Source organism: Vanessa atalanta, chromosome 22 (assembly GCF_905147765.1).
Source record: "Vanessa atalanta chromosome 22, ilVanAtal1.2, whole genome shotgun sequence".
Classification (NCBI taxonomy): domain Eukaryota; kingdom Metazoa; phylum Arthropoda; class Insecta; order Lepidoptera; family Nymphalidae; genus Vanessa; species Vanessa atalanta.
Window position 1 is genome coordinate 7,390,723 of NC_061892.1, and position 288,358 is coordinate 7,679,080.

The following is a 288,358-nucleotide window of genomic DNA, read 5'->3' on the forward strand; positions in this document are numbered from 1 at the left end:
AAACATTTATTTGGTAGCTTTATACAGCTTTGTAGTTTCACGGTGGAATTATTTATTGAAACGCGCTTGGAGTTTTAAAAATATGTTCAGGCGATAGGGCACTGTGCTGTGTTGGCTTGGAAGTTATCATCAGTCTCTACCGCTAGACATTATTAAAATATTTTCTTGTTTAAAGGTTGAGTGAGACAGTGTAATTAATGGAACAGGGGACATTATAGCATCTTATATCTCACTATCGTTCCATTTAACCTCGATACCTTGTTTGTAGCTAGTCTGACAGTTGATCCAAAAGTTCTAGATTCTCGAGATTATACGATTGAGGGAACAGAAAATGCCCAGTGTTTACGCACTTTATGCCAAATAATCTCTGGGTTAATACTAGTTAGGGCCCCACTTAAGACACACCTGAACGGAGACTTGAATTAAATTAATTGAATGGGTTTAATAAATTGCAGGACCTGCAAACCATACGATCTGTTTAATTTAATAAAATGATGGATTCTTTCGTATTATCGTCTATTTTTGTCTTTGACTTAACTTAGCTGGAGGAGGAGGAGGATAGATTCGGCCCTGTCTACAATTAAATAATTCAATATCTACGTTATGGACAATTAATATTTTAGGGTTCTGTACCTCTAAAGGAAAAAAGGAACCCACTTTACTCACTCCATCGTCAGTTTGTCCAACTGTCTGTCTGTCTGTCTGCCTGTCATACAGTTGGAATTAATACCAAATACTCAGGTCCACGCAATTAAAAAAAATGGCTCTTTATGTTGCATTTCTGTATATTCACAATTGGAATCAAAATATCCTATAGTACTTCTCGTTGACCTTGAACCATGAAATTTAAAAATCTTATAGCTCTAGGGTCTATTTGTTTATCCAAATGCTGTACGGAATCCTCAGGGCGCGAGTCCGAAGCATACATGCCTTGTTGTTTTTTTTATAATGTATATACCATAGGCACGAAGAAATTGCAAACCTTCTTCAACGATTTATTGTTGTTTGAGAAATCACGTGGTTTATATATCGAGCAATAAATTCGAACAAAGAACTCTAGACTTAGGGTAATAAAGGCAACATGTTGCGGGCATGTGGGTAAGATACTAGGTTATATTTCATTTCTTACTCTAGGAATAAAATTCATCTCACTTCATCGCTGAAGTTTGATAGGGATGCGTGATTTCGTTTATTGAACATCGCATTCATTATAGAATCATGTAATACTTCGTCTGCGTCTAAAAATAAAATCATCGATTTTTAAAAAGAGTTCTTATTGCATGCAAGGTAAGTATCAATTTAATTGTATTTGATTAATATACGTATGTTCATTGATGGAAGAGAACAACAACCGAGTTTCTTCCCGGCTCCTATTGGTAGATTCTTGATATTATTGATTGATTAGATTGGTGATTTCGATTTTGATTACCGTTATCATCAACTTTATCAATCGAATTATAATTTTTATTTTCACTGTTTGTATATACGACATCAGATACAATGTGTTGAATTGTTACTTCCCGTCTAGTACACAGTAGATGTTCTATAATTATTGATTCTATGACAAGGTTGTATAAGGTCTCTGTTTTGTATTCAAAGTTAGTTTTGTCCGAATACAAAAAGTTATTTATAATAATATTTTTTCCTTATTTAATATTACTTTCTTTTTTGCTGTTATTCATTTTGGCCTTGTACACGCCAATGAACACTGAGCCTCAACGAAGGAAAACTTTGAAAAGCCAGCTCGTCTACAGACGCTGTCATGCAATTGCCTTAAAATATATATGTATATATGCTATTAATAGTCATATATCTCTGTCATTATTTTTATATATTTACCCTAACTTACTGATGGTGAGAAAAGAACTAAAAGAAAGTCATTTTATATGTAGCCAAAGGCTCTACACTGCTACGGGCTAGAGATGGTACAGCGGTTATACGTGTTTAAGTATAATATACCATTCTCATGCTTCAACTCAAAATAAAAAAGCATCATGAGGAAACATAATATATGAGCAAAAATACAACACGAACTAGAAGGAATCAAATTCTTATTTTTTTTCGATTGCGTTTAAGGGGATGGTCGTCAGGTTTTAGACTTTAAAAAAGACCAAGTTTTTTGAGTTCAATGAAAATCGGTTCAGTGGTATAGCCGTGTAAGAGCAACAGTTACTTTCACATTTATAATATTAGTATAGACTTAATTACTATGTAGATCTCTTAGTGTATATTTTAACGTTGAAGTAAATTATTATTAATAGTGGATTAGGGCTTCAAATGCATTGGAAATTTAGATAATTGGACGGCATTGGTCGATCTGAAGACAATACCTAGCCAGGTAAACTTTGATTAATAATATAAATATTAGCATTTTGTCGTACTATTTGATTTGCCTTAAGGACATTTTAAGGCAGAGGAATTGTTTTCTTTTAACATTTTTTTTTCTTGCTGATAATTGCACTCCAGGTGCAATAATAAATAAATAATTCAATTTGCGTAGGATTGAGTTGGTGTATATGACAACGTAAAATATTAAATACCGTTAGATTATAATCTAACCGGCGAGATTGTAAATAATAAAAACTATAATATTAAAAAACTCTAAACTAACCTAACCGAAAGGTTTATAATCTATCGAAATTGTGTGCGTTTCATTTGTAGGTTGAATCGCCGTCCACAATCTCTCAGACAGCTTACTACGAGTATCTAGAGGTACATTATAATATGACTGTGACACGATTTTACGGTTATATGTCATAAATTGAAATAGTTTGGACATGTTAGTAAAAAGAAAAGTTGAAAGTTTACATAATATTTGGTCAAAATTTAGATTTTAAATCATATAAATATCGGTGCAATTTCTTCTTCAAGAAGATGCTATGATATAAATATGTTTTATTCATTATAATAAATTTACCAATGAAAACATTTTTAGAATTGGATCATTATTGCTGGAGGTTACTTTTATAATATCAGTATATATTGTTTTGTCGTATATATGTTTCAATATCACTAATCTGAAGAAGTTACATTTTGAATAATTGTTGTTGACATTTCTGAAGGTGTGAATTATAATACCATCAACGTAGAAATAGCTGTTCGTGACATCGTATAATTGTTCACATCAAATCAATAAACAGGACATGCAGAGTATATTAACCAGTATGTTTTAAAATCTATGTATTTAGAAGTGAAATACCACTCTCTGATTAATCACGTAATCATAGAAACTATAACATCTACAAACTTAAAACTTGGCAGGTAGGTTCTTAATAGGATGTAGACGTATACCTATATAGATTTTACGAAACTAAACCCCTAAGAGGGTAAAACGGGGCTTGGAAATCTATATAAAAGTCCTATGTTTTTAGTAAGAGACTTGAAATTTAAAATTTATGCTCTATAGATGTGGTGGAGGTGTACTAATAATGTATCTTTAGATATAAACAAACTTTTGGGGTTAAAATATAATAGTGGGGATGATAGTTTATCTATAAAATTTATTTTTTATCTTGTCTCGTAACTAACAGTAAAAAAAATGGTTACTACTTAATTTCTCAGTATAAACTATAACTATGCAAGCTAAGGATATGAACCTAAAACAAACAACTCAATTAGGGCATACTAACTATTGCTATCCGGATTCTATTGAGGGCACAATTTGATCTGTCCAGCATATTGCGTCGGCCCCGCACGTAGGGACGTAAAGCCTTGGACACATGATTAAAAGAATTTTAAGAATAACTTAGTTAATAATAATTACGGTAATTTAAATACACCTTTCAGTATTTTACCTTAGTCCGAGATTTAAAGCTAGAAAATCGAATGTTAGGACAGTTTAAAAACGGTTTTTTTGCAATGATATTTCGACTTTTAATAGAGTTCATTATATCCAATATTACTTAGTTTTTTCAAACAATTAGTCATCGTAATTAAATTACCGTTTCTATTGTTATTGATATTATCCTAGCCTAGCTATTGTTTGTCTAAGAAAACAGTCTTATAACCGAGTTGTAGTACAAAAGAACGCTAATGAGGCTGCCATATTGAAATTGAATTTTTGCGACTTAAAAAGGTTTCTTCACTCCCAATTTCAGTGATCAATTTTCTACCCTAATCGTGGATGAACAATGGGGAATGACCTTAAGTTCGCTTGGGCGCATGCGTACGGCACCCCTGGCTAAGCTGTCATGGCCGCTCAGTTCTCGTATCGACGCCAAGCGGTCGCGCGCATTTTCCCACCGCTTATGCCTACCGCTTCCAGTCATTAACAGTTTTACGCATTAAAAAACAAAACAGTTTGTGTATCTGTGTTATTGTGACGGTTTTTCGGAAGTGAATAGTTCTTTCAGGACCTCGAACGCCTGTTTTAACCGGTTTCGGCCGGATATAACCACTTAGAACAAGCCGTAAGTAGTCCAAAGCAGTTGTTCAATCAAGACACACGTATTTGTAGGTTCGTCCTTTTTTCAGGGAATTCTTTGAACATTGAATTGGTTAATTTTACTTGGAATGAAAATCAATTTATTATTAATTAATTATCAATGAAATGAAAATAGCATAAAATTGTAAGAAAAAAATAATGGTTTCAGAATTCACAATTTTATTTTTAAAGGAGGGTTTTTTTATTAGATAAGATTTATTTTTATTAATATTAAAATTAATTTGAAAAATATATAACTTTACTGATTATAAAATTAATAATTTCTTTTTACTTAAAATTTGATTATTTAAAATTAAACGTAAATTAAGATTTTGGAAAACAGTTCCGTAAGACATTTTATATTTTTTATCATAACCATTAAAATATTATAATAACATTCTCAACTTCATTCATACGTAACTAATTTTGATCGGATTTTTTTCATTTTAAATAAAATTTTAAAACAATTAAACAAATTAAATTTTGAAATGTATGCTATTATTATTATATATTATTAGAAACTGTTATTAGGTAATTTTCCTTTACCAATAGTTCAAATAAAATATTTATATAAACCTCAACGACAAACCATTTCAAACGCGGCAAAATATTGATTTTAGAAGGCTTATGAGCTTTTAGACTGTTCAGTTGATACATAAATAATTATTAGTTAGTAAACTCTATTGCTTCGTTCCAAACATTTTTCATTATGAGTTTTTCATGAAAATAATAGTTGCTACGGAATTTCGATAAGTATTTCCGGAATTCCTACCAATCGATGCGATGTTTATTTTTTTTTTTTTCAATTTTAATGTTTTTTTTTTTTAAATATGATGGTAGAACTTTGGTGAAATATTACAATATATTACAATACGGATTTTATCTATGCGTATCAGAAGATTTTGGTTTTATCAATAAATTTGCTTCGGCCCATAAACATTATCAAACTATCAACCAAAGCAAAACAAATCGTCGATTTTGCTATCTCTAAAAATAATGACAAATAGAAACACTTTCACATTCAAAACATTTGGGAATTATAATTTCGATTATGAATTCGGAGAAAGCCACGTGTGAATTCAACGTAGAGCAGCGTGGTGGAATTATCTCCAAGCCTTTTCCTTAAAGGAAGCCTTAGCCCAAGGGACATTTGCAAACAAGGGACATTTTAGTTACTTATACTATCATATATATAGTATCACCCCTACCTATGATAATTGGGTTAAAGTTATGTTAGATATAATTTAATTATTAATGGAAGATGATCAAAATTATGAATTTATCATTCAAAAGGTTTGAAGCGTTTATAGAAAGTCATTCAAATAGACTTAAATGGTCACTTTTTAAATAGTCCTTTTAAAATATATAATATAATAATTAAATTATACAGAAAACTCAATTAAAATTATTATTAATATGCTGGAAATCAACGAAAACTAATTAGAAACTTTTTATCATCTATGTAAAAGTTTATTACGCGACTTATTAATAAAGGTTTTGCATTACAATAAATTTGGGATTTTTTTTTATCATAGAATCAATATATTATACGATGAGGTAATATAAAAACGCTAAAAAAAGACAATTGTTAAATTTCTTGACAGTATTTATCGTCGCAAACATTACACTACATTCCGAATCTGTGGTTGTGTGATGGCCTTACTTTTTATTACACCCGGTAAAGTGTCTTTTCGAAAATGGCTTGTGAGCACTTCCTCTAGTGAGGTAAATTTTGATATGATCTTAACCTTATGCTGGAACGGAGAAAAGTCCTAAAAGATTCTAAGCTTAACTCGTAACTCTTTTATAAATTAATTAAAACTAGCACTTGTTGAGTAAATATTTTCTTGTAAAATGTTCTTGTAGAATAATATATATAATAATAGTAATGACCTTGCAGATTTTTATTTTATAAAATTTTGATGAACAACCCTAGTAAAGCTTTTGACAGGGTTCAATGTTCGGGTACAATGTTTGGCCCAAATTAAAAAGAGTTATTTCTTATTTCATTCCATCAATATAACATGGACGAAATCAAGAGGATATGTACACGTCATAATATCATAAATGTCTCACTCAAACGCTCAATAGCTTTGTGATACATGATTTTTAACCGTCTTCAATAAAGAGAGGATTTCCCCTAAACATATGTAAGAATAATATCCTTTACGATTCACGCGCCGTTTATATTGATAATACTTCGTCAGAAACCTTTACGTTTATATCAATAAAAATTTAATAAAGTTTCAAATAGATTGGATGAACGGATACGATATCATTTAAATTTATATATATGTGTAGATTAATATCTTTATGGATGATTGGTTAATGGAGATAGAGGTCAAGACACTCTAGAAAGCGCTCTAAGCTATCTTTGAGCATTTGGATTAAAATTAAGATCTCTGAGTCTCGAGTCACTTTGAGCTCTTAATAATATGTACACACTAAAATGGAAAATGATAATCACGTTAATACTATTTATAATATAACGACTACCTTAAACGGTTGCTACGATTCGATTTACTTATTTTAAATCGGCCATTTAATCCTAAGTGATCAGCACTGCCCATATACATTGGCGCAGTCAGAAATTTTAACCATTTCTTAGATCGCCAATGCCACCAACGTTGGAAACTAAGATCCCTTGTGTCTGTAGTTGTACAAGCTCACTTACCATTTAAACAAAACACAAGTTCTTATAGTGTTGAATGAATGAAATATACTTTATTATACAACAACAATAATAATAATATAGAAAGTTTAGGATTAAACACAAAAAATAAATAAAAAATAAAACAAAATTAGTGATAATACTCAAAACAAAAAAAATATAAACAATTATTTAATGTCTGGCTAATTAGCTATCTCTTTCAGACAACCCAAGTATTGCTGCTTGGTGGTTGAATATAGGGGTGATAACTACTCAGACGGTTTGCACCATCAATTAAATGTGTTTAGAGAATAACACAATTTGGAGACATTTCATTTAAGAATTATTTCTTTCCATAGTCACTGGCGACGCAAAATATTCCCATACCATCACTGTACCGCTAAATAATGACTCTCTTATTGAATTTGCCAGAGGTAATCTTCTGCCTATAATTTTGATTATGGTTCAATGACCTTATGAGTAATAAATACAACTTATCGATATTTAGTACTAGGATAAGTGGGCGGTACCCAAACAGATCTGCCTACACATAATATATAATAGATAGTCTTTGAAGTTTATGATTTTAATGAGATGTTAAATTAAAAAATAAACGTAATAAAATAAAAAATATATTAATAGTATAAGAAAAATTAGTACCAAAAACATATAATAACGTCGACACCAGATTAATAACCGAGAGCCAAGATGGCCCAGTGGTTAGAACTCGTGAATCGTAACCAATGATTACGGGTTCAAACCCTGGCAAACACCACTGAATTTTCATGTGCTTAATTTGTGTTTATAATTCATCTCGTGCTCGGCGGTGAAGAAAAACATCGTGAGGAAACCTGCATGTGTCTAATTTCAAATTCTGCCACATGTGTATTCCACCATTCAGCATTGGAGCAGCATGACGGAATATGTTCCAAGCCTTCTCCTCAAAAGGGGAGGAGGCCTTAGCTCAGCAATGGAAAATTTACAGGCTGGTAATGTAATGTAAGATTGATAATATTTATATGTATTCTCATCTATAGTGATAGTATAAATGCGGATATAACTCTATCTGTTGCTCTTTCACGGCAAAACAGCTCAACCGAATTTGATCGAATTTAGTGTGAAGCAATCTAGAAATCCAAGGTAGGTTACTTTTTATACCTGTTTCCTGGCACCAAACCCATAAAACACGAGCGAAGCAAAGGGGTAAAACAAGGCGACAAATAGTATAAAATGTACATACTAAAACCGATCTGTTATTATTAATGAAAATCGTCTACATTTTATTAGTAACATAATACCCTTGTTTACCCTTTAACCGAGAATAGATATAATGCCTCATATATCTGATAACATATTTTAAACACGCGTACACATATGCCTTAACTACGCAAATAACCTTGCTCCTTTAACAGCACAATAAGATTTACCTATTTTTAATAGGAAAAAAATTTAATCTGTCGTAAAACACCCAAAATATTTATTGATTCTAATGGACTTAAAATCAAATAAATCTAAATATTTTTATTTCTGGTCTTGTCTGCCAAAAAACCGGATTTAAACAAAGCGTTTATTACAACAAAAATCTGGCACGTCTACCATTTATCCCTTCCAGTCTGGATATCCATACTGGTAGCGTGTAGCGTTATGGAAATCTCTCAAAGCATTCTCATTTTAATAGGAGCGATCTTTGACCAGAGTACGACAATCACGAGCTGTTATTGTTAGCTGACTTCAAAGTTCGACGATATTTTATTTTGAGTGAATTTTCAGTAATATCTTGTTGTTTTTTTCGTTTTTACTAAATTTTAGTAAGAGAAACAGTAGTTTTCCTATAGTTAAATATATATCTATTTTATTAATACACCTATGGTCCGATTTAAATAATAGCAAAAACTAACAGTACTCAGTTTGTTGTGTTCCGGTTTTAAATATGAGTGAGTCAGTGTAACTACAGGTACTAGGGAAATACCATATTAGTTCCCAAGGATGACGGCGCGTTGGGGTTGTATGGAATAATTAATATTTCTTACAGCGCCATTATCTATGGGCGATGGTGACCACTTACCATCAGGTGGCCTATTTGCACGTTCGCTAACCATTGGCTTAAAAAATATTTAATGTAATTTAAACAATAAAAATATAGTTTTTAGATTACATGCAGGCAAATTTTCAGTCAGTCAGTCAATTCTTTGCAGTCATAAACATTGAACCCATATCTTCTTAGGTATTGAAATCAAATATCAACATTATATAATACTTTAGAATATCCTAGAAGCTTCTTAAGTCAATACCTTTAACATATCTATACTCTTTAGCAGAATACAGGTCCTCGTTTATCTCGCTATTATCCTAGTGTCCCGTTGAAACTAAATTTGTCTCTGAGGCTATATTCAGTGAAGGCTACCGCAAATTTATTCATTGGAACGGACAACATCCTGCATTTTCTGCAAGCCCAGTTTTTGCTACACGAACGCAAATTTTATATTGAACTTACACATTCGTATATTGAACATTCTTTTTTATTTTCCATTTTTTATTCGAGATTTTTATTCTATCGTTATTTTATATAAATGTACAATTTTATTTTGTATATGAGATTATATATAAAGCATTATGAGCACATTGATGTTAAATGATTTGTAGTTAATATAGATTTTATTTATGCGCGATATTCAATTCAATCATAATTATTAATACGTGTATTTTCATTTATACAATGATTTGTAAATACTGAGTTATTTTGAGTAAATTCTACATTTAATTTAATCTTTAATATATTGTTTGAAATAATTACATATAATTTTGTAAATTAGGTATATTTTTACAGATAAAAATAATTACTCATGGGATGCCAGGCAAATGTTTAACATCGAATTTGATGATATATATTTAATAAATTGGAGTAAAATAAATACACATACAGTTTGTTAAGATGCAATTTCATGCTTAGCAACGAAGTATTTAGTAAAAGCGCCACGTACACACTAGGGAGTAGAGAGCGGTGGCGAAGAGGGGGCGTAACGGCATAAGACAGCGTCATGTCGTTTTCCGTTGCGTTATACGAGTCGATCTTACCCCCAAGGTGCGCCCATAGATAATTCACATTGAAAACTTCAAACAATTGTAGCTTGATAAGTATTGCATATGATATATTTGATAGTTTTTAATACTAATTTAATACTGACTTCAAAATGGATAAATAGCAAAGTTGGAATTATTTAGACACAAAAAAATGGCTTATTATAAAGTTTGATTGTTATTATATAAGTTGCACCATCATCATCGTTTCTGATATGCACCGCTAAGGTCTGGAATAATACTTCTGATATAGCCTTAAGTTATTTATTTTTAAACATTAAAAAAGATAAAATTTAAATATGTACTCGCACTCACACACACACACGCACACACACACGCTCATACACACGCGCGCGCATTACGGCACGGGAGCTCATGGCACTCAAAAGAAGAAGTCAACCTTTGTGATGTTATTGTACTCTGTTGGTTATTGATGAAATAAACATTATTATTATTATTATTAAATAAATGTATACCTCTATTAATAACATCGAACAACATTATATTGACACACCCCTTTAGGGTGCTTCCATACGATGAAAATACAAAATATATTTTTTTTATCTTAAGATTAAATTTTATTTTATCTCAAGGTATCACATATGGGCGATATACGATGATCTATTAATCTTTTCATTTTGTTAAGCCATCTTTTAATTTTCGGTTGATAAAAAAATATACCGTATTTCTTTATATAGACTATTGACTTATATCAACGTTAACCAATCTCAAAGACAAGTGACCTTACAGCCCGAAAACCCTTTAACATTATTCATTGCCTCATTTTTAAACTTTTAACATCCGACACGATTTGAGATTCATATGGGAAAAACCAAACATCGTAACGTGCTGTCCGAGGCACGTCACTCCAAGCTACTAATGGGAAATTTGATAACAAATGAAAATATATATTGTGCTGAATGATGAATATTGCTAGTGACATTTATCTTAAGATAAATATCACTAGATAAAATTTGTATATAACTTTACCGTGTGTCACACGTAGGAGGGCTTGACATTATAAGATATGGTTGAACTTCGCTGATCGATAACGAATAGACTTAAATACTTCCTAAATTCCGTTAACTTCTTCGATTTCGCTTTACTTACCCCTTCATTTCGCGAATTGAACATTTAATAACTTACGGCTTTACTTATAAATGTTAGGAAGTAATTAGTTAAATAATTCTGCGTCTTCTTCTTTTGAATTTAAACTCAATAATGACAGAAAGAGAGAAAGTGTTCAAATAAACACTCGCTAAATAACATTTGTAAGCAAATATCTTAGTTTATAGGAGCAAATTTTTAAACGACTAAGTTTTTTTTATTTCAAATACATTGGCGGACGGTCAAATGTGCCACCTGGTGGTAGGTGGTCGTTACCGGACCAGAAATGTTAACAATCTTTGACATCGCCAATGTGCCGCTATACTTAGGAACTAAGATGTTTATATATTGTGCCCGTAGTTACACTGACTCACTCACCCTTCAAACCAGAATAAAATAATTCTAAACATTGGTGTTTGAAGGTAGATAAATGGGTTGTACTCACCCAGACGAGCTTGCATAAAGCCCTACCACCAAGTGCTTGCAAGGATGATTTTACTTTTTCTTAATTCAGAGATGTATGTTTTTTTTATATTATTATATTTTTTTAGCGAAACTTATATTCTATTAAAAATACAAGGTAAGATGACGCTTGTCATAATACTGACTATTAATATATACGTAAAAGTATGTTTGTTTGTTCGTAATGCTTTCACGTCCTAAATACTCCTATCAAAGACATTAGGTACCCTAACACCTGCCTCTTCCAACCACGCGAAACTATTCACTATCAATCACATCAAGCACAAAAATCACATCCTGATCCTTGAAATTTTGTCGTACTTTCCCTGACGATTTCTAGCACAATCCTTAACGCTTATAGGGAGAATAATAGGAATAATAGTAATCGGACTATCAATATATACAAGTGATCTATTTGGCCATCACGACTCATCCGGATGAGCCTTTTGTGAAATTTTGTTTTAACCCGAAACAACAGTTAATAATAAATGTATTACTTAAATCGCTCTATCGTTGTTGCCAGTTAAAATACAAAATGGCTGAAGCGTTAACAAACGAAATAAATGAAATGATAGCTTTATCTGTATGTGGATTATTTTGATTTAGAACGCTGTGTTGCGTTCATTATAATGAATTTATACATTTATAAATAAATTATTAATACAGATATAGACATTAACGTAATATTTTGGGGGTAAATGGGCCTTCTGGTGGTAAGTGGTCCAACCATTCCTTACGCCGAGAATACGCCCCATCTTTGGGAGTAGAGGTGCACTGATGTTATATCCCTTATAACTGTGGTGGCTGGCTGGCTTAACAAATTCGGAACAAAACAGTACTAGGTATTGCTACTTGGCGGTAGAATATATGATGAGTGTGTGATACCTACCCAGATGGTCTTGCTTAAAGCCATACCATTAAGGATCAGTAACAAGTTGACAGTGTTAACATGCCCGCGCATCGGAGAGAACGTAAAGTCCTTGGTCCTGTGCCTTATCTTAATCCACTCGTCTTATATTGCAGTCCCATCGGATTATAGCAGTTTTGGGACTGCCGATAGAAGTGAAAACTTACAACTTTTAGTATTAAAATTTGAATTTTTGTAAGGTTTATCTTAAAAATTTTAATAATAATCGAACGAAAACACAAGATATACACAGCAGTGCACAATACGTCAACTATATAGCTACAGATATACTGCTATTATACATATATGCATGTCGGTGACGCGAACACACGAGATTAACCCATCCAAGAACCGTCTATCGCGCAAATGGCCTCTGCGCATGCGCTAGTCATGAGCATGTCGGTGATGCGAACCCATAAGATTTTCTCCGACCAAAAACTGCCCAACACGGCTAAAGAAGTTTTCACTTAAAAAACATAAACTCTAGTCTTATTGCCTTGTGGGATGTTAAGTCTACCATGTGTTGTATCGGTTTCTATAATCACATAAAAACCTCTTCTTAAGAGATGACCTAAAGACAGATACGCGTTATAGATTAATTTTATTATATATAGCGAAAAGATATGAGGCAGGTCTTTAATGATAACAATAAATGATTTTTTACGAATAAAGTGAATAATTTTGGTTTTCAAACGATTAACTCATTTCGTTGCTTAAACAAACGTGTGAGATTAAATTAATAATGATTGAGACTAAATTAATATATAAGTCGTATTATTCATTATAAAACAACTTTAAAAAAAACACCTGGGTTTAGGCTCGGATTCCATTATAGGACACTAATTATTGTAAAAAAACAACACTGAAAATTTGTTTATTTGAAAAGAAAAACTATGCAAGTTTCTTGTCGTTTCTTCTCGCTGGAGGCTGCTTTCCAAAACGGTGGTAGTATTTAAATATCAACGATTCAAAAACGATTCATTGTGTAATTTACTTGAATAAAATTGATTTGATTTGAGGAATCCCTAGGTGTTCCCCCTTAGTATTATTTCTTCAATAAAAATAACATAATTGAATCAATATACATTCAATAAAGGGGTATATATATATTAAATAGTGCAGATTACTTAGTATTTAATCATCATTAATAAACATTATCAAGTTCGGTATATCTTCCTGTAACATTGAAATTAATATAATTTTCTAAACTCAAATATATATGTTAAACGACCACGAAAAATCAAAGATCGAAAACTAATTTAAATCAAATCTAAATAAAATATACTTTATTCGAGTAAGATCTTCCTTTAGATTAAAAGTAAACTTACCAAGTTGAATCATCTGTGAATACCATCGAGAAATTTCCAACAAAATAATTACCAAATTACGTCATAAAATATTTCCATATCTTAAATAAAAAAAATTAAATTCCAGGTTTTTTTATCTTTTGCAGTAACTCTCGTGCATCTATAGTAGTTATCACTTCTGATAAGGCTTCTATCTCACTACTCGAGTAGGTGTTGGTCGTTTCGTAAGATTTCCTCGTAATGGTCGAGCTACGAGCATGACCTGAAATATCTACTACATTATAGAACTGAATAGTTTGTTTGTTTGGTTGAACGCGCTTACCTCAGGAACTACTGGTCCTATAAAAAAATATTTCTGTGTTAGATAGCCTATATATCGGAGAAGGCTATAGGTTATATAATATCACGTTACAAACGTAGTGGTAGTATTAACGTAAAATGTTGCACAAATGGGGGAGAATTATTCATTTTGAGTGCTTCCGTTGCGTGCCTTGCGCAAAACGGTTGAAGTTTCACAAAAATCATGTTTTATATAATCAGTAATATAGCTGAGCAAAGTCGGACGAGCAGTTAGTAAGCGAATAGTTTTGAACCAGTGCTCTTTAAGATGTGTTTTATCCACTTCATCTCATCTTCAACGTATTATATTCCTTTGTTTAATGAGTCTAATGCCTGTTTTTTTTAATTGAAATAAATTAAATACTCCTTTAATATATTAAAATTCGATTAAGATTATTTATACTGTTAGATATACAATACATACATATAAATTTTATTGTAAGTGGAATCATATGAACTTAAATAAGTATTTATCTAATATATTAATTATTTAAAATAATTATACAAAACAAAGTCTTAGAATAAAAATATTCCGGTCATCGTTTATATAACAAGACGGTGTAAGATAAAAAATATCGCCTACAATTCTTGTAGGGATACAATGACTGCAGAAGCTCTTAAAGATCTTGAAACAAAAGAATAATGTAAATAATTCCTTTCTTTTCAACGAACTATCATTACTACTGAATAATACTGGTTAAGTATTACGATATAATATATATTTGCTTGCTTTTAAAAGGGTTGGTTGTGAAGACTACATTTTTTCATATTATTTGATACCCTCGTTCATGAGGTTTATTAATACTTATGTTTTATTTAAACCAAATAATTTTAAAGCATAAAAGGAGATTATGGTTCTTTAGTACAGTAAACAAAACAAAAAAGCAAAAAAATAAATAAATTTCGGAATTCAAATTTAGGAAAAAATAATCTTATTTTCAAAATGATGTATGTTTTTTTTTCTGAATATCATATATAATAATAATATATTAGATACTTAAAAGAGAGAGGGAGAAAGAGAGAAATATGTATAATTAATAATATTGTCGATCAATAACCACAAATAAAGACACGATCTTGATCACGTACCTGTATTGTAATTTGGGATGAACTTCTTGAAAATGTTTTCTTGAAAAGATACTTTTCCAGTACCTCTTTTATAGGGAGAAATATTTCGGGCCCTGCATTTCAGCAATGAATAGACTTCTTTTATACCAGCGTGCCCTAGATCTCTTCATCACTTTCAATCAAATGAGCCTTAAGCTCAACTCGGGTTCATTCTTCACGTGATACGATATTTAAAGTTACAGATTTATTTTTACTTATATCAGGCAGACAAATGGCTGAATGGACTTGTCTCCTTAGCCTTTATGGGTTATCTATTGTAAAAAAGTAAACTGTTTTTTAATGTTGACAAAATGTAAGCAACTGTTGCAAGAAAAACTGAAACTGAAGTAGATCATATATAGACTAAAATATTCTCTATAAACGTTCTCTCATGAAAATAACATACACCATGCTGTCGTTAAACTAAGCGATTGTAAAACTTTATCATCTTATGTTAGACTTTATAGTTAGTTCATCATTATTTCTCTTAAGTTTCACGTTTCTTATCGTTCATTGTCATCTGCGACGCTAAGTATTCTTATATGATAATAGCTTCGTATTATACCGTACCTACATAATAAGTATACCTACATAAAGGTAGACGAGTAAATCAGGCAGTTAGGGTTTAAAGGTAATTAAAAATGATTAAACGCCCATTCATGTGGACACTGCTTTGCAAAGGCCTTCCTCTGCAAATATGCATAAACTCTTACTAGAATTTTGAAGAAAAGAATGATTTCGAGCACAGACGTTATGTGATAAAATTTCGGTAAGATGTTCTGCGTACGCTAACTAATCCTCTAACCCAAAAAACCAAGATTTTTTCTTTGCATGTTTATCCTTGAAATGATAATGGAACTTCACCCGAGCGAAACCAGAAACGGTAGCTAGTCATATATCAATGTATCATGTATCAGCTAGATGCTCTAACACTGATTTATTACATACAAAGTTTATATAATTAAATATATATAATATGAACCCCACAGACATAAATAATGATGGATAGACATCGGGGAGACTAAATTGACTTCGTGCAAGATTTTGAGAGTAGGTGTTGAATTTATGATTGATTTTCGCGGTAACTTCAGCTTACGAGTATTTTTTTCTGTATTTACATTTAACAGTGCTTTTTATATTTGTTTTTAACACCTTCATACAATTTTGAATTGATATTAAGATCAAAATGGAAATATTCTTTATTTAAGTAGACTTTTACAAGAACATTGGAATTGTCATGTTTCAGTTTTAAATTAAATGTAAAGCTGATTAGTTACTCTTTTCAATCTATTTACATGGGTATGTACCTTAAACTGTATTTAACTTATATATTAAAATGTTGGAAAAGAGTAAGTACTGAGTTTCTTCCCGGTTCTTCTTGGTAGAATCTACATTTCGAACCGGTGGTATTTTTAGTTTTAATATAATTTTGGAATACTATTTTGATATAAGTACTATTAAACTATTATTTATCTGTACATTATTCTTTTGTACGTTATACTGATAGAGTTCGTGGCGGTCCTTCAATGGAAAGTTAAATAAAAAAGACTTATTGTGCATGGTTTAAAATGACACTTATGTTTCATTTCATAAATATTTATCATGATCGGAATGATCACTTCTATTTTAGCGTACTCAAAAACCAGCCACTATATATAAAAACGGCAAAAAATTAAACATCAATTTGATTGTTTTTAGTATTTGTTGAAAATTTTAACTGTCTAACTATTATGGTTCATGAGCCTGGTGACAGACGGACAGATAGATGGACGTACAGCGGAGACTTAGTAACAGGGTCCGGTTTACCCTTTAGGACCTTAAAAAGACTAAATTTTTCGAAATTGTTGTTCAAAAACATTTCAATTATTTTTTTGGTTCTTTCACAAAATAAAGGTTATTTGTTTTTACTCACCTTAATAAAATGTTACAAACAAATCCAATTTTGAAATACTCCTATTACGCCTACAATTTTACTTAAAAAAACCTTTTTGTATAAACGTAAAAGACAGGTTACAAATTATATATAAATAAATAAAAGCATCGAAGCTTTCGTCATAATCGTTATTAAAGAACCTTTTTTTAAAAAAAACACATCACGCTTAGGTTTTTTTCTAAAGGATATGTAAACTTAGTATTTATTATTGAAAACGAATAAAACAACTAGTTTGATATTCGCACCGAAATGAAAATATTAAAAGCAACTAAAGTTTTTTTATTACGGTTTTAAATATCGTTGACTTTTTTTAAATTAAAATGTGACGTCACAGCCCGCTGCCGCTGCTTTTGTTCATCCTTCACGGCACACCTTTACAAATATCAGCATACATTTTAATTTATAAATAAAAACTGAAAAATGCCTTGTCTCTGTACATGAAATGTATTTTATCGTAAGGTATTGTATAGAGGTAGGCTTCAAAACTTTTTCAAACTGCACCGTCATGGACTGGATGTGTCTTGAACTATTTACGGTATAGATCTATTCACTCACAAATACCGCTGCTATCAGCGTGTATTAGTATGAGTAACGCTCGTGCGTATAAGTTGTCTAAGTGTGCGTGATATAAGTATAAGGCACCAAAATAATACAAATTCGATTATATTTGTTAAGTTTATCACCGAACCACCCTGAGTGAATAGTCTATACTTCTATCTTTTTTTTCTACAGTTTTGTATTTTGGTTGTCCCATTTGGTCTTGATAGCGTCACCGACTTGGAGACTCAGCTGTGAAGCGAGCCCACGTAAGACAATAAGACGAACGTTCTAATGTCTCCTGGGTGGACGTTGCTCGGCTTAATATATTGTCCAAATGGTAGAAGTGCTTTACGGAACATGAGCCGTCGTTACGTCTTTTAACGAGACGTCGCAGACCGAGTATCTTACGTCTGCCGACGGAGATCGTGTGAATGTGGTGTGTGCATCGGTCTCTGTTAAAAATGAACTTATATCGTACCGAGATAAGTTTGATTTAAACGATAATTGATGCCATCTATTATCGTATAAAAAAATTAAATTCATCATGACAATAGTTTGAATTTAGAATCTTGAACAAAAGAGGAGCCAGAAATATATATGAAAATGTTTATCTTTATATACCACTTTAGGTTGAAATTATATATGGCGATTATATCTTAAAAGGGGAAGCTGTTGTTCAAAAATATATTACATCAAAATTACTAGTTAACATTAACCGTCAAATTTAATTTATTCAATCCCCGAACTTAAGTGTTGTCAAAAAAAAAAACGTACGCGATGGCAAAATTCTCATTCTCTACAACACAACAAAAGTACGAATATTGCGTCAAATATTATCGTAATAAGATTTATTTAAAAATCATCAATCACCTAAAGTCGCAAAGTATTACATTAAAGTCCATTACAAAAGCTTACCTTACCTCCAACTGTGCATTCGTCACAAGAACACAAATATGTGCATGCGATTTGATATCTTATCCCGTGTTAATAAGGGTGACAACTCCGTGAAATTATTACTTAACATCGTCCTCGGTGCTCAATACAATTATTAAGTTACGGAAGCCTTAAAAGGGTCGACAAATAATATGACATGACACGCTTAACTCAAAGGTTCTGTCAAATTTCCATGAAAATCGATATGGACTTACTCATGTCAACTTACTCGGAAACGTTGATTCCACTCGTATCTTGTTAGGGATACCTTGTACACCTTATATAAATCTCTTGATGTACACAAATGTCGTAACTGGTTAGTAACAATGTATTTACTGTTTTTGTATTACAAATACGCAAGCTTGTAGTATTAAAATAGTAGTAAAACCTTTTTTTAATTAAACCTTCATATAAATTATACATGTCTAGTTTATGTTTTAATGTTAATGACATTACATTACATTAGCAGCCTGTAAATTTCCCACTGCTGGGCTAAGGCCTCCTCTCCCTTTGAGGTGAAAGTTTAGAGCATATTCCACCACGCTTTTCCAATGCGGTTTGGTGGAATAGACATGGCAGAATTTCGTTGAAATTAGACACATGCAGGTTTCCGTCACCGATGAGCACGAGATGAATTATAAACACAAATTATGCACATGAAAATTCAGTGGTGCCTGCCTGGGCTTGAACCCGAATTCATCGGTGCATCTTATGCACGCGTTCTAACCACTGGGCCATCTCGGCTCAATTATTAAACGCTAATCCAAATGCAGGTTACTGAATATATACACAGCAGAAGTCTATACCACAGATACATTAACTAAAGTACCGCCAAGATTATTATAAATACAAATAAGGCACAGACAGACAACTGTGTTTACTTGGTTAGAACCTGCACTGTAAGGTTATGATTCAGTTTTTTTAGCCACTAGACCAACTCTGCTCTGAAAATTTACATTACAATTAAATAAAATTACATTATAATTATTATTTTTCTTAGTACAAGTATGTCCTGAGTCATGTGTAATGTTATTTAAATTATGTATCTTAATACTCGTAAAGTTAAATAAAGCTATTCAGAACTTCGATAAAGAAGCTCTATTTTTTTATCCTGACATTTCTTTATTCCCCCTATAAAGCGATGTTTCATCAAGAGTTTGAAATGAAATATCCGTTTTTCTTGAAGATATGAAAAAAGACCCTAATAAGTTTGTCATCCAGTAGATCCAAATCGCTATATAGCGCAGATTATTCATCTTATTTAAGAATAGTGTCATGTAGCGAGTTTGTTAAAAAATATTTGAACAATAAACTCAAATGAAGTTTGAATTATTACAAATATTTCTTTGTCATTACTATACTAAAATCCATATATACTGAATTTATACTGAGTTTTTATATAAATAGGAAAATAGCTCTAGTTACTTACAACATTATATAGATGATAAAAAAGCATGGAGTTAATGCTTGTTGACTTCCAGGCAGGATATATTACATACATATATAATTGTATTTAACTAACATGACTGTATTTTTAGATGTTGAAAAAGAGTAACTACTGAGTTACTTGCCGGTTCTTCTCGTAGAATCTACATTCCGAACCGGTGGTAGCTTTACTTAAAATAGTCTATTAAATGACGATTCAAAAGTGCTTGTAAAAGCCTACTCGAATAAAGTATATTTTGATTTAATTTGATTTGACTTGGTGGTAGAGTTTTGAAATACGGGTGATTGGTCTTAATGCAAGTCCGTCTCGTTTATACTAATTAATTATTTTATATATTAATTATTTTATTAATTCAAAAGATAAAACAAGTGAAGGTAGTATGATTGAATACTGTATTCAATTTCTTTCATACCTTAATTTTTATTATGTTAATTTACATGACGGAAGGGGCTCGACTTCCAGGACTTTCAATTAAGTATATGATCAAAGTAAACAGGGCAATAAACCTAAAACCAAGAAGCGAGACGTTTACGAGCTTTTCCGTGGGCTACGCGTACATTCGTAGAGACGTTAAGTTTGGATGTATGAGCTTTTTAACGATCCCCAGAGTATTCTTCACTTCTTGGTACAAAATGAAATGGAACAAATAGTGTGTTGTAAATTTCATATTTCAAGAGCAGCTCAGCGATTCTGTACGATTTCACACGTGAAGTGTTGACGACCGACTCACGGTGATACGCCATTTTGGTACGTATAGTCAATGTCGCATATCATATTAATTATATAAAGTTATTAACTTATTGACGACCACCGTGGTCGAGTAGAGTGTACACCGGTTTTCATGGGTACGCCACTCCGAGGTCCCGGGTTCGATTCCTGACCGAGTCGATGTAGAAAAAGTTCAATGATTTTCTATGTTCTCTTGGGTCTGGGTGTTTGTGGTACCGTCGTTACTTCTGATTTTCCATAACACAAGTGCTTTAGCTACTTACATTGGGATCAGAGTAAGGTATGTGATGTTGTCCAATATAAAAAAAAAAGAAAGCAATATATATTTAAAATAAGATATGAATATCTAATACTTTCTAGAAATTATTACTTGTTAGTAGTTGTGTTTAAAGATTTTATAAGATTAATTTTAATACGAAGCGGCTAAATTGTCACTTTTAAATAGCAACGATGTTTTTATAATTTTGCGAAATCTGAAATGTCGTTCATAAAAAGTTTAATAATTTCCACAGAGACCGGATGTAGCAATTTTTAGACGGATGAAGTTTTAAAAAGAAAAACGTCTTAGAAAATGGCTTTTATAAATAATTTTCTACAAATAATTTTCAAAAACAAAAAAAAATCTTTTTGTTTTTGAAAATGTAAAGAGTTTTAATACTATTTTACAGGAATCAACTAAATCATTTTCTTTAAATAAATAAACTTAAATTAAAATTAAACCAACAAAACTACAATGAAATGCAATTGTAGTTTTGTTGGTTTAATTTTAATTCATATAATGATGAACTAATTATAATCAAATCAATACATACTTAGCATTTGATTCGACATTTTACATTTTTCCGAGTAAAACTGGAAATAAATGACAATAAGGAAGCTATAACTGGCAGTAGTTGCTCTTTTTTGACAATTAATTACATACTTTATTAAAACAATAATTGAATTATTAATATTCGTCATGGAAAATGTATATCCTTTATTTATCAAAGTTTCCTCAGCACAAATTTATTAATTGGCAAAGCCAAAAATGTGTGAGGAATTTTATTTCAGAAGCGAACCACTTGCCCGGCAGGAATTGACTTGCGGAGATGGAAACCTGAGAACATATCGTGTTTATATAATGTTTCGACACTTTTTCTGTCAAAGTAATCGATATAATTTCAGATAGATATAATATAAGCTAATACGTTTACCTAAACAAAACGATAGCGTGATTTAAAATATTTACAGCGCCAACTTTTCCAAAAGATTGATCTTTTGGAAAAGTTGGCGCTGTAAAATAAAATTATACTTTATTCGTACAAATATAGTTTTTATCTGTTGCTATATAGAATATATTTTCCATTGACAAATTGAAATATAAAATGGCCCTAATAACAAATCCCTAGAGAAGTTTGGAACGCAACGTCCCGTGTCACTAATAACGTAAGCCCCTGTAAAGTCTGAGCCCTTAAGTGGACTTCCTTTTTCAGGTAGTTTCAGTACTCGCATCCCTCTCATCCTGCGAGGTTGTCAAAGGTTTTAGAGTTAACTGCAAAATATAATCCTGAAAACCGCTTATGTGGTTTCTGTGAAATCCAACAAAATATAGTACATTTAAAAAAATATATATTATTATTTTATATATTTTTAAAAAGTATTATGCAACGTATGTGCAAACAAGAAGTATATTTTTTAGGAAGACGCGTAAACAAGTTGTTGATTACAACAATCCCCCCCCCCCTAATCCTTTAGAGTAGATAGACAATGATTCTGCAGGAAGTATATTAATATCTGATATATGTAGATATGTATGTATATAGCATGGTAGCTTCACTTAAAATAGTTTGTTAAATGACGATTCAAAAGTGCTTGTAAAAGCCTACTTGATTAAATTAATTTAAGAATCTTAGTTATCAAGTTTAGAATATTCAAAAAACCGTTACGTAATGTTGTTCACGATTTTTATGTCAACAAAAAAAACTAACAAACGTATAAAATGTAAACACGCTTGTTTAAAATTATCGTGTAATAAAGGATTACGTATACGCTTTCCAAATTTTCTGTGATAGAATATTTTCTTTTTATCCCATAGAAAGTACAAAACAACGGCATTTTCCATTAGCAAACAATATTATGTTTAAATTGCGTATCTGGTTAGTATTACCTGTGACGAATTACCTACATTTGTGGTTCCCAAAGTTAACTGGACCGCGACCCATCTAAGAGACCTCACCGAGACACCTCATTTTTCATGAAGATGAAGGCATAACTATGAGTACGAGACTTGTATCCTTTTTTTTATATTTTATCATTATAGTTTTAACTTTCCGCTTCATATAGGCATGAGGGATTTAAGGTAAAATTTTCACGTATTTAACAAGAAGGCGCGAATAGGAACCACCCAATATTCGCTCACAGCCCACAAGTGGGTCGTGGCTCATACTATGCTGTTCTATATCATTACTGAAATAATTTAATTTTCAGTTAAACGTCTACGCCGATATCAAACTCATTAATCACAAAACAATATATAGTCTCTATAAATATAGATTCAGGAAAACCTACGATCGAAAGGCGTGGTCTTCCAATTATGTCGAGAATGGCTCCCGAGATACAATAAATCGCAGCTAACCGATTTGTTGCAAGATATAATTATTTTATCTATATGTGTAGTTACAGTATAGTTTTAGAGTATTTATATACTTTACATATTATGTATTCAATAAATAAATACATTTTGAAGGATAGCTAATTATTTGATAGCGGGTATTTGATAGTATTCACAATAAATATACTTGGAGAATTCTTACCAAAGTAAGAAAGTGTTATAATTCCTTTCCTAAGACATCCTTACAGATGAACGATATTGTTGATAATGATGAAGATGATACTTCTTGTTTGTGAGCTTGTCTTTACTCTTAGCAGATGTTCTACGGACAAATAGCAGTTATACATTTCTTACTGCGTTATTGTCCATGCTCGGTGTTGAACAATTACCAGCAGATGACCCATTAAAAAATGTTACAAGCAACAAAAGCTACGAACTATCGTTCCGAAAAAATAAATATATCATGGTAATATGATCTCAATCAACCAATTCGCCTGGTACACGTTCGGTATTAGACGAACAAACGATTAGGGTTCAACTAAAAATGGTTACATAGTCAACAATCAAACAACCGAAGTTTCGGTCGCAGGCGTGGCTGGAGCAAATGTCGAAAGTCGAATCGAATATTTTATTATGCGCCGAAATAAGAACGAAGGTTAGACAAATTGTCGGCCTAAGTTCTAAATAGACACATTACTCCAGTTCTCCTGTTTCCATAGTTCCACCTTTATTGCTTAAGTTTGGGTCGTTTTATCTCTGTTCGAATAATAAGGAACGAAGTAATACCGCTTTAATCTATAGCTCAATTCATGATATTTATATAAAACTGGTCTTATCTTTACCATGATAAGACCACTTTTTGCAGTTTGTGCAATTTCTATTAAAGATAAATTATATTCCTTAATTTATTCTGCTGTAGCATAAATATGCGGTAGCTCCACAAATTATTTTATCAGTAAATAGGATAAAATAATTACAAGACAAGGAATATAAAATCTGTTACATGGTGAATTCATTTGATTGCTTTTTATTGTGTTGTGTAGGCACACGATACAGATTATTTAGCCAATCACATGCGATGGAGAAGACGCGAAGGAGATTCATTTGTATGGTCGAAAATACAGACTTGATTGAATTTAGTAGAGCTTTGTAAACCTACCTAAAAGAAAGTCAAGGTGAATAATAAAATACGTATATTAATCACATAGTATAACCATTCTATGGTTATTATATATTGCACTATCAATGTTTTTTTGCATACAAAAATATATACAGTAGAACGCCTTTTATCCGAATTAATTGGGTCCGGGTCGATTCGGATAATCGAAAATTCGGATAATTAAACAAAAAATAAGCTGTTCTACAATAACGCTCACTTGAACATCTCGATCGGAGTAAGTTCCAACAGCAAAAATACAATGTATAAAAATTAACAAAAAATACTTGGTTTTCATTTTTTATATTACGCTTAGGATCGATTCAGATAATTGGCGATTCGGTTAATCGGCGTTCGGATAATCGGCGTTTTACTGTATGTATATATATGTAGTTTATAGTTATTGTAACCATATAGTTATTTAATGGTTTTTTCATTTTTTTTTAAATAATTCAGGGTTTTATTTTATATATTTTATTTATTCAGTAAATTAACTTGATTTGTAAATTATTAGTTATTTCGTTACAAATGTGTATGTTCATTCTAAGGCACTTCATTAACTTTGAAAAATCCAATTTGTATTCAATTTAGAATTATTTATTTAGAATTTAGATTTTACATGAAACTTGTGTCGAAAATGTTTCACATAAACTTTATATATATAAGGTTTTGCTCAAATTTTTTTTATCGTAGTGGAGTTCTCATCGAGGTTTTTGAATAAAAAGCAAAGAATTCAAAAAGTGAGAAGGTGAATATTCGAAGAGAGAGAGAGAAATGCTAACCACGAATTGGGTGAGTCAGCTCTATTTCATGCAAATGTAATCAAAGCTTACACATTTTGTGTGAACGTATTTTCGGCTGTTAAATTCGAATATGAATTTAAAAAAAATAACTTCATTCCAAATGAAATCAAATCACCTCAAAATATTCTTCATTCAAGTAGACTCTCATAAACGTTATCGAATTGTCACGTTATAGGATTAAACGATATCGAAAGCAATCATTGGTTCTGATTTAGGGTTCTACTGAAAATCGGTAAAAACTCAGTAGATACTCTTTTCTCAATTACATATATAACTCATAAGCCTTTGTCTTAAATATATACGGAATATAAATAAAAATGTATTCATATAAATGTTAAAGTATATTTTGGTCGCGTAGTTACATCACACTTGTTTACTAATTGTCAAAAATCTACGACGCTTGCAATGTACACTGATTACGTGACCTTTTAAAAATTGTTATGATCAACCGAAATAAATTAGGAATTTTACCAAGAACACGAAAGAAGTATATATTTACAGAATTTTTTTAATAACAAAATTATTTTTATATCGTCCGTTGTTACGTGAACATCGTGACACAAATTGTCAGATCACAGTCTTAACTTTCCACAGAAGCGTATTAAAACTTTTCGTAATGTCACAAGAGCAAAAAGACGATTCACACTTAGGTTTATGAATATCTTACGTCCTTTTATAAAAATAAAAACTAACAACACAATAAAAAAGTTTAATGAACATAAAGCGAAGACAATTATTAAAATAAATATTGAGGATGAAGTAGATCAAATCTATACTAATTAATTAGGAGACGTTTTTTTTGTAATAGAGTATAGTAACAGCCGGCAAAGTCCCACAGCTCGGCTTAGAACCCTTCCATTTTTATCTTATCTATATCTTAAAAAAAATCACAAAACCAATATGCATAAAGTTCCGGAAAATATTTTAGTATATGAAATTATTATTTAAGAAAATATTATTTGATTGCGCTTGGCAGCTTCTTGGCAGCTGCTTTAAATTTAGACTATTGACGTGACAAGCGTGAATTTCATGTTATTTTTAATAAATAAAATAATACGATACATACACATTAAAACATACTGAGTTAGAAATCATAGGTATTATGGAGTAGCGGATGGGTATATAGGGAATCCTAGTGCCATGTCCGGGGTTATAGCATTTAAGCTAGTATAGCTAGTCGATACTAGATGAATTATTAAATAGTATTCCTTAAAAGCCGAGATGGCCCAGTGGTTAGAACGCGTGCATCTTAACCGATGATTTCGTTTTCTAACCCAGGCACCACTGAATTTTCATGTGCTTAATTTGTGTTTATAATTCATCTCGTGCTCGGCGGTGAAGGAAAACATCGTGAGGAAACCTGCATGTGTCAATTTCAACAAAATTCTGCCACATGTGTATTTCACCAACCCGCATTGGAGCAGCGTGGTGGAATATGCTCCCAAACTTCTCCTCAAAGGGATAGGAGGCCTTAGCCCAGCAGTGGGAAATTTACAGGCTGCTAATGTAATGTAATGTGATTCCATAGGGATCTTATCCAAGGAGGAACTTTCACCACAAATTCCTATCATGTTACATATCACAGAGTGTTGAGTGCTTTTTTTTTACCAAAACGACGTTTCTAACAAATTGACGCGATACGGTTTTGTAGTCTCATCATTTCACTTCTATTGTTTGAGAGTTCTACCTTTATTGTAGAAGTTTTAAAGCATTCTGTCTGTTTTATAGAATGAAAAATATATTTTATTTTATTGTTAGCTATAAATATATAATATACCAGCTTTTCTCGTCCACCTTGAGCTAAGATGGTGCAGTGGTTAGAATCTTAACTGAAGGGTTCAAACTTGTTGTTAATCTGGTTTTGACCACCGAATTTCCTTGCCGAATTTGTGTTAATAATTTATCTTTTGCTCGTTGCTCGTTTGGAAATTATCGTGATGAAAATTGTATGTATTGGATGAAAATCTGCCACAAGTGTAGCTCAAAGTTTCAGCAGCAGCAGTTAAAATACAATTATATAAACCAAATTCTTAACCTGCAATAAAATACAAATGTATATAAAACGTTTTCTAATATCAACACAATATGAAAAAAAAAACCCTTCTCTCTTCTCCTGAAGTGACAAGATCCAGATACTTCCTTAAACAGGAATACTGGTAGTATTTGACAATTGAACTTTTAGTTTCATAGTTAGAATTCAGCTTCTGTCTGGTTTGACAGCGACCCCACTTCAAAATACAATATCCAAACAATCCAATTTCGTTAACTTGTCCTATTGACAGCTCACGTATTCTCAAAAGCACCCTTTTCCTAAACAGTTAACGTTAGTAATTACAGAAAGGAAACAGTTAACAGATGGTTTGCTCATTGTCGGTTCTTCTCAGGTGTTTTCTTTTCCGTGTCAGTGGATGTCCTAACTTTGACATGATGAATACGAAAGTTTAATGCGTTAATCTGTACAAGTTAATGAAATCGAAAGGTCCGTCTGTGCCTTAGTTTTCTTCTTCAATTATTTTTACAAAAATTATAGTAATAAAAATCGCAGTCGGTTTGATGGCATTCATTGAAGAGTTCCGTTGTCTGTTTCCGAAACTCATCATTAGATCTTTATGAAATATAAATGAGACCATTTCATAATAAGCCTCTTTTGACCAAAAAAATAATTCTATGACGCAATTATGCCCGTGAACACACACATATATGTATAAAAATGCACACATATCCAAATTGGGAACCTCATCCTTTTTTGAAGTCTGTTAAAAATAACTAACGTTTTAATATTAGTATGACTACTTGCAATTCACCAAAACCAAATTGACCATTATTCTGTGTCTTCGCCCGAAACATTGTTTATAGATTATTATAGAGAGTGTTCCAAAGGATCGTTCAGTATATTTCATCAATAACGATACATTTTATTGAAAGCTTAAAATTAATAAATTACTTAATTTGCATTTGTTAATATTAGCCATTCAAATCATGTACGTAAGTAATCATAAAAATAATTAAAACCATATTCATGATTTTTCAAAAATTACCCCGTATTAGGAGAGAGAACAATATTTTTCGGATTTTTTTATAATTCAAAGTATAAAACAAATGAAACACTGATAAAACCGAAAATCTACTATAGAGCTACGAAATATGAATTTAAATATACAATTAAAATTATTAAAATGTTCAGATCAGTCTGTCGTCCTGTTCGTCATATCAGTCATATGAAGTTAATAAATTGGTACATTTCATAATACCTTTATGAATACGCGGTTCATATGATTCGACACATCCAACAACATTTTCACGATACTTCTTGTAAATGTAAATGTTAGGAATACTATCTAACTAGTTAAACAGTGGTCATTGTCTATGGGATCATCTTAATGTTTTTGATAGATATTATTTGACAGTACGTCAGGTGTCGATCGTTCGAGTGGGGTCTATGCCAGATTACAGTGTATGTTAACAGATAAGATATATTAAAAAGATTATTTCTTTTTAGATATTGAATATATGTAAATAATAAAATATCATCAAAAAAAAAATCCGCTGAAGTTCTTTCGCCGGTTCTTCTCAGGTCAGGGTAATTTATTTTCCGATAGTGTTTAATCTGTCAATCAATAAGTAATCATGATTTGTTTAGTTTTACAAATGAAGTATAAAGTAGTACATTTTCTGATTGCAAAGTAATTCCTTGCAAGTCAATTTCTACAGTGACGTTAATTTAATCGTCATATTCCAGCAATAATGGCTTTGATATTCTAATCTGGTCCACTATCCAATACAGTTGCTATTAAACTCGGCTAGGATATCTAGGCAGCTATGGTATGGTGGGCAATAAAACGTCGAATGAAATATTCATATTATTGACCGTTTCACATACCGAGGAACCTACTTCTTCACTTAACACCGTAATACCTTTTTTATATATAATCCTTCTGTATCTATGTATGTTACGTAATTCCGCCTAATCGTTTAGACAGATTTCGATGATACTTTGTGTGTCTATTTGATTAATATTAAGTCGGTCTCTTGATAGTTTAAATTGAAAAAGTAGCTGGCACTGCAAGAAGGTATTTTCTTAGATGGTGGTAGTTTTTTTCTATCTCTATCAAAAAGTAAGTGAAATACAACAACGCAAAAAACCATACGATACTATGCTATATTTGAATTTCGAACTAAATTTGTAATATTTACTGGTAAAAATCATGTAATGTTCAGTGTAAAACTAGGACGTTCCAAGATATAACACAGACGTGCACGAGTAGTAAACACGAGATGATCTTGTGGTTAGAACGCGTGCATCTTAACCGATGATTTCGGGTTCAAACCCAGATAGGCACCACTGAATTTTCATGTGCTTAATTTGTGTTTATAGTTCACCTCGTGCTCGACGGTGAAGGAAAACGCCATGAGGAAACCTGCATGTGTCTAATTTCAATGAAATTCTGCCACATGTGTATTCTACCAACCCGCATTGGAGCAGCGTGGTAGAATATGCTCCAAACCTTCTCCTCAAAGGGAGAGGAGGCCTTAGCTCAGCAGTGGGAAATTTACAGGCTTGTGCACTAGTACCAAAACGTTAGGAAAAATCTTAAAATACAACTGTTTTAAAACGTATTTTATAAAATAGTTTGTATATGTCGTGTTTCTCAGTAAATAAAAACTTATGAAACATTGCTCTAATATTAAAATCGGATAAGGTAACGCTTGTTTCACATTCATTTCAAACCCAGAAAACATTATGTAAATTCTACGCTGTAATAATACGAATGTTATTATGAGTAGTGTCCGTGATTTGCATTTAAGACTACTTAAATTCAGACAGGTATTATTTTTAGTTACTCCATGTTTTTATATTTAAAAGATTTATTCTGTCCCGTGACTATGTTCGGAGACTTTAGATGTAGACAAAGATATATTTATGAAAGAAAATATGACGTCGTCTTGACCAATTTTAGCCATGTCGGCCGACCTTAAGGGAGATCAGACGGCTACAGCAATACGATGCGCAAATACAGATGCACTCCCATAATCCCATGGGACGGCAAATCCGATACGACCAGAAAGAGTTCAAGCGTATTACCAACAGCTTTACGTGCGTTTTGAGGAATTGGAGTGCACACACTTTCAACTTTCAGGCTCCTGAAATTTAAAAAGGTTATTACTGAAAAAAAAATTATAGAACCCAATAACTTTTTGTCGATCCAACCTTGTACTTGAACCCAGGACTTTGCGATCTTCGACTTTATACCTAGCCACTATATCTTATAGATTATATATTATAGTCGCTTTGACCAACGAGACTATAATATATATTGCCAAGTCAAACCATATTGTTAGTCATATGGTATTGCACGGTGTTTAAAAAATATGTTTAAAAATAGATATAATAAAATTTTGATTTCGCCAAAAAAATACATATTAGTCAACAAATATTTGAATAAAAACTACTTTTTCACAGATTTGATATGATATATTAACTCGGGAAATTTGTATTTAATATTCAGCTGAAAAGGGTACAAAATATCCAATATAAATTCCCTGGGGAAATAAAACGAAGCTGGTTGAGCTCGACCGTCCACATGCGTCACGAAATTTAAATACAGGCTTATAGGAATTGTACAAATATATTTATAATATCAGTTTCGTAACTATGTCAACACTGGACAGATTATGGAGACCGTAACTCTTAATAGATACTAGCCAACTGTGCGTAGCATATAATTGCACATAAATGTGTGTGCATGCACAAGTCTTCTATTTATTCCCTCAGGCGATAATACACAATCGAAAAGAGTTAAGTCGCAGGACCAACGTCTTAACGTACATTTCGAAGCGCGTGACTTTTGATTTCGAGTCTCAAAGAAGCTACTGAAAAATTTCGACAGAAAATACCATTTTGTATATAATATTTCGGGATTTGCGGCTTTGTAATAATAAAATTTATTATTAGAGACAAACGAGACAGGTTTGTCAATACTTCTGAACTAAATATAAGTAGGTCTGTATTACCTTTGTACTAATTGTGAGACTTGTTACGTTTTTATTACGAATTTATTCAAAAATTTAAGATTATTTTCAAGATATATCGCAAGTTACATCCTCTTATTTGTATTCCATGTGTGGATGAAAGAGTTATTACTTGAATATGAATTTCTCGTGTATCTTAAATAGGTAATGAGGAACGGAGGGGTCGAAAGTGACTTCAACCATCGAGGTAAATATTGTACTTTGGGTGCGGCCAGTTTTATTTAACTTGGTCTACGTGCACGCCTTCTTTTTTACCACGTTCGCATTTAATGCTCATATACAGCGTGTATAAAAAAACACGAGTGATGCTTATAGTTCTACTAAAAGCTGTCAATTTAAATTTTCTTCTGTATTTTGTAGACTGTCAAGAGTTTTTGAATACTATAAGGATAGCAACGAATTCCGTTATCTTCCTACGACTGTTAACAGATAAAAGTTTTATTAAAAAAGTCCAAGATTTGTAATGATTTTTAGAATATTTATTTCGTTTAGTTTTGATTTTGATTCATCGAATATATGTATATATTTTGATACTACGCTAGAGTGATCGTCTTAATCTCTGTACGCGCCTTTCGCACTGTACTCACTAATTCGTACCAACCGAGCGTTAATTAAAGTAGCTTAGTATTGTTTAACATATTATGTAATCGCGTTTGCTATCTACAGTCTGTATTTACACTAATATTGATGTAAAATTTGTTTGTTTATAGGGGCTCATCTCCGGGACCAATCATTCAATTCTAAAAAGATTTCACTGGTCGCAAACTACATCATTCATGAGTCTTTAGAGTATATGAAACATTTATAAAATGTAATTCTTTATTTAAAATGCCATGCTAAGCCAACGCCTGTCGCCGGTAATTAGGTAAACCTCTTTAAAGGTTTTCGTTGTATATTCCTTGAGATAAAAAAATAATTAATTGGTTTGAAATTCTTTTGTCTAAACTGTCGTGAGTATTTCTTTTGATAAATTTAAATGTTATGCAATTTTTCTCCAAGAAAGTCTCGCTCTGAGTATTTATGAAAAAAAAACAGTAGTTTAAAAAAAATAAATAATTATAAAGAAAATGAGCGGAGTACAAACAAAATACAAGCTTTCACGGCGGACGATGTTTGCTTATGAATTGTACGAAGTATAACAATGAGAGCTCCCGCGAGGTAATCTTTTCATTCCCGCTGCGGAATTAATTCCAGCCTCAAGGAGGTTGGTAATTTTTTAGCTATATATAAACTAACAGAACATCATAGAAATGGCATCTGGCGGGAATTGTCATAAAAAATTAAAACTCTTGTTCCATGGAGGACAACATTTTTATTACTGTACGCAAATACCAATATTGGTGTGAAGTTACTACGAAGCGTTATTAGCTTAGCAAGTTTAATCAGTAAGTCCAGTCCAGCTTAAAAGCATACATTTTATAAAGCAAATCAAATTAAATTCCTTTATTCAATTTAGAAGCATTATACTTACTTATTGATTGTCAAAGTAAACACTACCACCGGTTCGAAGAAGAAAGTATCCTGACCTGAGAAGAACCGGCGAAAGAAACTCATATATAAGGACTGAAATCCAAAGATTGGCAACGTAATTATCATTTACAAATATATATGTACACTACATAATATAAAGTCTTGATAAACTACCGGAACGGAACGAAATGGACTTTTATACGGTTTTCACTAATGGACGGAGTGATTCACGAGGAAGGTTCAGCTGTATAATTCAATAGGGTTTTGGATAAATTTCCTCAAATATTATGATGATTGTTGAATTTGTCGGAAAAAAACATGCAGAATAAAGAACTATTATATAAACTTAATATGTAGATGTATCCTACCCGTGCGAAGCAGGGACTGATAGCTCGTAACTTATAAAAGATAAAAATATACAATACATTACGAATATTCTTTATTGTATATATGTATGTGCCTAGATGCTAAACTAAAAGTAGTACTAGAATTATCTCAACATAACATCAGGTAGCCTTTCTTCCTATCCATAAAAGCGTTATTAAATTACAGTTATGTATTTGTTTTATGAAAATCTATGAAAGCAATTCCACTTCTCATCTGTGTCGAGATTACCGTTTGAAAGTTTGAACGTTCAGTACGAAACGTCCTTTCCTCAAGATTTATGATTTCTAAGAACCTAAACGCTGATGCGATAAGGTATGATACCTCTTTTTAGGCACGGAATAAAAATACTTTATATATAAAAAAATATATATACTAATATAGCATGTTCTTGGTGGTGGATTTGTACACGTCATATATTCTACTGACAAACAGTAACACTTGGAGTTATTGTGTTCCCGTTTGAAGGGTGAATGTGCCAATGTAACAACAGACACAGGGGACCTAACATCTTATTTCCGTTGATTGGTGGCGCATTGGCGATGTGAGTTGGTTAATATTTCTTACTGTACATCAATGTCTATGGGCATAGGTAAGCATTTCCCATCAAGAATCACAATTTCAACCTGCCTATTATAAAAATTTATCAAAAAAAAAAACGAATAGAAGTATTATGGATTTGAACACACAGATTTTAAGCTGTTGGGTCTACGCGGTTTTTAATTAACATTTAAACATACATTTAACATATTATACATACTGTATAGAAGAAAACGTATGACAATGATAAAAACAACAGGAGATGAATAACATGAAAAAAATTAATTTTGCAAATGGCGCGTGTGATATTTGCAAAGACAAATTTTGAGTTAAATAGTTACAGAATCAACTTATCACTGACAAGACAAGATTTAAAATTAACAAGTGATATACGTTACATTCGAAGTAATACTCCTTTAAAAGAAAACAATGACCTTGAAAAATATAAACTAAAGTAACTCACATAAAAAATAAAACTCAAATTTGATTAACTTAAGAAAATAATAATTTAAATTAAATTAAGATAAAATACTGAATAATAAAAACACTTGAATTAATTATTGTCAATAATAATAGCAGAATTGTTGATAGTTTTTCTAAGTCATTTATGCACCAAAGTAAATTATGCAAATAGTGGATTTCTGCGTCCGACCTGCGGATCCTTTATGAAGATGTTAAGGAAAACATTCTTGTTTTGTAGTTAGAGGGTAAATAGTTTTCTTTTAAATAGTTCTCTTTTTTGTTTTTGTTTTAATTTATAATTTGTTTTTCACTATTATTGTGTAAATTTAATTTGTCCTAATAATATATCCATGGTGTGTTTGCTTATAATGAATACATACATTTAGTATCTTAAGGAACATTTTTCCTCATGTAATGTAAATGATTGTTATAAACCGAATCCAAAGAAAAGGACATCCAAAACATGTAAATGTAATAAGTCTACGTTATATTTAATTTAGTAATATAATCAGAGCTTTACTCACGCGAAATTCATGAAACATTTCCTATAGCACACAAACAGCTAAACCATATTTTACGGCCTCGAAGAGTGAATTAAAAAAAAATAGTCAATGTTCCCGAGACTCAAACTAGCAGTACACCAAATTTAATCTAAATCGGTTTAGCATTTAAAGTGTGAAGAGGTAAAAGACAGACTTTTGCATTTATAATATTAGTATAGATTATGTATTTTTTTTATGATATAAGGCGGACAAACTAAATGTCTGTCGTTTGGTTAGCGGTCAATGTCGTCCGTAGACATTTGTGAGTTTGCAGAGTTGCAAGCCATTGTCAGCCTTGCAGCGAATGTCGAATGTACGAATAATATTCAAAAATAGTTTTTCAAAATCTTCCTTTTAAATTTAAACTTCTGTTGAATATTTTTCAAACTCTCCGTTTTTATTTCAAACTTGTTTTCGTCCGCGGCTTTCTATGTTAAGCGGTGCGTAGGTTCTAGGTATAAGATAGTAGCCAATGTTTTTGATTTTGGTCCAATTATCGACTTTATATAAAAATTAACAAAAGTAATTTGTTTTAATAAAATAAGTAGGCCAAATAACAAATATTATTTTATTATTAATGGTAAATGGAACTCGGGAACTAAGTTGTTATATACCTATACGTCTATCTCTTGTACATGCAGATACTTACTATATAACAGTACTAAGTATTTCTTTTTGGAGGTAGAATATGAGCAAATCCGTCTGGTGGTACCTACCCAGACGGATTTGCACAAAATCCTACCACTGCCAACATACAAGGGATACTTGTTGGTAAAACTTTGCGTTATGAATTTAAACTGTATTATCATTTAGTTCCTAATCCTTAAAACTAGAATAAGTTTCATTTTTAAAAATAACATTTGAATTTCAAATACGGAACAGCGTTGAAATATCAGTCTGAAAAGTTTCTAATGGCAAAGAAAACTTAGGACTTCAGTTATAAAAGTTGGTTTTACTTCTTTCACGTAGTGTTCAGAAGAAACCTTCATTGATTCTTTTTTTAAATACATCTGTCTACATTGACTATGAAAAGGTTCTATTCTTTCTATATCAAGATTAAAGAATGTTAAGATAATAGTTTTTTGTGTCGTTTTCGTAAGTAATATTCCTGATGACACATTGTAGTTAACTCCTCCTAACCTCTTTAGTTAAAATAAATTATTTTAAACATTTTTATTTAATTCGACTTAAAAATATATATTTTATTCGTTATCGTCATAGATTCGAAAGTCTATTCTAACGAGACGAAAAGAGTACAATTTCAGTACATACAAGATTTTTTTTAAATAAGAATTCTTATGATTTACAGCCTATTTTTAATTAATCCATGACTTTTATTAATAAATAATAACAATTTACATTAATAAATTATTTTATACATCTGTTATAGAATATAATTATCATATCATATATATTACAAATAAATTCTATATTCAAATCAAGATAAACATATTTTTAATTTGTTTTGTTTTTATTCCAAAAACAGCCGACCGTTTTTTTAAACGAAATATTAACTATATCGTAACAAACGTTTTGTTGCAGCACGCAAGTGCCTAATGAGCCTCGAAGTTTGGACAAAGTGAGCATTTGTCTATGACAGCATTGTTAAAAGTTATTAAACTAATTATTATGCATGTAGTTTTGTAAACCAACTAAGCAAATAATTGAATTCAATTCATTTGTACTATCGTTTATAATCTGTGAACAGATTTGAATAATATTTTACTAATTTATATTAAATATAAGCAGTCAATATGTGACCGCCGATTTTTTTTCCCAATAATTGTCACAATAAATCATCTACCGCTGGGTTCCATTGAAAGGGCATTTTAGGTCAAGACCTTTTCAATGATAATAAAAAAAAGTTTTGTAATATGTATATGCTGAAGATTTTCCTTATTCTTTCAATAATGTAATAATTATGCTCCCGTTTTCCCGAGCCCAATTAACGGACTGTTGAATTTTAATGGTTGTACATAACTATGTTTTTAATAAAATAAATTCTGTAGTCGGTTAATTTCTTTTATTACGATCAAAAAGATTTTATATCTCGTAGCACAGATAATATAAAAACTACACGAGGAATAAAACGCTGTGTAATAGCTTCAGTGAATAATTCTTTTGTGGAACGATCAAAGCTCGTAAAACCGCTATATCGACTTTCCATTTGAAAATATAGCATATGGAAAAATATTCGATAAACATTTTCCCAATTCGAAATGGCACATGAAGTATTCCTCGATATATTGTTTTGCACAAACATGAAGCTAGCGGGCTGGGAATACCGCCAAATTGAGACCGAAATGAGACCTCTGTTTGTGCACGTGCGGTGCCTGTAATGTGAGATCTGGTTTAGAAATATTGAGTTGCCATTCTCTAATGTATATATGCCCTAGATTTTGTTGCATCTCGTGACATATTTATTATTCTTTGTATGTAATAACTATTGATGTAGTTATTTACGATCTTCCAGTACATAGACATTAGGTCCATGAAATACTATATGATTCTATGACAAATGCATTTTTTTTAAATAAGATAGTTAAACATATACACCAACCATCATGAAAGCTTGTATTTAAATTATAAAGGATTTTTATACTATTATATTTTTTAACTCACCGCTAGATGGCGCTGTAAGACATCAAATTTTATCTTGGTTAACCGATCACCATAACAGTTTGTATATAAACACAGATAAGGCAAAGTATGTCGTGTTTTAATAATCTATACTAATATTATAAATGTGAAAGAAACTCTGATACACTTTCATGATTAAACATTGTACGTAATTTCTTGAAATTTGGTATTGAAGCAAACTTGAAGCATCATTAAGGACATAGGCTTATTTATACCTAAAAAGTACGACACCCCCTCACCCTCGAAGCGGGGGTTAAGACTATTTTATGTAAAATCATAGAAAAAAAATATCTGTCAAAATTGTTCAATAATATTATCAATCTAGTACGTAATCAAGCGAAGGCGTGACTTATGAAATACATTAGTCGTTTCTTTTATTTTCCAATATCGTTTATTTAGTTTCTGCTGCGAAGTTTGTTTACAGTTTCAAACTGAGTAGTCGTTATCGATTTTCAATGCAACCATTATAATTTCGATTCCAACTTTGATAAAAACCGGTACACCAGAAATAGTTCGAAAACTAATAAATGTTCGTCTGAAGAGTCGTCAAAGTTAACCGGAAGTGTATGTTAACGAGGACTGTTTTTATTCATCATGCGTCCCATCATAATTTTTCTAAGTATAATCGAGTTTCTGTCTAACATATTTTGGTTGCCCATTTGACTATACTTATGTATAAGACTTGTTTTGTAGCGTCTAACTGAAAAAGCTACTTAACCAATTACATAACAATAATAAATCGAAACGTAAAATACACGCTTGTTACATTAATAATGTAAAATTTTATTTATATAATAATTATATGTACTAAAAGCATTTCCGTAACGCACTACATATTCCGGTATAATCTTTATGTAAAATAATGTTAATATGCATTGTAGTTCTTTAAGTTAGGCATTAAAAATTTCACCTCATTTATTACTATAGTTTGTGTGCGAAAGGGTTACTATACAATTAGTGAGTTTATGATTGATAGCACACCTTGGGAATAAAACGATCGCCTCCTGCCTATTTCTATTCGTATTCAATATATGTATTTAATTAGATTGACAAAAAAAAAGACCCGCTGAGTTTCTTTCGCCGGTTCTTCTCAGGTCAGGGTGTTTTCTTTTCCGAACCGGTTGTATTGTTTAATTTGACTATAAATAAGTAAGTATTATGCTTCTATATTGAATAAAGGAATTTGAGTTTTAGTTTGAGTTTGAGTATGGTAGTTTTTAAGTTTTTCAATTTAAGCGTCCAAAATTATAATGCAACAGCTCTCAGTCCTTTTCAGTAACACCTGTATAATAATAGCTGAGTATTGTTTTCAAAAAGGCAGGGAAATGACTGATGTTCAATTTTTAGCGTCGAAGACAACGAATGGTAATATAGTTCCTAAGACAATAGACATAGGGTTTCAAATGTAATCACTTTTTCGAATATAGCTTTGTATGAGAAGATTTAAAACAGGGGAGAATGAGAAGGGGGCTTAAGCCTTGAGGAAAACTTGAAGGTGTATTATGCGTATCTACTCGTATATGGTTGTATCCACTATGGGAAGGGTGAAAGGTTGAATAATAACTTACTCGAGTCCTCGACTTCACATCTCGTCTCAGACTTTGAATTTCAAATTACTATTCTTCTTATGGTCATACATAGAATGGTTATTTTTAAGATATAAATTGTCAAATTGTCAACACGTCATTGAAATTTACATAAATAATTCCGTCGAAATGCAAAGCAGAGTTGAGAGTATTCAAACTTTTGAAATATGTGTTACCGAATAAAATTTTGATGGCCCAGTGGTTAAATGGCGTGCATCTTAACCGATGATTTCGGGTTCTAACCCAGGCAGGCACCACTGAATTTTCATGTGCTTAATTTATAATTTATCTCGTGCTCGGCGGTGAAGGAAAACATCGTGAGGAAACCTGCATGTGTCTAATTTCAACGAAATTCTGCCACATGTGTATTCCACCAACCCGCATTGGAGCAGCGTGGTGGAATATGCTCCAAACCTTCAAAGGGAGAAGAGGCCTTAGCCCAGCAGTGGGAAATTTACAGGCTGCTAATGTATGTATGTAATAAAATTTTAACACTATAAAGAAATAAAAAGACAAAATTATACATTTACAACTAAATAAATGTAAATAATTATTAAAGTTTCGTTGTTTTTACATTATATATTAACTTAATGGCTTGATTAAACGTGTAAAAAGCTTGAAAATTTCACCAACAAAATACCAATTAGAGCTGAAAACAGCGCTAAAGTAATTCGCACTTAATTTCAACGGCTTGAAAAGTAAATGGAAAATATTAGACGAAGTTGGATTTTTATCCGACGTTTATTAGAGCATTTATTTCGATGGAATAAATATATTTAAGTCCGGAATTGAAACCTCGCGAAAATCGAGTGAACTGTTTGTATATAAAGAATAAGTCAGCGAAAATTAAGGCAGCTATTTCGGTCGGTAATTTTGTTTTATTCGTTTCGTTCTTTTGCAGTGTGCAAAATACGCGCTAAGGCTGTTACTTTGTTCATTATTTTACAATGGATACTTTCTATATATGCCAGAACCTTGTGGAATCCAGAGAGTTGTGTATGTAACTTGCTGTTCCCTGTGATTTTATCGGCATAAATAAATATTTGCCCAATACATTTCGTAATTACGGAACCCCATCCATGTTCTAAGCTATCTATGTCCATGTCATCATCACATTGGTTCAAGGAATTATAATATCAAAATATACTATTATAATTTTTCGTCTTTACCTTTATTTAAAAATAATTTTAGTTAATATTTTTATGCCAGTGACTTTGTGTTTTGCAACGCTGCTCTCTAATTACCTACTGGGATTTAATTCTAACTTCGCACAAAGGAGATTATTTACTATTTGATTTTCATGTACATACCCATGTAAGTCGTTGTATGTAAATTAATCAATTTATTATACAGTTAATAATAAAGTAATTTACTAATTTAAACCTGCGGTTTTTTCACTGCCGTTATCATTTATCTGTAATTTTTTGTTTTTTTTTTTTATAATTGTCATTTATTAGTTAAAGGCATATGAAAACATCTTAGAGCCGGTAAGGACCATGTTTGAAAAAGTTGCTTATATATACACAAAAACAAACACCCCGAGAACAAATAAATTATAACCATACCATAACAACAAAATATACAAAAGAATCAAAAACAATCACTACATTAAAAAATTGCTCTAATGTTATATTAAAAAAAAAAAAAAATGTAATTATAGTCTTTGCTACTTCCAAGAATCCTTTAATCTTTGTACTATATGCATTCTTTCATTTGTTTGTCGCTCTTGATATTGTTTTTTAAGAATACCGAAAATTTTACGTATTAAAATTGAAACGTAACTTCTATGAAAATAAAAGCCATTAAACTAACAATTAAATTGAACGTGTACGTACTCGCAATTAATGAATAAATAAATAAATAAATATTATATATAAATAATAAAACCGGTGTACACACTACTCGACCACGGAGGTCGTCAATAATGAATGAATGTTATGTTTATTGTGCTTTCTCATGTAAGTTGATTACTATTCGTAATGAGAAATATAGATTTCGAACCAGATATGTATATATAGCTCAACTAAATTTCCATTTCATAGTGTCTGTCATCAAATGAAACTCGTCAAAGAGCGTTTTCGAACGGACGTTCGTTTCGTTTTCGGACGCGTTGTGAGTCTTGTTAAAACGAAACAATGATTATTACATTTTTTAATGATATAGGTTGGGTATATGACAAAGGCGGACGAGCAAATTGACTATCTGGTGGTAAGTGGTCACTTTCGACCATAGACAATTTCGCTATAAGTAATATTAACAATCCCTGATGTTATGTGACTTGTATATAATGTGTGCGTGTTCACACCGGCTCACTCCGGAAACTGGAAACAATAATACTAAGTATTACTGCTTGGCGGTAGAATATTCTAACCTAACCTAACCACCAAGTAAAGTCATTACAAAAAAGCACTCCTTGATGGGCCAAACATGTGATCCAACTTACTTCCTCGTGTCTGTAATTACGTACACTTGAGTACAGGAACACAGGAATATAATATATCACACAGGAATATTTAATATAGGTAACCAAACTACCGACCGACTAAGCAAAAAGCCGATTGTACGCGCGAGAGATAAACGGACTGTATTTAGTTGAGTAAACGGAGTACCTTTCGAGGTAACGGAAGTTGTTACCTCGAAATCTGGGCTCCTACTTTTGAAGACACTTTCTTCTTGGGACACACAATCGAAGAACACAGCCAAGGGATGGGTGGTGTTATTGCAAAAGGATAATAGCCCGTTACACTAGCTAACATTTTTAAGCGCGGCGCATTCAGAATGCAGCGTAACCGCGGCCGACACGAGAAGGGAAGTACGTCGTACGTCAAAATCATACCACGGAAAAAAATATTGACGTTTCAAAATATGCATAAAACCTTAATACGCTACACCAATAAACAAATACCTATCAACGGAAGGGTTATAAAAATGCATGTTTCCACTGAGAACATAATGAATTTCGACCAATTACTAAGCAATTGAACGGTGATGCTCGTACGTAATTGAGCACACGATAGGCTAAGGTTGTTCTACAACTTCATCAAATTTAATTTATAATTGGTGTACAATTATGTTAGAAATCTCACTCGCCTGTCAACAGATGTAAAGCATTGTTCTAGAAAGTTTTGAACGTTTCTAAGGCTGCGTTCACATTAGTCTATATTTAACGGATTCGAAGAAATATAGGAGTTTGTTTGTATGTTAAGCGATTACTTCGACGGTCTAATAACTTTTTTGATGATATTTTTTTATTGAATAGTTTATCAGAGAACAACAATACGATAATATTACATCATCCCGAGTTATATATCATTCAAGGCAGACGTATTTTAAATTTATTTTTAAGGTAAAAAAATAAACAGTTCAATTGCTGTTTCATATCGAATTAATCTTTGTCATAGTTTAACCTCCTTTCATTGTAATCGAAATACGATAAAAAAAAAACAATATCCATTTGTAAAACTACTCATAAAGTATATATTTTACGTCATGTATTTTCCGTATTTAAGTTTTACATGTAAGTCGATATATGAGTAAATTTGACACGCGTCATCCAGCCAGTTAACACAGCTGACGGCGTCGACAGAATTCATCAATGAATGTCCACGTGATGGATAAGTTGTTACCGAGATAAAGAGAATGCATTTTCATCAACATGATATTATAATTTGCATTATATCATGCAATCAAATTAATCACACATATAAATAAACTCATTTTACAAAACAAGTGAAACCTCTTTGCGTTAAAACTACATAGAAAAACTTTGCACTGGCTGAATGAAGTCTAACTCCAATATGGTTAAAATTCTTTATTCTATATTTAAAAATACCCTGGTTGGAAGATTATTTTTTATTGTAGAATCTAAAGTTTAATTTGTAAAACGTATATGTTCAGTAATTAAGTTCAATCAAGTTGAAATACTCTTCAGTCATACCTATACTTATTAGATATACAACTATATCAATATATATTTAAAGTTACAATAAGTTTTACAAATATATTGAAACTTATTGAATTTTACTAATAATATATTTAAGTTACTTTTGAAATTGATATACGACTTTATCTTCATCAACCGATCCTATTTACCAACCAGTCATCCCACCTGGTAATATTTTATATTTGAGGCTCAAAAACAACTCAAATCAAACAAAACTCAAACTGCCAAATCCAACATCATTTTGTTTAACTCCGTATCCTATAAAATATCAATATATAAAAAAGGAAATAATATTTGTAATTTTCTGATAGTCGTACGCCCATTTTAAACCCTCGAGGGGTGAATTAAAAAAATTGCCTGGACCTGCCCCGAAACTATCTCTATACCAAATTTCATCAAAAACGGCTTAGTAACGGTAAGCGTGAAAAGGTAACAGACATAGATTATTACATATATTTATAGACATATATTACTTTCGCATCTATGCATATAAAAATATTGGAGTGTCTGTTTGTATTAAATAACCGATATAAACTAACTATATATTAAAATAACCGCCTTTTACTAAATGCATATGTATGTATACACGGCACATATACCGAAATAACATTTTTCTTAATTTTTGTCTGTCGGTCTGGCTGTTTGTTCCGGTTAATCTCTGGAACGGCTGGACCGATTTTGACGGGACCTTCAATGGCAGATAGCTGATCTAATAAGGAGTAACTTAGGCTACAACAATAACTTTTTGTTAAATACAAACGCGCACGAGGTTGCGGGCACCGGTAGTTTATAATATTAAGTATAGATTTATGTCACCTTGCCTTCGTTTGTTTCTTTCATCTTAAAGTAAGCGAATAACGTTAAGACACCTGATGTACATATTTCTTGTAAGTTATCTATTTCTAAGTTTACTTGTGCACAGTAAAGTTAATTTATATTTTGTATAAATCATTTCGTTATCATCACAAATAGACTTGCATAGAGATTCTCGTTAAATTCACATGACAAGATATAACAGAGCTTTGATTGGCTCGTCCAACGACGGTATTAAACTGATAGCCAACACGCGATGATTACTTCGGCACACAGGATATCGAAGCATACGTCAAAGTCAAACAGAGACAGGATTTGGTTCCGTATGATCGAAACTGCGACGAAGCCATTGCGTTAATATCTACGGCTTCTCATTTGATAATAAGTAAACTTTGATCGAACAGACAAAGTCAAATATAAAGAATTACTTCGCAATTCAATCATGTACGAAAATATATTTGTTTATGAAATATTTGATTAAAATCCACACAAACAGCGATTAGTTCTCATGCTATAGTGTAGTATACTTCTATGACCTTTAATACAATAAAAATTGTATGGAAGTTTATACGAAAAAAAAATTGTATAAAACAAAACTTTTTGCGTAGTCCAACATTATTGCTGATAATGTTGTGAGTAACATACAGTTCTTTATTAATATGTATGTATGTATTTATACATTGTCTTATTCAACTCGGTAGTTAAGTGGAAAAATCTTAATTTTTTGAAGCAAAATTAAATTTCATATAAACATATCTAATTCAATTTTACTCCAAAAATTCTGATATCAAACTCGTCGGCAAATGCATTTCTTCATAAGAGTCCATAATGAATAACGTATAGATAATTGCGGAATTCTACCAATGTTGTAAATTTGACTAATTCTATGACAATTCAAAGTCTAGTCTAAACTAAGATTTTTATTTATCTGCATTTTTTCTCCAGCTGAAATTGCCAATTCACCACCACGATGTAGAATGTAGGCATTCAGTTATTAAATTCATTCTATATCTCAATATCTTTCTTTGTGAGATCAACAGCTGGTATTAAACAATGCGAAATAATTTAGAAAAAATAGTATTTCATGTTCATTGAATCTAATTTTATTATAGTTCTAATGTTTTGTTTTTTTTTATCATTTATATAAAACAAAAAAAAAACATCACAACTAAACTTTTCACGGATGCATTCTATATATTATAAATACATATTTAGTATATATATTCTCTTCTAAATATATAAGCATGCTTTGCGCTATTACTTTCCTTTTTACTTTGAAACGAAACTTTCATCACATAGTTCGAAATTCCGAAACCATATTATACTACGAACACCCATTAGCCACGTTTGGTTTTGATAGATACAGTAACTCTGTACTAATTAATCGCCATCTTAATTTAAGACAAAAGTTTGCTTATTTGTCAAAACATGTTAGGTGTGAGAAAAACTAGTTACAGAAAACCGAACAAGTAAAATTTTTGTTCCGTTTGAACTAACGGGTGATAGTTTTTTTATTGTTAATCTTGAGCAAAGATCGCGGACAAACATTTTGTGTTACTATTTAATAAATAGAAAGATTACAAGGATAATCTCTAACAATCATATAATAAAATAAAATAAAACTACATTCTTAATATGAAGCAAAATTAAGTTACGAAAAACGATATGTCTAAGCCAATACCGAACGGCTATTTATTATTTAATAAAAAAACCTTGATTCTAGTTGATACTTGGTTTTTGTTTTATCTGTGGTGAGCTAAGCGCGGTAAAACCGAAACGTACGAACAAGATTTATTCGCGATTGCAACTAGGGGTGGTGTCATTTTAAACTAGTTTCTGTGTATTGTAAAGCGAAATTGTTTTTTAAATTACTTGAGTTCGGAATAATTACATTTCGGATATATTTTATTCACAAATGTCTTGAAAATCCGTTCGTCAATATCAAACAATCAACATGACAGCAACGCGTACGGAGTATTTCCATTTTTCTTTTTTGATACATATTCCTTTTTGGGCTACCAACCAGCTTCAATTCACACCCACTTATAACTTAAGGATCTTTAAAATAAGGTTTAATTGACGTTTATTATGCAATTACTCTCGGATGATAGACTATTACGTCACATCAACATTTAAAAAAAAATGCAAGAAAGTCTATAGAATTGTTTTCATGATAGACTTATATATTATATCAACTATATTAAAACAAAACATTTAAATACATTACGGACTTTATAAACCACTTCTAATAAAATAAAGTTTTAATACCATTTAAATATATAAAACCTTCGTACAGTTTAAATATATTTTATTCAGTGGTAACCCTAATCCCCGCACACGTCCCATCGCCCGAACTTGTGGGAATGCAACTAATGTGTATTTATAGCGCCAACTTTAACGGTACTGTGGAATATGTTCTCTTTTCGAATTTAACTTTAAATTAAAAAGAAAAATCTTTTTAAAGAACTGTATTTCATAGTGTCTTGTATACACTTTCACGCTTACGTAATAGGAATGATTTACAGAGTAAACATGTATTATAAATATTAACTCGATTTGGACATTTGACATAAAATTTAATTTAAAATAAGTAAATATTTAATCAATTGATTTAAATGTTGAATTTGTAGAACTATTCTGTGAACCGCCCTATTTTTGTGAACAATTATAAAATGCTACCAATAATAACCAATAATTATTATGTAAAGCACTTGCTGTTGCCGGCGGCTTTGCTCGCGTGGAAGTAGAATTAACTTAAAATGTTACGTTAATTTAAGACTTCTTTGTATAGCACATTGGTGTGTATTTCACCCCTTAGGGTAGAATATCTAGAAAGATTAAATACGTAAAAGTTTCATGTTTCTAACTTAAAAAATGACGGACTTCAATACAAACTTTCAACCCCTACTTCAGCCCCTCAGGACCTCTTAGTTCTTTAGTGGGTGTCTACTCAATAAAATGATCCTATTCACCAAATTTCATGGCCCTAACTTTAATAGTTTACGCTCGGCGATGATGAATCAGTGAGGATAAATAAAATCATGCGTATGTATTAAACGAATGTATTTATTTTTAATCAGAGTTCTATTTTTAAAATAAAATAATTATTTTCATAAAGTCACCAGGGAATGCCACGTAGATCAATAAGTTAGCTTGGACGATGAATTGTGTTCTCGGGTTGGAATCCACAATCGAAGAAATTCTAATAAACAACCCCAAGTATTGATGTTGTTCCACTCCCGTTCCTCAGAAAGCACCTGAAGCCGTTGGTTCTGCAAGTTACATCGATCAGGGCAGACGAAGGATTAAAAATTGTATCTATGTCTCTGCCTAAAATTCTGCACTAAAATATCTATGATATAATTATTCATTACTAATGCTCGGGTCGAAATTCGAACGTAAATTATTGATAAAAATATAAAATACATTAATTCTAAACATGGGATAAATATGGCTCAGCTAGATGATACGTTGGCATTATTACAATTTAAAAAAAAAAACTTTTAAAAAGATTTTTAAGTTTAACATGACGTATGTTTTCACTGGTAGTTTTAACGTAAAGTATTATTTTTTATTTTATGTAATATAAAGTATTGTATTACTTTCTGCACTGCGTCTCTATAAAAACTTCAACAATCGCAAATGTCGAACTCCTCTGTGAGACCGATATGCTTAAAAAGGTTTTCTCTTCGCGTATTCGTGTATAGATTAATAATGTAAATTTTATATCTATCTTGCAAATATTTAATCCCTCAAATTAAAATATACTTTTACTTTAAAATATAACAGTAATCCAAAAACGATGGAAAAACGGCTATTGCAAAATACAGGGTATAAAAAATTGAATAATATTTCATTTACCCGAGCCACCATTTATCGTTCAGAAATGGACGCTGAAAACATTTTTTACTATGTTGTTATGAAACACAAAACCATTGAAATACCAAATAAATCAATCTAGTCGCTTCGTTTTCCAGTTTAGATAAAATATGTGCACATCACTATTGACGTTTTACTTTTTTATTATTTGGATATAAATTTTTGAACGGTTCTTTATCGAAAAAAAATAATTTAAAAAAAAAGTTACCATTTTTTTTTTAAATTATAAAATCAAGAACACGGAAGTCATGCTCGTCTCGTCACTGGTCGGACAAAACTGCGAACCGCATCTATACAATTATATTAAAAAAGTCGCTTCTTAATAGAAATATGTATAAATGATAAGTATTTATTAATCTCAGTAATATTAATTATTATAATGAAATTAAAATATACTAATCTTTTGTTTATATTATCAAAAACACAATGTACACAATTTTATTAATTCGATTAGTATTAAACAATTTTGATATCAACAGCCCGTGAAAATATTTTTAGAATTGCGAAAAGCGTCTGAAACATTCAGCGGATAAAAATATTTAGGAGAGATATTAAGAGGAATGATTATAATTCTGTAGATACTGACAACATTTTTGAATGGATAACTTCTTATGGGAGGGTAAGCCGCTTCGTTACGTAACGCGTTACGGCGCCAGTCTGTCTGGCTTCCTATTCTCTTACACATACTGCAGTGGTAGGCAGGCAATTATGATACTAATAATGTTCATACACAAAATTCTAATGTAAATAAAATATATTTAATAATCAAATGATTTTGTTAATAAATAACCTTTCTTCTATATATCATATTAATATACATACAATTTTAGTAATAACCGAAGCCTTTCTCGCGTTAAACGATTTCAATATTAAATAGTTCAACTCATATTAGTTTAAATTATCACTGACGTTCAAAGACGCACGCACATGTTTGTTTTAATGATAGTTTTTTTTTTTAATTTCTTAGGAACAGGCAAATGTTTGTGTACCTTCGTCTTTAGACACTGACGCCATATTAACAACTTCTGTGTACACAATAGTAAAGCAACAACCGTGAATCATTTGTGATTTACAGGACAGGGAGATGGTTAAGTAGAAATCACTTCTTACCATCAATTCGCAGTCAACAAACAGGAATTAAAGGTGTCATATGTGTCAACTTTCACTGGTTCATCCACAATTCAAACCAAAATATAGTGATGCAATACAGAAATTCAAGGTATTGCTGTTTCGAGGTTTATAAGTGGTATGTGAGTAAGTAACTTCCATCAGTAATGCCGTGGAGACAAAATGTTGATTTTCTTTTTTATTATATGTAAATCATTATTAATATTTGATCTAGGGGTAACAACCTCTAAAAATCCCACTGCTCGGCTGAGGCCGTCTTTCACTTTGAGGATATTTTGGAGCTTATTCCACCACGATGCCTCAAAGCGGGTTGGTGCAATACACATGTGGCAGATTTTAATTTTAATCTAGACACATGCTTTCTCGCCGAACACGAGATGAATTACAAACACAAATTCAGGACATGAAAATTCAGTTGTGCTTGTCTGGGATTGTATCTGAATCATTGGTTAAGATGCACGCGTTCCAACCACTGGGCCATCTTATCTCATATTTGATATATGTGAAGTGAATTATTTTTTCAAGTATATAATATTTAGTATCGAAACTTGTCACGATATAATTTATATTTTTTTGAGAAAAAATTGATAAAAAATATTGTAAATAGAATAGATAAGAAAAAAGTTGTGTTAGGTTAATAGATAAAGCTGTCCATTTGCATGCCGTGATAACTTTTAATTGAAACAACACTAAGCTAAAAATGTAATTACCTTTATTTTTAAACTCTAAATGGTGTATGTTTTGTAAGTTGTCCTTAATAAATAAATAAATAAATAAGATACATACTTTATCGTTACGTAAAAGAGAGTTAATTAAAACAACATTAACAAAAACACATATTCAATCTTTAATCATTTATAGATAAAAATAGACTAAATTTATTGCAACAAATACATACTAAATATATTCGTTAATAATAGAACTATGTATACATAGAAACATATACATAACGAGGTATAGGAACATCGAGAGTGCGGGAAACACGGCTCCCATTAAGGCAAGAATCCGATTTCAATAATTAAAGTCCGTTTTCCTCACGTAAATATCCGTTTCAAGCACATATATTATATAAAGATATGTAGACCAGTAGTTTCGGACGAAAAACTAATATCTACAGTCTACATGTCGATGTCGATATAAAATCACTAAAACTGCATTATTCTTCTTGCACGCACGTTTCATATAATTAATAATTAATAATATTTAATAATTCAATCATAAAAAATATATATTTTATTCATATAATAATTATTAACGTTAAGGCCTTATGTACAAATATGAATTAAAATCTTTCACCTAATTAACGTTTATAATATGTTATAATTAACGAACACTCAACTTAAACACTTTAAATCAGACATTAAAATTCCACAATGTTCTGATATTATAAATTTAACAGATTATCTCTCTCGTATTTAAAATAAATAACTGTTAATGAAAATTTATCGTCTCCGTAATTAACTGACCCGTGATATTAAATAAATTAAACCTAAATGTATAAATTATCGATATTATTTTATAATTTTCTATCTGTAATCCGATTACCTATTAGTGTGATGCATTAACTAATATTATCCAAATTAATATTGTAAACGCAGAGTAAGCCTGACGCGACTAAAACGATTACAATGTAATCTTGTATTTCGATAGTTTTAAATCTGGATAGTAACAGTTTAATTAAGTCCTCCTTTAAAAGTAAGATAATAAACTCTTTTCTTTCTTTATTTTTATGTTATAGAAACAGGAAAATGTGCTACTCGATGGTAAGTGGTCACCACCGCCCATAGACATTTTTGCTGTAAAAAATATTAACCATTCCCTACCTAATTGACATTTGTGACTACAGCCACAAGTGGCATTATATCAAGGTTCCGAGTTTGGTGGTGCATTCCTAGTTCTTACGGTGTCGATGTTTATAGGCGTTGGTGACAAGTCACCATCGGGTATCCCATTTAAAAATGATAATCTTAGAGGTTTCTGAAGTGATGTCGTAAATAAACACATTTTTTGCGCTTATATTGCAAACGTTGGCTGAACCCTACGAGTTAGATCAAAATAATGTGATACAGTATTGTACACCTTAAAAAGGTCTTCACACAAGTCCGTGATGGTATATGTCTGTATCTTAACCCACAATAACTATTTTTTATCTTTTACTTTTTACGAGAAATAATGGCTTATTTTCGAAGCGATTTCAAGCAATACAGCATTAGTCCTTATTCAATTAAGTACCATAAATACATTGTGAATTTGATATATGTATGTATTTGATATATGCATCAATATGGCCCTTTACAGCATGTAATTTAATCGAATATTTTCGAAGATATTACAGATTTAAAACGCAGGGACATAGCGGTTTGTATTGTCTAACAACTGAAAAACTGTGAACGTTGTAAGAAATTCTGTAATATTTGTCCCAACTATAACCCACCCAACGCTTGTCGACCGAAATCTGTGTCTCCCGACACTGCGCTGGTCCCGAAGTTCCGTTAGTGCGAACTGCCACGCCATCTGCCGGCCAACTACGCACTTTGCCTCTAAAAAAAAGTCAAATCAACGTCTTTTTATTATTTGCGCCGACATATTTATTACCAGCATTGCACCCACGCGAAACCTGGGTGGGTCGCTAGTATTTTATATGACTGGATATACCTTATATGTGTGCGTGATACGTTGACTGTGTGTCAGTGTGTAAAAATTGAGTCTTGTTTCAGATAGAGTCGTATTAGTGTGGGTTTAAGATGTTGCACCCACATCCAAATATATTCTTATATAAATTATTTTTGTTTGTTTGCTGGAAAAACGCATCACGCGTTTCCCCCACGTGAAACGGGCTGGTATGTGGGACTCGCCAGTGCCAAGGACGGCTAGTACATCGGAATCCACTAAATAACAGTACCCTCTTTGTCTCGCTCGCTTTCGCATCTTACCGTGACGAAATATAATCATGTACCTACAGCGCTATAAAATAGCTTAATTATTAAAAAAAAACCGTAATAAAAAAATATTATTTAATATAAAATCACTTTTAATATAGCTTCTTTTAAACTCACAGACCTATCTCGTTCAACTAACAGTACAATCAATAAGTTCTGTTTCCCATATACTCGTCACATTATCCAGAGCCTGTTCCCTACCCTCAGTGACAGAGCTAATTGCGACCATTCAGAATTTACTGCAATGGACCGCGGCAGGCTTTGATTGGATATAAATTTAAACCCGACGTACTGATTGGTTTACTCGAAGCGCCCCATGTCACGTTTTGTGGTTAGTGTTTTGTAAAATATATTCTTTAAAGATGGGTTCGAAATAATTAGTGCAGCAGTACGCCACTTTATTTAAATTAAGTGATGAGAATAAATAACTTGAATATCTCTTCGGGAATTATTATGAAAGGCCCTATTTATAGCAATTAAAATCATAACAAAACTCCATAGTTTGAAGAAGAATCTGAATACATATTTGGTTCTATATATATATATATATATATATACAAATATAGTTCGTGGTGTAGTGGCTAGTGTATAAAGTCCCAGGTTTGTATTCTGGGCCAAACTATTATTGCAGTTCGGTCGATAAACCAAGAAGGTTGGTTTAAATATTGCGTAGATTATAAAAGCTTAACTTGCATTTGGAGGCTAAGACTTTGTTAAAAGACACTCGGTCCTACATTGTGAATACAATTTTTTTTTATTTACAAATCTTTAAAAACGTAGTGATGCGCCGTTTTCAACAAAACACGTTATTTTCGACAATCGACGCTTTAATTTAATTAAATTACGATTGAATAATCGTATTTTGATGCTCATTAAGACAGTAGTATTTAAAATCTATAAAAACGGAGGTTAATAAATCTATATCTATACTGATCATATAGAGAGTAAGAATATATAAGGGGTAACCAAAGCAAGCAACGGTCCAATTAAAAAAAACTGTTGAAAGCCACAATACTCCCAAGCGCTAAATAAGTTATAATATAAGTTATATATTATAACTTATTTATACGCTAAATAAGTTGTATATTTTTATTTATACTAGTTAATAAATATCATTTTTTTTTAATTAATAAATTGCACTTGTACGAAGCTGAAGCGGGTCGCTGGTATACTATAAATCTATGCAAGAATCCAAGTCATAAATATGATTTACAGAGTATACTTTAATCAAAAATTCCGAACATAGCAAAGAAAATTCTATACATATTATATATGTAACTATTTCAAGTTTACAAACTCAGCTTGAGGAATATACATAATACTGATAACTAACCTTAACAAACGTAACTTTTGTACGATTGACGTGATACATTTTGTATGAAAAGTATTTAGATAAAGAATATACTTCCGAATATATAATAATCATAATATACTTACAGTACAAATCGAGGAATAACTTGAAACTTTAGTCGGTATTTTAATAAAAACAAATTTGATTCTTATAAATTACATTTTCTATAACTGTACTACGTCTGTTATACTTTTAACTTTGTTTGTCTGTAATACCTTTAATACTTTGTAAGAGGGCAGCCCAGCTGTTTTCAATGGATTCATAGATCACATGACATGACATATTTACTTGATGGTAGGGCTATTTTTAAAGGCTCTATGGTGTCTTGGTATCTTTGCGTCCGCCTTTATATTCGCCACTAAGTGACGTCTAACTTAGATTGGCTGAAGCAGTTCGATTTGCATTGATCCAAACTATAATCTCTGATAAAATTAAACTGGCACAGTAGTCTTAAATCACATTTAATAAAACTAATGATCTGTACAAAGTCGGACGCATTTGTATGGATTCTTGACCGCATTTCAAATCTATTCCGAAGCGTATCGCGATATATAAACTATTGGTATCCACTAATGTATGAAATGCATGAAGCACAATGTTATTTGATGTTTATTTGCTTAATAAATGTTGTAAAACGGTTAATTTAAGCGATGTTTTCTCTTTTTCTTTCTAATGTCAAATTACTGATGTCAGAAAGAGAGAAATCGGTGTGTCATCCGTTAACGTTTCCAAATAAAATGTTTCCACTTGCGGCTTCAGCTGTGTGTGTTCTTTTCCGTACCCGTGACGACGTGTATGATTAGATAGTATTTAATACATGACAGCATCACATTTACTCTGTGGTAGTTCTTTATGCAACGCCGTCTTGGTAGGTATCACCAGTTCATTAGATATTCTACCGCCGAACAGTACTCAGTATTGTTGTATTCCGGTATGAAGGGTGAATGAGTCATCACTTAGTTCCCAAGGTTGGTAGCGCATTACCAATATGAGGAATGGTAAAAAAAACACTTAAACAAACTTCCGCTCATATTCATAATATTAGTAAGCAAATTAGGATTATATTCAAATATAATAAAATATGGTATTTATATTATTTATTCTCAAACATTCGAGTTCGTTCGGGTAAATAAAAGTTATAATAAAAATAAAGAATAAAAGTACCTTCAGCAGCCTACAAGAGACATAGAATTTTTTTCATATTGTACGTACCCAATTAGTCTATCAAAGAAATTTCGTACAAATATTTCGTATATACATATTTTATTTTCCTTCTATTTACTTATATATTCAAACTAATATGATATAAGGATAACTTCAATTATTTTTTTATTGGTTATTTCCTGTTTCACATCAAAACAAAAAAAAAATCAGCCTATATCTTTGGGTCGGATATAGGGTAGATAGTATGCTTATATATGTATATACTATATGGTTATTAATAAGCTGACGTAGTGGAACAAAAAATGTAGGCCACTGAACGCTGCCAACACTACAACAGATACAAAAACACATTTATGAGGCCTTCGTAGGTTTCAAAATATCAACAGTAACAGTAAGCACATCAATCTATCTTTTATAGATAACCCGCAATAAACTTTTTTTATCTTAAACGGATTATTTAACGACAACTGTAGTTAAATTTAAAATTAAAGAAGTATTCATATATAAATCCTTATTAAAATAAATAATTTATTTATTTGAAACACTTTACACAATTCGTACCAGTAATTTTAATAAAGTATGTACAGTAAGGGCGACTAGATTGTTTTACGACTATTTGTCACATTGCATAATAATATAAAAAAATCGGAATAAAATCCATATTTTATCCGTACGTAGTTGGGCCGGATGAGAATTATTTAAAACCGTAAACTCTAACAGTGTGAAGTTTTCCTTCAATCAGGATTATAGGTTTTGTATAATGAAGTAAAGAAAATTTATCTTATCGTGTAAGTATGTCAGAGATAATAGTTTCATTTATAATAAATGCAAAATAATTAATCTTGTTGAGTGGTGGTGAGATTTACATCATTTATTATAGAACAGCTTCCAAGATAGGGTTTCGTCTTAAGGTTAAATCTGTTTTACGTAAAACAAAAACAATAGATTAAAAATTCAATAATAGACATTAATCTGTACTAATTAAAATGATGAAAAAAATATGGAATTATTCAGTCATTTTTATGCAGGATAAACAAAATTTTATATATATTTATAAAGGGGATAAATCTTCTTTATTAGATTCATAATAAGATCGATTCAAAATAATATTTTACTCTCTTAAAATCGTTTATTCCTTTTTATATTTTTGACTAGCCATTTATTTTTCAACTACTTAATCCAAAGACGAGTAACATTCGTTTAAGTGTCAGGTAAAGATGGCATTTTTTACACATATACATATATGTATGTATATATATATAACAAAAGACAGACGTAGACAGGCGCCTATCAGCACATTTGTCCAGAACGTAATGAAAATAGATACACATTATAAATGTTAATATACAAAAATAAATTATATAAGAAATATTTCAAGTTCCAATTTCGTATTTATTATATTAAAATCCGTTGTGTCTGTCAAAAGATATAAAAACTGAAAGTTTACGATGCGGGTAAAACTGCAAGGTATGGCTAGTTGTTAATAAATGAATTTATGTAACTACTGACTTTCTTGATTCTTCACCGTAGAACTCACATTATGAATGAATCTTTGCGTTTAATTAATTCTAAATTGAAGATTCAACAAGGTTTATATAACTTCAATGAAATGAATTTTAATTTATTAATAATGTTGAACATCGGTATAATATTAGAAAAACCAATGGAAAATATTAGTATATATTAAATATAAAGTAAATTATTTTATCAGAAATAATTCTATACACACCACCTACGTCTGTCTATCTACAGAAGCGCGATTTTTAAGCCAATATTCAACGTGGCACCAGTTGTCGCTGGCGGTTTTATGAACCGATATTTGGTACCTTCAAACATTCTACATATAATATTTGACTGACTGTAAAGGCCAGCAACGCACCTGCGATCTCTCGATAGTTGTATTGATATCCACGTTCGTTGAAGTCACTTGGCTTCAAGTGATACGTATTTATATTTAACGGCAAGGTAAATATATGCATTCCTCAAAAAATTAAAATTAAAAAAAATATATTTAAAAAATAAAAACAGATTGTATAATAAATGACTACCAAACGTAATACCTTTTAACAATTGCTAATAGACTTTGCAAATTAACAGAGCGTATGTATTTTTGTTTTCCATTTCCAGAATGTGTACAAAATAAATTGTGTATTAAAAAATTAAAGTGACAACCCTACGTGTGGGTAACATCGGGAATTACCATGCATATTTCCGTTAATCTGTTTATACTGCGTCTAAACAACTAGGTTATTAGGTTGATCTGTCGTACTCGATCGTAAAATCGTTAAACATTATAACTATAAATGCAACTGGAAAATAAATTATCAATATACGGGTTCACAAACGTTTGGTTTGAAAATTTGCCTACAATTAGTTCACCAACATAAGTATAGATTAAACAATATAAAATATTTTATTATTACTGATTTATAATAAAGTTATTGATATACATCATTTAACAAAAAAAAATTAAAATGTTTTTAATTTTTCATTGAAATATCTAAATGCTGACAACCCTACAGCTTACAATCCTACAGGATTAAACGTTGATGTCGTGGATACAAGACTCGTTAGTGCAGGAAATTGCGATACTTCAGTACCTTTGTATACAAAATGCCTTCGCATTGTAAAATTTATTTACGGCTTTACAGAGAGTTTTTTTTAAATATTGAGATACAAATATGATCTCCTTATTTATTTAAAGTATAATAATTATAATATAAATGAATCAGATTAAATAAAAGTTAAAAACTTAGTGCTAGGTATTTGTTCAAGTCTATTTGTTAACATCTATTAAAAATTCTAAATCATTCGTTATCTTAATTAAAACAAATGTTAATTTTATATTCATAAATAATTTATTGAACCATATATTTATTCAATATAATACTAAGTGCACGTTTCGTACGGATGGAATAAGAATATTATTTATTTTTGTTGAAAAAATACCGCCTACTAAGTCTAACCTAAACAACCCGGATGAGCGAAGATGGCCCAGTGGTTAGAACGCGTTCATCTTAACCGATGATTTCGGTTTCAAACCCAGACAGGCACCATTGAATTTTTTATGTGCTTAATTTGTGTTTATAATTCATCTCGGCGGTGAAGGAAAACATCGTCAGGAAACCACGATGCACGTGTCTAATTTCAACGAAATTCTGACACATGTGTATTCAACCAACCCGCATTGGAGCAGCGTGGTGGAATATGCCCTAAACCTTCTCCTCAAAGAGAGAGGAGGCCTTAGACCAGCGGTGGGAAATTTACAGGCTGCTTATGTATGTAATGAATTATTAATTTATTTTATAGTAAATAACCCGGGCACGCACACAGAAAAGAGTTATCAAAAATTGTCCAGCCGTTTACGAAGAGTTCATTTATCAGTGTCATATTGTCGTACTGAAATTGATATAATATAGTTTTTGACAGCCCTATTGCATGTGACCTTGAAGTATTCGGAGGAGGAGTATTTTCATAAGTGTCACACAAAGTGCTCTAAAGAGAATTAATTTGTAGCACGATGTTTGTACGATAATTATTACTACTGTTCGCTCAATGGTACTCATTCAACGGGCATAATAATTACTAAAAATTTGAAGAAAACATATATGTATGATTTGACATTTTTTTTAATTTTTTATTTCCAATTTTGTTTCTTTTTTCCATTTATGAGCACCGAATCTTAATACTTACCAAATAAAACAAACTGAAAATCATTGTCAAAATGTACTGAACCGTTTTGTCTTTGCTTACTTAATATAGATTATCTATCACGAGACTAAACATATAATAATAATATTACCGACATTTACAGTTTTATAATAACTACTTACATTTTAAGTAACCACTAATGATAGAACTTTGTTTTTATTAATATCTCAATGTTGACAACCCTATAGGTTTTGGCGGGATTTACGTAGATAGGATTTGGTTCTATTTGAAATGGAATATTGTCCTTAAAGTATTTTCATATCGATATTTAGAAACGTGCTCGGTTATCAGTAGTTGAGCTCTTTGTTTCAGTATTGACTGACTAAAATTTACTCGTTATTTTGTTAACCATTGTATTTGATATTATTGTTAATAAACTATTATTTAAATAAATATGATGTTGACCTGCCCTACCTAACTCTTGAAAAGTTGCATAAAATGAATAGTAGAGCTAGTAATATAGCTCGGATAGACCTGTAGGTCATCAAATGGATCGTAAGCAATAAACAAATCATAGGTATTAGTTATTACATATACCGTGCGATTTGCTAATTGCTCTGCTATATTATGCACTACAAATAGCTCCTGATTAAGTATTTACATATTTTTTAATAAAAAACTATTACACTTAAATACATATAACTATAAATAAACATTGGACAACATCACATATATTACTCTGATCCCAATGTAAGTAGCTAAAGCACTTGTGTTATTGAAAATCACAAGTAACGACGGTACCACATACACGCAGACCCAATACAACATAGAAAACTAATGAACTTTTTCTACATCGACTCGGCCGGGAATCGAACCCGGGACCTCGGAGTGGCGTACCCATGAAAACCCGTGTACACACTAGTCGACCACGGAGGTCGTCACTATATAGTACATATACATTTAAATTGTGCTTCCAAAGATATGGTAACAACTTCGCCAACATTCAGAACGCCAGGTTCAAATCTACAAGTGGCAATTTTGTCAGTAATGAGGTGTTTTTTATTCATATCGTGCTCAATGAATTAAAATATATCGAAGACTTGCTTGTTAACACCGACAGGAAGCACCGTGCTCCAGTTCCCCCATCTTAAGAGTTACGAATTTATCTCGTTACCAATGAGAACATTTTCCATTTATTATTTTATTTACTTACTTTAATAAAACTGTTAGTTGAATTTTCTAAGAAATAATTTCCACTCAAGCTTGTTCTTGGAAATTTAAACGTAATACGATTTCTTACCAATCTCATTGAAAGAAGAATCTAATTTATTAATAATAGCAACGAGTAAAAAAATACAAAACTGACAAGGTATCTCATAATTGTATTGTGCACATAGAATCATATTATAGACGAAGATTCTCAAGTGCTTCAATGTAACAAAAAATTTAAATAGCACCTAAATTACAAAATACCACTTTACTTTCGTCGATCACCTGAAAAACACACTAAAAAACTGTGAACTGTCACCCGTTTTTGTACTTTGTCACAATCGTAATACAGTCGATAATGGTCCGTCGTAAATACAACGGATATTAACTGTCAGGTCCCTGGCATCATATCCGGAGCCGAGACTACTTCCGGTTCCTGTTGGATGTTCAAATGATTTATGTGATTTTTGAGAGATCGCTTTGTGATCGTGATTTAAATCGCTAATAACGCTTTAATGTAACTTATTAATACACATTATATATATTACAGTTCGATATTTTTTAATAAATATATTTTTTCCAAATCATATTTTGAGTATTTTGTCTTAACTATACAATAAGCTACGTCTGGTACTACCAACTCTTCAGATAGGTATAGGATATTCTATCGTTAAAAAGCAGGACAAAGTATTGTTGAATTCCGGTTTGAAGGGTGAGTCAGTGTACCTCCAGGCACAAAGGACATAATATATTATTAGCGGCTAAGAGTGGTGGCGCATTGGCAATGTAAGGAATGGTTGATGTTTATGGGCTCAGTGACCACTTACTATCAGATGGCCCATTTGACTGTTTGCCTTGTTTTGCGTATTATTAAAAAAAAAAACTAAAATAAAAAACGAAATCGTTATTTTATAAGATCAATTTAAATTTAAAGTTTTCATTACTCTGAAACCTTGAGTCGTCTTTTATGATATTAATTGCCGTATAAACTCATTAAATTTGAGATTGAAATTTTAGTATGCTCAACCAATTAATTGTACAGTTCTGTAGTCGAGTTATATTCCTAGAAAATTATTATTTTAATTTAATTGCTGACTATAATTTTTCTTCAAGTACGTTGTATGAAATATAATTGTGATTTTACAAAACCTAATATTGGTTTAACATGTAGGACCCTTCTGACATGACGAATCCCGGGCGATTACAAAAATATCTATGACATGTGTCGCGTCCTTAAACAAACTTAAGACCTTTTAGCTTTGTAGCGATCATTAATAACACACAAAATTCCACTTCGCCCTCGGCCTTCAAGTTACGAGAGCGACAAATACGAATTCCATTTGAGAGTCGACGTTGAAAAATGTTTATTATTCAAAAATATACATTGTTTCGTTCTAAACAATCTGAAAAGTAAAGCACTTAGCGTTCCGACTCTTTCATTCCTGTATTTTTATTCTTTTATTCGTAATTAGCATATTTATTAAGAAAGCCTTTTTAGCGGACGTTCCGAATGTTATAATGAAGTGCTGTTTCGTAATACTTATTTGCTAGTGCGGTGTTTTAAATTCGGTTTGAAATTATAAAAAAAAAACACTAGTGTATAGTGTAGATTTTCTGTTTTATTCAATACAAAATTATATTAAAGGTGAAAAAATGTATAAGCCTATATATATCCAGATATACATTTAAGAGTTCTTTATTGACACACTATAATTAAAATTGATGGGAAAGAGTACTAAGTTTCTTACCGGTTCTTCTCGGTAGAATCTAATTTCCGAACCGGTTATAGCTTTACATATAATTAACACTGTAATATGACGTTACAAAGGTGCTTTTATGAGCTTACTTAGTAAAGAATATTTTGATTTTATTGCTACAAAAAGGATATCACATATTGTATTTGTCAAAAGTAACGTAGCAAATTTGAAATATATATACAGGTATGTTATAGTCATAGATATTTTTCGGTCAAAGGGGAATTAACTATAATGCCAGCTAAAACTAGGTTTGGCCGAGCAAAAAGTTCCGACTGTAAGATATTATGTAACACTTAGAAATCCGCTTCTATTTAACAAGAATATCCAACTTTAATACATTTCACCACACGCCTAAGTCTCTTTCTAAAGATTCTTTCAAACATCTAATAATATCCGAAACTCTGGTCCCGTCAGGAATAAATCACATTTTGAAAGCATGTTACGAAATTTTAAAACAAGATTCAGAATAATAAGAATAATGGTATTATTTATTTTATTAATAATAAATAAAAAAAATACTTTATTCAAGTAGGCTTTTACAAGCACTTTACATATTAATTTTCTTATAGCTTTTTATCTCATAGACTATAGACAGTTCGTGGTTAATATATCTTTAGATATAATACAATTCTATTGCACTTAACTACTTATATCCAGTAACTTCCGAAGTTTACATAACGTTATCGACATTTTTCATGGATCTACATTGAGATCTACATTTTTTGTACAAGTGTATTTTTTATTTATTTGTTTGTTTTTTGTAATAGATAGTTGGACGGAAGCGCTTTCTTACTTACCAATGCACCACCAACCTTGGGAGCTAAAATGCTATTTTGCTTTCACAAAGCCTTACCACCACGAACCACCACCAAGTAAATATAACAATGTATTTATATGTAAAACTTTGTAATACGGGAAAAATAGTTGACTTAAATATATGTTTGAAAAGACTTTATACAATTAAGAAATTAACACCAAACGCGTATTTAATAAAATGAATTTATAATTCAGGATAGAATAACTCAACAAGTTATTAAATCAATGTCGAATGGTTTAAATTGTGACGATGACGTCAGCATATCAATCGTAGTTTTCAATACATCATTATGCTAATTGTTAACGGACGAAAGTTTTATTTCGCGATTTTCCGACCGCAGTACATTCGAGTACTGAATTTTAATTAAACCTAGTAATTTTAAAAGAAACCACACGAAATACCAAACAAAGGATAAATAAAGCTTATTAAGGCATCTGCATAATACGGAGGGCAAAGGCTTCCTCTCGTGATGAGAGGGTTCGGATTAACCCTTCACACTGGCCCTCTTTAGTCTTATGGAAGTATGATTTTTTCGACCCACACGTACAACTGAGGCAGCTGGTATTGACACGTGATATGACATTCAATTAAGGTTTGGTGAATGAGATATAACCTTGATTAAAAATTTTCAACTTAAAATAGTGGCTGTAGAATTATTCGACATTGTAATTTGTTTGTGTAAACAATTTTAGTAATATATAGATTTAAAAAACTATATTTGAAATATATTTTGTATGGAAGGCTGTTATGATGGATGACTACAATAAAATGGTTTGGAGAAGAATAAAGAAAAAGTTGCCATTTTAAAATAATTTAATAATTTTTTTCTTTTAATATTATGATAAAAAAAAATTATGAACACGAACAGTGATGAAAATGATGATTTTATCATCGTTTTTTTTTTAAATAAACCTATAGTTGTTTTTTTTTCTGTAATAAAAGTAAATAATGTTTATACATCCGTAATTTATTTTCTTTCATCTAGATTAATCACGTCCGTTTAAAGATAAGAATTTATTTTCCCGAAATACTCGAGGCGTATTATTCGTTATTTTTCACGAAAACAACTTCATGAAAAGTTAAATAGAGAGAAAGTGAATTAGCAGGTTTTCCACGCGCTTGTAGTAATGACACTAGTTGGATCAAAGTGCTTAATAACGCGTCGCTGGAGAGACGTTTCGTTTCTGTGATTTTTTACTTTTTCATTTCATATTTCTTTCTTTGAATACATTTTAAAGGACGACTTAAATAATAAAATATTACAATATCCAATGTATACCTATAAATGCCTAGATACCAAGTCAAAACATGTGAATCTGATCCGAAGACGTGGGTTCAAATCCAGGCCAGTACCAATGATTTTTTACGTGCTTAATTTTATTTCGTACTAGGTGAAGGAAAACCACTTGAGAAAAATCATAGGTGTCAGATGTGTATCCGTTAAGCCCTATTTGAATAGCGTGGTGAATAAACTACCATAAACCTTTTTTATGATATAGGTATGTCGACGAGAAATGGACCCATCGCCCATAGACAATGGCGCTGTAAGAAATAATAATCATGCTATATATGGCCAATACGCCACCAACCTTGGGAACTAAGACATTATGTCCCTTGTACCTCGAGTAACAGTGGCCCACGTACCCTTCAAACCACAATACTGAGTCTGTTTGGCGGTAGAATATCTGATAAGTGAGTGAAACTTACTCATACGGGCTTACACGCCTACCAAAAGTAACTTTCTCGTAACTTTCTCCCTTACCTTACCTTAGCACAGCAGAAGACATTTACACCCAATTCTTACTTTAATAATATCAGTAACTCAAAATATCTACAATTCAATTCACATACAAGATAAATAGTTCAATTCAAGTCCACTTTATCAGACCGAATAAAATCCCAAAGTGGTGTGGAAACAGTTTAGGTAGCAGATGTTGCCAGAGCGTTTAGGAACTATTTCTTAGATATCCCGACGAGTGTGCTGTATTGATTTGCAATCCAACTATTGTACAGAAAATACTGGCGAACTTTGAATGTTGAAATATATTGGAATAGGATTTTGTACCAGCATGTTTTACTGATATTTGATGGGTTTAAAACGACTTGTTTCACTTTAGCTATATAGAACCTTGAACATATGTTTAAAGTTCAATTTTCAAATTTTAATATTACCTTATTTTATAATAATAATTATTAATTCATGTTTTAAATACGTCTTAAAGCTCTTGATACTATTGATGTGCTAAAGTAAACTTACAAGTTAAATGATTGTAGATAAATACTTCATGTTAAAGCAATAGATGTTTATAATAAAACTGAAAAACCGCATATTGATCTAATTTCAGCGACATTGCCTCGGTTCAACTTAGAGCATTCACCTCTACTTGTAAGGGCTCGGCTGCGCTATTGTTTATGGCTTACAAACGAGAGTACTGTGTAACGTCGAAAACGGAATTAAGGCGAAAGAATTGTCTACCATAGACGGATCCTTTTTTTTGTGAACTGTTATATTCATTTTTTAAACTTCAAGGCAGGTCGTATGCACTTTACATGTAAATATACATAAAACATATAGAAGACTTCGTGACCGTTTTTGCCAACGGAGGCTGTTCTCAAATGAGACTTGATAACTGGGTAGTACATATTATTATGGAACTTGAATTAACCGCTAATAAGCACAATATCAACAGAATCGTTTTTCGTTTAGTCTTTAGTTTATAACTAATATTATTTATATACTAACTTTCATCTGGACGCTTTTACATGTATTCTAAATTATGAGCTTGTTGAGAACTGTGACAGCCCAGTGGAGAGGATATTATCCTATCCATCCATTAGGATGATACCATCACAGCCATATAATTTGCATTATAATGTCCTGAATATGGACTATAGATGATTTGGAAATCATATTAGTGCTTCGGCTTCAGCTGACACCCCTACTGAACTGAACTGAACACACAATATATGCATCTTTTTGTGACCTTACTCTTCCTTCTCATCCATCAATCCAATATATCGTTTCTCTAAGTCTAGTTGCAGTGTCTCATTCAATCCAATCAAGCTCAAAGCTTGGAGTGGAGACGTCAATAGGGTCAGGTTCGAACCTATTATGCACCCATTATGCTCCTCATATTGCGCTATTGACGTTTATGGGTATTTTATTTACATGCCATTCAAGCCTTCTTATTGCACGCCCAAGCTACCACGAACGTTTTTCTTTCTATTTCTCTATAATTGTCGCCACTTTCAAATTGCTATCACAATAACACAATAATATTGTCATAATCTAATTTATTTATTTTTATATAGAATATTGTAGAGAGTATTGTATTTTGTAGAATAAATAAATAACAGAATAATGAAATTCAATATCAAGCAAAGACAGCACTTACAGTGATGTATTCTTGGTGGAGGAGATGGAAAATTGGGCTGATAGTGAGTGGACAAAATCACCCGCAGACATTGGCGTCTTATGATTTTTCAAACATTCCTTACGTCGTCTAATTACTAACTAAGTAGAACGAAGATACATCCCTTGTCCGCTCACCCTTCTAACCGGAAAATAACACCACTAATTAAGGCGTTAGATTTTATAATGAGTGCTTGGGTTAGACCTACCTAAACTACCTACCTATATATACCTATAAATATAAAACACTTAACTGATATTTGCATTTCAATTAAAAATTTTTCAAATATGCATTATACTTATCAAATAATCAAATTGATAAATGATAATTATGCAAACGACTTGGCGAAGTATGTATGAATTCTGTTTGACGAATTTCACGAGACAGGAATTCCATAATTTGACGGTTTCAACGGCGAAGGAATTGCTCTATAATTGAGTACGACTCAGAGGTAACTGCAGCTTATTCTGAATCTGAGAGAGCAAATTTCGAGCACTATCAGAGGCGAGAAAGGTGAACCGCTTTTATGAATAGTACTAGAGGATGGTAGAATTAATATATCATGATGTCGTCCTGACTAATTTTTGCCACGACGGCTGCTCTCAAAGGAGACCAGCCAACAGCACAGGATGTATTATAGTGCACAAGTGTGTGCGCAAACACAGGTGCTCTCTCTATTTCTTCACCTTCATTAATCGATGGAACGGCAAATCCGATACGACTGGAAATAATTTAGGCACAGAAGCAGCGGCTTTACGTCCTTTCCAAAGTATTTATCGAGTACACACTTCCAACTTCCAGAATCGGGGCTTTACTAATCTTTTGATAGAAAACCCAATAACTTTTGCAATAATAAATTGACGTCTAGTCACACAACCAACAAGGCAGTCCGTATATATCACACTCTACCATAGAAATCTACATACACTTTACAACGTCTTAGCATTGTATGGAGATCCACTTTAAATTTCAACAATGCTGGAATATATGATGATATTATATATAGTTCGAATATGTAGGGAATACTTGGACTTACATGCGTTTCAATTTGTTAAGCATGTCCTTGAATATATCTAAATATAAACTGTGGGTATATTCAAGTAAAGTGGAAGCAAAGAGTAGGAGGAAAGATTTTAACGTCTGTGAAAGCCAATAGTGGCAAAAACATCAGCTTAGAACTGCAACTAGAAGCGCCTAAGAAAAAAAACTCCTGCTTATTTTAGTTGTAAAACAGTTACTCTTTTTGGAACGAAGTTCTTTTACGCGACACTAGTGACTTGGCAGAAATAGTCACGTGAGGAAAAATCGTTTTCTCTTCCAGGCGACCTTTCCCCCGTTTTTCTTTTTTTAAGCTTTCCATAATCGAAAGAGTCAGTCTTTCTATTATTTATGGTTTTATATAATACTAGTTGTCGCCCGTGGCTTTACTCGCGTTATAAGGGGTTGGTCGTCATGGGTTAGACAAAAAAAGTGGCCTATGTTCTTCCTTGGAGTTCAAGTTTGCTTCATACCAAATTTATTCAAATTCGGTTCATTGGTTTGAAAGTAAAAGAGCGACAGACAGACAGACTTTCACAGTTACTTTCACATTTATAATATTAAAAAAATAGTATAGATTATTTAAACTTATTTTTTGTAATTGTTTCAATTAACACGACATTATACTAATTATTTTTTTCTACTCTCAAACGTTGATATAATTTATTCCTTTGTATCTGTCATTTAACACACAATAAATAGAAAGTGCAACTTTATTCCAACCGGACGCGTCACCTGTCTTTGTAATCTGTTTTGCTTATCATTATTTTCTTTTTGTATCATTATTTTTGCATTTACTTTTTCTCCTGATAAAACGCTTTGCTATTATTATTCTTAGAACCAACAACACACTCAACTGTGTATTCGTTTACCTTTTGTCTTTGGTAGCAAAAAAAAAATTAATTATTTATGATATCACTGGACGTTTACCCCCGATGGGATATATCTAATCAAATACAATTAAAATATACTTTATTCAAGTAGGCTTTTACAAGCACTTTTGAATCGTCATTTAACAAACGATATTAAGTGAAGCTACCACCGGTTTGGAATGTAGCGTCTACCAAGAAGAACCGGCAAGAAACTCAGTAGTTAGTTACTAATTATCAACATCTAAATATAAAGTCATGTTAGTTAAATACATATATATGTATGTAATATATCCTGCCTGGAAGTCAACAAGCATAAACTCCACGCTATTTTATAATCTAAGTATATAATCTTGTATCGAATAATATGTATTTTTTACAAAATAATTTGAATTTATGAAACGGCATAGTTAATGGCTCTTTCTTAAAAATCTCATCGGAAAACACTGTCAGGTTTAGTTTTTAGTTACAGTCTTTTAGTTTACAATTGTTAGAAATATCTATGCAGTTACATTTATATTATAATTATATATTTAATAAAATAATATTTTGTCATTGTATCCGTTTTCATAAAAATAAGTGTAATCGATTTCAGAACGTCATTCGTTTAGCTTTAAAAAATAATAGAAGATGTTTCCCGCGCAAAATTTGAAATAAAAAAATGAAGGTCACTCATTTAATGTGAATAGGAGGTTATTGAACTTCAGGATTACAAGATTTATAAAATTAACTAAATAATAAAAATGTTAAAATAGAATTTAGCCTTCTATTATTTCTATTACCATGTTTTTAACTTGAACTGATGATTTTTTAAAAACGCTGTATTAGCTGTCTCTTATTTATAAACAGAAACATTTTAAACCGATTTCAATATTTCAAACATTGAAAATGGCGATATTTACTTTTTTAACCCAATTTCAATTTTGGGTTTGGACAAAAAATTGTATAATGAATGTTCAAAAAATCTTTAACTTCCTTTATCCTTAATTAATTAACATAAGCCTAAATGTATGTTTTCATATTTTTAAATTTCCTTACAAACATTCACCGGGTGAATTTTTAACAAAGGATGTTTCGTATTATTTGTATGTCAGTCAGTCATTATAAAATATTATTTAGTACATAATAGTCTTCAAAAGATGTTCATCATTGCTGAAGACACAGACTCAGCTTATAAATGTTGAACATGTAACTTTAGGCGTCGACTGTACAGTCATTTCGAATATGCATTCGTCGCAGACAGGCTTTCATATCTCGTATTTGTGACCGTTATTTTCCGTGCCTTTGTCTGAGGTTTGCCTTTTGACGAACTCTAGGCTGTTTTATTGAAGACTTACTTAGTAGCATGTTTTAACGACATGGACACGAATTCAGTTTATTTAACATTGTACTTTGTAACAATTAAAATTTTCAACGATAATTTGAATGAAAACTCTTAAGCACCAAGCAAACTTTTTAACAAATACAAATATGTTTTATTGCACATCATTTAATGAAATAACATACATACACAAATGTAACGGATACTAGTCTATTGTACAAGATATATTAGCCAATAGTCATTTGAAGCAAAGGCAAAGTAATGGCGACAAATGGATAACCAACAGGTCTAAGGCCATGTAGTAAGCCCCTGCCAATATTGGGTTCTAGCCTGACCCAGCAGTAAACACACCTCAGATATGCAGCCTTAAAAGTTAAAACAAGGCAGATTTAAATCTATAAAAATAATAATTAAAAGAATTAAATTCTCATTTTTAATACTTAGCCTTTAAATAGAGTACTCATATTAGATAACTGAGAGAACTTGGCGTTGGAACGCTGACGCCGCATCCTAAACTTAAGCGCTGAATTCGGACCCGAGTGCTTGACAGCATATTGCGGTTTGACAGCTACACTTGGCGCCCTATTTACTATAACTATGTTAGGTATGTAATTTAAGTATGTGAAAGTTTCGCCAATTTTTTGAGTGCATAAAATTTTTCAAACCCGTGACAACTTTTGATTATTTAATATATCCTTACATACATATATAATTTATTTTAACTAACATGACTGTATTTTTAACTGTTGAAAAAGAGTAACTACTGAGTTCCTTGCCGTTTCTTCTCGGTAGAATCTACATTCCGAACCGGTGGTAGCTTCACTTAATATAGCTTATTGATTCAAAAGTGCTTGTAAAAGCCTACTCGAATAAAGTATATTTTGATGATGCGACATTGGTATTTAAATTGGTATTCAGCACACAGTTGTCCAAAATAAGCATAAAAGTAAAATTGATTCTATTGCTAGTAAAAAAATAACACGTACAGTCAGTTTTCCTATCTTATCAATTTAAAAAAAAAACCAATCTGTCAGAAAAAATAATTACGACAGAATGCTTGTGTTCCGAAAAATTCGTATCAAACATAATCGTCATAAACTCGACTTCTAAATGAGTCAGTTGGTTTACTTAACAAGTTATTTAGACGGTAACTCTTTCACACCCTGTAATCATCATTTGGAAGTTGGGTAACGAGGTTTGTGACGTCATAACTTAATTACTACGAAATTAATAGCCTATCCATGTAATTTGCGTTTGAAATGGAACTGTTGCTGAAAATCTTAATTGGAGTGATTTATTTAAAATCTCTCTGTTATTATTGTAAAGGTGCGTTCCCACGAACGAAAGATTGATAAAACTTCTATTAAGATTTGCTAAAAATATTTCCTTAGTTGTTTTAAGGTGAGGTAGGTTTAAGGTAAGGTAGGTTATATTTGTTATCTATATTATATGTACCTGTACCTTGATTATTTTCCACAATAAATGCTCTTGTCAAATATTACGATGTTAAAGGTATAAGGATCTTGATTATATAGCAAAAAAAAAAAGTTTACATAAAAATAAATAGTTTCTGTAGTTACTTTACCTAGCGATAGGTCTATGTTCACCAGTGGGTAAATCCGGCGTACCTGAGCTCACTCGGCGTCCAGGACTCCGGGGAGTAACGGACCCCCCCACTTTCCATTTTCCATCCCACTTTTCATCACATGGGGGAAAACCTTTTTTTTCCAGCGAGAAAAAAAAGGTTTATGTTCACCACCCGGTGGCTATCTAAAATGCCAACACCAAACTCCAACTCTGTGCTTCTATTGCTGTGCTATATATGTGTGTAGTGATAAATAAAGTGATATATGTGTGATGGTGCCCAGTTATCATGTGGGCGATTTGCTTGCCTGCCATCTTCAAATAAATTTAAAAAAAGATTGTTCCCCGGATACAGTTCCCCGGATACAGTACGGTAATATCTATTTTTGCAATTCGAGAAAGTCAACAAAAATTACGTAACGTTCTAAAAATAATTTTTCACCAACGCTTAACAAGACAGAAGTTAGCAGTTTTCCTTTTGTCGAGAAGCTGCTTTAGAAATCACTGAGTTCGAATATTTGTACAATACAGTGAATTTTAGTGATAATTTCGTAAAAATATCTTCGAATGTCTCAATTTATAATTTGGTTCAATAATTAAACAAGGTTTATTATTATATTTAATATTAAAGTCACAAAGTGTAATTTCATAAAACTTCCAAGCCGAATAATGGCTACGGGAACTAATCTTAAGAACTAACTGCGCGGGATATCACCGTACACACAGGTGAACTCAATATTCCCTCGCTCTCATGATCCCATGGGACGGCAATTTGACACGAAGATTGATAGATCAGGCGCGAATACGAAAAAAAGACGACCATTTTGTATGCAATCGTTCAACATAAGATTTTTGAAGGGAGGAACTTTAAAATTTTTACTACCATTGATATTATAAATATACTATTGGAATAATTGTGAACTGAAAATCGGCTACTAGGTGTGTCCAAGTTTCATCAACGGTTCAATTTTTTAAATTCATATACTGATAGGATTTTACGTTTTTTTTTGCTTTTCTTATGTTTGGTGAATAAGCCTTTTTGTTATTATTATTAGCATACAAGACTTAAAGTATACTTCTGTTACTTGTATCAACGCGATAGCGTTATTCAAGAGATTAGTAAATTGTCTCCTACTAAAAATACGTGTATATATTTTATTACTTGAATCAGCAACGCTTTATCTAATTGTTATTATTTCTGTTTGAGTATATTAGTAATGATATAGAAGTAGAAGAAATAAGTATGACGTAATCCACTGAAGTAAAAGCCTTTTATCAATTTAAGGAGAAGATTTGAAGATTGTTTTATCATACTTCGCCATTTTTCGGTAGAATTGTATTCAAATTAAACACATAAAAGAACAGTGTATCTTTCGACATCTAATTTTTTCTTATGCATATTTAAATAATATAATAATAAAACTTTTTTTTTATTTCCCTACAAATACCCCTCTAAGAAATGTATTATTTCAAGAACGAAAATATAACGTAGAAAAATATGTTATATAATATTGGAAAGTTAAATAATCTTATTTTATAAGTAACTGAGCATTGCCGTTTCATCCACTTTAAATTAAGACTATTGAAGTTACAAGCGTGAATTTCATGTACGCATAGACAATAAATACAGAATAGGTATAATATTACGTTATCAGAATAAAATGATACCGATGCCGTACAAACTTGAGAAACAACTGTAAAAACGTCAGGGCATTGAAATCAAAGGGTCTTTGCTCTCGATTGTCAAACACAGACGCAAAACTCACACACGTTAACGAGTTCTGTTCGTGTTCGTAAAAAGGTTTTATATATTATAAATCGCGGTTGTATAAATAATGATATTTGTTTTAAATGTTCGTTTAATATTTTATTCAAAATTATGTATTTATATAATAATATATTATATTATTTTTAAAGGTATGATTGTGAAGAATAAATCCGATTTGAAACAATATTATTGCGTCTGAGAGTTCGTTTATTGAGAAAGGTTAGAGGCTATATAACTTTACGCTGCGACACTTAAGATCGTTTCAATAACCATAAACGTCAATAAATAAGGGGATCTATACGAAACATACATATGTAGGTATATTTATAAGAACTGATTCATTTAGAGCTTTTTCTTAATTCTAAGTGATATATATCAAATAGAATTTGATGGCGTATTATTTATTACGTTCTATGAGAACAATCTTTGATATTTAATTTTTGAAAATAATTTAATTTAAAAAATAGCCGCGACTACTGTTTTTGGCTTATTCGGAAGGTCCATCTTTGGATGACTCTTTCCAGCATCGTGATAAATTATGACCAATATCTACCAAATTACTCGAAAAAAAAGTCTAAGTGATTATAATAGAAATTAAACGCGGGTAAGACTGTGGGGCACATATTATGTTATTATACCGAAGCCAAAGAAGATAAAGCCTACAAAGATTTTACTATAAAACTACTATTGTGTGAGAACTTATTTCGTACCTCACTTCTTGAAACGTTGATTATCGACTTACGGTAATACAATATTTTAATGAATGTGTCATACAGTGTTATAAGTATTGTTAATCCAATTTTACTTTTCACTCTGTGATTTTTTATCATGTTCTGCGGTTAAATTAAATGCTTAGTCATTTGATACACAGAAAAAGGTGCGTTCATAATACACGCGTGAGTTCTACATTAGTAGTTAATAATTTTGAAACTGTCATAAATGTATTCAAATTTTATAAGTTGTTAGGAAACGTAATAAACGAAAAAAAAAACATCATAATATAAGTCTTAAGATATCTAAATTATAAGAAGATAATAAGGCTTGAAATGTATGAATATTTACATTTAAGATTAAAAATGAAATAATTTATTACTAAGCGACGTATAAAAGATACGCCAGCACATCTGTAATCGTAGAACCATTTCAACTTCAAATGCAGGCTCGTGTAATGCCTTCATATGACGTAAAGTATGTTTTATGTTTATGGAACTATATAAAAATGATAATAAAATGTTTGGTATGTCTAGACTTTTAGAACTAATGTCGACATAATATGATCTCGCCGACAATACGTATTAGAGATTAAAGTATGTCTGTGTGAATATATGTATGTACATATAAATATTTTATAGATTAAATTCCTTCGTCGGATCTCATTGTATACAGTGTCGTTACTGTCGGGATTTTTATTCAGTTTTTTTACAATATACTGATTGATGGATAGATTTGATGTATTGAAGTGGAATATTTTATAAGGGCTTCAATAAGCTCTACCACAAGTAATAACTATCTAACAAGGAATCAATAAATTCAAATATAACTTCACATGGATAAATTATAATTTTATTTGCATATAATTTTGAGATACAGGCAAATAGTATACTATTTCCGAGGACATCGATAGTCAGTAGTTTAGATAGAAAGTATTTTTTACCTTTTTTGGGTATATTGTAGAACGACAGTAAGCCTTAATTTATTGCTTTAATAAGCGGATGTCCATATCAACCACCTGATGGTAACTGATTACTACTGCCCAAAAACATTGGCGCTGTCAGAAATTAACCTTTCCTTGTATCGCCAATGCGTTACCAATCATGGGAACTATGGGAATGGGAGGGAATGTTATGTCCCTCGAGCCTCTGGCTGGCCACTGGCTCACTGGCGCACAAATTGGAAAACAACAATACCATACTGCTGTTTGCCCGAAGAATTCCTGTCGAATAGGTAGAACTTACCAATGCGGGCTTACACGAATCTTTTAATATTAGTTTATATATTATGAAACTATGTACTACCGTATGTGATTTTAATTTAGAAAATTTTAATAAACGCTACACATTAACTAATAATCTTTAATCGAAATTTAACGTAATTACATCAATAATAGTAGACAAAAATGAAAATATAAGTATTTTATAAATAAATGATACTTTTTAAATTATTGTAAAAATTTTTTTTGTCTATTGTAAATATCCTACAATATTATGTGGATAGGTTCTTCTTTATAAATTATGTTGTTTGACATAATGGCATTTTGTGTGACGTACACTTAAAATTGAGTTGTGGACTCGAGGTTTTTAAATCTAAAAAAAAATAATAAAATAAATAATCACCTCAGATTATTTTGGTTATTAAATTAGGTAGTATTGGATTTGTTATGAAATCCAATTACATGTTTAACAATACGAATATTATGTTAATAATAAATAATATTAGGCTAAGCGGATTAAACCTAATGAAATAATGTTCTGTCCGATTTTGGTCATGGCGGCAAATATCAACTGATAGTACGTAGTAGTCATTATAGTAGAGTAGCAGTAGTGTAGAGGAGGGCATAGCATATGAGGAGAGTGCAGAATGTATTCCGATTTCATAGGACTACCAGAGCTGTCTTTGATGTTTAATCAGAGTGAGATCTGATAGTTCTGTGGGACGATAATCTGTCAACGACTTACGTCAACCGACGAATTTACGTTTCAAATGAGGCACAGGATTATAATCACAGATTTAGAGTAAGTTAGATACTGCATGTTCATTAGATAGTATGAAATATAACTATGATGAAGTCACCCCAGCCATACCTAAACATCATATTTTAAAATGAGTACTTTGCTATTTGAACAACAAAACCTACCGATAGTATTACATCAGTTTACTCGATTTAATAAGTCAGTTGTATGGAACTGGTTTAAAATATAATTTCGAGATACTTCTTTGATATTTCAAAAGATATTCTCTGTATGAATACAGCTACGATTAAATTTTACTGTACTATTTATGAAAATATGTTAAATATTCATTTAAATAGTTTCTAATTACCAACTGAAACCGAGAATGAACATTTAATACTGACTGTACTAAGACTAAACGTAAAAGGCGGTCCATTTCACCACACTTTTCTATTTAATGCCAAGAGCAGACGACTAGGAGTGCGGGCGGGGAGGAAGAAGGGGGTTTTACGCTCATTTTACATCGATGACAACCAGATGCTTAGACTTGTATTGTTTCGCATAAAAAATCAAGAACATCTCACGAATTATTTAAAAAAGAGCCATCATGACTAACTAAGAATCTGGCTCCGCCCATTTAATGGTAAAGCCTGCCTTTATCGATGATTCTCAATGGTCACCACGAATACAAAAATAATTTCATTATTAAAATAAACTTGTTATTTTAAATTAATAAGTAAGTATATTGGGAAATTTCAATGTAAACAATAAACACGAATAAACTAATACATAGAGAATAATGAGCTTAAAGGATCGCTATTATTATTAATAACATTGTCTGTTTTCCATATTACATAGAAAAACGTAGATAAAAGAAATACCGTTCACGTCGTCTTCATACGGTCGATATAAAATATTTTCTCGGTCCTAATTATTAATTATACTTGTCCGCTTTTATTCAAAAACTATCCTAAAGATAAAATATCACCTATCCCATGTGGGCATAATGAGATTGATGTATATAAAAACCCAATAATGGCCGTAACGATCTTTTTGTCCTATTTATCGACGTTATCCTCTCAAAGCCGTCGCTTGAAGCATCATTGATTTTTAGGGCAATACTTGACCCCTGCTCGCGTCTAGAGTTCTTAATAGACTTGTAAGTTAGGCACAAATGAGGACGTTCCGATAGTTCTCTGGATACTGGCCAAGAGCAATTATATTAAATGTCCTGTCTGTTCTATATTCCGGATTTAATGCTATTTTGTGTATAGATTTAAAACTACTTCTTACGGTATCTAATTATTTGTATATACTACTAACCTTTTCAGTTGTCAAAAACAAACCACTAATCCAAAATGGCTGATAATGTCTACATATAAGAAACATATGTGTACCAACATAATAAAAAGAAAAAAACGATGATCGAGTGTACACTGCCCGAGAAAATTCAAAATTCACCTTTTCTTTTGAACAGACCTCGTATATATATTTAGACAAAGCTGAGAACGCGGCGACAAATTTTTTTTCACACTAAGTATCAAAGTAACAGACACGCACACTAGTAAAGAGGCCAATGTTAAGGATGTAAATTAACTTATTAGAGAGCGTCTCGCTGGTCTACTGGCTAAGTCTATACGGCTTATTCTGAGGTTCTATCAAGTCCCGGGCTCATAAAATGTTATTGTTGTTTTCTGGGTCTGAAATATAAATACTTAGCAAATATTTAACGATACTATTTTCTAAAATAAAATAGTAATATATAGAAATATAAGAATGACAAATATAAGCAACTAGTATTTAAAATCAAAGAATACCAAAAATATATATGTTTTTGTAAGGAGTTAAAATTATAAAAGAGTCGAATTTTAGTATACGCATAATAAGTACTGTGTATTACTGATTTGATCTGAGCTTTAAGCCTAGGATTTCGAGATCCGCAATCCTATAAACTAGCCACTTAACCAACGAGATCAACCAACGAGAGTTTTTTAATTATATTAATAAACAAAAAATTCAAAACATGAACCGAATACTGATGTCCGCGTCATGAATTTTTGATTTTATCTTTTATATACTGTTGGATCAAAGCTTTAACAACAATTAAATTATACACGAATATTAAATTTCTATAAAAGCCTCGTCTGTATGAAATATTTATAAATGAACCTTACCTTTGATATACTGTTTCGGATAATAACGAACTGTTTTATTTTTATTTTGATAAGGCAGATTGGTATACTGCCTAATCAAATGGCTACAGAGGAGCTCTTTAACGGCCAACAAAATAGACACGAATATATATATAATAATATAATAGGTATACAAACTTTTTTTTTTACTATTAATTTATTTTTTAGCTATGAACTAGTAAACAATTTCATATATAATTCAAATTAACCTGAACGTAACCTTTATTGTAATAGAAACTTAAATACGACTTAATATCTTGAATTTATCTATTAAGGAATACATTGAACATAAGTTTAATCCTCCACACAACAAGTCTACGGTCCTTGCTTCGTAATTCTATGTAACTAAGCCGGGTCTTAAGTGATCCTACGTCTAATTACGTAATCACAGGCAACGTATGCCAACACGAAACATTAATGGGGTGGCGGTAATCGCACAAAACAGTACGGAACTAACTAGAATGTTGCCTGCAAACTAGTTAGGAACAAAACACCTTCCGTCTACATGACTTATTGCTAAACATCCTTTATTATTCATTGGTCTAAATACTATAACTTATATAATTGTACATTTTATTTTATTTTTACGAAATATTTTTGTTTTGTTTTTATGGTTAGCTAGTCTTGTGGTAGGAGGCCAAGACCGTTAGGGTAGGTACCACCCACTCACCAAATGTTTTACTGCAAAACAACAACTCCCAGTATCGTGGTGGTTTGTTAGCACAAGGGACTTAACACAGTTCCCATGGTAGTTGGTACATTGGCGATGTAAGGATTGGTTGGAAACTCTTACGGCGTCAATGTCTATGAGCAGTGGTGAGCACTTACCATCGGTAGATGTGACCGTGCACCAACCAATGTTATAAAAAGAGACTCTAACTAAAGTCATATCATATTTATTCAGTTTAGTTAGATACTACTAACTATCCATGTATTCAACCTTGTGTTTTGTTTTCTGATTTAAAATTTGATTGAGCTAGAATTATTAGAGGCAACAGAGACATGACATCTCAGATGGATTGTCGTGTAATTAAATTATGCTTACAGCCAGTCTATGTTCGCTCTTGCTTCACCTATTATTAAAAATGTAATCAATTTTATTTTCATTACTTATTATATAAATAGAGGTTCGAAGAAGATTTTATTAAAAAAAAAAAACAATAATCTTACACTTTATGAAATAATTACAAAATTAAACAAAAATACAAACTCATACCTATTAAATTACATAACCTTTATACCAAAATAAAACACCAATCGGCTATACCAAAACTACTTTTAGCTACCGTTCTGTACCAAGCCAACGAGCAGAATGCCCCTTAGTACGGGCGCCTTATAAATACATTTTTTTATAGTAGAAATGAGTTTCCTAAATATATTATATGCTGATTCGGCCTTATAAGAACTTAAATTGTTATCTATTCTTTCTTTTTCTAGCTTCCTCTTTTTAGTGTGTCTCTCTAGTTCGCCATTGTAGCCTCATGGTCGACGGCGCAAGGGAGTTAATTATCTATAGACAAATGTGACTTAAAATCCGGTAGGTAATTTGTTTAACCAAAATACAATTAAAATTAGGACTTTTTAACTTTTCCGTTTCATAAATTGAAATAATTTGTAAAGTACATTGGTGAAGAACGCATATGATTCGATACAAGATTATAGATATATATGACAAAAAAGCGTGGAGTTTATGCTTGTTGACTTCCAGGCAGGAGACATTACATACATATATAATTGTATTTAACTAACATGACTGTATTTTTAGATGTTGAAAAAGAGTAACTACTGAGTTTCTTGTCGGTTTTTCTCGGTAGAATCTATATTCCGAACCTATGGTAGTTTTACTTAAAATAGTTTGTTAAATGACGATTCAAAAGTGCTGGTAAAAGCCTACTTGAATAAAGTATATTTTGTTTGATTAGTTTAGAAGTTGTGGGCAACAGAATTAAAACCAATTTAACAATTATCCTAAAGGGTTACGCGTTCTCTAAATCGCCGACCTATTTTAATACGGTGATCGAGAATAATTTTATTTTTCAAACGGAATATTGTTTTTTATCCAATGATAAAATTAGTAATTTATATAGGTAAATCAAAACATGAACTATGTGTATACTGTGTTAGAATTAATTAGATTTCAATAATTGTTAAATTTTAAGTTGTTAATTGTCAACATCCGGTTTTGACTAAACTAATTTAGATCAAACCGGATGTTGCTTCAGTGGGGGAGTGGGCGTGTAAACGTTTCATACTAAGAGTAAGCATATAGGTAATTGGCATTCTTAGTTTAATCGTCGGAATGGATAGAGCAATGAACTATTTTTGTATCAGTTTTGATTGTGAAAAACTTCAGAATAAATAAAATATTGGTTGTGAGGAAAGTTTTTGTTTTATTCTAACAACTATGTCTTTACCAAAGTTATTAGCAACTTGTAAACTATAAAGTAGTGTTCTAAAGTTCGTTTAGAAGACGTGGGTGCTAAGCGTTTCTATCGGGAAAATTTTAATTTTATCTCTTCCATATAGAACTAGTCGTTACCCACTTCGATGGGGGTTAAATAAACCTGAAAGAAAAATTTGTGGAAGGATCAACGGAATTCAAACAATTAATCGCGAACAAAAATCTAGTAAGAAAATCTTTCACATCAGTTTTGCTCTTAACATAAAGTATCTTCATACATTCAGAAACGTTATCGTCTTATTACTACAAATATGTTTTCATTTCACGTCTCGTTTAATCTAAGCACGTTCGGATCATAAGCTTAGTTCAGGCGTATTTATTTTGTCGCCTTTAAGTTACAGCGAGTATAAATTATGACGTTCTAAGCGTTTTGTTTGTGCTCGTATGAAACGTTAATTGTAAGGCTAAGATAAATACGCATGTGTGAGTGTATTCCGTGTACGTGTTAATATATGAACGTGACAATTACTGACGTTAGCGTTTGGTTTCTGCTTGTATTTAAATTCGCTGTCATACGTACGTTTCGCTAGTTGTAATTAGAATGTAGATAGTATGTTTTTAGCCGAGATGGGCTATCTCGGCTAAAAACATGATTAGAACAAGTGAATTTTATTAGATGATCAAGCTGATTATAATAAAAACAATAGTATCGAAGATTGCCTCTTATTGGGATAGGTTTATTAAATATTTCTATATATTTTAAATAATTAATTATTAAATTACTTTGTAAAAAGAAAATTTAAAACACTGTGTGACGTTTTCATTTGATTAGTAGTACATACTTAATTTAAGTAGATATAAGGCACGTGTTGGATATATTTTACGAATTGTAGGGTACACTGTTGAAGATTCAAATAGATAAAAATTAATATCACAATACATCTCAGAAAATAAATACTCAAATGCAAATATATGTACGTTTTCCTCAAATTTTCGAATTTCGACCATTGGACATTTACTTTTTCCGTCTTTTTACCATCTGGCTAGGTTTGTAAGGTGAATGAGCCAGTGTAACAAGCACAAGGTACATAACTTCTTAGTTCCCGATGTTGGTGGCGTATTGGTGTTACGAGAAATGATTAATATTACTTACATTGCCAAAGTCTAAGGGCTTAGTCTAAAAAAAAGAACCACTGAGTTTCTTTCGCCGATTCTTCTCAGGTCAGGGTGTTTCCTTTTCCGAACTGGTGGTATTGTTTAATTTGACTATCAATAAGTAAGTGTAATGCTTCTATATTGAAAAAGGAATTTGAGTTTGAGTTTGAGTTTACCAAGTGAAACTTAGTTATATTATATTAGTAATATATTCTTGTTTGGATTAGGATGGAGTTGGTATATCTAATAATAATAAAACCGTATAACTAAATATAAGGGAAGACTATAAAAATGAAAGGCTAACAGAATTTTTCAACCAAAGTGCTATTTTCGTAACACTTTAGTGTTATAACGATGGTAGTTTGGCGTCTAACATTCGAGCCAGTGTTGGCATGAACCAGATAATGTTGGAATATTTACTGAAATATATTTTTATGCCGATGATTTTGTAGGCAAAGATCGTTATGTGATAATCCTACTCATTTTGTTTAAATACTACATGGAGGTATGTTATCTTCGTTAGGTTATTTTTTTTTTAATGTTGTCATATCTTTGTTTAAGTCGTAAAATAAAATCTATAGTTTATTTTTAATTTAAATACGAAAGAGAGTGTGTGTTACCTCTTCACGTTCAACCAAACCTAATACGATAGCAAATCAAAAATTATATTACCATTTGTTAATTTTACTTTAAAAGTAAAGTAAATGTTGTAAATGCTGAGCTAAGGCCTCCACTCCATTTGAGAGGGTTTGGTATTATAAAATAACTTAAATGTTAATAATACATATTTTCATTTATTTATTTTACTATGAGTCTGAACGCTATTGACAGTGTCTACGCTGAATTTTAATTGAATTTAGTTTAACTTCATCCCCTGTATTTTCTTTCCGGTCGAGTCGATTTCTCCATCCCATTCAAAGTCAAAGTCAAAAATCTTTATTTAATATAGAAGTGTTTACACTTGCTTATTGATAGTCAAAAATCTACCACCGGTTCGGAATTTAACACCTCGGACCTGAGAAAAACCGGCGAAAGAAACTCAGCAACATATTTTTTTTTTTTTCATTTTACTTGTACAATAATAATTATATTTTAATTATTACATTAGTGTTGTAATATCCTTTAGTATCCTTTTATTATGAGAGTGATGGTACTTGTGTTAGCGCACACTTTTATGTCCTTAGCAGTTGGTTAGTGTAGATCAGATACATTCCTGTCTTAGTACCAAAACACCAGGATGCAAGAAGTGTTTTAGCAATTTTCCATTTTCGCCTAAAATTATTTATAGTGGCCTTCTGGGACGCTGGACGGTGGTCCAAGACTCAACTATCATCGAATGGGCATCATCATTCCACATGATTAAGGAAGAAGGGGAAAGAACAAACGAGTTATACCATAAATACATTTTATTTTAATAAACATTATAATAACATTTATTTCATAAACAATATTTATCATTATAGCATTTACAAATTATGACGATTATTTTCTTTGTCAATATTAAAATCACAGTAGGCATTAGGATTTCCGTAGTTAGTAAGTACATTTACATATCAACACATTTCTTCGAGATATTTCCAAATCTATCATAACGGGAACAGTGTGTACATAATGACATCTAAAAAAATTACATATTTTATTAAATAGTTTTTTTTTTTTTGTAATGATCCCAATGTAAGTAGCTAAAGCACTATGTTATGGAAAGTCAGAAGTAACGACGGTACCACAAACACCCAGACCCAAGACAACATAGAAAACTTTTTTTACATCGACTCGGCCGGGAATCGAACCCGGGACCTCGGAGTGGCGTACCCATGAAAACCGGTGTACACACTACTCGACCACGGAGGTCGTCAGTTATGTTGGCCCAAGGTGTGAGAATATAAGTAAATGCTTAATTAACATTATAGAAAAGTAACTTGAAACGTTTCATATCGTAGGAAACATATTTGATGAGAACATAATGTATTTATTTCAATTGATTAGAGCATTAGCTTCTGCTCGGTCAATTCATTACTTTAATTAAAATAAGTTTAAATTGATTTTTTTTATTATTTAAAAAAAAAGCCACTCGCGCTCCTGTAAATTTATCTAAATTCTACCGTATTGTTAACAATAATGGCACTAAAATAAGCTGATACAAATATAAACGCTCCAAAATACAACTTACGTACAAACACGCTTTGATATAAAAACACACGCGCGCATATATACACAATACACACATTAATGTACTTACGAATAAGAAAACAAAAAAAAAACACGTACATAAACAATGACAAATCCTTTAAGAACTGGCGTTACTTATAAACGTTTCATCATCGGATGATTAATTAAACACTGATTTCTCTCGTTCTATCATCGTTGATTACATATTCGAAAGAAAGAGACAAAGCGTTGTTTAACTTGTCACCCACTAAACAACATTAACTGGTAAAACCGTTTACGTTTAAATAAAAATAAACCGTTAGAAATACGTACCTTCGGGCGGTATCCTTATTAACAGAGTATCCTTTAATGTAACATTTCTTGTAAAAACTTTCGTAAATACGTCCTAAAAAAAAAATTCAATCATTTAAGATACTATAATTTCACATAAAGTATTGATTTTTTTTATTAATCCCGGCTGCTGAATTTCACCTTCGGACATCTCGACAAAACTACAAATATCACCCGCACCACCTAGATGTCCGAAAATCCACAACAGCGCGATTTTTAAGACATTTTCTGCCTCGCACAACCACTCTGTGGAACCAGCTTTCGCCTGCGGTTTTTCCGAACCGATACGACTTGGGAACCTTCAAGAAAAGAGCGTACTCTTTCCTGAAAGGCCGGCAACGCACCTGCAAGCCCCCCGGTGTTGCAGATGTCCATGGGCGGTGGTAGTCACTTTCCATCAGGTGAGCCTCCTGCTCGTTTGCCACCTTTTGACATAAAAAAAGGTATCACAGATAAAGTACATTGGTATGGACTTGTTCTGTAAACCATTTTAACATGGTTCTTATATTAAGGCAATACTGGAAATAGGACTATATATAATATAATGTCTGTAGAATAACCATAACAAACTCATCACATATTTTATATCCAACAACAATACTTAGTATTGCTGTAACAACAGGCACAAGGGATATAACACCTTGGCCTCCAACGTTGGTAGCGCGTTGGCGATGAAAGGAATGGTTAATATTTCTCACAGCTCCAGTGTCAGATGGCGGAGGCGACCGCTTACCACGTGGGCCATTTGCATATTTTAAATTTAAAAAATATTATTTTGTTGACAGGTGTGAGGAGTATTTAATATTTTTTACAGAGATATCGTCTAGGTTACATTGGTCACAATATTCTAACATACTCTATTACAAACAACAGGAATAAAAGTCAAATAAACAACATTCGACGCCAAATTGGTCGAGAGCTTGATTAATCTATGATATTCACTATGGATTTGCGAAAAAATAGCGTTTTGAACGTCGAAGAAATTTGATCGGAATTTTGGAAGTAAAGTTAAAGTGGAAATAAGATTAAGTGCAATAGTGTTGTATTATAAATAAATATATATTTATCATAAATTCTTAGTATATATTCAACATAGCTGAGTTATTAGCAAATCGCATGAAATAAGTAAATCTAAGGTTTGTTTATCTTTTTTCCTACTTCCATTGGAATAGATAGCCTATTCTATAATGGTAACGAATTATTTCCGATTATATTCCGATCCAACTTCGACTATTCACAAAAATAAACCACAGTTTAATCGTCAGTGAAGGCCAAATCTACTTGTACCGGTTACGATACGCGATTATATTTCGATGTAACTTCGACCGAAACGCAGCTGGATTGTTGTGTTTGTAGAATAGGAAATCGGCATAATGACAACGATTACGACAAAGTGAGGAATTGTTAGTATAATTGGCGCCCAGTTCCATTGTAGGTTCTAATACAAAAAAAAAACAACATTATTATAATTCTGATTCAACAGAATGTTACATGTTAACAGCTCATAAATGTAAAATGTACCAGAATAAAAAACCTCAACAATCATAAGGAATCTGAACTTATTTTTCGCTGTTCCACGAAGGCGGAAATAAATGTCTAAGAAATTCTTCCGACACAGGCAGCTTTCCTCTCGATGTTTTCCTTCGCCTACATTTATACTGGTAAAATTTCACGTTCTGTGACATTATTCAAAGTGTTAAATGATGCTGATAACTAAGAAAGATGCTCGATCTTTTTGAATTGTTTTTTTTTTAAACATTTACATCAATTACCGTAATACATGGTAAAAGATCATATAGAATGGCAACACTGTTTTGAGACTGCTTTGTACTCGGTGGTATAGTGTGAAAATCCGTTTGGGTAGGTATCCATAAACTCATCACATATTCTACCACCGAACATCAATACTTATTACTGATGTGTTCTAGTTTGAAGGGAGAGTGAGCCAGTGATTACTAAAGTAAGAATTGTCTTCTGCTGCGCTAAGGTAAGGTAAGGGAGAAATTTACTTGGTGCCCTACGACTTTGTTTAAGCTCGTCTGGGTAGATACCACCCACTCATCAGATATTCTACCGCCAAACAGTCTCAGTATTTGTTGTGTTGTGGTTTGAAGGGTGCGTGAGGGACACCTTAGCTCCCAAGGTTAGTCGGTAACGATTTAAGAGATAATTCATATTTCTAGCAGTGTCAATACCAGACAGTGGTAAGTACGTACCATCAGGTGACTCATTCGGTCCACTTACCAATATTATAAAATGAACAAACTAAATATTACTATGAATTAAATAACTAGTTTTATGAATATACTTAACGCTTGTCATATAAAGAAATATCTTAGAATTATAATAATTATTTCTAACTTTATGGTATATCATATTGGTTTTATTAATTATATAATATAATAGTTAAAAAAATGTATTATACTTCTTATCTCTAATTATATTTAATTTATATTTTAATACATACTGTGCATTATGATAGAGCATGGTGTAGTTGATTTTTTATTTTAATGTAATATTTTATCTGCTGTTGGTAGTCTTAATGATAATAAATAAATAAATATAAACAAAAGTATGGAAATAGGTTAAAATTAATGAAATAAATTTTATAAGGCTAAGATCTAAATTAATACCCCGAGACGACACGGTTATGTGACGTCACTATAAATTCAGACTGGCGTATTTAACCCTGATAAATCACGTCTTAAATTTAAGGAATGAATATTGTTTTATTACCATAACAGTGTAATCCGTTGAATTCAACCCGTATTGTCCCGGTGCGAACGAGACGGAATGCTCTCTTTCATCCAAATTGACGAGAGCGAAGGAGACAGAATGATATTTATCGCCTTTCCTAGGAAGGTGTGGTTTAACCCAGAGCGTTAGTAAAGGTTGTAACTGAAATAATGTATATTTTTTTATGATTATACATTTAAATGTTAAATACTATAAAATAAAATTATACACCTCGAAATTAATCAATCAAATGTATATCATACCAGAAGTAACTAAGCATTTAGAGAAAAAAACCGTTTTGAACCGTTACGTATACGTTGCATTGACACTCTACAGACAAACAACAGAACTATTAAAAATATTTGCTGAACGATTTTTAAATATTTACTACTTAATTTATATACTAAACTACACTCTATTACTTACGGCATAAGGTCTACCCATAATTCCTAAAGGATCTTGAGCGATAGCTAACAAATCTAAATTGAGCAAGAGTTCCTTTTCATATGGAGTTATCTTGTTCATGTCACAGGAGAGTAGTAAGGGGGCCGCCAGCATTGAATACACGGCCATGTGCACTCGTCTTTGGCCATCAGTTAAAGAACTCGTGCCAAAAATTAGCTGAAAGTAGATAATTATAATATATCCAGTTCTGATTAAACCAATTCAAGATCTCTTGAAGATTTAAGAGCAGAGATATAACTCAAAAGCTTCTTTTTGACGACCTCCGTGGTCGAGTAGTGTGTATACCGGTTTTCATGGGTACGCCACTCCGAGGTCCCGGGTTCGATTCCCGGCCGAGTCGATGTAGAAAAAAGTTCATTAGTTTTCTATGTTGTCTTGGGTCTGGGTGTTTGTGGTACCGTCGTTATTCTGATTATCCATAACACAAGTGCTTTAGCTACTTACATTGGGATCAGAGTAATGTATGTGATATTATGTAATATTTATTTTATTTAAATTTATCGGTTAATATGTATGCATCAAATCTTTCAACTGAATTTGAAATCCATTTCACACAAGCGATTGAATTGAATGTTTGCACCCCTTTTTGGTGCCAGTGATCAAGCCCATCTTAACCCAATATGCAGGAAGTGTGAAAACCCGGGCGATACCTGTTAGAGGTCGGCTCACCGATAATGGTCATATCTAAGAACATAGGTAAGACGCCCCAAGAGGTCTCTTAAAAATATTTTTTGGGGGAATGGAAGATCGCCAGAACACTTGATAGCACTCGGGCGCTTGTCATGCTTAAGACGGGACTGCCAATAATTAAACTGAACAATAATTATACTACTACAAGAAGTTTATTAAAAATCGATTTTTAATTTGATAACTTATATAATAATACGTTTGACATGGATGTCTTGTCTGAGCCTTAAAATTAAATGTTTCAGCCTAATTTTTGCAATTAGAAGATTCATTTCGGATAGTCTCATCCAAACATAACAACAATAATGCATACAGTTTATAAAATATCCAGTACGAACCGGTTATATCCCATTTACAATAACGACTTACCATATCAGGATCATTCCACTGTCCTGGACCGTGATATTCATATAACTCCTCATATTTCACTTGGTAATGTGTGATGATTGATTTGATGGCTTGCCATGACGCCACGACGTCGTGGTAATTACGCCACATGTTGCAATTTTTCGCAACACTTCTGTAATCCGGCTGTATGGAAGAGGAATTTTTCTTGTGTTATTGTAGGTACTAAAGTTTATCCCAATTACAAGAGGACAAAATCCAAATAAACATTAGACATCGAATTGACGCGATATCATTGGTAGCTTGAATAATCTATGAAAACCTTTTCTTTGAAAACCCATAATAAATATTATGGGTTTTCAAAGAAAAGGCATTTTGAACGTCTATTAAGCTGTTATCGGAAATTTGAAAGTAAAATTAAAGTGAATATAAGTAATCAAGTGTAATAGTGTACTCTTCAAAGAAAGAGTTCTTAGCGTAGCCATGGGATATGTCGAAGACTATTATTATAATTCCACCGTCGTTTGCCTTAGCAGTTAGATAAGAATGTGGCAAAATTTCATACGTAAAATAGTTTTTTCTCGATTTACTTCCTCCAAACTACGACATAAAATAAAAACAAAAGAAGTTTGTGAAAAATAGCGCCGGGGACGAGTTGAAGCCCATAATCTTTACAGCCTATCTGTCGATCTATCGTTATAGTTACACGTTTAAAATAAATTACTTGAAAAAACCAGTAAGATGAAGTTTCTGAAGGTAAGCGATTGTTTTTAAATGTGGTCAGTATTTTTCATTCCGTGCAAATATGCTGCCAGTCATTATTCCTATATACCTAATAGGTAAATAGTATAGGATTCACAATTACAATTTATCCCAATAAAAGCTAAAGTAACAATTTTTGTTTAGTAATGTAAGGTCAAACCAGTAAGTGACGACACCGCAGATACGACCTATCGAATCTGCACTACAAGATTATACAATTAGACGTGCATATATTACATTTTGACATAGTTATAGCTATCATAGTCACAGCTGATCAACCGCGTTCCCTACTGGACAAGTAGCTTAAGGCTATCCCGAGGTCCGAATGAAAAGTTAGCGGTTTCTCTGTCGTGTAATTGTTAGGAACAACCCGGAGTTTGAAATTGGCAATATTAGCGATCCCGTGCCTCGGAAAGTGAAATCTCTTTGGTCGTTCGAATTCTATCACATAATAAGATTGAGGGGAGAAAGTGCTGCTGTGTTATCGCACAAACTTTTGCACTAAATTTTGTGAGTAGTTAACGAGTCTCTGTTGAGAACAGAAGAGTATATCCTAATTTTATTGAACAGCTCATTCAGTTTACTGACTAAGACCTTTTTTTGTTTTTTTCACGCAGTGGAAACCATCAGAAAGGCCCTGGGAGTGGGAAATGTGGGTTTCCTCTCGCAACACAATCCTCTCTAGTGCGAACTGCAGCGCGAGACCATCCCGGCTGCCGTCCTTCCTCAGGGCCATCTAAAATAGGAAACGCAGGCCCTATCTTTTAAACCCCGGGCATCGAAGCTGCACTGACTAAGACATAAGCTAACTCATTCCATTACTATTTGTAACGTATTACTAAAAATATACTTAACCTTTATACAAAAAAATTATAGCCTAAGACGCATCGCGTTTCGTAGAATAGTTTAGTACGAACATACTATTGGTATACACGCTGTGCTTCGTAGTTTCACTCGCATTCAATTGAAACTATTGACACGACAGCTGCGAATATCATGTTTTAGTTATATATAAATACGTAATTTTAAGTTGCATGTACTAACCATTGCATTATTATACATAATTCTATATTCAAATCCATCAAGGTACCAACTTAGTAAAATGTAGATTTTATATAACCCATAAAACATTATGACTACGGCACTTACCTTTTTATTGTGTATAAACTCTATGTAATAAGGCCAGCTACAGGAATACACCATTGGTCTACCCGTAGCGTTTAAGTGCATACCCAGCTTTATATACGCTGTAAATATTATGAGCGTTTTTATAATTCTAAGGGCCAAAGATTAGTAGTGGTTTGATGAAATCGTAAATTTTGTTATAAGCTTATTAGTAAAGATTAAGGGAAAACATTCGTTTGTTTGCTTGATTAACAGCCTCAAGTAGTAACTTGTTAAGTTGATTGTTAATTGTCAAGGACTATTTATAAGCCGATTCCGAGGTCCCGGTTTCAAATCCCGATTCGAAAGAAAAAGTGAATTCTCTTTATGCACAGAAAAATCTCCGATTAAATACTGTATTTCTCGCGTTTTGTCGAGTTTACAAATCGACCGTTCAAAATTCGAACACGACAAAAAAAAGCAAAGGATTTTTATAAAAAAGGGCAAAGACAAAACATCTTTTTCTTTTCTATTTGTCAATTTTTTTTTCGCTACATTCTCACTCGTTTGAGTTATCAATAAAAAAAATGGAAATAAAACGCTAATGACTATCGTTCTTGTTAGCTTTTAGAAAAGTACGTAGAAGTCATTATGAACAATATCGACCACGGGTGAACTAGTTTTGTTAGTTTTTCTTTAACTGCATTCAATTGTTAACAAATTCATGTTCTTTTCAACAACAGGCAACATTTCCAAGATAATATCATAGATATGATATACCAGTATTGAGGTAATCTTCGGAAACAAAACATCCATCCACTTTTAAATAGTCAACTTCCCACTCTGCAAACATCTTGGCATCGGTTCGGAAGTGCTCTCTGGAGCCTGGGTAACCCATGCAGGTAACATCGGCTATGTTTGTATACATACCGAATTTAAGCCCACGCTTATGAATCTGTAAAAAAAAGAATCAATTAGAATTGTAGCCAGCATTATTTAGAGTCGGATTTCTTCTTGTTAAGGACTTTTTTACAATTTGTTATTATATTTTTTTTCCTCCGTCTAACAGAATCTTTATAATGGAGGCAGACAGGTATTAAGCTCAGATCTGTATTTGATATCCCTGTAAATAAATGTGTAGTATTCATTGTTCAATTTTAAATTCTTATTACATTCAAATTTTGAAAGAAATGTACCTTTTCCTTTTTTTTAATGAATTTCAAGATTCCATAGACAATATTACTTTATTAAAACACATATCCTACCTACATAAACTATTTAAATTAAAAAGTATTATATACAACCTCTAAGACATTTAAATTTGTGGCAATAGTATAAATATAATAGGAAAACTATTGAAATGATTTATATTATTCAAAGTCCGTTTAATTATTCTTAATGCAAGGCATAACTAACTTTTATTATATTTTAAAAACATATACACACACTCAGACAAATAAAATCTTCATTTATTCAAATATATTTTTTTTATAGAAGAATAGGATCTGTTGCTATTACTACTGGTAGTAATACTGGTAATAAAAAAATATTAAAAAAGTAAAAAATCTGTATTAAATATATAAAGATCAATTATTTAATTCTTAAAATTGCAGGCTATTCAGATAATATATTCTGATATAATGAGTGGGTAAGTTAACTAATCCAGTGGCATACTACTGGATAACTAGAACTGAACTAGCTTAGAAATGCATAATTCCACAAAGACAAGTAGCAACTCTTCAAGTAAGACCACTTGCAAACATCGTAATAGATCACAATGTATCAAGTTGAAAATAAAAACAATAACAAAGACAATGCAATGCTGCTTGGAAAGTAAATATATGTAGGCAATGACATGCATGAAAGACAAAAACAGGCATAGATATCTGTGAAGATTATGTAAACGGTTTCATTAGATATATAACACTCATTGAAGCTATCATTTACATACATCTAGACACATATCGGCAGTGCAATAGTTTATCCCGACCAAAGCTATATTTACCAAGAGTAATACAGAGATTCGAGGATATGTATAAAGTAATTTTAACTGTACAAACATAATCTGCTATATACTTCATTCCATGTGGAAACCTTTCTTTATCAGGCACTAGACGACCAAGACTGTCTCGTTCCTTTTGTGACCAACAGTCATCTATTATGATATATTCATAACCTGCTTCTTGATAACCATCTTCATAGAATCTATCAGCTACTGACAGAATTAACTTTTCACTGTAATAAATAGTTATCTATATTGGTAATGATGTTATAGTTAACATATTGTTGTATGGTAATAATAATCTATATTTTTATAAATTTGAATTCAATGAAAACAAAAGTAAGTATTCAATTAGACTCTTTCATTTTTGCAATATTTTAAAATATAATAAAGTGTCACAGGCGCTTACTAGGGCCTCAACGGTAAGTAATTTAGTCTTAGGCAAGAAAAAATACAATAAACTGTTACTCCTGGCTTACGTTAGTAATTATTTTTTTAAACCAGTAAATTACTATTTAACACAAGAATTACATATCATGTCGTAACTTACTCAAGACATTTCTGTTTATCGTTTTTACAATTCACCCCGCACATATAGTATCCCCAAGACATCCATCCCATGGGAGGCTTTCGAGCTAATCCATTGTCTAAGTTTCGAACGATAGTAAAACATAGAATACTTAGAAGAAAAAATACACGCACAACCATATTTTATTTCTTAACTATTTAATCTAATTTTCAATACGTTGTAATGTTATTAATGTTTGTCAATTTATGTAATAAACATATATTAAAATGTGTTTCATATGTTTGTTTTGATTCTGGTTTTTGCTTGTGTTTATAAAATTTATATTGTCAATGTCAAAAACTGACAACTTAGCACAATTGTTCTTATGACTTCGAATTAATGAAACCTTATCAAGTTAAAAGTTTTAATATTCAAACATTGTTAACAATAGCAGAATACTATGTAATTATTATTATTATATCATTTCATTTAAAGTACAATCAATCTACGTGAGAAACTAAAATACATACAAGTAAATAAAAAAAATTACGAAAAAATATTTGAGTTGTAAAAAGTTAACAGATTATTCACATGTTGTATAGCTTAATTTTAAAAACAGAGTTACGTTAAATGCTCTAAGTATTTTTAAAATAAACTCTTTTCTCTCTTCTCAACATTACGATCCAATGCCACATCAAATGCAAGACGTCACGTCCGCTCGGGCAATCGTCGAACAAAATAAAATGTTACTAAAGTCGATCCAGACGATTTAAGTAAAGGGTCGGACGAACCCTGCTTGTGTACGTTATAGCTTTCAGAGTTTTTTCACTCGTAACAGAGAAAGTCAAAATTACCGAGAAAATAATACTTGCAAGTTATATCAAGTTGGGAAAAAGTGTTGCTATACCTATAATACGTATAATAGCACAATTTGCTGCTATACATTTCATAATATCACAATTTTTAACATCAAAACAGTTTATTGTTTTGTATGTAGTTAAACAGGTATATTTAATTCGACTTTTATATAAAATATTTTGCTGTAATACTTAATTAAAAGAACTATATATTATGCTATAGCTATGTAATTTAATAATAGGTACCTATCCAAAATTATTAAATAATATAGCAATTAGTGCATTTTCAGTATCACACATATTATGTAATGTGATGTGTCATGATTTAATATAGATTTTATATTTACATACTTGTCTATATTTTTTCATCTTGGTGTAATAAAAAAATACCTGCACTTTGAAATTTACTTTGAAGACTTGCTCATTATAAAATATATTGAGTTTTTCAAACTATTATGAGAGTGAATAGTTAAATAAAAAGTGCACCTTGCGCTTACACTTTGCATTCTATAATGTCTCTAGAATAGTTGGTTAGACTCAATGAAAGTGAGAATGGACGCCATGCTGTAACCGAAATTATTTATGTGATCTATATATCATACAATTTTAAAATAATTTCGATTGACCATTAATAAGCTTAGAACTTAATTTAAAACGATATTGTTTCAGAGGGTTGCAACACCCGGAGCATGGGCGATGGCATGGCGTGAGATGGCGCGAGTCGCGTTCGCGCTTGCCGCGCTTTTCGCGGCCGCCTCTTCGCGTGCGCCAACTAAGGATCCCCTGCAGTTTGAGGCGGCATTTCAAGGTACAAAGAATGTTAAATCATTATTACCATAAATATTTTCGTATTCACGACGTATTTAATAAATATGTATATAGATTAAAGAAATAATATGTTTTTCCTGTATAATTTTATTTATGTCGTTGAAAATCAACATAAAAGTATATTCCGATAAAAAAATAATTTCTCGAACGGTTTTTGTATCTTTTGTCTCTGCATGTACAATACGCGGCCTTGTCAGTACAAAAAAACCCTCTTGAAAAAAAAAAGTTGTTACAGATTTTTATATGTATTACAATTTTTAAAAAAGAATCTGTCTATATGTCATCAACCCCAACAGTAGATTTCGTTACTTATATGTATGTATGTATGTATGCAGTATGCATAAGAGTCAATTTATGAAATACTTGGAGGGTACAACTTGCTGTAGTGCTCTCCTCTAGTATTTTATGCTCTCGTAAAAAATATAAAAATGGACTACTCCTGTTTGCTTTTAATAAATAAAGGCATTCGTCAGAGATATTGCGATTGGGGTATATTTCACATTCTCCAATTTAAATCAAGACTGGACAAATTTTTGTTATTTTTTAAGGATGAGGTTTATTTGAGGAGGTAACTGTATAAATATCACTCTTGAGTTCTTAATCTTCTTTGGTTACTTTTTACACTACATAGTGATCTAATCAGGGTGAATGGGATTGAGACATAGACAATTTTATTACTTTTACTATATAATACTATTACTATATAATATGTAATACTCCTAACTGTAACATCTAAAGCTTTTTTCAAGAGTAAAGAAGAGGCCCTCGCCCGGCTCTGGGACGTTTGAAGACCGTCACTTTTATACTTTAAATAAATAAAAATAAAGTAAATAAATGCGACACATATTTTAACAAAAAAAGTAATTTTATTAAACAACAAAGGACACAGCTGTCTGAAACAAGCAACGAGAGTAACGAAAGGAGTTTGTACATACTTATTGAATAAAAAATATCCTTCGGGTCGTTTACGATTCCGTAATGGGATCCATTCATAGAGCCCGCGGGCGGTCTTACAATGCGTATTGAACGAGAGTAAAGAAAATCTGTCTATTATTTATCTACCTTCCCTCCTTAATTTTTAAAGTATATTTATTTTTAATTATCTGTATCGGTTTTTATTTTTGCAAAGGAATCCTAATAAACCTTTTTAACGATTAACTTATAAATGAAATTGTTGATATTTTTGATGTAACGTCCTTCAATAATTTCAATCTTAAGCGATCCAGAAATATTATACGATATTTTTTTATTTTTCTATTTTAATTAAATAAAAAAAAGGCATGGTAAGTCAAAAGATTTTTTGATATTTTTTTGCCTATGGATGGAAACAGGTAGGCGAAATACTTCGGATATAAAATTGATATTTGTGTTAAATTAAACTTTTTAACTTATTAATCATTATTTACCTTGCGGGATATTTTTATCTGTATATTTCAATATAAAATATAACTTTTAGTCGTAATGTAAATTCTAATCCTAAGAGTAACGAATCCTTCGAACGTTTCCATAAACCAAACAGCGCCATCTATCGAACGTTGATGTAAGCTAAATTCTTTGTTTACTTAATTGCTTCATTACTAGGTCTGGATTTATTGAGGTTATACAGGGCCTACCCAATAGAACCCGCAAAAGACAGTCTTAAAAAATATATAATTTCAACGTGTTGACGTCTGTGACGATATTACATATGTGTAGAATTGAAATACAAGTATGGTAGGAGATAGTTTTGATGATAATTAATTATTGTTTCAAAAGTTACTGATAGGAAACGGAGAGAAAAATGGCATCTGTAAATATAAATAAATTAACGTAAGGCCGACTGACAGAAATTGTTAAAATTAATCACCAGGTGGCCCATTTGTCAGTCTGCCTGCTAAATTGAAAGAAAAAACGTATATCACATCCGCATAAGCATAATATAAATAAATTAAATTATCCTTTTAGTTTATAAACGTTAATTAAGTAGAACATTTATAATAATAATTAGATGGCAGGAATAGTTCCATGTAAGTAAATACGGGTATAACTCTTATTGTTAGGTATCCTTGAATCCTTGTCTCATTTATTACCCAACCAGGACATGTGTCGTTGAACAAAAGCTAATACTATTTCATTTACACTGATGATGTAGGTATGTAATATATTTATTCTCGGTAGGTTTGTAAGCTGTGAGTTCGCCTGCCTGAAGGGAATGAGTTTCAACGATAGCAACTTTTAATATGTTGTTTTTTTAATTTCAATTATTTACATTTATTAATAGTACAAACCAAACTTGCCAGCTCGCCTATACCATATACCTTATCTCCCTTTATTAATTATGTAGTTTTATGTAGTAAATTCATAAAATATTGGAATGGTTATGTCTGGTAAAAAGTCAATTATCATGTAAAGTTATATATTTTTCATTCGTGTAATGTCATATTTTTTTCTCACAAATAAAAAATATTGGCAATTGAAAACAGTTTTAACATTAATCTGTACTAAATAGTCTAGATCTAGTTACACAATGGTATGTCTTCGTCTGTCAAATGTCAGGTTCAGGGTGATAAAAAGGGAGAAAACTTTATGTAATCCTGTAAATACGTGAACTTTAATAAGAAAAGTCTTATCTGTTTTGGTAATGAAGACTGATATTAAAAATCATGATTCTTAATACAAAATGTGAAAATAATGTTCTGTTTTCTATGTTACCGTACCTTTATTCAGTTAAGTCTCTTAAAGTCTATCAAATATTAAATATAACTACAAATAACTACAAGGCGTATATAATAAATTTTGCCTTGCTATTAATGTCCAAGTTTTGGAAGCAGCTACTTGGTAAGCAGAAGATTTGAAACTTATTCGCAACGTTTGTGAATACTAAATATACATAGGGCAGAATTTTACCCGATATATGCAGGTTTCCTCACGACTTTTCTTACATCAATGAGCGTGAAATCAGTTAAAATGAATTATTCAATAAATAAACACACGAAAGCTCAGTGTCGTTTGCCTGGATTTTAAAAAGGGATATTCAGTTAGGATCTATCCAGTCGGCCGTCTCAAACGTGAAGTTATATGTTAGATGTATTTGGTTTTGGGCAACAGACATTGTAACTGTTTTAATTCCGCAAGAAAGGGCTATCCATTGTATTATAATCATGGAGCTCGATCCTTTCAGGGTTGTTTTAATAAAATATACCCTTACTTACATCAGCATCCTCCTGCCCTGACCTCCTGCGCCGACCCTATTTTTATTTGGGGTCGGCGCAGCATGTGTCTTCTTCTTCAAGACATCTCTGTCTGACATCATCTCACAAGTAACATTCTTTCCAGCCATATCGTCTTTCACACAACTTACCAACTTACAATTGCTTCATTATATGTTCACAACAATATTACGAATATTGACATTAATATAGACCTTTAAGAAAGAAACAGTGACAGACATTGTATAGATACGAGCAGATAAGGTAAACTTATATAACACAAAACATTGACTTCGCAAAGTCAACACATACTTCCAGGGCCACGATATTCTAGTTTTCATAATAAGAATCCACAGTTAGTTTTAACTTAACTTATTCATATTTTTTTTATAAAACATTGATAAATAAGGAATTTTACTTAATTCAAGATTATATTACTAATAAAGAAGCGGTTGTGTTAGTATTGGTTGATTTTCATGCAGGTTATATATAAATGTAATTACACATTATTGACATAAACTCTATAATTAAAATGGTAGAAAAGAGTAACAACTGATATCCTTACTGGTTCTCCTCGATAGAATATACTTACCACACAGGTGGTAGCTTGACATTTAATTCAACACTGACAACACAACATGACTATTTACAGTTGCTTCTGGTGAATAAAGAATTTGATTTTGATTTTAGTAGAAAAGAGTAACTAACTATTGGGTTTTTATTTTAAGAGCCTTAATAAGTTCTTGAATAAAAAATATTACGTTATAATATATACGTTAGACAAATTTTTAAATAAAGCACGAATAAAATTCTACTTTTTTTTCAGACAGTGGCAAAAGTGTCTGTAATTCAAGTCTCATCCGTCGAAGTGGCAGATTGTTGAATAATCCACATTTAATTATGCCTCTCCCTTTAGGGAGCGGCCGATTAAATAGAACTTTTAGGGCAAACATTGAACATTTTTAATCAAGCCCTGTCGCTTCGGTCACAAACAAATTGGTACTTTAGTAATTACTCACGTAAAAACAAATTTTTTAATGGATTTTTAGAAGCTTTTATTTAATGTCTGCTAGTATGTATGTGCAGGTTGAATTTTGTAACTAATTTCCAAGATTCATACAACCTCATTGACAATAAAAAATTAAAAATAACAATCAAATCAAAATATAATTTACTTTTTTTACGAAATCAAGACGACTGCGTACGGATAAAATTAATATATAGTTTCCCCACCATTTCTCCCCCTTAAAGTGAAAATAACCAAAAATGCTTTCTAATATTACTTTATAAAATAGACCTATTTTCTAAATTTCATTTCTAGAGTATTTTTTACTGTGTGATGATAATCAGTCAAACCAAACGATTTCATAAGTATAGTTTCAAGTGGACTCTAACAAATTAGAATTGTCGTTTTACAAAATTATAATAAAACGAAAAGATTTCGTTTCGAATGTGGTAAACAAATTAGCTGTGTGTTTTAATTAAACTTTTTAAATATTGCAACATTAAATATATAGAAACTTATTTGTTTGTTTATTTACTAAATTAATTAATTAAACACCACACCTTTTCATTTATTGTACGACAACGTCCACCTGTAACATTTATGTCATAGTTAAAGTTTTCCATCAAATGCATGTATATTTTATAGCAGTATTCTTGAAATGGAATTAAACCAAGAACTCGAACCAAAACATATTTAGACAGAGTTCTACTTACGCGTCTTGGATGGTGAACTTAGTTTGCAACACTGAATACACATTTGCTCATTAAATAGGTAAACATATTCCGTACTGTAAACATTGTTTCTAGGCCTTGCTTTTAGTTATATTAATATCAATTTAATTTAATTTTTCTCGTATTTAGTTTTTTATATCTCGTTCTTCCCTTATTATATATTATGTTGTTACCTCAATAAACTTCTAGTCTCGATTATGTATTAATATATACGTATTTAATTAATGATTTACTATAAGAGCATCCGGCATAGACCCTTCTCACATACAGTTGATATAGCCCTCTGGCGTAAACGTTATTTAACTTTGCGACTGTTTAAACATTGATAACAACAAACACCGATCTCTTTCCATCATCATTGATTTCGCAATCGAAAGAATAAGACAGAACATTGTTTCAATATTACCACTAAATTATTATTTTTATAACCATACAAAGATCATTGTTTATTTTTAACGTGCATCACACAAATACCGCTGAATATTTGGATACGAAATTTATACCATTATATTCAGCGTGATACAGAGAAGGTTTTTGTCTAAATATTATCATACAATATAAGTCATATAACGTATAACGTAACCACAGCAAACACGTGGTCGAGTCTGCTTGTCTATAATATCGTAAACATAACCTACGTATGTATAAATAGTAGTACGTACATAGTACGTATAATATGATCTCATAGTATAATTACCGCGTTAGATTATTATAAATTGAGTATATTCCTTTTTTATGACATTGGAGGCGGACTGGCAAATGGGACACCTGATGACAAGTGGTACCCATAGATATAGACACTGTAATAAGTATTAATCATTCCTCATAACACCAATGCGCCACCAACCTTGGGAACTAAGATATTATCAAGTGCCTGCAGTTACCCTTATTCACCCTTCAAAACCGGAACACAACAATTCTAAGCATTGCTGATTGGCATATAATTTATGATGAGTTGGTGATACCTACCCCTACCACCAAATTACGTACCAGATTTTTCAAATGATATTTTCCATTGCAATATTACATCGGATTGTTAAACAAAGGAGATTTACTGCTCATAAGATTGAGACACTTTCTTGTAGAGACTGATGATGTGAAATGATGATGTTGAAGAAGAAAATACTATTCGTCTCCCTGCAACCATTCCGTGTCATGATTTGTCGAGCAATTCTTCTTTTATGACTCCGTGGCAGCCGATTATGTCGTTCACATGTTACCGAGCGGTTTCTATCGCCTATGTCTTTGGCACTATAAAAAATATTGCCGATTATTTACACCTGTAATGTGCCACTGACACTGAAACCTAAGATATTATGTCCCGTATACCTGGAATTACACAGCTCACTCACCTTATACCAGAATACAGCAATAGGAAGTAATGTAGTTTGTGTGTACATTACTAATAGGGCAACTTACCTAGAACAATTTTTAAAAGCTCATCAATAGTAAATGTGAAAGACTTGTATAGAACATCAGAGTACAAGTGTGTGCGCCAACAGAAGTAAAATCTATATTTCTTCACTTTTATGCGATATGATCCGATGGCAGAGCAAATCTGGCAAGACTAAAATGAAAGGCGAAGAAACAATGGTTTAAGGTGCTGTTCAAAGCACAATTTGAACACTTTTAACAGTCAAATTTGGGACTGTTCCAGAGTTTTTTTTGGCTGAACAACCCAACACCTTTTATTGGATTTAAACCTGTATATTCGACACCACATAAAAAAGTTACAAAACTAACAGATACTAAAATAATTATTTCGAAAATCTCTTTAAGCTACTATTCTTCCGAAATGTGAAATAAAACGTAGTACCGATATTAAAGGGAGATACGATGGGAGGGTCTCTCCGACATTGTGTGAATTTTATGTCCGACATAAAATATAAAATGTATTACCATTGCCATACGTCTGATTTTATAACGGTTGTAATAGTTTTTATGTTTAACCGTTTTTATTAGAAATTCATTTAACAACATTATATTCATATATATTTTATTGGTATAATGATAATATATAATATCGTAAAGGTCGGTTTAGTTACGCGTTATGCTGTTTTATTGTGATAGCGAACATAATATTTGTATACTTTTACTAAGTATCTGACTAGTATCAAATTATTGGGTTTTTTGGGTATAAATTAGATGTAACCCGCATTTTGACCCAAAATTGGGAGTGTTTATAAATTTGTGCGTCGCCAGGGCGTAAAACTGTTGGTCCTGTGCCTGCAATCTCTTGTCGACTTGCTGTCCCATAGATGGATGTAAAGGTAAACTGTAATACCTCACAATTGAAGACGGTCCTTATTAAATAATTCTTTTATGATATCTGATTTCATACTACAATGATATTTCTGAATCGCTGGTCAAATTCAAGTTAATTGGCGACGTAAGAAATGGTTAATACATCTCAGAACGCTAATTTCTATAGGTAGAGGTGACTACTTACCATAAGGTGGTACATATGATCCACCAAACTATATCATAAGAAAATCGATGTTTTTAATTTTTATTTTATTATATTTCAACGGCCTTATAAATATTAATATATAATTTTAAGTAGATTTTATTTCACGCCAAAGGTAGCGGTTGACATCTATACCTAATTTCAGTAACACTCAAATAATCTCAGTGCATTTCAGAGATTTTGATTACGTAAACAAACTCATGCATAAATCATGAAATCTGTGATATTCAAAATTTAAATTGCTAAGGCTTTATGGCTTCGAACCTAAGCTTAAGTTAGACTAGCTAATGGAAGCAACGACACTTTCCGTTCTTATTTCAATGAAAATATTTGCATGAGCGACTGATAATACCTATCTAATGAAATGAAAAACTAAACAATTATGTACAAAATTTCATTAGGATCAGATTTACTTTTGATTAGTCGTTTTATTTATTTACGAATTTCTAGCAATATTACATAAATTAAATATGAAATTATGACATGACAAAATATAATAAATGTAAGATCAAAAGTGAAAAATCAATTTATAAAAAACAATAACTTACTAACCTAAAAGTAACGATTCTCACTAAAAAATAATTTAACACTAAATTTGACAACAAGATAATCTAAGAAACGAAATCAACACTAACAGCATGAAATTAAACAAAACAAAGATATCACTTATGTCCGAGCGCCGAAGCTGACTCCAGGAAAAAAGAGGTCCGCGCCTACATCAACCGTCCTTATAGGGTTAGCGCGTCCCTCCGGGAAACGTCCAACCCAACAATACAATACATCTTGTTCATTAATTTTACCATGGATACGGAAAATATAAATATAAAGTAATAATTATATGAATCAAATCAAATTAAATGTTTTTTATTAAAGTGGACTTTACAATAAAGCATTTTTGAATCGTCAATATATCAAATCTATCACCGTTTCGGTAAGTCCAGCGAGAAGAAACAGCAAGAGACTCGCACAATCAACAACGTTAGTAATCACAGTATAAAATGAATGTTAGACATCGCCCTATGATTTTGGGAAACTTAATCTTGCGGAAGTATGTCGCGCATACCTCGATAAATGAAAATAGATTATTGGAAGAAAAAAAATCTTTGCCCTCGTTAAGACATTAAAAATGTATTTAATCCTTTTCACAGTTTAGGATTAACGCACAATACACTTTCTTAGCTCCGTACAATTCCATATTTTCAAAATGAAATATCTAGATGATGTATTGTATTCTTCAATTTATTTACAATAGTATAGTACCGTACATATCCAAAATAAAACCTTATTTCCCTGCTTAATTGCAAATGAGAGAACCCTTCTGTCACCTGTAAGTTTTTGAAAGCTTTTATTCAACTTCAACTGTTAGCACGTGTGTGCGAGAGAGGGAATTTTATAGCAACTCCAAAGAGCAATTGAGCGGAAATTTTGCTCGCAGTTTGAGTGTTGATAACGATAAAATCTAGTTTACAAATGTAAGATTGTTTTTATATAATGTTTAATATACAAAAAAAATATGTAATGTTAAATGTTTTATTTATACTATTATGTATAGTAATCGTGTATTTAATTGATTAAAGAAGACTCATAATAAAAGTACCACGACTAAGCAAAATTTAACCAATATTTGGTTCTTCGTGGAGAATATTTTCAGCAAGTAAAACACTCATTAAATTATAAACAAAATAAGTCAAAACAGCAACTATATCTAAGATTAAATTGATAAAAATAATCTAAGAGTAAATATAAATATTATAAACGAAATCATCTTATTCAATGATCCAAATGTATATTTAGTCAACTAAAATACTTGTATATTTGTATATCAAATAATTTATCGCATTGCCGGTCAATAATCCACTCAGTTGACGGCAATCGTTCCACGGCCATGAAATACGATCAACCGTAAAAGCTCTTCGCCCTTGTCTTGTTAGAGCTTCGTAAAGCTTTCAAGCGTTTCGGATATTATTGGACCAACTGACCAATTTAATATGAATAGCTCTTTATACAGCCCGAGATTGGTCCGAATTTGGTTAAGATTTGCTTCTATTACTCAATATTTGCTACATTATACAAATAATAATAATAAAATGCAATACATATACTTACGCCTTTTTTATTCTAGGACATATTTAAATAGGTGTGTATACTTATGTTCGTGAAAAATAATTAAAAATTATTTTTATTTACACGTAAAAAACGTGTAAATAAAAATATATAATATTTTATTATATATATTGGCGGACGAGCAAATGGGCCACCTGATGGTAAGTGGTCACCACCGCCCATAAACAATGGCACGGTAAGAAATATTAATCATTCCTCATATTGCCAATGCACCATCAACCTTGGGAACTGAGATGTGATGTCCTTTGTGCATGTATGTAGTTACACTGGCTCACTCATCCTTCAAACCGGCACACAACAATACTGAGTACTGCTGTTTGGCGGTAGAATATCTAATCAGTTGGCGGACGGTGGTAGATTTGTGAAGAAAAGAAGAAGCAGAAATTAGAGAGAATAATTCCTCAGATAACTCACCGTGATACATTCAATCCGATCAAGACTTATCTCCGTTGCCACTCTCTCCTCCCTCGTGAGTACGTAACGTACTATATATTTAATAAATACTTATTTTATTAATGAAAGTATATTTTTATTAAACGATTCCATATTTATTTATCGGTTTTCTTTAATTATTTTAATAATCATCCATTTCGAATTTTCACACCTCATCTTAATTTACATTGTTTATTGATTACAAATTTAAATTGTAAATGATTTAATTTGTGACTAAGTGTTATAGCGATGGTGAAAAAAGAAGATATATCATTTATTATTATTATTATTTTAATATAATTAATAATTGGCATTTAACTTGGTGGTAGGGCTTTGTGCAAGCCCGTCTGGATAGGTACCACCCACTCTTCAGATATTCTACCACGAAACAGTAGTACTCAATATTGTTGTGTTCTAGTTAGAAGGATGAGTGAGCTAGTGTAAACTACAGGCAACAGGGACATAACATCTCAGTTCCCAAGATTGATGGCATCTTGGCGATGTAAGGAAAGGTTAATATTTCTTACAGCGTCATTGTCTATGGGCGATGGTGGTCACTTACCATCAGATGACCCATTTGCCCGACCGCCTACCTATGTCATAATTTTTTAAATTCTTAATTGGTAAATTTTATTTACCTTCTTTTTTGGATATATGTTCGCAATTGTGTATATAATATACCATTATATATAGATTATATAGACGCCTTGAGATTTCTTGAGATCGCAAAGATTTTATTGCGAACGTTGGAAATCTAAGTTAGACGGTTTTAAATTTTAAAGTTTTTAATAGCTTAGACGTAAAAGTATGACGTACACTTTCTTTTTAGTATTGTTGTAAGAATATAGTTAAAATGTATGACGTGTCCTACTATACCTACTATGAAAGTAACAACCTGTGTATCCCACTGCTGAGCTAAGATCACCAATCCTCTCGAACAGAACACGATGAGATGTTTCGTGAGGAACCTTGCATGGCTTCAAAAAATCCAACCCGCTTTGTAATAGTGTGCTGGAAAGTCCAAACCTTCTCCTATAACAGAGAGCAAAACTTTGCTTAACAATGGGATAATTTCTTTAAGCATTATCGGTGTTAGGACTTGGTGCATGCGTGATTGTATGTAAACCACCCACTCAGATATTGTTCTACCGCCAAACATTCACACTTTGAAAGATAAGTGAGCCAGTAATTAACACCAGAGACATACTCAATACACAATAAATCCCATGGAGCAGTAGTCTATTGCCAAAGGTGACATCCTGACATATTTCTAAATTTAAAAAAAGACTGAAAATATTTTTAAAAAGGAGCTGCTTATTTTAATCTTTGTCATATTTTTTAACGTTTACCACAATATTTTTTATAATCACCCAAATAATAATATTAATACACTATTGCAACAATGATGCCACATAATAGTTACATTATGTTCATAAACTTCAGTAGAATTTAAAGCTAGACAACGTTCACTCCACAAATATTCTTCTCAACAAAGAAATGAACCGGAATACTAATGGCAACCCAGACAATAAACGTCTTATTACGCTTTGAATTGTAAAATATCAGTGCAATTTGTTCGCTGACTCCACGAGAGCTGAGGTCTCGAATGTTCTGAGCATCTATAACGCAAGCGTGCAAGTTCTAGTACTACTAGCAGGAAGTAGGAACTAATCAAAATATGAAAAGTATTATGGGACTTGTAACGGCTTTAGTTTTTACATTTAAATCTGATGAATAGTTAAGATCTCTCATTATAACAATAATTAATTAATAAATTATATTAGAGCGTACTTATTCAAACCCCCTGATGTTGCAGATGTCCATGGGCGGTGGTAAGAACTTTCCATCAGGTGGCTCACCTGATGGAAAGTGATTATCCTGCTCGTTTGCCCCCTATAATATATAAAAAAAATATATTAATATGCAAAAGATAAAATATCAAATGATATATTTTTAAACTAGCTTATATAATTATTTATGGTGTGTATTTCTCAGTTGAAACACTTGAAACGTGGAGAAGTAATGCAAAAAGCTTAATTAAAAGCATAACAACTCGCCTTTTTGCCTCCACTGGTGACAGGAGGACTGGTTCGATTTTAACCCAGAGGATTGCGTTTCAACAGTGAAATGCCGCTAACATTCTTGCCAACATTTCTTGTGTTCAATATTTGTACAGTAAGTGTTTTTAATATATATTGGTATATATTTAAGGACTTAATGTTAATAATTCTTATGTAATCTATGAAATCGACATACATGACTAAAACACGTGTATTATACAATTTAGTGTTGCTTCTGAAGCCTATTTTCCGTTAACGTCCACGTGTTAACTTTGCTCGTTTGTTAGCTTATCGCTGCTATTTACTTCTTCTCTATAGAATCTATATTGTGGAGCAATGGTAACTACATTTAATATATAATACATGACGATTCAATGTGCTTAAGCCTACTTCTATAACAAAATATTTTGAATAGAACCCGGATTATATTAAGAAAATATCAGACTGAGCGGTAATATTAATATCGACGATGAGGTATTTTAATTTTAAGTTTCCTTATATTGTGCATTATTTTATTTGTTATAAAATTTAGGTGGTTAGAAATACAATGGCAGAGTAACTTAAAATAAAATCTTCATATAAATAGTTTTGGCTGTCCTATATTAATATATTCATATATTAATCACAGCTGTCAAAATCAAAATATACTTTACGAGTATGCTTTTACGAGTCCCTTTGAATCGTCTTTTTACAAAACTATTTTAAGTAAATTTACCACCGGTTCTACTGAGAAGAACAAACAAGAACAACGGCAACAATACTCAGTAGTTACTCTTTTCCAACATTTAAAATACAAAGTTATGTTAGTTGAATACAGTTATTTATGTATACAATATATCTTGCCTGGAATTCAACAAGTATTAATTTCATGCTTTTTTATCATTTCTTGCCAGGGTCTGCCTTCTGACTAATTATACTCAACTTTGCACGGTCTTTAGCATCATCCTGTGTAAGTTAACTCTCATGTCCTGCTTCACAATATCCAGCCATCGCTTTCTTGAGCACCCAGGAGACTAAGTTGTCTGTGCTTTATATTGTAATAATATTTTTTTGTACATTTATATTAGAAACTTATCTGGAATTAAAGTTAATAAATGAAAATTTAATACAAATAAAATATAAATAGAAACCTATGAAATTTATTACGAAGAATCACTTGCGAGTTCTGCGAGAAACAAAAGACAATGTGTTAAGGAAAAGTTCGTGTATTGTTTGAAAAAGAAATTGTACGACATAGTGTAAAAGTTTTAAAATTTTTATCCTTAATAAGTTTTTGAAGAAAATAAGTGCTCTAATATTTTATGAAATTTATTTTTAAACTAGCTAATGTGATTTCTAGATTATGTTTTTAAATAGCGACATGCGTTTGAAATTGTGTATTGATGGTACTATGTTAGAAATAAGGTATTACCTTATATATTAAAACGAAGCAACCAGTTTAGCTTAAGCTACCAGTCATGATGCACCTGAGTCGTGAGGGTAATCTCAATGCTCGTACCCAACTGACCTACTTCAGAAAGACCACGCACACAAATGTCAAAAACATCAAACTGTTCACCTAAACGAGTAATTCCAACAGAGAACATCACATCAAAATTATGATTCAGTGGCGTTAATGCGCCGCCAATCACTGGATAATACTATATCACGTTTTCCAGTGGAATAAATTCACATATAGTTAAAAGTAATTGCAAAAAATTTATACGGCTGGAATAAACTGTTTTACTATTAAAATATTATGCACTAATTGCCATGGCTTTGCTCGCGTTTTAGGTTATGGCCGGTAGGTATTAGCGAATTATTACAAAAACCAAATTTCGTCAGAGTCAGTTCTATGGTTTGGCCGTGAAAGAGCAACAGACAGACAGATAGATCTAAAAAGGCTACGCTTCGCTTTTAGGTGTGCTGTAACTGGCTGAATGCTCACCCAAACAAGCCTAGACGGTGCAAATTACAAACAAAATTTCAAATAATCTTAGAACAATTTCTAGAAACCCAACAAAGTTTAATATAGTTTACAGGCTACAGAATACACATCAACTCCACTAAGTTACTTCGTAGTCAGTGGTTCTAGAACATACATTAGATTTATAAGTTGTTGTGTAATCTGTATTTGTACACGGCTTCGTGTTCCACTCCGTTTGACGTGAGAAGCTTCTTCAAAGGGAAATTCGCTCATTTGTATCCGTTGATCAGCGCAGATTACGTTCTGGACTTAAAGCTAAAATGTTTATTCTCACTCGTTCAGAAATGTATACACTTTCATAATACTAACTACTGACCTGTATACCACTCAATATAAGTATAAAACCGAACCTGAAATGAATATACATATGGTTTGTTTTATACGATCTAAATGTTCTAGATAATAAACTCGTAAACTTAAGCTAATACATTTTAAAACAAGTCTAATATTAAACAAAAACGAGCGATCGCGGGACGGATTCGAACGTAGCTTACGCTATTTATTATCTATTAAAAAACAGACACAATGAGACAAATAAACATCGTTTGACAGTAATTACATGACAAGAAATAATATTGATATTCAAAATCCAGAGTAATTTCACAAGAAAATAACTTGAAATAATATTATATCAAACCGTATATAACAGAAAAAAATAAATAGAGGCTATGTTTTTTTTTATTACTTAAAGATTTCGGCCAGTAAACTCTACTGAAAGCTGTGAAAAATAATATCGTTCCAAAAGAAAACAATGCAATATCTGTATTGATTCTTCTTCCAAATTTAAATTTATAAATACATAGCAATAAAAACGGAGTGTAATCTTTCAAACGACGTTTATAAGTGAGATTGTTAATTAAAACCGAGGAAAAATATGGTAGACACAATAGTTAGGTAATTGTTATGACTTCTATTGGCGTTTACTGTCCCAGAAAATTTTAATAGCTTTGTACGCTGGAGGCTAGTACGATGGTTGTTACTCGAATTAAGTCAACTTCATTACCAGATCAAATTTAAATCCTATTCGATGTTCATTTTAATATAAATTAACTAGCAACAACTACAATCGTGTCAGGTATTTGTTTTAATTAATTTATTGACAATTATAATTTTTTTTTATTTAAAAATGCCGAGATGGCAGTGGTTCGAACGCGTGCATCTTAACCGATGTTTGTGGGTTCAAACTCAAGCAAGCACCACTGAATTTTCATGTGCTTAATTTGTGTTTATAATTCATCTCGTACTGGGCGGTGAAGGAAAACATCGTGAAATGAACAAACAACATAAATTATGGTCACCGTTTCATAATACTCATTATCGTCGTCATTATCTCAGCCGTAGGACGTCCACTGCTGGACATAGGCCTCCCCCAAAGATCGCTACAACTACCGGTCTTGTGCAGCCCGTATCCAGCGGCTTCCCATAATACTCATACATATATAAATCATTATATTACAAGTATATAAATTTAATTCACTCCATTATATTAAATTATAAATCAATATAACGTCAATAATTACGAGTATATTGATATTCGACAAAACAAAAAAATACCTTCTAAAAATTATTAAGAACCTTTTTTTTGTGAGAAAATGGTCGTACCCGCCTGGTCGTACCATGCAACTCTCTTTGTGTTTTAAAAAACATTAATTACGAATTACGAAACGAATTTTATATCATTTAATATTTCTCAAACAATGATTAAATTATCGTGAATGCAAGACATTCAACTCGCCGGCGGTGTTTAGAACAATAAAGCTATTATCCTACAAAATTAAATGAATATTTAAGTGTTTCATTTACAAGAATACAAGTTTGAATACAAGTGAGCTATATAACCGTTTCTTGGTAATATTTTCAGTGATATAATATTCCATTATTCTATTTTCAAAATTTGTAAATTAAACTACCAGATCATGTGTAAATTGTTTTTATATTGTGTCATTTATCAATTCGTTGTCTATCTTTTGTGTTATGCTACACTGAATTTAATTCTAAGGGATAAAAAATAGTACTACTGGACCTTTCTAAATGGTTTTAAATACTATTCTTCAATTATTCTTCAATAATATCCCTCAATTTAAATGTATATTGACGATCATTGTACCTGTGTGTGTGATCACACTAGTGTTCTATATAATATATGCTTGTATTATTTTAGATACAATCATCTACGTATACTAGTGTACTAATGCTAATAATATATTATCTGTACATCAAAGTTGTACGTTGGAGTCGGATTTAATAAATACTCCGTACCGATCCTCCGGGGAAAAGAGTATTTATAAAGACGAATGGTTTCTCTGCAATAAATAATATATAATTCTGAGAATAGTGAACCGATTTTAATAATAATTCTTTCAGAAATCTAATATATCTTACGGCACCAATGTCTATGGTCAGTGGTGCCTAAATACCATTAGGTAGTCCATGTCTTCGTCCGCCGACCTATATATTAAAAAGAAGCATTTATTGCGGTGTGACATACATATCACTGTCCAAGTGATTGCGTCAGTTAGAACTTGTAACATAAAATAAGAACTAATTACGTCACCATAAAGTAATCCCATAACGCAGACGCTTTTATAAACTGGATTTTATAGGACTGCAAAGAGTATTTTAAGATTCGTCTATGCTATATCTATGTAAAATGTAAAAAATGATCACACCAATTGATCCTATATTTTATATATTTACAAAAGATATATATAATTATCGTTTTCGTTGTGAAACATCCGGCTGATTAGTTCAGAGTCTGTATCTGAATTATTTATCCCCGAACTAAATAAATAAACAGCAATAGCGGAAGCCATACATCACCAAATTACCCGTAGAAAGGGAACGAATGATTTTACTTTATTTATCCACCAACGAATTGTATTTCCTTATTTATCTATTCACGTAATGAATAAGAAAAATTGTCTGTTTAATTGCTTCTTTAAAAAAACACAAAGTAATAAAATAGTGCCATTTGTAAATGTATATCTTTAGCACACGAAACGGCCTAGTATTTTTTTATTTCAAGAAAAAAAACTTACGATTCAATAAGCTTTTATCATACAACAACATCAACAGCCTGTAAATTTCCCACTGCTGTGCTAAGGTCTCCTCTCCCTTTGAGGTGACGGTTTGAAGCATATTCCACCACGCTGCTCCAATGCAGAGCGGTGGATATACAAGTGGCAGAATTTCGTTGAAATTAGACACATGCATGTTTCCTCACGATATTTTCCGTCACCGTCGAGTCCGAGATGAATTATAAACACAAATTAAGCACAAGAAATTTAGTGTTGCTTGCCTGGGTTTGAATCTGCAATCATCGGTTAATATGCACCTGCTCTAACCACTGGGCCATCTCGGTTCTCCATTTAACATTATTCTACTACTAAGTGTCGCCCGCGGCTTTACTCGGGTTTTAGGGGTTGGCTGTTAAAGAAACCTATGTTCTTCCTTGGGGTTCCAGTTTGCAAATTTCATCAAATTCCGTTCCGTGGTTTAGCCTTGAAACGTAACAGACAGTTACTTTCACATTTATAATATTATTATCGACGATGATTAATTATTTAACGTAAAATCAATACAAATTTATAAAAATTCAACCCTAATAATAATATTCACAGGTTATACGTAGTACGCAACATATAAATAACTGCAGACACGGGTATGTTTTTTGATAAATAATTGATTAAAACCTTTTTCGATACAAGCTAATAATAAAAGTCCGCCTGTACACGTGCGCCGAACTTACTGGATTAAAAAAAACTCAAAAATCTAAAATACTTCATTTATAGGCGGCACATACCCGGAAACTTCTCAAAATCAAACTGTCACCGGAACAAGTATTCGCTATAATATATTCATACTCAGTCAGACATATGAGAACTAAGAGGCCAGCCCGGGCTTGAAGCAGCAATTCGCGGTTAAGCTTAAGATGTACTAATATATGGTCAGATAGCTTACAGGGCAATTTTTTTTTAATTTTATTATCTGTTTTTGAAATTGTCACAGATTGAGATTCAGCATATTAATCTAAATAAATAAATATTGGACAACATCATATACATGACTCTGATCTCAATGTAACTAGCTAAAGCACTTGTGTTATGGAAATCAGAAGTAACGACCCTAACATAAACACCCAGACCCAAGGCAATATAGAAAACTAATGAACTTTTTCTAAATCGACTCGGCCGGGAATCGAACTCGGGACCTCGTTGTGGCGTACCCATGGAAACAGGTGTACACACTACTCGACCATGGAGGTCGTCAAACTATGTAATCGGTATAGGTATAATGTAAAAATGGCGTTTTAACTGTCTATAAAGTTGTTATCTGAAACTCAGAAGTAAAAATAACCTCCATATAAGTATTTAAATAGAGCTGTGATATATTATACACAAAACAAATTTATTAAGAACTGTTTTTATGGATAACATAGTAGAGCTTTTAGTTAATCGTATAAAATATGTAAATTTAAGGTTAGATCACCTTTACTTCTGCTGCCATTGGTACGCGCTATAGAAAGATTTTTTATTTCGAAAAAGATGCTTCATGTTGGAAAAATTACTAAGTTTTAAAAACAAATGGAATTCGACAATTTAATTAGTAGGAACTTTAGTGAAACTCGACTGAAAAACACGTTGGAACTAAAAGTTTTACTTGTAAAGTATTAGCTTCTCTGAAGCTTATTAATTAAAATGGAGAAATGTACTTTTAACAGTTCGACTGTAAACTCATTACTTGTGCCCCTTACACAAATAGATAGTTCATAATAATTATTTATTGCAGAGTGCTTCAATAATAATTAATAACGACCAATCACAATCATTCTAAAATTATACCAGTAATGTTTTATAATATATTTTTTTTTAAATCATGTTCAAAATGTTTCCTAATGGTCCGGTTCAGTACTCCGATATTTGTGAACGGAAATGGAAAATTACACCTATTTAACTTAATTACTATCCCTTAGTGTAAAATTGGAAATTATTATAAACGAGATGGTTTTATTTTTCCTTAAAGTTACTATTTACACTGATATTTATACGAATTTATCCTTCTATTCGTTGTTCGTTGCCTTCTGAACAGTAAATCGTAACATCTGAATGACGCCTCGTAGACAATTCTACCCTTCAGCGAAACTTTATTGATTGTTACCAAGCTTATGTCGGAAAGGTATTATAAGATTTCTATTGTCATCGAATCGTTAGAATGCATTACCTGCGCTTAGACAGTTCAGACATGGCACTGACAATAAGATTCTAGTAATCGGCAAATATTTATGTAAATGCCAAAATCGCAGCAAAAAATCGTATTTAATTCCTAATAATTAATAAAAACTTCGTGTTATTTTAGTTTGAAATACTTGTGATTGAAGAAATAGTGCAAATATAGCCCAAAAAAACTGAGATTCAACAGAGAAATTCTTATAATATCTTTGCAGTCATTCCGCTTATACAGATGGGGGCAGAAATGTTTACACGATTTCCTAAATTAAATCATGTTCTTTAATAATTCGCTCACTTTACTTACTGCTTTGCGCTATACTTTTAGTGGACCGTGAACCTAATAATCGCTCTGAAGTATCTTTGTAATTAATAAGCAAAAGCATTGAAGGCGGTCCGGTGGGCAAAGGTCTACGATAAACGATTTCGTACAGCTTTGAGCAAAGTATTATAAAGCAAAGTAATATCAATCTTAATTATAACTCTGAGGAATATTGTTAAGCGATATAAATAAAATCGTTATTAAATAGCTGTTAATTTGATTTTAACTGATAAACGCCGTATTTGAATTTTAGTCCGCTTCTTAGATTGAATTAAAAGACTTATTTGCAATGATCCGTGAAAATCGCAAAATATTATAATATCTAAATTATTTAAAGTTTCATAATCCCAAGGCACCAACGCACAGAGCCATTGATCAACGGCAGACATATTTATTGACGTGTGACGTCATTTTAGATTGAACCAATCCGTAGCGTTTCCGATAAAATGACGCCAGCTAAAAAAAACTATGAATTCATTAAATAATTGATATTGTTTATACAGATTCATAGATATTTGACCGAATAATTAATGTATGTGTGTGTGTATGTGTGTATTAATTAATAATTATTACATTCTATTTCTCACTGTTAATTAGCTTAATTGTATAAGTTCTTGAATCTTATATCATAGAAATATGATTTTTAAAGAAAAAGAAAAACCTGCATAGCCACTGGCTTACTTGAAAGACCACACACAGCTCAAGCTTCGATTGAGTCAGGTAAATAGGTCGATTTGCGTTAAAAGAGCGTGAGTTTGATTCGAATGCTCTTATATAAGAGCAAATCATTTGAGTTGAAAATTCCAAGTCAAACGTACTATATTGAATTTATAACTAGCCAGTTCTAATAAATTGCGAGAATTGTGAGACTAAACATTTATTATATATCAGAATATTTTAGTTTAGTTAATTATCATAATAAAAAATATATATATACATGATAGGAATGCCTTTCTCAATTATCAATTGTATTTATACTCATGTCAAAAAGATGAAGAGTTTGTTTGTTTGGACGCGCTAATCTCAATAACTACTGGTCCTATTCGAAAACTTTCCTTTGTCAACTTTCGGTGTTAAATAGCCCATTTATCTAGGGCTATAGGTGATATACCATCACGTTACGACCAATAGGAGCGGAGTATCATGAAAAATCTGTAATACAGTTCAGCGAAGTCAAGACGAGCAGCTAGTTGGAATTGAAAATTCCAAGTCAAACGTAAGATATTTAATTAGCCAGTTATTTTATTTAGCCAGTTTAGAAATTTTCTATTTCATAGGTAGGTAGGAGATTTGAAGCTACTAAACATTTATTATGTATTTTAGAATGTTGTTTGAAAAATAATTTTATGGCGCCTTTGAACAAGTTCGAAATAAGCCAGAACTTAATTAAACTTAAGTAACACCTTCGATGGAAAAGGACAGAGATATCATTCATCTTCGTCATGACAAAGCTGTCAGAATGATGAAGGTCGGCTGTGTTACTTGTGTAATTAAAACTACAGTAAATTTGATTAGAATTTGAACAAAAGAAAATTATGAAAGGCTCAAGAAATTATATTGAGACATAAATCTGTTCAAACATTTTTATAATCAATAAAATAAATATTGTACAAAAGTAAGACATACCTTAATATGTATTATATAAATTAACACTGATTATGAAAGCGATACCTTCGCCTTTCCAAGTTAAAAAAAAGGTAAAAAAAAATCTAATATCAGTGACCTATGTCTGTTATATAAGAGTACTAACTCCCCGTACCGACTTAGACTTCAACTTACCTGAAGGTAAAATAAGAATTTTATTTACTACAATATCGCAGCGCCATCTACCGGGTTCAAAACAAACCATACGGATCCACTCAAATACAAAACAAACATAGAAATCGGTCCAACGGTTTTAGTTACAGACATACACACGTTCAGAATATTTATAAATATAAAAATAGTTTCCGAGATTACTATAATACATTCTATTAAATTGCTTTATTTATGAACTAACATAAAAGTATGGGTTTATCAAATTTTTTTTTTCATGGTAATTTTTTTTTTTGTAATTTATAATAAAAGTATAAAACCTTCACATTTCACAAGACACAATTCAGTACATTTTTCTACTATGTGTGCCTACTTTAATAATAAAAAATAAAAAATAAAATGTGTTAGAAAAAACGCACATGTTTCCAAAATTTTATTTATAAACAAATACAATTTAAAAATTACTCATGTACTTATCACGACTGCGTGTAATGATGACAAATGCTAGCTCATAGTCAATCATTATTTCATAAATGCTTATTGTTTAATGATAACATTTGTATTTACTATATAGAATGTCATATGTTTATTATTGTTACTTAGGTGTGTAAGGTCTATTATCTAGTATAGTGAGCAGGTGTGTTGGATCAAAGAGATACAATATCAGAGGCGTATTATGCATGATTATGGCGTATGGTACAAGTCTATAGCTTTCGCGTTGAATTCTTTTTGAAATATTATATATATTGTTATTATAAAAAAAAAAATATATTTTGTAATCTAAATTATAAATAATCGCTTTTTATGATTATTTATTTATTGCCCTTGATCGTACAATATTTTTTCAACACATGTAATAAAAAAAAATTGAGATTATAACCATGGAGAGTTCAATATTAATGTATTATGATGCTGTCTGATGCTGCATATTTAAATGATGCCTAGATTTACGTACTTTTATTATCTGCCCGCATAAGCGCAAAAGATGATGTGTGACGGATATGCATGACGTCATAAACTAAATATAAATTATATCTTTGTATGATTTCTAGGCACTAAAGTTAATAACAGTGACGATAATGTGATTATTTTACTTTGCCAATTTAAAAATATAATCAACGTATACACAATTACAAAATGATAGAAAGCAATTGCTTTAAATTTATGGAATCACTTGTGAATGATAGATCAATGCTCGCGCTGGTTCGCCCGTGCAAACTCAAGAATAATGGCGCCCGGTGAAACGAAAATTATGCAACAATACATAACACGATGAAATTTGTACTCCTATTGATTTGTATAACTTAACACAAGAAAAACCTAATATAAAACGATCTGAGTCCGAATCTAAAGTATTGTATATATAAAATTTTAAGTATCGCCATAGTGGCCGCACGCCACTTAAAATAAGTAAGCAGACTTGGGAATGCTCTGCCTAATGGTATGTTGTCACCACTACCCTTAGACAGTAGCACTATGTAATTCCATTATCATACCTCAATACATCATTAATCTTGAGAACTAAGATCTGTCGCTTGACCTGTGATTAGATTTCGTCTCATTTTTATTATAATTTTGACTGACTGGCGTGCAAATAGACCACCTGATGGAAGTGGTCATCACCACTCATAGACAATAGAACTGTGAGATATATTAACCATTCCTTACGTCGCCAATGCGCTACCACCTCTAAAACTAAGATGTTACGTCCCATGGGCCAGTTACACTGGTTCACTCACCCTCCAAATCGGAATATAACAATGCTGAATACTACTATTTACCTACTCAGATAGGCCCATACAAAGCCATACCACAACTGTTTCTACAATTAATAATGTCGTAAGAAAGAATCAAGTAAATTGTTTGTAACAATAGACTAAGAGAGCACGTAATTTTTTTTTTCGATCTTGTTCAAGACAACATTAGAATTTAAAATAAATTGTCATAAAATGTTAAACAGCGTAGAGAATTAATAGAATATCGATGCTATTCGTCTTATTTTTTGTAACGAATTTTCTTTTCAATAATGAGTTGAATTTACATAAATATCGTCGAATGCTAAAAAAACCGTCACAGAGAACTTCGTGTTAGGTATTTAAATGATCTATTTGAAAGAGAACTTGAGATGTTTGTCCAAGTTTAAAAAATAAATTGCATAAATACTTCAACTTTCAAAGACAACGTAATACTTATTGAAAGAACACGAAGCCCTATTAAAAAAGTATAAAACAATCTACGAAAAAAAAAGTATAATAAAAATTATTTTATGACTTTTAATGTCAAACTAAACTGAAATATGTCGAGATACCATAAATAAATTATACTTAATTTAATAAGATATCAGTAAGTATCAAGAAATGTATAAGCAACACATTTCTTAAAGGCTGGAAACGCACCTGCAAGCCCAGAGGTTTTGCAGATGTCCATGGGTAGTGGTAGTCACTTTTCTTCAGGTCCTACTCGTTGCCACCTACTACATAAAAAAGTATACATAAGTTGTAAAAAAAACATGTTAGTAGATTAAGTATCTTGTTTAAATATACTTGATGTTTATTGCAAGTCAACTCTTTAAAAGTAAAATAAAAAATACTAGCTAAACCTGCGGCAGTACCCACACAAAATTTATAAAATTTTTCCTATACCACACACACATACACTAATCGTTGCCACACATTTTACCACCTCGAGGGGTGGATAAAAAGAGTAACCTATGTCATTCCCTGAGACTCAAACTAAACCACACCACTTCAAATTTCTACTAAATCGATTTTCGATTTAATTGTGAACATAAACAGACAGAGTTACTATCGCATTTATAATATTAGTTTAAATATAGATTGCATATGACTATCTTTTTTTTAGTATTCTATTATTTTCAAGGGACCTATATAGGCGGCCTATATGTCGGCCCCATTGTTACACGCTTAATTAAATCAAAAATTGTTTAAAAATTAAGAATAAATAAGAAGCAATATTAAAAAAAATGTGTTCCTATTTTAGTGTTTCTCTCAAACACGTATAAAGTTTATCTTGATCGACTCAACAGTTCAGTATACTAATGAACTCTGCTATAGTATTATTTTTTCTAATATAATTTAACAATACTTAAATAACAATAAAATATTTAAATAAATAAAATTCTAATAATAGTCACATTTTAAACATCTGGTCTTTTGTTATAAACGCTACCGCTTATGAATTGTCATTTACATAATGAAATCAATCCGCTCAGTGGATCAGCAACACGTGGTTCGACGCTACAACGTATACCCTATATTTACAAAGTATATTATTATTATACCCACAAATATGTATTGTATGCATATTAATTCAATGAATATATATGTCGTAGTCAATTGGTTAAATTAGCCATTCAATAAAACGTCGAGCCACAAAGTCGTCGGCCAATTCATCTATTAAGCTGCAACATAAAAAATTAAGAACAAATAACAATTTCATATATATATAAGGACATTTTTAAAAAAGTTATGTAGACACGAGTAGTGAAATTTTAAGGATCAAATATCGTTCAAAAATTTTTATATATTATGTTTTGGATGGTCTCACGTTTCGTTTCACTTGTGTAACATCTAGTGCATTACAAATACTCCTTTTATATTTCCAATATCTTTGACACGACTTCCTAATGAAACGTTAATAACAATCTTTTAATATTACTTTCAAGTTCAACTTGAATTGGCTGTTACTAAGCTTTGAAATTGGACAACCAATCAGTGGCAATTTGGCCTTTCCTATTATCTATATTATTGGCTATAAAGATTTTTATTACATTCATCTAGACTGATAATTTCGCTTTAATGTTTGAAACAATAAAGCACTATAAGACTCAAAACATATTTAAAAGTTTAAGAAACGTTCATAATAACTGGAAATATTTCGAGAATTTAAAGCGTCAATAGTGCAAAGTTTTACGGACCGCCTAGCGATGTAAAAAGTAGCAGGATCGATCCTGACCCCTTGGGTTATTGTCGTCCCTACTCCTAACACAAGTGATAACCTTAAAAGCCATTCCTTTTAGGCCCCCAAATAGGAATATTAGTAAGTCCTTAATTAATTTGAGGCATTGCTATTATTCTAAATTTAAATAAAAATAAAAAATCCTTAGTTCATGTAATAAATTAAGAATAAATATTAATTAGACGCAACAGAACCTAATTAATGTTCTATCTGGATTTCCAATTTTAAATCGTTTACGTAAAAGTATTTAAAATCTATATATAGGTAAATCAGATGAGCGATGGTGTAATGATTTGATCCCACGGTGAATAGACATAGATTCTATTCCGGTCCAAATTCGACTGATCCGCAGCTGGATCGTTGTGTTTTTAAACTTCGTCATCAATCGGTTGCGTTCAAGTGAAAATTTGAATTACATAAACATAAATAAAAAGGCATAATGTTTGTACTCTGCGTTCTTAAACCATTGATCTTACTGTGATGAATATTTGTCTAGTTGTACTGTAGACGTCCGGGCGTCTAACCAAAAAAAACAAAAGCTTTTCTTCGTATATCCGTCCTTCTATATAAACGTTTTATGTAGACCCTTATACGTGCCAAATTGAGACGAGGAGTTAGATACAAAACAAAAAAAACGCCTCTTTGATTATAGCAAACTATCTAAACCTGCGCGATATTTAGAATACTTTACCAATAGCACACAAACTGTTACTCCGCGTTCGACTCCCTAAGGGCGTAAATTAAAAAAGTGGCCTAATTTCTTCTCCTGGACTCAAACTGTTTCGATACCAAATTTCATTTAAATTGGTGCAGCGGTTTAAGCGCGAAGAAGCAACAGACTGACTTACTTTCGAATTTATAATATTAATATAGATTATTGTGCTTCAAAATCATACATAATTAATTAATTATATTATACATAATTATCTTAATAATGTATTAGACGGTTCTGATCATGCAGAATATTGACTAACGTAAGTGTAAATGTAATCAAGCAAACACACTAATGCAATTTGACAGTATAACACACCGCTACATTGATTTAAATTGAATCGTATGTAATTAACTCATAGTTATATATTTATTTTCTATAACTACCAGCGTTGATACGCGGATTATAACCGTATATATAAGATATATATACGGTTATAATCTATATTAACTGTAAAATCTGCTAAACCAATACACTTTTTAACTTATATCAGATGATGCAGTGCGATTCGGAGAAGGTTTTAAGTACACACAAAATCGTCTATAGACGTTGTCTGCCAAATATGTCATACTATTCACGTGATATGCTTTAATTTAATATTCTTGTAATCGATTTACTGGATTCGCTGGAAACCGACGCCAACTGAATCGGAATACCCACCAAAAACCATTGGTACCAATGGTACTCCGTCTGTGGATCGCTTGAGTATATTACCATGTAGCATCGTGTACAGACCTACAAGATTATTACACTGCGGACTTAAATTATATTATGTATAAATAACAACGAATTACATAAAGCTACTGCACAAAATATTACGGAGCAGAATGGTTTCAAGAATGCTGGCAACAATTCCCCGATGAATAGCCTATTCATTGGGGAAATGTTGCCAGCATTCAGTGAAAATGAACCAGCCTGTCACTAATGGAGACAATACAACTGTCTGTTATGATTTTTACAATTTTAACAGAATAACACTTCGAGGTAAATTCGTTTAATCATTAATAAAACTGTTATATTTAATTGCAATAATAATAATATTTATTTGAAGCAATATCTTCTTAATACTGTTTAAGTCTTCAACGGTATATCTTCTAAAAACCATATGAACAATGTATTGTCGTCTTTTTAATGTTGTTTAAATAATTATACTCCTCAAGTAACTTTTATTATTATCTAAATAGTCGTTTAAAATTTCGTCGATCGAAGTAACAATGCTACCTTTATATATTGAATTAATATTAAATGTTAACGTGATAATATATTTAACTAATTTCCGCTCTTGTTTTAGGGCGGTACTTAAATTTTAAACATAAACAAACTATGTTTTTCTTTTGGGTTCATGATTGCTTCTTACCAAACTTAATCAAATTCGGTTTAGTTGTTTAGCCGTGAAAACATAACAGGCAAACAGACAGACTAATATTAGTAAAAAATATTAATAATTATTTAAAAAAAAAAACAACATTTTAATGCCTCTGTGTCATTGTATCGCCTAATATTGTTTATTTGAAAGTTAGTTAAATTGTTGCTGAATGGATTTGAACCTTGCTTCATAAACAGAGTGCATTCTGGAATACATGTAGTTTCTTTATTTATTGTTATTTTAAAAACATTATTTATTACATTTAATTAAAAACGCGCTAACGCTTATAACTTGGGCGAGCTTGTAATGCAATCATCACGCTCGATGAATCAGTAAAGTGGCTGGTCTTCTGTGAAATGATCACCGCATTATAGTTTGTTAATACTTTATTATTGTGTAAATAAAAGCATAATAAAATTAAAATCGATTAATAGCCTGTAGTTATCGAATAGTTATTCGTTTAACTTTAGCGCTAATATGATAACGTCAATTATTTTTTAAATAAATCTGGCTATTCACGTCCAAATATTTCCTGTAAATAAGTCAAGTCCCAGGCTATCCCAGTATATCCCAGTATATCGTTATGATGTAGTATGGTGAAGTGTGATGACGTAATAAATATTAGGGCACAGGGTTCCGTACTTCTAAAGCGAAAAGGAAACCTACATAAGATCACGTCGTTTTCCGTCTGTCTGTCGGTCTTATTCTCTTGAATGCGTAAAGGTATAAAATTGGAATTAATATCAACCCAAATACTAATGTGGGTCTTGAAGATGTGAAAAAATCAAACCTCTAAGTCTACGCAATCAAAAGTTACGGCCGTTTATTTCCCATACATGCACAAAGGGAACCAAAACCTATAGGGTACTTCCCGTAAGTAAAACTGTTATTTCATCTGTGTATTTTTGTCTATTCCTCTGATGGTACGGAACTCAGTGTGCGAGTCTGAAACGAACTTGCCCTGTTTTTAGTATTATTATATATTGAATAATATTTTAAGATGATTACTTTTTGCTGTACAATAATAACCTCACCACTGGACGCGAAGGTTTGGACTTTATTCCAACACGCTCTGATGCGGATTGCTAGATATGGTAGAATCCAAAACTGTTGCAGTTAGCCTGACGATATTTTCTTTAATCGCTAATAAATACAAGCCAATTGTTTGTTTTATTTTTTATTAAGTCAAGTACCATCAGGTTTTGATCACTTACCATCATTTGGCCCTGATAGTAAGTTGTCACCACCGCCAATAGACATTGACGCTGTAAGAAATAATGACCATTCCTTACATAACACCAATGCGCCACCAACCTTGGGAGCTAAGATTTTACGTCCCTTGGGCCTGTACACACTGGCTTACTTACCCTTCAAACCGAAACACAACAATAAATATTGCTGTTTGGCGATAGATTATTATGAGTTGGTGGTACCTACCCAGACGGGCTTGCACAAAGCCCTACCACCAAGTGTTCTTGGAATCTACGGTTAAGATTGAAGTCTCATAACCACCAAGCCATCTCGATCCTTTTTATAGTCTCAGTCTTTGTATTTATGTTATTGTTTGTCTGTAGTGCTGTAAAGAATACTTAATAATAAACCAACGTAAAACCTATTGGACTTCTAAAGTCCAGGCGGTCGGAATGCTCCCAGCGCTCTCGGAACACTACAATTTAAAGTCGTTATATTTTATTCCAACAGTTCCTAGAATTTTAAAGTACAATAAATAGCAACTAGAAGCATTTTCATTACATTAAAAATAATTACAACTCCAGTTGTTAACACTTAACACTTCGCTCTAACAGAGTAATTTACTTAATTAAGGTTGGAAGTCGCTTATACAAAGGTACTCTTAATATTAACAAAGAAATTAGGTTTGTAACGAAAGCGCCGGTAACGTGAAGTACCGCCGTTTTACCGTATTGTACCAACTTTTTACGCATGGATGTAAGATTTGTCTTTAGATAGTCCTTTAAAAACTTAAACATAAATAACTCAATGGTAAACGGGCTCAGTAATGTAAAATATTCTAGGGAGATAGTAGTGGCATAGCTACCTAGCTACTAGGGTAAGGGCCCCGGTGCATAGAAAAATAATCGGGCCTCCCACATGAACTTATATCGCCCTTCAAAATTATAGATAGGAAAAAAAAATATCTTGTGAGCAGGGTCGAGGTTTTCTAGCTTCAGGTGGCGAGTTGGCTGACATACTCTTTTCAAAGCTTAGGTTAGAGGGCCCCCTGATTTCCGGGGCCCTAGTGAGTGCACTAGGGCTCCGGAAATAAGGGGACGCCACCTGGCTCTACAATAGCTACGCCACTGGGAGGGAGACTTGTGAGTTCAATTCTGATCTCTTGGACTATTGTCGTTTTCATTAAATATATAAGTTGTATGCTTAATTACAAGGTAGAGCTAGGAATGTTGACAAGGCGATTAATTAATCTAATCTATAAATCTATGATTATGACTACATTGGGCATTCTCAATGGAGGCTAGACACTTTATCTGGGTATATTATAGTGCACAGACATAAATGAATTGACTGTTCCCTTACTTAGTATTTATTGATTTATTGGAAGAGTATTATTATAGAATATTGAATGACATACTCCGTGATAAAAATGGTGGACAAGAATAACTACTGAGATTCTTGCCGGTTCTTCTCGGTATAATCTACTTTTCCAACTGGTGGTAGCTTTACATTTAATTCAGCACTGTAACATTCAAAACTGTTTTTATGAGAATACTTGAATAAAGAATATTTTGATTTCAATTTGACTATCAACACGATGAAACAGCAATTCAATACAATAAAAAAAGATTAGATAGAACGAACTATCGACCTTTCACAATTTTTTTATCCACGAGAGTGTAGTCACTGCATAATCCGGTCTACTATTAAAACATTTTCAACATAATATCCAACATTTTTTTATCTACAATCTGAGTCAGCTTAAGAATATTGGAAATTCCTTGTAGAACTGGTTCTAATAGTAGTATTTACTGACACAGACTTTAATATACTATTTAATCTATAGTTATTTTCAAGTAATCAGAGCAAACATATTGAAGCAATCTAAACTTATGCCATCAGTCTGGTCCATTTAGCATCCAAGATTATATTGGAGATATAACAGGATGTAGTCAGCACACGTGTATTTTGTCGTAGGAATTTCGTATATGGGCATGTATTTATCAACGTGTGCCTAAAGTTTGTAGTAGTGATCCAAGGAATTGTTAATATTTTTTTATTAAATTCATAAGCGAACCGGCAAATGGACCACCCGAAGTTATACCCGCCATAAGAAATTTTAAGAATTCTATACATCACCAATGCGCCACCAATATTGGAACTAAGATGTCATGTCCCTTGTACCTGTAGTTACCGTTACTAGCTCACCGTTCTAACTAAAACAGAACAATACTAAGTATTGCTGTTTGGCGGTAGAATAAATGGTTAATGGTCTTTATTCAATATAGAAATGTTTACACTTGCTTATTGATGGTTAAAAATCTACCACCGGTTCGGAATTTAGCACCTCGGACCTGAGAAGAACCGGCGAAATAAACTCAGCGGGATATATATATTTTTTTACCATTTTGCATGTACAATGATAATTTAATTTTAGTTATTTGAAACAGCCTGGAGGCGATCATTTCATTCCCAAGTTGTGCAGTCAACTAAAAAGTCATTAGTGTTGTAATATCCTTTAGCTAGGTACCTTCCCAGACGGGTTATTTTTCTTTCTTACTATATCAATGTGGTTAAAACTTATGGACACATTTACTCATCTGCTAATAGTGATTAATGATAAGTAATATAAGCCTATCCTTACTGTATACACTATTGTACTTTTCAATGTACTGACAATCATTAGATCTATGATTGTCTGATCACCCTTCAAACAACATAGCGAAACAAAATACTAGTAGTATTTTAGTAGTTGATGGTAAGATTACTTCCTAGCAATCCAAATGGGTCTTATACTTAAATAATATTTTTTCTTGTAAAATAGAGAGCATTTTTACCTTTTTTCAAATACGGATCAGAGATTTTGCTTCTAGTTTCGTTTATCCGAGGTCGTATATCTTGTGTTTTTTTGGCACGTACCCTGTTCTACGCTGACCTGCCGTAAGCTTATATCATTATTTTTAGGTCCTTTATAATTGACAGGATTTTTTCGTATATTTTGCTTGATTTTGCGATGATAAGAATCTTTTCTTAATTGAGTGAATTATACGTATCGAAAGTTTAATATATTTCATTATATAATTAACAGAAATTTTTAAATTTCCACTTTGGTGTGAATTACTAGCTGGCGAATCATATTTTAAAACTTTGACTTGGTTAAAAAACAATGAAATACGTTTAAGGTTTGGTGTTTATGTTCATGCACAGAAAACATTATGGGAAAGAGATTTTATTGTCAAGAATAATTAAAGTTTGCTAAAAGAGCCGAGTTGGCCCAGTGGTTAGAACGCGTGCATCTTAACCGATGATTTCGGGCTTAAACCCAGGCAAGCACCACTGAATTTACATGTGCTTAATTTGTGTTTATAATTCATCTCGTGCTCGGCGGTGAAGGAAAACATCGTGAGGAAACCTGCATGTGTCTAATTTCAACGAAATTCTGCCACATGTGTATTCCACCAACCCGCATTGGAGCAGCGTGGTGGAATATGCTCCAAACCTTCTCCTCAAAAGGAGAGGAGGCCTTTAGCCCAGCAGTGGGAAAATTTACAGGCTGCTAATGTGAAAAAAAAAGTGAAATTATGTGTGCGAGGGGCCACTTACCATCTGATTCATATGTTCAGGTCGAAGTCTGCCTATCAAAAATAAATGTTTTTTTTTTATTAAGAAACTAAATTTAAATTTTCCGTAGAAACATAAGATTTTGATATTAAATTATTGGTTGTTTGTAAAATTGAAGTCATACAAAATCTTAGTACACAAAACTGGCGTTTCTTACCTCGGTCTCATATTTAGTTATCGTATATTTAGAGATCGTTTTGTAAGATGAACATGACAGAGCGTTAGACGAATGAACGAACTGTTTATCTAGGAAACTAAATTTCATTTATAATGACGATATACTAAAAATAATATCTTGAGACAATTATAGCGCGATTTAAAGAACTACTAACGCCATCTATTAACAACAAAATAAAGTAACTGTTGTAGTAACATGAATATGAACTCAGAGTTTGCATTGAAGTAAGGTTGTGTTACAGGTAGATGTGGCGAAGGCAGCCCGTGTGAGCAACTCTGCAGAGAGCTCCACGATGGTACCTACGAGTGTGGCTGCGGGCCGGGTTTTGTGCTGCACGTCGACGGATATGGTTGTTTAGGTAAGTAACAAATATATGAGAAATCTAGAACGATATAGTTTGTACATTATACAAAATTATATCATAAATAATATTTATGTGTAAGTAAATTTAAGCCGATGATTGTAGGTTCAAACTCGTTCGGGCATAATTAAATTTATTTTATAAATAATTTATTTCAACAGTGAAAGAATACTTTATTAAACACGTGATAGATGAAACTCTTCCACGTTTTGTGTTTGTGCTATTTATCCACCAAACAGCAACGTCGATTGAGCATAATTATCTCCTAACCTTCTCCTCGACTGAAGAGGAGTCCTTTAACCAGCAATGGGATATTTATTAGCTGTTCCTTTATGTATTAATTTATTTATTCAACAATCCACTCATTAATTCATCAACGATTTGTTTAAAAATATTTTTGCTTTGACATGTTTTTGATTTTTTATTATTTATCTGACAAATAAAGCAAAAACACAAATCATTCAAATTTAATTTACAATTATCTGCTTAATTTTTTTAATTTAATCTTTAGTGAACTTACAAATGCGAAGACAGATTTTGAATTCAGGAAAAGGTATTGATCAAATGTCATCCGTCGCCATTAATCATGTACGGGTAGTTAATTTTTATTGATAGCGGATATTTAATCAATTCAACCTTTGCATATAAACTGACACCCAACCAATTTTGCGATAAGTAGCGCAGTTTAATTCTTTTATTGGATTAGCTCGCGAAATATTTTTGCTCGTCTGAATACAAGATGAACTAAAAACAAAAATGTATACATGAAAACTTAAGCTTCCCGGGCTTGAGCTCGCAATCTTAGACTATAATTAACTTGTTCTTATCACAGCGCCATGTCATTCTTCAGTTCTAATTACCATTTAATTATTTCTATCAACATTTATTAGAACGAAATCTATAAAAGACTAGTTGTTGAAAATAAAACGATAAATTGAATTTCCCGCGGAAAGTTGTCTTATTCAATTTTCTATAGACGTCCAACGAAAAGCTAAAAATTCAAGAAGTCGTTGAACTGAATTTCTCCTACATAAAGACTTTGAGATCGACTGACTACACACTTGAGACATTTTACTAATAATTAGACCTTCGTTTGCATTTGCGTCAAAGAATATTAAAATATAAGTCATCATACTAATATATAATCATATAAAGCTCTGAATCGATGAAATCAACCATAAATAACGTTGGAAATATTTACTGACGATTATGAATCTCGTATTTTACTTCCGCTGGGGCCAGAAGTGATAGAAATTCCATGAGTAAATGCTTCTACCATATCTACCACTACTTCGTTTTTGTTTGTACAGTAAATATTTTAAACTATAAAATGTATACAAAGAACTTGGACTACCCTCTTTCTAAATTTTTATACCTAAGGTTATTCAAGTTGCCTGGGAATGATCGATCTAGTCCTGGGACCACTTTCGAACGCTTTTAACCTATAACAAGGTTTATAAATAAGTAGCCTCCTACATTTCATCCGAGATGGCCCAATGGTAATACGTGCATCTTAAACGACAATTGTGGGTACGGATGTACTCTCTATTTCCTCCCTAACCTAGTCAGGTGGGACTGAAATTCCACACAATCGAAGACGTCAGACACAAGGTCAAAACATTATTTATATGACTCAAAATTCTTAAAAGAACCTACTTGAATAAATAATATTGTAATTGTAATTTTTACCTATATTATTTGCTTATTACCAAACATACTTAAATTAAACTTTATAATTCTCAAACTCAAACTCAAATCGGCACTCAAATTCGGCCCATCTCAAATGAAAAGGCGTTATCTAATGTTTTCTAAATAATACATCATATAAATTTTAAATTAACATCAATGAAAAAAATCTGTTTATATAGTCAAATCAAAACCTTATTTACATATAATTAATCTTACTTAAAATTACATAGCTTACACAAAGACGGTCTACTTGAAAATTATCTGTACCGTGCCCTTGCGAAATCAAACGAAATCAAAATAATTAACTTTATTACCATAATTAATATTATTAATTTGTAAAATACTCTGTAAAGAAATCATTCTGTTTTAAACATATGTAAAAACTGTTTTAAACGATAGAGATAGAAAATATAAAAAAAAAGAATTACATTAATAAATCCGAGTAGAAGCGTGTAAACGAAGAGCATTGCCCTCTTTTCAAATCAGCATAAGCGCAGCGCTTGAGGCTTCGCGCGAGCGCTTCAAGTGCTTTTATCGCTGAATGGGATGTGACAGGCGTGCACAGCGAATAATTCGTGCCAGGTGTTTGAGTGGATGACTTCATGAGAGCTAGTTGTTAGTGAATTGATTTGTTTAAATTAGTAACTTTTAATAATGTGTTAACTTAAAGTTATGTAATAGTTTCATTTAAACTGCGCCTCTCTAACATAGACCAATAGACAGGATTGTTTGGGTGTGTGTGAGCGCTTGGCTACCATTTACGTCGTATTAGTTATCGCTCGCAGCTTCGCTTGAGTTTCAGGCGTTGGGCTACATTTTCTTTACCTAACGCCTGTCCCTCCTAGGAGTTCAAACTTGCTCCTTGCCAAATTTCTGTTTAAACAAGAGCAACAAATAGACAGACAGAGACAGAGTTACTCTTACTTTTGATAATATAGCTATAGATTACTGTAGATTAGTACAGATTTAGTGACCCACAATAAGTTATTTAGAAGTACTTCATAATATGCAAAGGGTAACATTAGTATACCTAATATTATGATTCGATTTTCTTTATCTAAAGCATAAACAATTTTTAGATAAATATCAATGTTAGAATATTTTTGTTATTTTCCATGTAAGCTGTGACAAAAAGACGTACAGACACGAGTTTGATCATAAAAGGATTAAACTTTTTATCGAATTGTTAAAAAAAAAAGTGGAAAAATTCCAACGTTTTTTATAAGATATTTGCAATTACAATAAACATTTCCAACCGACGGTAGCAAAATACGTACATTTCAATAAGCTTATGTATTTTGATTTAGTATATATTATCCGTATTATAATTATAAAAAGTAATTATTGTTATTCGATTCATATTGTGAAAATCATTTTCAAATCTGATTTATATAATTAATATGATTGCTAATTAATTATTTACGTAAAAACAAAGCAAAGTTTTCGATTATAATTAAAAAATGTTTTACATTGTTTTAATATAACAATAAAGGACAGTATTAAACTTACTCAAAGATCGTATAATATAGTCTAAATAATTGTCTACCCTAGTAGTTGGTCTAATGGCTAGATATAAAGCTGCAAATCTGGACGGTTCAAATTCCAGGTTGGGCTTATAAACAGTCATTGTAAATATTGGACAACATCACATACATTACTCTGATCCCAATGTAAGTAGCTAAAGCACTTGTGTTATGGAAAATCAGAAGTAACGACGGTACCACAAACGCCTAGACCCAAGGCAACATAGAAACCGTGACGCCCTATTGTAAAGATTGTCCTAACCTTATCCCTCTTCGTTCGTATTACATGTGATAGGGTAAGAGTGAGGGCATTATGTCAAAGTGTAAAATCTCTCGTGCAGGAGAGCTTTTCTCTAATAAGAAACTCGAAACTCACCGCAGAATACGAGCGTAAAATGTTAGGATGTGACATGCGACATAAACTGTAATCATCGTAAAATTTGTAGGATATACGTTACACCGTCGGCTGTCAACATTTCACGAGTGAGATATATGTAACAGAATCACACAGCAGTTAGGAATTCTCAAATCGATGTTGACCCAAGAGGACGTTTTCGTATAAAATTATTTACTGTACAGTATAAAATAAATAATATTCATCGGGTACACGTAGGTACGTAACCTATTAGCCGTGAACCCGATGGGATGTCCGATCGGAAAACATTGTAACATTGATCTTTGTAAACTTACTAGTTGTCGCCCGCGGCGTCGCTCGCATTTTAGGGGTTGATTACTTTAGGGGGAGAGTTACTTTCACATTTATAATATTAAGTATAGATAAACAGCGACCCAAACCCCAATTTGCATGTTTCATTTTAATAAATGACGACCATATAAACTTTCATCTCCACTTTACCTCCTTAAGGAATGAGTTTTCGAAAGCGCTTTATCGACTGACCTTTATTCATAAACGCCAGCCTAAATACCGACATCCATATTTCAAATATGGAAAAAACGCTATAATAACTGCCGTTTCTCAAAAATAAGCCTAAATACTGATGCCCAATTTTTATTTATTAGAAATGATAATTTCAGAACAAACTTTCACTCCCCATTTAACCCCATTTGGGAGATGAATTTTGAAAAATCATCTTAGTGCTCATTTCAGTAACATAGTGTATTTCTGAGTAAAATTTCATCCTGTTAGGATGTGCTCAGTACGTCTGTAAACCATTTCGAAAATTGTATTAAGTAGATTTCGTTCCATATTTATTTATAAAATTATTAATTAGAAAGATTCATTTTCTTAATGAATCTATTATAATAATTACCAGACCAAAATTCTATTAGTTCTTTATTTTTTCTACTCTTCGAAAACCATAGCATTTTCAGTTCTTTATCAAAGCTCATTTTCTTTTATACTAACACTATAAAGAAGTGCACTTTGTATATTTTTCTGTAGGTGTAAGTAATCTCCGGAATAATCCAATACTAAAATCACTATTATAGAGCTTCCTTATTCCTGAGTGCTCTAGATTCTATATTTGTCATTGTCATATACATTTTTTTATTAAAAAAATATGACCACGCGAAGCTTTATCGGGTCACTGGTATTAAATAATTTAATCATATATTTTCGTAAAGAATAAAAGAATTTAAAGATTTTTCCAAGGAGAGCAAAAGTCACGTAGCTCATATTTATTCGATACTATCCAAACTCTGAATTCAATAGTAATCCAAATACAAACGCTATTTGAGTTACTACTGAGTTAATACTGAGTCGCGAATACAGTTGATTCAGATGAATGACGCAGTTTACGTGACAGATGCTTGTTTCCAGAAGTTTCTAGTTTAATCGGCACTAGCTATAATTTCGATAAAGTTGTGCCTCTGTGTGTGTGTATCTGTCTCGTTAAGGTAGTAGTTAGCTTATAGAGCTAGCTAGATATAGATTTCGAAGTCTTGAGTTCAAACGATCTATCGGGCCGATCAAAACTTATTGGCTTTTTATGCCTGAGTCTAAAATTTGAAAGGGTACCCGAGCCTTAGAAGTCACATAAGGACATCGTTTAAGTTGGGTAAAAGATAAATATTACTTAATACTCAAAAACCATTCAATAAGTATGAAAAACATATTCAAGAGTTAAACGATTGATAAGGTCCAATATTATAAATGCGAAAATAAGTATATTTACGCTTTCATATCTTAACTACTAATCATCTTGAAATTTTGGATACACGTTGTCAGGGGTACAGAAAAAGACATACGGAACCTAACGTGACTACCGCTATAAAACTAGTCGCCAATAAATATGAAAAACTCAATAAATGTACATGTATCAGCTCTGTTCATGAAATGATTTGGTATACTTTTGGCTAGAAGTATTGTCTTATAAACATTTAAATTTGTAATTAACCGAACACTAGTGGCGTTATTAGGATTAATTAGCTATAAACAAATAAAAATATTTACTGTACAAATCATGACTGCGTGGATAGTAAGAATACTAGCAGCATTTCCCCGTTGAATCGCAATTCCGATCCATTGGGCATCTTTATACATTGGCCTTATGATCTGTTATTCCTAGCCTTCTAATCCGTACGTAACAAATCAATAGTAGATGCTTATTTACGCCTGGTAGACAAGTTTATTAAACGACAGCAAAGCAATAAATATCTTGAATCTAAGTGGTTTTTGCATTAATTAACTTTTTTGCATTAACAGCCTGTAAATTTCCCACTGATGGGCTAAGGCCTCCTCTTCTTTTTTGAGGAGAAGGTTTGGAGCATATTTCAAAACGCTGCTCACATGCGGGTGGATACACATGAGGCAGATTTTTTTTATAATTAGACACATGCAGGTTTCCTCACGAAATTTTCCTTCACCGCTAAGCACGAGATGAATTATAAACACAAATTAAGCACATTTGAACCCGCAACGATTGATTAAGATGGACGCGTTCTAACCACTGGACCATCACGGCTCTTAAATAACTATTTCTGATAAACATTAATGTTAAGTGGCAAATGTCTAATGAATCAATGACGTTGAAAGAAATCTGATATATTTATGAATATTACCGACGTTTTAATTTATTATAATAAATCAGATCAGTATTTCATTTATTATATAAGTAATACTGAGAATAGATTTTCGCATTTAATTTTGCTGTGTAAATTTAATGTACAGAGGTAATTTCTCAGAATATTTTTTATGTGAAATACGTTTTATGGAATAATTAAAAAAAACTCACAATTAATAATGTACTTACCCTGAAGTAGTTTCACAATCAAAACGGATACGAAAATAGTTCTTTGCTCGATCCTAGGAATGCCAATTTATATGCTCATATTTTTTGATCTATTTTAATATTGCAAATTTGTTTAGTCTAAATCGAATGTAGGCAATATTATACAAATTAAATTAATTCTTCTAATAGTATTTTTAATACATCAAAATAATGAAATATTATGTATATTATTTATAATAATATATTATGATAATCCGTAAGTAAACATTCCAACAAAAACTTTCTCTTTCTACAAAGTATAAATAAATCCAAGTTAAATTATTAAAAATCTATTTTGAATTTAATCAATGTACTAAAATATAGCCTAATTTTATACACATGTGTCACTTGTATCAAAATGTGTATAAATGTCTTATTAATCAGTTAAATGGAACTTTATTCAGTGGATTTAAAATTCTGTACGAGATCTGAACTACGATTACGTATGCTAGTATGCGTGCATCAAATAAAAACATAATCATTTACACAAAACAAATCCTTGCCTGCACAAAACGCTTAGTAAAAATAATTATTTATTTTTAACATTAAATTAACATAGTAATTAAATAACCGCAGTGCTCTTAACTATACAATTACTAGGTAGTCTTGCATTACGCGTCCTCGAGTGAATTTATGTCTACGTGAATAATAATGTACGTGCTTTAGCGCCTAGTCATACCAGGCGCCTATGCACGTTTTAGTTTATAACAACAATAATACAAAGCTTTGTGCGCATACATAAATGTACCTACAACATCTAATACAAGGGTTTTATACTGGAAATTTATGAGACAATTGGAAAATAGAAACAAATAATATATCATATATTGTTTAAAATATAACGAAACACAGCACACATATTAATATAAAATTCACTTGGTGGTAGGGCTTTGTGCAAGCCCGTCTGGGTAGGTACCATCCACTCATCAGTCATTCTACCGCTAAACAACAGTAAACAGTATTGTTATGTTCCGGTTTGAAGGGTGAGAGAGCCAGTGTAAGTCACAAGAGACATAACATCTTAGTTCCCAAGGTTGGTAGCGCATTGGCGATGTAAAGAATGGTTTATATTTCTTACATACTTATTATACTTCTATAGGCGGTGGTCCCCTTACCATCAAGTGGCCCATATACTCGTCCACTGACCTATGCCTTAAAAAAGCGTAAACAATTTGACATGTATTGTTAGTATGACCCCAAATCGAGAATTAATTATATAAATCTCTACAATGCAAAAGTTGTACATACAGCGTATGTTCGTATTAACGCACGTACCTATGACACAGCATGCACTGTACAGCGTAAACAATATAGTTATTATTATAACGCACAGTCACCGTATTCTCTGCCCTTTGTATCCAGTCGGATCCCATCACCTTGATAGGAAAATATAACAATTTTAAAATCCATGTGAACATTTATTGTACGAATATTTATTGATTCTTTTGTTTCAGAATTAAACGCAACCAAAACAACGGAGAACACCGACAAACATGAGGATGTCCTCTATCAGAAAGACGTATCTTTCTCAGCAGAACTAGAAATAGCCCCGTCCAATAGACTTAGTAAATCTAATGTAAGCGAAAAACATAACGATATACAAAGACCCGCCACACTGCCAACCCTCTTAAGCAATGACATTGAACCTAATTATACGTTTACGGGCGAAAGATCCAAAGAAGTGGATGGCCTGAAGAGTCTCATCGAGGACGGAGTTAGTAACATAGATATTAATATCATAGCCGATGACAGAATCAATGACGCCTTGCTCGAAGCTGCTAAGATTAAAGTTACGACACTTGGACCTAGTTTAGAACAAAAAGTAAGTTTTTTATGACACATGTTTTACTTTTAATCTCCTGATTGATGAAAACTTGCAGTAGTGGTTTAATCATTTATTTAACACTTTATACATATCAACTACAATAATAAATAAATATACAATAATGAAAAAGCGGACTTAGCATAGAAAGCATGCTTATTCTTAGAAGGTCTCTCCTACAACAGCACACAAGAAGATAAAAAAAATATTGTAAAATAAATAAAAGCCTCGTGTAACAATCCAAATAAAAATGTAAGTAGCGATACTCAGATATATTCTCAGTTTTATAGTTTGTTTTTCATTGTACATAATATGTACTGATAATAATGTAACCGAGATTGTTATGATCCTGTGATTGAGTTCATAAAGCACTCTAATTCTCGTTTTAATGTCTAGTAAGTGAATACATTTTAGAACAAAACTTTAAAACCAAAAAAGTAAGGATATCATAACAACACAAATAAGTGTATGGAGCAACACCAGTAGAGGCTATGACTAATAAGAAAATACCGTTTCATAATTTTATGGATGAGATACGAAATGAACACTAATAGTCGTATATGTATCGTAATATCATATGCGTATTGATTTCGAACGTAAATATACAAAAAATACAGTAAATTAATTCTTATAGATATTTCCGGATAAATTATACAAAACTTAGTTGTTACTGTAGTATGTGAGCAGGAGTAGCATTAGCAGCCTGTAAATTTACCACTGCTGGGCTAAAGGCCTCCCCTCCTTTGAGGAGAAAGTTTGGAGTATATTCCACTACGCTGCTCCAATGCAGGTTGTCCACCAACCAATTACAATACACATGTGGCAGAATTTCGTTGAAATTAGACACATGCAGGTTTCCTCATGATGTTTTCCTTCACCGCCGAGCACGAGATGAATTATAAACACTAATTAAGCACATGTAAATTCAGTGGTGCTTGCCTGGGTTTAAACCCGAAATCATCGGTTAAGATGCACGCGTTCTAACCACTGGGCCATCTCGGCTCGCAGCAGAGCAGGAGTAATTCTACCAAATTTCGACATTGTAATAAATATTTCCGGTCACATTTCGTTAGATTTATTCCGATCCAATCGATGGAACCAGAGTAACTAAGCATACGATTCAAATAAAAAATTACTTACGTTTGGTTCCACACCAACGAATAAATTTGAAAGCAATATCTCTGAAGTAATATATCTGATAAATATGATATGATAAGTGACGTCATAAATATGGTTCTGACTTGTTCATTATTCCTAACGTGATTCGTTCAATACAGCAGATTCTAAAATTATAGAAGATTACTATTTGAAGATTAACTAAGCACTATTGAATATTCTTGTGTCTATTTTTTTTATTTTAATGCATTTCTTGTTTGGCTGTGAATGAAAAAATCGTGAGGAAATTTGACAAATGTGTGTAGCAACAACACATATTCGAGCGATTTTAACAATGCTCATTCCAATTCAATTTGTATAAGAATATTAAAAAGCAGTTTATTTGAATAATTTCGATTCAAATATCTTAAATAGAACAGGGAACGGAAGGGATTTATTTTCCGTGTTACTGACAAATCAAATAAATTTATATTATTTTCTGTACAAGGTGCCGGGAGGTACATCATCACCAGAAAGGACGACGGCCGTGGAGAGTTGCGACTGTGACACATGCAACGGCGCCCGATGCTCATGTCCGCTATCCACTAAATGCAAACCCAGTAAGTTTTAACGTATTTTTTTTTTACTTAAAAAAAGGAGGAGATTGTCAATACGTCAATAATTTTCTTCATATAATTATTAAATCACTTTAATTTTATTTATTACATGGTCTCGTAGAACTGTTTTAATCGTGAATCGAGTCTGATGATTATTTTTGAGTTGGATTCAGTAATGCTACACTGTAATCCTTTTTCTATTTTATTATTATGAGCTACTTAATTTAATAAGTATATTTATATTCTTAGCGATAGAGCTTTTAGAACTTTATTGGAGTACATGACATGTCTAGACGATAGCTTCACATATTTATATTATATTGTATATCGTACTGTTATGCGATGTTTGAAAAATCGGTTTTTAAAAAAAAAGAGAAATTATTTTCACTCACGAACTTTTATTTAATAACATTAATTACGGATATGGATAATTTTAAGTACGCGAGGAAATAAATCCTTAGGCAACCGCTCGAGTCAGAGGATAAAGACGAACTGAACTCTGGACTACAATTCGAAACTAGACTTATTGGCAAACCGCTGTACAAGCTAGTCAGAGTAGACCTGTCAGCAATAAGCCTAGCAGAGCCAGGGTATAACACCTCCCCCTTTAAGAGGAGACTTTGGGGTTGATGCAAAGTCTCTGCTAAATTTTAGTCCTAAGTGGAGCGATAGGGCAAGTCATTTCTATTTCAGAGTCTTGTCCGTCTGCTATGTTTATTGTTTTGGGAGCAGGTGAAGGTGATGATCTTTTGGGGTTGAATTTAATTTGAAAAGGTAGGTTGCTGCCAGATTTATTTATTTTCTTATATGTTAAATAACCTAAAAATAGAAGGATAAAAACTAATACTACGATTATAGAAACGGAGTAATGTGTCCCATATCTAATTATATGAGGGCTTAATGTCTTTTCCATAGAATTTAAATCATTTAAAAGAGTTTTAATTTTATTTTTATTTTCAGAATTAAAATCGTCTAAATCTATATTTTGTAAATGGATAGGAGACACACTACTTGCTATATTATTTAACTTATCTAAGTTACAGCAAGTGTCGTTGATTAAGCTAAAGTCAGGAATATGATTTACAGGTGAGGTAATATTTAAAACAATATATTTTGGTATTAGTGTAGTACTTTTACAATATCCGATACAATTCTTAGGGATGCTAATAATGCCTGTACCTAAAATATTTGTTTCATACAATTTAGAATTCAGACAGTCAATAGAAATTTTGTTAGGTTCCGATTGTATGAAGAGCCACTTATTGTTCGTCAACGATTTCCAAATGTCCAGTTTTCCCACTATGATTTTTGTTTCGCACTGTAATGGTTTTTCACTTATCACTTTTGCTAATAATTCACTTTCACAGGTAGGTTTCGCGTCAGTGGAATACACATTTTCGATGTCGCATATGAAGTTTCCTGGGCTTACTGATTTGCAAATTTCCAGAGTGTCGAATATACAGTAAAAGGATTTGTCTTTGGTCATTGCTATATATTTATTATTGGGTATGATTAAGCTAAATGAACTAGGTTCTTCCGGTCTATAAGGTGTAGGCATTGCAATACTATGGAATAATACGTATTCCCTGGTTTGGACCAGTGGCACTTGTAGAACAAAAACAATCTTATTATTAACATAGTAACAAACTAACTTAGATATATTTAAAATAAGATGGATAGAACTTATATCTAAAGCAACAGGCAATTCGAGGTCGTTTGGTAAACGTCTGTAGTTATCGGCGAGCTCTTTGTATAATTGACTTGGTGTGATTATTGCAGGATGCAGAATATTTTGACTACTAAATAAAATTGCGTTAGTTATATCTTCTAATTGGAATGATAAAGTAAGTATTGATGTTTCTAGGATGTCAAGTAGTTCGTTTATATTAGCAAGTATTTGTAATCCGTTAGTTATTTCAGAAATATTCTTGACACTAAGAGAGAGCTTGTCGATAGCTTCACCAAGATTGGCTTCATTATTTTTAATTTTATGCAAGGTATCATTATAATAAGTCAATATTGAAGTAGTAACTAAGATATTTTCTTTCATCAGTGAAGTCAACTGCTTTTCATTATTTTGCAAGGATATTATCGCCTCATCGTATTTCAAACCATCGTTTTCATCTAGATTACCAAAAATCTGTTTTAGGATTGTTCCTATACCTCCAATCCATGCATTACGTTTGATTCTATTATCTATTAGGTGCGAAATGGATGCAAACTCTCTACTCATGTCTTGAAAGCGCGTTGATAATGGTTGTAACAGACTTTTACATTCTGCATCAGCTTGAATAATATAAGTTTGAGAACACAAACGCCTTGTAGTTCCTAAAGCTGTTTCGATATTTTGTATGTGAGGGCCAAAATGTGAAATATCTACAGGTATTACAATTTTTAATTGGACATTATTAATTTTGAGTTTTCCTAAGTAGTCAAAGTAAAGACCCGAACTTGAAGTAATCGGCTGGATGAAATCTTGAAAAGATTGACCTCGAACCGAACTGCAAATAATAATCTTAATTAACAGTAAGCTAATATACGTAGGTTTATATAGGTATAGGTATATAATATATAAATATACTCTCTTTTACTTTATTTAAATTTTAAAACTTTATTATATTTTAATTTTACCCATTACAAGTTATTATTATACGAGTTTGTTCCGATTTCGGCAGGTTTCACTTGGTCGAAGTGATGCGTGACGTGACGTCGGTTAATAAGTAAAGTAAGTGTACTGTTACCATTAATTCTAATTATTTTGTAGGGCCCTTTCCAAAGGGGTGAGAGTGCTTTACGCATTCTTAAATGATTTTTGAGATATACGTAATCGCCTGCCTTGTATTTAATTGGGCGTGTGCGAGTGTCATAATAAGTCTTTGAGGAGTCTTTTGATTTCCTTATAAAATCTAAGGCTTTCTCTCGTGAATATTTTAATCGGTTCTGAAGCATGCGGACATAATCAGGGTATGTTGCTCCTGATGATTCTTCATAGATGGAATTTGGAATGATTGGCTTACTCCCGAACATCAATTCGTAGGGAGTGAAGTGGGTTGTTGTATGAACGGTTGTGTTATAAGTGAGCATAGCTGTATAAACATAACGAGGCCAATTTGACTGCTCTGCGTCAGTGAAAGATCTGAGATACTCCTTAAGAGTCGAATGGCTTCGCTCTAGAGCTCCTTGGGTTTGTGGATGATACGGGTAGGACCAAAGGTTCTTTATTTTGAGAAATTCGCAAGTCTTTTTGAAAAGGTCGGATGTAAAATTTGTTCCTTGATCTGTGAGGATTGTCTTAGGGATACCGAAGATAGATATGTAGTGAAGTAAACATTCACTCGTTTCCTCCGCTGTGGTACTACGGATTGGATATGCAGAAGAGAATTTCGTAAGGTCGTCCTGTATTGTTAGAATGTATTTTAATTTGGCTGGTCCTGCTTCAGGCAGTGGTCCAACGATATCAAGAGATATTCGTTGACAAGGTTCTGTTGACGTGCTAGTGATTTGCATCGGGGCACGATTTATCTGCCTGAGAGCCTTATTAGTCTGGCATTGCGGACACTTTTTAACAAAAGTTTCAATATCGCTACGCATGTTTTTCCAATAGAAGGTTTCCCGTATTCGGTTGTACATGCGACTGCTACCAAGATGTCCAGCGATAGGGATATCGTGGTTTTCCCTAAGAATTTTCGGAACTTCAGAGAGTGACGGGTATATTATTTTATTTTTATATATATGGATATTGATGTTCATATTATCGAATAAATACAGAAACATGTTATAAATTTTAATAAATTGATGAACTTCAAATGGGTTTTTAAATTCGGTTATTGCTATATCTGAAACAACATCGTTATCGAGATTGTTAACCAATTCGTTTCTGAGTGACTTAAGACTTTCATAAATGTCTTCGTAAGTGGATTTGTCGAAATGATGGACTTTAAAGAAGAGGAAGTAATACGTTTTGTCTTCGTGTGTAAAAGACAAGAATGAATTAAGAGTTCTTTCTTTACTTAGAATATCGGAGCTATCGGGTATGATGTCAAGAATATTTTGTACAAAGGGATTCGATTCGTCGAGGTCAATAGAAGTGGGTATAATAACGATTTTTTGTTTTGACTTTGTTATGTCTTCGTTATGTTCTTGAATGTCTGTGGTGAAAGTTTTATCTTTATTATTCATTACTCTTAGGAAAGTAGAATAATTATCATCAGGTAAGTCTAGAGGGGCATTTGCAGGTGACGTTGGAATAATGATTTGAGCATCAGTGGTTGGCGATTGTTCGGGAGCGGGCGAGAGTTCAGGCGGATTCGTCATTTCATTTTCAATTTCCTTCCTAAGGATATCAGGAATATTAGGAGGTAAGTTTATTTCAGGAGGTGGTACGATGTCCTCACTAGGATCAAGAAGATTCGGAAAAGGTGAGTTTATAGGTACTTCAGGTAACGGTAAGGTGTTTCTACCAAGGTCAAGAGGGTCAGATAAAGGTTGGTTTAATTCATCTGAATTAAATGATGGTGGTGATATTAGTAGGTCCATTAGATCCTTGTCTAATTCATGAGAGGGTTCTTCCTCTATATTAGGATTAGTTTTAGGGACATTTACAGGCTGGACTGGATTGACAGGGAATCGAGATAAAGCGTCAGCATTTGTGTTAATTTTCCCTTTCTTGTATTGAATTTTATATTCGAACTCCTCTAATTTCAGACGCCAACGGATTAGCCGTGATCCCGGATCTTTACAATTAAATAACCATTCTAGTGGTTTGTGGTCCGTCAGGACTGTGAAATTATGACCATATAGATATGGTCGGAATACTTTCGTTCCGAAAATGACGGCTAGACATTCCTTTTCAGTGACACTATAATTGCACTCAGCTTTATTTAGGGTGCGTGACGCGTATGCAATCGGGCGATCTTTTCCAATTGGTCCCTGTGATAATATTGCAGATATTGCGAAGTTGGAAGCGTCACATGTCAATAGAAAGGGTTGTGTGAAATCTGGGTATGCCAGAATTGGTGCAGAGACGAGTTTATTTTTCAGGGTATCGAAAGCAAGTTGTTGTTCATTGTGCCATTTAAATGGGGTATCTTTCTTTAATAGAGATGTTAGAGGTTTAGCCAGCTTGGCGAAATCTGGTATAAACCTTCTGTAATACGATGTCAAACCCAAAAAGGATTTGATATCTTTTGGAGATTGGGGAACTGGAAATTCGGTTACGGCTTTGGTTTTGTCTGGATTTGGTTGGACACCATCTTCACTGATAATATGCCCTAGATAGGCAACTTCCTTCCTTAGGAACTCACATTTTTCCGGTTGAAGTTTTAGATTAAAATCACGGATTCTATCGAAGACAGCTCTCAGATTTTCGATGTGAGAACTTAGGTCATGAGAGTAGATGACGATGTCGTCTAAATAGACGAAACATCGCGAACCTTGAAGGCCAGAAAGACAGTTGTTCATAAGTTTTTGAAAAGTAGATGGGGCGTTTTTAAGCCCAAAAGGCATTCTATTGAATTGGAAGTGGCCTTGGGGTACGGAGAAAGCTGTTTTAGGAGCATCTTCGGGAGCAATGAGAATTTGATGGAAGCCGGAAGTGAGATCCAATGTTGAGAAATATTTACTATGTCCTAACTGGTCAAGAATTTCGGTTATTTGTGGAATAGGGTAAGTTTCTCCAATAGTTATGTCATTCAATTTTCTATAGTCAATTACGATTCGCCATTTACGTTGGCCCTGAGGGTTTAACTTTTTGGGCACTATCCAAATTGGCGAACTCCAAGGTGATGATGAAGGCTCTATGATGTCTTGTTCAAGCATCTTATTAATTTGAGTTTCAACCTCTTTCTTGTGGCATTCTGGAAACCTGTACGATTTGGTGTGGACAGGGATATCACTACTCGTCTTAATTTGATGATTAAGGGCTGAAGTATAGGTTAGCTGATCGTTCGGCAAATAGAAAATATCGGAATATTGGGAACAGAGTTCTATAAGGGTATCTTTCTCTTCCTGATTTAGGTGATCCTTTCTGAGTGAATTAATTACCTCGTCAGTTCGGTTGACCACTTCTTGGGTGTTCGTATTGATTGGATACGCAGTAGAATGCAAAGGTTCGATATTGAGATTTAAATTTGTTTTGACATTTACAAAGGTTTCTGATATATTGGCGACAGTTAAATTAACGCGGTTATTTTCTTTTATTTTTACCATGCAATTAGATATGAGTAAATTATCAGAAATATGTTGATCCATAATGATACCTTCTTTAAGATCAGTTTTTTGAATCGAGCATTCGATAACAGCTTCTGTACGAGGTGGAATGACGAAGAAAGGTTCAGAAAAATGTAGTTTAAGATCTAACTTTCCTATTCTCAAAATATCATGTGTATAGTCTATTTTGCATCCAAAGGCGGTTAGGAAGTCGGTGCCTATGATGCCGTCATAAGGCAGATTGATGTTTTGGACTACATGGAATTTGAATGGTATGGATTTACTATCTTTCAATTTTAGTTTGAGTTGGAAATGACCTTCAGTCTGGGTAGATTCATCATTGGGGTCTATGCCTTTAAGTTTAATCGATTCTTTGACTAACTTCTGGGTATTTTGGATGCTGGATTTCTTTAATAAACATATAGCAGAACCTGAGTCGACCAACAATGAAAGGGGTATGTCTGATGCTTGTGTATCAAGTAACACGTGAGGTAGTAATCTTTTGGTAGTATCTATGTTCACTTCATAGATTTTTTTATGGATATTATCGTTAGACGAGGGAGGAATACTTGGATTGTTAACATCATGTAGGGTTGATTTGAATTTTTCCTGACCGTCAGTTTGGGGCTGGTTACCCTGTTGATTGGCCTTATTTGGTTTCTCAATTAGGACTCTTGTTTGGGGCTGATTACCCGAGTGGTCCTTAGGATTAGAGAACTGGACGCTTGTTTGGGGCTGATTACCCGAGTGGTCCTTAGGATTAGAGAACTGGACGCTTGTTTGGGGCTGGATACCCGAGTGGTCCTTAGGATTTGAGGATAGGGCGCTTATTCGGGGCTGGTTACCCATGTGGTCCCTGAAATTTGAGGATAGGGCGCTTATTCGGGGCTGGTTACCCATGTGGTCCCTGGAATTAGAGGATAGGGCGCTTATTCGGGGCTGGTTACACATGTGGTCCCTGGAATTTGAGGATAGGGTGCTTATTCGGGGCTGGTTACCCAAGTGGTCCCTGGAGTTTGAAGATTTTATTGGTGTGTCGACTTTTGGACTTTGTCTCGGGCGACACCGTGACGAGACTTCTATTCGTTTAAATTATCGGCGGGCGAGTCTACTTCGTCATAGCCGATATTTTCCTCAGATTGTTCGAGGAAGTTTACACGAGGGGAAGGCCTGAAAGGGTTTGGATTAATCACTTGGTTTTGTTGAACCCTGAAACGATTGTTATTATATTCGCGTTTCTTACACACAGAGATATCGTGTCCAGCGGTTTTGCAGTAACGGCAAAATACATTGCTAGGACCTTGTGGCGAAGGGCTTGGTCTCTGAGGAGAAGAGTACGTATTAAAATTTTGTTTAGAAGGACCGGCTTTGAATTTATTGTTATTATTATTGGGTCTTTGGTCCACCTGTGGGCGTCTGTACAGCGTCTGCTGTATGCGTTCTTCGGAAATAGCGAAATTGATCGCTTCATTTAGTGATTTAGGAGATTTACATCTTACAATGTTCGAGATTCGGGGATGAAGTCCCATGACAAAGTGATGGAGAGCGAGGTCTTCCATGGCTGCAGTACGACCAGCTAGTTCTTTGGATTTAGTGTTGGATAAAGATATTTCCGTCAATAATTGAGAGAGACATGTCTCTGTGCGTAACGCGTATTGACTCACACTATCTTGTGGGTTTTGTTTATTTTCTTGGAGATCGGTAAGAAGGTGCGAATAGTGTTTACGCTCACTAAATTGCGTTTTTAGGAACTCTTTCAGCTGATCCCAGGATGCAAATTCTTTTATAGAGCAGGCAACTTCTGCTTTACCATTTAACTGGCTGAGAATAAATTTAAACAAAATAGGCTTTTGAGTGTCGGATGCAAGAGCGAAAGCATTATCGCAGTTTACAAGAAATGAGTTAATAGTTTCCCTACTACCATCGTATGGTTTAATGAATTTGAACAAAATATTTAATTCGAGCTCAGCCATTGCGTGAGCTGCTGCAGTTCTCCTGGTAACTCGAGGAGAAAGAGCAGGTGACTTCACTTCAGTATCACTTTCACCCTGATGTGGTTCAGGAATTTCAACAGTTAGTTTACTTTCCTCAGTTTTGGGAACTTTTGGCATAATTGTATTTACGAAACGAAATTAAAAGTTCCAGGTATGAATACCAAACATCAAATTGTTTTAGCGATAAATAAAAAATAGCTTAAATTTAGTCTAGACAATGACCAAAGACTCACAGTAAGAGTAGCGCGAAGGCGGCCGATAAGAAAGCGCCGGTGACCGGGAGCATTCCGCTGAGATAAGGCACGTTCTTGTGACTTGATCCAGACGCCTTTCTCCAGTTACCGATTCTCGGATAATTTCGAGTGACGAATATGGTTCTCGTTCGTATTACAGATGCAGGATATATGTACGCCGAATGTATGTATGTATGTATGTTTCAGATTTGGAGTTTACGTAGCCGAAGATTAGAAATTTTGGTTCACCCCACAATAGTTTTCTTTACAGGATATAGTAGATTGATGCCGGCAGTAACAGCTCAGTTATTGCAATGGTTTATTTCTCACTGAATAAGCAGACCTCTCACAGGATCTAGCAGGATTTCGTAACGAAACGTTAAGGATAACACCATAAGTATTATTTATTACACTTATGTTTATGCACTAACACAGGATATGGTTTAGAACACTTTGTCTTTGTTTTATTTTAATTTCGAGATACGGAACGAGTTCGCGGAGCGGTGCCTGGCAACTGGAAATTTCCGTATCCCACCGCTGCCACCAAAATTGTTATGCGATGTTTGAAAAATCGGTTTTTAAAAAAAAAGAGAAATTATTTTCACTCACGAACTTTTATTTAATAACATTAATTACGGATATGGATAATTTTAAGTACGCGAGGAAATAAATCCTTAGGCAACCGCTCGAGTCAGAGGATAAAGACGAACTGAACTCTGGACTACAATTCGAAACTAGACTTATTGGCAAACCGCTGTACAAGCTAGTCAGAGTAGACCTGTCAGCAATAAGCCTAGCAGAGCCAGGGTATAACAGTACGCACATATATTTTCTCTATATATATATATATATAATAATGGCTCTTCATATTGCCAGGCCAATCATAAAAACTCTGATATACAGGGGTTTCTTTTTACACACACAATTTATTGAACAAGAATTATACTAACTATATTAATTTTACTCATAGTTTATGCGTAGTTGTGGGTAACGACTTATAATATTATATTTTGACGGTATTCCAGTAAGAATGAAACAGGTTCTATGCATATTAACGCTATAAAGTAATAAGATTTGTACATAATCATTGATATAAATTAAAAATACATTATTTATTTCACAGTTTTCACTTGTTCTGTAATCTAATTTAAATTTGCAATTATAATTAATAAAGTGGTTTTTATTGGTTGAAAGCAATATTGGCAGAAATATTTAGAAGTAGTTTCGAAGTTCGACGTTTAGTGGTCAGATCAAAGGATTCCGGAAAGCAACATTTTACACGAAAAGTTAGTCTGCAACTACATATTGAAATCGGAGAAGCGATGTTTTTTTCTTTTAAAATGGTACAATTTTGTTTGTGTAATTTTAACATTAATTATTTTTAATTTTATAATTATTCATTAGAAAACCCCGAGACCAAATAAACCCACATTAAAAATAATAGCATTCGCATAGTAGTCGAAATTACCATGAATGAAAACTCAAGGAAATCATACATATAAGGATTTGCATGCTTCATAAATATAAAATATATAAATATTGGACAACATCACATACATTACTCTGATCCCAATGTAAGTAGCTAAAGCACTTCTGTTATGGATATCAGAAGTAACGACGGTACCACAAACATTTATTACCTATTAATTTATAGATTATTAAAATATGCTTTACACTACGTGTCTACGCGATCAACTGCATATAAGTTTTCGTAGTTCGTGAACCGCAAGTGCTACGTCGTAGCCATGTAGCGTTCGTAGCATAGTTGTCTCTTTCGTAGCCAATTAAAACTTTTCTTCGGCTATCGTGTTTTGTAAGAGCCACATATTGCGTAGTAGGTTTTGGGTTATATGTTTATAGAATATGTACCTTAATATAATGTCTTAAGACTTAGAATTCAAGGGTGGAAAACTATAGAGTAAAGACATCAAACTGGCACGTAACACTTTGTTTAATGATTTTAGCTTTCTGTGTCTTTAAGTAAATGGTTGTTTAGGAGACTTTAAATTAATTTCCAGTAATGTAATAAAGTTATGTATATGTATGTATTATTCAAAATTTTAAATATTATTTTTATTTTTGCATAGATTGAATATTATTCCAGATCCCATTCTAACTCTACATCAAATTTCATAACGATTTAATTCTGTGCTTTAGTCGTCATAAGGCTAAAAAATACACCGGCAGAGTTAATCGCATAATTATAAGTGTCTATAATAATTATGTTTGTCTTTTTTATTTTGGCAACTAATCTAAAATGTTCAGCGAAGAGTAAAACCTTTTTACTTTACAATTAATAATACTAAAAATAAGCCATTTTTGTCTTGCTTTGTAGTTTATGCTTTAGTTAACATATTTTCTAACTTCATTTGAAGTGAATTAATTGCCTTTCTTTTCTTCGTCTCGTATTAAATTAAGAGCATCCAGTACATCATTGACCTCGTTCGATTAAAAACTCACACCCTATGGGCCCTGTAGTTATGGAGCAAAGTGGTACTTTAGCGTACATAATACGGAAACAATATTCTGCAAAGTTAAAAATTGGTGAAGATATGAAATTGCTATATTGAATGTAGGTTAATATTAATTTGTTTTTAAGTTTTCTGATAACAATTACAGAGAATAAAAGCAATCAATGTAACTCAAATGAAGCCATTTCAAGTATATTCACGCCTTAACCCTATCAAAATTACAAAGGTAATTTTATTTTCACTGTGGCACAAAGAAAGCTAATCGAATTTTACGACGCCTTCAAACTCTTGGCTACCAATGTTTGAAATCCTATTAAGGGCTGACAACTATACAAATATTGCACACACTATCTCAATAATTTAATTTCGTTAACAATACCGTTAATTTCCCGTTGTGTGGGTTTTATTATTTCTAGTATTATATTGATCAACTTACACAATATTTGCCTAAGCAGAACTTTATTTACGATTCCTTAAAATATAATTTTATACAGTGGCTCACGTAATGATTTAAGAGCACCAATGAAAAACACATTTGAATAAAATATTATACTTGAATTGATTCAATTTTAATTATTGTTTTCATTTCTAGAATTGTTATTTTTGCTTTATAGATGATTTTTTGTAATCGGGATGATGGAACTACAGAGTTTCTTCTCGTCCTTCTTAATAAAATTTGTATGCCTATATACCTGTAATTGTTTGAAGAGATTTTATTTTATTAACTATCCATTATACTAGAAAAAGATGATCACAAAATATATATAATATCAAAGATGTTACTTAGAACCTTTTTTTTCACTATAAAAAATACCTCGTAATAAATCACATGTAAACGCAACGTTTCCGAACACTCTTATTTAAACATCAAAGTTTCTCTTATAGTAATTATCATAAAATGTTATGTCTATCACTAATTCAGAATATTTGAAATAAATTTGAATGTCCAAGTAAGGGAAGCGTTCGTATTGAATGAAGGCATTAGTGTAATCTTTCAGACCGTATTTTTTTTATGTTAACTTATCGCCATCGTAGTTTATCATGTTTTTAAAAATAGGTCTATCATAAATCTACTTGGTGGTAGGGCTTTGTGCAAGGCCGTCTGAGTAGGTACCACCCACCATCAGATATTCTATCGCCAAATAACAGTACTCTGTATTGTTGTGTTCCGGGTAGAAGGGTGAGTGAGCCAGTGTAATCACAGGCACAAGAGAGATAACATTTTAGTTCCCAAGGTTGGTGGCGCAAAGGTGATGTTAGGAATGGTTAATATTTCTTACAGCGCCTATGTCTATGGGCGGTGGTGACCACTTATCATCAGGTGGCCCATATGATCGTCCGAAAACCAATGCCATAAGAAAAACCGTAGGCGAACCGAGAAATGGGCAGCATGATTGTAAGTAGTCACAGTTGCTCATTGATATTGTTACTGTAAATAATATAACATCATTGATACCATCTTTTATTTCAATACGCTACTAGGCCAGGAACTATATTTTACATCAACTGTGCCTGTAGTTACACTGGCTCACTGGGTACTTGCCCAGACGGTATTGCACAAAGCTCTACCACCAAATAAAGTAAAAATAATAAATTCTTATATTACATAATCATATTACAATCTTATCAATAATAAATACAGTATGTAAACTTTTAAATATATATATATATATATATTTGTACGTCTATCGACTACCTGAATAAGACTTTACCTGAGATGATTTATTTTTTCTATTGAGGTAAATAGGTGGTTCCAAATTGTTATTATTATGTTCTTTGACATACCGTTTTACGGGGAATCAACGAAAGCAATTTTTGTTACTGCCACAAATGTATTCATTACTTTTCATAGATTTTGGTCTCAATAACTTGATAACCGATTTGGATTTTTTTCGCAGTCGTCAGTTTTCATACTAGTAAGTTTTGTTTACCAAAAAAATATTTAAAAAAAATCCATACTCAGAAATGGTGGGGAACTTCAACATTTTATTTATAATTATATTTTGAACATTTTTTCCAATTATCAGCTTATTGTAAGTTTATGTGTCTTCACTCTAATTTTCTGGTCTAATTTAACCGGATTATAAATACATAACTAAGATATATTAAGAGTTGAATGTTTTGTTTATAATGTCCCGATTTCGATCACGCCGGTCAAAATCAAAGGAGAGCAGCCTCTTAACATATTATCCACTCTCTGTTTCCTCACTCTCATAATCCGATGGGACGGCAAATCCGACCGGAAAGAGTTCAGGCGCAGGTCCAACGGCTTAACGCTATTTACCAGGCACGGGAGTGTACACACTTGCAACTTCCAAGCTCCAGGCTGATACTGAAAATTTGATATAAAACTCCGATAACTTTTCATCGGCCAGATTTCCTCCAGGACCTCAGGATATGCAGCCTTATATCTAGTCACTAGACCAAAGGCAGTCAACTTCTGCTTTGTTATATAAGCATTTGACAGTCATGCAAATTTGTCCCCCACAAACAGCTTACAATGAAAATATGTATATCATTTCAAATCAAACTGGTCTCTTTTGATACCCGCGCCATAATCCATAACATTGCGGTCGTACGTCGGAAGTAACCGCGGAAGCACTATTAATAGCACGTCTTCCGGTATTTCATAGATTATTACATAATGTAAGTGAAAGTGATGTATTACCTACAAATATATACTCTGAATACATATATAAATGTATATAACATATAGTTTGTTATTGGTAATGTTGAAATATACTCAAATACTAAGTATTTGAGTACACGGAATAGTCTGGAATACTGAAATAATTATTATACTATTAAATTAATTTTAATTTAATAGCAGTTGGGTTTTGTGGTTACAAATATGTTTCAAATAAAATTATAAGTGGAAAATTTTGTACTATAACAAAATAATGAATGTTTGATAAGTTCTGAATATATTGATTATCCAGGCAACATAATATGTTATTTATATTATTTACAAAGGAAATAGTTAACTGAAAAATGTTAATAAGGAAATAAGTCTTAATAATCAGTTCTTATGATCTAGTTTTTAATATAAAATTTTTTCATACGGTCTTTTGCTGTTAAACTCATGTTATTGTTTTTTTTTTTTTAACAAATTCAATACAAATGAACTACATAAAAAGTGTCCATACCTGACTTATTAGACGTGACTCTGGATTATCTCCTATAAAAGTTTCCCTCCCTGAGGGGACGTTCCGAGGGAGGATTTTCGATTACCGTCCCGGTATTGAAGAATGCAGGGTCCTTGAATTATATTAAGTGATATCGAGGGGTCGTGATCTATGCTATTGAACAGGGGTGGCACAAACACGTACAAAACTTTTAATGTGACGTCCCATTTTTATACTACTAGCATCATCTGGCAGGCATCGTTAGCAGTGTATATACTAACATTCAATATCAAAATCAAAACATTCTGGATTCAAGTAGGGTCATAGAAGTACTTTTGAATTGTCATATTACAATATTGCATTAAACGTAAAGATTACACTGGTTCGGAAAATAGATTCCATCGAGAAAAACCGGCAAAAAAACTCAGTACTTTCTCTTTTCCACAATTTTAATTACAATTAGATTTTTATATATCCTGCCTAGAAATCCACAAATACTAAGTCCGCGCTTTGTATCTTGAATATAATATTGTATTGAGTAATATGCATTATTTTTGTATTTTTTCTTTTGACATTAGCTTGACATAGTTTTTTTGGGCCAAGTTAAAAATAACCGTGGAATCTTATTACAGAATCGAATACAGTGATCAAGGAAGTATGTATTAACTTTGTGAAGTCGGAAACTAGTAGATATTAGTTTACCTTTCCTCCTCATATCTATACAATTACTCCACCGTTTCTTTCGAAACGATCTATATTATTGTGAATATATTTTGAAGCAACTGTAAGTACCCACTCTATTAAAAATATACCGAAGGGAGACTCGAGCTCCAAGCTTATAAATAGACCTTTTTGCAGTATAAAAACAGTCTCAGTAACCGCAGCGTTACACCAAAGCAAAATGTCGTAAGATATAATACTATAAGGCATTCATGGCGATCGCTTAATATTTACAGTGACATCTATGTCATGTATGGACTTTTACTGCAAAGGTTAATATCATCGAGCTACAGAAAAGGAAAATATATAACTTCTCTGTGATAAATTATACCTACGTACCTAATAGATCAACAGTCTTAAAGTCTATATATCTCAAACAGATATACCAATATCCATTTTGCAACTACTTATACTCACATAGATAAATATATATATTTATATCGGTAGGTGGACGAGCAAATGGGCCACTTGATGGTAAGTCACCACCGCCCATAGACAATGGCGTTGTAAGAAATATTAACCATTCCTTACATCACCAATGCGCCACCAACCTTGGGAACTAAGATGTTTCGTCCCTTGTGCCTGTAGTTACAAATATAAATAAATATTTTTAAATCACAATTGTACATTTATTTTGCATGACGATTCGATAAAGTATCACGTATCCTCCGACATCTTTCTCGGTCTACCTCCACTAATAACAGTTTTAGATGACTACATTTTAGAAATAACGCCGTAACGGTGGTTCGGGAAATATTTTCTTCTGAAAAGCTATAAGTTTATAATCTTAAATCTTTATCAAGAGTCATTGGTTTTATAAGACAAGCATATGACTACAGTGATTACAGATTTAGCTTACTAAAACCGACCTAAATTAAATATATTTAGATTTTTATATTTTGTTTAAAGCGTGTCTTGTCTTCCTTCGTAGGCGTGGATTCAAATATTATAAACAATTTATCCAGAAAAATATTCAGCAATGTATTTCATGTGCAATAATTTTCTTTAAAATACCGTCACCGATCATTGCCCGCAGCTTCGCCACAGGAAATAATTTCCTACGAGTGTATTTATACATGTAATTATAGTGTTTTGCCCGAACCAGTTTAAACTAGTTTCTTCCGGTTTCAACATTATTACATGTTTAGAAAAGCCGAGATGGAACAGTCGTACATTACGATTGGCAGAAAATCGTGAGTTCATTGACTGCAAGGGAAAATTTACGAGCATTTACGTACTAAACTTTTCACTAGTTATATATCTCTCTCTCTCAGCCGAAGGAAGCTCCACTGCTGGACATAGGCCTCCCTCAAAGATCGCCACAACGACCGGTCTTGTCCAGCCCGCAACCAGCGGCTTCCCGCGACCTTAACCAGTTCGTTGAACCACCTTGTGGGAGGCCTATGCACGCTGCGTCTTCCGGTCCATGAACTGAACGGTTCACTAGTTATACATAATTGAATATAAAATAACAATTGTTATTAATTAATTAATTATTTCAATTAAAGTATTTTTTAACGTTAAATAAAAACATAGGTACAATATAAATATTTAATTTATAAACTAATTTGTTATAGAAAAAGGTTTAATTTTTAAATCAGCCAAGAATAATTTTCAACATTTACACTAAACGAGATAAAACAAATTGCTAATTTAAAACTAATTAAAACGAAAACATAATGAAATGTAAAAAAAAAATCTAATTGGAATTTAATTAAAACTGCTGTTGACACAACCCTGAGCGTAGAGGCTTTGCTATTCTAAAAACTCGATGAAAAATTCTATGCGAACAATAAAATAGTTATCCAGTACTCTTCAATTAAAGCTCTATATTCTATGAATATGATATCTTCAACGTATTTATCTTCTGTTTAGTAACTATTCTAGCGATCCCCTATACTTCATTATTAATTATCCATAGTATAATTATTATCAATGTGTATATGTTTTTACGACAGAAGTTTTGTATCTGCAATTTTTGGGTACATAATAAACTATCATGCCAATTTTATTTAGGGTCGGCGCAGCATGTCTTCTTCTTCCATACTCCTCTGTCTGACGTCATCTCACAAGTAACATTCTTTCTAGCCATATCGTCTTTCACACAATCCATCCATCGTGTCTTTGGTCGTCCCCTACCTCTATATCCATCCACATCCAAAACTTACTGGTCAGTTAAAGCTCAGTGGATACTATAATAAGTACCTCCACGTCAAAATACAACTATGTATTAAAATATTCATTTAAATCGATTTAACAGTGTCAAAGTCTATTAATATCAAACATATTAGTAAACGGATTATTTTTTAAGGAATTTTCTATTCACCCCTCCCATTAATCTTAAGCCTTGTGCTGGGATTCGGGATGACAATAAATGAACCGACTTTTTACATCGCTGGGCCGTAAACCATTCCTCTATTTCACCTTTCATCCAACCAACAACCATTTTACATTTACTATTATATATTTAATATATAGTATAAAATAAATTCGCTTCCTGTTTTTATCTGTATCTCCGAAAACTTTTTCTAAACCACTTATCATATGTTGATTCGGTTTTAATAATATAAATAGTGATAAACAAAAAAGGTTTGTTTTCATTTGTAAGTATTTTGGACAAAATGGCCGAACTACAACGGTGTTTAGTCAAAAAAACTTTTTTAGGCTTACATGGCTAACTCTTAAACTAAGACATACATCAAAACAATGTACTGAGAGATTGTAGTTCTTAAAACAGTCGACAGAAAAATGCGATAGCATGTTTTTACCTTCTATGGTAAACATACGTGTTACGTATGTTTTACATTTTTTATCAATTACAAATTTGTTTCAAAACTATAGTACAAATTCATTATTATTCCTAATTCAAATAAATATATAAATTACTTTAGGCATTGAATACAGATTAACATTGGGTTTTATTTATAACATTCGAACGAATACTTTAGTAAATCCGGCCCTTTCTAAAATATGTGCAACGAAAAAAAAAATGATAACTGTAAATATAATAAATAAAAATTAACCTTATAAAATAAATATATGACTTGGTGGTAGGGCTTTGTGCAAGTCCGTCTGGGTAGGTACCACCCAAAATAACAGTACACTGTATTGTTGTGTTCCGGTTAGAAGGGTAAGCGAGCTAGTGTAATCACAGGCACAAGGGACATAACATCTTAGTTCCCAAGGTTGGTGGCGCATAGGTGATGTAAGGAATGGTTAATATTTCTTACAGTGCCTTTCTCTATGGGCGGTGGTGACCACTTACCATCAGGTGGCCCATATGCTCGTCCGCCAACCAACGCCATCAAAAAAAAATATATATACCTCAAGCTAAGCTCACTTCCCATTTTCTTTATTATATAAATTGTACACGTGCACTTGGAATTCGTACCTTTTATATAACGATTTGTGTAACAAGGATTTCTATGACCAGGAAAACAGAAGCAAAAAGAGCAAATTTAAAAGGTATAAAAGGTTTTTAACAGCGAATAGTTATATCTATAGGTATTTAACATAAATTATCGCCCGCCTTAATATGCAAATAGGGAATTTATATGTAAATTAAGATACTATGTACATATGAAGAATTAACGTGTATATATTTATTATATATATAAAGTTAAACATTCGAAAGATCATCTGTCTGTATATAGTTTATTCTACCACCAAAGAGTTGTACATAGTATTGTTGTTTCAGTTTGAAAGGTGAATGACCTAGTGTAACTACAGGCACTCGGGATATAACATCTTCGTTACCAAATTTGGTTATGTATTGGTGATCTAAGGGATTTTCGCAACAGTATATATAGGCGGTAATGACCACTTGAAATAAGACATCCTATTTGAAAGCTCCTCACCTAATTCATAAAAGTATATCCATTATCCCTGAAAATTAAAAACGAAATTACTTAATAAAACTCATGTAACAAAAAAATTTACATTACAAAATTTAATCTTCGTGACAACCGGTAATCATCTTTATTACCATAAAGTAACAGTTCAATTTAAAATTGTAATCTGGTCGCCTTATTACACGGGACGCTTTATAATGATATTCGGGACTTTTTTACTAACCTCGGATATAAATCATATAAATTATAATTCTATACATCTTTATTTATATAATCTTTTATCCTGAATCAACGCTTAGCAAGAACAACTCAATAGTACCCAGAAAGAGCCCACAAAGTGATGATAATGTCGTCCTGAGCGACCTTTTAGCCTCAGCTGTCAATGTCAAGGGAGACCAGCCAACTACGCAGGATATATCATAGTGCACAAGTGTGTGTGCTAACTCACACATACACACTCTCTTTTATTCCCTCACTCTCATAATCCAATATGACGGCAAGTACAACACGATCGGAAACAGTTCAGAAGCAGGATAGCATTGCGTGCTTTCAGTTAGTTAATACTTGTTGACTTCCAGGCCATATATATTACACACATATAGGTATAATTGTATTTAACTAACATGACTGTATTTTTAAATGCTTAAAAAGAGTAACTACTGAGTTTACTTGCCGGTTCTTCTCGGTAGAATCTACCTTCCGAACCGGTGGTAGCTTAACTTAATATAGTTTGGTAAATGACGATTCAAAAGTGCTTGCATAAAGTATATTTTGATTTAGATTTTTTGATTTCGGGATGTTACTGAAAACCCAATAACGTTTTATCGGCTCGGCTTTGAACCTAGAACCTAAGGATATGCGGCCTTATATCTAACCACTTAATACCTGCTAACCCTAAAGATCATTTCATCTTTGATATTTTTTTCTTTATTTTTGGCAATTTAAAAACTGCAACTTCGTATGAATTTTACCGGTACGAAAGCGATGAGCAGCTAATTTTACTATATAATATCGCAATTTCGAACCAGAGTTAATGCCGGCATATTTTATGTTTAATAGAGACAGCAAAGCGGCGGGAGGTATACCTAATCGAGAAATAACAAAGACCTTTTAATTAAACGTTACTTTACATGTATATCTCACCGGTAGTAAAACTACGTGGTGGAATAATCTCTAATGTTTCTTAATAGTCTGGAAATCCCTTGTCCTATAAAGGGACTGATACTTTATACTTTGGTTTTGCTTGAAAACTCAATATTATTTTCCCGAATTAAAATTGTAATATTTGGCTTAGATCCATATATTCTATCCACTCAGATATATCGACTTGCGTACTTTCCACACCTTTTAAATTTACTATACTTTTAGTTTAAAAATATAGTTTTGTTAATTAATTGAATAATTAAAGCTCAAAGAATATGTTAATGTTATTACTTATTTTTTTAATTTTGGTTCTTAATCTGCTACGATTAATTTACTATTTCTTTAATTGCATTGATATTTTTTTGTTACAAATGTTGCAAGAAAGAGATCGCTATATATCGCTATGTATTTTTATTGTGTTTGTGTGCAATAATAATAATAATAATAATAATCCGATGATTTTCCAATATGTTACAGTGAAAATGATCCTTTTCTAAAAAACATATAATTGCGTTCTTATTACAGTATTTCCAAAACATTTTTTTTTCCCCTTATTTTTAAATGTTTTTAAACATTAAATTCTATTTTTTTCACATAAATAACATACTGAACACAAAAAAATATATACATACTTATACATATGTTATATACAAATACCCTGTTCGAAACCGCACTTACGTAAAGCTACAAGCTTAATTTAAAATTACAACGAGGTTACCTCATTACAGGCAAGGAGTCCTTCACAACCATAATCTCTTAGACCTGTCTACTATCCTAGTATTTGCGGGCACAGCGCCAGTTACTTAAAATAATCACTAGTTAGCCAACTTCGCTTTTGATATCAAAAATGTACGTAGTAAAAACTTTTTAGAGGTTAATAACAGTACAGATTATAGAGAAATATTAAACGATGTCATAAACTTAATTGTTGTGAGATTTAAATTAAATTAAAAAGTAAATTTACAGTTTATATGTATTGACCTACATATATGCATTGACCTCCTCTCTCCTTCAACGAAACGTAGCATATTTTTTATATAAAAGAATTATTAACCATGCCTTACAACGTCAATACGCAACCAACCTTAGGCACTAAGAAGTTATGTCTCTTGTGCATGTAGTTACACTCAATCACTTCAAACCGGAACACAACAATACATATTGCTATTTCGCGATAGTATATAAGAGTAGGTAGTACAAACTTTAGCAAGTAATTTGCAAGTAGTCCCCGTAACGTTGATTAATATCTAGTTAACTTGACTATCGTTTAAAATTTGACAGTACAGACCAAATTGCAGCCTGAGATTATTATTTTTTCACGAGTCATTTTCAATTACAGTTTTGCTCTATTATGTCAGTTCTGTTAAAGCTATCTGTAGGTATCCTCATGTGTAGTTTGGAAATATAAACCCACACTAGTAATGGGATGTTATTCTATATATATGCTTTAAAAATTATTCTTGAATATTTATCTGAAACTAGTTCTCGTCAAAGATTAATAGGAATACTAAATTTCATCACATTCGGTTTTGTGGTTTGGTCGGGGCGTAACAGACAGACAGAGTTACTTTCATTTATAACATAAGTATAGATATACTAAACTCCCTTGATCGTTCATAATATAGAACTAATAATTATATCATTGATAAGAGTGTATCTGTTTATTTCTGTAAATTGATTTATTATCTAAATTTATTGAATTATTTTGTTTCGTTTATATAAAAATAAAATTGAATAATCCTTAGTACGGTTGTAAAAACAAAAATTTCTTTGTATATTCTTTCGTATAGTTTTGCATAAAATATTTTGGAGATTTTTTAAAATAGTGTATGTAAATACATAACAGAAGACACCCCTTATTATAATACAAAGAGACGTTTAAGCTTTCATTCCTATGCAAAATTTCACTTTTCTTCGCGAATATTTGGTCTCCTATTCCACATGAGCCCTTATCAGCAAGTTTCGAGCCTTGTTCGAAGTTAAAATTTCGTTGAGAATATTCGGAAAGAACAGAAACACAAATAAAAATGGCGTCACAAATATATGCTTTGCTCGTAATCTATGACGATTCTTAATTCAAATTATCTTAAATATAACCGTATAATAAAAACAATTATGATTTACAATTATATTGACATGGTCAAAATGTCATCACCCAGTCGGGTTCTACCTTCTGAAGGACACCCTACGCTGCGGTTGGCGTTTCTGCGTTCTAAACTCAACATGCCTCTAACAGCTATCGGTCCTTCGACATACACGACTAGCCCCATTGCCATCTCAGTCAAATAATTATGCAAGTTATGTTATCCAGACAACCTCATTTCTAATTTGAAACCTCAAAGATATCTTGTATCATACCACCTTCAATTTCACATGTTAACAAAATGTTATTCTTAATAATTAAACTAAATCCTTTTAAAAGAAACTAAAGTCTCACATGAATGTAATGTCACGTGAAATGTACGCATTATTTGTTATCTGTGGACGACATGACTTGCAAGTGTCACTTCCACGAAACTCTCATTCTAAGGCGTCAACGAAACAAATGAATGACTTTCGTTAAAGCGGTCGGGGCAATTTGTTTTTATCAGCTCTTAAGAATGTTTCTTCAGTATTATATGTATGTTAAACGAGTTTAAAGGTGTCATTTTCTAGTAGCTAGTAAATATTATAATATTTAGTGTCGTATGTTATTTTAAATATATTTGGTATATAAATATAATAATATACTCCAGCTACTTGACAACTTTAAAATATATTCATTTGCGTGATGACTGATCAAAACACACTCTTTTTTGCATTTAAAAAATAAATAAATAATGTGTCACAAATAAACTGAAATCAAATTAATGTTTTATTTTCCATTTCTATAAATATAATTAAATAATGAGTTCTGTGTTAAACGGTATGTCATCTTGTACAGAAAAAAATACCAAAATGTATGTAAAATTGTGCATTATCTGGTAAAACACAACAATACTGTTTGACCGTAGGATATCTGATGAGTGATACCTACCCGTGCGAGCTTGCACAAAGACATACCATCGAGTAAAAGATTACTATCACTTTTCACAATTTAGTCACATATTACGAAAAACATTATATATACCTATATATATATCCCAATACACAAACTAAATATATAAATCATTACATTACTTTGAAATAAAACTAGTTTTATTTCAAAGTAATGTACTTAAAGTAGTGGTCACGGGCAGACCACGAACACTGCAAAGTGCTCGAAACGTCGGGATGTTAAAATAATTAATATACGCGATTAAATCCGTTAAAAACTAGTTTTATTTCAATGTGTAATAATCGCGAAAATCTAAGACAACATCATTACATTACTCTTGAAAAAATACGTATCATAATTATCATCAATGTACGCTTTCGTAAATCACGCTTTTCTTAACGTAACGTTAAAATGAATTTTAAGCTTCATTCGACAGCTTTAGTCGAATAAAGCTTAAAAATCGTTTTTAAATTTATATTACTACTTTTTGTCGAAGTATTCTCAAATGTGGTGTAAAGTTTTCGTGTTTAATCATCTGTGTAATTTATGTTGGCTTTAAACAAACGTTTCACAAAATATTGTATAATTTTATTATGCTTTACAACTGTGTTTAACAATGAAAACATTGTACGATTGTTTTTATTAATTTAACAATTATGTTTTTAACCACGAATATGAAGTAAAAATAATTGTTTATATTTTTTTAGTTTTCGATTTGACCGCGATTCACACGTGAAAATTCATCCTTTATTAAAGTTCCACTTATTTTTTGCACCTCCTCTCTGAAATTTGATATTTGCATTAATGTTATATCGAAAACTATTTTTGCTTTATTAAGGCGTCTTTTTCATATGCTATAGGTAATTATACCTTTAAAAAACAGTGCATGAACTCGAATACCATTAATGTCATTTGAAGTTATATTTCTGACTCTTGGGGAACTCGAAATAAATCTCACCACAAGCTACACATTACTTGGTTGTAGAACTTTGTGCAACCTGTCTGGATATCTAACACTCCACTCTATATATATTCTACCACCCAGTAGAAATTCTAAATTATGTTGTACTCAAGTGAGTAGGGTGAATGAGCTTCAGACACAATGGACATAACATCTTAGTTTCCGAAGTCAGTGGCGCATTTAAGATGTAAGGAATGGAAGTAATTTATCGTCCGCCAACCCATCATACTCCTGCCCTTATCCCAATTTTACTTGGGGTCGGCCCAGCAAATCTTCTTCTTCCATACTTCTCTGTCGGACGTCATCTTAGAAGTAACATTTTTTCTAACCATATCGTCTTTCACACAATCCATCCATCGTTTCTTTAGTCGTCTGCCAACACATGATATATGAAAAAAACCATTCAACTAAAATTAATTAAAAGTACTTATATTATGTATATATTATTATGTATATTTCCTGCCCTGCGCATTCGGAATTTCATGTTATTTCCTGTACTTTCACAAACTGTAGTTGAGCTCATTACCGCAAAAAGTACTTCTGACTAATTTTTATTAAAATGTCTCATGTGTTAATAAAATGTTACAACTTCAAGAAGCTGTGTAGACATTTATGTTTTTGTACAATTGGTTTAATTATAATTAGTGACTTAATGTATTTTGTCTACAGACACAAAAGTAACGACACCTCGTTTCTCTGGAACATCCTGGCTAGCATTACGCGCATTGCGCGGAGCGTACAAGCGAGTACGCTTACGACTGCGAGTACGACCGGAGAGAACGCGTGGCGTACTTCTTCTAACAGGCGAACATGACGATCTATCTGGAGATTACCTCGCACTTATATTAAGGAATGGTCATGTGGAATTAAGGTATGATAATCATGTTTATTTCTATTTAAATAAATAAGCACTCCCGTCTGAGTAGATATCACCCAGTGATTATAAATTAAACACCCATGCGCCGCCAACTTTGGAAGATTGAACTAAACCTGAAACTAGAGCATAACAATAAATACTGCGGTTTGACGATAAGGATAGGTAATGAGTATGTGATACCTACCCAGAGACCTTGCCTTGATCTTTTATATGTATCCGCCTAAGGAAATTATCATATCTACCCCTAACTTATGCTGCATATATTATAACTATATATACTACTAAAGTACTAACTAAACAAGCCATAAATATAATATTTTCCCCATTGACTTCTAGTAAATTATTACTTTAAAATAGTATCGTATGAGACTTCATCGTGAGATTTCAAACACATTAGCATTGTGAAAAGCAATGGTCATTTCATTTCAAATTACGACGTACCAACCGTAGAACAAATGTTATTATGTGAAAACAGATTCAACTGTGTAACAATATTACTTGAAGTCCCTCCTGACCAAATTACGGGAACGGCGGTCAACTGCGCAGGTATATTATAGAGCACAAGTATGTGTGTGTATTTACGTACATACGTAAGTACGTGTGTATTGTGTACAGATGCGTTCTCTATATTTCCTCTTTTTTATTTATAATTTAAATAATATACATACTTTTTACTTGGTGGTTACTAAACTGATCGTGGTTGTGTGCAAGCCAGACTGGGTAGATCCCACCCAACATTGACAGCGTGTAAATTTCCCACTACTGGGCTAATGCCTGCTCTCCTTTTGAGGGAAAGGTTTGGAGCATATTCCACCACGCTGTTCCAACGCTCCACGCTGCGGGTTGGTGGACATACATGTGGCAGAATTTCGGTGAAATTGTATGTGCAGGAACATGCAGGTTTCCTCACGATATTTTCTTCTTTCACTGCTGAGCAATAGATATTAAGCACATGAAGATTCAGTGGTGCTTGCCTGGGTTGGAACCCGCAATCAACGGTTAAGATGCACGACGTGTTCTAACCAATTGCCCATCCGCCTACCTATTCTATAAAAGAAGCGATCGTATTTAATTTTTTCTTACTCTTATGGGGCGGTAATCTGACACTTGCGTACAGACAAGTGCAGAACCCACGTCTTTACGCGCTTGCCGATGCACAGAAGTATCTACTTCCTAAACCCTTTGCTGCTACTGAGAATTGTATGGCAAATAAACTGACAATGATTTACATATTAACTTTTGATATATTGACTCACTGGGACTTTTTCATTTCAGAAAAACAGTAGGTAATTAAATGCTTACTGATATTTCTCGATTTAATGTACGACCTTGGTCGATTTAAATTTAATTTATCTTAAAGATCTTCTAATAACTATTTCCTATATTTGACTAATCGTTATTGGACAACAGCAGCCGATCGTACACAATTTGTAAATATTTTTTTACAAGGCATAAAATATTATAACTCAAAGCTGTTTGTAGGAACGTACTTGAACTTGGCTTGAAACGCGACCGCGCGTCTAGATTTGAATAGAGAATGATTTTGATTTTGACCCAAAGAGAACGTATGAAAATAAATATATTTCAATAGAAGCGTATCAGACTTGTTATTCTGGTTACATAGGGTTAATTAATTCCCGAGCCTCAGTCCGCATTTATACTCATTGTGAGTACTAGCTTACAATACGTACAATATTTCGCTGGAAAATTTAATATTGAAACCATCACCGCCCTTTCATCGGATAATTTCGCGTCGGTTCATTTATTAAAACGCCTTTTTATGTATATTTTGTTAAAATACTTTATTCATGTAAGGTTTTATTAAGCAATCCTAAATCGTCATTTATTAAGATACATTAAATGTAACGCTGATTTGTAATTTTGATTTCATTTCATATTTGTATGTATGCGGATTATTTAAATTTAATTTTTTTTTTTAAATCTGAAATAAATAAATAAATATTGGACAACATCACATAAATTACTCTGATCCCAATGTAAGTAGCTAAATCACATGTGTCATGGAAAATCAGAAGTAACGACGGTACCACAAACACCCAGACCCAAGACAACATAGAACACTAATGAACTTTTTCTACAACGACTCGGCCGGAAATCAAACCCGGGTTCTCAGAGTGGCGTACCCATGAAAACCGGTGTACACACTAGGTACTCGACCACGGAGGTCGTCAAATGAAAATTACAAATTTATTTATTATATTAAAATGTACATTTATTCTAACATATACTCCAATTGCTTGAAATCGTTGCACGCATAACCTTCAATATCGTCTTAGCTATAAAAGTAATTACATATTGCTTTTTTTAAACGTCACTCTATGTCTTCAGTGTGAAATGAATGCCAATCTATGTAATGAGTCTCTTAAAACTATAAACAAAAGCAGAATGTTTGTTGTAAACATTGTTCCCTATTGTATCAAAGATCCATCTAGTATAAAAAAAATCATACAATATTTGTTAAATATACAAAAAAAGGGTCTTATGTGGTCGCTACGACTATATTTTAAGTATCTATTTATGTATAATGTATTCTGTAAGCGGTATTATAATAACTGATAAACTTACAATATACACTAAAACCACAATGGTCGTCTTTGTCATGGATCGGAAAAAATGAGGGATCGTGTCGATATTCTCTTTCTCGGAACTCTCTTCAACATTTCAACCACTGGCCAAACCCGACTCAATATATCTGTGATATTTAAATTTTTATGAACTAATTAAATAGGACACGACGGATACAATTTGTGAGGATATGAATTGAGTTGATAGCTTGTAAGCGTAGAGCTGCCGATCGGTCGGTGCATCGGCGCAAGCGCTGCCCCTCGGTGACGTAGTTACGATATAACAATGGGAACGGGCTGCGACTGATCTATCAATTCACTACTAACAATTGATGTTGCGTGTCCGCCTTACGTATAAGTTTAATGGTATATATTTTTACAATTTTTATATTTTATGTTAATATATTTACGCTACATAGCTATTATCTTTATGTCAATTGGAAAGTGATTCCTTTGTTTGTTATCAGGTTTGATTGCGGCAGCGGTGCCGGAGTACTAAGATCTCCGGAGCCTGTACATCTCGGTAGATGGAACACTATATCGGTGTACCGACACCGATGGGACGCGTGGCTGAAGCTAAATAATGGGAAACGGGTTCGAGGCAGATCTAAGGTAAGACACTAAAATGACATGCCTTCATTTAAAACTAGAAATAAAAAAAGTTAGCATTGGTAAGCAGTGGCGTAGCTTTCGTAGGGCCAGGTGGTGTAGTGCACCAGGGCCCCGGAGCTCAGGGGGCCCTCTAACCTAAGCAATGAAAAGAACGAGTCAGCCAACCCGCGAGCTACTAAAGCTAGACAACCTCGACCTTCTCAAAAGTTTTTTCCTGTTTATAATTTTCTAGGGCAATATATGTTAAAGATGGGTTGGGGGCCCGATTGTTTTCCTATGCCACACACCCCTTATTGAGGCAAAACCAGTAATCTTAGAAAATTCCAATACACGTAATAGTCTTATTATATCAAAATATTTAAATATAAAATAAATAATAAATATATATATATAATATATATGTTTTTCCACTTGACATCATGTCAATTCACATGGGACACGTATACTATATATTTCTATAATATATCATTGATATTACTTGACATTAAATTTAATTTTGATATAGCATTTAGTGTACGAATTAAATACTTCTATGGTTTAATTATACCTAAAGACAAATAATTGAAAAGAAAAACTAAAGTATATTCAATAAAACTGTAGACATATGTAATATCATTACACAAAAAAACACCATCGAAAAGATTGTCCTGTAGCATAGTACCCAGGACGCTGGCAATATTGCATCTCTGAATCGGCTGTCTTTAAGCCAAGTAAGCGCCAGCCTACGTTATCAGAAGAAACACATTTTTATTTTATTTACAATCGAGTTAATAGTAAATTTATCGAGTTTTTCTCAATTTATTTTCACCAAACTAAACCAACTTACTCCAGTTAGTTGGCACAAGTAAAAGTACTTGGAAATCATTAGTGTCAGATAAAATTACAGTTTTATTTTTGTTAAAATTCGTGCCTTATAATTTCTAAAACGAGAAAAAAGTCTAATTTATAAGCTATTTTAAAAAGTAATTCTTAAAGTTCTCTATGGTGAGAAATTTCATTGAAAATATTTCCACAGATTAGAATACAAAAATAATACAAGATCCGTACCCAGTGTGTTCTGTAAAAGTATTTTTAAGTGCACCTACAGACGCTGTTTACATTGTACGATTGTTTAACGAAATTTATTCAAGGAAATATTAGCATTTTTTTTAGCATTAGCAGCCTGTAAGTTTTCCCACTGCTGGGCTAAAGGCCTCCTCTCCCTTTGAGGAGAAGGTTTTGGAGCATATTCCACCACGCTGCTCCAATGCGGGTTGGCGGAATACACATGTGGCAGATTTTCTTTGAAATTAGACACATGCAGGTTTCCTCACGATGTTTTCCTTCACCGCCGAAAACGAGATGGATTATAAACTAATTAAGCACATGAGCCGAGATGGCCCAGTGAGCCGAGATGGCCCAGTGGCTAGAACGCGTGCATCTTAACCGATGATTTCGGGTTCAAGCCCAGGCAGGCACCACTGAAATTTCATGTGCTTAATTTGTATTTATAATTCATCTCGTGCTCGGCGGTGAAGGAAAACATCGTGAGGAAACCTGCATGTGTCTAATTTCAACGAAATTCTGCCACATGTGTATTCCGCCAACCCGCATTGGAGCAGCGTGGTGGAATATGCTCCAAACCTTCTCCTCAAAGGGAGAGGAGGCCTTTATCCCAGCAGTGGGACATTTACGGGCTGCTAATGCTAAAAATAAGCACATGAATATTCAGTGATGCCTGCCTGGGCTTGAACCCGAAATCATCGGTTAAGATGCACGCGTTCTAACCACTGGGCCATCTCGAATATAGAATAAATTATTATTAAACGATAAGACAGAGAGACCTCAATGTTCCAGCATGATAAAATGCAGTTGTTACATTTGTAACAACAGTATTATTTTATATTCTTATATATTGAATAATAGCAGAGCCCGTTTGGAATTCAGTTTGTGGTGTTAATGTTTCAAGAACTTGTATACCACACTATATAACATAACGCACTTAAAGGATAAAAAAATGATTCAGCAGTTTAGCCGTAACAGACAGACAGAGATACATTCGCATTTATAATATTAAAACAGATGTTATTTATTAATTATTATTAATAATGCCTACATTATTATTTGTTTCATTGAATAATCTATTCATTATGTTTATGTACATATATACATATATATATTAGGTTAGTGACCTTTCCTTTTGCTTAGAGTTCTATAATATTGCATCGGTTATTATTTTTATTGGAGGTGAATGATAACAATGAAATTGCAGCCATTTCGACGTGGAACCGTGATTCGACATATTTACCCCACAAAATATTTATAAGCAATCAGACATTGTAATACTGCTCGGAAATAAAATCAAATAAACGCAAATTTTAAATATAGAAAAGAACACGAATGGCTTAGGTCCGTGGAGATTTTATTATTTAAGAAGTAAAACCTCCTTGCAAAAAATACGTCCAATCGTCTGTCTATTGTTTCACGATAGAAGGACAAACAAACATCTTCATCAACTTTGGCATTTATAATATTAAAGGATTTTTTTTTTAAATTAAATTCTGTTTTCATTTAATTTTTTTCACGATAAAAAATGTTTTGTTTTTCTAATATTATCTTCTCAACAATTTACCTCTATTTTTCGATGAGTTAAAAATAAAACGTACCGAGTAAAACCTCTTTCATTAGTCTTACCTTGGTTTTACTCGACGCTTTAAAAGTATATCCAGGTTTAAATTTTTTGTACGAATTAAGATATTTTTTCGACTGTGGTAATACTTGGTTTAAAGTATTTATTCTAAATAAAAAGTGAAAAAATCTGTTCTTATTTTAAAAGTGACCTTTTTAACTGTATTTTGTATGAAAACTTTTTTTAAAAAATCAAGTAATCTTTCTATATGTCTGGGCACCCTCAAAGCTTCAAATAAATATTATGGCCAAGTACACGCACACTAGTAAATTATAATGAAAATTTAATAATTATAATGAAATTAATTAATGTATTTGGCTGGTTATGTTCTATTAAACATATATGTAACTCATTAGGTAAAATACTTATTACTGTGGAATACATACCACTAAACTGTAAGGATCACCGTTACATATTTTTATGACCGACAACATCTTTAGCAAAAAAAAAAAAAACCGTCGGTAAATAAGTTCTTCTTACAAAAAAAAAACATTTTAAATTCAACCCTCGAAAATTTTCTCGCAAACGATATTCTAAAACCCTTTTAAAATCAACCAAACAGATGTTTCTCCATAACAATTAGTGAAATTCCATTTCAGTAACCACTTTTCTTTCTTCACAAAAATGTATGATTCAACAATAAACAACATTTCATTTTTTTTTTAAACAAAGTGGGGTAGGCATCACTCATTAAAAATATTCGTGTCTAAAGTATGGCTATGACACAAAAGGACTTTGTCGCTGGCTGCCCCAGGCGTGTATTAATATGCAAGCTGTAGCGAGATTTGGTTTAATATAATTTATTACTTTATTGTATATAATTTGGCGGTAAGGCACTCATCAGATAACACCACCAATACTTAGTATTGTTGTTAGTTATTATTGTAGGTTGAGTGAGCAGTGGCAAAACATAACATCATAAATCCCGATGTTGCTGGCGCATTGGCATTGTAATAAATGGATAATATTTCTTATGTCTATGAGCAGTGGTGATAACTAACCACCAGGTGATCCATTTGCCAGTTGCTTACCTTTATGTATATATATATATAAAAAAACATATAATACAGAATTTTCTGTGATTTTTTCACTATATTTACTGAAAGCTTGTACTAATGAATCAGATTTAACTTGCGGCTTTCTCAACGCTCGGCTTGTCTACCGTTACGCTAAGATAGTTAAATAGATAAAAACTCAAAAATATAGGCTTATTTAATATAAGGCTTAACATATCTGCCAACTTTCTTGCCAACATCAATCGGACATACAGTTAGTGCAATGATTTACGGACCGCGTAGCGATGTAAATAATGAAATTTTGATCCCCTTGATTTTGTATCGTCTCCATTCCCACCACAGGCAATAAGTGGATGTAATTAAGAATATGTTTTTTTTTTAATCACTAGATATTGTTTACATTTTTATATATGGCAATTATTATTATTTTTGTATACATGCATATCTCTCACAAAATGAAAAACATAAAAATCAGTCGACGTTAAAAGAAGCTTTCGAAATATTGTCAAAAATATGAAACCGCTACAAGTTTGTGACTTAAACGAGAGATCCAGACAGCGGCCCGTAATGGTCGCGACACCAAGTTAATGTTGTATAATAATTGACGGAATTCCCGCTATCATCCCCCGGTAATGGCTCACAAGATTGTAATTATGGTCCGCTGAATGGAGGAATATTCTAGAATATACTGTACTTATGATAGTATGATGACCGACGGTAACTCATAGTATTACAGATTGAGTTTATTCCTGTTAGTTTATTTTAACTGACTTCAAAGAAGAAGAATCGTTAAAGATTTTTATTGTACTTGCTATTTCTTCTCGACTGCTCTCCGTAACGATGGCAGAGTTGAACTATTGACGATTCAAAAATACTTCATTATAAAGGTTACTTGACTTTGTGACATATTAACTAAAACCAATGTTATAAGTAACAATTTTTGCATTATCGAGTTCGCATAAAGAAACGAATAACAAAAAGTAACATTTAAAATAGGTATGTACTAAAAGTTCTGAAAGAAAATAATAAAATATAAACAAATTAGATAGAATCTTGATATAAATAATTACTTGGTTATTCTTATAAGGAGGTTATCACTTTGGTTGTTTTTTTTTATGTACTCAGAACTCCGTCATTTATGAATCGAATTGGATTGTTTTTTGTTGTTTGAGGTCCTCCTGTTAAGTGTCATTATAATTGAAAAAAATATACCATCTCGAAAAATACTTTACATAGTATTAAAAATTTTCATTGGTCTCTTATATAGTCATAAATGTATTTATATTAGGTTATTTATTTATGTTATTTATTTGAATTACTTTATTAATAGTCTTTAATATAATAATCCTTATAAGTCGTAATTTTAACGCTGCCAACCTTGAAATGTAAGCTTTCAAATCAATTTTGTCAGTAATTCACATTCCTTCACCAAACACAAGAACACAGAACATTGATATTTGTGGGTTGCGTAAATGATATGTGGAAGTGGTCTGCACGAAGTTCTGTCAAGATCTTTGTACTTTAAAGCATTGTTTATTCGTATGAAGTCTTACAAATAAAAATTTGTGATTATGGTTAGAACGCATGCATCTTAACCGATGATTTCAGGTTCAAATCCAAGTAAGTACCACTGATTTCAGCACCACTTTTAGAACCTTTTTAATGTGCTTAAATTGTGTTTAAAATTCATCTCGTGCTTAGCGGTGATTTCAATGAAATTCTGCCACCAACTCGCATTAGACCAGCTTGGTGGAAAAAGCTCCAAATCTTCTCCACAAAAAGGGAGAGGAGGCTATACCCCACTAGTGGGACATTTACAGGCTGATACTGACTACTACTGTTTGATATACAAAAATGATTTAAAAAATTGTGTATAACATACATTTCTGTATTTACAAAGAGCTTCACCATTAATGCGTCATTCGCAAATGTAATTGTTACTTAAATTACGAAGTACACGCAAGCGACTGCCATCGATCGCGGTTAAAGTAGAAGTTACACGTTCTATTCGTTCAACGATAAAATTGAAAAACAGAGGAATGAATGAGTAAACGAAATCAGCCTTTCAAAACTATTTCGCTACAACACAGAACGAAATACTTTTCTGAAAATTATACTATATTCTGAAAAATAATATAAAATTACGTTCAAATGACGAACAGTAAGTTATATTCGAAAATTCATCAGATTAGTAATCAGTGATTATGAAAAAAAAAACGTTTAAAACGCTTTATTAGGCCGTACTGTAATATTAAAAACTTGCAGACGACATATCTACCACAATTTTTTACCTACACGTTCATTAACCTTTCACTATTGAACATAAACTTATCTTAAAAAAAAAAAAAACATACATAAAATAAACTAGCATCTCGTCACAAACAAATATTACTAATTAAACTTAGTAGTGAACGTTAAATATAATAATAATATGTAACCCTTTCAATCAAATCAATATGTACATATAAAGGATTAGAATGTAGTCTATATTCAAATTTCTTATATTTGCAACTGTACTGAAAGGTACCACACACCCATCAAATATTGCACCGCCAAAGAGCAATACTTAGAATTGTTATGTTTCGTTCTGAATGATGATTTAGCCAGTGTAAATACAATCACACGAGACATATCTTAGTTCCTAAAGTTAGTGGTGCATTGTTGATGTGGGAAATTGTTAATATTTCTTACGGCATATATGTCTATTAGAACAACACCACCCGTGATGACCAATCTCAGATGGAAGCTTTGTCGTCCGCCTACAAATTACATTAAACAATAAGAAATTGTACCTTACTTGTTTTCTGCAGATCTGTTTGCCAGTAATGAAAGGATATTTACATGTTACCTACATGTAAATATTGTTGCATATCTAAAGTGCATTGCGCCATGATGAAATAAGATAAGAAGATAGGGTTTTCAACCTGAAATTTGTTAACGGTTATTGGTACTATATTTACGTGTTTATTAGTAAAAATGTATGATAACATTTTGTTTTCAATAACATTTAAAACTTGTTTTCCCCACGTGTAAAGAGTGGTATCAATTATACTTTACTTAAAGTTCAATCTTGCCTCATACCCAATTTCATCAAATTCGTCTTAGCGGTTTAGCCGTGAAAGCGTAACAGACAGACAAACTTATTTCCCCATTATACATATGATATTAGTATAAATTATACTTAATGCATACGTATTTGACACAATTGTATGGATATTATATCATATATATCATCATAATGTCAAATATTACACGAATGACATCAGTTTCTAAAACGCGAAACAGGGTCAGATTAACTAAATTGGCTTTAATTTGAATGGTCATTGTTCGATCACACTCCATGACGCAATATGCAACCAATAAGCGTTCAGTATTTAATCAGATTAATAAATCTGACATTGATCAGCGATTCAAAAAGTATATACTGTCTTTTTTTTTTGTTTTCCTAACTAATAATAAGGTTTTATAATATTTCTTATATTTAAAATTTTGAATTATTACATCATTATGTACTTGACATTCCAATTTTAAATAATATTGTTGTAAAATGTATTTTAAATGTTTACATGAATCGACTGCGGTAATAGCTCTTTGCAACAATAAATTAATAAATTCGTTTTTTTTTTTTAATTATATATCAAAGTCCTAATATCATATGGATGTCAAGGTGCGCCCTATTGTTGCAGAATAATGCTCAACATTTCGTAGTCAATATAATAGCATTAAAACAACAGTAAGCCTGTAATTTAATTTTTGTTCCAGGGTCTCTTCTCTCGTATGACCTTCCGTGAACCGGTCTGGGTTGGTGGAGCTGGGAACACAACTGGTCTCCAAAGCAAGCTCGGTCTGTCCGAAGGATTACTTGGATGTGTGGACTTCCTACGCATTAATGGTGACACGTACCATCTCGTTAAAGATGCTGTTTCTACATTAGATGTTTGTAAGTAGTTTATTTTATAACGCATTTGTTAAGTTATACTTTTTTGTTTTCTAGGTGGTAATTAATGATTACTTTTATTGATAAATTAATCGATTAAATATTGTTGTTTAGCGGAATCATGAAATATCTTCATTGATTAAACTATTGATCTATAAACAAAATTGATTTCCTCTTTGGGATATCTAGTCGATATCAGAAAATGCACTTTTTTTGTAATCTTAACTTCAATATGAATAATTTAAACAAATGTTTGATCTTTTAACTTACTTGATTGATCTTACGTACGAAGAAAATATTTAAAACGTCTTGAAATGTAAATTCTTTTTGTTCGTCCTTGGATACTCATGGGAGGTTTTCCTTTGATTCTATTAAACCCTTCGGTCCCTTACAGAAATCTGCCCTTACAGAATCTTTTCCTAGAAAGTCTCTAAAAAGTATTAATCTCCGTCTAAAAGAAGTTTCTTTGACTTTGATTTCAAATCTTTTTCCTTTTTTTTCAGAATAAGGCAAATGTTTTACATTAAACTTCTTCATACATTATATCCGGCAATCTGTTATGATCGGTTAACCGCTTATATTACAAAGTATTCAACAGATAATTAAGCATAATTATCTTAAACAGAAAAACATAAACCTTTGGTAATTTCCTGAGCCATAAAGAAGTTATTATCCAATTACTAATTTAACTACAAACAAAAATTAGCTTTTGTTTTCGACAAAAAATACTGACAATAAAATACTGCACTATAAAAATCTATTACTTTATTAAAATTTTTAGACTAACATTGCAATACATACGTCTTGAATGAATTAAAAAAAAAAACTTGTCAAAATTTTTAACGTTCAAACGACCAAATTCTAGGACCAAATTTATTTTACTTTAATCTTAATTACGTTAACACGTGCTAACTAACATAATGTCATATTTTCAAAGGAGTTTAATGATGTGTTTCAATGTTAACAAAGTCTAAAGAGGAATATCATAAGTATGAAAGCTGTGTAATTAAAAATTGAGTTAAAAACTTATTTAAAGAGGTCTTCTTTTGACGTTTCTTTTTTCACGCTTTCTTTTGCCTCTTTGACATGGCGTCGGGGCTTTTTGCCTTTCTATTTATTTGCTTTTCGAGTCGCAATTTCGTGTAAAAATAAAACGTATTTATCATATTTTCTTCTGAGTCTCACGCGTTTAATTATGTAAAGGCATTTCTGTTGTTTTTACATTATGATGAGCATTTTATAAATATTTCGAATGCTACTTCCTTGAGCATGTTTAAATATTTAGTTTTAAAAGTGTAGATAAATGTCAAGTAAGTATATATACGGGTATCCCACAAGTAATCCATCCTGGTAAATAGTTTGCCACAAAATTTAAGTAAAAAATATATTTGTACACACATTTAACAAATTACTATTAATATTACAAAATTCTATTGATCGCAAGCATTTTGAATATGATAACATGAATGCTCGGCTGATTATTGATATTCTTTAGTGTTCCAAATAATTTATGAAGTAAAAAATGAGTAATGCGTTTAAAATTCGAAGCGCGAATCTAAATGTAACGTGAAGATGTAATTTAAGTAAAACATTTATGATGGATATATTTTTTTTAATTGCAAAGGTATAATCTTTAAGTCCAATAGTTAGTATACATATTCGACCTTAAATATTGCGATTAATGAGGTTTTACTCCTAACATTACCAACTCTATATTATTCAACCTGTTTAGTTTCTTGCCGTATCATCACGGTTGAATTTACATTCCGAACCGGTGGTAGCATTACATTCAATATAGTTGGACGATTTAAAAAAGTTTATTATCTTGAATTAAGATTATACAGATCTAAATTTACGTTACAACATATTTCAAGAAACATCAAGCGACATAAAATACTATACATTTGTTATTTGCTATCGATCTGAAATTCTTGATTCTATTATTGCTAACGTAGCAAACGTGATTCGAATAGTCGTTACGATTTACACTATTTTAGCTCTTATGGACATTGTAATAATATTGATATTTCGGTAAAGATAATAATAATTTTATATGTATGATAAAAATAGTTACGTGACTGAGTCGTTTTCGGAATCAAATAATATATACTAAAGATTTAGCTATCCCGTCCCGATTGTATATAATATTGTCAAATCACTAATTTATTTAGTCTTTATTGCGTACAATACTTTATTTAATATGAACATAAGTAACAGATTAAACAGAAAACAGATTAATCCGAGAAACTTCTAATTATATTGAGAAAGGATTTGAATTTGAATTTGATTTCTTAAATATTGTGAAATCATAAATAATTTAAGTGAAATATATTGTTACTGATTAATACATTTACATTACATTTTACATTAGCAGCCCGTAAATGTCCCACTGCTGGGATAAAGGCCTCCTCTCCCTTTGAGGAGAAGGTTTGGAGCATATTCCACCACGCTGCTCCAATGCGGGTTGGCGGAATACACATGTGGCAGAATTTCGTTGAAATTAGACACATGCAGGTTTCCTCACGATGTTTTCCTTCACCGCCGAGCACGAGATGAATTATAAACACAAATTAAGCACATGAAAACTCAGTGGTGCCTGCCTGGGTTTGAACCCGAAATCATCGTCTAAGATGCACGCGTTCTAGCCACTGGGCCATCTCGGCCCGTAATCAATCGTATTGCACATCTAATACTACATCTGAACATAAACATTGCGGTTAAAGAACTAACCTTCTCCAATAATATGAATTTAATTATTTGGTTTCCAATTACTATTGGTATTTCGAACGTTAACGCGTTCAAACTAAAAACATAATATGTTATCAGCTTTATAATACTAACTAAATGGCTCGTAAGTGTATTGGTTAGCTTATAAGACTACAAATCCCGAGAAGGAATTAAGTTTTTAAGGAATTATAAATAGCAACCGGAATAAGTCTGTTAAACATAGTCGAAAAGCACGTAATGCTTTTCGGTTCTGGGTCAAATCTCTCTTCAGACGTGCCGGGCCGCCGTCTCAACAGCCTATGAGATTACAACTACAATAATACAGAACGTACTGTATTTACGGAATTACGGGTGAACTATATCACATACGAAGATGCCTTCGAAATTGCTTACTGAGGAATGCAAAAGGAGAATGAAAAAAGAATTTGAAGAAACAAAAAAGAAATATGTATATAATAGCGAGTAGGACGCCATCCCGTAATTGCGTAAAGTTATATTTTATATCAAAATTGTAAGAATAATATTATATAATAAAATACATAATCATTGTTTTCTTGGTATTATATTAATTAAAAAATATTATGAGAACAAGAATATTATTGTACTTATATATTATGATATATTCTGCCGTAAAATGGGCAGATAGTCATGCAAGCCATGCCAGACATTAGTTCAAGACAAAGTCTATTAAATTAAGTTTTTACAAGAATCACGGCTCTCCTAAATCATTGACAATATTAAATGAAATGTGAAACGCCCGTTTGGAATGTACATCCATCAATCAGCAAAACGATAGTAATTACTCTTTTTTACTAATTAAAATACATGTATTAATTAATGGTTTTACGCGCGAATTTGCAATTTCGATATCAAATATATCCAGCATGAAAATCAGAGAACATGTATATATATATATATTGTTATTATTATATCTTTACCTACGTTCATGTCGTTGTTTTTTTCTTTTCTATTGCCAGACCAAAAAATCTCATCGAACTCTACGGTCACTTCTCCATCGAGTCGTTTGTTTGTCTTTGCTAAGTAGTGTTCTTTGATGTTATTATGGACATCTCTATTAAGGATGGCCATTTTTATATTGTAATCCAGAATCTTCTTAGTGATTGTCATTTGTCTACACTAGTGTCCCCGGCGCGTCTTCACTGTTGTCGGTGTTAAACATGAAGTTTTTCGTATAGCGTGAAATTACAACCACTGCATGGGATAAAAAATACTAAAACCACTTTTATTTCGACAGATACTACTTTTGCTGATCGACTTAGCATGCGTTGGAAAGGCTCGTTGAAGTTTATGTTAATATCAGAAAACTTCAAGCAGGTTCCAGCAATAAATCTATATCTTTTGACTAAACTGTCAACGGTTAGGGAATGAATAAAAAGAAATTCAATTTTCCTAGATGACAAATCTGATTCATTATTTCACTAAGACGTCCATTAGTTTGAACACGTAAATCTTGGGAAGATTGCGTTTATAAGTACCATTGAATAATCATGTGCTTAATTTGTTGCCACATGTGTTGGTTGTTATAAAATACATCAGCGTTATGTTATCAGCTCCATACATCCTCAGAAATACTGTACATTCTTTATTTTTTATTTTTTATGTTACCTGTACTAAAGTGTGGCTTGGAAACTGTAACCGAAGACAATTTCCACTTATTTTCTTCTAAAGATAAACTAAACGTAATATGTTTCTAAACTGTCTCCAAGGAGTATTTTGTTCGACTTTGAATACTCGAGATTGGATTTCAACCGTTCCATTTGTCATACAAACAGCGAGGAGTGCGGCGTCTCAGCACAAGATCAAATTCAATACTCGATTCGGGATCAAAAGACGCTTCAAACGTTGATCGTCGCTTCGGAGCGCTAGGATTTGTGTTTGGAAATATTTTACATTTGTATCGACAATGTATTTATCTTATATTGAGATACGTTCGAAACTTTTACTTTGTATTAGGTCTCAGTGCGAGCTGTTTGTGCAGGTACCATCCACTCATATTCTACCGGCGAAATTAAGTACTTACTCTCGTGTGTTTCGATTTGAAGGGATAGTGAGCCAATTTAAATAAACCTCAGTTCACAAAGTTAGTGGTGTATTGGTAACGTTAGGGTAGTGGTGACTACTCCAATCAGGTGGCCCGTTGTGAGCTTAACAACTAGTACGACATAAAAAAGGAACGGGTTTTCTATTGGCTTGTATTACATTTGTTAATAGTTTTGTAGGATTTAGTGATCAGACTGTAATGATACACCTTGGGAATAAAACAGTCGCATCCTGACCAATTCTTTATTAAATTTAAAACTGTCAACAATTACCACATAAGACAAAAAAAACGCTGAGCTTCTTAGGTTCTTCTCAGGTATTCTCAGTTTCGAGACGGTGTTAGTATTTACTTGGACTAAGGAAGTGTAATGATTCTATTTCGAATAAAGAAATTTGAATTAAATTTTTAAATTTGGAATTGACTTTTATGATATATGGAGATAAGCATCGTACATAATAATATCCTCAAAAACGTAATACGTAATAAAATAACAATTTATAATACTCAACATAATAAATCCAAGTTTCGCTCGGAAAATCCCAATTTCCCGTTGAAATGGGTTCCAGCAGAATAGACGGAAGCCGGTGACGGATTCGGGGCGTTTATAAACGGTATGTCATTTTAGGTGACCCATATACCTCCAATGGGATATTAGACCTATAACCCGGTTAAATTGCAATAGCCGTTGTCTGTAGGTTAATTGATAGGGTAACGTAACTTTACCATCTACACGATTATAAAGTTATAAACAAAACACACACTAGCTTGTGATCGTGTGTGAGTGTGTGATGGTAAATTCGTCTCCTCAAACGCGCTGCAAAAGTCTTTCTTATGATTATTAATGATAAAATAAATTATAAACGTACGTATGATATAGCTTTTGGGTGTGTATTATGTATGTATGCGTGTGTGTGTGTAATGCTTACGCTACTGCCAAACAGTATATCTTTGTGTAGATGTGGAGTGTTGCATTTAATGATGAGAATATTTTCCTACAAACATACAATCACAAACATTAAATCTTAGATCATGTGGTCGGCTGCCCATTAAAAAGAAATTATTTATTATTCTTAAAATGCCAGTGTTTTTAGGTGAAAGTGACTTTTTACCATCAGGTAACCCGTATCTAGCTACTAAATAATGGATATAAATTGACCTAACTTATTAAGAAGAAAAAAAAGTTTTAAAACAGTTTGCATCAACAACCATTTATTTTGTAACAATAACGTGACCTATTTTACGTCAGCTTACCTGTATCATAAAAAAGTGAGACTTCATTAAGAAAATACTTTTAATAAACTTAAGCACATACATTATTCTTCTCGAGATATACGGTCGGTTTAATGAGAAAAGTATATTTAACGCACGATATGAAGACGAGGAAAGTCAGAAATTAAATACATTACTTTATCACTTTATCAAATTAATGTATATTTGAGATTCTGTAACAACAATAAATACACATATAACTTTTTTCGCACAGTGGATACCTTCTGGAAGGTGCCCAAACCCATATTAATTGATATTCTTACCTACAAACTTAAAACTGACTAAAATCACGACGATGCCTATCTTTGCTATGGATCTGAGGCTAAATACACACCGAACTGTATCTACTGTCACTAATAGCCGATCGCCTTCTCCTCTTTAAGTAATTCTTGGATTTTAATCCATCACGCTGGTCCAGAACGAGTTTTATGTAGGAGAATGTGAATTGAATGAAGGTGAACTTAACGTTTTTTTGCCTTAACAGCTTCTAAAACATGAAAGATAAACACAAATTAGACAAGTCAAAACTTAATAGTGTTTAGTAGTATTCATACCTAAGATATTCTTGTAGCATTCTACTGTTCTTGCATCGCAAGTAACTAAGGATTATTTATATATAATTTCGAAGATATTGTATATATCGAAATTGTGTGCAAATTGATATTTATAATTTATGTTAAAAAATCATCGACGCAAATTATTCTGTAAAAGATTATATAAAATGTGGAGTTATGTTTATATAACTTCGTGTAATATATAATCATAAAGTAATGAAAATATTTAGCCAATATTAAAATCTTGTACATAAACATCTATTCAATGTTCCAAGCTTAAATAAAAACACTTTTTCTTCTGACCGTACGTAGTACTTAACAAGCTATAATATCGCATGAAATGAGGAATGCGCGTTATTTACGAGTTCCCTCGCCCTTTGATTTATAACCACGTTTTGCCGCGCCATAATTGATAAACACATGTGAACGTATGTGTTTGCATTGCCTACGTAATGATATATAGCTCTGCATTTATGTATTTTTTATATACGTAACTAATATGTATTCGGAAAGTTGGTGCTTTAATTTTTTTCATGAAAGTTTTAGATAAATCGTTGTAAAATTTATTATTCAATGCCATTGTCACTTGGGATTGTATAATGATTGCAACGATACAAACCAACATCCAAATCCCTTCATACAATTTAAAGTTATAGTGGAATAAAGAAACACCTTTCTGGGGCAGTCTTCTAAGAAGGGAAAAAAGCGTGCTTTTTACCAAAAAATCGTGGGTTTAAATTTGTTTTTATAATTCGTAATACGGTTCGTGTTAAAAAAACATCTGTCATGTGAACTCATCTGTAACACCCGCAGTCGTTCAATAAACTCCAGATTTTTATAAATTAAAGACAGCGCTGTTAGAACGCTTATATAACACGTGCATTTAAGGGGGTTAGTTGTCATGTGTGAACTATAAAAAGTAGCCTATGTCCTTTCTAGGAGTTCAAGTTTGCTTCATACCAAATTTCGTCAAATTCGGTTCATTGGTTTGCCAGTGAAAGAGTGACAGACAGACAGACAGAGTTACTTTCACATTTATATATATAATAATATATTTGTATAGAAGTATAGATAAATATACATTTATAAAAGCGTATAGAAAATATAGCGATAACATTGAGTATATTGTTATTTGTAATAAAAGTTGTTTAATTAGTCATTATACATATATACTTATAAATATATTACTACATAAATAAGAAAAAACAAATATTCCCTTAATAATATAATTAAGATTCTCAGACAAACATCAACGAACGTATGTTATTATTACTCTTTATTTATCATCAAATACAAAAAACCAAATCATTTTTTTTAAGTAAAATAAATGCTATGAAAGATTTATCAAGATATTACATCGTTCATTCTCATTAGCAGGCACGTGCGTGGACTGCTGACATGGTGGAATTCATTAGGATCAGACCTTGAACCGCCCCTTAATTAGTTGCGTGTAACCTTTCGGGACTGTACCCATTTCATGCTAAGAAATAGTATTTAGCTGCGATTACTTCTAAAATGTCTGTAATTAGTTATTTTTTGAATAATAAAGAAACGTGTTCATTGTGAATGATATTGATTATCCTGGTCGTGCAAGCCCGTCTTGGTTGGTACAATCCACTTATCAAATATTGTACCATGTGTCCATACTTACTATTGTTGTATTCCGGATGAGTGTCCTTTACTATAAGTATAATATATAGCATATACAGCATTTTAGTTTCAAAGGTTGGTGGTGTATTGACGAGTTATGATACTAACATTGCAAGGTCAAGCTTTACTAAATGTAACGGTTGAATAAAATGTTTCTAAAAGGTTTCGTCTTTTCACAGATGCTAAGCTTATTCCTCTTACTCCTTTCTATAGTTACTTAATCTAATGGTAACCCTTCCACGTCAATAACTGTTCGTTTTTAGCGTTAAGAAAGCGCGTAAACTTTGGTGGAGCAAGTGTAAATCGTAACACTTTACAATGACCTTTTCAATGAAGTAACAAACGTTTAATAGATCTGTCACTAAGAGATATTTTTTTGACTTTTCGACAGACTTGGTGGTGGGGCTTTGTGCAGACCCATCTGGGTAGGTACCACCCACTCATCAGATATTCTACCGGCAAATAACAGTACTCTGTATTGTTGTGTTCCGGTTGGGTAGAGTGAGTGAGCCAGTGTAATTACAGGCACAAGGGACATAAAATCTTAGTTCCCAAGGTTGGTGGCGCATAGGTGATGTAAGGAATGTTTAATATTTCTTACAGCGCCTTTGTCTATGGGCGGTGGTGACCACTTACCATCAGGTGGCCCATAAGCTCGTCCGTCACCCAATACCATAAAAAAAAGAAAAAAAAAGACATTTTACAAGAATTTACTCCTCTGTTTGAAAGGCTCCCCGGAATATTCGATTAATAGTGGATCGGAATTTTAATACGAGGAAAATTAACTTCTACAATTTTATAATAGAAAACATTAATATATTTGCTATCGTCAACCAGTTTGATCTCCACGAAAAACGATTTATTGAAACGAGATAATATATAATCTTTATAAATATTGTTAAAGGAAGTTTCGAAATCGGATGATTCGTTTTGATTACCTTCTCCATCCAAATTCACAAACTTTACCCTTTATAACATAGATTACTTCAGATATCTCCATAATTTTAGCATTCTCCGATAGTCATCTTCAGTCGCTAGAACTTAAACTTGGAATCTTCGGTTAATTTCTGGATCTGTCACAGTTGTAGAACGTCCCAAACGGCCTTCAGAGAAACTCTGTGACCCAGTTTTTACTTTCACTTAAAATTGAACCCTATACCCGAAAAGTCTTTCATTTCTTTGCAAATCTTTAAATTTTGAAAACAAACGCTTAATCCGCAATACGCGAAACGAATACAAACATTTTAACCTAAAAATGGTATGTGATTACTAAAAGATTGTTGTCTTTTTCTTTCAAATATCAAATATATCATATGACAGAATGAGATAAATCTATATTTAATTAAACAACGTTTTTAAGTACGGCTGTTATTCTTTAAATAATGCATTTATTAATGATTGAATTCAATATTATATAATTAAATAAATACCTATATATTCCAATCAGACGTACGTATTTATTAGACATGTTTCGACAAGGATTTTTATAATTTTAATTAAACTAGCTAACATTATTTGATGCTCAGATTTTAAGCTTTACTATTTAACTTTATAGTAATACTTTACTTTATGGTATAGTAAACAATCTTAACTCGATCGATATAGTTTAGTTTTTGTCGGTTTGTATTTTACCATTTTGTCCGACAGAAACCCAGTAACGAATTCACGTTTTCACGATATTTTTGCATACAGATTAATTTATAGACCGTATAGTAACGTAGGTTGCATTTTTACAGAAAAAACAAGCGGGTCGGCGCTTCAAAAAAATGAAGATTATTCATCTTCATTTTAAAGCACGAATATTTTTACTGCTCCAACGAAATCCTTAGAAATTTATTAATTTCGACCTCATTACTTTAACAAAAGTTAATAACATAATTGATGCGAGAAGATATTATCTGCAATAACTTTCGAGTAAACTGCTCGCTTCATGGAAGACGAAGAACCAACTTGAAAACAGTTGTTTGAGATTAACTTGTTACCACTGAGATTAAACTTAGGTGTTTTTGAGTATACCATACCATTCCTAGACAACTACCAGGATCTGGAAATCTGACTGATTTTTCCACATTTCTTAATGATTTATTTATCTTTAACTGATGGTTTATTTACATACTAACAATATTAAAGCATTAGGATTAGCATTAGCAGCCTGTAAATTTCCCACTGCTGGGCTAAGGCCTCCTGTCCCCTTGAGGAGAAGCATATTCCACCACGCTGCTCCAATGCGGGTTGGTGGAATACACATGTGGAATTTCGTTGAAATTAGACACATGCAGGTTTCCTCAAGATGTTTTCTTTAACCGCCGAGCACGAGATGAATTATAAATAAAAATTAAGCACATGAAAATTCAGTGGTGCTTGCCTGGGTTTGAACCCGAAATCATCGGTTAAGATGCACGCGTTCTAACCACTGGGCCATCTCGGCTCTCAATACAATATTAAAACTGAACATAATTAATAATAATAATATTTATTCGACAAAAATATATTGAATGGCTGATCTGGGACAGTATAGGTCTCAGTGTATAATAACATAGTTATCAAACGAAATGGGTGTCCTAATTCAATAACGTGTTTTAAGGTTAAGGTGTTGTTAACCTGTCAACTTGTGATGTTGACTTGGTTCTGGATAATATGAAATTTAATAAATTAATGTTTTGACGTTGTTATAATTCAAACATATTCTCAATCAAGCAAAATATACTCTATTCGAGTATGCTTTTACAAGCAGTTTTGAATCTTCATTTTACACAGCTGTTTTAAACGTTAAACTACCACCGGGTTCGAATGTAGATTCTAGCAAGATGAAACGACAAGAAACTCAGTAGTTATCAATTTTCATAATTTTATATTAATTAATTGTTATATTAGTTAATTGTTTTTGCTAACGAAGTAAAGAAAATTATTGTTTAAAATACGTAATTAAAATTTAATAAATATTAAAATAATAAATCAATTTTCATGATATTACTTTATAGTCCTGACAAGAATCAAAATCTGCTAACTTATGTCGATTTACCGAACAACTTGAAAAGTACACGAAAAAGCCCATTTGATATATATTATCCGAATTGTAGGCAAATTTACCCTTTACTTTAACCAATGTAATAATTGAATTAACACGCAAGATTAATTATACAAAACGAAAAGAATAAATAATAATAATAACGAAGGATAATAAAACTACTCTTGATTGCGCAACAAACTGAATACCTATTATGGCATAGATCTTAAAGAACTACTTATTCCAAATACAAAGAAATTTAAAAGGAGTATCTATCAGTGTTGAAAATAAATTGGCTTCAAATGCAATAATAACAGAACGTACTTAATCGATATATCCGAGACATTGTAAGTGTAAAAGTTTGCACATTTTTCTCTTGGAGACAGCAAGCGTCGACTTAAAGATTAGCTATTGACGTGATAAATGAGATTTCTTTTGTAGTTTAACGAAAACTCTGAAGATTATATTATTTATATGTCCACAAACACATAGTATGTTATCTGTACTTATAATTTTATGATACATATATATGTATTTGTAACGCACACGCTTGTAACTTAATAACAGCTAAAAGCTTAGGTTTCAGACCCTTTTTTATTAAATTGATAGTCGGACGGACAAATGGACCACCTGATGGTAAATAGCCTCCACCTAACCCACTACTAACTTACATCGAACCTTGAGATCTTAGTTATTACATCCCTGACGCTTGTACACTCCCTTTCAAATCGGAACACAACAATGCCGAGTATTGTTGCTTTGCAGAAGAATCTATAACGTTTCATTGATGACCTCCGTGGTCGAGTAGTGTGTACACCGGTTTTCATGGGTACGTCACTTCGAGGTCTTAGGCTCGATGTAGAAAAAGTTCATTAGTTTTGTATGTGGTCTTGTGGTCTATCTACAACGTTGATTATACACAGTACATTCATACATAAAGTTCTACCATCAAGCAAAATCCTTAATCGAATAATAAAGTAGAATTAGTAACAAGTACTAATAAATATCCAACTTCTTAACAAAGCGTTGCTTTAATCTTGAGTGGAACGCTTGAGTAGAGATTTTTCCACAATGCCGCTCCAATTCATGCAAGTCAACACACGATGTTTTACAAAACACAGATGTGTCACTACGTAAGGATACACGTCCTAACTAAAAGGCCATCTTGGTTCTTATTCAAATACCTTCAAATAGTGATGTCCTCATGATCAATATCGGTCATTTCAAAGGGTCCTAGTCTCCTACTCAGGACTTATTATATGGTACAAGTGCGTGCAAAAACAGGTCCACTCTCTATTCCCTCATTTTTATAATCCAATAAGACGTCAAAGATAGGTTCATGTAAGGATATGATATTATTCTCCAAGGAGTCATAAATTCTGATTGTGTTTAATACGAGATCCTCTCGACTTCTATATCCAAGGTAGAATTATGTAACATAGGAATTCATATGTATAATTACTATGTGAACTTATTTTGCCTCGTTTATTTAGCGCAAGTGAATTGCGTGACTCACTACTTATACGCTTAGTCCAATTAAAAGATGGTATCGAAGACGGTTTGCGATGTTTTTTTCCAGAATTTTCCATTACAATTTTAAATTATGAATGTTAAAAATTGTAAGCGATACATTGTTTACCATATTTCCTCTCGCCTTCCTGCAATCTGTGGAATTAATTTCGTGAAAAGGGACAGAAGTTTGTAACAGGAAACCGGGGAAGCGCGTTCTATTTCATTTTGGCCAATGAGCGAGCGCGGCGTTACAATTGGCCGTCAAATAGTACCAATTCATTTTCCGAGAGGATATAATGTCAACGTTTCTTATTACTACGGTGAGATATCAGATGTTACGCTATGATGCGACAAATGTAAGGCTCATTATTTTTGTAAAGGTATTCTTAATTTCAATAATGTTTTGCTTAATAGTGCATGCTGTGGTCTCCTATAATTGAAGGAGCACATAAAACTTTATATTGTTTAATATTAAGAATAGGTATTTTTTGTTGGAGAAGATACTAATAAAATAAATCTGGCAGTGTTTACATATTCGTGCCTCGGAAAGCAAGTAAAGTCTTTCATCCAGCGCCTGATGTTTTTTCATTTGCATGTTTGCATTTGTTTCATATACATATTTAAATATATCTCCTGTGCATTTGACTAGTCACCGAGACTGAAACAAGTCAAAAGTACAACATCGTATCGTACGGTATGTTTGAGAAATGAGGTTTGCTATCTTAACGTTAAACCTCATTTCTCAAAAGTTTCACTATGGTTTTTGCCTTTTGTCCATTCTATGTACTTATGATATTATTATATTGAAAAGAGTGGAAAATACATTAAATATTAATAAATATTTCACATATATGTCGTAAATTATTATAAAGTAAGTTTTCCACACAAAACATAAAGTTATTATTTTTATAAATATTTTCATATTAAAATCACCAATACTGATAAATATTTTATATTTGTTTAATGCGAACTATGCTTATATATGTCGCCGATATATGTAAATATATAAATATCAAATTCTTAAAAAGAACCAACATATCTTTCTGCAATAATTTTAAACATATTCCAAACAACTAAAACATGATTTGAAATAAAATATTCGCCACGAATTCAGCCTCAGCACGTAAATCTAAGCCTTCCGAAGTCGTGAAGTCTCGAGGAAACGCAATTTTAATGTTTTCCAGTATTGATAAAATGGAATTCCGTGACGACTACTGAATACAAAATCATTTGTGACGCGCTGCATACGGAATATTTCATATAATGCGCTTTTGTTCCTTGTCTGAGAACAGGAGAGTACTCTTCTGTCTCTATCACTTTTGTTAATCATTACTGTGAACCATATCTAATACTTATACATATGTATACAAACATTTGATTACATACTACAATCGTAATTACTATACTCTTTATATGTATCAATATATTACAGTCAAAATTTCCATTAAAAAAGCTCCAACTAATATTCCATTTTTAAAATTTCTTGATTAATGTGTGGTAAGTGGTCACCATCATAGAGATTGGTACTATAAAAATACTAATAATTCCTCATATCACTAATGCGCCACCAACCTTGGGCACTAAGTTGTTATGAGCCTTATACCTATAGTTACTGACTCACTCAAACCGAAACAAAACAATACTAAGTATTACTATTTGGTAGATACCCACTTATTTTATACAAATATTATAATAAGTGGGTACTACCCAGACGGGCTTGCAAGCACAAAGCCCTACCACCAAGTAAACTACTATACCAGGATACTAATTAGCTATTTAAAAACTATTTATAAAAATAGATTTACAATATAAGGTAAGCTAAGGTCAGGTTACCCTAAGGTTGCCTGGAAGAGATCGCTGTTTAGCGATAAGGCCGCCCCTTGTGCATCTTTCTTAAATGTGATTCAACTTACTTATGTTTACTGGTGCACAATAAAGAGTATTTTGATTTGATTAATATATCTTGATTTATTTATCAATATTTTTCTATTATAGCCGTGAGCTAATTATTTGTAATTATATGTATATAAATAAATTGAATAGTTTAGAATGTTTTTAATCTTTATTTGACTTCGGATTCTCTATTTCTTTTTGTTTCATTCGATAATCATTAACGAGCATTCATGTTATCATTAAATAACTTTTTGAAATAGAGTAAAACCTCGGAACTTGCAAATTCACATTTTTTTTTTCAAATTTGGAATCATTATTGTGGATTGAATATCAACCGCTCAACAAATTCTAATTCAAATAAAAAACACAAAAAAAAATCTTATTTATGCCTTGTTCACAGCTGAATGTGCCCCAACGCTAGCACCATGGAGACCAAGCAATGACGTCACCAGTGAAATACCACACAGAACAAACGACTTAACCCACGCTATTTACGACATCAATGACATAGTGCACTTCGAAGACAACGATATAGTTATGAGAGATGCAAAAGATCACAACAAACTAGACAACTCAATAGAATACAAATACAATGACGTCAAATCGCAATTTAATGATAAAAAATATTTCGTTAAGAAAATGCAATTTAATGATGACGATAAAAGCATTGGTGTTGTTAATGATGTCAATAATGATTTGAAAAGTGATGATTTGAAGACTGTTAAAGACGATTGCGAATGTCAACACGGAGGTGGGTGTGTCGCCCATATCTGTCTATGTCCGTTGGGATATGCTGGGGACAGATGTGAAATCACTTTAGATTTGAAGGTAAGTTCATTATTCATAAGGAAACATATCTTCTTCTTCTGTCATCATTAAATTGATTCGCGTGAAGACACCACATTGGTGAACGAATTACTCCCTAATGTTTATAAATAAAACCATAAAATATTATATTATTAACATTAAGAAAAAAAAATGTTATATTTGTATCTCAACAGAGATGTCGATGATGGTGATGGTAATGATGATGAATTCACGGAGCATTTGGAGTATATATCTTTTATTTTTTTTGTATGACTAATTTTTATTATTAAATGCCATATAATTATATTCTAATCGTGTAAGGAAATAAATATGTCAAAAGTCTAAAAGAAAACCTGAATAATAATTTTCGTAATCCATCTCATCAAAGCGACGATCTTTTAAGAGCCGATATTAATTACACTAATTCTATCTGTCATCCTTATTTATGATTTCATTTAAAAATTAAGCAAAAAAACGGTTTTATTTCTTTAAAAGTGGTCTATACATTTTTCATATTTAATTATGAAACAAATATTGTATGACGCTTGATAACTTATTTTTTAAATCATAAATTTAAAAAATAATTGAAGATTCAAACTACTTAACTAGACAGATTTATATTGTTGATTCTCTTTCTCTTTCTCTTTTTTGTTTAACTAAAAAAGTGCATTAATTAATACTAGCAATACTAAATTAAAAAGATTTTTAATAATAACTTTATTAAATCAAGCAAACTCTTACAAAGACTTTTGATTTTTAATTGTTACTGTCTTTACATTTAATAACACATGCAAACATTAACATTTAACAATATTTAATGTTTTATGAACGGATATTTATTTTCAGTCTATATTTGAATTTTGAAATTTATGGAAACTTACGCAACCAAGAATGCAAAAATAATATTTAAAATCTCTAAAGTAAGATTTCCACGTCTCAGTGTTTAAAATTCCATGTTTTTAAAAGGACACTTTGCAGCTCGGAATCTAGAGGCGGTAATGAGTGCAATACATAAAGCGAGGACGTTTGAAGAGAATTTACGATATTTTTATTAAGATGAACGTTTTTAATTCGTTTTCTGAACCGGAAATCTAATTTAACTCTCCCGAGCTTCTACATTGTCTTTGAGTGTTATTTACGTTTAATTGCGAATTTGTCTTTGTAGTATTGTTTATGTGATTTCTTCTTGGATTCATGGAGATACAATGAATATCGGATTAATTTCTTGGACTTCAATTCTAAGCACGGAGATAAAGATCTTCTGACATTCATTAAAGTGTAGGGTATAATAATCCCTTACACTGATATGCGATCTAGATACATATATCAATCTAGGATATAGATATATATTTATATACTATGCACGAATCCTTATAGTCAAACTTATGTCCTTACCGTAAGGGCAAAACTTTGATTTAATTGGTGATACTATGTGTATTTTTTTTATTCACTCACATTTTTATGGCTTAGTTTTAAGACTTAGCTCACTATGAAGATTTCTGATTCCCTTCAATTATTATCAAGCACATCTATCCACTTTTACAAAAAAATATGAAAAAAAGTACCTTATAACATGAAATACTAGTTTTTTTAATTAATTATACTAATTGCCGAAAATAAAATCACTGACATTGAAATAAGATTACAATTCTAAACAGCAACGAAAATGTTTACTACCAAAGTATATCTACATTTTACAAGTAACATTATTCCTATTATTGTATTTAAAATAGAACATCACTCAACGTTTTTCTTTATTGGTTCCAACCTTTATTTATTGCGTAGTCCAGAAACAAAGCTATATTTGTCTTATTTTTTTAAAAGCGACAAAAAATGTAAAAAAAATCTTAATAGTATTGCTTCTATTCAATTCCATCAATCACAATAAGCTATACACACAGTAAGGCTTTATTCTACTCTTAACATAATTCGTGTAATTCTGTATAAAAAAAGACGAAAATTTTACTAATAATTATAATAAAAACTATCAAAATTAGATCTGAAACGTAGTAACCTAGCAGGAAGACCACCATAAAACAGTAGGGTAATTTCCACAGACGGTCTTCATTTTGGACAGTAATTTCTCAACCAGTCTTCAAATGCTCACTGCCTCATGCCGCGGGCCCCGAGGTTTTCTTTTCAATCCCCAGAATGGGAAAATAAAAAAAGTTATTGGAATTTTCTGTCAAAATATTCTCGTTATCAACCCGGATTGTAAAATTTGCCAGTATTTATATCCTGTACCTCTAAAAATACGTAAAACCGTTGATCATGCACCTGAACTGTTCCCGTGGGGTTGGTTTCCCATTATGACAACCATGAGGAATTAAATTATTTACATCTGATCTTTTTAGGCTCGATTGATCCAGGAAACATGAAATGTAAATAATCTATAATAAAATTGTTCCTCTCAAGCGCTTCTAAAGAAAAGTCTTTGACCCAATCCACTTAGCGTAACTCGTGCAAAACCGAACCGAATCGCTAGTAAAGTATAACTAAAATTCCAGATATATTAATATAATATCCTGAAAAATGTTTTTTTCTTAAACTGAAGCCACAAAAGGTGAAATGGCCGTCAGAGATTATGAGAATAATTTATCATTAAAATCGTCCTGTGTAGGGCGAAGTGGCCCATTATCACTACTTAAAATAATAATACCAAAGAAAAATGTCCTTAAAGTAGAATAATAAATGTTCCTCACTTCGGAGTCCTTATAAATTAAATAAATAAATAAAACAAAATTAATGATGATTTTTATTTTGGTAAATATTTTAAATAGGAATTGTTAGCGTCATAGGCAATGGCTTAAAGGCCGTCTAGCGATGTAAAAAGTCACAGAATCGATCCCGAACTCTTGGGCTATTGTCATCACCATTCTTTACACAAGCTTTATCTTAATTGGAAGCTTAAATAGGAATATTAGTAATTACTTATAATGGCAGGAGAGCCGAGATGGCCCAGTGACCAATGATTGTGGCTTCAAACCCAGGCAAGCACCATGAATTTTCATGCGCTTACTTTGTGTTTATAATTCATCTCGTGCTCAGCCACGAAGGAAAACATCGTAAGGAAACCTGCATTTGTCTAATTTCAACGAAATTCTGCCACATGTGTATTTCACAAACCAGCATTGGAGCAGCCTGGTGGAATAAGCTCCAAACCTTCTCCTGAAAGGGAGAGAAGGCCTTAGCCCAGCATTGGGAAATTTACAGTCTGCTATTATGGGCCATTGCAAATACTATATATAAAAAAGGAAGAACGTGACGATATTTTATGTTTAATTTAAATTTAAGGTTTATTTATAATTTATAAGAGAAAATCTGTCAGCCATCTACCTGATGGTAAGTGGCACTACCACTCATTACGCCTACTACACAAATATTGGTACTGTAAATTAGGAAAACAGTGTAGTTTACCATTTAACTCAGTAATAAAACATGTGTATACAACATTGCTTGATAAAGAAAATCTTCAAAAATGGAAAACACTTTTGACTGAAAGTAATAATCGATTACATTACTACACAGATGTTTTCCCTGTATGTAATTGCCCTAGATGTGACTTAAGTTTAAGTTGCATAACTTAATTGAAGTCATTTTGAATAAAAACATTGAACATATGTATCATTTCAGGTTCCCAAGTTCAACGGATCTTCATATCTGCGTCTACCAGGACTCGGCAACGCGGCACAATCGTGGCTCGAGATAGAGGTATATGGCATTTTTTTATTCATGACATTGGTGGATAGACATATGGACCACTTGATGGTAAGTGGTCACCACAAATAATACACATTGGCAAAAGAAGTTATAATATTAACCATTCCTTACATCACCAATGCGCCCCTAACCTTGAGAACTAAGATGTCCCTAGTGTAATTACACCGATTCACTCACCCGGCTGATGAAGCGGCCCTTTTAGCGTTAGAATATGTGATTTTCGATTATATTATATATCTAACAAAGAACATAGCAATCAATTGAACAATATTAAAGAATTTTGCCAAGTTCCAATCATTTAGACCCACTAGTTCTTCTAGACACATTTCTAGTAATACATCAATTTCTGTGATTGAAACTGTTTGAAGTATATTAGCAAAATCCTTACATTTACACAAAAAAAAATAAAAAAAAAAATATTGATAAGTTGAGGTAATTACAGAAGCCTTTATTACCAACAGAGTCAAGTCTCACCAAAAGTTTCCAATTTTCTAATGAAGACGCAGTTAAACGTAAAACTTACCTGAAACATTGTATTGTTTAAGAATTCTACCGAAGCGGTATAAATTAGTTACGCACGGGATACGTTTCAAATGAATTATTTAAATCCTAAATACATTGATACAACCGTTTAAAAATTGAATTTATTTTAAATTCAAGACCAAATGCTATGAACAAACCACTCGTCTACAAACTGAATAAGTTTCCAATGACATTCATCGGAAAAACGAAAACTAGCGAATTGAATAGAAGCTGTATAGTTAAAGTTCTCGTTAAAGTTTCTCGTTTTATTTATTTGTTGCTATAATGAAGTTAAATTTTAAATAAAGTGTAGGTTTACCATAATTAACTTAAAACGTGAGACTGTTGAATGAATTTTACATGGTTCTCGCATTGTTTGTACTTCAGTAGCGCTATTTAATTAGTGTTTTTTTTATATATATATTTAAGTGGACTGAAAATGGGCCACCTGGTGATAATTGGTCACCACCGCCCATAGACCCAACAATACTAAGTATTGCTGTTTGGCGAAATAATATCTTATAAGATTTAAAGTCTGTTTAAGGTAGGTGTGGTACCTAATAATGATCTGTTAAAACTATTGAACAGAACACATTTACTGGACGTTCTGCCTCGAGATAACTATTGGATAGGATATTCTTAGTAAAAGGTGTACTTTTACCTACCCGCTCGTATATGTCTAAGTAATTCTACAGAGACGTTAACGCATAAAGAAGTTTCGGTTCATGTTGAATTATGGAGGGGGAAATTAATCCAAAAACTCAAAGCTTCATCGTCGGTCATTGTGTGTGAAACATTTCACAAATAATAAGTGATGACATGCCTACCGATAAAATTGGGTAACAGTAAAAACAGCAAGATCCGGCTGTCGCTAACAAAACAGTCCCTTCAGTCCAAACCTAACTAAGAAAAGGATTTCAACATTGATCCAAATGATTTCTATATATTTACAGCAGCATCACCAGATCTAAGCTGTGTGTAACTGTCTACTATATATATCATAGATTTTTCTAAGGTGCGGTTCCACTAATATACATTTTAAATTAACTATTGTTAAAATATATATATACTCAAATACATTAGATAAATTAGTTTATTGTTTACCAAAACTGATTACCAACATATACAAACGAAGCATTATAAAATATCTCAATTTAGCATTACGGATTATCCCATTTTAATTCATAAAATTAATGGCACCCTTAAATAGGGATGGGATGGGAGAATGCAATTTTAGCAAACACCGTCTGCCGAAGTTTCTTCCGAACTCCAATCATTGCACTCGAGTTCGTGAAAAGTTCGATATTATGTTTACTTCCGTCTGTTGTTAATGTTCTATAAAAAATTGACGGAGTAATGAAATAAAACCTCAAACAGTCTCGATTATTGTTTTATTTTATGACAAAAATACGAAAAGTTATTGCGAAACGTTCTTTAATAATTTTATTGCGGCCATCACGTAACCTAACCTTAATTTTATATTGAGCTTGATATATACACTTTGTCACAATTTTTTGATATGAATGATGTTTAATTTTTCATAAAGAATGCTTTTTATACTATCCATTTCATTTGCATGTAACTTCTGTACTGTTCAACCGATATCCATGAAAACTGGTATACATTTAACAACGGTGAATATTTTAGCACAACTCGTATCATTTGATAATTTTCAAACAAAAAAGAGATTTTACAATGCAATGTATAGTATTAAAAAAGGTTATTTTGAGTTATTATTTATAAAATGAGGAGGCATGAGTTGTAGGTGAGTAATGGATATAATGTATTATAATACTAGATAATGGATGGATATCAGTATCAGTAGCCACTGTGTTATTCTATTTGTTTTAAATGTAAAGCTACCGCCAGATAGGATTTTATATATTATACGGGGAAGAACCGGCAAAGGACTCAGTACTTACTCTCTTCCAACATTTCATATACAACGTTATGTCAGTTAAATACAATTAAATTTATATCATTCATCCTGCCAGAAAGTCAACAGTAGAATAGTATTTAGTTAACTAGCTTGCTCTTGCTCCACGCTTTTTTGTCATCTGTATATAATCTTGTTTTTAAAAATATACCTATTTATTCATGTTTTTTTTTAACTAATGTTTTCAATTTATGAGTAAAGCTAAAAATATATAATTTATTAAAAAAACGAATACCATGCTCCAGGTAGGTTTTATTGACTTTTCGGACTCGCAAACACGATGTTATAAGCTTACTTCTAATTGTATCTCAAATTGTTAAAATGCCTTCATATAAATAATGATAAAATGTAAAATTTTGCTGTTACAGATTACACTGAAGCCTACAAATGGTGATGGATTGCTACTCTACGACGCGGAACATCCCAGTGGCGATGGCGATTTCTTCTCTTTACACCTACGAGATTATTTCGTGGAGTTTGCCTTTGATCTTGGATCTGGAATTGCTCTTGTGAGGTTAGTTGAGATGTACTTCGATTTATAAATCAGCTTTATAGGTAAGAATTTAGCAAACTACATATAATGCTTTATAATATTGCACCCTCGCTTATAGAGGCTCAATTTAATTATTTTGTTAAAATTTAGAATTTAAATTATTATACTATTTAAAATATTTTCAAAAATTTAAATTTATAATAAATCAAGTAATAAATTAACATATTTATTATTCTACAGTGAATTTCAGTGAAATGATTCGTAATATTTGTGCATTGTTTTCTATCGTACATCTGACCTTTAAATATCAGTTTCTGTCATCCGAAATGTCACGAACAAAACACATTGCTAATAAATTTGAACAGGCGCATTTACATAATTGCATATACTTAAAACATTTTCTTTCCTTTTAATTATTCCTATAAGTCCCAAGTTCCTTTTCAATCGGATGGTTTTGTAACATCTAGAAATATAGGAATTGAACGTAATTTGAACTTTAAAAGAATTAATTGCAAAGGCTGCAGAATGAAGAAATAGAAAAGAACAAGTGTCATTAATATCACAGAACCAATTACGGTCACTTATTATATTTAATTATATTTGATATATATATTAATATATATATATATATATATATATATATATATATATATATATATATATATATATATATTTAAACACGTATTGTTATTATGTCCTATTTAAGATAAATAAATAAAAAAATTAGTTTTACGATGTTCCACTCGTTTCACGAAAAATATACAAATTGACGAATTGCTTTCCAAATTAAAAACTTGGCAACAAATTACGTCACTGGCTTTAAAATCAAAATTGGCAAGATCTTTTAACGATCAATGGAAGTGTTACTAAGTCCACGTGATGGATTTACCATATGAATTTAGTTAATCAATTTAGAAACGGAACTAGTTCCTGCCTGAAAGTTTGCAAATCTTATTTCCAGATCGGCCTACCCTCTCGAACAGAACAAATGGCACCGCGTATCCGTCAGTAGATCAGGACGTCGCGCGGCACTCCGCGTGCGTTCCCGAGACGCGACCGAGGACGCTACACGCTCGGTGACGTCACGCGGAGCAGCGAGACATCTTACGCTGAGACAGCCGATGATGTTGGGAGGAGCACCGCATCCGCTGCCACAGAGGCTGGCGCTGCGGACTTCGTTCAGTGGATGTGTTGGAAGAGTAAGTTCAGTACAGAATTAACCATCAATAAAGAAACGGTTACGTTACATGGTCCAATACGAGGATATTTCGACCCATTCTAAAAACGGAAACCGTAGTATTTCCGAAATATGTCAGCTGTTCTTCGATAAAAGTAGATTACAACTAGGTATCATAAGCTATTGAAGAGACAATTGTAGTTTTCTTTTGTGAGTCAAGGAACGGATGGCTCAGTGGATAGAGTACTAAGAAAGAATGAAAAACAAGACTATGTTCTTCTTACGTTACGAATAAGACACACTTAAGATCCTTGTCCTCGTGCAAAATATTTTGTTTATTTTCAGTTGGTGATCAATGATGAGGAACTGTCAGTAGTGTCTTCAGCATTAGGAGGCGTTAATGTTGACAACTGTGATGAACCACACAATGACAACTGCTCGTGAGTATTTATACATTAAAATAAACTTTATTCAAGTAGAATTTGACAAGATATATTGAGTGATCATTTTACAAATTTTAAAATTAACCCTAATTTTGAACTCAATTAACCACTGGTTCAGAATTTTGATTCTACCAATGAATTGAAGAACATGCAAGAAACTCAGTAGTTACTCGTTTTCCATCAAAAATTGGTTTTAACTTCTTTTTAAGTTATATTTTAGTTAGAGACATTGGGACCAACCTGTTATGCTATTAATATTTCTACTGTTCTCAGGAGTGTAACTTGTTTTTATTAACAGTTCTGCTCCATACCAACATTAAAACATTTATTATGAAATAAACCTTACACATGATCTAAGTAACAATATCTTTATTGAATGAAATTATATCATAAAAAATATAATTATATAGTGCGTATATGCGTGTGTGTATCGATCAGAAAATATGTTGTAATAAAGTCTCCTCCAAAAGTAGCCTCCAGAAACTCGCTAGTCGCATTTTTAAATAACTCGATTTACAATTACATTAAACTACTCATCATAATTACTCAATGTTCTTTTGATCCAGGGATGCGTTATGCAAAGAAATATTGGACCACGCTCCTTTTTACAACCAGAACACAACGGGCAACTTACACCACTCTATTGTCGCGAAAAAGGGCTTCAAATTGAAATATCACAAAGCGAAAACAAAAAAGCACTCCCAGCATTATCACATGGAAAAATATAAAAAGAAAAAATTCGTAGCAAGCAAAAAGTATCAACACATGCAAAATGACGTCGAGAAGAAGACTGACGTTATGACCGAAGGACCAGTGTACGACGGTCAGACGTACATGCAAGTCAAATATTTGGACACGAATGAAATAAATTGGGGCGACACAAACACGTATCCAAGTTTCAGCGGAACCGACAGCTTCATACACATCGATGACGAGGAGACTATGAAGAGGTATTTATATACTTATGTATATACAATTATATATGTTTTATTGTTTTAATGACTAGATAGATTATTATCATAGTCGAGAACGCGTTGAAAAAAATTATAGCAGTAGTTAGCCACTAATTACACGCACAATAGTAAAGTAGTATGATATTTAGCGAGTGTCAAGCGTAACTATCCACATAATTCAATACTTTTATTCGGGCAAGATAAACCTTGCAAAGGCTCCCGTTAATGTGAGTAACGCCTTGCCTCGTACCCGCAGACTGCTGAGCTACACGCTGGACATCAACATCCGCTTCCGCTCGCAGGCGTCGCGAGGCCTGCTCGTGTGGAGCGGCCGCGCCGCGCCTCGCGGGGACTTCCTGTCGCTCGCCGTCGAGAGCTCCGTGCTCGTGTTCAGGTGAGGAACGCGCTCTCACCAAGCGGGGACTTCCCCTCGCTCGCCGTCGAGAGCTCCGTGAATGCATGATATCAACATTATCCCGCAGCCTCTCATATCCGTGCCGAAAACTGCCATTGTAGTGGTTTTATGGGTAAGGATTATAAAAAAAATGTCGGATTTCTTTGGATGCCAGTGTTGGGCCTCCTCCATGTCTTTCCATTTTTGTGTGATCTCGATGTCGGTAACTCATAAATATATATTTTAATTTTCAGATACGACTTAGGTAGCGGAGAGGTGGTGATAATAGCAAATCACACGAAAGTTGATGACGGACTTTGGCACAGGGCTCGAGCCACAAGGTATATTACATTATAAGTGAATATTTAATCTGGGCTTTCCACGTGAAAATAATTAGACTACAAATTTATACTCCATTATTAAAAAAAAATTAACAAGGCCAAGTACATAATCACATTTTCACATTAACAGCCTGTAAATTTCCCACTGCTAGGCTAAGGCCTCCTCTCCCTTTGAGGAGAAGGTTTGAAGCATATTCCACCACGCTGCGCCAATGCGGGTTGGTGGATACACATGTGAAATTAGAGACATGCAGGTTTCCTCACGATGTTTTCCTTCACTGCCGAGCATGAGATGAATTATAAACACAAATTAAGCACATGAAAATTCAGTGGTGCTTGGCTGGGTTTGAACCCGTAATCATCGGTGCATCTTAATGCACGCGTCCTAACCATTGGGTCATCTCGGATCAATTTCGATTCGATTTCGATTAATTTTCGACGACCTCCGAGTAGTATGTACACCGGTTTTCATGGGTACGCCACTCCGAGGTCCCGGGTTCGATTCCCGGCCGAGTCGATGTAGAAAAAGTTCATTAGTTTTCTATGTTGTCTTGGGTCTGGGTGTTTGTGGTACCGTCGTTACTTCTGATTTCCATTACACAAGTGCTTTAGCTACTTACACTGGGATCAGAGTAATGTGTGTGATGTTGTCCAATATTTATTATTATTATTATTATTTCAATTTAAATGTAATTATTAAATACTGGAAAAAAAAAGTTGGAAACGCGATTTTCGACGTGTTGCCTAGACATATATAAAGAATCTAAGAAGTATAATATATTATTTGATATAATCGTGTAATAGTTTTTCTGTACTGTGTATTTGTACAGGAACCGACAAGCAGGAGTTCTCGAAGTGGATGGCTTAGGATCCGTCGGTAAAATATCGCCAGGCAAACTTAAGCAGTTAAACACAGAAAATGGCCTCTATATAGGTAATTCACTTTTATTATTAAAATCCACACACCTACTACTTGCTACATTTAAAATGAAATACCTCGGTGATTGACTGTGTCAACGGTTGATGAATCATTACTTATATTTAACAACATTATAGAATATTTATCACTATTCTACTTTTTTTTTATGTAATAGGTAGGCGAACAGGTAAATTGACCACTTTATAGTAAATGGTCACCAACGCCCATAGTCCTTGGCGCTGTAAGAAATAATAACCATTCCTCACATAACACCAATATGACTCCAACCTTGGTAGCTAAAATGTTATGACCCTTGTGTCTGTCAGTTACTGACTCGCTCACCCTTCAAACTATTTAGCGTTAGAATATCTGATGAGTGGGTGTTACCTAACCAGACGGGCTTGCACAAATCCCTACCACTAAGCAATTCAAATGAATATAGTACTTGCTTTTTGATAAAAAAAAATGATTAAAGCAGAATTATACTATGTAAAATGTGTTGTAAATGTAACTTTTCAACTTCTATGGATATATCTTAATATGACTTCTGAAACCTAATCATCTTTAAACCAACTTAACGCTGTAAAAGATTTAAATACACTTCCTAATTGCAAATAATCTTACTTTCAGGGGGTTTACCAGCAATAGAAATGAACACAATGGGGAAATATAAGAATGGCTTAATCGGATGTGTCTCGCAAATATCTCTGAGTGGAGATTTTGATATACCACTATCATTATCTAAATTACCTCACACTATCACGAACAATGTGGGACGCTGCACACCATAATCTCAATGTTTAAATGAACCTGATTCATTTATATGAAACACCAAGTATGTACATTTATTACGAAAATGATTTCATATATTTTTTGGTTCATTTAAACATGTTGGTGATTAACGAACTGATTTAATAACATATTTGTTATTATTTCAATTTTCGAACGTTCGTGTAATTTTTTGTTTAAATGTAATTTTTATCGTTGGAACTCCGAACTTAACATATCAATATATTAACATCGGAGGCAATAATAAACAATATAAGTGTTTAATGTCAATGTAACTATTCGAGTTATAGACACGAGATAACTTGTATTTTATACGAAAAACTTTAGTCAATTTAGAAAAGAAAAAAAAAACTGAGAACTACTTAAATATTTCCACTCTTTCGTATCGTTTCACTTTAATTTCCTTTAACTCCCTCTTACTCGTTTTCCATGAACAATGGAACTTTTCGAAGTGCTTTACTATCTAGTAGATATGAAAAAAAATACTATTTGTAATGTTAAATTAAATTCTAGTCGTACAAGTGATTTGCACGCGTTTTGAGTTACATATAATTAGGTATCATTTAATATATAGTTCGTCACGATTTGTTACGATGAGAGTGTATTTATAAATAGTCTAAGTACACATTACATAGCGTTTGTATATCGGAATTTTCATATGGACGTGGTTTTAGAGGAATGTAAGTAGCTACTAATGAAATAGCATTAAAATATATAAATTATTGAGCTTCTACATTAAGTGTTAAGTGTAATTTGCTTTGTTTTCGCGTGGATTGCTTGTCTGAATAACGAAACAAACAAACATTAGCACCAGGCCCGTCTTAACCCAGGGTGCAGGGGGGGCAAGAAACTCTGTCTGGATTGGGAGGCCTCGCCGATGGTGGTCAAGTCTTGGACCACAAATGGGGCGCCCTAGAAGGTATCTTAAAAAGCTGAGGCGAGGGGAGATCGGCAGATAACTGCTCACACCCGGGCGCTTGTAACGCTTAAGACGGGGCTGATTAGCACCATTCTAGTCATACTAATAGAACATTATATATCTAGTAGAGTCATTTCAAATGCGCTTTATATGTATTTACATAGTGTTATTTCATGTTTTATTATCTGAATTATATAAAAACTATTGTTTTATATAAAATTATTTATGTAAGTAAATTTATATCAATTATGATTTCAATGGAAAGATTTGTAATGAATCAATGTATGAAAGACATTCTGACCAAAATAAACAATAAATAATAGTTTAAAACTCGAGTTATGTTTAAATTAATAAAAATTTATTAATCCTACATTCTCCGAAATGGGGCTTAATTTTCACCAATAATTTTGTCAATTAGATACTTCACAGGGTTTTAAAATTATTTATATAAAAACATATCTTCGTTACGGTCTCTTTCATATTGATTTTAATAAACCATTGTTATAACCGTCGTTGTGCATTCTGGGAATAAATAAAATATACCTAATTAAATGAATCCGGTTCCAGAACGTTTCGTTACTGTCTACATATAAAACGAAAATAAATGAATACGAAATAAACATTGTTTACGTATTTTATTTATACATTTTTACAGGAAATTTTATAAAATTATTTGATAATATTTATTACAAGTGTGCAATATGATCTCAATTTTTACCTCGGTTCTGTAGATTGTGTAAGGATTAATTTTACTTAGATCTTGTGACATACGATTAGCTTGACTAGCGTTAGTTTTGTATGTGAGACCTGTCCGATGTATTATACGCCGTTATTTGTACAAAATTATATCAGTGAAATAAAATAAATATGTGTTTCATTTTTACTATCGCCTCGTTCGTTTTTAACATTTTCAGAAAATTTGTATAATTCGTTCATTTAAATTGGTATAACATTTATATTAATATATTTATTCGTGAAAATTTCACCGTTATTTACATCGCCAATGCACCATCAACCAACCTTTGGTGCTGAGATGTTTTGTCTGTTGTGCCTGTCACATGGCTTTTTTTTTATGGCATTGGTTGGCGGACGAGCATATGGGCCACCTGATGGTAAGTGGTCACCACCGCCCATAGACAAAGGCGCTGTAAGAAACATTAACCATTCCTTACATCACCTATGCGCCACCAACCTTGGGAACTAAGATGTTATGTCCCTTGTGCCTGTGATTACACTGCTCACTCACCCTTCTAACCGGAACACAACAATACAGTGTACTGTTATTTGGCAGTAGAATATCTGATGAGTGGGTGGTACATACCCAGACGGGCTTGCACAAAGCCCTACCACCAAGAAACTTACTCACCCTTTAAAGCGTACCACAACAATACTAAGTATTGCTGCTTGGCGGTAGAATATATAATGGGTGGTACCGACCCAGACGGGATTGCACAAAGACTGATTACTTATTTATTATTCCATTCGTAATAATCGTAATCGTAAAAACCCCTACTATATACGTACTTACAATAACAAAATACGCAAATCTAAGCGTTCGAATGGGACAGTTGCCCCCACTTTCCTCTGGCTCAATGCCGTTATATGCCTCATTGCCGACCGGTCATTCCTCTGACAATGTTGCCAGGTATAACAAATGCCATATCACAAGAAGGGCAAAATTCTCATAACAAATACTTAAAATTTATCATTTTTAATACTAATATTCAAAAGAAGTACGTTTTGTTTTTACTTAAAATGTCTTAATTTATACTGTCTTATCAGTACGTTTAAGGATGTTTTATGATCAAGTCAAAAGTAATAATGTAAAAAGAAATGGGGAAAATATGATAATATTTATAATTACTGTTTCAGCGTGAGATTAAAATAAATAACATATCATGGACCTTAAGTATTTTAAAAAATGAATTATGAAATATTTGATTTACTTAAAAACATTTCAATTCAATAAAAAATAAATATTTATAAAACAAGTACAGTTAAAGTTAATAATATGGTATAAACTGGGAAAATTGTAATCTCAGATGAGGACGTAACCTAACGTATACTAGTAACACTGTAACTTACCAATGTCAGTAGCATATTACTTTCGCGGGCGAAGGTTGTTCATTTGAACAGTTAAAACTTTTGAGCATTTGTTTTAAAGTTTAAAACCTACTATTATAACAACAGTTATTAAATTCAGTTTACATACGATAACAAAACGAAGATTTATTTGTGTTAACTTTGTGGTAGAAACAGTTTTGAGTTTATAATTAAACTTTGAACAGTAGTGAAACTTGTGAATTTGTTTTTATGTGAAAATTGGGGAGTGTTTAGAAATCTTACGAGTTTTGCGAGTGCTGGACCGGTTTATCGTAAGTACTTTAAAAGTGAAATATGTTTTCTTGAATAAATTTGTTTCATATGTATGACGTTTATAAAAAATAAGAGTTTTACTCGTTTTTTGAATATTGCATTAATAGTAATCAAAAATATAATTTGCTTGTTTAGTAATTGGTGAATATAATTATTTATATATTATGTTTTACTTATCGTATGTACGTGGGAATTAAAATTACCATATTTATAAAAAATAATAATTTAAAATATTAAATATTTATTTAAATATATTAAGTAGGATACAATTTTTCAAAATCGTGCAAACTGCATCAGTAGTTTCTCAAGTGGTTTATATTTGTGTCTTACATCATAAATAAATTTAAAATTGGCTACATACCGCTAGGTAAGTTTTAATACGAGAAACACAATTATTTTTAGTGTTGTATATACGACTTAAACAGCAACAATTATACAATATTATGTATGTATAGATCCAATATCAAATATTGGTAAACATGATAGAGTATCAAACTTTCGTGTTTATAAATTATAATTATGTAGATATGCTATTCAGTATTTAATGACGAAAAAAAAGTATGAATATAATCACTTTACATTTAAAAAAAAACACATTCTCTTTTCAAGTTTTTGCTTACTAAATTTTATTTTAATTAATTGCTCGTTTTTATGTTCCGCGTAGAACAATGTGAATAATGTTGATATAGCAATAAGTATACGTTTGCAGTATCCGTTATTACTTTTTTTTCTTTCATAATTTCAATCAATGAATTGGCATGTACGCTCTTATAACTCTGAACTGAATACATGAAGTTTAAAAACAAACAACAATATATTAAGTCGTGGATATACGTGTAATGGCTTTGTTATAGTTACATTGTTTTATTTTTTGTCTGTAATTGTTATCGAGTAAATTAAAAAATAAAAAACAACCTACATCATGTGCAGCATTTCATGTATGCCTTGTTCGCGAATACGTGATACTTTTACTTTCCCATTCGTTATTGTGTACAGATTCTATAATTATGCATGATTTTTTTTATCAACTTAGACTTGTATCGAACCTCCTTGGACCGAACTAATAGAAGGTTATTGAGTTTCTCGGTCAAAATATTCGCAATGCCAGCCTGAAATTTGGAAGTTGGCAATGCCGCGGATAGTAGATAAAGGCTTTGGTCCTGCACTTAAACCTTCTCCGGTCGAGTCGGATCGCCGTATTACTACGCCTACTTGCACACACGCACACATACACACATATTTAAAATTGACCGCTGTCAAAAATCATTCGAAAATATATAACAATAATCGAAATACAAAAACTTTAAATTTTAGATTAAAACTGTATTGTAACTGTAACAAATGTCAATACAACTGTATAAATAGTAAATATATATTCGTCTTGGTGTATTGAAGTCGCAGTAACTGACTCACGCGCTGATCATACCGAAGCATTATCGTCTATTATTTTGCCCGTGAAATAACTCACGAATGGATCGACCCAAACGGGAATTAACCGGAATTAATATCATCCTAATAAGTGTATCTATCAAAATAAATAATTCTTCTACTTCTTCAATCCAGTTGTTTATTTTAAAATGCGTTATACACGATTCTGATAAATTCGAAATTGAATCTTATCACAATCGTGATAAAAGTTGAATATTTAAAAAGATTTCGTATTCAACGGACTGTGTCGTTGCGGAACCGTGCCATTGACACGTTCAACGATCAGGCACCGTGACAAAGTCGGCCTTCAATAAATACCTCGGGCGACAAACGAGCCGCTTTTATCTCTTGAATCAAAAAAAAATATTCTTGAATATTAACTATGGTAATAATTTGTTTGGCAAACGCCTTATAAACCATTGTTGAGATTAGTTCTTGTGGCTTAGTGTATAAAAATACAACTTGCTTTAAAATAAGAGTACTTATTACATTTCGATTTGAAATTAAAATTAAATTCGATTTTTAAGACATTTTCTGCCTCGCACAACCACTCTGTGGAACCAGCTTTCGCCGGGGGTTTTTCCGAACTTATACGACTTAGGAACCTTCAAGGAAAGAAAGTACTCCTTCCTGAAAGGCCGGCAACGCACCTGCAAGCAAGGTGTTGCAGATATCCATGGGCGGTGGAAGTCACTTTCCATCAGGTGAGCCTCCTGCTCGTTTGCCACCTATAACATAAAAAAACATATATACTTATAACAGGTTTATTGACATGTGAATTATAAAATACCTATGATATTATTATTATTATTTATAATAATAATATTTAAAAGCTAATCCTGTCGTGGTCCAATATTACTTTAAAAAAAAAACCTAATTCAATTTAAAAAAAGAACAGAAAAAGTAGTCCTAACTTGTAGTTTACGGCATTTACCCCATAATATATGACACTGATAAATTTACACTAGTAGCTATAAATAACTGTACATTTCATTAGTATATTTTATTGTCATGGTTATCATTCTGTTTAATTTAATTTATTTTATAATATATTATTTTTGTCTTAAATCTGTTTATTGAAGCGTAATAGGTAGACGCCGCCTATAATAGACATGGGCGTTATAAGAAATATTAACACATTCCATACATCACCAATGCGCCACCAACCTTCGGAGCTAAGGTGTTATGTCCCTAGTGCCTGCCATCAAACCGAAACAACAATACTAAGAATTACTTTTTGGCGGTAAAATATCTGTTATGTGGATTGTAGTTACCGATATATAAATATAAATAAATATTGGACGACATCACATACACTATTACTGTGATCCCAATGTAAGTAGCTAAAGCATTTGTGTTATGGAAAATCAGAAGTATACTCGGTGGTAGGGCTTTGTGCAAGCCCGTCTGAGTAGGTACCACCCACTCATCAGATATTCTACCGCCAAACAGCAGTCCTCAATATTGTTGTGTTCCGGTTTGCAGGGTCAGTGAGCCAGTGTAACTACAGGCACAAGTAACATCTTGGTTCCCAAGGTTGGCTGACAAAAAAAACGACGGTACCACAAACGTCCAGAACTAATAAACTTTTTCTACATCGACATGGCCAGGAATCGAACCCGGAACCTCGGAGTGGCGTACGCATGAAAACCGGTGTACACAATACTCGACCACGGAGGTCGTCAAGACTTGCTCAAAGCCCAAGCAAATTACATTACACTACAATCCTAAGCAGTAGGTAGCTCTTCATAATATTATACAAAAGCAAGTAAAACCGCGGTACACGACTAGTAAAACTAGTTAGATATATTCTCATTTATGACTGGTGCATAATGTACACCAGATAAGAGCTTTTATATAATAATAGTAAACAAATGTGTCATTGCCTTTTCATTTTAATTATTTCTATTTATAACTAGCTGGGTGCGCGATTTCGTTACTCCTTATTACATCAACTATAGTAAATCCCGTCAAAATCGGTCCAGTCGTTCCAGAGATTCCGTTCCGAACAAACAGATAGACAGACGAAAATTCAAAAAAAAAATATTTTGGTATATGAACCGTATATACTTACATATGCATTTAGTAAAAAGCGGTTATTTTAATATTACAAACAGACACTCCAATTTTATTATAGGTATAGATTTAATAGTTTTTATGAAAGAGAAGTGCCTTTGCTCTTAGATTTAAGTTCAATTCAGGATATACTGACGAGTATCAGTGTATTGTATCTCTATTGACTTCTGATTTTGAATGGACGTATTAACGTTTCACTCGACAGTGCATTGTCAATGAACTATGTATATGCATTTGTGACGTTTTAAAAGCGTGATTTTCCAGGTTATAAGTATCCTTTCAACACTTGGTCATTTTTGTATTTGATTATACTTAATCTATCGTATTAATTTTATAAAGAGGAGTGCAATAAAGGATACTTTTATATTACATTACCAGCCTATAAATTTCCCACTGCTAGCCTAAGGCCTCCTCTCCCTTTGAAAAGGCTTGGAGCATATTCCACCACGCTGCTCCAATGCAGGTTGGTGGAATACACATGTTGCAGAATTTCATTTAAATTCAACACATGGAGATTTACTCACGATATTTTCCTTCACCGTCGAACACGAAATGAATTATAAACGCAAATTATGTAAAATCAATTATGTTATAAGCGTGGTGTTATTTAATAATTAATTGTGTTGTAAATGCATTTTATGGTGTATCACACTGTAGTAGCCTATATCACGAAGTTTTTTTTTATATCCAAAACTCAATTTCCATTAGAATTAGTCTAATGGAAATTGAGTGATTCTTGTCTGTCTGAATCCGCAATCATAGGTTAAGTTACACGCGGTCTAACCAGTGGAGCATTTCTCAGTTTGATTACAAATAAACATATTCATAAACAATAATTTATTTTGAGGAAGGATAAGTACGAAGTTGCATTAACTGCGTGCAAGTCGCGCAACGGGTGCCCTTATCGCTTAAACATATAAAATCCTTCTTGAGCAACTTTAGCCAAAGAATTAATTTTAATAATAAGGTAAAATGCACATTAATTATAAATGCATTTAATATGCACGTCAATACCACCATATATAATATAAATCCGTATATAATAACGTATAAAAATTAGTAATTACTGCATAAACTATATATAACACACAATGCAACTAAAACATATGAGAAAAACAGTCAGTGGCAAATAGACTTGAATCATAGCCTCAATCATTATTGATGTATCCAGACATAGTGTCGCCCTACTAAAAAACTAACGCCCAATCTTTATTATTTCGGTGTGCGTGGCAGCTACGCTTGACATTCGCCAAACGTCATCCAACTTTACTAGTGTGCGTGTTGGCCACTATATTTTTTGACGCGTTCTAGCGTGTATCTAGGCATAGAAATTATTATCAAACGCCAAAGTAAAAAAAATAAGGCCATTTTTTTTATAAATCTTACCTTATCAGCTTAAAAATGGAACAAATAAAAAGATTTACATAATCATCGAAAAAAATGGCGAAATTTAAAATATTATAAATTAATTTATTAAATTAATAAGTAGCGAAGTAGTAAAAATAACTTCAAAAGTTTAATTAATTTTATTGATTAAAAGTATATTGCCTTTAGATAATATATAAAAAGGGAAACTGTAACGATGTCATTGGCATATTGTTTGATTAAAATGCTTAAAAAATATACTAAGAACTCAATGTTTTCTTTATTCTACTCATTTATTACGTATGGTTTTCTTTTATCTCAATGACATGAAATACTTTAATAAAAAGGAGACTAAATAAAATCGTACAACAATTATTTATTCTTAATAAGACACATTATAAAAAATACTGACATTCTTAAAAAAATTGTTTCAGAAGGCATTTTTTTTTAAATTCAATATTACAACAACTTGCAAAGGCCAGCGTCGTAGTTTAATAGCTAATAGTTTATTTTGTATACAATGTTTATTGTTCATTTTATTGTTATATAACTAATACATAAAACCACGGTAAGTTACAACTAAGTGGAAGAAATATTCTTATCATATAATATATATACACATATGAGTCGACTGCGTCGTTTGTTTAATGACTAGATATAAGGTTGGAGAACCCGAGGTCCTGAGTTCAAACCGCAAGTCGGACCGATAAAAAGTTACTGGGTTTTTCTATAGACAAATTCTCAGTAGCCTGGAGGTTTGAACTCTCGTGCTTCAGATAGCAAATAAAGGTCCTGGAACTCATTCCGGTCGTGTAAGATTTGATGTCCAATTATAAATCCACTCTCATAATCCACGAGAATGAGGGAATAGTCACACTTTTGTATTATAATATGTTAGATGGTCAGTTTATCTGGAGATCGTTCTTCGGTCTGGTGGACATCATCGTATTTATATGTATGTTTATTATTCACAAAAAAATGTGTGTTTTTGAGTAAATGTCGTTTCAATGTGAGTCCTCATTTTCTTACAAACCATAAACATTCTTGCATTGTGGCTCGTCTTTACACATAGCATAGTAAATACATTACATATATATATACAGAATTAAGTTCGCCGCTTGTATCATAAAATATTAAATATTGAATTTATTTTAACATAAATCGTGACAACCTACTGTGTTAAATAAAGATTATATAAATAAAAATATTAAATATTATTGTTATTTACTACCTAAGATATTTTATTTAAACGTTTCACAAACGTGCAACAGGATTGTTCGCGGTAATAAAAAATTCATACTTTTGATAATAAATTGATTTGCACGTAACATACAACATGAAAATATTTCATTTTAAATGTTTTGACATTTATGACATTGACATTTGACATTTATTGTTCAAAATAATATATTTATAGTCCAAGACCAAATAGAACTTCATGTACATAGAAGATAAAATACTTTTTAGACTTTAAAATTAAAAAAAAAACTGATAAAGCTATATTTAATTAGTCGAACAGTAGACGTATTCTATAAAAATAAACTGGACACTAGTGTGAAATTTCAGAATATGTTGTGCGACATTGACTATAATAATTATAAAATATATACACGTATTAAAGTGGCGTATCGTTAATTGGTTATCAAAATTTCACGAGTGAGATACGATGTGAATTCTTATAGAATCGCACTGCAGTTTGAAAAAATAATACACTTCTTAATCTTGACGATGCATATTCAGTTGTCATTGATTTTTATAATAATTACCCACACTACGAAACCTGTGTATATATATTATATTGGAAATCATCTTCTGAAGCCCATAACACAGGTGTCTTAGTCTAGACTAGTTTACTAATATTTTAAAAGTGTTTTGAGTTACACGCAGTATTAAAAAGTATCAATAAATTATGTTTTAGTGTAAATATCGTATAATTTCGATGGTATACAATTTATTCTATCATTATTTGTCGTAATAGAATACAAACATTCGAGCCGATTTATATTCATACTGTGATTGGAGATCGGCATGTGGACATATCTTGTCCTACATTCAGTAAGAAGTATAGTTAGCTAACTACATACATAACATCGGAGACAGCGAAGAATATAAGATAGTTCTGTCTCAGCTAAATTGTCGAGTAACAAATAAAAAAAAAAAAACAATTAGACTTTTACAATGCACATTTGAATCGTAATTTTACCAACTATATAAAGTGAAGCTACCACCGTTTCTCACACCCGTGCAAAGCCATTATATAAAGGTACAAGAATTAAAAATGCGGTTTCTGTGTGAATTGGTAGAAAACTTTTTAGCTCTTCACTAGTAAGCCTTAAGGTATGACCAACAAGCCGAGCCGATATAGTTCAGTCAATAAAACACGTGGTTATGATACGAAGATTGCAAGTTTGAATCGTGATAAACTCTTTGTTATCACTTGATTTATATATTTTTACAATGTATGATATTTTACTAGGTTAAACACGTCTCGGGTGGAATTTATACTGCAACCGCAATATAGCAGCGTGGTGAAGTAAACTACGAACCTTCTCCATAAAATCGAAAGTACGCCTTTGTCCAGCGCTAGTACATTGTTAAGGCATCTATACTGTATATGTATTATAATGGAATAAGCTAAAGAGCTTTTGTTTTGTTTTTAACGCACTAATCTGAATTATCTACCAGTACCATTTGAAAGATTATATCTGATTTGAAAACTGTATGTTATTTGAAATCACGTTACGACCCGAGGAGACGTAGCTGTAACGTTAACGCGGATAAAAACACGCAGAGTTCCTAGTTATTGTATAAAAGCTAAAGCAGTTACCGCCAAAAACAGTAATACGGTTGTCGTGCTGTGGTTAGAGGGATGAGTGAGCCAGTGTAACAAGCACAAGAGACATAACATCTTCATTACCCTTTAGTTAGATTGGTGGCGCAGTTATGATTTAAGGGATTTATATATGTATTTACAAGTCCGTATTTGGAATTGAAAATCCAAACACACATCACCAATGGCTGTCTGTTAATGCAATTTATCGGTCTAAAATAGATATAATTTCGCTGATTGATACAAAATGAATTTATCCTAGAGGTGACATTACGTGTTATAATTTCCAGCCAGTGTGTGGAAGGTTACTCAAGTAAAGGAAAATTACTTACGGCTCTATTATAATTTACTATGCAAATTTTTTATATATTTATCGTAGACTGTATAAATTATGGACCATTGTTGATATCGTCAATGTAATGTCTGTAACACTGGCTCACTCATCCTTAAAACCGAAACATAACAGTGAGTGATGAATAGGTAATAAATTTTATTAATTCTTTATTATAATTAATATTTATTACATAATACACACGAAATTCTCCTTTAAAGTTTGTAATGTATAAAAAAATATTTTTCTATTATAATTTTTACTTTCGTTTTGATTGAATTTCGAACGAAACGATTGCTTTCAAATATTTGTTACAAAATGCAGTTGAAAGTGCTTATTTAGTTACGAGACGATAGCGAACGTCAATTGCGATGTAATCTGTATAAGGAATAACAGAATCCGTCTCTTGCAAAATTAAAAAAAAAGGAAGCAAAAATGACTATACCACATCTCCACTAATATTATTTAGATCCATATCGATTCAAAAACGCTTCATTGTGATTTACTTGAATAAATTGTTTTTGATTTGACTTGATTATTAATGTGAAAGTAACTCCTTGTCTGTCTGTTGCTCTTTCAGTGCCACGAGCAAATTTGATAAAATTTAGTAGGTATGGAGCAAGTTTGAACTCCAATTAAGAACATATGTTACCATTTTAAGCCTTACAAATGAACAAGCGAAGCTGCGACAACTTGTTGTATATATATATTTATGTCTAAGTTTATTGTCCATAATAACAAACTCCGTCGCAGAGTGATACATTAATGTATAAATAAAGGAAACAGCATTAAAAATAAGTAATGTTCTCTTACATTAATTATGATATCTAAGCTTCTCAATCTATTATTTCAAATAAGGTTCTTGCTATAAAGCAATTATTTAAAAAGCCAGACTGCTGAGAAAATACCGTCACGTCTCAAAAGATGAATATATTTTTTCTTCAATTCAATATTAAGAATAAATCGTACCTATGACATTAAAATTATTGATTAATCAAACATATTCGTTTTTAACGATATCACATATTTTAAACATGGCGCAATGGTTAGAACTTGCGTCCGAAACGAAAATTATCGGTCAAATCTAGCAAGCACGTCTACCTTTTTATTTGCTTAATATGAGATTGTTATTCGTGTCGTGCTTTGCGATGAATGAAAATAACGTTAGTGAGTGTCCAATCACTAGAGCATCTTTGTAAAATAACTAAACCTTCTCAAAAGGGTACCCAGCCTTAGCAAAACTGTGAGGACATTACAGGCCAATCATACGTAACATAAACCTTACCTTTGATATCTATCTGTGCATAGAATAATAAGCGATGGAAATTAATAAACGCACAGCTGTCAGTTAAATTTATTTTTTCTGTTTTATCTGTGGACAAAAGCGAAAACACGCTTACGTCGTCCGGTATTGTAGTCCAGTGTTCTGTAGAGAAAGTGCAACCAGTGTCAAATTAACGCTATTACATATAGCATATATGAGTTACTTAAAAAACCAACTTAAACTTGAAGTATTAAGATTTGTTTTCGTATGATGTTTATTTCGATATTCATATTTTTATGTCTAAACGAATATGATACGTTGGATTAACGTCAATTATTGCAAATTACACTTTAAGTCTTGCATGTTAAGATGTAAAATTATTTTACTTAAAAATAGGAACTTATTAATTCGCGCTTGTAATCTGGCGTTGATGAAGACATAATTATTTAGTAACGTCTGTTTCCTAAAATAATAGGCTTTAGCTAGTCTTGACTATTAAAAATTTTATATTTTAATAATTGTATATACAAATAATTACATTCTTAAATTGACGTCTGTCAATGTAAGAATATCGTCTGTTTATCTATGTCGCATATGAATATCAATAAAAAAAAATTTAGTCAAGATTAAAAAAAATATTAACATAAGATGCACCAAAGGCACGGACAACAAGTCTATGGAGCTACAAATATAAAAAAAAAAAAATTAAAATATATGTACAGGTAGGTATATATTACAGCACAGAATACATTTTCTGTTAATAAAATGTTTACTAGTGGTAAAGTGGTGGTTGTTAGGTAACCACATACCAATATTAAAATTATTCAGACGTTGAATTTTCTCGTTTATCTTCTCTAAAAAAAGACCTTTTTTTAAACCGATACAAAAACTATTAATTTTGTATAATCTCCGTTTTCAATCTTATTTATTACTTGTTACATTGAACACAAAAACTTTAAAAAAAAACATAGGAAGTGCATTCAATGTAACGCTTGTCATGCGATGTTGATTAAGTCAAGGTGCAAAGAAACAAAGAGCAGACATTCTTATGACAAAGAAATAAGTCTTTATTCTTATTTTTCGTGATAACAGATGAAAAAATTACACATTTTGATGTACAAGACTTGTAAGTAATATGAAAAAAAAAAAATACCCTAAAGAGCGCACGCACGCATGCACGCACCCACTCACACACCCACTCACACACCCATCCACACAAACAAACAAACATACATACGCTTATATTAATATTATACGAGGCGTATCATTATATTCAAGAATAGGAAAACAATAGACATAAAAGGAATAAACATTTCTTTGAAAAGTTTATTCAATTTATATATTATATTCAATTATTATTATTATTAAAACATTTATATGATACAAATAAGTTATTTCATAATCAAACAAACACATGAAAATTAAAAAAATTAGGAAAACTGTACGTAATAAAACATTAAACAATAAACCGGGGAATCCCAGATAGAAAAAGGAAGTTATTAAAAAAAATGTCACGATTGATCGAGACTATAAATAAGGAAAATCGAAATAAGCCGACTAGTCATTCACTTTGCATATTATAAACAATGTCATATTTTATAAAAAGGTTCTACAATTCAGGGGGTCAATTCTAATAACGAAATATAATTTCATTGCAATCGAATCGAAACGTAATAGTTGCCCTTTACCCGTTTTCATATTTTACTAGCACAACGATCCAGTTGCGGTTCCGTCGAAGTTGGATCGAAATATAAGCGCTAATATATCGTAACTGTTATAAACTAGTAGAATTGTCCCCCAATTACGATTCAGTTGAGAATTATTTTAGTAAACATTAATCGAACTTGGATCGAATTGGTTTCGAAAACGTATCGTAATCGTTATAACTTACTAACCTTTGCCACCAATAGTCCTTTGAGATTCATGGAGTTATTCTGTAAGAACAAACTCACATTAACACCGACATTTACCATTTAAATGATACACGTAACTTGACTTACAAGTTACAACATTTTCCAAGTGACATTCAAAGTTAGTTCAGAGTTCTTACAAAATAGCATTACTATTATGGATTAGTAAATAGACCACTACTTTGTATTGCTGTTCAACACAAACGGACACAACTAAGTCAACAGACATCAGAAATTTCTCGTGATACCATTATTGACGTGTTATTGATAATATAAAAAATCGTTTATATTTATTAGTCGGCTAATGTATGAGCAGCTTACTATGGTGGTCCATTTTCTCGCGTATATTTTTGTTGACATTAAAAAAAGAACTCTATTTGTATATAGTATAGAGTTTAAAATCATTTCGTGTTGGTGTTTGTTCATTAGGTTCATTTCACACTAATGAATTTGCACACCCGTCACCCTCCTACATTCAAAACTGCTACCTTCGCAACTCCGTTCTTAGTATATCATAAAAAAAAACATTGACGTTGATAAAGTATTCATTGAGTAAGGCAAGGTTATCAATACCTGTCACTATATAGGCGTGTCATGAAAATACCTTTGAATCGTTATAATAATAATTCAATTGAATCATATGCGGAAACAAGAGCGGATTTAACTCAATAATTATTTAACTGTCAATTTTTGATCTAATATAATTAATTTTTGATATGTATTAATTTCAATGAAACATATTTATATTACCATAACTAGATGAATAATAAAGAGATCTGACAAGACAAGCTAACTACACAGTACAATACACAAATATTTGTACCATTAATCTCAACTCTAAACTCTCGAAAAAGGTCCGTCTCTGGCCCAACGGTTTTACGTGTTTGGAGGTACAGAACATACTAGCATATTACTGAATCCAGGTTTATAAACAGTTTTCAACTACGTTTTTTATTAACCCGACCATAGTCTATAGTTTTAAGATATAAAAGTACCATTTTCAAACGAACCTAGCAATCTAAAGAGGTCATAGACCTCTTGTCTTGTGCCAGCTTGCACCCAATGCAGGTCTATTGATTCTATTGAATGGTCTGTACCTACTTTTAATAGTGTGTGAATATAAGTAAAGTTTGCCCAATAAAATCATATATTGCATATCAAAATAAAATATGTAAATTGTGTACGAATGTACCTAATAACCAAACGAAAATTGCCTATTACAATTATGATTATTGAGGTCATTTATTAAGTATGCAATGTTTTAATTATTTAATGAAATTCTAACTGGTTTAAAGAGGTTATAAGTTGAGACCCCACTTTCCGAGTAACCAATCCGGACAAGGAGAAGGCGTCGGAAGTCAATTCAAGCGGATTATTAAATGAAACACGTCTCAGAATTTTTTTAAAGCACTCCCACATCCTCACAATATTTGTTATCTATCCCTCTCTTTCAATTTTATAAAATTCACACGAAAGAAAAGGACGCAAGCTAAGCAGTAACCAGTTTGGGTTCTGACCTTGAAATACTTGTTAAAAATTCGTGACGTCATAACGAAGTGTGTGGAGCCTTTGAACTACATTAATAAAACCCAAGGTTTTGCGCGTATTTCAAAACAAGATTTTTGTAGTTGTATCAGATCATTGACTTCTACACGTAGTCTAATTGATAATTCCATAGATTTTTATTTCAATTTTAATGTATTTTGATACAGGGTATAGAAGTATTTTTAACGAATAGCTGAAGTTTATTCGATAAAATGCTCAAATAAAGATTAAGAAATTTTACAATATCTATATTATTCGAAAAAAAAAAAAAAATATATATATATATATAATATTAATTGATACATCATAATAGTAAGCTTTATAATATGTTATTATCCTTGCAAATTAAAGGGTCTACAAAGGTCATTAAGAAACCTCTTTTGCAGTAAACAATACAAACTCGCCTGACAATAAATAATCATAATAATACAGGTTCGGATTTAGAACAACGTTTTTTTTTCGCTGGAAAAACGCATGACGCGTTTTCCCCACATGATGTGTATGTGGGACTCGCCAGCGCTGAAGGCGCCGGAATACCCATTAAGAAATCAGCGGTACCCACTTCGTCTTTACGGGGGGGCATCACGGAATCGCTTGCGCATGCTACCGTGACGCCCCGACGGTTGGCCCAACATGGGCCTCCAAGCTAGAGGAGTTCGCAGGGTACAGAGAACCCCGCTACTCCCGGCGACGCTTACAGCGGGGGGAGAAGGTGCGCACAGCGCTGATGCCTTCTCCTCTGTGAGGCACTCTCCTCACGCGCCCGGTCCGCAGGCTATTTCTGCGACATTACTTTTAGAACAACCCTGGGGCAACAACTAACTCTTATTTTTCAAATAATTTGAACAATATCTTTAGGTTGGGTTATTTAATAATTTATTGTAGGACAAACTCAATAAAATGATTCAACAAATATAATTAATACTATTATACATACATATATTATCTATATTAAAATTATTAACTCATCGGAATTATGTTATTTTTAAGAATCTCAATTATATGTGGGTGGCCCCTCTTGATGAATCGCCGCCCCTCTCCTAAATCCGTCTCAGTAACATAATTATGATATTGTATACAAAATTATAATATTCATACAAAACTTGCGTTTATCGACTAGGAAATACAAATATTCCCACGCTCAAATAAAACAATACAATCAGTGAAGCAGACTCACAATTAATTAACTTATATTCTGAACTGTCATGCCATGGAATTTTAAACATGATCTTATCTTTTGTGTTACATAAAAAGCTAAAAATGTAATGTTTATACAAAACCTCATATTAAAACCTGCAGAGTATTTATTTGCAAATCAAACGAAATCTATGTCTTTAAAAACCTCTGGTCGCTCAGTGATCTAAATAATCCCTAACCCATTTCTATTGAAATAAAACGTATTATACTTTGAATGACATTCACAGATAAAATTAAGGAATTTTAATTTAAAAAAAAAAAAGTAATGTAAAGCCTTTCACGAGATGAATTATAAACACAAATTAAGCTAATGAAAATTCAGTGGTTATTGGATTTGAACCAACCATTGAGACATCTCGGCTCATTGAAATATTTATAATAATAATATATAAAAAAAAACAAGACGAGACACGACGGATGTGATAAAGTTTTATTTTTTAAATTATTAATTATTATAACTTGTGATGTATTACGTACTTCTATGTGGAGTACTACCGTGACGGCCAAATTCTACTTTAATTTATAAGTACTGAAAAACAATTCCCGTTCACCTTCTGTTGCAAGGAATTCACGCACAGCTCAACATATATATAACTAGAAGTACGACCTTCTGAATATGTTATAATTATACATACTTAAAATAAATTTGTAATAAAATATCGATTTTAAAATTTAATAACCAACCTTAATACTTAACTCAAAAGTTTACTAAAATCAAAACTGAAATCCGCTTTGATTTTAGTACCTTAATAATGTTCAACTCATATTCGTACGATAGTAACGAACTTACATCTAAACATTCGTTACCCGTAAGGCGATTCCCACGCAATTTCTTAAGACAAAGCTTGTAACAATTAGCCCACATCATAAGAAATTTACAAGTCACGCGATGTAACGTGTCGAAGTACCAAAATGCCATTATGTATAAGGTTTAACGGATTACAGGTTTAAATTATAGAGTAGAAAGTTATCAAATTGAAATTTAAAATTATTCATTTCCAAGCTGCTAAATAAAAGCAAATTCCTTGACAAAAGTCGTAATCGTTATAATGAAATAAAGAGTTAGATATAACTAAAAAAGTCTTATTTGCTAAACTATCTTTTAAGAAAAAACGATCGGTATTAAAATATCACTGCTTAAGATCTTGCTAATACTCTTAAAACACATTCCGAACCAACAAAGACACGTTTTGTCTGTCAATTTAATCCAGCTGCTTTTTCCGACTTCGACCGGCAGAAATAAGAATTTTATTTACTTCCCGATCTCAATGCCACCTAACGGGTTCAATTTAAACCTACCCACTCGAATACAAGCAAAAAATGTCATCGAAATCGGTCCAAGCTCTCCTAACCTTTAGTAATTAAGTTACACATACAGATCGAGAGTTTTTTGAATGTCCTGTACCCTGGATTAAAAAGGCCCTACTTAAAACCCATCATAACAATGTTAAGTTTGGTATATTAAATTTTTTATAACAACAAATAATCATTTATAAACTTTTACTTAGTGTTATTTAAACTGATCAAGAATTCTGATAAGGAATAGCGTTCACGTCAAACCTTACCTCCTTACGACCGCGCCCTAGATTCAACCCTCATAAATTATACATTTAAGAAACATTTCTTTAACAAAGGCTGACACGTCCTAGTTTACTTCGACACGAACATTTTCTATAATAATTAACAAAATATATGTATGTAATTTAAACTATATGAAGAAAACGAGAACTAATAAACGGTGAACCCCACACAACCGCTTAGATGCTCCGATCTAAGTTTTATACTCCGAGCAAGTAAAAGAGTACTAGAGTAAAAACTCAATACCATTTTCCCTTTTGGGACGTTACTCAGTTTTAGGGATTTGTAGCCCACTAACAAATTATCATTATACAATTTAAATGCCTATTTATGTTTGTTAGATAAGATTACAATTATTTGGTTAAATAAAAGTTTACATCAACGTTTAAACTATGATATATTTTTCATAAGTCAATTCCAATTGTCACACGCATTGAATTTGAAGCTCTAATTTTAATTAAAATACAGTCCCCGTAATTTCTCTTTTGTTCTAAATCAGCTCAATGATATTACAACACTTTCTTAGTTGATTGCATACCTTGGCAATGAGATGATCGCCTCCAGGTTGTTTCAAATAACGGCAATATTGTTATTATATGAAAACAACAGTTGTAAAAAATGAAATTTTAAAAAAAGAACCCGCTGCGTTTCTTTCGTCTGTTCTTCTCAGGACCGAGGTGTTAATTTCCGAACCGGTGGTAGATTTTTGACTATCAATAAACAAATGTAACACTTCTATTTTAATGATTTTTAACTTTGAAATGTATTTTATTTCAATAATCTCTACAATAATGCATTGCTCTTTTAAATAATTAGATTTTAAATTATGTTGGTATTCACTATTATTGTTAACGAGTCCTGTGTAAATCCAGGTGTCTTTATCTAAAAATATTAAATATTGCCGTTAATGTTTCCACAACTGTTATTTAAAATTACATTAAATTGCTTTAGTAACGAATTTACTTATTAAAAATAATATACAAAACACCGATAAAATCTCAACAAGCCTTTCTGGAACCCATACTTAGTAGCCATTGAATTCACCTACTTGCTCGTTCAGGTCAATTTGATAGCACCTATCAAATTATTGAATTACATTTCATATTACATATACTTGCGAATATTGAAATTGATACGACAATTATAAGTAGGTTAAAATCGACTTGAAAGATTTTATTACAATACTGACTTTGCTAAATACAATTGAATCTATGTATTCAGTTAATATTAAACGTTGTACACACACAATAATTAAAATATATCACAATATTTTATAGAAAATAACTTGTTTTATAGTAGACCGTTGATTCCTTCTGGTGGGGCAACAATGCCCCTAAGGTAAAGCCAACAGTGGTAACATAATAAAAATAAAACAATTACTTATTTATTTAATTATTAGTGACATATATAAAGGTTTGATCTCATTTATTTTCCTAAAGAATGTAACAATTCCCGTATATAAGGAACTAGTGGTCGCCTGCGACTTCGCTCGCGTTTTAGGGGTGGTCGTCAGGTTTTAAACATAATAAAGTATCCCTTCTCCGTCCTTGGTCTTCAAACTTCGTACAAATTCAGTGCTGTGGTTTGGCCGTGAAAGAGCAACAGACAGACAAGAGTTACTTTCGCATTTATAATATTTATATAGATTGCATTTACTAAAGCTTAACTTATTGAGTGCACGTAAAATCACAAGCAACCGAATAAGAACAGGAAGAGATATTTTTTGTTCTATATTATAATTATTTAATTAATTTTTAAAAAGTAATAGCAACAATTAAAGTAAAAATAAAAATCATCATACATTAGCTATTGCCAAACCATTTTCTCAATTCAACGCTGTACAACCTTTATTCGCCAGCTACACCTTTGCTTCTGGAAGCAAGTCTGGGTGTAGAATCAGTTCATAAATACCAAAACAATGCATTGTTATCTAACTAAATCTTTTTAATTTAAACTCTATAGAATAAGAAATCCTGGTGCAGCTTGCAAGATTGATATAAACAAACATTGAAAGTTAAATAAAGTAAAGTAAAAGTAAAGTAACTGCCCGTTAATGTCCCACTTCTGGCCTAAGGCCATATCTCACTTTTGAGGAAAAAATTTGGAGCGTCACCACGCTGCTCCAATGCTGATTGATACACATGTGACAAAATGCTATTCAAATAGGACTCATGTAGGTTTCCTCACGATATTTCCCTTCACAACCCAAAATAATCATCTAAGAGGCACGCGTTCTAATCTATTCGCCATCGTGACTCTAGATACATAAAACTTTGTAAATGTTATAATAGTAACTTCTATGTCGTATACAGGTTAATAAATTGCCTAAAGCTGACACACGACGTGGCCTTGTTCTAATTGTAGCCGGATGTGGTTATTAGGAAGTAATAAGGATATCCAAACATTTAAAACCGGTTACTCAATGTGATTGAAAGTAATTATTATTAGTATCAAATTCTTCGACGATTAAATTTTTAGTCTCGACTAGTAAAATTCCCATTAAAGGGCTAAAGTTACAGCTCCACCTTAAGTTGATATTCCCAAAAAAATCTTAGTGCGTATCGTGAAAGGAGTTATCAATTTCAATAAGTCTTCGAAGATCTCCTGTTGATTCAGTCAATTGTATTTCACATATGTACATTACTAGTTGTCGCCATTACCGTCTTTACCATAGGGCACCTTGGGCACGTGCCCAGGGCCCCCATCCTGAGAGGGCCCCGAAGAACCAACAATTTACCAAATTAAACCAAATAATATCTAGCAAAAGGGGCCCAAATTCATGGGTGCCCAAGGGCCTCAGCATAGCTTGAGACGGCTCTGGTTGTCGCATATGGCTTTGTTCGCGTTTTAGAGTTTAGTCGTCAGGTTCCTTGGGGCTCAAGTTTGCTTCATACCCAATTTCAACTATACCCTACGACGCTAATACCCCACCAAACTTGGGAACTAAGAAGTTACGTCCCCTTGTACATACTCTGCAAATTCATACTTCAAACCGGTGCACAAAATACAAATTTCTGTTTAGCGGTGTATGTGATGTTTGAGAAATAAACTAATTAAGATGATGATGTACTGCGTAGGAGATATTAATAATGGTGTACAACGGGTTCCCACGCAATTTTGCACTGTTATGCCATAAATTTATCATAGATTGATAATAATCATACGGCTTGAAGGTATTTGTATGAAGTGTTGGTAGAAGTTCACGGAGACTATAACAATTTCTACCTGGCTATCGGAATACAATGTTTTTTTTTTAATCAAACAGTACACAATCAATTTCGTAAATAACAAATATTACTTTTTTACCTTATATTTACTCTGTAGGGCTTTGTGTAAGCCCGTCTGGATAGGTACCACTCATTATATATTCTACCGCAAAGCATCAATACTCAGAATTGTTGTGTTCCAGCTTAAAGGAGTGGACAGTGTAACTACAGGCACAGGAGACATAATATCTTAGTTCCCAAGGTTGGTGACGCATTGGTATGAAGAACGATTAATATTTCTTACAGTACCAGTATGGGCAGTGTTTATCACTTACCATTTGGGTCGTTTGCCTATCTATATTAAAAAAAATTTAAAAAAAAAAAACATTTCCAATACCAGTTCCCAATGATTGAATAACACATATAACAAAGTACTAGACGAAGATTTTACGAATGACATAATTAATTAATTAAAGAACGACTTAAAAGATAGAAATGACAATTCAATCAGGATATATATCTATTTATCTTTATCTAACAATTTAATTTGGCAAGAGATATGCAATATAAATTGTAACAGGCACACTGTATCTATCAAGGATTACATTTATTTTACAAACTAAACGTTATCTAGACCTTGTCTCGCAAGGTTAGTATCAAGTCGACCTCACCAATAATGGTCGTTATAAAAATGGGGACACTTAACGAAACTGTACGTTTTAATACTAATTAATGAGTAATTATACCTGTATATAGGGGACCAGATTAGGCAGTGTAGGCAGACCAAACATTTAAGGAGGCGTTAATGAGATTTAAAAAAATATATATTTAAAAATATTAATAGTCTATGCTGTTGTTAAAGAGTTACTCCTTCAGTTGCCTAGCTATCATAGGACAAGGCGTTGCGGTGCACCAATCCTCCTATGCTGTGGCTCCCTAGGGGCAACATATTAAAAATATAACATTGAATTTTTAAACTATTCTGATATTTATTGATGTTTAATAAATTTGCTACATCTATATATAACAAATTCCTTTATCTTTTTGTATATTTATTTCTTTAATTACACATATTATATATGTACAGTCAGAGTAAGAAAACCTTCGTCAGTTTTCAAATTCATTCCTTTATCAAGTCGTAAACTCTTAGTACATTTTGAAACTAAAGCATTAAATAGAAAACTGCACATAAAATTAAACTAACACAGTATGATAACTAGGTTTAAAATAGTGTACATTGCGACGCAATATGTCATACTCAATCGGTAAAGCAGATTATCGCCCATACTAAGCACACGAAAATAGACCTTAAGGTGACGAACCTTTTCTTACCAAGACTGTACATATATTATCAATTTTAACATAATTAAATGCTATAGTATAAATGGTCAGACTCCTTAACTAATATATAATTGATATAAAGAACGTATTTTGAAAAATTCAGACGAGTATGACTCATACAATAACAGTATAAAAAACTTAAGAATTCCTCGCTATAGTTGGAGCATGTTCGCAATCCATGAGAAGGTTCTCGAAACTTTTAAAGTCGCAAAACCAAGACCTAACGTCAATCTCATTAAATAGATTAATCCAATTTTAGAAGGAGAGATAAACATTACATAATCATTATTAAAATGTTCTAGCAATTTTGCTTTTTTATGTACTAAAATAGTTATTAGTCATACATATATGTTACAACACAAGTCCACTTAAACACTTATGTATATCAACTGTAATTGTACTTCCAAAATTCACAAGAGTTTTCACGAATCGACGATGAATACGATAGATTATTTAATCAACCAATGATGTTATTTTAATTCTCCTCTATCTAGCTCCTCCATAATTGGAACAGGCCATACTAACTCACCATTCGCACCTTATACCTATTCCAATGGAAGTGTGTAAAAAGATAAACAAACCTTAGATACCCGTATTTCATGCGATTTGCTAATAACTCAGCTATATTGTGCACTACTAAGAGCTCATGATTATTTTTTTTTTTTTAATCAACACTATTACACTTCCAAAGTTTCAATAACATTGTCAAAACGTATTTTTTTCGCAAATCCATATATTAATCAAGCTCTCGACCAATGATATCGCGTCAATTTTGCTGTCAAATGTTGTTTATTTCGCTTTTTTCCTGTTATGGTTGGAATGAAGTATATATTTACGTTCAAATGAAACTTAAACCTCTTTTTACAAGTTGATTTTATTTCTCTTATGTCTCAGTAGTCTACGGTCTAGCACATAAGGCTACATATTTCGAAGTCCTCGATTCCAGCTTAACAGTAGTTGGATGTGGTTCCATGAGAATGATGTTATTGAAATCTGTCAGAAATACTTTATAATTACAATTAAGAAAAAAAATTAATAGATTACAATCTCATGCTTGTTTGATTTATTAGGTAACGATAATATTTTTTATTATAAATACATTTAAAATAAATAGTCATTGTTAGTATTCGGCACTTACGAAGTGTGAAATTGGTGTCACCTTCGTTATTTGTTATCACAACTATGACAAAAAGTTTATATATAATAGGATCAATAGCTTGTATCGCAGAAGACATTGATTTAAATAAACAATATACAACAATTCCGGGTCAATGATTAAGTCGCTTTTACTCTATGACGCTCTATGCAAACTTACATTCCATTATGACCTTCTTTCATTCCATTAATGTATGTGATGTTGTCCAATAAAAAAAGAAAAAAGAAATATGAATGTCATCGTTCTTTTTTTAATTTAGGTTATGATGCTGACTGGAGATAAAACACATTAAACATGAATACGAATACAGATAAAATAAACACCCAACGCAAAGGAAAACACGCGCTGAACATACCTTCAACTATAGTATATTGTAACATTAACTAAATTGAGTAATATGATTAGTTGGATGTGACATCTAGTGCGTTATCTGCGCTGATGTTGATTACCGCAAATTTGATTCTCGCTTACAACGATTATTTTTGTCATATACATCGTAGTAAAACTATATCAAGCGTGTCGTATTGTTGCACTGGAAACACTGGAAAAAGTTGTAGGTACATTCTAGCAAGATTTCTATTATACAAATCTGTTACGATACTTATTATTTATATAAAAACTAGAAACAAGGTAAATTTATTCTTGAAATCGTTTCGCAATTATCACTCACAACCCCCAATTCGGGTGACCAACAACCATCTCACATAACTTAATAACGTCATAACGTCAATTTTATCGTTAATATCGGCTCCCGTAATCAATGTGTCGTGATCGGTCACTCAAAATTATCACACCGTATAAATCTATAAAATTGTTACTCATGAAGTGTAAATAAATAAAATACAATTGTGCATGTTCATGTTTAACAATACACAAATAATTGTATATTGTTTATAGAAACTATGTATGTCTTCTTTATGTTAGTAATAGATTTAGATAATAAGTCCCGTTTTTATATAAATACATCTGAAGTGGTCATCACCGAACATAAACATTAGCGCGGTAAGAAACATTTGCAATTCTTTACATCGCCAAACCGGCTCACTCAACCTTCAAACCAGAATACAACTAAGGATTGCGATAGAATATGCGGAAATTGGGTGGTACTTACCCCAACGAACAAAACCCTGTCACCAAGTAAATGTCCAAAATCAAGCCAATATATTAAACAACCCGCCTCGTCCTCAGGAATAATATAGCTTTCTATTAGTGAAAACATTTTTAGAATTGGACCATAAGTACCAAAACTTACTCCATGCATACAAAAAAAAAAAACAAAATTAATCTTTTTACCATATATATATATATATTAGATATATCAGACTTTTTGGAGAGTCATTTTGTTTCATCCTAACTTGATTGATAAGTTTTCACAACCTACTCCATACAAAGCCGCATAATCATATCTTTGATAGCTTATACTGCAAGAGTTTAATATTATTTAAGATTTGTCCTTAACAGTAATGTAATAAGAGTTTTAAAAAATCGTAATCAATTTGAAAATAATCTATCACATACTAATTATATCGAATGAAGTATAATAAACGTTGCATCATTGGTTACACCAATTAAAAAATATTACATAAACAACGTAGGTACTTAAAAACATTAATTATCGTAAAAACACGAGTGAACAACGAAATTATGAAACTGGTTTAAAATATATTGCATGAAATATGTTAAATAAAAAATTAATCCATCATTATACATAACAAACCTTCGTATATTCGCAACTTTACTAATGCCTGCAAGGTCAGCATACATTTAGTTCACACCCTTTCACTTCTACCATGACCTCACTTCCGTAAACGTAATTCACGGCGATTCCGTTACTCAATTAAATTAACGGCCATACCATACGTTATCACTCTGTGTCATAATAACTTTATAAGTAGTTGTCGCCTGCATAGCTAGCTCGCGTTTGAGTAATTGGTCGTCAGATGGTAGGTATAAATAGTCTATATCCTTCCTTGGAGTACAAGCTTGCTTCATAGCAAATATAATCAAATACGATTCAATGTTTTGGTCGTGAAAGACCAACAGACAAACAGATAGAGAGACAGACTTACTTTCGCATTTATAATATTAGTATAGTCTAGTCTAGTCTATTAGTACTAATGAAGCAACTTACTATATATGTATATAACCATCACATTAACTAAATAAATAACACAATGTTATCACCTCTCACACCGAAGATTCAATTAAAATAAGAACGTACTGCACTCTTGCGTAACAACCTTAAAAGTACGACGCAAAAAATGCATCAACTAACTTAATAAAACCAGATGATAAAAAAGAGATTTATTTAAATTAAGAACTCTCGATCTGTGGCGTGACAACCTTAGAGCCAATAATCACAGCAAATAACTTATCTAATGAAATCTAACGTTACATTCAATTAAGCACAAGTAAATAAAGTTAATTGACATTTTCAGATGTAAACTTTCAACCGCGGTTTCGCTCGTGTGAATGGACGGCAGGTGTTCTATAATGTATGTCCTTTTGGTACTACTGATAACATGTTTGCATAATTTCATGACGATCGGTTGAGTAGTTAAGTCGCACTTCCTTTCGCATTTATAATAAATTAAAAATCGGAATATTCTTTATTTAAGTCGGCTCATTAAGGCACTTTTATACCGTCATGTTACGATGTTGAATTAAATGTAAAGCTACACCCTTTCGAAAAGTAGATTCTACCGAGATGTACCGAGAAGCAACTCAGTAGGTACTCTTTTTAAACATTCCAATTACAGAGTATGTCAATAAAATACAATAATTTTTGTTTAGGGTAGCCTAAATTGCTCACTGGATAGAAAACATGAATTCCTAAAGATCGTTAACATAAATAGATAAAACAAGAGATAATTTTACCATGTAAAATTTACACCCACAGTTCATCTGTATCATGTATGCACAAAGAAATGTGTATCCGTCAATCCGCAGTGGAGTAGGTCGATTAAGCTCCGTAATCTTTTCCTTAACAGGAAAACTGGCCTTTGAATCCAGAACTGTTGCATTGGTGGCCTTTTACTGACTTCCTTTTACCGTATGATCACTACAGTGTAAGTAAAATTTGTAATTTAATTTATTTGGATTTCTATCCTAATAAGAAATAACCTTTAACAAATATAAAAAAAAAAATCAACAAAGATTATTTTATTTCCAACGTGCTCACTAATGTGCATTTATAATGATTTCGACCATGGCAGCGTTTTTCATGAGAGACTCTGAAGGAAATATTTAGTTAGTGTTTTATTTGGTGTTTCGCAAACACCAGTGTTCTATTCCTTTGATATCAGATTCCTGGAAACTGTTTAGGCTCATTATAAAAAGCTCCGAGATATGGCATTGTAGATGCCAACTTTTAAACGACTGAGCAGATACAGATAATGTCTTGTTTGAAAAACCCAACAACCTTATTAGGTGAGATCTACAGCCTAAACAAGTTATTAGACCAACGAGAGAAGCATTTATATTAACATGTTTAAGCGTGTTATATATAGCATAAAAATATTAAGTTTAAGAAAAGATTGAAGGTAGATTCTACCGAGAATAGTCGGTATGAATCTAGTTAGACTTGGTTTCAATTGAAATGAGTGTTAGCGATATGTCTAACGAGTTAAAAGTAGTTATTGTCTATGGAAAAATGTTGATGTATTAATTAGTTACAGTGTCTATAATATATGACAGTAAACCGATGGCTTTGTATGATTAGGATTTTTGGCTAATAGTAGGTTATACGTTCATAGTGAATTAGAAGATCTTTTTCTTTGGGTGCCTCTCCGAATTGTAGTGGTTGGTAGTCAGTTTCATATAATCGTCTTTATTCTTTCCAATGCAAAACAACTCGGAGACATTTTAGTCGACTCCATCGGTATTTTCCGCCTGGGGATTCTGGTCCAAGGGTCTCCAGTATTTCGAGTCCATCTTTTTCTGTAACTTTTCCATAATACAAAACCGACAACAAGGGGCAGAGTTTACCATTGCCTTCTGCGCCACATATTTTAGTGATTTCTTATAATTTACCGAGGTCACTGCTTGTCTCTTCTGGGACTCTGGCTATTTTTAAAAAGACAAGGCTAAAGACTACTAGTGATAAAACATTACACAATCAACTATCACATTTATGCTTAGTTTACCTGCATATGAGGAAGCTATTAAAAATTTAGAAAATGACATTCATAAAACAATTTAAAACTCGTCAAAGCAATATACACTTAAGAAATCAATGTGCACTTAAGGAAAAAACATTATACACTTTAAGTATAGTGTATTACTAGAACCCAGTCCCGGTTAAAAAACCTGTTTATTAATTGGAACCGCGTCGTCAGCAATCTAAAGCATCCAAGGATGAGACGCACACCAAGAATTTCAATAAATAGGTCTTTTATTAAAGAAGAACTCTGTCTGATACACGAATAAAGACGAATTATTTACTATATAATAATAGATGTAATGCTTACGAAATACTCAAACTATACAACACATAAAACATTACGTTACTGCAATACATTTGTTCAACCAATAAAATATCTTGTAATAATTATTAAAACAGGTCTTTCTTTGATTACAGTTACATACAGACATGCTTCGAAGGAAAAGAAACGTGAAATTAATACTGATAACGGTATTATCACTCGTCAATGTTTCCCATCAATATGGCTCCGGAGCTCCGCCTTTGGTAAGATGCCTTATTTATTATACCGGTATGGGAAAACAATCTATTAAAACTTTTCTTTGTTTTTGAAACAATATATTAATACTTATAGTATAAATCAGAACGAAACTTTTTTTTGCCTGTCGTTTATAAGTAATAAACAAAAAATGACAATTTAAATTTCACGAATAATACTGTGTGGCGAGAGGAGCCAGCTAATAAGTAACTGAGTCGAAACACAACACTGGCCCTCAAAATACTAACAAATTTACATTTAAACGCAATCAAAAAAAATAATAAAAAAATAAAACGACCAAGGAAACTCTTCTCCTGAGTGAATATTAAAATTACATTAAGTTGTAATATGAAGTGCCTAACACAAATAAATCACTAGTCATTCCAAAGATAGCAAAACACTTCTGATCTTGAAGTTTAATTGTTTAAGTAAAGTTTATAGTACTATTCCATATGACTCATTTCGTGTCTCGAAACTAAAGATGATACGCTAATTTGAAAGTATCCTTTAAATTTTGTAATTATTATACCTTAGTCACCATCGTATTTATCTTTCTGACATTCATGATCGAGTTCTGCTGATAGTTTTGAGTTTGTTCTTACAGAACGGATCTACTGGGTGTAAAATGGCATGACTTTGGTTTAAAAGTATTATATTTAAAAATCAGTAAAGTTAAATTAGAACGATTGCAATGCAACGTTTCCTATGTGACGTCTTAAAATGAAACCATTATGACGAAACATTCATTCTCTTATGTATTTTTTCACCTAGCTCCATGATTTTAAATAAGAACAAACAGTTTATTATGTATCGTAGCGAAGCAATTGCGATTATTATTGATATATTCCGGTGCGAAGGGCGTTTCAAACGAAACAATTTAACTCTCACGTTTGGCTTTACATTGGCAATCAGTCGGCACTTGAAACGTAAACTACAATGGAATTCTATTTAAAGCTAATGTTACTTTCTGTTCTATGAATCGTGCCCTTCACCGGAACGCTTATAATAGAATTTCTTGTCATACTCTCTAACTGGTTTTATAAAATAAAACACTTGCCTGGTGATCAGGCTTTGTGCAAGTCCTGTCTATAATCTTATCACTCATTATATATTCTAACGCCAAGCAGCAATACTTGGTATTGTGTAGTTCCGCTTTGAAGAACGAATGAGCCAATGTCACTACAGGCACAAGGGACATAATATCTTAGTTTCCAAGGTTGGTGGCGCATTTACAATCTAAAGAATGGTTGAAATTTCTTACGAGTGGTGACTATTTACCAACAGGTGGCCAATGTAAATGTTAGAAGAAAGTCAGGTTTATGTTCCTAAAACGCTCCTGCTATAGCAGGTTACTAAAAGAATTATTTAATAACGCGAATTATTTCAATGAAACAGATTTTATTGATTGATCGACACACTTCAACTGATTTATAAATCAAATAAAAAAAAACAACGCGATTAATGAAATAAGAATTAAAAGAAATAAAATAATAACTATATCGGAATTGTTCTTTGGAATGCCATTACTGTAGTATTTTAATATGAAGTGCTTTGAAGTTTTTTTTTAATAAGAAGTCAAGTTGATGGAAATTAATTGATTAATTAATTAATTGGTTGATGGATCGTAAGGTTTTTTCACGAGAGGTGAAAAACAGAGTGCTTAGCGTTCGATCTATCTGCAACACAAATCCATTTTTTTCAATTCGCTATTTAATATTAATGAGTAACTTATTCTAAGAAAAACTTTGCTCTATAATGAAACCTACAAATATACCGTTATTTTTTTAAAGGCCTGCGTAGACCAAATGCCACGACACAGCGACATCCAAGCACAGACATCGGTACCCCCATACGCCATATTTACGTCAGCGTCACAAGTAAGACAAGGAGATGTGCTGAACGTCACCATTGGTAGTCCATTTGGTGCACCCGCACCGATTGGTGGATTTATCTTGCAAGCGCGAGGAATACAAGTAAGTCTTACTTATCATTCAAGGAAAATTGTGGAAAATAGCACTTAATTAACATAAATAATGTCGACCTAATTAATGCAAATTTATTTGAAAACGACATTACCGGTACCTGTTATATTATTTGATCTTAGTTTTAATAATTATAAGCAAAGACAAGACAAGACTTTTTCTCCTGTTTTTCATTTTTTCGGTTTGGTCATTGGCTACAGCTATTTGTGAGCTTTGGTATTATCGATAAAAACATTTTGAAAATAAGATTAGACCAAAGAAACATGCAAACTCATATATTTTTCCTCGAATTTTCAATAATTATTAAGGTAATTTCGACCAAAAGGTGACTAATAATATTGACGCGCTTTACGATTGTAAATATGAGAAAAATGCTACAGAAATAAGGCTACAGATTACGAGTTCCTAATTTTGTATGCGTCCTATGAAATTATTAGGTTTTTTAACAAACATTATATCTTTCAATCGACTAGAAAATATCACATAATAGCTATTTTAAATTTCCAGGATACCGAGAAGATTGTAGGAAAATTCACAAAAGTTCCAGACCCTAACCTCGCCCAAATCACTAACTGTCGTGGTAACAACGATACTGTCACGCACACCAATCCAGAGGAGAAAGCTCCTCTCACCTTCACGTGGCAAGCGCCTGATGACTTTTTGGGAGGAATTGAATTTAGGTGAGATTCAAAATCAAAATCAAAATATACTTTATTCAAATAGACTTTTACAAGCTATTTTGAATCGTCATTTAACAAATTATATTAAATGAAGCTGCCACCGGTTTAGAATGCAGATTCTACCGAGAAGAACCGGCATGAAACTCATTAGTTACTCTGTTGTTTATGTAATCAAAGGTAAACTGTAACGCAGGCGAGTGGATGGGTAAATATGGTAAGTTTTTACTTCGACCCTGCAGGAAATATGAATAGGGACTGAATCATTTTCTCGCATATTTACAGTTAATGCATTACCAACTATGGTAGCTGAGATGTTTCATATGTCTATATATGTCTGTCATAACCCTGGCTCTCACTAACCCTTCGACCGGAACACAGAAAAACAAACTATTGCTATTTAGAAGAAGTGCAAATTGTGAGCTGGTGGAACCCAAAAAGCCGGCAATAAGTCCCATCACTGGTTGAAAACTTCTTTATATTGTTCTTATCCAGTGTTTACTCAACTGTATGCTTTAGTTTGTCTGCTTCGATTTACGAAGTAAGCGAAGTTAGCCTAATATCTACAGTCGGTTCGGATTTCCGTCGCAATTTTATCGCCTTAAGAGAATGAAGCAACGGATAGTGGTTATATTAGTCAATATTTGTTTGAGAGCACACCTGTATTATTATTTTTCATGCTGTAGTAATTTGTAGTTGACTAATCAACATTAAGTACCGACAGTACCCAATGACCTTCAGAATGAATGACATAGGTGCCTATATTTTAGGCGTGCCCAACAATTTATTAAAAACTATACCTTTTTAACTTTACGGGGCGAAGCTACATACATACGTCCACCTAGCAGCGCTTTTCTGCGATTATTATTGTCTCCACCAGCAGTCTGACTCAGTCAGACGGAAATCTGCATAAGAACAAGGATTGTTCAAGAAGCGAGGTGAAGCGACGTCTCGCTAAGTCATTTAAATAATGAAGCAATTAATTACTTTAAAAAACAATATTTGCTTTTTGTTCCTTATTGTGCGTTTAATTATATGATTGATTTGAGCTCTATACCTGTATTGATACAACAAAAAAATATAATTAAAGTTTAGCAGTTAGTTTAATGTTTGGATCGAGAATATTTTTGGAAAAAGTATTTCCAAAAATATTGTTTAAAAAAAATTAGATATGTTAAAAAACGTTATACGACCATTTGTATATATTTAATAAATTTATTATAAGAAAAAATGTATAAACCTTTACTTTAATTTACGAGATCTATTTAGTAGTATTGATATTAAGTCATTCGTCCTAAACACTCGGTAAAGGTCATTTTCATTCATCAATTAAATTATATCATCATCTCTAGATTCTGGACAATACATATAACTCATTAATCTATGGTAATTTAGCTTTGACTGCTCGCAATGTTTTAATGACTGTGTTTTGTTATGACCTAGAAGACCGGTTTACTACAATAAGTTGATTACCTCAGAACAGGTGGTCTCTTAGAAGCTTCAGATGATATATTTTAAATGGTACAATTTCTTTTTAATTGTTATACACAAAGAAATGTCATAATATATATCAAATATCAATTTTCGATTTACTTTACCAATATTACGTAAAGATCTGTGAGATGTCAAAATATACTGAATATACTAAATATAATTTTACTTGGTGGTAGGGCTTTGTGCAAGCCTGCTTGGGTAGGTACCACCCACCCATCAGATATTCTACCGCCAAATAACAGTACACAGAGTACTTTTGTCTTCCGGTTAGAAGGATGAGCGATCCAGTGTAATCACAAGGCACAAGAGACATAATATCTTAGTTCCCAAGGTAGGTAGCGCATAGGTGATGTAAGGAATGGTTAATATTTCTTACAGCGCCTTTGTCAATGGGCGGTGGTGACCACTTACCATCAGGTGCCCCATATGCTCGTCCGCAAACCAATGCCATAAATAAAACCTATTAATTATATTTTCATGGCCCTAATACCATTTTTGCGATATTTTTTGGTCTGTGTTGATTACTATTATTAAAGGTGACTGCATATGGCGACTTACGATCAGTGAAATCACAAGAACTTAATTATACCTATTGTACGGGATTTCATGAATAAATTATTGATCTTTATAGTTTATAATATAAACGCGAAAGTTTGTGAGCATAATTACACATCTTGTTTCTCTTTCACGCAAAAACTATTAAATAGATTTGAATGAACCACATAGAAGCCAAAGTCTATGGGTAGTAGTGACCACTTACCACCAGGTGGCCAATTTGACCGCCCTATGATAGCACAGGAAAATAAATATAAATCAACACATACATCCTTAGAGTTATAGATAATTTTACACCTATAAATGTTTTATTGTTTCAGAGCGACTGTTGCACAAGGTTACGCTACCTTCTGGAAGAATGTAGAATCCCCACTAGTCGAAGTGGTCACCCCGGACACGGTGATCACTACTTCTTCTCCTAGCGTCTCAACACAGCGAACGACACAAGGACCACCAGTAATTATGGAATCTAAGGTACACATCATACAATACATCATTATTTAAAAACATTAGTCTCAATATCAACCTAAGGAAGATATGAGGAGAGAGAAAGCGGTCAGTAAATATTGGTATTCCTATATCTCATCTCTACTTAATTTAAATAGAAACTCCTTTTTTCCATTCCACTACGTGCATTAACGCCAGATCCAGATGGAGCTATCGATCGTTTTAGGGCATACTTAAAATAACCTAATTGGGGCTTAATTTTCTCTGAGAAAAAGTTTATTTACAATATAATGAGAAAATTGATCACAAATTTCAAAATGTGATCTTACGTACTTGGTCATAGTAAGTATTTTGACTTCACAAATAATGAGCATTCGACATTATTAATTTCAGCCAAAAGCAACGCCAACATCACTCGATGTTATTTATCAAGGATGCGAGGACACAAAACTATGTTTTGGAATTCCACAAAATTGCATACCAAACGGAAACTGCAAAGTCATCGTTGCTATCTTCGTTGCCGGTGACACTTACACGTTCGAGATCCAAGGGATCAACAACCCTAAGTACGTAGCGACAGGGTTGAGTTTAGACAACAAAATGGGAGACGACAGTGCCATGGAATGCGTCAGGAACGACAACGGAAGGATCAACTTGTTCACTTCCTGGACCTACCCAAAAGTCGAACCGTACGTCAGGAGGTCAGATTCGCCGCAGGACATCGTGCAGCTTCTAGAATCTTCGATGATCGATGGGAAATTGTACTGCAAGTTCAAGAGGGATACCGTCTCCACCGTCAAGGGCCAAACATTCGACTTAGCCAATAACATGTACAATCTGATGGTGCTGGCCGGGGATTCGATGAAGGGTGAGTCTCGCACTCGCGGATTTTAGTCGGTTTAAGTCGTTTCGTTTTAAATACTGCCAAACGAATGCCCCGAGGTACAGTTAATGAGAAAAGTGTTGAATGGTCGGCGCGCAGACGCGGACCGCGTGGGCTTCCACAACGTGGGCTACGAGTCGACGGGCGCGGCGCTGCGGCTGTCGGCGCCGGGCGCGGCGGCGGGCGCGTCCCGCGTGCTGCTGCGCCTGCACGGCTGCTGCATGCTGGCCGCGTGGCTGGGCGCCGCCTCGCTGGGCATCGTGCTCGCCAGGTGCGCCCGCTGACTCTAGATATCTCTTTACAGTGCGGGAGCATCACCCTTACTTCTAGATTGTCAAGAAATAAATCTTCCACCGGTCCGGAAAGAAGCACCTCGGACCGTAGAGGTCCTGTCGAAAAAAATCAGCGGGACCTTCCTTTTTTTCTACAGTGATCACTTTCATATATCCATGAAAATAAATTATGAAGCTGTTTGACTTGATGCTAAGGCTTTGTTTAAGCCCGTCTGGGTAGGTACCAGTGATGAGATGCGTCACATAGTCTACCGCCGCACAACAGTACTTAGTGCAATATTAGTGATGAGTGAGCCAGCCATGACTACAGGCACAAGTTCCCAAGTGTTGTTTGTTAGGAATGATTAATATTTCTTAAAGCGCCATAGCGTATGGTTGCTATAATATGTAGTAGACTGTAAATAGTCTATGCCACCCTCGACCCATAAACTATCTCTACGTAAAAAGCACAAAGATCCCATGGCTACTAAAAAAGACAAACGGGAGGAACACACTTGACAATGTCAGTAGTGATTGCAGAATAGATAATATTTCTTACAGTTTTGCCCTCGACTTTAGTTGAATTTAGGTTCTTAACGGTACATTTCCTGCCTTAATACAAGATACCTTAATATAAATAAAAATTACTAATACCATATTTGTTACTTTATAAAACTTCTTATAAATGTCATATTATGTAACGTCGTTCTTTATTTTCCAGATATTTCAAGAAGACCTGGGTGGGAAAAACACTCGGAGGAAAGGATATTTGGTTCGCCGTGAGTATTTTATTATTATAATTTCCAATAAAAAAAACTAAAAAAAAACCCCACCACAGTAGGGTTTCCAATTTCTTCCACCACCAAACGTTTAGAGGAGTACGTTGTTCAGATCTTATAGTAAAAATAAGGTGATGCTTGCCTAGATTTTAATACGTAACATTCGTTAATAGCCCATGTCTTATATTTACAATCTGTATATATTTTTCATCCAGTATCACAGAATACTGATGGTGCTCACGTGGGTGCTGACGATGGCCGGTTTCATTTTAATCCTGATCGATGTTGGTGGCTGGCAAACCACTGGAGACAACCCTCACGCCATCACCGGTATTGTCACTGTTGTGCTTTGCTTCATACAGCCTATTGGTAAGATTCTTTAATTGACATTTCATTCTATATGTTTAAGTACAGGATAATATTGAATTCCAGAGCTAATCATCCGATAGCCGGTTAATCCGATGAATTATATCAAAGTTTTCAATGCAACGTTTTATATTTGGGTTTCATTTTGATTCATTACATGATATTAAATTATTAACAAAATGTGAATCATAAGGTTTCTAAATAATTTTATATCGATTGAATGAGATACTCGCTCCGTGTAGTACCAGAATTCTAATCTTAAACCTAGACACCATTTTGGAGATGATTCCAAAAGAGTAAATTCCATCCTATCATAATAAATAGCTATTATCAATAGCTCGGAAAAGATAACGCCTTAAGATTTGGCGAAAGAAACTCAGCGTCTTTTTGGCAAATAACCAATCTTAGTTATAATATTCATTTTGTTTATGAAATGACAGCTTGAACGCAACATTTCTTTTCCAAAATACCCTTACACAATAATAGCCTTTAGAATTTGATAAAAGCCCATAAATATATATGTAACAATACTTATCTTGGACGAGTTTATATAATAATTGTTATTTATTTATTTTCAGGAGCATTCTTCAGACCTCACCCTGGCACTAAGCACCGGCCGTTATTTAACTGGTTACATTGGCTTGTTGGAAACTCCGCACACATTTTAGGAAGTAAGTATTTTCTAATTTTCTATTGAGTAACCTTTTCTCGAAAATGGGAGCCTTATCCCGGCCTAATTATTCTACATTGACTTATTTATAGGCTATTACAATCAGTATTTTTATGTCGCTATTGACCTGCGGAGCCGTAAATTAATGGTTTGAAACTGTTTCTAATGAAACATTTTCAAACAATAGGCTAGTTGACAAAATTTGGAAATTAGTTTAAAACTATAGCTTAGCATCTATTTCACCCCAAAAATATACTATTTTAAGAAAAATAGGTTTTTTATGTTAGTATTTTGAGTTTTTAGAAATGAACTTGAAATTGACCGCGAAAAAGGCCAAGACTGTCATGGCGTCTTGAATGACGTCACACCTCGCGAAACAGCCGTGTTTGTGTATGACAGTCAATTGTGTTTTTTAATAAATAATGAATTCCTCGTATTATAAATACTGTATGGTGCCCCAATGTGAAAGTACAATGATAAAAACGCCAGACAAATTATTCATATACGTACCAAACAATAAATAAATACGAATATAGTGCTTAAAAATGGCATGGAGGCAAGATGCTCTTATTTTGTCAACTAATTCCACAATTTATTTCTGTGAAGATCATTTCGATGTAAGTATTAAATACAACTTTATATATCTAGTTATAAATGTATCGTAAAAGAAATGAATTTAGCAAATATAATATATTACACATAACCTATAAAATGTTAGGACTAGAATAGGACTTTATGATTTGTTTGAGTTAAAATATTATTTTCGTTTTATAAAATGTAATAATTCAAACTCTTCTTATGTTTTTAGTTGCCAAATGATATGACTAATTATACAGAGTATCATATTATGGGTAAAGACACAAGTGCGCATGAAACCAGGTTGTATACCAACGAAGTTCGAATGCCAAGAAGATATATGTTGAAAAAACAAAGTTTGTCAATAATCGCAGAGTGTTTGAAAGATCCAGAACCAAGTAGTACCCCCAGTTTATCTGCCATAATGATAATTGATAGCAACAACGTAGCGTTCCGCGCTTGTTTCGCGAGGTGTGACGTCACGCAACTCTGATTGGTGTTTAATGTCACGTGATTAAATGCCTCATTTTGTCGATTTTATTTTCCAAAAATATAATTAATCTTTTATTATTTTTGTAGAAAAGTTGATTTTTTATTTACTAATTATCATGGTTAATCATTAGAAACTCAAAGCCATCCGATTTATTATTAGTGGAAACAAGCCTATTCACATCCAATTTCCATCCAAGTAATTATAAATGAATAAACCCATCAAAACTTCATCCGAAAAATGAATATTTTCAGGCGATGTTTTTCTTTTTGGCAACAGATGACATATAAGCACTCGAGAACGTTAAAAAGTTTTGTGGGAATAATTTGACAACGGCTGTTAAGATCCATGCGTTATATCCAGAGGGATATCTCAAATGAGTTATAATTGTCGCGTCTTTTCAAAAAGCCCTATTAACATGAATATGGCGCCCGCAGTCGCGACGATCTTCCTGGCGGTGTACCTGCAGAAGGCGCAGCTGCCGCCGTGGAGCGTGTTCATCCTCGCCGCCTACGTCGTGTTCCACGTGCTCGCGCACATCGTGCTCTCGGTGAGGCTTACTGCCATTGCAGAGTCCGGCGCAAACAGCCCCTTGGTCGATTATGACATGGCCAGAGCCGGATTTTATTTTATTTTATTTTTATTTTTATTTAAACAAGCACACTTACAACATACATATTAAACATTTACAGCAAAAGCGACTATATTAAAATATCAGATATGTACGTCAATGACAAGTGCACATAACATATACAAATTACAAACAGTGTACAATTAAAATGTCCACACATTAATTCAAAAATAAAACAAAAACATTACGCAAAAATCACAAAATAAAAACAAAAAACATCACTACATAAACTTAGGAAAACTAATTAACTTAGAGAAGAAAAAAACAAATAGTCGACAACTTTTCGTTTGAATACATGAAACGAATCACAAAATGGGTCCAGACCTGGCAACTTTTTGGAAATTTCATTACAAAATCTTGCCAATTGCACCACGGGAGACTGGGATCCAAGATTAGTTTTAACGCGCGGGATGTGAAATGTGTTCGGAATAGAATTCCTTGGGCATTTATAAGGAACATTTAGAAGGAAGCGTTCGACTAGGCCACTGTACTGAATATCACCATTAAGTATTTTATGTAAGAAGCAAAGACTCTGCACGCATCGTCTGTCACGAAGAGACAGCATTTTGAAATGCAGAAGCCTTTGAACATATGGTTGTCTATGCGAGAACTCATTTGAATGGAAGGCAAGATGCCTAGTGAAGTTACGCTGAATACTCTCAACACGTTGAGAATGAATAGTATAAATGGGATTCCACACAATACAAGCATATTCCAATTGACTACGCACAAAAGCATTGTACAGCAAGATCTTGGTAGTCACGGAAAATCCTTTTGTGTTACGTTTGATAAAACCTAATGTTTTAGATGCTTTACCAATAATACTGGTAATATTAGAAACAAACTTTAATTGGCTATCCACCATGACACCAAGATCCATAATCTCAGTTATTTTTTGCAATTGTGCGCCGCCAATAGCCTGACACAAGTGGTTTTTTTTTTCGAGAAAATCTGACATGAAAACATTTATTGATGTTGAGAGTCATAAAATTTGTTTTGCACCATTTATAAATTCTATCTACATCGTCCTGAATTATCTTAACATCTGACTGACTTCCAACCCTTCTATATATCTTTAAATCATCAGCAAATAAAGAGACTTTACATGATTTTACGTGGTTTGTGATATCATTAATAAATAATAAAAACAAAACAGGACCCAAGTGAGAACCTTGTGGTACACCCGATGTGGTAAAATAAGCATCAGATTGAAAACCATTGACCGCTACCACCTGTGATCTATAAGACAGATACGACATGAACCATTTTAGAAGAGAGCCCGAAACACCACATCGACTTAGTTTTTCAAGAAGTAACGGATGACTAACCTTGTCAAAGGCGTTGCTGAAATCGGTATAGATAGCATCTACTTCATACCCACTGTCAATATCTTGTGCCAGGTCTGAGACAAAGTTTACAAGATTGGTTTGAACCGAAAAACCGTTTCTGAACCCATGTTGGTCATTTGATATAAAGTTATTTAGATGATTATAGATTATGGGGTAAAGAAGACTTTCAAAGAGCTTAGAAAAACAAGACAGAATAGATATAGGTCGATAATTTTTAATATTTGTTAAATCACCCTTTTTATACACCGGTACAATACGCGCTTTTTTCCATTCATCGGGGAAGGTACCTTCTTCAAGAGACCGATTAAATATCATAACCAACGGTAAAGTGAGGGCCGAGCCACATCTTTTAACAATTAAATTTAAGGGTCTAGAGGCTCCGGGGACAAGAAGAAGTGGAGACCCTAATTATTATTATACAAATTTATTTAAACATTTTCATTCATGTCAGTCAGGACCAAAATAATATTATTATTATTTGTTTCAACTTAATAATATTATTATTATTTGTCCATATCTTAACATATTATATTACATTGAAATTGTTAACTCGTCGGAATCTCTATTTCGGGGGTCCCTCTCTGGTCCCCAGGGCAGCCGCTCCAGTTGCCATCCCCTAAATCCAGTACTGGGTATGGACATGCCCTGGACATTGGACCAGACCCACATTGACGTAATCATAGATGTAACACTTTAAAAATGATGCCAAGTATTTATTATACAATGGTTCTGAGTTGAGTCTTACCAAATACTTAAAACATACCATACGCTAAACTTTTATCAAAATTGACAATAGAGCATTATCAATAAAAAAAACGCTACAGATATGATCAACCACCTTGTTTTCTCAGAGCTAGGTTGCGCTTTTTAGCTCGGGGATAAGTCTAAAGATTAATCCTGCTGTATCGTATGAGTTACACTCGTGTAATCTTGTACTATTATCTCAAAGCCCATTGATTACAACTTACAAAAAATACGACATCTATTTTATATATATACTTGGATGATTGATTTATTTCAAATTATTATTATTTCATGACCCAATTTGAAAATTTAGTTGAACACTTGTATGTATATGGCAACACTGTATATGTATATCAATTGTACACAAACTTACACAGTACTTTCACGCACAAACTTATTTATCTTACTACTTTTTCATATACGCGCGATAAAAATTTGGGTTAAAAAATGTTTACAGCCCGCCTAGCGATGTAAAAAGTCGCAGGATCTTGACGCTTTGTAGTCCCCACTCCTAACACAAGGGATAATCTTAAAATGGGGGGGGAGGAAATAGGATATTAGTTATTCCTTAATTAATTTAGAGCATTGCTAATATGCTTTAAAAAAATTACTTATTAAATCATTTTGGGCAAAATTTAAATGGGAGAATGTGTTGATGTTTGGCCTTTATTACTGTATTATCATTCTAGCTGACGGTATGCGTCTCAGAGGGTCGGATAAGCAACGGACGAGTGAATTCGTTCCCTATGAAGGATATGTTGGGCCATTCCCGGCAAGTTACAGCAGTGGACAGAAGTTCCGATGCACCGGTGAGAAAGAAGTTCTCGAATATTCTTTCTAACATGCAACTATTTAATAACCTTGGTGCCTTGGAAAATCACAAAAGCACTTCTTTCGTTCTTTTCAACTTCTGTTAACTACTTTTACCTTCCTTCATTTTCTATCTCTTAATATTAATCGTAAATAATTTTCAGAGACATCTTTCATTTACTTTTATGTATTTTTTAATCGGACGGCAATGTCTATTTATTGTAAAAAAAAATATCACGAAAGACAGTTGGTAACACTGACTATAAAAAAAATGATATTACTAGTATCCTTATGTTAATTAAATACAAGGTTTATTTAATAAAATTATATAAGTATTAACATGAAGACCAGTTTTAATTGGAGCGGTTTTACATCATTATAAATTTAGAAAAAGATAAATATATAAACTATTGTAAATTATTCTTTATAAACTTATGTAATTATATAGTTTGTAAATGCCTTGATTTTGATTATGACTAAGAAATAATATTATGGTTTGTTATCGACTATTGGTGAAACCATCGATTGCTGAATAGGCTGTTTGACGATGCGAAAAATAAAGTGTCAATTATTGTAATCAGCATTTATTATGAGTTTAGTAATGGTTATTTATTACCGACAGTTGAAAATAATAATAAGTTTATTCAAAATTAAAAATGCATATTTTAAAGGTATGTCACGTGACATAAAACGCTCCTGATTGGTCGACCTTATGATGACGTCACTTGCTTGTTAACCTCGTTTGCTTACTGTTTGTGGATTATATGTGCCACAGATTACAATACAGGCAAGTGACGTCATCGACTCCATTGCAGCGCCATATTGTCAAAGTAGCGTTTTTCGCGCGCTATTTCAATATGGAATTTTTAATTTGATATTTTGCAACAAATATGTACCTAAATTTAAAAAAACAACTTTTACTGGGTTCTTTAACCTCTACTTAATAATATAAAATTGATTTTAAAAACCAGTCAAATAGCCTATTGCTAGGATAATGGTTTCTTAGAAAATTTTCTTCTTAAAAAAGCTGAAACATCGGCCCATATTTTTAAATTATCGTTTAATAATTATAAAACAAACAATATATAGAACTAATCAAGTAACAATACAGAACTAATAAGATTTGGTTTTCGACGGACTAAGTTCCATTTTTCGCATTCCTTATTGTTGTATGTTAGAAAATAATTATTTTCTATTTTATACATAATGTAGGCAATTTTTTTTATAAAATATTTAAAAAAATCTAACAACGACTCTTTTTGTTTTCGGGTGATGCAATAAAAAGCCGTAATAATGTACTATAAAATTTATTGTTCATTAATATATAAATTAAACAATTTAACTTTTTTTTTACAGTTCTCGGTCTTCAGAAAGCATCTACTTGGAGTGTATGCTCCAATCATCTTATTATTTGTGGTCGCCATGATCTGCCTCGTCGCATTGGCCCCTATCGGTGATACCTACAATAGTTTGATGGGTGCATAAATTAATTTAAAACAATACAGGGTTCGAAAATATTTATATCAAAATATCTATGAACTAAATTCCGTCCAGAATTATATAATGATAAATTAAATTGACGAGCAATTTTTTTGTATCAGTATTTAATAAAATGAACTTTTATAAAGTATTTTGTCGTCTTTAATATTCTCAATACATGATAAATGTAATTTTACACCATACCACTGCCAATTTTTAAGAGTTCTGGTAGTTTTTTTTTATGTATAGGTACATTATAAGTCCATATATGATGTTATAATCTTTTGGTATTCTATAATCGCCGTATTTTATGGTAGTAAATAAAACGGTAGGTCGTACGTCCTTTGATTGCTATCATACCAAATAAACTGAATTTTCGTAGATTACTGATTACTGACGCAAATAACTGCACAATGTTTACAAAATTATCTACCTCCAATAAAGCTAGTATCTTTTTTAGGACGTTTATTTTTAATTAAATTGATCATTCCCGTAAACTGTTCAGCCTAAGTACTTTCTAAAATTTACCTTCACCAAATGAGAATTATTAAAGTTCAACCAAAGAGATTAAAATTCATTTTTATTTAAAATTTATATCTATATTACAGAACTCTAATCAACAAAATATATACATAAAAAAATTGTAACAAGAAAGTTATACTTCGAACAAAAATCACAATATAAGTTACCTGTACCATATTGTTAACATAAGATTATTATTATTTTTTTGTATTAATATTTATTGATACAACACCTTACTAATAAACATTATTTAGCGAGTGAATAGTTACGACAATCCATTGTCTCTTTCTGTCAACACTAATTTGACATTCGAAAAAGAAAGACGAAAGTATTTTGTAACAATACATACGCTATATAACATTTGTTAGTAAGGGGAGCAGTATATAAATGTTTAGTGGTTAAGTACAGACATGGCTACTAATTTAGATTTATACCCACTAATCAGCAATAGATATAAAACTAAGATTTAAATGTTGTTGTAAATACAGATTAAATAAAGAAATAGAATAACAGTTTTATTTTTTATTTCATCCTTGCATTGTAAAAATAAAAATTATAACTTAAAAAATACATCTAACACTCTAATAACAACTTTTTACAAATATGTTCATTGATTTTTTATGTCATATCAGAAAAGACATTTCCTTAGCCAATATATTTCCTTCTATAATGACCCAAATATGACCAAAACTGATGGTAGTACTGTTAGCAACACCTTAATAAACATACAATTTCAAGTATCATCATTTGGGATTTGTGAATCTTCAACGGTTCTCGAAGCAGGCACATATACTTTAAATGAAAATTCAGTTCTCGGAAATGACCCTGGATTAATAACTTGACAATTCTGATATGTTCTAGTATAAGGCTGAAAATGATCTGCAACAACAACCAAGTCAGGCATAGGGTAGAGACTTAAAGCATCTGCGTGTTTCCAGAATACAGGTTGCACCCCCAATGATAATGGAGACAGAGTACACTGACTCAGAAGAGTTTTCGTCAAATGATCTGGGATGTCACCAGTATCAGGGAAATGGATGGAGTTTCGACACATCTTCGTAACTAGATCTTGCCTTATTATAACCAATTCTTGTGTACAGTATTGAATTCTACATGGATTTGTTGTAAATATTACCGATTCGCCTAACTTATCTCTTATTTCCTTTGTCACAGAGTTGGGTATTGCTGGTCGTGGTAATATATTGGGAGCAATCGGATCTCCTCGACCAGGGACAAAGATAAATTTACACGACTGTCTTAGTTTTGTAAATGGAATAACAATATCGCATAGATTAATTAAAGCTGCTTTTAGTTGAGTACTATGCTCATATCCATAGGGGCATGATAAAAATTCACCCATGAAAACTATTGCTATTGGCGGGAAGTCATTATAACCAGAAAACAATGCTTTCAACTTCGATATAACCTTTAAATTATCAAACCATACATCTGAGATGAAAACAATCATTCCATCATCATTATCTTGTTCAATTTTTAATAAATTTTGTGAATTCTTCAGCAATGACTTTGATTTGCCTCCAAAGGTATTTAAACTGCCAAAGAATGGTAATGATATAGCTCGGCTTTCAGATGGAGGTAAAACTAAGCCCATTACATTTAACACTTTATCATCATAATAACCTTCGGCTAAAACAAAACTGCTTTCAGTGAACAGGCCAGAATGATATCTTGTTTGGGTCATGTCCAATAGGACACTACCGGTTGGATCTTCTAAGTAATATTTACCTTCCGTCAGCTGTGTTAAGAGTCCCAATACTATAACATTATCAACTCTACTTGAAGAACTTTGTAATACCTCAATTTTGCGCAATTGAAAACGATTTTCACTTTCCATCGAAGGTAAAGTTTCCTTCGCAAATAATTTATTTCTTATAGTTCTCTGCCAGATCATAGTATATCTATCATTTAAATATTGAGCTTTCCATTTTGGTTCTGGATACAGATTATTGCTAGCATTCACGTCTTTTACGAATTTCTTTCTATCGTTGTCATAGTTCAATTTCGGGACACTGAATGCATCAATAACATTTAAGATAGTTTCAGTTTCTTCGAGGCCTGACAACGAACACTCTCTAAATGCTACCTCTAAATGGTGCTTTTCAAGCACAGGATGTGATAGGCATTGATGTAAAATATGTGCCAGTAACTTATCAATCAATTTCTTTCTTTCCTGTTGAGATGAAGTAGACAACTGTTCCGCTAAGAATGTACTTGCTTCTCTACGAATAGTAAAACCGCTAAGCTTGAAGGCATTATTTATTTCTAATCGTATTTGCTGTAGTTCCCCCATTTCACATTGTTTGTTTTCTGAGGTTTGCAATTTTTGCGAGCCAAATGTTTTTAAAGTTACTTCGCAAGAGTTAAATATAAAACCCGCGAAACTATAAAACAAAATGTTGACATTGTCACTGTCAAATTTTTCTTTTCCTTTTTATGGTTTTTGATACTAAAGCACGCAATAATTCTGCCAATGTTAAATTAAAAATTTGTTCCAACATAAATTGGGTATATAATCAAGTAACATTTGCGTCTAGAACCTCATAATGAAAACTGAAGAGAAATTATATTACTCTAATAAAAAGTATTTCATTTTAATAAAATATATTTACGTTTGAAGTGTAATATATGCTTATAATTGATTTATTTAAATATTATACGCTAATGTACTTTTCGTACACTAATTTGTTTAGGTCAAATCTGGCAAGCATTCCGCTTCCTCTTATATTATGCAGTTGACATTTTATATGTTGGTATAGTTCCGATAAAAATACAATCCTTGATGTGAGCAATTTTATGGCAAGTATGATCTAGAATTTGTTTTGGGATTCGCTTCCGACGAAGGAACTTCTCAACAGTCAACTGCTGGACTATGCTAGACACGATTTGTTGTATCTTAAAGCTTATTTGAAATCTCTTTTTATACTATTCGTTTATATACAACTTATTTAAGTAGCTTGATCAGTTGAAATTTTATGAGTAAGGAATTCTTATTTCAGTACTAAGTACAAGTTAAAGTTAAATATACGAATAAGAACACTCTTAGTCTTCATATAAGCTAGTGTGCTTAGTTTTTGATTGTGACTCGGCTGCAGGCTTCCGTTTTTGGTGTCTTATTGGTTAATATAGAACTGTTTTATGGATATTTATAGAAATAAATCAAATTTAAAGTTTTTAAATAGGAGTTTTGAGACTAAGTAAAAAAAAAAACTATCATTAAAGTATATTAATTATAATGACAGTTTTAACTTTATACTTCGTTTAAGAGCCACGTGTTCTAACGAGTTATCTCGTCTTCGTAAGGAAAATTATCAACTTTTGCGTTGTTAAAACTCGTCGGTGAGATTTTTTACGATTAACTTTTATAATTGGTGACAAAATAGCATACACAGAAAAACCCACTAGCTTAATAAAGATGCACATGACAGAGAAAATAAACAACATATAGTACAAAACAGCATATAATTCTTACGAAATTAAACTTAACAATCATTTGAGTATTAGCCAAATCTAATACAATACAAAGGTTTTAGGCATACATTATTACTAAACTTATCACAATGATACCAAACCGTATATTATAAGCATAGATTACAATTTTAATCTAGTCTTACTTTACACCATAGCCTATTTTTAGACTGACCATAGACAAATAAATATAATAAAAAATTTGTAATTCCAAGAAAATATATCAAATAATAATTAGCTACCAATTTCTGCTATGAATCATTAAAATGATTTAAAATATTATTTCTACCTTAGAATGTATACATATGAAAATCATATTAAGCCCAATATAAGAATAATATTAGTTTTTATTAGAGAATAAACTTACAAGTTTATTATAATGTTATATTAAAAATGCTACAAAAATCACAGATATAAAAAAAAAAAAATTGCTTTTAGTGTCATTGAAGTCTTGTAATGGAAAAATACTACATATAAATATAAGATGCAAAAGAAATATATTAGAAGGCTAAAAAATACCTTAAAGATCAATTCGTAAAAAAACTGTGACAATATTTTCATAATAATATAAAATGTACACTTCTTGCTAAATACTAGGTGATCATTTGAGTTAGGGCAGAAAGACCAGCTACGACAAGAAAAATTTTTGTATGTAAGAATAAAGGTAATTCAACTTACAATAAAAGACATACATTTCTATAGTTTTTATATTATTTCGATTACATTAGAGTTTTTGTAATCCAACCGAAATTCACTTTAATAAATTAAAATCTAATCAAAAATAATGTGTTAAATTGTAAGCAGTATTTTAAAGTTCACAAACTTTCGACTGTTTACAATCTCGCGAGATTATAATCTAACGGTATTTACAATTTATTTGCTGACTACTATGTCTAAAACTTTTAAATGCTTCTTATATTTGTCATAATTGGATTAGACTTTAATGTCTTACAAATACATAGATGTTTTAATAATACATGTCTAAAGCTAAAACCGTTAAGTTAGTTAGTTGTTTTTAATGCCACATATCGAAATTTCATTAAATTATTTCTCGCATTGACCAACAGCTAACAACTTTTATTACTAAACAAAACAATAAAATATATTTTCTTAAAGTATATAAAACAAATAAACGAAATTAAAATTATGAAGGTACTCAAAACGTTTAAAGAATGTAAAATATAACATAAAAAAAAAAGAAATCCTCTGCTGTTGTTATAAACATGTTTATAAACTTATGTAATATGTTTATAAACTTATGTAATTATATAGTTTGTAAATGCCTTGATTTTGATTATGACTAAGAAATAATATTATGGTTTGTTATCGACTATTGGTGAAACCATCGATTGCTGAATAGGCTGTTTGACGATGCGAAAAATAAAGTGTCAATTATTGTAATCAGCATTTATTATGAGTTTAGTAATGGTTATTTATTACCGACAGTTGAAAATAATAATAAGTTTATTCAAAATTAAAAATGCATATTTTAAAGGTATGTCACGTGACATAAAACGCTCCTGATTGGTCGACCTTATGATGACGTCACTTGCTTGTTAACCTCGTTTGCTTACTGTTTGTGGATTATATGTGCCACAGATTACAATACAGGCAAGTGACGTCATCGACTCCATTGCAGCGCCATATTGTCAAAGTAGCGTTTTTCGCGCGCTATTTCAATATGGAATTTTTAATTTGATATTTTGCAACAAATATGTACCTAAATTTAAAAAAACAACTTTTACTGGATTCTTTAACCTCTACTTAATAATATAAAATTGATTTTAAAAACCAGTCAAATAGCCTATTGCTAGGATAATGGTTTCTTAGAAAATTTTCTTCTTAAAAAAGCTGAAACATCGGCCCATATTTTTAAATTATCGTTTAATAATTATAAAACAAACAATATATAGAACTAATCAAGTAACAATACAGAACTAATAAGATTTGGTTTTCGACGGACTAAGTTCCATTTTTTGCATTCCTTATTGTTGTATGTTAGAAAATAATTATTTTCTATTTTATACATAATGTAGGCAATTTTTTTTATAAAATATTTAAAAAAATCTAACAACGACTCTTTTTGTTTTCGGGTGATGCAATAAAAAGCCGTAATAATGTACTATAAAATTTATTGTTCATTAATATATAAATTAAACAATTTAACTTTTTTTTTACAGTTCTCGGTCTTCAGAAAGCATCTACTTGGAGTGTATGCTCCAATCATCTTATTATTTGTGGTCGCCATGATCTGCCTCGTCGCATTGGCCCCTATCGGTGATACCTACAATAGTTTGATGGGTGCATAAATTAATTTAAAACAATACAGGGTTCGAAAATATTTATATCAAAATATCTATGAACTAAATTCCGTCCAGAATTATATAATGATAAATTAAATTGACGAGCAATTTTTTTGTATCAGTATTTAATAAAATGAACTTTTATAAAGTATTTTGTCGTCTTTAATATTCTCAATACATGATAAATGTAATTTTACACCATACCACTGCCAATTTTTAAGAGTTCTGGTAGTTTTTTTTTATGTATAGGTACATTATAAGTCCATATATGATGTTATAATCTTTTGGTATTCTATAATCGCCGTATTTTATGGTAGTAAATAAAACGGTAGGTCGTACGTCCTTTGATTGCTATCATACCAAATAAACTGAATTTTCGTAGATTACTGATTACTGACGCAAATAACTGCACAATGTTTACAAAATTATCTACCTCCAATAAAGCTAGTATCTTTTTTAGGACGTTTATTTTTAATTAAATTGATCATTCCCGTAAACTGTTCAGCCTAAGTACTTTCTAAAATTTACCTTCACCAAATGAGAATTATTAAAGTTCAACCAAAGAGATTAAAATTCATTTTTATTTAAAATTTATATCTATATTACAGAACTCTAATCAACAAAATATATACATAAAAAAATTGTAACAAGAAAGTTATACTTCGAACAAAAATCACAATATAAGTTACCTGTACCATATTGTTAACATAAGATTATTATTATTTTTTTGTATTAATATTTATTGATACAACACCTTACTAATAAACATTATTTAGCGAGTGAATAGTTACGACAATCCATTGTCTCTTTCTGTCAACACTAATTTGACATTCGAAAAAGAAAGACGAAAGTATTTTGTAACAATACATACGCTATATAACATTTGTTAGTAAGGGGAGCAGTATATAAATGTTTAGTGGTTAAGTACAGACATGGCTACTAATTTAGATTTATACCCACTAATCAGCAATAGATATAAAACTAAGATTTAAATGTTGTTGTAAATACAGATTAAATAAAGAAATAGAATAACAGTTTTATTTTTTATTTCATCCTTGCATTGTAAAAATAAAAATTATAACTTAAAAAATACATCTAACACTCTAATAACAACTTTTTACAAATATGTTCATTGATTTTTTATGTCATATCAGAAAAGACATTTCCTTAGCCAATATATTTCCTTCTATAATGACCCAAATATGACCAAAACTGATGGTAGTACTGTTAGCAACACCTTAATAAACATACAATTTCAAGTATCATCATTTGGGATTTGTGAATCTTCAACGGTTCTCGAAGCAGGCACATATACTTTAAATGAAAATTCAGTTCTCGGAAATGACCCTGGATTAATAACTTGACAATTCTGATATGTTCTAGTATAAGGCTGAAAATGATCTGCAACAACAACCAAGTCAGGCATAGGGTAGAGACTTAAAGCATCTGCGTGTTTCCAGAATACAGGTTGCACCCCCAATGATAATGGAGACAGAGTACACTGACTCAGAAGAGTTTTCGTCAAATGATCTGGGATGTCACCAGTATCAGGGAAATGGATGGAGTTTCGACACATCTTCGTAACTAGATCTTGCCTTATTATAACCAATTCTTGTGTACAGTATTGAATTCTACATGGATTTGTTGTAAATATTACCGATTCGCCTAACTTATCTCTTATTTCCTTTGTCACAGAGTTGGGTATTGCTGGTCGTGGTAATATATTGGGAGCAATCGGATCTCCTCGACCAGGGACAAAGATAAATTTACACGACTGTCTTAGTTTTGTAAATGGAATAACAATATCGCATAGATTAATTAAAGCTGCTTTTAGTTGAGTACTATGCTCATATCCATAGGGGCATGATAAAAATTCACCCATGAAAACTATTGCTATTGGCGGGAAGTCATTATAACCAGAAAACAATGCTTTCAACTTCGATATAACCTTTAAATTATCAAACCATACATCTGAGATGAAAACAATCATTCCATCATCATTATCTTGTTCAATTTTTAATAAATTTTGTGAATTCTTCAGCAATGACTTTGATTTGCCTCCAAAGGTATTTAAACTGCCAAAGAATGGTAATGATATAGCTCGGCTTTCAGATGGAGGTAAAACTAAGCCCATTACATTTAACACTTTATCATCATAATAACCTTCGGCTAAAACAAAACTGCTTTCAGTGAACAGGCCAGAATGATATCTTGTTTGGGTCATGTCCAATAGGACACTACCGGTTGGATCTTCTAAGTAATATTTACCTTCCGTCAGCTGTGTTAAGAGTCCCAATACTATAACATTATCAACTCTACTTGAAGAACTTTGTAATACCTCAATTTTGCGCAATTGAAAACGATTTTCACTTTCCATCGAAGGTAAAGTTTCCTTCGCAAATAATTTATTTCTTATAGTTCTCTGCCAGATCATAGTATATCTATCATTTAAATATTGAGCTTTCCATTTTGGTTCTGGATACAGATTATTGCTAGCATTCACGTCTTTTACGAATTTCTTTCTATCGTTGTCATAGTTCAATTTCGGGACACTGAATGCATCAATAACATTTAAGATAGTTTCAGTTTCTTCGAGGCCTGACAACGAACACTCTCTAAATGCTACCTCTAAATGGTGCTTTTCAAGCACAGGATGTGATAGGCATTGATGTAAAATATGTGCCAGTAACTTATCAATCAATTTCTTTCTTTCCTGTTGAGATGAAGTAGACAACTGTTCCGCTAAGAATGTACTTGCTTCTCTACGAATAGTAAAACCGCTAAGCTTGAAGGCATTATTTATTTCTAATCGTATTTGCTGTAGTTCCCCCATTTCACATTGTTTGTTTTCTGAGGTTTGCAATTTTTGCGAGCCAAATGTTTTTAAAGTTACTTCGCAAGAGTTAAATATAAAACCCGCGAAACTATAAAACAAAATGTTGACATTGTCACTGTCAAATTTTTCTTTTCCTTTTTATGGTTTTTGATACTAAAGCACGCAATAATTCTGCCAATGTTAAATTAAAAATTTGTTCCAACATAAATTGGGTATATAATCAAGTAACATTTGCGTCTAGAACCTCATAATGAAAACTGAAGAGAAATTATATTACTCTAATAAAAAGTATTTCATTTTAATAAAATATATTTACGTTTGAAGTGTAATATATGCTTATAATTGATTTATTTAAATATTATACGCTAATGTACTTTTCGTACACTAATTTGTTTAGGTCAAATCTGGCAAGCATTCCGCTTCCTCTTATATTATGCAGTTGACATTTTATATGTTGGTATAGTTCCGATAAAAATACAATCCTTGATGTGAGCAATTTTATGGCAAGTATGATCTAGAATTTGTTTTGGGATTCGCTTCCGACGAAGGAACTTCTCAACAGTCAACTGCTGGACTATGCTAGACACGATTTGTTGTATCTTAAAGCTTATTTGAAATCTCTTTTTATACTATTCGTTTATATACAACTTATTTAAGTAGCTTGATCAGTTGAAATTTTATGAGTAAGGAATTCTTATTTCAGTACTAAGTACAAGTTAAAGTTAAATATACGAATAAGAACACTCTTAGTCTTCATATAAGCTAGTGTGCTTAGTTTTTGATTGTGACTCGGCTGCAGGCTTCCGTTTTTGGTGTCTTATTGGTTAATATAGAACTGTTTTATGGATATTTATAGAAATAAATCAAATTTAAAGTTTTTAAATAGGAGTTTTGAGACTAAGTAAAAAAAAAAACTATCATTAAAGTATATTAATTATAATGACAGTTTTAACTTTATACTTCGTTTAAGAGCCACGTGTTCTAACGAGTTATCTCGTCTTCGTAAGGAAAATTATCAACTTTTGCGTTGTTAAAACTCGTCGGTGAGATTTTTTACGATTAACTTTTATAATTGGTGACAAAATAGCATACACAGAAAAACCCACTAGCTTAATAAAGATGCACATGACAGAGAAAATAAACAACATATAGTACAAAACAGCATATAATTCTTACGAAATTAAACTTAACAATCATTTGAGTATTAGCCAAATCTAATACAATACAAAGGTTTTAGGCATACATTATTACTAAACTTATCACAATGATACCAAACCGTATATTATAAGCATAGATTACAATTTTAATCTAGTCTTACTTTACACCATAGCCTATTTTTAGACTGACCATAGACAAATAAATATAATAAAAAATTTGTAATTCCAAGAAAATATATCAAATAATAATTAGCTACCAATTTCTGCTATGAATCATTAAAATGATTTAAAATATTATTTCTACCTTAGAATGTATACATATGAAAATCATATTAAGCCCAATATAAGATTAATATTAGTTTTTATTAGAGAATAAACTTACAAGTTTATTATAATGTTATATTAAAAATGCTACAAAAATCACAGATATAAAAAAAAAAAAATTGCTTTTAGTGTCATTGAAGTCTTGTAATGGAAAAATACTACATATAAATATAAGATGCAAAAGAAATATATTAGAAGGCTAAAAAATACCTTAAAGATCAATTCGTAAAAAAACTGTGACAATATTTTCATAATAATATAAAATGTACACTTCTTGCTAAATACTAGGTGATCATTTGAGTTAGGGCAGAAAGACCAGCTACGACAAGAAAAATTTTTGTATGTAAGAATAAAGGTAATTCAACTTACAATAAAAGACATACATTTCTATAGTTTTTATATTATTTCGATTACATTAGAGTTTTTGTAATCCAACCGAAATTCACTTTAATAAATTAAAATCTAATCAAAAATAATGTGTTAAATTGTAAGCAGTATTTTAAAGTTCACAAACTTTCGACTGTTTACAATCTCGCGAGATTATAATCTAACGGTATTTACAATTTATTTGCTGACTACTATGTCTAAAACTTTTAAATGCTTCTTATATTTGTCATAATTGGATTAGACTTTAATGTCTTACAAATACATAGATGTTTTAATAATACATGTCTAAAGCTAAAACCGTTAAGTTAGTTAGTTGTTTTTAATGCCACATATCGAAATTTCATTAAATTATTTCTCGCATTGACCAATCAGCTAACAACTTTTATTACTAAACAAAACAATAAAATATATTTTCTTAAAGTATATAAAACAAATAAACGAAATTAAAATTATGAAGGTACTCAAAACGTTTAAAGAATGTAAAATATAACATAAAAAAAAAAGAAATCCTCTGCTGTTGTTAGTGTCCTTTCGGACAGCATATTTACGGTGTCTTACCTTCATTGCTTATTGTTTCGTAATTTAAAAGTAGTACAGGATGACTTAGTAATCATTTGTATATTTGAAAACTAATATTATTTTAATTTTCAGAAACATCTTAAACAATTCATTGGAATTTCATTTTGCGAGATGCAATTGGCGCAGCAGTATAACCGCACGCCCAGAATTTTAAAGACATTCCTCTGATGTTTGTACGGAGACAATTTTTATAGTACCGATAGTGCGCAGTTGCAATTTTGATACTTGTAAATTTTATATATTATATGTTTTTTGTATTCATATTATTTGTTGTAGATATTATTATTGTTACTATTTATTATTATAGATATCGTAAATCATAAATTTCTCTCAAATGTAATGTTTAATTCCGAAATTGTAACTTCTTATGCGCTTTATTTTAACACTTATTTAATAAGTATTATGAGTAGAATCTAGCTTTAAAATTATCCCAATGGTTTCATAGTTCTACGTGTATAATAATGTTGTCATTACATAATTTTTTTAATAAGTAAAACTAGTAATACATTGGTTTAAAACGGAGGTTTAATTGGTATTGTGTGAAATGGTGCCTATGAGCTGGCGAACATTATTTTTATATGTTATACTTATGGATAATACATAATTTATTTATTTAAAAGAATAAGCAGTGATTAGGCAGAAATCGTCACGTAAGAATAAATCATTATGGCGACCTTTCCCTAATTTATCTTATCTTTATCTAAAATTATTTTAACTCACTTTTTGCTATTGCTTTAATTTACTCAGGATTTTGTCATTCGAATTTAATTATTTTCAAACTTTTTTAATTTATTTTATTGTGCCTGTTATTATAATAATAATATATAATTTATAGCGACATCAACTTCGTTCCACAACACTTTTTTTCGAATCTCCTCTGACTATCAACTTTAAAAGTTTTTTTTTTATTTCCAGACAACACCGTAATCTAAATCGTTTGCTTCTAGCTGAGTATAAGTCGATCACTGCTTCTTCTATAAGTCGATGAAGTATTCGTCGCTGATATTCCGAAGACATACAAGATGACAATCACCATTCAATGAATCAAAAATTTATACGTTTACAAAATATCAAGAAAAACTACTAGGCATCATATTGGTTCGAAAAGATTTATATTCCTGTAACTTGACACTTCGAATTTTAAAACTTAACTTCAATAAAAAAAAATACTTAATACTTATAAATATCGAAACAGAAAAAAAATATAAATACATAGCCAATTTCAATCACAGGAAGACTAAAAATAAATAAACAACTTTGACATTAAGCTGACGTGATATCATTGGTCGAGATCTTGAATAATCTATGGTCTTATTTATGGATTCGTGAAAAATATGCGTTTTTAATGTCGGCGAATTTTTTTTACTTTCGAAGTTCCCGTAACATACATAAAAGCAGTGAATTGGAATAGTGTTGTATTATAAACAAAGCTATATTAATTTAGAACTATTCATAGTTCTAAACATAGTTACATAGCTTACAGGTTAAAAAACCAAAACCTAAGGTTTGTTTATCTCAACTGCGATTGGAATAGACTTTACCTAAACTATAAATAAGGCAAGAATATTTCTCTAAATACGCTTTAGTTACCTCCACAGACATTTTTATTACGTTTATTTACATCCATCACAGTTTTATAAATTCATCGCCGTCACACCTACACTAAAGGTGTAAAGTAAAGTAAAGTTTTTACTTTACTCTACTTTACTTTCATACATACATTACACAATACAGTTTCAGTGTCTAGAAAATCTATATTGATTTAAATGTGCGTTGTAATTTCGATAGTCTATTGTCTACGCGTTATTACATACAAATGATTTAATCCTTCTTTACCCGCTTCGATATAATACATTAATCAGTTTAATTTTATTTGTTGGCAACATTGAAATTTATTAATTCTCTACGTTATCGCCGTCCTTCTATTTTTTTTTTTTTATAAATATAATTATTATACCTTCTATACGAAGAACTTTTGATTTCTAAGTTAATATAATAAATCTTACCTAATTATTCGAATACAGTCCATCATTGTCTTTGTTTATTGTTGATTTTCATAATTATCTACAAAAAATCTTAGTCTATGTTTATATTCGTGCACGTTGAGATATTACAAAGATAGAGCGAGATAGCATTAGTTTTTCTTTAATTCTATCTCATATGATAAACGAGAACTAGGTATTGCTAAGCGAGATCTGTGTACATGTTTTTAATTACCATGTCTACTACTAAATATATGTTTTTTCTCGTTCCTGCATATACGCTAAGAGCGAGACAATACTATCGTAACGCGTGAAATCCGAAATGATCTTACTTATGTGTGCATTATATAATTCCAATAGTTCACCATTTAGAGTTTTTGTATATACCCGCCTCGCTCGCTCCTAGGTGGTGAGAGCGAGACAGTAGTCGGAGAGCGTCCGGAGCCCGCTCCGGCCCGCGACGCGCACGTTGCGCGCGCTCACGGCGGGGTTGATGTGCGCGTTGTGCAGCTCCGACACCTGGGTGGAGCACGCCGCTGCCGGGTCCCCGGAACCGGTCAAGCTTCCTAACCTAAAAAGGAATCATATGGATTTATATTCATCTTTAATTTATGTAATACAGCACATATAATATTATCGGAATAGATATTTAAGATTTCTCAGACAGTTTAACTTAAACAGGATCCCAGAAAGCGTTCAAAATGCCTCTGTTGCCACATAAAATAAAAATCCCATTTCCCGGATGCGTTGCTGTCCCACGGGTACGTGAGCACAAGGTTGTAACGGTAAAGTGTCTCACTCACCAGAACTCGTTCCCCGGATGCGCGTTGCTGTCCCACGGGTACGTGAGCACAAGGTTGTAACGGTAAAGTGTCTCACTCACCAGAACTCGTTCCCCGGATGCGCGTTGCTGTCCCACGGGTACGTGAGCACAAGGTTGTAACGGTAAAGTGTCTCACTCACCAGAACTCGTTCCCCGGATGCGCGTTGCTGTCCCACGGGTACGTGAGCACAAGGTTGTAACGGTAAAGTGTCTCACTCACCAGAACTCGTTCCCCGGATGCGCGTTGCTGTCCCACGGGTACGTGAGCACAAGGTTGTAACGGTAAAGTGTCTCACTCACCAGAACTCGTTCCCCGGATGCGCGTTGCTGTCCCACGGGTACGTGAGCACAAGGTTGTAACGGTAAAGTGTCTCACTCACCAGAACTCGTTCCCCGGATGCGCGTTGCTGTCCCACGGGTACGTGAGCACAAGGTTGTAACGGTAAAGTGTCTCACTCACCAGAACTCGTTCCCCGGATGCGCGTTGCTGTCCCACGGGTACGTGAGCACAAGGTTGTAACGGTAAAGTGTCTCACTCACCAGAACTCGTTCCCCGGATGCGCGTTGCTGTCCCACGGGTACGTGAGCACAAGGTTGTAACGGTAAAGTGTCTCACTCACCAGAACTCGTTCCCCGGATGCGCGTTGCTGTCCCACGGGTACGTGAGCACAAGGTTGTAACGGTAAAGTGTCTCACTCACCAGAACTCGTTCCCCGGATGCGCGTTGCTGTCCCACGGGTACGTGAGCACAAGGTTGTAACGGTAAAGTGTCTCACTCACCAGAACTCGTTCCCCGGATGCGCGTTGCTGTCCCACGGGTACGTGAGCACAAGGTTGTAACGGTAAAGTGTCTCACTCACCAGAACTCGTTCCCCGGATGCGCGTTGCTGTCCCACGGGTACGTGAGCACCAGCAGCTTGCCTGCGTGTTCGCCGGTCAGACGAGCCGAAGGTGATCGGTTTTCGACTTGCACATTTATACCACCTGGAAATATAAGGTGACTTAACCCTTTATGGCAAAGATAATGATAAATCTATCAGATAATGATTTATATTCTTATAACGACGCATTGAACCTATTATTTTTAAAACAGAAAAAAAAGTTACACATAGTAACAAATGAACAAAGTCTCAAGTGATTGCGCGTCGCAGTATACAACGAATACAGCATGTAGATAAAAAAATACGTCAGCGCGCGTTACCTTCGTAGTTGTTGATTTCTTAATGAATTTCCTTATTTCCACATTATTTCATTTACCAGTCTATAATAGGAAAATTATTTTTATTCATAAAAATACATACCTATATATATATATATATATATAACTGGTAAAGCAATTTCGATGCTAGTTAATTTAAAGTGGAAATAAGTAGTTAAGTACAATAGTGTTGTATTATAAATAAAGATATTTATATTAATCATAAACTTAGTAGTGCACAAAATAGTTGAGTTATAAGCAAATCGCATGAAATACGTAAATCTTAGGTTTGTTTATCTTTTTTCATACTGCCTTTGGAATAGGCTATAGTATAGTTGTGATACGGTTTGAAGGGTGAGTAAGCCAGTTTAAGCACAGGCACAAAAGACAAAGTTTTTGGCACATTGTAAGGAATGTGTTGGAAGAAGTTAAACAAAGCCTAATGGCTTAAATACTTTTTTGTTATCTCTTAACTTTACCTTTCTCTGTCAATATGTTATGTCACTTGCACTTGTTTTTCAATAAACCGTTTTTAATGCTTACATTCTAGATCGTATCGTAATCGTAACATAATGGTTAATATTTCTTACAGCGCCATTGTCTATGGGCCCATTAGCTAATAAGCCGCAAATAAAACTAAAAAACTCGCCTTCGATTAAAGATTTATTTTGTAATTTTTTTTTATATAAATGAGTACGAGACATAACGACTAAAAACTATTGTTACAAATTCACCACTTGAAAGAATTAGTAGTGTTGCCATATTTAGCGAATTAAAACTATATACTTTTTTCGATTACTAACTAAAATTTACCTTTGGGATGCCGTTTACTTTCGAAGAAAATACGTTTTTCAACCGGGGACTCACTCTGCTCCGTTGAATTTGTGAACAACGCTAAAATAACATTTCCATAAAAATAATCAATAGGAATCATTATGATCAATTATCATATATGTTACATATCAATGGAGTGAATGGATATTCAATTCATTCATTCAATAGATAAGAAATTGATCATTTCCTTACCTGTTATTCCAGGACTAGTTTTAATGAATGCAAAATTGACATCAGTTACGTGATTCAACAGATCCTTCCTGAGGAAAGCGCGTATCCTCTCCAAGAATGTCAAAACGTAGACGTCTGGCTGATGTGGGGATATTTTCCATACGCCGAGACCTTACGAACATACACGAAATTACTTAGTAACAACAACGAAGTATTTATTAAAAAGTATTATTAACAATTATGATAAAAAATATTGAAATAAAAAAGTCCAACAAAAATTAATACCAAATATACAACAATTAATCAAAACATCAAGAAAATAATTGTGTCATGTTATTTTTTAATAACTATGGGTGTACAGATCGACTAATATTATTACTAATTCAATACGCTGATCCACTCACCACATCCAATAACATTAACGAAGGCATTCTTCCCAGCCTCCTTCGCTCTGTGCTCAGCTTCCAACAGGGTGCTTTCAGCTAATACACTTATTCTCTTGTAATAAACTTCGTTATCAAATATATCTTCAGTGCCCGGCCTTTTGATATATCGGTCCATGTATCGTTTTTCTTCGTCCTTATCTTGTATGTTTATGTACGAAGATAATTCTTCGTATGTGTAGCTGTGAACCTAAGTAATACCCAAAAGTACAAATGTTTTTTTTTTTATTTTCGCCAACAATATTGACTTGCGACGATCATCAAAAATGGGATAATGACTTTCAGAAGTTAGATTATCGATGATTAATCAAAAACATACCAAATAATTACAATAAAAATCTGAGCGCTAGCTGAACTCGAGTATATAATTTTATTATTTATTATGGCAGCACTGTCTATATTATTTTTTAATGTAGCTGCGTGTGACGTAGACGAATGAATTAACCGAAACGTTCATAAATTTATGACACTCAATTTCACGAAGAAACAAGTGAAGTAGATTATAAAAGTATGCAAGAAAAAATATCAGTTATGTTTATGGTACCCAAACCTCAAATACGAAGACTACTTTTCAATGCGATATGAATTAAATTGAAACAATAACTGGTTACTCTCTAAAGAATTACAAATACAGAATTTGATAACTATTTATTTAAAAATATACAGATAGCCAAAATAATCTTTGCAGTTGATTGATTGCGTCCAATATAATATTTGCAGTTGTTTTGATTATGTACTCCGGAATACTTCTACGATATCCATACTCAAGACACTAAGCAACTGCACAGGATGTATCACATTTCACAAGTGTGTGACTAACACAAATGCACTCTCTATTCTTGTCTTGATTTAGGCTCGAATTCCATCACAGGTGTGATCGAACACAAATTGTGAATAAAAGCAATGTAAATCCGTTTATTTGAAAAGAGCAACTATGCGAGTTTCTTGCTGTTTTTTCTCGCTTTCCTAAACGGTTGTAGTGTTCAAATATTGACGATCCAAACAGCTTCATTGTGAAGTTTATTTGAATAAAATACATTTGATTTAATTTGATTTGATTTGTCTCTCTCATATATCGATGAGCAGTTAGTCCGACACGATTTGAAAGGTTCAGATGCAGTACCAATGTATTTACGTTCTTTCCGAGGATTGAAAGTTAAAAACTTGCAACTTCAAAGTCCAAGACAGCTAAGATATTACTTAACAGAAAACCCCAACAAATTGGCTGAAAGTTGGGTCAAAGTTAGATCAATCCGCAGTGAACAAGCCTACGCCTATATAAACGAGAAATATAAATTACTAATTGTCGACATAGTGTAGAGCAAAGTCTCTTCCCGCTGTCTGTGCGCTTAGAACTTTAAACTACGCAACGGATTTTAAAGCGGTTTTCTTTAATGAGCCGAGTATTACAACTTTCTAGCCGGAACAAAACTAGAATTTTTCTATTTATATTTGTTCTTAAATCTAAAAATTGTACGTAGGCCCTTATAGTTATGTGAAGCCTAGTCTGGTAATTGGTAGTAGGTAGTTTGTAGTTGGTAGTAGGTGATAGTTAGTTGGTAGTAATTAGTTGATAGTAGGTAGTTGGTATAAGGTAGTAGGTAGTTGGTATAAGGTAGTTGGAAGTTGGTATAAGGTAGTTGGAAGTTGGTAATAGGTAGATAGTGGTAGTTAATAATTTATTAACAACTTACCTGATAGAACTCCGACCATATCTGTCTCCACATATGCTTGGCAGACTGATTATTTCTCACATATGTTGTCTTCAATACATTCAGACAAGTCGTAGGAGTTACTTCCTCTCCGTAGCCATGCTCTAAACAGTTCTGCTGTTCAGTTATGACTATATCCTCATAGTCCATTTTACCTCGTCGTTCGAAACGTGGACCTATTAAGCCTGAAATGGAAATGAATTATGCCTCCTTTTAATGACATTTTTATAATACATAAAATATATTTATGTATGTAAGTACGTATGTATGTTTGTGTATAAAAGTTATATGATTAAAAATTGATATATTTCTTTATTATATAGCACTCGTAAGTAAATATATATTAAACTATCATTTCTTTCATATTTATTTTTTCAACTATTTTTTTTTAATGACACCTCATATAGATAAGATTTTGTGTAACGCTTTTAAAGTATCGTAAGTATAGTATATTCAAGCTGAAGCAGGAAAACGTTACGTAAACAACTTTGACCTTGAGTTCACATGAAGTAGAGATCACTGCGATATGTTAGATTATTTTTCTAATTGTTATTATTTATTTGCTACTGTTGCTAAAAACTAAACGTGAATTATTATTTCCATTAAAAGCTGTAAAATAACCTTTATACAGATAAAATATGGCAAGCACCACTGAATTTTCATGTGTTTATAATTCAGCTCGTGCTCGGCGGTGAAGGAAAACATCGTGAGGAAACTTGCATGTGTCTTGCAAAGAAATTCTGCCATATATGTCATCCACCAACCGCATCGGAGTAATGGGGTGGAATATGCTCCAAACCTCAAAGGGACCGGTGGTCTTAGTGGTTGGTTAGTTAGTTTTTACTGTAAAATATTATGATCTTTTGTTAAGTTTGGAATTTATTTAATGTATCTTATAAGTTACGTAGTACTACATAAGGTGTTCCATGACAACTATTATTTTGTATACACTAACTGTAATCAACTATTTTGATGAGGCAATATCCATGAAGCCCAGAAACAGGTTTCAAAACCTGTACTGTACATGCAACAGGCGAATATCAAGTAATGGAAATGGATTTCAATAAATATCGAATTTGTAATATTATAATATAGTACCTTTACCTATATATATTTAACCCAGTACATAATAATTACTATTATATTTTAAGTGAGAGGGGGGATTTTATACTTACCAATAATAACAGCATCCTCTTCAGCGATATCTTCCCTGATGACACCACAATTTTGTCTTTCGCCATCATTTATGCATTCTGTGTAACCGCTTATGTACACCATGGCAGAAAGTTTCATTTCATCGTAGCTCAAACAGTTCTCGAGGATGAGAGGCGGCTTTTGATGTATAGAACCTACTTGCTCCCAACCTTCTTCACTAAAATATAAAGCATATTTTAATCAATACAACTATGGTATAATTTTTAAATTATAAAATTAAGAATTACTCACTCCTGTTCCCCAGTTATGAGCAGATAACTATCATTCTGGTGCATAAATGTTACTGCTCGCTTCTTTAATATCCTTTCTATTAAATCTGGAACTGTCATATCTTTGTATAATGCTTTTTCAATATTTGACCCAAATTCCCTAAAAAAAATGTATAAAAATCAACATAATACAATTGTTTAAATGTCACAAAAAATTCACAACTATGTCACAACACAACTGCCCAATAGGTGTGGAACTTTTGTTCTACTATAACTTTTAATTGCCTTAACATATTCAGATGTATGGGATATTACTAGAAATCATGCAACATCTTGAATGAATTTTTTGAAAGGTCTGTCTGTCGGGGCAGTTTTGATAAATTATATTACTCATTGTGTATTTAATTACGTTACATACTGTTCTGTTACACTATATATTGAGAGATTTTTTGTTATATTAAGATATTACATGAATTTTGTTACCTTTTATAAATAAGAAAATGTGTCATTAACAGTAAAACTCTCTCATGTATTATTGGATAAGTTGATACAATATTTCTCTTCAACTTTTCTATTGGTTTCCGCACTTTCAATTTTTCTAATCTGAAAACAATATTAAAATTAAAAAACCCATACATACATATTGCACTCAACTCTCTTCTCGTCTCATCCAAGGAGTCTTTAGTGTATTTGGAAGCATTTCAACAATGTCAAGCCACTTAGAGCATGTAAAACCATTCAAAAAATTTTCTCACTAGTTAATGACTGTTGCAATTAAGAGAATAGGGAGTCATTGGTACCTACTCCTTGGCACTATAACTGTTATCCTTATATGGGTATGGCCAGTATATCATAACTGTTATCCTTATATGGGAATGGCCAGTATATCATAATATTTATTAAATTATTTATATATAAAACAAAATTTTAAAATACCTGACAGTTTCGATGGGAAATGGAATTGGAAAAGCTTTACTCTTCCTTATTATTTCCTCAACATCATCCGTCAACTTTAATGCCGGTAAGTCAATACATTGTCGTAGCAATTCATTTGTTTCTTTGCTCATACTTGGGTAGCACCAGTCTGGTTTGCACCTGAAATAATACGACAACTTTACTTAGTGGTAGGGCTTTGTGTCATATTCTACAACCAAACAGCAATACTTAGTATAATATTAATTACTCCATAAGTCCATACATCACACCAATATGCCACCAACCTTAGGTGACCATGCCATCATGCCATCAGGTGGCCCAATTGCCCATAACTATCTCCCTAAGTTTACATATTTAAATTCAACTTGACACAAAAGAAACACAGAATCAATTATCATAATACAGAATTATGAAGATAAGTATCCAGACTAACTGAGACATGATGGAAAGGCAATCAGGAAAACTAATATGGACTGTGGTATTTGATACATGTTGTTACATCCCTTGTGCCTGTACACTGGCACACTCACAGGTATTTATTTGTGATAAGTGGCCACAACTCTAGCAATATTATTTTTAAAATGTTTCTTAAACTTATATTTACTCATCATGTTTATTTTATTTTTTCTATATTGTACTTTATTTGTATTGTAATATTTACATATATTTTTTACTCCTTTTAACTTCTTGCAAGATCATTTCTACAAAGTAAAGAGATTTACAACAGGAATTTATTGCAGGTCGAAAGCTAGCAATCTTTTTATTCATTAAATTTAAGAAAACAACTTCAACAAGACTTCATTACATATTGAATATGAAAATCTTTAATATTATTAATTATAAACAAAATTAATTTAAAAAAAATAATAAATATTAATTGCCAATTAAGTCGTTTTTTTGGCTTTTTACAATTAATACTAAATAAATATCTTAAGCATCATATAATTAAAAAAAAAAATACTTTGGTGTTCATTTTATTACCTATATTAAGGAATTATTAAATAGTTAACACTTTTAATCTTGTATGAACATATATACACAACTATGCTTTTTAAAATAAAAACATAAATTATTAATAATATAACTAGTTATTTGTCTGGATGAATTTCTCCAGGCAGGTTGAATATGTAGATAATTGGAAAAGGATAAATTTCCACTTACCAAGATATGTTCTGGAAATGACGTAAAATATCCATTTTCTTTGATTGGACCTACAACAACATCCTAAAGAGTTATAAACATTAATAAAAAAACCTTTATCGATGATTTTGTATATGTTATTATTATATATTGTATTACAATGCACTGACCACTTGTCTCAAAATTATGCAATACGAAATTGGCAAAAAATTAACGAAACGCATGAAATGAACAAGCACTACTAATCATGTGCAGGCGATCATGCATTTACAAAATTTCTTTGTATATTATTTTATAGCGCATAAAACTTAGACGCAATTCACAAATTGCAATTCGGCGAATATTCATTTAAACTGTCACTGTCATTTCCGACCCAACAGTCCCTATCTAATGATTGACATTTGTCACAGGATACCGATAGGGATAAGGTGAACTTATCAGTACTTCCATGGACAATTTTAGGCTATAATAATAAAAAAATTATATGTACGATCATTCTATACTATAGCATGTTAATAATATATATATATTTTTAATAAAGATAGATTAAGAAATTATAGAAATTTACAAAATAATAAACAAACACAATTAAAACATCGAGTTTGTTGTAAATACATTGTATTGTTGCTAATTTTTTTTGAAAAGTTTAGATTAGATGTCGACGACTTGACGTTTTTCTTAAAGTCAAAACTTTAAACAGCTGTTGTTTGAAACATTGAATATAATAAGAAACTACCAAGAGTATGCAATAATTTAAACCTGTTTTGGGTTTTTACAACTATGTATTCGTGATTCATAACAATTTAAAATAAATGATGTTTTGATGCGATAAAATTCGCATTTAGTTTTTACTTTTCCTGTCCTACTGTTAAAACAAACATTTTTTATTACAAATTTAGTTACTTATTCTCGTAATGGATAATTTTCAAAATATTCCTTGGTAAGTTCTATCATTCTCGTATATCTTTTTTGACTAACAACACAAAACAAAATACGACTATTTACTTTTCACAAACAATAATGAACATAGTAGTAGGAAATTGTGGTGTAATACATTATTTACGAACTATTTGTTATAGTGCTATAGCACATTTATTATTGATAATTATAATAATCAGAATACACCAAAGATTATTAAAATAAAATAAGAATAATAATGTAAACTATGTAATCCAATATTTTGCATGCATGTATTATTCAAATAAGTTCAATTCAATTTTACTTAAAAATATATACTGGAGTATATTAAATTATCATACACTTTTTCTTTATTTAAAATATATAGGTGCAGATCTAATTGGAGCTTTCCTAGTTTTACAGAAGAAGATAAAATACTGCTTCATGAATGTACAAATTTACCTACAATGGACCTATTGAATGATGTCGAAGAAATCATAGAAAATAGTCATATTTTCCCAATACCATTCCCGATAGAAACTGTTAGGTTTGCAATCATTATTACATTTTAAATATTTATTGCTTATATTCCTGTCATTGTATTAATTCTTGAATTTTAATTTATGTTATAACAAATAACCCTGATTTGTAAATCACTAATCAACTTACAGGACGATATTACTACTACTACCAAGAACAACAAATTGTCTCACATACAAAATTAAAAAATAATATTAAAAATTATTTCTCTAATGAATATTATTATAAGTATTATTTATATGAATCTCTTGTAACTATAATGCTAATATTATTTTGTCATTTTTTTTAAAATCCAGATTGGATTATTTAAAAGCTCTCAGACCAATAGAAAGATTGAAAAGAAATATTGCATCAACATATCCAATCATACATGAAAGAGTCGTACTTTTGATGTCAAAGTTTTTGAATTACAAAAGGTAAGGTATAAAGAAGATAAAATTTTGAATATGGAATATTTTATTATGGCGACTATATACATTCCATATAATTGTATAATATTTATGTAAATTAAATTAAGCTTATAAACTAAGAAACAATTTGTAATCTAATTATATTTCAGAGAATTTGGTTCAGATGTCGAAAAGGCTTTATACGTGGACATGACAGTCCCAGAACTTATAGACAGGATATTAAAAAAAAGAGCTGTATGTTTTGTTGGGCCCAATGACAAATATAAACTTCTTAATGAGGAAGAAGGGTAAATATTTTTATTTGTAGCAAAAGCTGACCTGCACAGATGGATACCACTCAATCATTAATGATTCAAAAGCCAAGTACTAATACCTACCTAGCATCTGCTTCTTCTCCTACATGCGGTCGAAACTAGTTTCATAATAAACATTTATTGGTAATAAAGACATAAACCTTAATTATGACAATTTCTGTGATAAATTTGACATTTCACCACAATGCACAACACATTTTTTTTTCTTATATAGGTTGGTGGATGAGCAAATGGGCCATCTGATGGTCACCATCGCACATAGACAATGGCACTGTAAGAAATATTATCCATTCCTTTTATCACCAATGCGCCACAAACCTTGGAAACTAAGGTGTTATGTTCTTTTTGTGTAGTTACACTGGCTCACTCAGCTTTCAAAGCACAACAATACTGAGTACTGCTGCTTGGCGGTAGAATATCTGATGAGTGGGTGGTACCTCCCCAGATGGGTTTGCACAAAGGCCTACCACCAAGTTAATGTTTATGATTTCATCATGACATGTAATTTTAAACCTATTTCAGTGCAGAAGGATGGGAAGAAGTAGGTACATCAAAGGAAAATCCACCACTTGTACTGGAAAATTGTCTGAGCTACGATGAAATGAAACTCTCCTCCATGGTTTATGTCAGTGGTTACACTGAATGTATCAATGATGGTGCAAGACACAATGATGGTGTTGTCAACGATGATGCAGAAGAAGATGCTGTCATAATTGGTGAGCTTTTTTATTTAATAATACTTTTGTTTCACAGTTGTTGAAATTCAACTATAATAAATATTGTCAATTTGAAGAAAACACTTTGAATATAATTTTGACTACCTACTCTTTATTTTCATAATTTCCTGAATTATGTAATAGCAATGGATCATGAAAAAAAAATTGTCAGTTGGAGAAGAACAAGGCGTTGAACTGTTTTGTCTTTGCCCATTTATGAACCTAACAAAAAATATATATATATCGGAAGATTCGTCACGATTGTAATTATCTTTCGTATCAGACATGGTAATATTATCGACTAATGAGGGTAGGTAGTAACACAAACACAATAATCGTCTATAATTTAATTTGGTTCACATGTCACAAAAAAAGTCAAATCAAAGTCTTTTTATTATTTGCGCCGACATATATAAAAAAAATGTGTGACAGAGCAAATATTTGTTAATAATTTAATATTGACCCAGGCAAGCTGTCAACAGATACTTCATTCTCTCTTCCCAATGCCAAACCTACTAGATAGATATACTTCTTAAATTTATAATATCATTCAAACATTATGAAACCAAAATTTAATATTTTAGGCTTGATTGGCCCACGCTTCGCTCGGCGCGGTAAGATGGACTATGAGGATATCCTCATAACGAAAGAGCAGAATTGTCCAGAGAATGGGTATGGATGGGAGGGACAAAAATGGAAAAGTTTTTTCAAAATGTTTAAAACAGTCGATCAAACTTCACAAAAACATCAGGCAGCCAAGCATGCTATGAGAGAAATGTGGTCTGATTTCTATGAGGTATAATATATCGTTTTATGTTTCATTGCCTGAATATCTTCTGATAGTAAGAATAACAATAATGTTACAACAAATAATCAATATTATTTGTTGTCTCATTTACAATGATTCAAATTTTATGGTATTAAATAAAATTAAGACAAATGTATTAAAAAAGGGACGCCCAAAAGCTATAAACCGCACATGGGACTTGTAAAATTATCCTATTATTTTCAAGTGGCACTAACTATTGAAACAACGTAGAGAATTGATTGAAGACTACCCCATTCCTGGACGGCATTTTGTTTTTAAATAGTTTCAGATTATAAAAGAAAAGATAGACGGAGCATGCGGAACATTGTAATGGAGCAAAAAAAGGAAATATAAAATTAAAAGCGCGTGCAAATTCCCGGTAGTGTGAAACGATTGTTGTTCGATAATACGTCGTAAGTGCTGTCGCTTTAAATATAAATCATTGACTTATTAACAAATTTTGTTTCCATCAAAACTTTTCCAAACTGCCGGATACTTTGGCTTCGCGTAGGGATGTTGGATCACGCTGCATCTTCTACCGCATCACGGGGAATGTTCCGATGAATTGTTCGGATTAATTCCGGCTGCTAAATTTCTCTTTCGGACATCGCGTCATAATTCAAAGTTTTATCCGCAACAGATCGATTTTTAAGCCATTTTCTGTGTTTAGCACCTCCAGCCGTTTTTCCGAAACGATACGATTTGGAAACCTTCAAGAAAAGAGCGTATTAATTTCTTAAAGGCTGGCAACACACGTGCAAGCCCCACGGTATTGCAGATGTTTATCAGTGATGGTAGTTATTTTCTGCCAGACGAGCCTCTTACTCGTTCACCACATATATCATAAAAAAAATGTGAAGTACTATACACACTATCGGGTATTTGTATTCGTTTGGGATTTTATATTCGCTTTTGTCACTTTAATGTTCCTCGCGCTCCACCCGCTTTTTGTTTTATAATTTAAATATATAAACATCTATATTTCTAGGCACCCACGTCAGTATACAGCGAAACATTGCTTAAAGAAATAAAAAGCAAAACCGCGCAGGACACAGACAGATACAAACACGTCATAAGGGGGAAAAAATATAGTTGTATATTTGACAACGAAGTGTATTACAAGAGGATATGTGTATTAGCTGAAGTAACTCTTATAGAAGCTGATTCCAGGGCTGAGGAGAGCGGGAGAAACGCATTTGTGAATGTCATTGGATGTGGTAACTTTATTTTTATTTTAACTATACCTCGCGGTATTACTCGGGTTAAGTTTTGATTTCTTCCTTTTCATGGTACTAATCATGTTAGCAATGAATTTTGATTAGATTTATTTTTTTCTTACATAAAACTGTATACTGCAACACAAAAAGTCATAGCATACGGAAAACCTGCTCCCCTATCCCCTCCTCACTACAAGGGAAACCTAGAGACGATAACAAGTTAAAAATATTATATAACAAAGTTATATTATATTAAAATTTGAATGTTATATACAAGATTGAATTATTAATTTTATATTTTACAGGGCTCGGTGTGTGGATGATATCGAAGCATCAACCAGATGTCTATATTCTCACGTTTTTGGAGAGAATCAATACATTCCTTATGAATGATCGGTTAAATCATATCACTGATATCAATTTTGGATATATCGATTGCAGTCCTGATGTTGAAAGTGAGTGAATAGATTTAGTGAATGAATGAGTTGCCACTGTTTAAAATTATGACTATCTTAAAAAAATTAACAGACAAAGTATTTTGTTTTAATATAAATTGTCTTGTACATATTACTTTGGTGTTGGTTACTGAGGGTGACTAGTTCAAAAGTCTTGTGTAAACTTTGTTTAAATAAAGACTTAAATAAAAAAATAAATAATGAATTTGTCATATATTTTTTATTTTACTCATGAATTTGAAATTCTAAGAAATTTAATTAGTAATTTGGGTATTAATTTATTTTCAGTTTTATTTAATGATCAACAAGGTGTGAAAAAACTTTTTCTTGAAAGTAAAACACATCCAAAAGGTAAGATTTTCAATTTTTAATTTGAAATTACTTTTCTGTCATTATATATAAAATATAATATAAGGATAAGGATTAATGCTTCATTGCTTAAAATCGCTTATAAAATAAGTCACTATTATAAAAATCTCCAGGTGGTATCAATGTGCAGCTTGAGAACCGTGAACCGTCGTCCCGACTGTCGGGCGAGCACGCAGGCAAGCTGCTGGTGCTCACGTACCCGTGGGACAGCAACGCGCATCCGGGGAACGAGTTCTGGTGAGTGAGACACTTTACCGTTACAACCTTGTGCTCACGTACCCGTGGGACAGCAACGCGCATCCGGGGAACGAGTTCTGGTGAGTGAGACACTTTACCGTTACAACCTTGTGCTCACGTACCCGTGGGACAGCAACGCGCATCCGGGGAACGAGTTCTGGTGAGTGAGACACTTTACCGTTACAACCTTGTGCTCACGTACCCGTGGGACAGCAACGCGCATCCGGGGAACGAGTTCTGGTGAGTGAGACACTTTACCGTTACAACCTTGTGCTCACGTACCCGTGGGACAGCAACGCGCATCCGGGGAACGAGTTCTGGTGAGTGAGACACTTTACCGTTACAACCTTGTGCTCACGTACCCGTGGGACAGCAACGCGCATCCGGGGAACGAGTTCTGGTGAGTGAGACACTTTACCGTTACAACCTTGTGCTCACGTACCCGTGGGACAGCAACGCGCATCCGGGGAACGAGTTCTGGTGAGTGAGACACTTTACCGTTACAACCTTGTGCTCACGTACCCGTGGGACAGCAACGCGCATCCGGGGAACGAGTTCTGGTGAGTGAGACACTTTACCGTTACAACCTTGTGCTCACGTACCCGTGGGACAGCAACGCGCATCCGGGGAACGAGTTCTGGTGAGTGAGACACTTTACCGTTACAACCTTGTGCTCACGTACCCGTGGGACAGCAACGCGCATCCGGGGAACGAGTTCTGGTGAGTGAGACACTTTACCGTTACAACCTTGTGCTCACGTACCCGTGGGACAGCAACGCGCATCCGGGGAACGAGTTCTGGTGAGTGAGACACTTTACCGTTACAACCTTGTGCTCACGTACCCGTGGGACAGCAACGCGCATCCGGGGAACGAGTTCTGGTGAGTGAGACACTTTACCGTTACAACCTTGTGCTCACGTACCCGTGGGACAGCAACGCGCATCCGGGGAACGAGTTCTGGTGAGTGAGACACTTTACCGTTACAACCTTGTGCTCACGTACCCGTGGGACAGCAACGCGCATCCGGGGAACGAGTTCTGGTGAGTGAGACACTTTACCGTTACAACCTTGTGCTCACGTACCCGTGGGACAGCAACGCGCATCCGGGGAACGAGTTCTGGTGAGTGAGACACTTTACCGTTACAACCTTGTGCTCACGTACCCGTGGGACAGCAACGCGCATCCGGGGAACGAGTTCTGGTGAGTGAGACACTTTACCGTTACAACCTTGTGCTCACGTACCCGTGGGACAGCAACGCGCATCCGGGGAACGAGTTCTGGTGAGTGAGACACTTTACCGTTACAACCTTGTGCTCACGTACCCGTGGGACAGCAACGCGCATCCGGGGAACGAGTTCTGGTGAGTGAGACACTTTACCGTTACAACCTTGTGCTCACGTACCCGTGGGACAGCAACGCGCATCCGGGGAACGAGTTCTGGTGAGTGAGACACTTTACCGTTACAACCTTGTGCTCACGTACCCGTGGGACAGCAACGCGCATCCGGGGAACGAGTTCTGGTGAGTGAGACACTTTACCGTTACAACCTTGTGCTCACGTACCCGTGGGACAGCAACGCGCATCCGGGGAACGAGTTCTGGTGAGTGAGACACTTTACCGTTACAACCTTGTGCTCACGTACCCGTGGGACAGCAACGCGCATCCGGGGAACGAGTTCTGGTGAGTGAGACACTTTACCGTTACAACCTTGTGCTCACGTACCCGTGGGACAGCAACGCGCATCCGGGGAACGAGTTCTGGTGAGTGAGACACTTTACCGTTACAACCTTGTGCTCACGTACCCGTGGGACAGCAACGCGCATCCGGGGAACGAGTTCTGGTGAGTGAGACACTTTACCGTTACAACCTTGTGCTCACGTACCCGTGGGACAGCAACGCGCATCCGGGGAACGAGTTCTGGTGAGTGAGACACTTTACCGTTACAACCTTGTGCTCACGTACCCGTGGGACAGCAACGCGCATCCGGGGAACGAGTTCTGGTGAGTGAGACACTTTACCGTTACAACCTTGTGCTCACGTACCCGTGGGACAGCAACGCGCATCCGGGGAACGAGTTCTGGTGAGTGAGACACTTTACCGTTACAACCTTGTGCTCACGTACCCGTGGGACAGCAACGCGCATCCGGGGAACGAGTTCTGGTGAGTGAGACACTTTACCGTTACAACCTTGTGCTCACGTACCCGTGGGACAGCAACGCGCATCCGGGGAACGAGTTCTGGTGAGTGAGACACTTTACCGTTACAACCTTGTGCTCACGTACCCGTGGGACAGCAACGCGCATCCGGGGAACGAGTTCTGGTGAGTGAGACACTTTACCGTTACAACCTTGTGCTCACGTACCCGTGGGACAGCAACGCGCATCCGGGGAACGAGTTCTGGTGAGTGAGACACTTTACCGTTACAACCTTGTGCTCACGTACCCGTGGGACAGCAACGCGCATCCGGGGAACGAGTTCTGGTGAGTGAGACACTTTACCGTTACAACCTTGTGCTCACGTACCCGTGGGACAGCAACGCGCATCCGGGGAACGAGTTCTGGTGAGTGAGACACTTTACCGTTACAACCTTGTGCTCACGTACCCGTGGGACAGCAACGCGCATCCGGGGAACGAGTTCTGGTGAGTGAGACACTTTACCGTTACAACCTTGTGCTCACGTACCCGTGGGACAGCAACGCGCATCCGGGGAACGAGTTCTGGTGAGTGAGACACTTTACCGTTACAACCTTGTGCTCACGTACCCGTGGGACAGCAACGCGCATCCGGGGAACGAGTTCTGGTGAGTGAGACACTTTACCGTTACAACCTTGTGCTCACGTACCCGTGGGACAGCAACGCGCATCCGGGGAACGAGTTCTGGTGAGTGAGACACTTTACCGTTACAACCTTGTGCTCACGTACCCGTGGGACAGCAACGCGCATCCGGGGAACGAGTTCTGGTGAGTGAGACACTTTACCGTTACAACCTTGTGCTCACGTACCCGTGGGACAGCAACGCGCATCCGGGGAACGAGTTCTGGTGAGTGAGACACTTTACCGTTACAACCTTGTGCTCACGTACCCGTGGGACAGCAACGCGCATCCGGGGAACGAGTTCTGGTGAGTGAGACACTTTACCGTTACAACCTTGTGCTCACGTACCCGTGGGACAGCAACGCGCATCCGGGGAACGAGTTCTGGTGAGTGAGACACTTTACCGTTACAACCTTGTGCTCACGTACCCGTGGGACAGCAACGCGCATCCGGGGAACGAGTTCTGGTGAGTGAGACACTTTACCGTTACAACCTTGTGCTCACGTACCCGTGGGACAGCAACGCGCATCCGGGGAACGAGTTCTGGTGAGTGAGACACTTTACCGTTACAACCTTGTGCTCACGTACCCGTGGGACAGCAACGCGCATCCGGGGAACGAGTTCTGGTGAGTGAGACACTTTACCGTTACAACCTTGTGCTCACGTACCCGTGGGACAGCAACGCGCATCCGGGGAACGAGTTCTGGTGAGTGAGACACTTTACCGTTACAACCTTGTGCTCACGTACCCGTGGGACAGCAACGCGCATCCGGGGAACGAGTTCTGGTGAGTGAGACACTTTACCGTTACAACCTTGTGCTCACGTACCCGTGGGACAGCAACGCGCATCCGGGGAACGAGTTCTGGTGAGTGAGACACTTTACCGTTACAACCTTGTGCTCACGTACCCGTGGGACAGCAACGCGCATCCGGGGAACGAGTTCTGGTGAGTGAGACACTTTACCGTTACAACCTTGTGCTCACGTACCCGTGGGACAGCAACGCGCATCCGGGGAACGAGTTCTGGTGAGTGAGACACTTTACCGTTACAACCTTGTGCTCACGTACCCGTGGGACAGCAACGCGCATCCGGGGAACGAGTTCTGGTGAGTGAGACACTTTACCGTTACAACCTTGTGCTCACGTACCCGTGGGACAGCAACGCGCATCCGGGGAACGAGTTCTGGTGAGTGAGACACTTTACCGTTACAACCTTGTGCTCACGTACCCGTGGGACAGCAACGCGCATCCGGGGAACGAGTTCTGGTGAGTGAGACACTTTACCGTTACAACCTTGTGCTCACGTACCCGTGGGACAGCAACGCGCATCCGGGGAACGAGTTCTGGTGAGTGAGACACTTTACCGTTACAACCTTGTGCTCACGTACCCGTGGGACAGCAACGCGCATCCGGGGAACGAGTTCTGGTGAGTGAGACACTTTACCGTTACAACCTTGTGCTCACGTACCCGTGGGACAGCAACGCGCATCCGGGGAACGAGTTCTGGTGAGTGAGACACTTTACCGTTACAACCTTGTGCTCACGTACCCGTGGGACAGCAACGCGCATCCGGGGAACGAGTTCTGGTGAGTGAGACACTTTACCGTTACAACCTTGTGCTCACGTACCCGTGGGACAGCAACGCGCATCCGGGGAACGAGTTCTGGTGAGTGAGACACTTTACCATTACAACCATGTACCCGTAGTTTGGAAGTTAAAAGTAGTTACGATAGGGTACTTTCTGTGGTAAAAATTGATTTTGAGTCATAAAAGCACATTATTCTTTTATTGTATTAAAATTAAAAGTCGTAATTTTTAGTTTATATCACGTGACCTAAAATAAGAGTGGCTACGGTGTGGCGTTAGATAGGCAAAAACGGACATTTCAATATCTTCTGGCAATTTGATAAACAAATTTCCTAGAGTTTTAATGCTAGTATTTGTACACTACACCCCAACGATAACGATTTTAGTTCATTATTTTCCAAAAAACACCAAATATTTATAGCTGTTAACGTTGAATGAGTACCGTACAGACATTACTGTTCTTTTACTAATATTACATCATCAAAATTACTGACAGAATTTTTGCGGGAATAAAAAAAATTTAAAATTTAATTTATGACAAGAATACGTGATTAGTTTGCCGAAATATATCTTTCGCGGCTTTTTATCAGGAAAATCAGCTATTTGAAGCTTTTTCGTACATAGTGGAATACCCTATTCTGCTTGTATGTAAATTGTAAAGCCGTCGGTTCTGCAGTAGAACTCGCGGTGCTCTTATTATGGATTGTGAGATTGAAGGAATTAAGGATAAACTCTTGTTTCGACCAATACTTATGTATTACAATATATCCTCTGCAGTTGATCTCTTTAGATAATGACCGCCGTAACCGGGACCGGGTAAGAGAACATGCTACTTAATAATGTTGGCCGTTTTATTAATGAAAATTTCAGGTTTGGTAGTCTACACTCATCAGGGGACCCGGCAGCGGCGTGCTCCACCCAGGTGTCGGAGCTGCACAACGCGCACATCAACCCCGCCGTGAGCGCGCGCAACGTGCGCGTCGCGGGCAAGAACGGGCTCAGGACACTTTCCGACTACTGTCTCGCTCTCGTCGCCTAAGAGTGAACGAGACAGATATATATATACTCCTGTGACTTTAATATACATACACAGAACATGCTTTCCAACTACATACATTCTTTTTACACCATACATTTAGATCTAATCGTACTTGATATGTTATTTTATAATTATTGTTAAGGCTAAGTTATAATTATATATTAAAATATACTGTATAACAGTTTTATATAAAATCATAATTAAGAAAAAAACGTTCATGGAATTAAATTATGACAAAACAATGACATAAGTACCTGTGCAATATATAAATGTATTACAATTATATACATTTTTATTATGAAAGAGTTTTATAGCTACGTTTCAAATTTGCATATAATGCAAATTTCCTTTGACAGTTAATTGTAAATAAACAGAATAAATAAATTTAGTCGCAGTTTGAAATTACGACTCAGTATGTCTAAACATAAATTTATTTTATCTGTTTAAATTTTAATTGCTTGTAAAAGGAAACATTTTGACAAATTTCTCGAATAAACGTTTTAAATATATTTATACGCTAATTTTAAGGACAAATTATTAATCAATTGATATTTTATATTTTATACAATTTATTAAAGGAAATTCATTTATATTATATTTTTTTTTTTCCAATATTTTTTTAGAGGCGGACTTAATGCCTTTCTTTGTCAATCAACCTTTAGGTGAAACCGAAAACCATGGAGGCGGCAATTAATAATTGTAATGTACTGTCACACACACACAGAACATATAAATACTTATATATAAAACTATAGAATAAAAAAACCTATATACATACGTACACATATAGTATCTACAAAATAAATATCGATCTATACTATCTATAGTAAATCATATGTGTAATATAAGTAAATATACGTGCTGACGCCACGTGTCTTAAAAGTAAATTTGGAGGTAGCTTTTATAACATGTTCGGGTACTTTGTTCCATAATCGGACAACTTGAACAGAGTAAAAATTAAAGACGAAACCGGAAGTATCAGTATCAGGAACAGAAAAAAGGTAAGAATCCTTAGAAGGTAGCTGACGATTGTGATTTATCACACAAAAATTTGAACTTCCCTGAAGCTTTCTGTTTGACAGTAAAAAAAAATGTCCACTGAATTAATAGCAAAAATATAAATAAGCATTAAATTAATAAAATTTTTGGTCCAAAAAGGTTTTTTTTTAGTTTTAAGATAAAACTTATTCTTTTATAATAGAAATATGAAGTAAGGGAAACATTAAAATAAAATATACTGAAATCGATAAAAAAAATACAGGCACACACAGAGTATTCCCGTATCTTATATTTCATCGCACATTATTTATGTATTAATAACATATATATATGGCTATCGGACTCCTACATATACTGTGCTGCCCCAAACCGCCAACAATAATGTTCCTAGCTCAAGTGTTATTTTTCAATTTTAGGGTAAACGATAATAAAATAATCATTTCTATTATAACACATTTGGAATTGCTTTTAAATATTTTTTCATTAATGTCAAAGTGTACTACCAATACAAGAATATTTATGAGTATATAGTGGAATAGGCTATTTGACTAATTTTTAAAATCCATTTTGTTATTTAGTAGAGGTTAAGGAACCCAGTAAAAGTTGTGTTTTTTAATCCTAGTACATATTTGCTGAAAATATTAAATTAAAAATCAAATATTTAAATAGCTCGCGAAAATGCTACTTTGACAATATTGTGTTGCAATGGGGTCGGTGACGTCAGTTGCCTGTATTGTAATCTGCGGCACATATAATCCACATACAGTAGGCAAACGAAGTTAACAAGCAAGTGACGTCATCATAAACCCAACCAAACAGGAGCGTTTTGTGTCACATAAAAAAATGTTTTTTTTTTATGGAATTTTGAATAAGTTAATTATTATTTTCAACTTTCGTTAGTAAATAACCATTTAAAACTCATATATACTGATTACAATAATTGTCACTTTATTTTTCGCATTGTCAAATAGCCTATTCTATTCAGTATACTCATAATATCAATACTCAGGAAGTTTATCAGAAATCATAATATTACTTCTCAACCAAAAATAAAAGTACTATGATATGATATTGAAGTAATATGCAAGTGGTTTGATAGTGACAAAGAATATTTAGTTTATCTTTACAATATATGCATACTGTATATTATAATCTATGTTATTTTGTACTATATAATATACATGATTCGATCAATGCAGAGACAACACAATGAACTAAGATGACATATGTAGCAGTACGTCGATACACCGTAGGCCACTTGATTAAAACCTGCATACATTTTACCAGATACCGAAACCAGAATGAATCCGTTACCCCGCTCAACCACCTTACCATACCAAACCAAACCGTTTCGGTAGAAACTACGTCAGCTGATTCATGGAACAACGTAACGTCACAGCAGTGTCGCATTCATAAAGCAACATGCTCAGGCCGCAGCGTCAAGTTGCCGGTACGTTTCACTTGAGGGGGAATCCTGTGGCAGTACGCCGTTACGCATTTAGCCACTCCATAGCCACTCCAAGCGCATGCCACATCTATTACGTGATCGTTTTGAAACAACGAATAGTTCTGGCAAGAATTGTTTATTTGAAGCATGATATAGGCTCTGAAAGGAGTTGTTGGTTTTCGTCGAAGAAACTTTTTGTACATATACTCGTAACTTTTTTCTATTAAACATTCACGATTCAACTCGCTACAAAGAATAGTTTTATTCTACTGCCACTCACCTCCTAAACATACAAATGCACTCGGGATATTGTAAAGCTCCGTTACCGTAACCGAAACTATCGGATATCTGATATAAAAATCTATCTGAAACCGTAACGTAATACCAGATAATAGACTACTACGAATTGTTACCTTGTAATTCTCTTTAACGATTTCTAAATAATCTTTTGATCGTTACTGAAACTATACGAAACGAAAGGATAATCCAACACAATTTTGTATTTGTAGCCAGTAAAATTTTATTAACATATCCGTATCCAAGATCCGAAAAATAATAAAAATGTCTTTTATCAATTGAAATAATTTAAATTTGCTTAATAATATAAGAGGCAATTTCAAGGTTTTGCAGCACAAACCTCTCAACAATAAATAGAACAAAAATAAATCGTTATTGACAATCATATTTTATCATTTTTAAAACTTAAAATTGAGGGTAAAAATCTCCTCAACTGGTAACTCTGATAAATCCAATGATAATATTATCTGTGTCTAGATAAAAGTAACCTTGAAATAACGAATTGTTACGACGCATTTTTTGCAATATAAATATTTACATAACAAGATTACACAACCCGTTCTTCTGTTTACTATCAACAAACAATTATGTATTAACCTTCTCGTGCGAATACCAGCATATCATTATTTTTTGTATAAAATGTACCTATATGTTCGAATTAAAAGAAAAAAGTTTTCAACTATGTATTTACATTTGATCCTAGATTACAATGGAATATGAGGTCTTTGTACAAGCCCGTTTGGGTTAGCCCACTCACCAAATATTCTATCGCCAACCGCAATATTTAGTATTGTTGTGTGAGAAGAGTTGAAGGACGAGAACCATACATGATTCATAACTTAACTAGTAATTGACCCGGCACTGTGTAGTGATCTACAGGGATCGAAAAAACATTTTTTTCAACTCTAGTCGAGTCCCTTTTAGACCAATATTTCTAAGTACCTATGCATTTAGTATTATTATCTTCTTAAATAAGAAATGACACAATGAGTGACTGTATTGAAACAAAGCCAAATATATAGATACAATAATGAAGCTACATTAAAACGAATGGTAAAAACAATATCAAATTATTAATAAACCTCGCTACGTTTTCAATTTCAAAACAACCCGAAGATTCATAGAATAACAACGCTTACAACGCATCTCCCTCACGTGCATGTGCAAACTCAAAATAACAAACCAACAAATAGGCAACTTTAATAACAACAAAACAACACGCATCAATCAACGAAACAAATCTGTCCACAGACTATTTTCCTCCGAATGCAAAATACCGTAATCGAGTTTTCCTTTGAATAAAACTTGATAAACAAATTTTTAGACTAGTAAGATATCATACTTGGCTTTTATGCAAGTTTGGGTAGGTATCACCAGCTAATCATATATTTTACCGCCATACAGTACCTACATAGTATTGTTGTTTCGATTTGAAAAACTTTAACTACAGGCAGAGCTGTCTCAAGCTATGCCGGGGCCCTTGGGCACCCATAAATTTGCTGGATATTTTTTGGTTTAATTTGGTAAATTGTTGGTTCTTCGGGGCGATCTCAGGATGGGGGCTCTGAGCACGTGCCCCATGTGCCCTATGGCAAAGACATAAAAGGCATAATATTCTTTTTTTTAATTGAGGTAGGCACATTTGCAGTACATAATATATTAAACACTTTTTATTTAATTTAATTCCAAACAAGTAACATCCATCAACATATACCTAGTCATATACCAATTACAGATGTAAGATATGTAGCTGTTGCTTGACAAAAAGTGTTTGTAATAAATTGCTTCTAAATAATTTTTTAATACCTGAATTTGAGTAGAAACTTAACCAAAATGTGTATATAACAAAACAATTAAATATATTCCAAAAAATAACAACAACAAATTTATCATTAAGCATCTTTAATTTATATTAAACTGTGGTAAGAAGTCGGATAAAATATAATAATATTACATATATAATACAATACAATACTTTGCGTCATTGCACGCAAGTCATTACACTGACAGCGTATTCTGTTAATTAAAGAATATTTTGCAATATTGGCGCGGGACTTAGTTATGAAAAACATATTATATTCGTTTCCAAGGTCACCGTAGTACTGGCGATGTTGAGTACGGTTTATTTCTTACTAAGTTTCTAAGCATTAATGTCTTGTTAAGAATATATGAAATAATTAAAAGGTAGTAAAATTGTCTATGCCTAAATCTCATTGTCTTAAATTTCTTAATTATAGGTACTACGTAGTACGTAAGTACTAAGCCAGAAGGCTACGTAAGACTAGGATCTATGGCGATTAACTATATATAGTGAATAATAGTTAAATAAGACTTATAAGCTTCATGGTGATAATAATACAGTCTTTGGACAATGATGACTTCTAATCATCGGGTGGTCCATTTGTCAGTCTCAAAATAATTGTACTACAAAGTACAAACATTCTTTAATCTAGGATATATCTGAGTTAAAAAAATAGCTTTTTAATGCTTTTTCTGTCTTTGTTTTTATGCAATTCAACCAAAGAATGGCAACTTAATAATAATAAGTAATTCTTAATTTAACCAAATAAATCAGGTTTAATTTTATTATTTTAAAGGTACCTAAGTCTTACGGATACGCATTTAATAAAACTTTTAAATTAAAGATTATGTTGAGGATCATTGCAATGATGATTTAGGTACTGACTTACTGCGTTCAAGCTGAAGAGGTAAAACTACATAATACGTTTGTAATAATATTTACATTGACATCTGATAAGTCAGCTGAATGTATTTATAGTTTTAATTTAGAATGATAAACAAACTACGCAATACTTGCCGCACTTCATTAAACCATGCAACAACACGCCGTAAAGACTGTGTAAATTATTATGCTAGACTCTGTAAGTCTGTACACTTTTCAATACTGTTCATATCAAAATAGGTACTTATCCACACTATTGTATACATGTGAAAATAACTATCTAACAACAACACAACTAAACCACTGAACCGGTTGTATTTGGTTTATATTGAAGAAGCCTGAATAAGGAACATGGGACATGGCCATTAAAATTAAAGAAAGAAAAAAAAGCAGATAGAGTCGCGGGGAAGATAATTGTCCCTCCGACGCCATATGCATTTATATATTATAAATACTTAATTAATAACAATATAGCACGATGTAACGCGACGTTTAAAAATAATTAGATTAATAAAGTATTAATAATAAGATAAATAAAGTAATCCATAACCCTTAAACCTTAACCATAAATTGGTCTGAGCTAAATATCTAGTTTGATAGTTTCATATAGTTATCAATTTCGAAATTACATAACTAGCTACTGCAAGTTACATGTGCGGTTCATATAAATAGACTAGTGATTATAGTAAACAGTCTCGCAAATTATTCGTCGTAACTTTTGGAACCGATACAAACGCGATCATACGATGTTTATTTACAATTTAGAGCATTTTCATTGACCCAGACTAGAGGTGTGTCGAACAACTCAAACATCGTCACAATTTCTGCTATCGTGATTCGTGATCTAAACGTGAACACAAACATGTTTTTACACAAGTATAAAACTACTTGTTATTGCACGCGTTGATTCAGTCTACAATTTTCTTTTGCGGTGAATACAAGATAAATAAATAAATACATATAACCTTGTGAATAATATAATATACCAGGAAGTGTTAATAGAATCAAGCCAAAAGAGAGCGAATATTAGAACTTTGTTTTGATTAGCTCATATTGGTAGCACTGATCAGTGATCGCGCGATCTGACGTCATTGCGCTCGCTGTCATTGATCTATTTGTGATATATTATTAGCGATATTTTAATTTATTTGCCAAGGTTTTATGCGAAACTAAGACGTTTTGGGGACGTTAATATATAAATTTGACTTTTGCTTTATTACGTGTGTAATTAAGATTTTTCTTTAATCAATTTACTCGAAGTTATCCACTACATAAGTTGTGTACGTGATCAGTGTATGTGCATCGAATCATTTGTACTAAAATTATCGAAATACTAGAGTACGAGTTGATTAAACTTCAATTTATACGTGGACAGTTCTTTAAGAACGGTACTTAAATAAACAATTGGCGAAAATGTCGTCGTTAGGAGGACAGTGGCGGATTATAAGGCACTACCTTTCAATAAGTAACTTAAATTCTGAAGTTGAAAAATTAGTGCAGAAAATTAAACCAGCGACACCCGAACAATGGGAAAGTAAGTTATACGTTCCTCTACTACTTTACCTTTTATAGATATATTTATTCGTGAATATGAAATGTGAATTCAAATAAATTTCATATTTTTTATATTTGCTAATTATATTGGGTTCATGATTTGAATCAGTTTCATGTGAATCCTTAGAATTCTTATTCATACTTTTTTCTTATTCAAATTTTCAAAATTTTTTTTTTTTGTTCAATATTACATTTTTCATATACATATTAGGTATAGTATATTAGAATAAATTTAAAAAATGAAGTCTCCAGAGGGTTTGTTAGTTTTGTTTGTTGTTTTGCACATTTTTATAGATATTTATATTTAAATAATCAAGTAACTGTCCTTCCTTTGTCATAGGTTTGATTAAAAAGTTTGAAAGAGCTTTATCAGTCAGAATAGGTGAATCTGTAGATGTGAAAAATGTCGAACAAATAACTACTCATAATAAAGTAAATGCAACAACAGTTGAAGAAACTGAGGCAAAGGTACAGAATGTAAAAGAAAAAAATGACAAAGAGGAGAAAATCAGCCAGGAGGGTCTGACCATAGGGTCAGATGCTAAAGAAATTACCCTTGAAGGTCTCTGGCAGGGACTTAAGCTGAAAAAAGATCTTCATTTTGGAAAGATATCTGAACCCACCTGGAAGACAAACAAACCTATCATCACAAAGGTATGATTCATTAATACCTTTGTTTATGTAGAAAAAAATAAAAAGATTTTTAACCATATTTTGTATTCATAGCATAATCAACTTTAGAACAAAGACCATTATTTGACTTAATCAAAGCAGATGTAATCCTTGCTCGTAAAAACATTGTAAGATATTAATTATATAAAATTACAACAATTATTAAACTTAGAAACGCATACAATTTAAAAAAAAAGACATATTTTTATATACAATCAGAGTGGTACTCATTTTTTAATAATTTGACTTTTTGATAATATTAGTTTTAATAACAATTTTTATTATCATTTGACCTAAAACCTCTATCTGTCATGCACTTCTCACTAATCAGCATTATAATAAGTCGTGATCATTCAATAACAATGATGAATTATCATAGATAGCGTCAATAAATGTAAAGTAGGCAAGTATGATCAGCACACAACATGGTAAACATATTTATCTCTCTCTGATTTCCTATCTGTGTTCAATTGTTATCTTAACATGTATATAGGCAGCATATGTGATAATAATAATTATGTTAAGTATTCATGGTATACTTCAAATTGTAAAGTATGTTGTATTATAATTACTAGTTTTAAAAAATGGCTTTATGCCCATCAGATTGAACTGTTTATTTGTTGTTGTTGTGAATGAGAGATAAACACACTTTCCTATTTCTCATTGTAGTGGGAATTTAGAATAGTACAAACAATGTACTGATGACAATTAGGCAGAACTCAATTTCAAAATCCTATTGAATGTTAATTTTAAAATGTTCAAGAAGCCAATTTATTTATTTATTCTTTATTGCACCCAAACTTAATTCTGCAATGCAATTCTGCATTTATTGATTTTATTTACAATAATTTGCAAACATTTTACGGAATATTATATTGCTAAAGCTAAGTCATGTTGTACAATTTTATTTTAATATGAGAAACAATTTGTTAACAGACTTCAATCCATTCCCGAACTGCCTACGTGATATCAGCTATAGTGACAGCCGAAACACCAGAATGCCTTCTAAAAAGAACTGAACATTTCATAGAACATCTTCAACAATACCCTGAGTCGAGAGACTATGCTATTAAGGTAAAAATTTGCTCAGTTTCCAAATACCTTCCATGATTTTCGATACTTTCCCCAATTAAAAACAAATTGTGTGATATTAACTCAAAAATAAAAACTTTTTTACACTATGTGAGTCCATGTTTTATATTATAATAATATTTAACTAGGATTAAATAGTCCTATTGAAATTGCTTGAAAGTATGTCTTAACTAGTTTCCAGTTCTTATGTATAGATTATCAAAGCAATGTTTTAAAAATTATCTATTACAGGAAGGAGCAGTCAGAGCATTGTTAAGGGTACAGCATAAATTGAAGAAAAGTGACGATATATCTATAAACAAGGAAGTCAACGGTCTTGTCAATGAGGTCAGTTCAAATTTAGAAACATAACATGCTTATAAAACACTTGACACAAATTTATCTAAAAAAATTAAGGTCAAATTCTGAAAGTCAATTTTAATTTAATTTTTAGGCTTTAGCTCTAATGGGTTACACTGGTCCTACGAAGAATCGTGGTCCCAACATTCTGTCAATAGATGGTGGAGGCATCAGAGGAATTATAGCGATAGAGATATTGAGGCATTTGGAAAGATTAACTGGCAGGAGGGTGCAGGAAATGTTTGATTATATCATTGGTGTCAGCACTGGAGCTATCATTGCTGCTGTCATTGGTAAGATCCTATTAAGATTGTGAATAATACTCATAATAGTATATATGGTCCATATACATATAATAATAATGGTAATGTTTTATTATATTACAGCTAGCGGCGCAGGTAACTTAGAAACGGCTAATCAAATGTACCACACCTTATCAAAACAAATGTTTGGAAACACATCTCTTATCGGTGGTATGTAATACTTATTATGATTACTTTATAAAGCACTCTCTCTTAAAATGTTAATATATGTTAGAGTTTTCAATTATTTTATAATGTTAACAGTAAATATTGTTAACATTTTATAAGTAGAATAAAGAATTAAGACATTTTCATTATATATATATATTATTGTTTTTTCACAGGAACGTCTAGGCTAGTATGGAGTCATTCATACTATGATACAGATGCCTGGGAGAAGTTGCTGAAAGAGAACCTACAGGACTGCACGCTCACTGAGTGTAACAGACATAACACACCTAAGGTAAGAATTCATTTGAATGCTATTAATAATATAATATAGTCTACAGATAGTAAAAATCATTTCCCTAATAATGAGTAAATGTTTTATATATTGTTTATTTTATTAAGCTATACATAATATGTTGCACTCAATGTCTGCCGATGTGTTTTGTTGTAAAACATAGTATGGCGAATGTTTTTGTTTCCTTCAGTTACTATCTATTCCCATTGAGTTAGTATTTTCCTAATAATTAAATAATATGATATTTTTTTTTACATTATTTTTACTTTATAAAATCCTACATATAACCTTTACTATTATATATCTGATGTCAAATAAGAATAAATGTAATGAAACATAATACAAATTGTTACAGATGGCGCTGGTGTCGTGCGTGGTGAACTCGGGCTCGCGCCTGGCGCCGTTCCTGTTCCGCACGTACGAGTGCGGGTTCCGCGTGCGCTCCGTGTTCGCGGGCAGCTCGCGCGCCAAGCTGTGGCACGCCGTGCGCGCCTCCGCCGCCGCCCCCACATACTTCACGGAGTTCCGCTTGCAGGGCCTGCTGCACCAGGTGGGAACACGCTCCACTATTGATCAAATTTATTGGTTCTAATCGTTTATTTCAACTTAAGTATAATGTTTTAATGTTTTAACAGGATGGTGGTATAATGGTTAACAACCCAACTGGTGTGGGTCTGCATGAAGCTAAGTTGTTATTTGGTCCGAACAACATGAATAACAGCACAGTAATATCGGTGGGAACCGGAAAGGCTCTGAATAAGCATTTGGACTATGAGCTAATGAGCAAGGGCCTAGCAAAGGAAACCTCTGGAACCAGCTGGAAGGACAAGTTCAATAAGATTTTGGACTCGGCTACTGATACTGAAGGTAACAAAATAAGTTTTAATATTATAAAATTGTAACATAGCATTATTGCCAAAAATATTTTTTTAAAGAAATGAATTATTATTGTACATCAGTAACCAATTATTTTTGATTTAATAAAGTATTTCTTATAAGTTTTTAAAGTCACATGCATGCAAATTTGACACTTATGTAATGTTTTTGAATTATGCCTCATAGAATTCTATCAACCATAATCCAAACATTTTTTTCTTTTATATGAAAAGTTTTAAATATGTGGACTAGAATTAATTATTAGTCAATTTTACCACTAACTAAAATATGTTAAGCAATTTTAGATTTTATAAACCTCACTTTAAACCATTGATATCGCGCTTAACATTTAAATGTATTGAAAGCTAAATAGAACCTATTTTTATTTGCAGGTGTTCATCTAGTCCTTAACGATTTATTACCACCTGGCAACTATTACCGATTCAACCCCCCTCTAATGGAAGAGTGCGCGATGGACGAAATCAATCCTGAAAAGCTACAAAACATGATCACAGACACGATGGCGTATATCAGGCGGAATCAGCATAAGTTCGAACAAGCGGCCGCCATGTTGGTAAGAAAACGAACAGTGACCCAAAGGGTTATGGATTATGTACATCACAGGAGCCAGTTGATGGGTATATCCCATGCCAACTGACGGTCAAAGAACCAGCAAGAATATGAAACTTGCTGAATGAAAAGAGTGAATGGAATGAATGGAATGATTGATAACAATGATAACCAATCATTGTAAAGTGAATAAAGTTCACGAGTCTTGATATCTTGACACTCCAATTATCAGTATGGATTTTTACTCAACCATTGTTTATCCAAGAAGGGTAATGCATTTATCCTGTTAATTGTAATGTTATATGCTTAAGAGTCCCAATTCTAATGTACCAGCAAAAATAATATATAAAGATTGTAAATATTTGCTATTTAAAAGAAATATAATCAATTACAACATAGCAATTCCTGCTATCTAAAAATATGAGTATTCAATCTCATTCAATTTAGTAGTTTCGTTCATTCATTTATAAGCGCATATCGCGATTTGGGGCAAATAAATGCTTAGGCGAAAGTGAGACGGATGTACATAAGCCAGCTTGTGACGTCACTACATTTTTTTATAGATTTTATTACAATATTATTCTTGAAATATTGGAATCTAAAATTTAATATAGTAATGAATTTAATAAATAAATTGTTTAATTTTCTAAACAATTTAATTAATTGAAACTTAAAGAATATTAAAAGTTTATTTTTATGCGATAGAAACTAGTCAATATTGATTTCGAATATAAAATAAATTAAAATACATAATAAAATTAAAATATGCTAAAAGCTCGCAGACAAAAAAAAGCTTAGGTCCTGAATATTGTACTGGAATTTTTTGATATGTGATTAAATGTCATATAATTCTATTTTCAAACTTCATAATTATTGATTTATAGTAAAATGTTTGATATATATATTGCACTCTTCTCCGTATATGTTGCCTATTGTTATAGCTTGGCTATGAATGCAACAATAACACAGATATTACTGAGTAATGTCTAAAAACTATAATCAGTGTTTTATTGTTAAACACAATACTATAGTAATATAGTTTGCATTTATGAAACTTAATATTATAAGCAAATTATAAATTTATCGCACCATGTATATTTGAAAGTTTTTGTATAGACATTAAGTGAATTGTGATAATTATATAATATTAAATTAGAATATAAATTATTAAATAACCTTACGGAATAAAATACTATACAAATACTTTATTGCATGTCAATGACATTTATATGTAGAATTATAATATTGCACTTAGGCAGCAATCTCTTCCAGACAGCCTTAGGAATGATTCACATTATTCTCACATTATTTTGCTTCTATATTCAAATATAGTCTTTAAATATTGTGTTAAGCACATTAATTCACTTTTACATATAAAATGCGATGCGCCTTAATGTAGAAGAAAATAGATGTTAGGGCTGTACTTGACACAAAATATATTTAAAAAAAATATATTATTAGTACACCTATTACAAAAATGTATGAAATAAATTGCATGTAAAAACCAATTAATACTGAATGCATCATAATGACTTGTGATCGAATATTAATTAAGAATAAATTGAATTGTAAATTATATTACTCCGTAAATTAAATAAAAAAATAAAACGAATATTAAACGCAATAAATAAAATTGTTTATATAAATAAATTAGTTTAGTTAAGCTATATAATAGCTTGTCTTGTGACATTAAACCAGCTCATTGTATTCTTCACTATTATACTTAAATGGTACCTA

At 32.5% G+C, this 288,358-nt stretch overlaps 8 protein-coding genes across 11 annotated transcripts; 4 read left to right on the forward strand and 4 right to left on the reverse strand.

Moving 5' to 3' along the window:
• Positions 1–4,221: 4,221 nt before the first annotated feature.
• LOC125072835 (pikachurin-like) lies at positions 4,222–198,422 on the forward strand. The gene is made up of 18 exons (XM_047683552.1): positions 4,222–4,409; positions 92,861–92,999; positions 125,583–125,699; positions 133,599–133,966; positions 135,570–135,681; positions 160,069–160,270; positions 163,329–163,473; positions 170,920–171,097; positions 186,169–186,596; positions 190,209–190,286; positions 193,122–193,267; positions 194,208–194,445; positions 194,769–194,863; positions 195,433–195,816; positions 196,076–196,213; positions 196,468–196,554; positions 197,385–197,488; positions 198,104–198,422. Exons 2-18 carry the CDS (start codon positions 92,888–92,890, stop codon positions 198,262–198,264), a joined length of 3,093 nt encoding a protein of 1,030 aa, XP_047539508.1. The 5' UTR covers positions 4,222–4,409; positions 92,861–92,887; the 3' UTR covers positions 198,265–198,422.
• LOC125072838 (alpha-N-acetylgalactosaminidase-like) lies at positions 81,712–91,622 on the reverse strand. Its single transcript, XM_047683556.1, has 9 exons — positions 91,377–91,622; positions 90,885–91,059; positions 89,605–89,779; positions 88,870–88,967; positions 86,983–87,144; positions 85,888–86,082; positions 85,462–85,623; positions 82,708–82,780; positions 81,712–81,844 (listed from the first exon to the last, which is right to left on the reverse strand). Exons 1-9 carry the CDS (start codon positions 91,532–91,534, stop codon positions 81,813–81,815), a joined length of 1,230 nt encoding a protein of 409 aa, XP_047539512.1. The 5' UTR covers positions 91,535–91,622; the 3' UTR covers positions 81,712–81,812.
• Positions 198,423–201,279: 2,857 nt separating the features above from the next.
• On the forward strand, positions 201,280–242,167 carry LOC125072836 (putative ferric-chelate reductase 1 homolog). Of its 2 annotated transcripts, XM_047683553.1 has the most exons (13): positions 201,280–201,556; positions 227,364–227,471; positions 229,254–229,436; positions 229,953–230,125; positions 232,492–232,645; positions 233,012–233,486; positions 233,601–233,772; positions 234,495–234,552; positions 234,768–234,921; positions 235,497–235,589; positions 237,092–237,204; positions 240,068–240,187; positions 241,545–242,167. In XM_047683553.1, exons 2-13 carry the CDS (start codon positions 227,376–227,378, stop codon positions 241,671–241,673), a joined length of 1,920 nt encoding a protein of 639 aa, XP_047539509.1. In that variant the 5' UTR covers positions 201,280–201,556; positions 227,364–227,375; the 3' UTR covers positions 241,674–242,167. The 2 variants fall into 2 exon arrangements, with proteins under 2 accessions (XP_047539509.1, XP_047539510.1); XM_047683554.1 differs by lacking the exon at positions 240,068–240,187.
• A 540-nt stretch (positions 242,168–242,707) lies between these two features.
• Positions 242,708–244,585, reverse strand: LOC125072837 (DNA polymerase epsilon subunit 2-like). Its single transcript, XM_047683555.1, has one exon. It carries the CDS (start codon positions 244,498–244,500, stop codon positions 242,923–242,925), a length of 1,578 nt encoding a protein of 525 aa, XP_047539511.1. The 5' UTR covers positions 244,501–244,585; the 3' UTR covers positions 242,708–242,922.
• Positions 244,586–248,803: 4,218 nt separating this feature from the next.
• On the reverse strand, positions 248,804–250,896 carry LOC125072825 (DNA polymerase epsilon subunit 2-like). Its single transcript, XM_047683531.1, has one exon. The coding sequence runs from the start codon at positions 250,809–250,811 to the stop codon at positions 249,234–249,236; it is 1,578 nt and encodes a 525-aa protein (XP_047539487.1). The 5' UTR covers positions 250,812–250,896; the 3' UTR covers positions 248,804–249,233.
• Positions 250,897–254,809: 3,913 nt separating this feature from the next.
• On the reverse strand, positions 254,810–264,295 carry LOC125072684. 3 transcript variants are annotated; one of them, XM_047683348.1, is made up of 12 exons: positions 264,095–264,295; positions 263,946–263,995; positions 262,785–262,943; positions 262,332–262,451; positions 261,871–262,008; positions 261,600–261,796; positions 260,407–260,609; positions 258,674–258,902; positions 258,291–258,440; positions 258,078–258,158; positions 256,927–257,050; positions 254,810–255,814 (listed from the first exon to the last, which is right to left on the reverse strand). In XM_047683348.1, the coding sequence occupies exons 1-12, from the start codon at positions 264,146–264,148 to the stop codon at positions 255,646–255,648; spliced, it is 1,674 nt and encodes a 557-aa protein (XP_047539304.1). In that variant the 5' UTR covers positions 264,149–264,295; the 3' UTR covers positions 254,810–255,645. The 3 variants fall into 3 exon arrangements, with proteins under 3 accessions (XP_047539304.1, XP_047539305.1, XP_047539306.1); XM_047683349.1 differs by having other exon boundaries at positions 263,946–264,008; positions 264,095–264,294; XM_047683350.1 differs by lacking the exon at positions 264,095–264,295 and having other exon boundaries at positions 263,946–264,073.
• A 275-nt stretch (positions 264,296–264,570) lies between these two features.
• Positions 264,571–275,733, forward strand: LOC125072813. The gene is made up of 11 exons (XM_047683512.1): positions 264,571–264,864; positions 265,210–265,368; positions 265,658–265,777; positions 265,921–266,058; positions 266,608–266,801; positions 267,386–267,597; positions 268,598–268,826; positions 269,132–269,281; positions 269,570–269,632; positions 269,764–269,887; positions 275,159–275,733. The coding sequence occupies exons 1-11, from the start codon at positions 264,839–264,841 to the stop codon at positions 275,325–275,327; spliced, it is 1,584 nt and encodes a 527-aa protein (XP_047539468.1). The 5' UTR covers positions 264,571–264,838; the 3' UTR covers positions 275,328–275,733.
• A 5,938-nt stretch (positions 275,734–281,671) lies between these two features.
• On the forward strand, positions 281,672–287,241 carry LOC125072639 (calcium-independent phospholipase A2-gamma-like). Its single transcript, XM_047683282.1, has 10 exons — positions 281,672–282,287; positions 282,648–282,961; positions 283,916–284,053; positions 284,303–284,398; positions 284,505–284,703; positions 284,797–284,883; positions 285,057–285,175; positions 285,531–285,725; positions 285,811–286,042; positions 286,444–287,241. The coding sequence occupies exons 1-10, from the start codon at positions 282,167–282,169 to the stop codon at positions 286,707–286,709; spliced, it is 1,767 nt and encodes a 588-aa protein (XP_047539238.1). The 5' UTR covers positions 281,672–282,166; the 3' UTR covers positions 286,710–287,241.
• The last annotated feature ends 1,117 nt before the right edge of the window (positions 287,242–288,358 follow it).

Bases quoted from the DNA above. Each gene is read 5' to 3' on its own strand.
- LOC125072838 (XM_047683556.1), bottom strand. From the start codon at position 91,534: ATGGTTGTGCGTGTATTTTTTCTTCTAAGTATTCTATGTTTTACTATC. The intron at 85,624-85,887 runs GTAAGTAATAGA...ACATTATTTCAG, and splicing joins TTATGGGTAGACCTTATGCC to TTACAACCTTTACTAACGCT. The intron at 81,845-82,707 runs GTACGTATTTCT...TAATTTTTTTAG, and splicing joins AATAAGGATACCGCCCGAAG to ATGTCATTATGTACACACTG.
- LOC125072835 (XM_047683552.1), top strand. From the start codon at position 92,888: ATGGCATGGCGTGAGATGGCGCGAGTCGCGTTCGCGCTTGCCGCGCTT. The intron at 190,287-193,121 runs GTATATGGCATT...TTGCTGTTACAG, and splicing joins AATCGTGGCTCGAGATAGAG to ATTACACTGAAGCCTACAAA. The intron at 196,555-197,384 runs GTATATTACATT...GTATTTGTACAG, and splicing joins CACAGGGCTCGAGCCACAAG to GAACCGACAAGCAGGAGTTC.
- LOC125072836 (XM_047683553.1), top strand. From the start codon at position 227,376: ATGCTTCGAAGGAAAAGAAACGTGAAATTAATACTGATAACGGTATTA. The intron at 233,773-234,494 runs GTGCGCCCGCTG...TTTATTTTCCAG, and splicing joins CTGGGCATCGTGCTCGCCAG to ATATTTCAAGAAGACCTGGG. The intron at 234,553-234,767 runs GTGAGTATTTTA...TTTTTCATCCAG, and splicing joins GAAAGGATATTTGGTTCGCC to TATCACAGAATACTGATGGT.
- LOC125072837 (XM_047683555.1), bottom strand. From the start codon at position 244,500: ATGGGGGAACTACAGCAAATACGATTAGAAATAAATAATGCCTTCAAG.
- LOC125072825 (XM_047683531.1), bottom strand. From the start codon at position 250,811: ATGGGGGAACTACAGCAAATACGATTAGAAATAAATAATGCCTTCAAG.
- LOC125072684 (XM_047683348.1), bottom strand. From the start codon at position 264,148: ATGCGTTTCGTTAATTTTTTGCCAATTTCGTATTGCATAATTTTGAGA. The intron at 262,009-262,331 runs GTAACAAAATTC...CATTTTTTTTAG, and splicing joins CATTTTCTTATTTATAAAAG to GGAATTTGGGTCAAATATTG. The intron at 258,441-258,673 runs GTGAGTGGATCA...TATGTTCGTAAG, and splicing joins CGTTAATGTTATTGGATGTG to GTCTCGGCGTATGGAAAATA.
- LOC125072813 (XM_047683512.1), top strand. From the start codon at position 264,839: ATGGATAATTTTCAAAATATTCCTTG. The intron at 265,778-265,920 runs GTAAGGTATAAA...ATTATATTTCAG, and splicing joins AAGTTTTTGAATTACAAAAG to AGAATTTGGTTCAGATGTCG. The intron at 269,282-269,569 runs GTGAGTGAATAG...ATTTATTTTCAG, and splicing joins TTGCAGTCCTGATGTTGAAA to TTTTATTTAATGATCAACAA.
- LOC125072639 (XM_047683282.1), top strand. From the start codon at position 282,167: ATGTCGTCGTTAGGAGGACAGTGGCGGATTATAAGGCACTACCTTTCA. The intron at 282,962-283,915 runs GTATGATTCATT...ATTTGTTAACAG, and splicing joins ACAAACCTATCATCACAAAG to ACTTCAATCCATTCCCGAAC. The intron at 284,054-284,302 runs GTAAAAATTTGC...TATCTATTACAG, and splicing joins CGAGAGACTATGCTATTAAG to GAAGGAGCAGTCAGAGCATT.